The following is a 207357-nucleotide window of genomic DNA, read 5'->3' as shown; positions in this document are numbered from 1 at the left end:
TTTTAGTTTTTTGAGGAACCTCCATACTGTTTTCCAGAATGGCTGCACCCGCTTGCATTCCCATGTATTAGGTTTTTCACACAAGTTACCATCTCATTTGATTTCCACAACCAGTCCTATGAGCTAGGTGGAATTATCATCCCTTTACATAGAAGAGGAAACTGTGGTTCACCAGCTTAAATGACATAACTCACAGCAAGGATATGGTAGAGTCATGTGTTTGTGAGTCCATTCTAAAGTTTGGTTCTGTGGCAGTGGCAAGAAACAGTACCTGGGCAGCCTTTCTCTAGGATGTGTGATGCCCAGGACCATCCTAGAGGGTATGAGTGAAGGCATGTTACAGTGTGGGCTTCACCTCCATACCCCCACTCTCTTGGCCACTCCTGCCATTTGTATCAAAGCAAAACCAGGTTAAATGACAAAGGGCAGCATTTGTGACTCCAAAAGACAGAGAAGGGGTAACTTCCCCCCACTTTGCCTCAGTCATGGATGTGTTAATGGAAGGACTCCTGTGTATCAGAGTTGAGCCTTTTTTTAGCACCTGGCAGGAGCCACCTCTCCTTGCACCTGCTGCTTCTACAAACCATTGCTCATTTGCCAGTCAGCAAGGCAAAAGGCAGAAATGTGGTGTCTGAGTAAGTTGGATCCAGCGTACCTCGGGGACGGCTGTGTTCTCTATATTATGTTGTGAGAGTGGCGGCTCATACTCACTGCTGAGTTGTACGTGGAACTGCAAGAGACAAGAGAAAGGCAACAAAGGCAGAAGTCCCCTCTCCATTTTCATTCTTTTAATTCTTGAACTTGGCTAGCACAATAGTTAAAAAAATTCCCAAGATGAGGCAAGCTAATAAGGACTCAGGTATTTTGGAGTAATTCCTTAAAACCCAGAACTTTGTAAGTAAATACTCCATGGTTTTGAGCAAGGCAGGTAGTTTCCAATCAAGAGAATAGATGAGCCTACTTGATTCAGGGTCACTTTGAATAGGCATTTGTTTTTGTTTTCGTTTTTTTCTTTCTCTTTGCTGGCAAAGCAATCCTTGCTGTCCTGACTCATGGCATATTTATTAAAACCTACAAGGTATGGACCCTTAGGTGCTTATAGTCTAATTGGAGAAATGTCTTTTGTTTTGTCTAATACAGCCTGCACACCTAAGTGACAGGAAATGAGTTTCCCTTCAGACCAGTAAAATTACATGTGATGGGTGATTAACTATCCAGGAAAGTAAACCATGAAATTTCAAGTGTATTGCCTGAAAGTTTGAGGACACCCAGAACATTGGTCAGATGACTGAGAGCAATCTCAGGAAGGAAGGGCTGGAAAATGGTCATAATTTTGGTTAAGTCTGATCAATTGTGTTATAAAGTGTTTTGGGGACCTGAACACGAGGGATTTGGCCATCCTTGGAAGCACCAGCACTGCCTAAAGAAGGGTAGGTCTTGACTAAGGGGACTTGAGCTCCATGATTTCCTTGGTCAGACTGCTCTTACAGCAGGGAAGAAGGGCCCTGCCCTAAAGGAGAGATGTGACTTCAGGTTACTTTTTTTTTTTTTTTTAAGTTAATTTCTTCCCCCATTTATTTTTGAGAGAGAGCAGAAGCAGGGGAGGGGCAGAGAGAGAGAGGGAGAGAGAGAGAGGATCCCCAGCAGTATTTGCACCGTCAGCACAGAGCCCAATGTGGGGCTTGAACTCACAAACTGTGAGATGATAACCTGAGTCAAAACCAGGAGTTGGACGCTCAACCGACTGAGCCCCAGTTACTTTTATTCTAAGTTCCATATTTACCAAGCAATCTTCAGACCATGAGGAAAAGATCAGCCAGTCAAGTCAATTCAACCATTCCAGAGCCTCAGAATGTCTGTTATTCTTCATTTGAATCCATACATTGATTGGCATTTGGTTTATATGTCCCTTGGCCTCTGTGTGAACTTAGTTAATAAGTGTTTGAGAGATGGGTCCCCTTGCAGTTGGCCAGCCTGAAAGTGTAAGGCCCAGATCTGGGTTCTTCTTTTAATTCAGCAATTAAGTACTGCCTAGGGGGACCTGTGGAAAAGGGGTAGGAGACGAGAGAGCAGGGGTGGGAAGCTAGCTTCGCCAAGGAAAGACTACCCTTGTCTTATTGTTGACTTCCCTGTTGCATCAGAAAAATTGCATCCAGGAAAATTATATTCTCAGCACAAGGCAGAAAGTGTTAAACTGTAGTTGAGCGATGCAGGCTTGGAGTGCTCTAGATCACCATGGTAAGATTATTGTGGGAGGTTAAAGGATGGTGCCACGAGAAGGTTGGTAGGACTTGCCAGGTGAATGTGGTTTCAGCAGATGGAGATGTCAGAGGTGAAGAAGTACACTCCCCTCCAGAGCTGATGTAACATATATAGTCATATGATCCCTTAGCTGTTAAGCCAAGGTAAAAACGTTGTGGCAGGAGAGGGAGTGGTAGGACCCAGAGAAAAGTAAGGATAAGCAGCTATTCATTCAACAGTTTGTTTATTCAACATTTATTGAGTACCCTGTGCCAGGCATTGAGCTGGGTCCTATGGATACAGAAATGAACAAAACAAACAAAAGCCCTACCTTCAAAAAGTTTATAGACCAATGAGGAGAGAGAGAAAAACAGTATGAAAGGAAGGAAGGAAAGAAGAAAGGGAAGGAGGGAGGGAGGGAGGAAGGATGGTATAGTATGTCGGATGAGCTGTGGAGAAAATTAAAACAAGTGGTGGGGAGGTAGGAGGATATGATGAGGCATTTTTCTCCAAAGTTTAAATGAATTATGTGCAAGTTAATATAAAGATACAAAGACACACAGTCTTTGATCATATTCTGTGAGTTGGGAGCCAACCAGGTTGTGGCCCAGGAGATAAGGTTTGTCTGTGAATATGACTCACTGCTTGGGAAGAAATAAGTCCAGATCTCTGAGTGGAGCATTTTCTTCTGAAAGCCAGAAAATCCAGGTGAGATGATAGAGGGAAATGGAATTGTTCCCCAGGCCCCTAAATAGAAACACTTTGGTTCTAAGAAAAGTGTTGGCCTAGTGAACTATAATAGAGCTAAGCAGGGAAGAGGAAAGAGCTGGAGAAGCACCTTCTCAGCTACTTCTGCCCAGAGGGTGGGGCGTGGGGAGGAAAGGAAGTCAGGCCTTGAGAGATGTGGCTGGGTGGCTGTGGAATATGATGAGACCATATGTGTTTCCTCAGGAGGTTCCCTGTTCACAGGTGCAGGCATGAGTGACAGTGAAACCCACCCACCTTGTGCTCCACAGCACTATTTTCTGAACCTAGAATTTCAGAACTATAAAGTTCATCCTACTCCTTGGTGCCCAAGATGAAACTGGGACACAAAATGTTGGCATTCTGAAGACAATAATAGAAGGAAGTAGAAGTTTGTGGTTGAGGAAGGAAAGATCAAATGTGGGACAGTATGAGTTCTAGTGTTAACAAATAGTACCCATTGGAACAAGGGTGAGAGATGTACAACAGGTTCTCAAAAGTCTGCACCAACCTGCAAGACTTCGGAGTCTGTGGTCACCTGTATTCTCTTTGAAGCTGGGGAAATGGGGGTCGGGATAAGGCTGGTAGTAAATTTGGTCCAAGGCTCTTTAAGACAAGACCCCGTCTGCTCAGAATCTGTGCATGAGGCCTTCCCCAGGCCAGATTCCTTGAATCAGTTCATGTCTCCATATTCCCATGCTCCTCTTGCCTGGAAACAAAAACAAAAACAAACTACCTCTCAGTAATTGGAATGAGTGATCTTCATACCTGCTTTTGAGCTCTCCTTTTTTTTTTTTTTTTTTTTTTTTTTGCTTTTTGTTTATTTTTGAGAGAGAGAATAAGCAGGGGAGGGGCAGAGAGGGACACAAAATCTGAAGCAGTCTCCAGGCTCTGAGCTGTCAGCACAGAGCCTGATGCAGGGCTCGAATTCATGAGCTGTGAGATCATGACCTGAGCCGAAGTCAGTCACCCAACTGACTGAGCCACTCAGGCACCCCTGAGCTCTCCTTTTAAGCTGACAGATTTCTGAGAGCCTCAAGGACACAATCTTGCAGTTTCACATCTGCCGGTTATCTTATGTTTTTCAGTGACAAAACTGTGTTTTGAGCCAGGATGTCCTGACAGGAAACCTGGTAATATAATGCTCCTTCTTCCTGCTGATGTGTTCTGTGTGGATATGTGGAAGCCACATAGCTTCTTGATGCTTTTTACAGTGTATGGTGCTCATTATCCTCAACCTGGTTGGGGTTTTCCTCTGAGAATAACCCAATACAGAATGAATCTCGTGGTATCACTCCTGGTGATGCTGTACATGTGTAATAAGGAGTGGGTATGCAGTCTCCATGGGGCCTTCTGCTCTGAGTTCCTAGTGAATTTAGCAACGCTGCATGGTAGTGTTCTGGCCCAGCACGCTCAGGGGATGTATGTGGTATGGTTCTAGACACCTGAATCCCTGCCAAGCTCAGCATCGCTGGGAATGTCTTGCTTTTAGACTCACATCTGATTTAAGCAGAACCTTTCATTGAACACATCTGGCATACATACATCTCAAATTTCCTGCACATTAGCGAAAGAATTCCAGCTAATGAAAGCTGGAAACTGAAAGCTATGACACTGTTATGACTAAATTAACACCCTGAAAAGGTTAGTGAGTCTTATATGGATTACATTACCTAGAGTTCAACCTCTGGCTGTGATCTTTGCAATAGAAAAGGTATTTCCCCAATACCCTAAAAAAGGAGAAAACTGTTCATATAAATCATATTTCTGACAACAGCTAACCACGAAAATGCCCATAACTCAGTGATATAGTTGATACCTTGCAAATGGCTTTAAAGAACAAAACTAGTGAGTCCCGACACATCTATGAGCTGATGGTGTCCTAACAGGGTTATTAGAGATCGGTGGCAAGAACTGAGTCTCATGTTTGTTTCTATCCCCAGCACAGGGCCTCAGACACCCATGGATACACATTAGGTGTCGATTAACAGTCACTGAATTACTAAATGGAAATTTACTGGGGCTCTCTGCACTGTTAGACTTCACACACAAATAGACCTGCCCTGTGGGATCCTTAGCAAGAGCAGATATTTTATGAGAGCTGTCACTCGACTTGATTGGTTAGACAAAGTGAAACCAAGCGATTGTGTTTTAAAACCAAATATATTTACTCTGCTAAATTTTACAACTGGAATGTTCTACTCTGGGTGGAGAGTTGTACAAAATGACCTCTAATTTGAGGTTCGTAGGTTTAGGAAAATGCAGATTTTTTTTTTTTTTTTTTTTAAGGCACTGAGATGAACCCAGCAGGGCGAGCTGGCAGGAAGTCAGACTGCGGTCCTTGCCTGCAAGGATGACACAGGCCAAAGGAGAGAAGGAAAACAACAAGGCAGCCAGCACTACTAAAGCATTTTGCAAAGTTCTGCAGAGCTTTCCAGGTTTTTCTGGAAAAAGGAAGAAAAGAGAGTAAAGGGCAAGAGGAGGATTGGTTAACAGCTGGCTTCAGAAATGCTGACTAGTGTATTTGCCTACTGGTTTTATTTTTCTAAGTCAGGGATAAGGAAAGAGTGTGGTTGGTCTGGCACTGCTTGCTAGCACGGCAGTCTCTCCTGGTCTGTGTGCTGATGCTGTTGTCAGCACTACTAGAGGAGTCTCATTGAAAAGGGGATGCACACTGCCCTCCAAGGATGTGTGAGGTGTGTGGAAGAGTAGAAAAGAGTAGAAAAACAAAAGAGCTATGTTTGATTATATTTTGCTTTTAAAAGGTTTATATGTTTACTTTTGAATAGGTAATTTGACTCCATGACTCAAAACTAAAAATATATATATATATATAAAGGTATAGAGTGAAGAGTATCTGTCATGTTCCTATGCCTCATCTGCCCATTTCCCCTACCCCAAATAGATAACCCTGTATTTAGGTTTTTGTTTATCCTTCTAATGTTGTTTTCATGTATATACAAGCTGAAACAAAAATATACTCTTTATTGCATTTTAACTTTAATGGTACCATGTTATACACACCTTCTGCACTTTGTTGGTTTTTTCTGCCCACTTAACACTGTATTTTCGAAACATGTCCTTATCAATATGGAGAGAGCATTGTCGTTTTTATTTTTATGGCTATAGAGTTTTACAGTGTATGGATATGCTGTAATTTGATTGGTTCCCACTGAGGGACATTTAGGTTATTTCAAAATTACAAATTAGGGCATGGACCTTAAAGACAGATGTGCTTTCTGGGGCTCCTGGGTGGCTCAGTTGGGTAAGTGTCCACCTCTTGATATCGGCTCAGGTCATGATCTCATTGTTGGTGGGATCGAGCCCTACATAGGGCTCCATGCTGACAGTGAGGAGCCTGCTTGGGATCCCTCTCTCTCTCTCTCTCTCTCTCTCTCTCAAATAAACATTTAAAAAATTAAAAAAAAAAAAAAAAGACCAATGTGCTCTCAAATCCTAGTCCTGATGTTAATAGATGACTGACTTTGGGCTTCATTGCCTCATCTGTAAAATGGGAATTATTTTATATTTTTATTACCTGTCCCATAACATCGCTGTGAAAGATTGAATAATATAATATACAGTGAACTTAAGAGATAGTAGGTGCTCGGTGAAAACAATGTACCTTGCAACTAGGCATACTAAAACATGTTCTTGAAAAAGAAGACATTTTGATTGCTCCTATTGAAACAGAGAGCAATCATATACATTTAAGTACATCTTTTTAGAATCAGTGCACGTTTGTTTTAAAAAGACCAGGTAATTAAAAAGAAAAATATAAATTACCTATGTATGGTTTTACCACTCAAAACTGCTAACTTTTGATCTCTTTGCATTGCTCCGGTTTCCATAGTCACATTATCCCCTCTTCTGAGTGTCAGATCCTCTGCCTCTCTGTTATAAGTGTGCCTTTGATGGCATTTAGGCTCACTCAGATAATCCAGGATAGTTCCCTCACTTAAAAATCCTTAATTTAGGGGCACCTGGGTGGCGCAGTCGGTTAAGCGTCCGACTTCAGCCAGGTCACGATCTCGCGGTCTGTGGGTTCGAGCCCCGCGTTGGGCTCTGGGCTGATGGCTCAGAGCCTGGAGCCTGTTTCCGATTCTGTGTCTCCCTCTCTCTCTGCCCCTCCCCCGTTTATGCTCTGTCTCTCTCTGTCCCAAAAATAAAAATAAAATAAAATAAACGTAAAAAAAAAAAATCCTTAATTTAATCACTTCTGCAAGGACCTTTTTTCCAAATAAGGTAACATTTACACATCCCAGAAATGGAGACATGGATATCTTTTGGGGGGACCATTTTTCAGTTTACCACAGGGAAAAATTGACATCTTTACCATTGTGACTTATTTATGTATATTTTTAATATTTAATGTTTATTTATTTATTTTGAGAGAGTGTGTGCACAAGCAGGGGAGGGGTAGAGAGAGAGGGAGAGAGAGAATCCCAAGCAGGCTCCTCACTATCAGCACGGAGCCCCACGTGGGGTTTGGTCCCACCAACCATGAGATCATGACCTGAGCTGTAATCAAGAGCCAGACACTTAATCAACTAAGACACCCAGGCTCCCTTGCAATTGTGATTTATAATAAGTATATATTTGGTCTTTATCCCATTTCTTTTTCCTTTCTTTTTTTTGGGGGGGGGTCTTTATCCCATTTCTAAAACCCTTTAACTTTCCTAAGTGATAAGAGTGCGATAGTTGTCTTGGCTAAAGATATTGATGTGGCTGCTGTTGGAGAGGACACTAAATGAGCCAGACTGGTGCTTTCCTGCCCCACTCCAGCCCTCCTCTTTCGGCTCATGTAGTTACCAGCGTTTGGGTGCTGAGCCCTTCCCTCTGAGTCAGGAAAGAACCATTTCTCATCCTTTGTCTGACTAAAGTGCGGGACCTGTGTTGGTTTCTTTTAATGCTGGATTTCCAGTGAGTGGGGGAGGAAGGGGAAACCCATGTGTAGAATCTGGCTTTACGTGGAATGCGGCAGGTTGGCCCCTAAACTTTAACTAAAGGCATTCTTAGCACTGGCTTCATATGTAAGTATCCTTTTCCAAATGTTCAGAAGGCTGTAGGCTTACCCTCTAAGGCAGAGGCCTGGAAGTACCCCTGAAGAGAGGCGATTTGTGATGTAGTAAAAGAGTTTAAAGGAAGGGAGGGAAAAAGGGTGAGACCCCACCTCTAGCCTATAACTAACCACATCCTCTCTCCCATTCAAGCCCCTGAACAGTTCGAGGAACTTTCTAGAAGTACATGCAGGGAGACAGAATGGGGTCACTGTGGTAAGACTGGCTGGCCACCCACAAAGATCCCCCTGGTGTCAACTCACCTCAGAGCTTAGTCTGGCCCTCAGCCTTGCCTGGCTCAAGACCTGATTTATTAACACACAAAGAGTGGATCAGTTCTCCGGGGGCTGACTCATTACCCCAGCTCTCAGACACTGATGTACGTGCAGTGTTAGTATTTTGATCTCCTAACCAATGTGTTTTTTTCTCTCAGTTTCCTCTTACCCTCTAACCCCTCCCTCCCTTTGAGATGGCCTGTACTGTGAGGCATCTTTTGTCTCAAGGCACCACTGTACAGCACAATGCAGGGAACAGAAGACGAAGGACTTAGACGAGTCTGATTAGTCCCCACCCCCCACGCCCACTGGATCAAGTTTTCCCAGACTGGGATATGGATGCTGTCTCAGGGCAGGGCAGTGGCACCCGGCACCTCAGAGGGTCTGCACTTGTCCTTCAAGTGTCCCCATACCTAAGAGCACAACAATAAATAGCAAATAAAAAACACCATGAGAGACTGAGAGAGCAACTGCAGAACATAAACAGCCTTTTCCCTTTTATGAAAAAAGAGGCCCCACACTTTGATTTCACACTGAGCCCCACAAATTACGTAGCTGACCCTGCTGGCAGATAAGGCATTCCCAAAGGAGTTAGCCAGAAGTCTAAGAATATTCTGGGGGTATTATGGCTTAAGTAAGAACGTAAGTTAGCCCTGCCCAAATTTGGAACAATGTTGGGACTATTTCAAGCCTTGAGAAATGTCAACACTAGTTTTGAAGGACTGTTAGCAAAGCAAATGTGAAGTGACTGCACATGTGATAAGGCAGAAAACTCAAACTTGCTAGGTATGCGTTGGCTGTCCAGCTTCATTTGGAATAGGAAAAAGGTGGGCAGAATAGGCTGTCTGGGTAGTATCCCACCCCCCACCCTTTGAAGCAAGAACTCAGCTTGTTTATCCTGATAATCTGGAATCAGATCTATCAAAACTTCAGAAAATCTTGATTTGAAAAGAAATTTGATCTCTTCACACTTTCTTCAATATTAGGTGCTGCAAAATTATGGTCATTGGCAATTTATTACTCAACAATGGTCTCATGTGTTTATTTTTATTCAGTTCCTAGGAGAATTGAACTTATATCAAATGGGTCTTTGTTAAAAAAAAATCACTTTATTTTTTAAAAAAAAATTTTAACATTTATTAATTTTTGAGAGACAGAGAGAGACACAGTGTGGGTGGGGGAGGAACAGAGAGAGAGGGAGACCCAGAATCCGAAGCAGGCTCCAGGCTCTGAGCTGTCAGCACAGAGCCCAACATGGGGCTTGAACTCACTGACTGCGAGATCATAACCTGAGCTGGAGTCGGTCGCCCAACTGACTGAGCCACCCGGGCACCCCCCCCCAAAAAAATCACTTTAGATGTTTGTCTCCTTTTTTGAATTTCCCATTCAGATTCCCCATTTTCTTATTTATTTGCAAGCACTTCCTACATATTAAAAATAATGTTTGTTATATGTGTTGCAAATAGGTTTTCCCAATTTGTCCATTGTCTTTTAACTTTGTCCCCCTGGAATGTCTCCAAGCCATAACATCTAATGGAAGTGAATGAGGTCATACTAACAGTAATACTGAAATCTCATTATTTCAAATTAATAATCATCTTATTTACCACTAATAATTATCAACACTTAGTGAGCATATACTAAATGCTTCACATGCCATTAGTCCTCACAATTAGCCTACAGAGGGGGGCTTTGTCAGTTCCACTTTGTAAGTGAAGAAACAGATAAGAGAGGGTAAGTAATTTGTCCAGTCACACAGCCTAGTATGGAATGGAATGGAATATGGATCTTGATCCCAAACCTGTCTGATACCTATGTCCCAGGTTCCAACCCTGCACTGTCCAATATAGTAGCCATAAATGGCTGTTGAGCACTTGAAATGTGGCTAACCTGATCTGAAAGACCAAGTATGAAGGGCATCTGGGTGGCTCAGTCAGTTAAGCATCCGACTTCCACTCAGGTCATGATCTCATGGTTTGTGAGTTTGAGCCCCACATTGGGCTCTGCTGACAGCACAAAGTCTGGAGCCTGCTTTGGATTCTGTGTCTTCCTCTCTCTCTCTGCCCCTCCCCTGCTCTCTCTCTCTCAAAAATAATAAATAAACATTAAAAAAAAAAAAAAGACCAAGTATGAAAAAAAGAATGGGAGATATCTTATTAAAGTTGATTATATGTTGAAACAATAATATATTGGATACATTGTGCTAAGTTAAGAATTTTAGTGTTTCTTTTTATTTTTAATTAACTAATTTATTTTTTATTTTAGAGCAATTAGGCCAGTGGGGAAGAGGGGCAGAGGGAGAGACAGAAACCCAAGCAGCTCCATGCTCAGTGGGGCTTGATCCCATGACCCTGAGATCATGATGTGAGCCAAAATCAAGAGTCCCACACTCAACCAACTGAGACACCAATGTGCCCCTCTTTTTATTTTTTTAATGTGGCTACCAGAATATTTTATTTTTTTTATTACTATTTTTTTATTTTTGAGAGTGAGCGCGAGGGAGGGGCAGAGAGAGGCGGAAACAGAGGATCTCAAGTGGGCTCCATGCTGATAGCAGTGAGCCTGATACGGGGCTCTAACTCATGAACTGTGAGCTTAAGTTGGACACTCAACTGACTGAGCCACCCAGGTGCCTGCTACTAGAAAATTTTAAATATGAACCACAGGACAGTCCACTTTCCTATACTGTTGTTCTTTAGGAGGGTGAAGGCAGTCTTCATGGTCCCTTGAGTCTTTCCCAGTTATCATAGTATTGGCCTTTCTATTTGTTAAACTAAAACCTCTAGTTTTGTTTTGTTTACATGAACTAAAATAATCCCAGGACCTCACTTTCTTTTTTAAGTTATTCATTTATTTAGAGAGAGCAGGGGAGGGGCAGAAAGCAGGGGAGAGAGAGTCCCAAGCAGGCTCCACACTGTCAGTGCAGAGCCCAGTGTGAGGCTGGAACTAACAGTGAGATCATGACCTGAGCAGAGATTGAGTCCAATGCTTAACTGACCGATTGAACCACCCAGGCGTCCCAGGACCTCTTTCTTGAACGTTCTCAGTTCCCGCCACTCTTTTTCATACAACCAGGCTTTACTAACTTGTTATCCGCATCTGGATAGTCTCCAGTGCGTGGCTTTGTCCCTTTGCAAATACAAAGGTGAATGTCCCCAAATTAATAGAAAGTAGAATGGTGGTTGCCAGGGGTTGGGGGGATCATTGTTTAATGGGTACACAGTTTCAGTTGGATGTTGGGAACATTCTGGAGATCGATAGTGGCCATGGTTGCACAACCATGTGAATGTACTTAGTGCTACTGAACTGTACACTTAAATTTGGTTGCAATGATAAATTTTGTTATGTACAATGTAAAAAAAAAATGGTCACATATTACAACATGGACGGACCCTGTAAACATGCTAAGCAAAATAAACCTGATAACAAAGTATAAATACTGTAGGATTTAAATTCCATGAGATACCTACGAAGAGACGGAAAGTAGATCTGAGAACACCGGTAGCTGAGTCGGGGAGGCGAGGAGCAAATGGCGGCTCAGACGAGAGACGAGGGAGTGGGGGCCGTGGGAGTGCGCCGGCGGCGGCCGGGAGAGGGGGTGCAGACAGAAGGCCCGCCGGTGGTGCGTGCCAGCCCCTGCGCTCCCCGCCCGGGCGCACGCGTCTTTGTGTGGATGGAGGGCATCAGTAGCCCAGCAGGCGGCGAGGCGTGCGGAGCGGCCCGGGCTGGGGAGCGCCGGCCGTGAGGCGGGACGAGACCTGGGCGGCCGGCAGGGGCTGCGGCCGGGCGGTGGGGGAAGGGCAGCGAGGCGAGCAACTCGCTGGGCCGTCCCCGCCCCACCCCCCAAGCCGCCGCTGCCCGGTGCGCTAGGCGCCTGCCCCGCTTTCTCCCCACCCTCCGTTAACAAAGAGCTCGGGGGAAGCTCGCACCGAGGTACGCGCGCCGAGCGGACATCCTCGGACTGGAAGTATAGCCACCGGCGGCGAAGCCGGAGGTGCCCCTGGTCCGGTGCCGCTTGGCCTGCGCCCGGATCAGCCCTGCCTCACGGTCTTTACCTGCGACCCTGGCGCCCTACGTAGCTTTTTTGTTTTTTATTTTGCACTTGCTCGTTTTACTCTGCAAGTGTTAAGGATTTTCCCCCTCTCCTGCTTCCGCCATCCCAATTTTGGCCAGCGTATTTACCCCCATGCTCACGTAAAACTACGGGGGCGCGCGAGCGCACACACACACACACACACACACACACACACAGTGTTTCCTTTTGTTTTCTAAGATGGCATCGCATAGCATACTACACTGGCATCTTGCTTTTCTAGCACACCTTGGAAACCCGAAGTCCTGTCCGGGTTTACTCTACTAATGGCTGAATATTGATGCACGGCGTGAAGGCGCCTCAGCTCATCTAATAATTATGTTGTTCATGTCCTTTTCTTTGTTTACTGTGTTTACCACCATAAACGTGGCTGCCTGGAATATTCATCCCCCGACGCCGGAACAATTCCCATTTACACCAGTAAGGTCTGAGAACTCGTTCTTTTCAGGCCCACGAGCATTCTGCAGAGCATTTTGCAGGTCCGACGAGTGTAAATATCACTACATCAACGCCTGCTTTCGGCCGAGATGGAATCCTGGCAGCGCCCTCTCCATTTTCCTCGCCGCCTCCTCACCATTTTCCACCCGCCACCACAGAAGGCCCTTTCTCCTCCGTTGTTGCGAGAGCTTCCTCTGGGCCCTGGGCCTCTCTCCTCCCACTCCGGGCCTTGTTCCACCTAACCCCTCCCCCTCACATTTGCAGTTTCATCTTCTGAAGGTGCTTTAAGGAGAACTTGCCACTCCCTTCTGTTACTGCCCTATTTCTTTCCTAACATTTACTACACAACTTGAAAGACTTTTTCGAATTAGTTTGCTATACAATATTATGTGCCCATGGTTCATAATCTAAAAGTGTAATATAAAAAAGAGAGACAGCTGACCCTTGCCTACGAACCACCTATTTTACTCCTACCCTCCAGGCCAGGAGTGACATCACTTGTGTATTTTCCCAAAATATATATATTTTGCATATATATATGTATATATATATATGAGATAGATATTTCACAAACAGCAGAAGCATGGGTGCAGATGCTCTGCAATGGCGCACAACTTCTTGGAAGTCTACCTGCTCTCTCTGGCTCCTCACCAACTTCTTACCACTCCTGCCCTTCTGCCCTTCTCACACCACTGAAGCTGCTTTCTCTCAGGAGCTGAAAACCTATGTCTAGTCCCTTCTTCTGTGTTGCCTCCCGTATTTGATCAGGTACCAGCGCTAATGGTGCAACCTTTGCAATATTTCCTTCTCCAGTCTCACCTCTTTGTTCCTCTGACTCCACCTTCTTTGGGCTTCATTTGTCACCTTGCCAAGCCACTGCAGTAGCCTTCTGATCTGATGTTGATCTCTCATCTTCCCACTGGTTATTAATCCCATACTCCACAGCAAATATTAGTCCAAGGAAATGGACCCTTAGTTTCAGGAGGTTTATAAAGTTTATTGTATGCAAGGAACACTGGTCCTGGTGACCAGAGGCCAGGGTAAAATCAGGACACTGCCCTTTCTTGCTTGGTACCTCCTTCAGCAGATTGCTCTAAGTCTCTGTTTCCTTACAGATGATCTCCAAGGCCTTGTGGCTCTAGCCTCTGTGAGGCTACAATTCCATTCTTCCCGCATCTCTTACTCCCTGTGCTGGCCTTTTCTCAACCAGTCACGCTTTCCTTTCCCTTTCACTGTGCCTCTGAAGACCTGACTTTTAGTCATTGTTTTTCTTGAAAAACTTTCAGCAGTGGTCCCCAATGAGAAGAAACGCTTTGTCCTTACAAGCTGTAGCAATTTATTTGTATTCCACTGATGGCACTGACCACTCTAACTTGTAGAGTTGTTCCGTACCTCTCCTTCTGCCACCATCCACCTCTCTCCCATGACTTCTAGCATGTGACTTTGTACATGGTGGAGGATACGGTTTTGGGAGTCCCAGACCTGTGCCCAAGTCCCAGCTCTGACACCAGATAACTTCTCATGCGTTACCTTGGGTGGGCCCTGGTGGCTCAGTCCATTGAGCATCCGACTCTTGTTTTCAGCTTAGGTCATGATCCCAGGGTCGTGGAATCAAGCCCTGAGTCGAGCTCCGTGCTGAAGGTGGAGCCTGCTTGGAATTCTTTCTCTCTCTCTCTCTCTCTGCCTCTCGCCCCGGCTCATGTGTCCGTGCTCTCTCTCAAATAAAAAAAAAGTTTAAGTAATTGTGTCATGTTGAATATGTCATATACCTTCTTTAAGCCTCAATTTACCCACATGTAAAATGGGGATAATAACCTATTTTATAGTTGTGTTTAGATTATATAATATATGAGAATGTGTTTTGTGAACTGTAAAGCTATCTACAAGTGTAGATAATAATAATAAAGATAAATATTATTCAGATGCTGGCAACAGCGATTGCCTTTCCAAAGAAGAATAAAAAAAAGAAGGTGGGGAAAACTGTGGAAAATGAGATTTTCCTCTTAGTTGAAGTCTCAAAATATGGGGACTGCATTCTACTTATTCCTTTTAGATCATTTACCAGGTGGCATTACATATAGTAGTACAAGCTAAAAATAATCTAAATTTTGAACAATGGGGAATGATTAAATTATGGTTATGAGAATAATGTGTGGTCATCAAAATTATATTTTTGAGCAAAATATAATTAGTCATGACATAAAAGATTAAAAATGTGTTAGTGTTCATTTGTTTTTGAGAGAGAGAGAGAGCAAGTGGGGGAGGGGCAGAGAGAGGGAGACACAACACAGAATCTGAAGCAGGCTCCAGGCTCTGAGCTGTCCGCACAGAGCCATACTCAGGGTTCGAATTCACAAACCATAAGATCAAGACCTGAGCCGAAGTTGGACACTTAAACGACTGAGCCATCCAGATGCCCCATAAAAAGTGTTTTGTTTTGCTTTTTTAATTTTTAAAGTAATCTCTATATCCAATGTGGGGCTTGAACTCACAACCTCAAGATCAAGAGTCACATGCTCTACTGAATGAGCCAGCCAAGCACTCCTATAACTTAAAAGATTTTTTTATAAAAGCCAGATACTAAATAGTGTGTGGGCAGAGGATGTGTAAGAGGAGAAGAGGCTTTCTCCACCACTCTTCATAGCTTTTTATTAGGCCTCCAAACAGGGCACCTGGTGCCAGAGAACTTGGGACACATTCCAAGGCCTGACTCTTACACAAATAGCTCACTCCTTGCCTCCCAAGAATAAGGGATTCAGGACAAGGAACCAGGAAGCTAGTGCCTCAGGGGAGGCCACAGCATGTCCCAGTTCCAGGGACAGACTTTGGCCTGCTTGTGTCCCCATGACCTGATATTCCAGGGTTTTCTGCACCATTTTTCCCAACCGGACTGGGGACTTCAGACAAATAGAACCTCTAAGGGCCTGCTTTGACAGTTTCCAGAGTAGGTTCACAGGAAAGTCCTCCTCCAGCCAAAAAGAAGACTCCAAGCACAAACACTGAAGAACTAGGCTCCAAAAAGTGGGGCCATGAGCCATAGAAGTGGGCAGAAATGAGCCATTACAGACAGTTGGGGAAGCTCAAGGGACTCCAGAGAGAAGGTAGCATTTATTCTGACCATGGAAAGAAGGTAAGAAGTTGGCAAGTGGGGAAGCACCTGGATGGCTTAGTTAAGCTTCTGACTCTTGGTTTCAGCTCAGATCATGAGTTTGAGCCCTACATAGGGCTCTGTGTGACAGCGCAGAGCCTGCTTGGTATTCTGTCTCCCTCTCTCTCTGCCCCTCACCTGCTCACTCGCTCTCTTTCAAAAATAAACACTAAAAAAAATATTTTTAAAAAAAGATTTGCAAATGGGGAAATGATCATTAACATACAGCTGTATGGTCACCAAAAACCATAAAATACCTAGGAATAAATGTTACCAAAGAGGTGAAAAATCTACATGCTGAAAACTATAGAAAGCTTATGAAAAAAGTTGAAGAAGACATAAAAAATAGAAAAAGATTCCATGGTCCTGGATAAGAAGAACAAATATCATTAAAATGTCAATACTACCCAAAGCAATACACATATTCAGTGCAACCCCTATCAAAATAACACCAGCATTCTTCACAGAGCTAGAACAAGCAATCCTAAAATGTGTATGGAGCCAGAAAAGACCCTGAGTAGCCAAAGCAATCTTGAAAAAGAAAACCAAAGCAGGAGGCATCACAATCCCAGACTTCAAGATGTATTACACAGCTATAATCATGAAGACAGTATGGTACTGGCACAAAACAGACACTCAGATCAATGGAACAGAATAGAGAACCCAGACATGGACCCACAAACATATAGCCAACTAATCTTTGACAAAACAGGAAAGAATATCCAATGGAATAAAGACAGTCTTTTCAGCAAATGGTGTTGAGAAAATTGGATAGCGACATGCAGAAAAATGAACCTGGACCACTTTCTTACACCATACACAAAAATAAACTCAAAATGGATGAAAGACCTAAATGTAAGACAAGAAGCCATCAAAATCCTCAAGGAAAAAACAGGCAAAAACTTCTTTGACCTTGGCTGCAGCAACTTCTTACTCAACACATCTCCGGAGGCAAGGGAAACAAAAGCAAAAATGAACTACTGGGACCTCATCAAAATAACAAAGTTTCTGCACAGAGAAGGAAACAATCAGCAAAACTAAAAGGCAACCAACGAAATGGGAGAAGATATTTGCAAACGACATATCAGATAAAGAGTTAGTATCCAAAATCTAGAAAGAACTTCTCAAATTCAACACCCAAAAAACAAGTAATCCAGTGAAGGAATGGGGAAAGGACATGAATAGACACTTCTCCAAAGAAGACATCCATATGGCCAACTGATACATGAAAAAATGCTCAACATCACTTATCATCAGGGAAATACAAATCAAAACCACGATGAAATACCACCTCACACCTGTCAGAATGGCTAACATTAACAACTCTGGCAACAACGGATGTTGGCGAGGATGTGGAGAAAGAGGATCTCTTTTGCACTGCTGGTGGCAATGCAAACTGAAGCAGCCATTCTGGAAAACAGTATGTGGAATACTACTTGGCAATGAGAGAGAATGAAATATGGCCTTTTGTAGCAATGTGGATGGAACTGGAGAGTGTTATGCTAAGTGAAATAAGTCATACGGAGAAAGACAGATACCATATGTTTTCACTCTTATGTGGATCCTGACAAACTTAACAGAAGACCATGGGGGAGGGGAAGGAAAAAAAAAAGTTAGAGAGGGAGAGAACCAAACCATGAGACTCTTAAAAACTGAGAATAAACTGAGGGTTGATGGGTGGGAGGGAGGGGTGGGTGGGTGATGGGCATTGAGGAAGGCACCTGTTGGGATGAGCACTGGGTGTTGTATGGAAACTAATTTGACAATAAATTTTACATTAAAAAAAAGAAAACAGTATGGAACTTCCTCAAAAAATTAAAAATAGAACTACCCTACGACCCAGCAATTGCACTACTAGGTATTTATCCAAGGGATACAGGTATGCTGTTTTGAAGGGGCACATGCACCCTAATGTTTATAGCAGCACTATCAACAATAGCCAAAGTATGGAAACAGCCCAAATGTCCATCAATGGATGAATGGATAAAGAAGTGGTATATATATATATATATATACATATATATATATATATATACACACACACACACACATATACACATATATATGTGTATACATGTGTGTATATATATATGTATATATATTTATATGTATATATACACACAATGGAATATTACTCAGCAATCAAAAAGAATGAAATCTTGCCATTTGCAACTATGTGGATGGAACTAGAGGGTATTATGCTAAGTGAAATTACTCAGAGACAGACAAATATCATATAATTTCACTCATATGAGGACTTTAAGATACCAAACAGATGAACATAAGGGAAGGGAAACAAAAATAATATAAAAACAGGGAGGGAGACAAAACATAAGAGACTCTTAAATGTGGAGAACAAACAGAGGGTTACTGGAGGGGTTGTGGGAGGGGGGATGGGCTAAATGGGTAAGGAGCGTTAAGAAATCTACTCCTGGAGGGGCACCTGGGTGGCTCATTTGGTTAAGCATCCGACTTCAGCTCAGGTCATGATCTCACAGCTTGTGGGTTTGAGCCCCGCATTGGGTTCTGTGCTGACAGCTGGGAGCCTGGACTCTGCTTAGATTCTCTGTCTCCTTCTCTCTCTGCCCCTCCCCCGCTCCCCCCTTCCACACACACTCACACTCTCTCTCTCTCTCTCTACTGTCTCTCAAAAATAAATGAAAAAGAAAAAGAAATCTACTCCTGAAATCATTGTTGCACTATATACTAACTTGGATGTAAATTAAAAAAATAAATAAAATGGTAATATATATATATATATATATATATATATATTCCATATATATATATGTGGAAATATGTATATTTCCATATACATATATATGGAAAAAAATAAAGCTCAATGGCTATTATCTTATTCATTTCATATCCCAGGATGGGGGAGGGAAGATGTTTTGTTTAAAATATCTTTTCCTTCTTTATTTCAATTTTTATTGTAGAAAGTGTGGAAAATAAAGATAAGAAAAAGAATACAAGTTTCCCAAAACCCTACCAACCTAGAGCTGTGGTTCTCAACCCTGGTTGCACATTAGAATCTCCTGGGGAGGGGAAAGTGGGTGATGGGCATTGAGGAGGGCACCTGTTGGGATGAGCACTGGGTGTTGTATGGAAACCAATTTGACAATAAATTTTATATGTAAAAAAAAAAAAAAGAATCTCCCGGGGAGTGGGGCCTGGGTGGCTCAGTTGGTTGGTTAAGCTTCTGGACTTTGGCTCAGGTCAAGATCTCGCAGTCCATGAGTTTCAGCTCCGTGTCAGGCTCTGTGCTAACAGCTCAGAACCTGGAGCCTGCTTCAGATTCTGTCTCTCCCTCTCTCTATCTGTCCCTCCCCTGCTCGTGCTCTGTCTCTGACTCTCTCAAAAATAAATAAAACATTAAAAAAAAATCTCCTGGGGAGCTTTTTTCGTTTTAATTTTTTTATTTTTAAGTAACCTCTCCACCCAACATGAGGCTCAAACCCACAACCCCAAGATCAAGAGTTGCATGCTCCACTGACTGAGCCAGCCAAGTGCCTCTCTCCTGGGGAGCTTTAAGTAATACTATGAACTATCTGCTGAGAATCTGATGCATTTGGAATGAGGTGGGATCCCAGTGTATACACACACACACACACACACACACACACACACACACACATACACAGAGCTTACCCCATCCATTAGCAAATCCTACCAGTTTACCTTCAAATATATCTAGTATCTAAACGCTTCTTACCACCTTCTCTGCTGTCATTCTGGTCCCAGCCACTGCCTTCTGCTTGGATTATTGCTGTAGCTTCCTAGCTAGTTCCAGTTTCTATCTTCAGTCCCTACACCTGACTCCCAAGTCTGTTCTCTACATTGCACTTTCCAGAGTGATCCTTTAAAAGTATAAATTAGGTCATGTCTTTTCTCTACTCAAAATCTCTCCATGGCTCCCCATCTCAATCAGAGAAAAAGGCAAATCAATGCCCTACATGACTGATCTAGCTACTTCATTGACCTTGTCTTCTCCCACTCTCCTTTCTGCTCACCACACTCCAACCAAGCTGCCTCTTTGTTATTCTTCAAACATAGCAAGCATGTTGCTGCCTCAGGGCCTTTGCTCTTGGTCCCTCTGCCTAGACTTCTTTGGTAGTTCTCACTTTTCCTTCAGGTCTCTGAGAAATGGCAACCCATCAGAGGGGTCTTTCCTGACCACCCTAAATAAACCTGCAAAGTTCCCTCACGTCCCACATTTGCTGTACCCTCTTATCTGCTTTACTTTTCTCCCAGACACCTTTCACTGCCACACCTATGATATCTCTTTTGTCAATCCCGCCCCCACCCCCAGATTTAAAAACTCACAAAATCTCTCTTGAAAACATCTTTTCTGTCTCAAACCTCTCTCTCAGATATTCAACAGGCCCATTGTCTGCTTTTCCCCACCCCCAAGCCTATGCTCCCCAAACTCCTCCCTCCTACTGTCTTCACCTGCCAGTTCAGGAAAAGGAACTCCCAAGGAGCCACCAGGCCATCCCACAAATGGCTCAAATGGCCTAGGACAGACTTTGCTGGGGAACTCTGCTATTCATGCATTTATGTATTTATTTATTCATTATACTTTTTACACAAAGGAGACCATAACATTCCTATTGTTGGACAGTTAAGATGTTTTCCAAGTTTTTACTACCGTAGGCAACCTTGAACACACCCATGATTGTTTCCTTGAGATAAATTATTTGAAGAGGAATTACTGAGCCAAAGGGTACATGATTTTTAAGACTTCTCATGTGTATTCCCAATTTTTCCTCCAGTTTATCTAATTATAGTCCCATCAGCTGTATGTGATGACTTTTATATTCTTACATCCCTGGCAAAACTGGGTATTTAAAAAACACTGGGAGATGAAAAAATTATATATTGTCTTAACTGACATCATTAGTGAAGTTGGACATCTTTTTATTTATTTCCCTTTTATTTTTTAATTTCCTTTTTTGTGTTTATTATTTATTTTAGAGAGGAAGAGAGAGAGTGCATGAGCAGAGAAGGGCAGAGAGGGAGAGAGAGTGAGTCTTAAGCAGGCTTCACGCTCAGCCCGGAGCCCTATGCGGGGCTGGATCCCATGACCCTGGGATCCTAACCTGAGCTGAAACCAAGAGTCAGAGGCTCAACCGACTGAGCCACCCAGACACCCTTATTTCTCTTTTTAAAAAATGTTTTGTCTTGGGTGGCTGAGTGGCTCAGTCACTTAAGTATCTGACTCTTGATTTCGTCTCAGGTTATGACCCCACAGTTTGTGGATTCCAGCCCTACATCAGGCTGTGCGCTAACAGCACAAAGCCTGCTAGAGATTCTCATTCTCCCTCTCTCTGCCCCTCCCTCACTTGTGCACTCGCACTCTGTCTCTCTCTCAAAAATAAATAAACTTTAAAAAAATGGTTTGCCTCTGCCCTTTTCTATTGGGATATTAGGCTTTTTCTCCTCCTGGTTTAGAATCCTTATTTTTATATTAAGAATATTTATGGGGTACCTGGCTGACTTAGTCAGTAGAGCACACAACTCTTGATCTCAAGGCTGTGAGTTTGAGCCCCACGTTGGGTGTACAGATTACTTAAAAAAATTTTTTTGCTCTTAAAAAAAATTACTATTTGGGGTTTCCTGGCTGGCTCAGTTGGTGCAGTATGCAACTCTTGGTCTTGGGGTTATGAGATGTGGGGTGTAGAGATTATTTAAAATATTTTAAACAAATTTACTATTTGAAATGTGTGTGCAAGTATTTTTTTCAGTTTGTTGTTCACCTTTTAATTCTATTTTACACTTTTTAACATAGAACATTCAGAAATATTTATGGGTTTCTAAATCTTTTTCTCTGCAGCTTTTGGTTTTGGTTTCATGCTTCTAGGTGGCAAGTTTTAAATAGCCCCCGTGATATTCCCTGACAGCTGAGATCTTGTATTAACTGCAGAGGATTATAAACCTAGACATTCCAGCTCTCAGTCTACCTATCAATGGCTTTCAAACGTTTCCCCCCTGTGATTTGTAGTAAAAATACACAGTTTATATTGCAAAATATGACATGCAAAAATATGTATTAAAAATTTTTTAATATTTTAATGTTTATTTTTGAAAGAGAGAGAGAGCGAGCGAGCAGCAGCAGGGGAGGGGCATAGAGAGGGAGACACAGAATCTGAAACAGGCTCCAGGCTCTAAGCTGTCAGCACAGAGCCTGACATGGGGCTGGAACTCATGGACTGCGAGATCATTACCTGAGCCAAAGTCGAACACTTAACCGACCTTGCCACCCAGGCACCCCTAAAGAAAATTATTTTAAAATGTTTCATGAAGGGGCGCTTGGGTGGCTCAGTAGGTTAAGTGTCCAACTTTGGCTCAGGTCATAATTTAGTGGTCTGTGAGTTCGAGCTCCACTTCAGGCTCTGCTGACAGCTCAGAGCCTGGAGCCTGCTTCAGATTTTGTCTCTTTCTCTCTCTGCCTCTCCCCTGTTCACGTTTGCTCTCTCATTCTCTCTCTCTCTCTCTCTCTCTCTCTCAAAAATAAACAAACATTAAAAAATTAAAATGTTTCACAAAATATTACTTACCCTACCTACATGTGATATAGCCTGATATTTCCTGTTTGATTACTTCTATTTTATTTTATTTCATTTAAAAAAGTGTTGGTCTTGACTTAGTTGATTTAACAACACATTAATGGAGTCTTGCCCCAGAGTTTGCAAAACACAGATTGAAACCATGAAGAGGCTGATTTTCTCTCTCCCCAAATCTTGCCCACTTCAATGCCACTTGCGTTCATCTCCTGCTCCAGGAGGGTGATGGAGAGGCCAATCATCAGTCCATAAAGGAACAGTGAAGACCCGTGTATAAGCACTGAGGCTGAACTGAGCTTTGATTGACATCTAACAGGCAAAAGCAAAAACTCTGGGGTTGGATTTCAATCTTGAGGTTTATAATAAGGTTCTTTCTAGTGCCATGGTCCTGAAATCCTCACCCTTAACTAAAGTCCATTTAATGTAGTCCTAGAAAACTCCTCATGTCCTCTGTGTAATCCGGGATTTGGCAACAAATGGTCAACCGGATCTGCTCCAACTCAGCTGTTCTTAAAATTAGAGCCCAAGAGAAGGGTGACACGATTTTCTTAGGCAGAGACTAATCTGGTGCATTCTTTGCATGTGCATTTAGACTGGCATGGAGAAGCCGACCCTTCCATGTAAAGGTGGAGAATAATTCAGTAATATACTCTGACAGAAGGGTGATAATATAAAGGAAATAAAGAAGTGATGAATCCATTAGAAAGTCCACATAAGAGGGGGCGCCTGGGTGGCTCAGTCAGTTGAGCGTCAGACTTCGGCTTAGGTCATGATCTCACGGTTCACGAGTTCGAGCCCCGTGTCAGGCTCTGTGCTGGCAGCTCAGAGCCTGGAGCCTGCTTCAGACCCATGTCTCCCTCTCTCTCTGCACCTCCCTGTCTCTCTCTCTTTCAGAAATAAATAAACATAAAGAAAAAGAAAAAGAATGTCCTCATAAGATACATCAGTTGGGATTTGGGTCAGAAGACCTGAAATTAAGTCCCCACTCTGTCTGGGGTTTCCCAATATTCTGTTCTAGTCTAAGTCAAAACTCCCCTGTGCCTCATTTTTCGTATCCCTAAGTGGTTATAATAATAGCAGCTTTCTCAGTAAGGTGCTGTGTGCTATGGGAGTTGCTGTTGTTGTTTGTTCATACATAGGCCTTCCTGACTTTGAAATGCTGGCTGAACTGCTGGCCATTTAATTTGGTTAGTGATTTGTGCCTATAGCTGAAGTTGAGTTAGAACTAATGGTTCTAATAGCCTTAAATGAGTTTTAGAATTTAGGCCAGGCGCTGTGGCTATTGCTTATTAGGATTAGCTGTGCATGGGCAAGTTTCTATGCAATGAGCCTAAACGCAGTCAATGGAGTCAAATGCATGGCATAAATTTTAATTTTCTTTTTTAGAGCGGCCTCAGGGGTTCCTGGAGAGAGACACAGCCTGCCTCCCAGGCAAGCTCTGAGCTTTCTGGATTGTATGCTTTCATCTCTCCCTGCTTTGAGCCGCCCTCTGTCCTACTAAACACCCAAGAGTGCCTTTGGAAGACAAGCTCCAGAGTGGCTACCTTGGTGCAGTGAAGATAAGTTTTAATACTTTTAGGGGGCTGTTGAGGTTGTAACTGCAGATATGCTGCCAAAGTTTGCAAACCTGGATAACAGTGAAACTATGAATGGAACAATATGCAAAGTTTAGGCTGAATTGGTAATTTAGGATATTTCTATAGAGCCTTTTCTGGATGACAAGGTATTCCTGTTCCCTTCTCCCCTCTCCCAGAAAATTTCCTGCTGGGGACATACCTGAGGGTCTACTTGGCCCTCAGGGATCCCTCCTTCTCTAGGAAGAGCCAACACTTAAAATGAGCCCCACTGGCCCAGTCTGGGATTCAGGACTCCATTTCCCTGGGCAGAGCAAACCGATAGGGCTAAAGACATCTAACCCAAGCAGGCAAACTAGATTCTGTCTCCTGGAAATTTGAAACCTGAACAGAGAGTCTCTGAGCCTGGCAAGATTGGAGCCGCATCACATGAGCCATTGCATTCTAGAGAGAAAGTCCCCCACCTGCCCCATTCCTGCTGGTCTGGTCCTATCTATTAGTTCTGCCTTCCGTTCTCTGAGCCACCACATTCCCCTTCCAGTAAAGTCCCATTTGGATCAGGTAGTCAAAATTGCTTTGGGAAGACTAAAAAAAAAAAAAAAATCAAAACCAAAACCAAACGAAGCCAAACAAGAAAACTATTATAAATATTACAGCATCCAAGGAGCAGAGGCATAGTGAAATGGAAAGAGCATGTTTTTCTTTTTTTAACTCTTTCCACGCCCAGGGTAATTTTGAATCTTGATTCTTTAACTGGCCAGCAGGATAAATTTAGGCATTACCCTTTCTGAGCCTTAATTTTCTTGACTATGAAATGTAGATCACCTACCTCATAAAATATGTTCTTTAATTAGTCGAGTGACATTTATTGTGTCACTCAGAGGCTACTTGTGCTTATTTCCTAGTCCTGGGATGCATGACAGCTGTAGCTACTGGAAATTAGTGATATTAGGGTACCTTAGGTATTGTTATATTTGAACATGTTATTAAATCGGGAATTTCTTTCTCCCTCTTCTTCTTTTTAAAAAAGTGTCTATGTATTTATTTTGGGGGGGGGCAGAGAAAAAGAGGGAGGGAGAGAGAATCCCAAGTGGGCTCTGGGCTGTCAGCGCAGAGCCTGACACAGGGCTTGATCTTACGAACTGTGAAATCATGACCTGAGCAGAAACCCAGAGTCCAACACGTAACTGACTGAGATACCCAGGCACCCCTGGAATGGTCCATTTTTAAAAGTTGAGGCGAGATACATGTAACATAAAATTTACCATCTTAACCCTTTTTAAGTGTACACTTCAGTGGCATTAACTGTATTTGCATTGTTATGCAACTATAAGATGGTTTTCTTTTACTGTGATCTAAAATATTTACTTGCATTATAATTTAATTTGTATGCTTTACTAAAACTTTACCAAAAATGAACAAAAACTTTAAAACTCTTTGTCAGACTGCTTGTCTCTATTTTCCGGATTGAAAACTACGTGACTGTTAGTATGAACTGGGTCAAGTCCTAAGCAATTTTGAGCTCTATATAGGGTAACAGTTCTCAGAAATTAGTGCTACAAGAGAATTTAGGAATCATCCAGTCTAAGGGCCTTACGTTACATGCTTGCCCATTTAGTGGTCATTCAGGCATCAAATCTTTACTGAGCCTGTGTCCCAGGAACTGGGATGGGTGCTGGAGGACAGACACAGCCAGGGTGACCAAACTACCTCCTTCCCAGTGGGGCTCATGACTGTGCACAGGTGAACATGACAAATCGCACCATAGGGCAGTGGGTTCAATGGGCTGGAGGGCAGGAGAGAAGCAGAGATCTACAGGTGATGAGATTAAAATGTAGCCTGGGGCTAGATTTTGAAGGACTTTAAATACCATGGAGAAGAGTTTAGATTTTATTTTTTCCCCCCCACAGGTAACAGAGGCTGTGGAACTGGAGTCTGATCTTAGACTAGGGAGTAATACAGTCAGATGCATGCACGTCAGAGCGAGCTTGGGTGGCAGTGCAGACAGATGGTAGGCTGGAGGGGTGCAAAATGGGACTGGGGGCTGAGTGAGTGCACTTGGTGCACTGAGTGTTGCACTTGGTGGCTTGGTAACATGAAGGTAAAATTACTCAGTGACAGAACCAAGTTCATAGCCCAGTCCCAGGTTCTTTTTAAGCAACTGCATATGTAGGATTTTTCAAAACTTTGCATATCAGAATTTGCCGATACTTCCTTTCAAAGACAACTCCCACCCTGTCATGTTCTTCCCCTCATTCAATTGCCAGTTTCCCCCCAGCCTTGCCAGAGGAAAGTCCCTCCTTTGAGAATATAGTAGGAATGAAACTTGCTAGAAAAATGTGAAGCATTCCTAACTGTGCCACCTCCACACCAGCAGCAGGCTTCGCAATGCTATCTTTGTGTCTTCAGATAAAGAGATCAAAGTTTCTCCAAGATCTGATTCCCCGGGCTGATTTACATGAGGAGGGGGTGGGGTAGGGAGGATGAGGATAGGCAGATCTGCCAAGAGGCTGCAGATGGAAATTTCTGTTTCAAAGGTGAAGTCTCCATTGTGGCTGCCACTAGCAAGGAAACCAGCCCTGTTCTCTGGCTGTGGTATCAGACACAAAATCTAGGGCAGAGTCTGACCTCAATATAGAATCCTGAAATGGCTATGCTGGAAGGGGCCTTAGGCCTGTCTAGGCCAACCCACCTATTTTACAGATGGGGAAACTGAGATCTTGGAAGTGGCAGACCAGGCCTAGAGACAAATGCTCTTGGCTTTTCTTTTTTAATTGAAAACTATTTGATATATAGCACTATGTAAATTTAAGGTGTACAACATGTTAATTTGATTAATTTGATACATTTATATATTGTAATATGATTGCCATTGTAGCAATAATTAGCACCTCTATCACGATACATAATTATCCTTTCTTTTCTTTTTAGTGGTTGGAATCATTAAGTTCTAGTCTCTTACTTTGATGATAATATAATATTGTTGTTTGTATTCCCCATACTGTGCATTAGATCTCTAGGGTTTTATTTACTACTCATTGCAAGTGCTTTTGGCTTTATGTCCAGTGTTCTTTCCACAATCCCTGGCTGCTTTCATCCCACTAGTATGTGTATATGTGGGTATAAGCTTATAAATAAAATTTGAGAGATTAATAAAACTAAACATAATATACCCGAAAGTAGCTACAATTTTAAAATGCAGCAATTCAAGGGGCACCTGGGTGGCTCAGTTGGTTAAGCGTCTGACTTCAGCTCAGGTCATGATCTCATGGTACGTGAGTTCAAGCCCTGTGTCAGGCTCTGTGCTAACAGCTCAGATCCTGGAGCCTGCTTTGGATTCTGTGTGTGTGTGTCTCTCTCTCTACCTCTGCCCTGCTCACACTCTGTCTCTGTCTCTGTCTCTCAAAAAATGAATAAACATTAAAAAAATATATATTTTTTAAATGCAGCAATTCAGAAAAAGTCTGAGTCAAAATGCTCAGCCTTTAAGAAAGCTTATGGCCTGGGGCGCCTGGGTGGCTCAGTCGGTTAAGCGTCCAACTTCGGCTCAGGTCATGATCTCACAGTTCAGGAGTTCGAGCCCTACGTCCGGCTCTGTGCTGACAGGTCACAGCCTGGAGCCTGCTTCTGATTCTGTGTGTGTGTCTCTCTCTCTGCCCCTCCCCCGTTTATGCTCTGTCTCTCTCTCTCTCTCTCTCCTTCAAAAATAAATAAAAATTAAAAAAAAAAAAAAAAAGGCCTGTCCCCTTTCCTTGCTTGTAGTGAACTCTGTTCACTCTGGCAAACCCCTTGTCATGAGTTTGGAACACTGACACAGCTTCAAATGGTTATAGTCAGAACGGCAGAATGGACTGGGAGAGGGCAAATGAGGGAGCCTGCAGTTGGGGAATCCAGTATCCATTAGACCAAGTAATTTTTTTTTTTAATGTTTATTATTTTTGAGAGAGAGAGAGACAGAGCATGAGCAGGGGAGGGGCAGAGAGAGAGGGAAACACAGAATCTGAAGCAGGCTCCAGGCTCAGCACAGAGCTTGACATGGGACTCTAAACCAGGAGATCATGACCTGAGCCAAAGTCAGATGCTTACCTGACTGAGCTACCCAGGCAGCCCAGGACCAGTTAATTTTTTTTTTTTTATGGTTATTTATTTTGAGAGAGAGAAAGAGAGAAAATGCAAGTAGGGGAGAGGCAAAGAGAGAGGGGGAGAGAGAGAATCCCAAGCAGGCTCCACGCTGTCAGCATGGAGCCTGACTCAGTGGCTCATACTCACGAACCATGAGATCATGACCCGAGCAGAGATCAAGAGTTGGATGCTTAACTAACTGAACCACCCAGGTATTCCTAGACCAGTTAACTTTTTACTCCAGTGATTCTCATTTCTGGTTGCATATTAGAATCACCTGGGCAGGGGCACCTGGGTGGCGCAGTCGGTTAAGCGTCCGACTTCAGCCAGGTCATGATCTCGCTGTCCATGAGTTCGAGCCCCGCGTTGGGCTCTGGGCTGATGGCTCAGAGCCTGGAGCCTGTTTCCGATTCTGTGTCTCCCTCTCTCTCTGCCCCTCCCCCGTTCATGCTCTGTCTCTCTCTGTCCCAAAAATGAATAAACGTTGAAAAAAAAAATTTTTTTAAAGAATCACCTGGGCAGCTGTTAAAAATCCCAAAGCCCAGGCCCCAAACCAGACTAATTACATCAGAATGCCTGGGGGATAGGTCCCAGGACTCAGGATTTTTTAAAGCCCCCCACGTGGTTATATTAGGCAGCCAAGGTGGGATAGTGATCGGCATACTCTGACCAGCATGCCAAAACAGTTTGGCAATCTTTGTAAAAGAAATTGAGAAAGGGGTGCCTGGGTAGCTCAGTTGGTAAAGCGTGTGACTCTTGATTTTGGGGTTGTAAGTTTGAGCCCCATATTGGGTGTAGATATTACTTAAAAATAAAATCTTAAAAAAAGAAATTGGGAAAGAATGCAGATAGATTGCTGTGTATTTCATTGGCATTAAAAACCATTTAAAATGTACGTATTCCTGAGGGTGAGTTTTTAACTTGGGTGTTCTCTGCCATGTGACAACTCCTTTACTGTATCAGGGCATGTATCTGTGATGCACCCCAACCAGATACCAAGGTCTTTGCTACCAGGGAGGCATTTTGGCCAATAAGTTAATAATGGAGGTTCTTTCTTACCTAGGGCAAATTACGGAATCAGTGCAAAGTGCCTGACAAGTAGTCAACCTTGTAAAAACTGGAGCTGCTATTATTATTATTATTATTATTATTATTATTATTATATATAGCTTTATACCTTCATGCTTCCATGAGCAAAGTAAGTGTTCAGTAAAAGTTCATTTCTTGGTGGGCATAGGGTGGCACTGCCCAACAGAAACATCATGGAAGCCACAGATAGAATTACAAATTTTCTAGCAGTCATATGAAACAGATGAAATCAATTTTAGTAACACAGATTACTTAATACATCCAAATATTATTTCAACATGTAGTCAGTGTAAAAAAGTATTCATAAATTACTCAGTTATTCTATGCTTTTCCCCCCATGCTAAGTCTTTGAAATCTGGTGGATATTTTACATCATAATTCAGACCAGTCACATTTCACATGCTCAGCAGCCACACACTCCTGGCAAGTGGCTACGTGCTGGACAGCACAGGTTTCATGTCCCCAAATCTGCATGTTGTAAGTTTCCATTAACTGTGCACCTCTGGGCTGGTCCCATCTCCTGACCCCTGCTCACAGGGGCATCCATGCTCTGCCCAGGCCACTTGTTGTAACCTGAGCCCATTCTGAAAAAGGCCACAGTTTTTAGCCTAATATTGTAAACCCTAATCTTTGTGTGAACATCAACATGCCTTAGCAAGTTCCATTGGCCTCATCCTTGCTTCAGCTTGCCTGCTGACACTGGGACATTTGTGGCTATAAAAGGAAAGTTACATTTTGTCTGAATATTTACACAAAAAAAGGTATCTGCCCAGGGAGGGACAGGGCGGGAAGTTCACAGGAGCTGCTGTACCTGTGACTCTTACCACTCAGGCCCCGCCCCGCTGGGGGTGGCAGCCCCGTGGCCCTCACAGTTCAGCAGCATGAGTCATCGTGGTCACTCGTTAAACCTTCGCTCCAGTCTCAGAGCCGCTTTTGTTTTTCAGTTGAATAGGCAGCCCAGAACAGACACACGCACGCGCACACGCACACGCACGCGCGGTGAACCCAGCCGAGGGCGTGGTTCCTAAGCGGAAAAGCGTATTGTTTGCCATAATTACCATCCTATCCGTGAACCTGGCCCTCCACTGCTATTCCAGGGGTCTCTGGGTTTCCCTGTTAGGGAAGCTGTCTGCAGTTGAACTTAAGGCAGGAGGTTGGAGAATAATTCAGATCCTAACTGAAGAGCAGAACAAGGCAGGAATTCATCCTCTTCTGATTGGGGGGATGTCCACAGCCCCCGCAGGAACCCGCTGCCTCAGCTCGGGCAGCAGAGCCTCTCCTGGTCCTCCCACCCAGGGGTGGAGATTCAGCCTCCATACGCACAAATTGACTTTTTTGACCTCAGCAATTCTCAACCATGGTTGCACATTAGAATCACTGGGGCAGCTTTTTAAATTCCTGATAGCCAGGACAAAAATCAGACCGATTAAATCAGGCTCTCTTATTAAGGCCTTTACTCTGACCAGGTATATTTATAATTTCAAGATTCATCTGAAACCCTAAGCTCTGCCCAGCAGCCCTGAAGTCCCCCCCCCCCCCCCCAGTCAGCAGGGCCCTAGGGCAGTGATTCCACACATCCCCTGTTCTCAGGGCTACCACCTCCTAACTCTGCAAGTTTGGTGGAGAAAGGTCAGAGGTTGGAAATTTTCTCTAGAGACACTAATCCTCATCCATCTTACATCCTTCCCTCCCACTTCAGAGAACGCAGAGATGGAGATTAATAGGGCTCCTACACGGGAGCCCATCTCTTCCACACCCTTTGTTCTTTGCTTGGTTAGATTTTCCTCCTCTTTCTCCATCTTTCAGTCTTTCTCACTGTCTTTTTTTTCTGCTTATAAATAGCTTTGTGTCACTACTACTTGTAAAATCCGAATCCTTTCCTCAATTCTGTCTCCCTGTCAGTTTAGTACCTCATCTCTTGGCTTCTCTTCCCTGCTATGCTTCTGGAAGGAGTCCTTATAGTACTCCTTATAGTAGCCTGTCACCTCACCTCAATCACTGCAGGTGACTTCAGCCCTATCATAACAGTGACACACCTGACACTCACTAAGGTCATCAGTAACCTAGATACTAAATCCTTGGCCTGTTTTCCATCCTCCCCCCCCCCCCCCCCCCTTTACTCTTTGGCTGTGTTCATCATTTCTCATCTTTGGTTCCCTGTGACTCTTCTCTTTACTAATTAATGTTTATCTCTTGGATGGTTTCCTCTTCTTCTGCTCAGCCTTGAGCTTTGTGTCCCCCACTTCCATCCTTGGCCTTCTCTCCATGTGAATTTCTCTATCCCAAGGCTTCAACCACCGCCTGTTGTTAAGTGTCAAATCTTTGTCTCTAGCTCAGATTTCTTGTGTGTCCAGCTGTCTACTGGACATCTTCACACTAATACCCCTCTGAACAAGTCCACAACGGAACCCATTATATTCTTCCTAGCAAATTTGCTCTTCCTATAGTCATCACACTTAACAGCGAAGCACTAAAGTATTACCATAAAAGCTCGGAACACCAAAAGGTGCCTGCTGTCATGACTCTTATTTAGAATTGTTCTGAAGGAACGATAGAAATCTGAATAGAAAAATCTATTCAATTCAGTAAGTCTTAAGAGAAAAATAAGAGCAATACGTGTTGGAAATGGGGCAATTATCAATGTTTGCAGATGTAGAAAATTCCAGAGAATCACTTTTTAAAAAAAATGTTTATTTATTTTTGAGAAAGAGAGAGAGCACAAGCAGGAGAGGGGCAAAGAGAGAGGGAGACAGAGAATCTGAGCATGGGAGGGCAGAGAGAGAGGGAGACAAAGCCCAATGTGGGACTCAAACTCACAAACCCTGAGATCATGACCTGAACCAGTCTGACACTCAACCAGCTGAGCCACCCAGGCGCTCCTGGAGAATTGCTTTTAAAACAGAGTTGATAAAAGAATTTGGCAAGTTTGCTTGTTACAAATTAATGGCATACTAAGAAGCGGCATTGCTTTATCGCATTATTCCTTCACTCATTTAAAAACTTTTATTGAGAGCCTACAATGTGAAGGCAACGTTTCTTAAGCTCTAGGGCTACAGTTATGAACAAAAGATGTTGGTCTTTGCTCACGTGCAGCTTATTTCTAGTAATAAGAAGTTAGATGTTATATTTTTTAAAAAAGATGCCATTTAGAATAGCCACGACAAATATAAAATCTCTAGGAATGAACTTCACCAGCACTGTGTCTGACCTCTCAGAATAAAACCATTCTAAGACATAAAGGAATCTTTAAAAATGGAAAGAAATACTATGTATCTAGCTTGGAAAATCTAATGCGAATTTTAATTTTAATTAATTTATTTGGAATGTTCTTGGATGCAATAAGTTTAGTCAGAAGTTTAGATGGGAGAAAATAGTCAAGAAAATGTTGAAAGGGGAGTAAGGCTTATGCTACCAATTATTGCCATTTAGTACACAGATGCAGTAACCAACGAGGGTAGAGCTGGCACAGGAAACGACAGGCACATTGATAAAAGGAAAGTGTAGAATAAAAAAGAATGTGTTATCTAATAAAGGCCTCTCACATCAATGGGGAAAAGGGTGGATTAGTCTAGCAATGACACAGTTTCATCCTGATGCCAAATCTCACAGGTTGGAGGTGGCTGCCTGAAGCTCAAGGAGGGCTGTGAGGCCTAGTCTAGGCTTAGCCAGGGGTTCTGTGTTTGATTAGAAATGTCTTCCAGAGGCCCAGGAGGGGAAGACTACACTCAGACCACATATTTTTCATTCCTGTGTTATTCAATAAATATCATTGGGACAACTAGCTAGCAGTTTGGCAGGGAGGGGAATCACTAGCTTTTCCTATTGTATATACCAAAATAAATTTCAGATGGATTAGATTTAAATGTAAAAAAATGAAAGTATGAAATACCAGAAGAAAGAAGAGGACAATTTTTGAAAGTAATTGTGGTGAGGGAAAGACTTCCCAAGTGTGATGCTAAAGACAGAAACCATAAAGTTAAACATTGATAGATTTAGCTACTTAGTCATTAGAAACTTCTGCAAAGCAGAAGTTAAATGGGAACTGGCACATTAAGGAAAAAAAATTCAGCATATCTGATGAAGGGTTAATACTTTACTACATAATGAGGCCTTCAATCAATAAGAAAAGTATGAACACGCCAATAGAAAAAGGTGAAAAAGATGTTGTTAATAGGTAATTCACCAAAGGAGAAGTGCAAACAGCTGAGAAACATAAAAATTTTATTTTACTCACCAGTAATCTAAGGAATGAAAATGAACACAGTGCTATGCCATTTTTTTTTTTTTTCACCTGCCAGACTGGCAAAGAAAAATCTCTAGTGTGGTGAAGAATGTGGGAAACAATATTGAGAAAATCCCAGCTAATGGGGCCTAGTCGCTTTTTGCACAAAATCCACTTTGTAATGGTTTCTGAGTAGTTTTTTCAGAGAGCAGTCAAGCTATTACAGGTAGCATTTAGTGGAGAGATCTGAGAAAAGTTGTGAAAGAAGATCTTTGTAGCTAAACTATAATTCTGTAAATTTGTGGTTAGCTAGAATATCCTGTCAGACTGTTAAGTTCTAGTTTCCTTTTCTTATTTTAAAATGTCTCTTCCTAAGAAATGGGTCATGAGTGTGTAGGCTATTGTCCCCTAATAAAGCTTTAACTGCTTGGATACCCAAATCCCTTGCTAAATTTGGGTATAAACTGGCCCCACCTCAGGATACGATGAGACAGCCCCCTGCTGGGCACCACAATGTTGGCATGTGGCCAGGGGGCCCACCTGCGTGGGTTGTCTCCTCTCTTGTGTGGAACTGGAGACTCACAAGTCTCTACCCTTCTAAGCAGGTGAGACCCACCTCATCTGACACAAACAGTAAACCCCAGCATTGTCACCTTGTTCTGGGTTAGCAGTTTTCTCCCAAGGACATTTGGTTGGGAAGTGTCCTGGGATTGTGACATCCAAGATCATCTTCATTCTGGCTCAAATGCGATTTCACTCTCATTGTGTAATACCCCAATAATCAATAGAATAAAAATAGGAAGATTTTATTAATACTACAAAAATGCTAATCAGGGGGCGCCCGGATGGCTCAGTTGGTTGAGTGTCCAACTTCGGGTCAGGTCATGATCCCCAGGTTGGTGAGTTCAAGCCCCGTGTCATCGGGCTCTGTGCTGACCACTCGGAGCCTGGAGCCTACTTCAAATTCTGTGTCTCCCTCTCTCTCTCTGTCTCTCTGCCCCTCCCCCACTCATGCTCTGTCTCTGTCTCTCAAAAATAAATAAACAAACCAAAAAAAATGTTAATCGGGTTCCTCCTGATGTCTTCCTAGGCCAAACAAGCACATTCACACACTGCTGGAAGGAAATTAATTTAGAGGACGATTTATTTATCTTTGTGTTGGGCAAAAGTAAAGGATGAAACCAGTAAAAATACTGATGGGGGGGTGGTGCTGCCTGGGTGGCTCAGTCTGCAGAGCATGGGACTCCATCTCAGGATCATGGGTTCATGCCCCATGTTGGGTGTAGGTTTTACTTAAAAAGATAATGATAGGTATTTTTACATAAAAATCATAACTTTTAAAACTCTTGTACATCAAAAATATGTTCAGTGTTTATGACAAAGGGCTAATATCCTGAATATAAAGAGTGCTCTTACAATCATTAAAATAAAAGATGCCCATCCCTGGGGCGCCTGAGTGGCTCAGTCGGTTAAGAGTCCTACTTTGGCTCAGGTCATGATCTCATGGTTTGTGAGTTCAAGCCCCGCATCAGGCTCTGGGCTGACAGCTCAGAGCCTGGAGCCCGCTTCAGATTCTGTGTCTCCCTCTGTCTGCCCCTCCGGCTGCTTGTACTCTGTCTCTTGCACTGTCTCAAAAATAAATAAACATTAAAAAAAAAAAAGATGCCCATCCCAGGAAAAAAAAAGTGCAAAGGATACAGAGGCAATTTATAAAAGAAAAACATAAATTGCAAAAATCATGAAAAAAAGTTTCAACATTATTAGAAGTTACAGAAAACAAATTAAATCCCAAAAAGAGACTGCTTTTTGTTTCACAAGTTACAAATGTTAAAAAAAAAAAAATGATAATGCCCAGTGTTGATGAAGGTGCAGGGAAAAGGAAACATTGGTGAGAGTGTACTTTGGTTAATTCTTTCTATAGAGCAACATTTTTCAGAGCAGTCAGGGACCCCTAGGGCTCCTTGAGACTTGAAGAGGTCTGAGGGGTCAAAATTATTTTCATGTCAATACTAAGATGTTATTTGCCCTTTTCATTCCCTCTCACTAGTGTAGAGTACAGTTCTCCAGAATCTGGATGAAGTGTGATGTCACAGCAGATTGATGCAAAAACAGATATGAGACTCCAGCATATTCTATTGTTGCAAATAATGTAAAAGTTGCAAAAATGTAAAAGGGGTACTTTTCTCACTATGTTTTTGTTTCTTTTGGAAAATCGTTATTTTTAATTAAAATATGTATCGCTTGTGTTAGCATTTAATGGTTCACTATAGTTATTTTTAAATGAGTATGTAAATATACAAATGTTTAAAATTTTTCCATGGCTTAACTTCTAAGACAGGCAATAGGGATTGAAATGAGCCACACAAAGTCTTTGAGAAACCTCAGTAATTTTTAAGAGTGTAAAGTGGTCCCAAGACCAAAAAGTTTGAGAACTGTTGCTCTAGAGCAAAGAGATTATGTGCATCTAAAGCCTTGAAAGTAGAACTACCTTTTTTTTTTTTTTTAATTTATTTAATCTCTACACCCAACATGGGGCTTGAACTCATGACCCTGGGATCAAGAGCCACATGCACTTTCCACTGAGCCAGCCAGGTGCCCCATAGAGTTACCCTTTAATCCAGCCTTCCATTTTTTGAATAATTTGTCCTAAGAAAATAGATGTATCTCAAATATTTTTGTAAGTATATTCACTGCTGTATTATTTAAGACAGCAAAATGTAAAAACAACTTAAATGTCTAAATAGGAGATCGGTTGGGGCAATAATAAGAAGAAAACATTAGCATAAGTCTTCATGAGCTTAGATTAAGCAGTTTCTTAGGACACCAGAAGCACAACAGTCAAAGAAAAAATAGATGAACTAGGCTTCATCAAAATTAAACACTTTTGTGTTTCAAAGGACATCATCAAGAAAGTTAAGAGACAAGGGTGCCTGGCTGGCTTAGTCAGTAGAGCATGTGACTCGTGATCTTGGGGTTATGAGTTTGAGCCCCATGTTGGGTGGAGAGATTACAAAAAAAAATAAATAAACTTAAAAAAATTCTGATTAAAAAAAAAGTTAACAGACAACCCACAGAATGGGGAAAAAATATTTGCAATCATCTATCAGATAAGAATCTAGTATACAGGGGCACCTGGGTGGTTCAGTCAGTTAAGCAGCTGATTTCAGCTCAGGTAGTGATCTCAGGGTTCATGGGTTTGAGCACAGAGCCTGCTTCAGAGCCCGCATCTCCCTCTCCCTCTGCCCCTCCCCTGCTTTCATGCTTTCTCTTTCTCTCAAAAATAAACAAACATTAAAAAAAAAAAAAGAAGAATCCAGTATATAGAATACATGAAGTACTCTTTTCAAAAAAATTTTTTTTAATGTTTTATTTATTTTTGAGACAGAGAGAGAGACAGATCATGAGCGGGGGAGGGGCAGAGAGAGAGACACACACAGAATCCGAAACCATCTCCAGAGCCTGATGCCGGGCTTGAACCCATGTACCACGAGATCATGACCTGAGCTGAAGTCGGACGCTTAATCCACTGAGCCACCCAGGTGCCCCTAGAATACATAAAGTACTCTTACAACTCAACAATAAATAAGACAAATAACCCAATTTTTAAAATGGGCAGAGTATTTTAATAGATGTATCTCCAAAGAAGATATCTAAATGATCAATAAGTGCAAGAAAAAGATGCTCAATGAATGAAATGCAAATCATAAGGGAAATGCAAATCAAAACCAAAATGAGGTCCCACTTCACATGCCCACTAGGATAACTACCAAAAAAAAAAAAAAAAGGTATTAGCAAGAAGGTAGAATAATTGGAAAACTCATACTCAGCTGTGGGAATAGAAAATGGTGTAGCCATTGTAGAAAACAGTCTGGCCATTCCTCAAAAGTTAAACACAGAGTTACCATATGACCCAACTATTCTACTCCTAGGTATATACCCAAGAAAAATGAAATCTGCATCCACACACAAATTTGTACACAAATGTTCATAATAGCATTATTCATAATAGCTAAAAAGTGGAAACAATCCAAATGTGTATCAACTGATGAATGGATAAACAAAATGTGGTATAGTTATACAATGGACTATATTCAGCCAAAAAAAGGAACGAAGTACTGATACATGTTACAACATGGAGGAACCATGAAAACATGCTAAATGAAAGAAGCTAGATGCAAAAGGTCACATATCGTATTGTTCTATTTATATGATATCTCAACAAGTAAATCCATAGAGTCAGGAAGTAGATTATTGGTTGCCAGGGATGGGGTTGGATGGAGGGGATGAGGAATGAGGAGTGACTGGTAATGGATATGGGTTTCTTTTTGAGGAGATAATAATGTCTGGCGTAAGACTGTGGTGATGATTGCACAACTTTGTGAATATACTAAAACCACTAAATTCACACTTTAAAATGGTGGATTTTATGGTATCTGAATGATATCTCAATTAAAAGCAAACCACCATACAAATTAGTGTGTAGAGTATTATCCCATTATAAAAAAAAAAAGTAGCATATATATGTTACTTTAAAAAGTAATATAGAGCCTGGGTGGCTCAGTTGGTGAAACATCTGACTGTTGATTTTCACTCAGATCATGATCTCAGTGTCATGAGATGGAGCCCCGAGTTGGGCTCTGTGCTGACAGTGCAGAACCTTCTTTGGATTCTCTTTCTCTCTCTGTGTCCCTTCCCTGCACTTGCTCTCTCTCTAAAAAAGTAAATAAATAAAAATAAATAAAAGATGAGTATATAAAACAAATAGAGGTTGTTAACAGCATGGATTTTCATATGCATTACATATTCATGTACATTCTATAAAAATATGTTTTGCCATCTTAATTGGAAAATTGGGTAATAGAAGTTATCAAAGACAAAATAATGTGCACACTATCTGTCCATTTAGACTCTCCCAGGGGCAGTTTTTCTGGCCTGGTGGGACAGTCCAGAATAGTGATTAAAAAAGCAGCTTGGGGAATAAAAAAATTAGAAAGCAGCTTGGGAGCCACATTGCCTGTGTTGAAATACTGGCTGTGCTACTGACTAGCTCTGTAACATTGGACATATCACCTAATTGCTGTGTGACTGTCTCCTCACCTGTAAAATGGCATCAAAATATCTACTGTACAGGGCCTGGTGGAATCAGAGTTAATTCATTTAAAGTGTTTAGAGCAGCACTTTGCATATAGTAAGCTTTTCATACATGTTAGCCAGTCCTGGAGATGTTGCTTGGTGTGGCTCAGATTCCAGGATGGGGAATGACTACATTTAACCGCACTAAAGTCAGGAGCCAGTGAGAGAAGGTTCTTTTATGGGCATACTGAACAAACTCTGAAAATGCTTTAAAATTTTTAATTAATTAATTAATTAAGAAGGGAATTTTGTTTTTATCGTTTCTATTTTTAAATTTTTTTTTATTATTTTATTTTTAAATCTTTATTTATTTTGAAAGAGAGAGAGAGTATGTGTGTGAGAGAGTGCAAGTTGTGGAGGGGCAGAGAGTGAGGGGGGAGAGAGAGAGAATCCCAAGCAAGCTCTGTGCAGAGCTGGATATGGGGCTCAATCCCACAACCGGGGGATCATGACCTGAGCCAAAATCAAGAGTCAGACGCTCAACTGACTGAGCCACCCAGGTGCCCCTGATATTTATTTTATCTTTTACTTTAAATATAGCTGATACACAATAGAAAATGCTCTTTTTTTAGTTTTTTTTTTAGTAATATCTACAGCCAACATGGGGCTCAAACTTATGACCCTGAGATCAAGAGTCCCATGCTCTTCTGAGAGTCAGCCAGTGTCCCTAGAAAATGCTTTTTGAAGTAGAGGTGAACTAACAAATGCAGGCACAGCTTTTCATCTATGTAGAGGTAAGATTTAAGAAAGTGTGTCCCCTCACTATGGTTGAACTTCTCAGGGAATAACTAATTTGATGTCTTCCACCACCCAGGAGTGAATGGTGTAGTTAGTATGTTTGCTGTTGCTAAAGTACTGTTGCCTTAGCTCCCCACCAAGGTGTACTTAGCCTGGTGGCAGATGTCTCGAGTGCTAATCCTGCTGGGAGAAGGGAAACAGCTAAGCCACTGTCTCCCTACTTTAGTGAACTTGGGTCCCGGGGGCACTCGGGAGCCAGAGCCCCCTCACAGAGCCCTTATATTTAGGGCAGGAGAGCAGAGGACAAGAGGAGAAGGGAGTTTGGGTTTTGCCTGGGGGACTAGCCTTCTCTTGTCTGTGCCCTTTGCCTTCCCCTCTACTGTCCTTTCCTCTTCCCGGTAACATCTAAAGGTGACAGCACCTTCTGGGAGATTCAAAGCAAATCTTCCTGGTAGTTCCTTCCTTCCTCCTTCCTCTTTAACCAATTTCCCATGAATAGTTACCCAAAATGCCAAGCTGGGGCTTGTTGCAGCCAGTTTTTTTTTTTTTTTTTAACTTCTGTTTTTCTCTTTTAGAGTGTTTATAGAAGGTCTGTGTGTCAGAAGTCAGCCCTGTGGCAAGAGGCAAAGGCAGGGATGGGTGCCCACAAAGGCAGTATTATTTCCCAAGGCAGCCAGAGAATTGTGGATATTATCTTATTCATTCTTCCCAGATGGAAGACTAAGACCCAGAAAGACCCATAAAACTTGTCCAAGATCACCCAGGGAGTTGATGCCGAAGCCAAGACTAGAACTCAGCTCTCCTGAGCCTTACCAGAGTGTAATTTTCCTTTTAGAATGTTGATGCTCAAGAGCAGGAGCCCCAGTTAGGTGTCCCAGAACCCCAGGCAGGTAACAAAGAGGACAGCCAGGGTTAGAATTATAGAGAAACCATTATTTCCCAGGTGCAGGGATGCCCAAACAGAATGACTTTGGGGAATGACAGGTCATTCTCTATGGGAGAATGAAGACAGAGATAAGAGACTGGCAGGCCTTGCACTGGTGAGGCTGGGGGGGAACAGATCCAGAAGGATCTATAAGCTATGCTGAGGAGTTTGGATTTTTTTTTTTTTTTTTTGTAGACCATGGGTGGAGGAGGGACTTGATGGCCTTTAAGTAGGGGAGTGATGTGGTCAGATTGGAATTTTAGGAAGGCCCCTCCAGTGGCCAGGCCAGGCAAGGTGGCCAGAGGACTTGGCAATGGAAGGCTTCTCTGGTGATGACTGCCTATTTATATGTCTGGCTAGGTGCTGCCTCATTGGCAGGAGGTGACAACCCTAGCGATGCTGGACAGTGCGTGGTTCACTACTAAGGGTAGCCATGAGAAGCAGGAGTGAGGTGTGTTCAACTCACAAACCTCAAGCCCTTAGCCAACAATGTTACTCTCCAGGTGACAGAATAAGTAGCTGCTCTGGGGGTGAACCTGAGTGGTGATTCATTGCCCAAACTGCTGGCTGGGGTGGCGTACGTAGTGGTAGTGCACACGTGTGTATGTTGAGTGGGGCAAGAGAGGGGCCTGGGGATTGGGGAAAACCAGTCTTCTAAACACATGGGACAACTCCTATGGCTATGACCCAACAGGTGCTTGTTGACCTGTTCAGTCTTCTCGACTGTGGCAGTGTTTGTGGCCTAACAGCTGGTGGTAGGATAGGGCTGCAGCAAGAAACACAGCAACTGCAGAGGGGGCTTATTGATTTCCAGTCCTCATTCCAGAAGAGGATGGGACATGCTCAGACTGCCCCAAAGAGACAAGAGAAGAGTGCTGAAATGCAAGTCCTGATAGGAAAGGGGAGAAAGTGGATTAAATTCTAATAGACTGGCCTGGCACCTGATATTCATTGCTCCAAGATCCTCTTCTATCCATAGTCCTTTTTTTTTTTTTTTAAGTTTTATTTATTTGAGTAATCTCTACACTCAATGTGGGGCTTGAACTCATGACCCCGAGCTCAAGAGCTGTACACTCCTCTGACCAAGCCAGCCAAGTGCCCCTCCATAGTCCTTTCTTACCTAGCTTTTATTTTCAGCTTCCTATTGGTTCCTTATTATCTGCCTTTAGTGAAGCTCCTTTCAAAAACAACAAACCACTCCCCCCGCCAACCCCAAATCTTTTCCTCAATCCTCCCTGACTCAAGTTATTGTACTATTTCTCTTTCTCTCTTGCATCCTCAGGATTTGAGTGATCTACACTCCTGTCTCCAATTCCTTACTCCCAGGCCCTCCTCTCCTGGTGTAATCTGCCTTCTTCCCATCACTTTTCTGACATTCTGCTTCCCAAGGATATCCATGACATTGGAAGTGTCTTCCTCAGTATCACCTTGAAGTGGTCTCTACAAATGAGTGGAAGGAATTAAAAAAAACCCACAAAAAATGATTAGAAATTAGATTTCAATTTGTTTACCTGAACTGTTATAAAATTTTTGTTTTCTAACTATATAATATTTAGGATTATGCTTGCATTAAGTTTATAAGTAAGCATGACTAATATACATATAGTAATTTAGAAATAAACATGTAATAGTGTATATGCTAAAGACTTTTTACTGAAGGGGTACACTTAAAGACTATTTGGGGCTCACGACTTTTCAGGATAAAGCTCAAACCCTTTATTCTGGCATTCAAGGCTATTTTAGCCTCAAATGATTTTGTGGCTTCCTCTACTCCTTTTCCCTCTCTTTATCACATACCATGCTTTTAATTAGCTACTACACATCTTCCAATTTTACCAAAACATCATTTTAGGTCAAAGTATTTTGTACAAAGTAAATGTTCAATCAAATCTATTAAATCTCTCTGTAACATTATTGAAAATTTCCTTCTTGACTCCTCTCAAGGGCACTACCCTGGTTTTTCTCCTGCTGCTTTGACTACTTCTTCATTGGCTACTTCTTCTATATTTATTCTACAAATACTGCTAATATGTTATGGTGACAGGCACCAGAAATACCATGGTGAACAAGTAGACTAGGTCCCTTACCCCAAAGCTTAATCTTCCTCCTTTACCTGTCTCCATGTAGCTCACTCTTTCAGTTTGTCTATTTCTAGCTACTTGTTGAGTATTCCTCCCTGCAAATACTTCCATCCTCAGGTCTCAATTCATTGCTCCCCTCCTTAGATCTCTCCTGGCCTCCACATTCGGTTTCAATCTCCCTTGCATTGGCTCCTTTCTACAGGCATTCCTAGTGATGCCACTTCCCAACCTGTATTAGAATCTAGAGGTAGTTTTCTAACTGCTGTTCCCGACTTTAGTCCATCCAAGTTGCCATTCATTCTGTGCCTTGCAGCCTAACTCATTATTTTACAAATTATTGCCAGATTTGCCTTTGAATGGATGGGAGGGGAAAGACATTGAGGGAAATTTGAGGCCTAATTTTGATCTGGCATTTAAACCACTTCACCTAACAAATTTTAGGGACTCCTCAAAGACCATTTGGCCTGGGTTTGAGGGATTAATTTAATTATCCACTCCCACCCTACTCTATGAAAACGTGATTTGTGCTCTTTATCTCCAGAGGACAATGAACCTATTTCTGGGTCCTCACTAGGTCGTCCCTTTCCTGTCCTGGTCCCTCAGTCCAATGGTCTTCTCTTGGCTTGTCATTTAGTACACACTGGTTTGTTCTCTAACTTTTAAATATTTGTCCTTTCTGTCCAGAGACACTGTGGACAGAAATGGGCCTTTGGTTTTTTAGTCTTAAGTATATTGAAGTTTACTGTGTTGTAAGCAGTGTTGTGCTTTACATACACGCTCTCATTTTTCCCCACAAGCCCAAGAGATGTGTACTTTTTTTTTTTTTTAATTTTTTTTTTTCAACGTTTATTTATTTTTGGGACAGAGAGAGACAGAGCATGAACGGGGGAGGGGCAGAGAGAGAGGGAGACACAGAATCGGAAACAGGCTCCAGGCTCCAAGCCATCAGCCCAGAGCCTGACGCGGGGCTCGAACTCACGGACCGCGAGATCGTGACCTGGCTGAAGTCGGACGCTTAACCGACTGCGCCACCCAGGCGCCCCGAGATGTGTACTTTTAACACCTCTATTTTATATAGAGGTTAACTCATTTGCCCAAGACCACAACAGGCAGAGCTCAAATTTGAACTCAGGTTTAACTCCAGAATGTGGGTTCCCTTCAGTGACTGCCTGCCTGACTCCACAGTTGTGTATAAAATGTATGGTAGGCCCCAATCTTACCTCCAGGGACTCTCAGAACCAGGTCTGTAGTTTAGAAAAAAAGAACAGATATCCTGTAGAGAATAAGCCTCAACAAATATTGTGGAATACTCCCCTCCCACAGGAATTTCTCTTTGCTGTTAGTGATCTCCCACAGTGCCTGGGGTTTGAACTAATCACTTTGGCACCTAATCGTTCACTGTCTTATATTGCTGTTTCTAGCGTGTCTTTGCCTAATGGTAGAGAATTTTTCTTCTCATGAAGTCTAGCCTAATCCTACTGGCTGGTGTGGACATAAGGCAACTAGGCCTTCACAGCAAGATCTTCCTAATCCACCGGTGAAATCAGTGGCACTCAAATCTAAGAACGATTCGGGGTCTTGTTAAAAATGGTCTTCCTTTTAGATTTGGGGGGTGGGACCCAGGTATCTGCATTTTTAACACCATTTCAGACTATAGTCAACGGATCTGTCTACAATCCTGTCTGTGAGGCCTGCCCCATTTAGGCAGGATTATTTCCTGGTATGGTTTCTCTAACATTGCACACAGCTGAAGAGTTAGAAGCTGGGCCTCTTTTGTTTCTGGATTCACCACTTGGCAGGTGTAATAACATCCTCTGACAGGCTGCTTGCCACAGGTGCATGCTCGACACATGCGCCCCGCTGGTACCATCCCCCATTTTGTCCTGGTGCCCAAGACCCCTCCATCCCTACCACCACCCCTGCCCTCTTCCAAATCCTCAAACCCACCCTTGCCCCTTTCCCTCCCATCCCAGCTCCAGCCCAGCCCTTTTCCCTCCCCCACCTCTTCTCTGGGTTCCCCCCAGGCTCCTCCCACCTCAGAACATTTTTTTGTTCCTGGCTAAGAGTTTTCCCAGTGAGATTGGGGTGGGGGTGGGGCTGGCAAGAGGGGAGGACACACTGCCATTCATCAGAATTTATACCGAATGGCCATACTTTTTCAGAGAAAACCCAGGTTTTCTACCAGAGAAATGGGCAGAGACCTCTCTCTGGAACTTGGCTGGAGGGATGTCACTCTCCGGGAGAGCCCCTCTGTCTCTGCAAATATCCCAAAGCAGGCCCAGCCTGCCATGTTCCTTTGTTGGGACAGAAAGGGAATGGAATCTTACCAATAGGTGAAAAGGGCTGGACAGAACACCAAGGATGGGCCCAACCTTCTCCCTACAAAGGCCTAACGCTAACAGGGAAGGGAAAAAAAAAGCACCAACAAAGAGTTTAAGATAGTAGTTCCCAGCTTTTTCAAATATGAAGCATTTTTTAACCAATCCATTTTTTAATTTTTAAATTCTTGACATTACAGAACTAAACTGAAATTTATTAACATTCCACTCTTACATTTCTTATCGACAAACAGAAATAAAATTCATGAGCCAAAAACCCAAAACAAAACTAAAAACAGGGAAAAGCTTATAAAACTAAATATGGATCCCAGCATTAACAGCTGAACAGAGAATGTGATTTTTAAATTCTTAGCGGATGATAAAGTTGTGTAGAAACTGAACACTTACAAATTATTTAAAACCTGGAATCACTGACCAGAAATTACACAGTTGGATCATGGGAAAACAGCAGAAAGGGGTTATACGTGAACCTACACTGTTCTAGCTGCACCCCATGCCCTTCTCAGAGGAAAGCCTGGCATTGATTAGATATTGGGCCAGACTAATACTGGCAGCAGAACCAGTGATAGTAACCTGCCTACCAGAAGAGCCTTCCACTGGATTGGCAATTTTGATCTGGGCCCCGGACATCTGGCGGATCTCATTAATGTTGGCGCCTTGGCGCCCGATTATGCAGCCAATTAAGTTATTTGGAATGGTGAGTTCATGGGTCGTTTGAGTAGATGCATCCAAACTTGCCCAATAGCCTTTCACCTCTGGAGAGCTGGAGTCAATTCCGGCGAATCCGGTCCCGCCGTGCATCATGGCAAAGTGAGACTGTTGTCTTGCCACCTGGTTCAGCTTGGCCAGATCGAGCGGAGAAATGGTGTGTTGTCCTTGAATCGAGTAGGCATCTAGAGGTGGTCCCTCCAGGTCATGGGTGGCATGGGGGTAGCCCGCAGCGTCGCTGCACCGATCTTGGCCGCCCGCACAGATGACTGGAGAGCTGGCCGGCATGGGCTGGTACGGAATGGTCATGACTCTCCCTTGCGGAGACTGGGAGAGCGTCTCCAGCATGACCAGGCAGATCTGCTTGACACACTCGGTGACAGACTGCGGCACGCCAGCAATGGTGATGGCTCGCTCGGTGGAGTTGGGCAGCATATCCCCCGCCACCTGGACCTGGGCCCCCGTACTCTCGCGGATCTCTTTGATCTTACACCCGCCTTTCCCAATCAGGGAGCCGCACTGGGTGGCCGGCACCACCAGCCTCAGGGTGACCGGGGGCCTGCTGGCCGCCGTGCTGTTGGTCATGGAGCTGTTAATATCTTCTTCCAGCTTGTCGATGATCATAGCGAAGGCCTTAAAGATGGCATTGGTGGGGCCGGTCAGAGTGATGATTCTCTCCGGACAATTCCCCTCCGAGATGTTGATCCGCGCGCCACTCTCCTCGCGGATCCTCTTAACCGACTCCCCTTTCTTCCCAATGATGCTTCCTACTTCCTTTCCGTGCATAAGCAGCCGAATGGTGAGAGTCACATTTAGTCCACTTTCAGTCACACCGGCATCCATGGCGAGCGGCGGGCGGCGTTCGGGGGAGTTGGGCTCGTTACGTGGTCAAGTCTTTGGTGGCTGGCTGGGGGAGGGGAGGTGTAGGCCCAAAACTGCCGGCGCGAGGCGAGCGAGGGCCGCGGGAGCGAGCGGGCGCGGGCGGGAGGCCGCGGCGTCGTCGCAGGGGCGGGCGGCGGCGGCGGAGGGGGCGAGCGGGGCCGGGAGCGGCGGGCGGGCGGGTGGGCGAGGGCGCGGCGGTGGCGACTCCGGCGGCAGCCTCGGCGGTCTGGGCGGGGCGGGAAGCCCGCTTTCAACCCCGCGTACCCTCTGACCCCGGAAGTGCTTGCCGCGCAGGACCCCTTGAAAAAAACTGAGGACCCGTATTTTTTAGGTCACAAGATTGCGCCAACCTTCGCATGGTAGTTTAAAAAAAACTCTTTTAACAGCTTAGCATTGAAGATAAAGCCACGATGGGCAGAATCTGTGAGTCCGGCAAGGTTTTAAAACCAACGTACATTTTATTAACTCCAGAGGCACCGGCAGATGTTTGGGAATGTTAATGTTGTGAGTGGGGGCGACACATTATTTTCCCGCCTTACAAAAAGGGCTTGGATGCGGAGCGACACGGGCAGCCCCGGCGGTAACTGCAGGCGGCAGCTGGGACGCCGCCGGTTTAAAACGTGCGCGTGAGGCGGCTAGAGCGCGTGCGCGAGGGTGTGGGGAGACGGGAGGGGCAGCCGCGGTCTTCCGGGGGGGAGGGGCGGCGAGGCGAGGCTTGTGTGGTGGGCGCGTGCTCGCGCGCGCGCGCGCGTGGGCACGTGGGGCCCCTTCGCCCCAGGCGTCCGGGCGCCCCGTACCAGGCCCCCCACCCCTGTCCTGGTGTCCCCACGGCAGCTGGTGAGGAGAAAGACCGAAACCCACCCCTGCCACCGCTAGAGTCGCGGCTCTGTTGATGACTTCTGGGAAGTGTTGGAAACAGGGCCTTAAAAAAAGAATGGCGTCCATTTACATAATGCTTTGTTTGCATTTTGCAAGTTTCTTTCGGTTGAACCTACAGAAATCCCACAGTGTCGTTTTAGTCGTGGCAGTCTCGACAGGCATTTAGGACAATGGTGTGCTCCTTTTGGGACCGCATTTAGTCAGGGTTGCTGACTTAGTGCTTGGAGAATTCTTGCGATTTCCCCCCACACTCTTCACTTTCCCGCTTCTGCGTTTCGGCCTTTCCCCCGTTTCCCCTTTTGGTTCGATCGCCTCGCCCCGCTCCCCTTGGGGGCGGCCCCTGTCGGGCCCGCCATCTTGGAAGGCCTTTCTTGCCGGTTCGCCACCGCACGTCCCTCTCGCCAAAGAAAGGTCGCTCGGGAGGCTCGTGTACGTTTATTTCTAGCCCTTTCTCTTTCCTTCGGCTAAGCCAGACAGAAAAGGCACACAGACGGACGTCTGCACAACGTGCTTCAGGATCCCTCAGGGAAAGCAGCTAACGTGGCGGTCCCTCCGCCCCTTTCCTTCCCCACGGGGTGGCCGCCATGTTTCCAGAACACAAAATGGCGACACGTGGCCTGGATTCGTTGCCAACGAGAAATTGGGGTCGACCCGAAAGCTCTAAAATGCCCCCACCTCCCCACCCCGTGCGTGTTGGCCAGCGCCTTTCCCTCGCAGCCAGTGCTCTAACCACTCTGGTCCAAACCTAAGCTGCCGAATTTGAATGCATTTCCCCCATTAATTTGAAATGGGAATGTTTATAACTGTAAAATGTAGGTGTGATGCCGAGTCTCTCATAGTCTTAAGTTTAATAATGGGTAATGGGGGGGGGGGGCAGTGCCAGTGGATGATTTGGGCCCCCAGTTACCAAAGCATTTAGGAATCACTGCTTTAAGAAATAAGATGGGAAGTTACTGATTACCTAGACCTCTAGCCCAGGCTGGTGTGCTGGAGAGACTGAGAAATGGTCTTACAAAATTTCTTAGAATTTCCATGAAGCAGTTTGGATACCTGTGACCATTTTCAGAGGCTAGCTGACGGTGAACCTAAGTTTACCACAAGTGGTATTAACTTTCAGTATGGAGGGACAGATGTTATTGTGCATTTACCAGTGCAAGATCCTGTGCTAGCATTTTACTGCGTACTATCTTTAATTTTTACAGTGATCTGAGGTAGGTGTTATCTTTTTCTCTCTCTTTTTCTAACAGATGAATTCACTTAGGCCCAGAGAGATGAAGTGACTAATTCAAGGTCACACAGTGGAGGATGGATTCCAGACCTTCTGATTTCCTTATTGGTGAGCACTTTCTCAAATTTTTCTGTAAGTCACTGTTTTAAAATTTAAGTGCTATTTGAAGTTTAGGTGAGCTTGTCATTTAAAAGGACCTCTCAGGTAACCTTTTGGTGCATAGTCACCCCGTTTGTATCTTTTGGGGATTCCCAGCTTTTCCTGGTGTGAACTATACCTTGGCTCAAATGCTATTTAAAAAATTTTTTTTAATTAAAAAATTGGTGTCTGGGTGAGAATTGGGAGTGGGAAATGATTCAGCCGTACCCAAAGGCTGAAGTATGTGTCAGTCCAGCCTTGTCTGTGGCACATTCAAGTCTCCCTGGCTCTGTGGGAGCAAGCAGTTTCTGATTCACTTGCTTCCTTTAGCTACCCATGGGCACGACTTCCGCCTTCCTCACCCCAGTGTCCCAACCAAGTAAAAATAAATAATTTCACTTTGGCGCCAAGCCTCCATTTCTCCGCAAATATTGACAGAGCATGACAGTGTTAAGAAAATCATGGTCTATGAACTCTTCAGTTCAGTGTAACGAATAACTTGTAGGTCAAGCAAGGAGTATGTGCCTGAACAGGGCTCTACTTGTGTGGATGTTAGGGATGGAGAGAAGGGCTTTTTGCTTCTTTTAACTTACATTAATGTCTTATATCATAGTTTTCAAAGTGCCTTTGCGTTACTTTGTGTAATTCTATAACCAACTTTAATTGGTGGGTACATTATAGCAACAATGGCAGTACTAGCATTAAGTGCTAACTTTGTGACTGGCACTGTTTGAAGCTTTATTCTGTATGTTATTTCAGTGGCTCTCACATTTTTTTTTTAAGTTTATTTATTTTGAGAGAGAAAGAGTGTGCAAGTGTGCAAGTGAGCCCCTGAGTGGGGTAGGGGTATGTGTGTGTGTGGGTGGGGGTGGGGGGCAGAGAGAGAGAGAGAGGGAGGGAGAGAATCCTAAGCAGGCTTTGTACTGTTAGCATGGAGCTGGACTTGATCTCATGAACCCAACCATGAGATCATGACGTGAACCAAAATCAAGGGTTGGTTGCTTAACTCACTGAGCCACCCAAGTCCTCCCCTCCTTTTTTTTAAGATTTTATTTTTAAGTAATCTATATACCCATTGCGGGGCTCGAATTCACAACCCCAAGATCAGAGTCACGTGCTCCACTGACTGAACCAGCCAGGCACCCCAACAGTTTTAAAAGTAAGCCGTCAAGAGATAACATTTTTACAAAATAATTCATATATACATAGGCATATGTAACAGAAACCAAATCTTTGTAAAGCAGTATTTATTTTTACTGTATGCGGTGTACTCTGGTAATTTCTGTTCATTTACATGAAATAAAAAGGTGTATCACAACTGAAGTGACAAACTGTTACAAGGTTGTGACCAAAATGATTAATATACACATTTAATCCTCACAAAACTCCTTAGATGAAAGTGATGCAATTTATATTTTACAGAGATACAGAAAGGTGAAGGATTTTGTCTAACACACAGTTATTAAATAGAAAAATATGGATTTGAATTTGGGCAGTCTGAGCCCAGAGCCTGTATATTTACCACTGAGCTAGATGTGGTCTCTGCAGATGGCCTTGTCTTTAAGGGAGACAGAGTTGTTTAGGGAATTAAAATTATTAGTAAATGTTACAAACAAACTGAAGAGGCAACAAGAGAAATTCTATGTAATGAAGAGTTATATCCGTATTCAAAATACTCTGGTCTGTATGAGGTGCTTGGGTGGCTCAGTCGGTTAAGCATCTGACTTCATCTCAGGTCATGACCTCACAGTTCATGAGTTCAAGCCCTGCATAGGGCTCTGTGCTAACAGCTCAGAGCCTGGAACTTGCTTTGGATTCTGTGTCTCCCTCTTTTTCTGCCCCTCCCCTGCTCACACTCTGTCTCTCTCTCTCTCTCTCAACAATAAGTAAATGTGAAAAAAAGTTAAAACAAAACAAAATATTTTGGTCTCTAAATCTGTCACATATTTATTTCCCCTGAAGAAAAATGTATGTGTTGGGTCTTTCTTCCTGTCTATTTAAAGCCTTTTTGCCTGAAATTTTCCATTAATTCCTTCTTATCTGAGTACCTCCCTGATTCTACTCACCTCTTCCTTCAATAAAGACTTCCCCTTCCCAGCCTCTCTGTTTCCCCGAGTCCTATAGCCCCCACTCCCCCCCTGTAGGCTACGTTTGGCTGTTAATTAAATTGTAATCTGCATTGGTGTTGATAGTACAGGGCATTGGTGTCATGGGTGACCCAGAGATCTGGTAAAGAGGACATTGGACTTGGGAATCTGTGGCTCTGGCCCCTAGCTCCAGCTCTCCCACTGTCTAACTTTGAGAAGTCTACAACCGAGTTCAAAACTGGGCTTTGGTTTTCCCACGTGTAAAACAACAGATTAAATGATGTTTTCTAATTCTATCCAGGGAGTGATGATACTTGATGATCTTGGGTATCTCTGGGAGGGAGGAGGATTATGTAAATATTTTACTTATGGTAAATTTCCCCCTCCCTTCCTCAGACCTGCAGTATCTTGTGTATACGTGATTGAATTCCACACCACCCATTTTACAGATGAAGCCACTGAGATATGGAACAATTGACTAAATAGTCACTGCCCCACCCCTGGAGCCTCACACATGACTCTTCTCCTCCCATTTGAATGACTGCAGGTTAGTTAAGGGGTTTAATGAGTTTGGGAAGGTGAGTCAGGCTTAGACTTTGGAAATTGAACCACAGGATTTATATTCCATTCAGAGGAGGGATTTTTGCTTCCTTTTACCTCACATTGGCATGTTTATGAAATGTTTTAAAGTGATTTCACATTATTTACTAATCATCACAGACACCCTTGCCATGAAAGTATAAATATGCCTGTTTTATGGAAGAGCTATCTATAGATCAGAGGAATGAAGTGACTTGCCCAAGGTTACACAGCTTGTCAGGACCTGAGCTGGGTCTCTTGACTTCTAGTTGTGGATTGTTCCTCTCCTTGGCTTTTGATGCTAGTTGCACTGACTTTGACACATGGAATAGTTTTATCTTTAACTCAGAAAGCTTTCAATCCAGCCTTTATTTTTCTGTCCCAGAGCATCTAGTCCACTTATGTTAGGTTCCTGATTCTTTTGGTTTAAGAAAAGCTCTTTCCTCTTTTTGTCTAATGTTTACATTTATGGGTTTGGGAAGTGGTGGGAATTATTCCTTGATGAGGCTGTGGAGGCAGGGACCACATCCCTCCCCCCCCCCCCCGCGCCCCAATCTACCTTTTCCAGCAAATGTACTACAGCTTTTTAAATTTGCCCTACCAACATGCAGTTTTGCAAAAAATAAACAAACAAAAAACCAACATGGTTTCTTCTTCTCTTACTCTTTCAGATTTAGCTTCTCATATTTCTTTTATTTGAAATTATAGTAAATTGAGAGGATATTTACCCTATCACTTTCTGGGATACTACAAAGTATAACCTACGAAATATTTCTTACCCACTTTGTAGATAGGAACAATAGTTATTATAATAATAATCTCATATACTGGTGACCCTGTGCTGCCGTTATGGGGTTAATACTGAGTTTTCTCAGAAACTTAAGAAATATATTGGTGTGCCTTACAAAAGTGCCCAGGAAATACAGCAACATCCTTGGTCTAAGTTCTCCCGGTTGGGGAAAGTAATGCCTATGGATTCCCAAGGGTTACTCTGACTGAAATAAGTCATGGAGAATGGAGTGCAGAGAAAAATTAAAGGAAAAATGAGAACAGAGTACAAATGCAAAGTATAGAAAATGAGGAAGGAAAAAAGATAAGAAAAGGAAAAAGACAAGGGCAGAGAAAAGAGGAGAAAACAAGATCAGTGGAACGGATATGAAGAGAACAATTCCGAGGTTCATTTGCTCCTTATGTGATGTGGGAAGCATAGGCTTGCACCAAGAAAGAGCACCTGGTATGAGAACTCATGAACTGATCTGAAGCACCATGTCTCTTTTTTAATCTTCTTTTTCTAATATCAAGTAGGGAAAATTTGTTTCTACTATCAGCTGGGGATGTGATTAGACACCAATAGTTTCAATATTAGCCTTAGTCCTATTGGTTTATCAAGGAAAATGTGCTATAAAAATCACATTAAAGTATTCCAGGTCAAATTTTATCCTATTCATTCAGTCAGCAATTTTTTTTTCAATTATTACTATTTTTAAGTTTAATTTTACTCTCAGTGTGGGGCTTGAACTCACTACCCCAAGATCAAGAGTTGCATGCTCTACCAACTGAGCCAGCCAGGCACCCCAGTCAGCAAATACTTATGGATTGCTTGATATGTCCCAGACACTAAGGATATAAAAATGAATGAGATCCTGTTCTCGCCTTCAAGATGTTTATGATCTGGAAAGGGACACTGACAAGTAAACAGATTTGCAGTACAATATGTTAAGGTATTAGGATATAAGTAAGCAGAGGATGCTACAGGCTTAGAAGAAGGCCCTTGATTCAGCCTTGGAGGGGATCCAGAATGACTGCCTAGCGAAGGTGACATTTAGGCTGAGTCCCAAGTTGGCAGATTACAAGGTGGAGGGCAGGAAAGAGTAACTCCAGGCAGGGAAGCAAAAGCCCAAAGGCAGAGAGTCCATTCAGAAGTTGAAGCCACTTCAGGAAGGTATGAAGGATGTTTGCATGATCCAGTTTTTCGTGATTGTTGTACTGCTTTAGAAGTGTACGTTATTGAGACTTGATTATGCTTACTAGAGCACAAAAAGTCTAAATCCTTATTTTGTAGCAGGATTCTCTTTTAAGATGAAGGTATCAGAGGGACATCTGGATGGCTTAGTTAAGCGTCTGACTTCCTGCTCAGGTCATGATCTCACAGTCTGTGGGTTCAAGCCCCGTGTCATGCTCCGTGCTGACAGCTCAGAGCCTGGAGCCTACTTCAGATTCTATGTCTCCCTGTCTCTCTGTCTGTCCCCTGCTTGCTCGCTCTCTCTCTTTCAAATATTAAAAAAATTTTTTTTGTAAAAGATGAAGCTATCACAAATTGTACTTCTGGTCTATAGATTGTAAGAAGAAAATGTAAATAAAGCACAGTCTTTGAATTAGCAAATGGTTATTAAACTTCTGTGCAATAAAGGAAAGAAGGTGCAAGGCATAGCATATCCCCCCGCCCCGCCATTTTTTTTTTCTTTAGGATTTTATTTTTAACTAATCTCTGTACCCAATGTGGAGCTCAGACTTACAACCCCTGAGATCAAGAGTCGCATGCACCATTGACTGAGCCAGCCAAGCGCCCCAGCATATCCCTTTCTTATCCAACTTTTGGATTTGATTGTATTCTGCTTTGTTTTTAAGGAGGTGTATGTGTGGAAGTTTAGGGTCTTTGTTTAGTTGGTTAGGATCTTTGAGTTAGGGGGGAGGGAAAGGATTTCAAGAATAATTGCTACTTTATGGCAGAACAAAAGAAATACATTTAAAAAGCTCTTTTTTTTTTTTTTAATGTTTATTTATTTTTGAGACAGAGAGAGACAGAACAGGAGCAGGGGAGGGGCAGAAGAGAGACAGGGAGACATAGAATCTGAAGGAGGCTCCAGGCTCCGAGCTGTTAGCACAGAGCTGGATACAGGACTTGAACTCACGAACCGCAAGATCATGACCTGATCCAAAGTCAGACGCTTAACCAACTGAGCCACCCAGGTGCCCCTAAAGCTCATTTTTCTGATCTCACCTACTGAGCACAAACAAGACTTAGGGAACATTGTTAGTTAATTCAACCAGACAAAGCATTTAACATTATCCCCTATGTAAAATCTGTTGTGGGCATGGATATAGCTGCATTAAATAAAAACCTTATGTGTATTCATTGGACAATACTGGGATTTTACCTGGAGTAAAAGAAAAAAAGTACTATATGTAGAGTAGGGAAGAACATGCTTGGAAAATAGCACACAGATTCAGTGGTCATTTCTCAGTCATCTTCTTGACCCTGTAGCACCTGAAACTCCCTCCTTGCACATTAGTTTTGTTTGACTTCCAGGATGCCACTCTGTTGGTTTCCCCCCTCCTCACCAGCCCCTCCTTCTCACCCCCCCACCTTTTGGCTGATTCCTCCTTATCTCCTCAGCCTCTAATGAAGGAGTACTCAGATTAGTCCTTGCATCCCTTCTCTGTTTATACTCATTCCCTAGGTGCTCTCTTTCAAGACCTCAAATACCATTTATACCCTGACAGCTCTCAAGTGTATAGTACTAGCTTGGATGTCTTCCCTTGAACTCAAGACTCATATCCAACTGCCTACAAGATATCATCTCCACTTGGTTATTTAATAGCTTCTTGAGCTTAACGTATTCAGCAAATTAATTCTGGAACTTCTCTTCTCAAACATGTACCTCTGCCAATTCTTCCCCATTTTAGTTTCAGTTGTATTGAACATATGGAGGACTCTCCCTTGACTCTCTTCCTTTTCTTGCTCTCTTCATCTAATCTACTAGTAGGTCCTATGAGCTCTACCTTAAAAAACATCCAGGATTTGAACACTTCTCACCACCTCCCCTGCTACTTTTAGAATAGCCTTCTAAATTGTCTTCCCTCAGTCTAATCTGAACAGTGACCAGAGTCGTTTTGTTAAGTTTACATCAAATCATTCCACTCCTCTGCTGAAAACTATTCACTGGGTCCCACCCATGTTAAAAATTAAAGTCCTTACAGTGATCTAAGAGGCCACATAGCATATTCAGTGCTCCCCCAGCTGCTCTGACCTCATCTTTTATCACTTTCTCCTTGTGCTCTGGACACATTGGTCTCCTTGCAGTTGCTCCAGCATGCCAAGCCTTGAACTTCTTAGTGGTGTTCTTTGCCTGGAATACTTCTTCCAGTTACCAGTATGGTCTCCTCCCTTACCTCTTTCAGGTTTCTGCTCTTGTCGCCTAGTTTGTGAAACATTCCTTGACCATCCTATTTAAAGTAAAAGCCATCTCCTGCCCTCTTCATTCCTTCTTCCCTTTTCCTGCTGTATTTTTCTCCACAGAACTTATCACTGTTTGAGGTACTATTCATTCATTCATTCTTCACATATTTATTGAGGGATGCCTACTATGTGCCAAGCACTGTACTGGGGACTCTCTCTACTATAGTATGTTTATTATTTGTCACCTGCCACTGGAATGTAAATTTCCTGATGACTAGGACTTTGTTTTGCTTGTTGCTATATTGCCATCTCCTAGAATACTGTCTAGCACATTGCAGTTGAATGAATACATTTATTCAGATTTTAAACAAAAACGTATTGAATGTATAGGGGATTGTGTACCAGATAATGAGGGAAAGATATGTATAAATAATATATTGTTCCTGCCCTCAAGTTGCTCAGTCTAAAATATGCTTATTTTGACCTGAACAGTACTGTGTTCTCTAACAGGATAAAGTGTTACATCATTTTGGAATTGGGGAGGTGGAGGTAGGGACTAGTGTGCAAGGGTATGGATCTCTTCAGAGGTGAGGTCTTGCTTTATCAGGCTTATCAATAATTTGTACTGGTTCTGGGAGGGCAGGATTGCTGATAGCTCACTGCATTACTGGCTTTTTGGATTATAATTTCTGTTTAGTTTTGTCTTTTTGGGGCAGGAGCTTCTTTAAAATCCTGCTATCAGTCTTGGTTCTTTTTAGATATCTTCTAGGAACCTCTGTCACAGCCACTTTTTTCTTTTTTTTTTTTTTAAATTTTTTTTTTCAATGTTTATTTATTTTTGGGACAGAGAGAGACAGAGCATGAACGGGGGAGGGGCAGGGAGAGAAGGAGACACAGAATCGGAAACAGGCTCCAGGCTCTGAGCCATCAGCCCAGAGCCTGACGTGGGGCTCGAACTCACAGACCGCGAGATCGTGACCTGGCTGAAGTCGGACGCTTAACCGACTGCGCCACCCAGGCGCCCCACAGCCACTTTTTTCAAGATAAGTGAAGGAGTTTACTATCTTTACCTTCCTCCATATCTGAAAGTTCTTTTCCAGAAACTGTGGTCATCGTTGTACTAACTGTTTGGTCTTGAACCTCTCAGAACCTCAGTTTCTGCACTTGTCAAATGGAGATAACGATAAATGACATCAGTCTTTCTTCTTTTTAAAAAAAAAATTTTTTTTTAATCTTTATTTTTGAGAGACAGAGAGACAGCATGCGAGTGGGGGAGGAACAGAGAGGGAGACACAAAATCCGAAGCAGGCTTCAGGCTCTGAGCTGCCAGCACAGAACCCAATGTAGGGCTCGAACTCAAAAACCGCGAGATCATGACCTGAGCTAAAGTCAGACGCCCAACCGACTGAACCACCCAGGCACCCCGACGTCAGTCTGTCTTCTTATGAGGATGAAATGAGTAAATACTGATTTTGAGAGTGGGGCAGTAGAGAAGGGAAAGAGAGAAGAATTTCCTTTTTTTTATAAAGTATTTTTAAAAAGTTTATTTAATTTTTTTAAATCTTTTATTTATTTTTGAGAGAGCAGGGGAGGAACAGAGAGAGGAAGACAGAATCTGAAGCAGGCTCCAGGCCCTGAGTTGTCAGCACAGAGCCTGATGTGGGGCTTGAACCCGTGAATGGTGAGATCATGACCTGAGCTGAAGTTAGACACTTAACTGACTGAGCCACCCAGGTGTCCCTAAAGTTTATTTATTTATTTTGAGACAGAGGGAGAGAGAGTGTGTGCTAGTGGAGGAGGGGCAGAGAGAGAGGGAGAGAGAGAATCCGAAGCAGGCTCTATACTATCATCACAGAGCTCGATACAGGGTTTGAACTCACAAACTGTGAGAATATGACCTGAGCCGAAATCAAGAGTCAGATGCTTAACCAACTGAGCCACCCAGGTGCCACTGAAAAAAAAAATTTTTTTTCTTTATGTTTATTTATTTAGAGAGTGTGAGCTTGGGAGGGGCAGAGAGCCGAGAGAGAGAGGGGGACAGAGGATCCGAAGAGGCATCTGCGTTGACAGCAGTGAGCCCAATGTGGGGCTCGAACTCACAAACTGTGAGATCATGACCTTAGCCAAAGTCAGATGCTTAACCAGCTGAGCTACTCAGGAACCCCCAAAAAACTTTTTAATACGCTTATGTTTCATTTCTACCGAGAGTAGTGAAGATTTTTTTTAATATATATTTTTAAATGTTTGTTTATTTTGAGAGAGAGAGAGTGTGAGCAGGGGAAGAGTAGAGAGGGAGACAAGAAAATCCCAAGCAGGCTCCACGCTGTCAGCACAGGGCTCAACGTGGGGCTTTATCTCACAAATCGTGGGATCGTGACCTGAGCCGAAACCAAGAGTTGGTTGCTTAACTGAATCACCCAGGAGCCCCATAAAGATTTTATTTTTAAAAACAAAGATGTTAGGGTCCTGGGTTTGGGCTTTAGGGTTAAACGTAAAAAAAAAAAAAATGATTATTAAAAAATATACATTAATATACTGTTTTTTACAGAGTAACAGGTTTTTAGAAAATATTTCCTTGTGTTTCTACTCAGGTTATTACTTTTGTATTACAGAAGGGCAGTGAAATACTAGAACCCCACCCCAGGCTGCGTGGTGAGCTGGTGTCTACGTAGGCAAACAACCATTTCCTTTTAGGTGAAGTTGGAGTTCAGGAAGTACTATTTGAAGAGGCTCAAAGGGATTGATGATGATAACAACAGCAATAATAGTAGTGTCTAACTGATGAACCAGGCACTTTATGTAGATTGTCTTATTTTAACAGCATAGCAACCACATGAAGTCTGGTGCCTTGAGAAGTACAGCAGTGTAGGAGTAAAGAGCATAGACTCTGGGGTCAAACTTTCTATACTCACTTCACAGCTTTGCCAGTAACTAGCTGTGTGGTCTTGAGTGAGAAAACTGCCTCTTCTTCCTCTTCTGTAAGATGAAGATAATAATAGTAACTGCTTCATGAGGTTGTAACGATTAAATGATGTAAGCCCTGTAAAGCACAGTACTTGGTATATAGAAAGTGCTCACCAAATTTTATTGTAATAAAAGTAGATGGAGAAACAGAGGCTTAGATAGAGGGAAGTTAATTTGCCTTAGTGACACAGCAAATATAAATGACAGAACAGTAATTTGTGCCTGGGAAGTCAAACTCCATTGCCCTTCCTTCCTTCCTTCCTTCTTCCTTCCTTCTTTCCTTCCTTAAATAGGCTCCACATGGGGCTTGAACTTACAACTTTGAGATCAGGAGTTGCATGCCACTGACTGATCCAGCCAGGCACCCCATTCAGCGCTCTTGTTTCTTAACCATTACATTGTACCGCCATTATGGATTGAGGGTGAGAGCCTGGACAAGAACCACATTTTGTCCAACTTGAGGTGAGCATAGATCTAAAGGTCACACTTGGGTTCAGACCTATGGAAGCTTTATTTGTGCTCTTTTTTTTTTTTTAACATTTTAAATTTATTTTTTGAGAGAGCGAGGGCAGGGGAGGGGAAGAGAGAGAGGGAGACACAGAATCTGAAGCAGCTTCAGGCTCTGCACAGAGCCTGAAGCAGGGCTTGAACTCATGAACTATGAGATCATGACCTGAACTGAAGTCAGACACTTAACCAACTGAGCCACCCAGGGACCCCTTTATCTGTGTTCTTAACACTGTAGCATGTACTGGTTATTCTCTGAAGTGATTGTTCCCTAGATCCAAACAAATGAATGAGTGATGGGTTATTTATGGTCTGCTGAGGGGTTGAGTGTTCCCTGGCTGGGGCCAGGAAATGGAGCTGAATAAACACCTGTATCTTACCCACTGCTCTTGGACCTAAGTAGGAGCTTGTCTAGTGTCTTTTGTTATTATGATTGTTACTCCTTATACAACTGGTAATGATGAGAAGCTGAGCAGTGTATATATCAAGCACTTTATTTTTTATTTTATTCATTTATTTTTAAAATTCTTTCTCTCTCTCTCTCTCTCTCTCTCTCTCTCTCTCTCTTTCTTTTGTGCGAGTCAGGGAAGGGAGCAGACAGAGAGAGAGAATCTCAGAGACTCCACGCTCAGTACACAGCCCAACTCGGGACTCAGTCCCATAACCCTGGGATCATGACTGGAGCCAAAACCAATAGTTGGGTGCTCAACTGACTGAGCCACCCAGGCACCCAGTAAATATTTTATTTTTAAGTAATCTCTGCACCCAACATGGAGCTCGAACTCACAACCCCGAGATCAAAAGTTGCATCCCCTCCCAACTAGGCCAGCCAGGAGCCCCTACATTGAGCACTTTATGTGCCATGCATTTGACATAGATTATCTCATCTAGTCCTTAATGTAACCGTATGAGGTAGTCACTCCTAACCCTGTTTTATAGAAACAGAGAGATTAGGAAACTTGCTTAAACTCACATAGTGTGTGTGGTGGAGCTGGGATTTGAATACACAGTCTGACTCTAGAGTCCACATTCTTGATCTCTACACTCTATTGTTTCTATTCTTTCCTGTGTAAAGTATATAGTATATGGTAGGTGGCTTAGTAGGTCCAGTCCTATTTTTCCCATCTGAAAAATGGGAAGATTTTGACTAGTGGGCTAGAAATAAGGAGGCCTGTGATCTTGTCCTAACCTTGTCACCAACTTGCCACATCCAGGACTTCACTTTTCTTAGCCTCATTGTCCTCATTCATTAAACAAAAGGGTCACTCCAGATGGTCTCTGAGATCCCTTCTAACTCTTAATGTTCTGATTGACCATATGAAGTGAGGAGAATAACACCTGCTCAACTCCTTGATTTTGGAGTGGTGGTATTTGTGAGGTTTTAGGGAGTCTGCTTTGTGTAAGGGAAGATGCCAGATTTTAGGACAGAGAACATTGCTTTCCTGAAGAAGGTAGGTCTGGGCTCTTTTTTGAGGGTGGTTGCCTAGGGAACCTAGCCTCTGGCCAGCAACAGTCAGGAATGCTTTGGTTAAGAGTTGGCTACAGATAACTAAAACAAGCAGCACATTTAGGTTTCACTTTCCACCCTCCCCCCCCCATACCTTTCCTTTTCATGCTCCCAGTTTGATACACTTCTATATATTAGTATTTAACAGGAGTTTGTTATTTAAATCTTTATTGTAATCTTATGAGGTAAGTACTATTCTAAATTTACAGTTAATGAAAGTGAGGCAAATAGAGTTAAATAATTTGTCCATAGTTACTCAAGTGGAAAGTGGTATTCAACCCACTATGTTGTACTGCCTGGTAGGAACTTAAAAAAAAAAAAAAAAGCAAAGGGAGGATTCTTTATTTATTGGTGGTGTTTTGTTTTGTTTTTTCTTTAAAAAGTTTTTTTTAAGTTTATTTATTTTGGTAGAGTGTGAGCAGGGTAGGGGTAGAGTGAGAGGGTAGAGAGAGAATCCCATTGTGGGGCTTGAACTCATGAACTGTGAGATCATGACCTGAGCCGAAATCAAATTGGACACTTAACCAGCTGAGCTACCCAAGTGCCCCTGTTTTTGTTTTCTTTAGAATAGTAGACTCTTGGAGTTGGAAAGAGCCTTTACCATAGTCAATCTCCTTGCCTACTGTCTGCCATCTGGTTACAGGAACGCTTTCCATCATCCCCCTGACAGATGATCACCCAAGTTCTTTTTGAATACTTCCATTGCTGGGGAGCTAGCTCATTACTTCTTGAGGAATCCCATTATATGTGACTTGTTCTCTTGGGTAAGAGATTATTTCTTGTTTTGAAATTAAATCTAATTGAGATGACTTACCAGTTTTAGGCCTGTCTTCTGGAACCGTTTAGGATAATTATGATCCATCTTCCATATGCCAATCTTGTTAATGTTTGAAGACCCTTTTCCTATTTATAAGTCATTTGTAGTTTTCTCATAGCATCTAAACTTGCTTTCAGTTTGGATTGGTCTGCACAAAGCAGTCTCTATTTTTTATTGCTTTGCAAGTGCAGCCTTGCAACAGATCTGTGCTTCACTTCTTATGGTTAGGCACAAAGTATGGGCTCTTTCCACATCTTTGGAGAACGAATAAATGGTGAGCTGAGTCTCTACTATAGTATATGAGTCTGAAGGGTTTGCAGTTTCCTACTCTTGTAATCTAATGTCCATTAGACTGTTGCCCTGTACACACTGTTAGAGCTCACAAAATGGCTGGAAGTTTATCCGGGCATTTGGCAACATTGCATTTACTTCATCAGGCCACTAGGTGATGAACAACTCACAAACCCAGACTTCCAGGGGCAGTTGTATACAGGACAGTTTTAGATTGTAGTTGGAAAGGCCATCAGAAGTCATTTGGTACAACCTTATTAAAAGGTCTTTTGGGGATGGGGGGAGGGGAAACATGTCTTGTGTATACTTTGTCTTTCCCAGCTTTATTCCAATTTTAAATATTAATTTGAATAGGGTACTTCTTTCTCTGAGTGATCTTAGAAAAGGGGCCTGGGTGGTACTTTCAAGGTTCTTTTGTGCTAAATTATGTATATGTATATTTCAAAGGTTTTATTTTTAAGTAATCTCTACCCAACGTGGGGCTCAAACTTATAGCCCTGAGATCAAAAGTCTCATGTTCTACCAACTGAGCCAGCCAGCTGCTCCTGTATTTTACCATAATGTAGGAATGATGTCTTGGCTTGGTTTAGGATTCTCAAATAGTAGTTCTAGCCACTACAAAGTCTACATGCAGCTTTCTTCTGTCTTCAGTTTCAAGTGATACAGATGGGAAGTCCAGTGCCAATAGGATTATTTTTCCTTGTAAGTAATTACCTGTCTTTTCTCTTTGGAAGTTTGTAAATTTTTTTCTTCATGCTTAGATTTCATCATGATATGCTTTGGGTGTGTTTCTTTTTAAAGTAACTCTGCTTGCCCCTTGTTAACCTTTTTTAGATCTAAAAACTTAAGTCTTTTCTTAACTCAAGGAAGTTTCCATCTGTTTCCAACCTTCACAGAAGAAGAAACTGTCCAGAAAGGTGACTTACTCAAGGTCACTCAGCTAGTTAAAAATGAACTTCAAGCAAATAACTTGACTTCTTTGATGACCTATATTTTCATTGTACTGAATATTGCTCTGTTGAGAGGGCCAACATGAAAAACTTGGGAAATTTTTTTTTTTTTTTTTCAACGTTTATTTATTTTTGGGACAGAGAGAGACAGAGCATGAACGGGGGAGGGGCAGAGAGAGAGGGAGACACAGAATCGGAAGCAGGCTCCAGGCTCTGAGCCATCAGCCCAGAGCCTGACGCGGGGCTCAAACTCACGGACCGCGAGATCGTGACCTGGTTGAAGTCGGACGCTTAACCGACTGCGCCACCCAGGCGCCCCGGGAAATTTTTTAGTGAGACACGAATTTTGCTGAGGGTCTGTGGGGACATGAAGAAGGACAAAGAGATGATAAAATTAATTATGATTAAAATGTGGCCCATTTGGGGGCTCCTGGGTGGTTCAGTTGGTTAAGTATCTGACTCTTGATCTCAATTTAGGTCATGATCTCACGTTTTTGTGGGTTTGAGCCATGTTTCTGGCTCTGCAGTGATGGTGTGGAGCCTGCTTGGGATTCTTCCTTTTTCTCCTTCTTTCTTCCCCTCCGCACTCATGCTTGCAAGCTCTCTCTCTCTGAGACTTTCTCAAAATAAATAAATAAAAATGTGACGCATTTGAAGAACTATAAAATTCACAAGGTATCCCAGTTACTGGAGTTAACCCAGAGCTCTAAAACTTAATAAAGCTAGTTTTGCAAGGGAGAAAGACTTGATAAAGCCAGGAAGTTTATTGAACACTTGGATAACTAGATACTTAGTTGTCAGGAGTTGGGTAAGTATGGTCATGCCCTATTGTAAATATTGGAAAACATATGAGTATCTGAAGGCTTGGAGACAGACATCATAAATTGTGTCTTATCAGTGGTCTGGTTTCTGTTTTGAGTTCCAGCCTGGGACCCTTTTCTGCTGGGAACCACCTGTCCCTGGCTCTGTTGATCTTTGGATTTCCCCAGCCCTCAGTCCCTTTCAGTTTTGAAATGAAACCTACCCCACCGGGTGAGGTCAGGTACTGAGAGAACTTTGACAGCTCATACCAGGTTGTTTTTTTTCTAGAGTCTGGTATGTGACTGTGTGAAGTGTAAGGCTCAGCAGGCTGTGATATAGACTAATTGATGGTGAATCACCTGTTGGGTAGGGCCCAGGTAGTGCCATTTCTTTGGGTAACCAGGAAAACATGTAGACCAAATATGTTGTCTTTCATCCTCAGACACTTGAAACTTAAGAGTACAGTCACCAGAGATCTGCCATGATCTCTCTGCCTTGGGTTACTACAGAAGGAAAGACATTGTTTTATTTCAGTGTCTTTTCTCCTCATTTTTAGAACCTCCATTCTTTTCAGGAAGGAGCCAAGTCCTTGGCCTCTTTCTGCTGCTCCAGCTTCTAAATGTTTATACTGTGCCTCCTGGAATTGCTGCTTTGATGTGAAGTGTCTCCTCTAGATACCCCTAGACACACATGCCCTGCCCCAACCCCTTCACAGAATTTAGCTTCCCCTTTTCCCTTTGTTGTGAAACTAGTTTCCATGATGCTATAGCACTTTGCTTGGAATCTTTATAAGTGGTACTGGCTCTTTCTGTAACTCACCCCATACCACTTCCCCCTGATTTTACCTGACTGTCCCCCAGCCACATCCCTCAGCACTGCAAAACTGCTTCCAGACTTTCAAATACTTTTCCCCCTTTGAGACTTCTGCTGGCCAGCAAGGTTACCTGATCCTTGTCCTTGAGTACAGTTAGCATCTGTACTCAACATGGGGCTCAAACTCACAACCCCCAAATCAAGAGTTATATGCTCTACTGACTGAGCCAGTCAGGTGCCCCTCATTCTCCCATGTTTGTTTAAAATTTTAGTGTTTGACCTCTCCTCCTGGGACTCTGGCCCAGGCTAGGGGATTGGTGGTCAGGTTTGGCCTGGGTCTAGTGACTCAGGGTAGACGGTGGAATTAGGGAGCTTGGTGTCAACATCTCAGATGTGGGCAGATGGGAAACTGTAAGATCTGAACACCAGAGCCATCTGGGGTGGAAGGGACAGAGAAAATTTAGCATCTGAAGCAAAGGACATCCTTTGTAGGTTCCCTCTTCTGCTCATTTGAAAAAAAATTAAGGGGCGCCTGGGTGGCTCAGTCAGTTGGATGTCGGACTCTTGATTTCAGCTTGGGTCATGAGCTCGCAGTTTGTTGATCTGAGCCCTGCGTCAGGCTTCATGCTGACAGTGCTTGGGATTCTCTGTCTCCTTGTCTCCCTCTCTTTCTTCCCCTCTCCCACTTCTGCACACCTGTGCTCTCTCAAAATAAATAAAAATAAAAAAATTTTTACAAATTAAGTTTTTTTATAACAGTTTTAGGTTCACAGAAAAATTGAGGGGAAGATAACAGAGATTCCCATGATTATTATTTTTAAGTAAGCTCTATGTGGGGCTCAAACTCACAACCCTGAGATCAAGAGTCACGTGCTCTCTCTCTGCTCCTCTCCCCTGCTGTGCACGCTGTCCCTTTCTCTCTTTAAAACAAAACAAAACAAAACAAGAGTCACCTGCTCTACTGACTGAGCCAGACAGGCACCCTGAGATCCCCATTATTTTTGAAAAATTGATCTTTAATTTTATAGGGAATATAGTAATATAATCTAAAAAAAATGAAAATCGGTAGACATTTTGAATTCTCTTGTTCTCCTCCCATTCTCATTTCACTTATTTTTGTATTTCTCAAAGGTGGTAACCTTGTTAGTGTTTGAAATGTAGCTTCCAGACTTTTTTCTTTGTGTTTACATACATGTGTATGAACCCAGAAAAAGAGTTATTTTTGTGTTTATACAAATGGGGTCACATTTTACGTATTATTTCAGTATTTCTTTGATTCAGTAATGTACCTGGATAATATTTCATGTTGATACATAAAGATAACTTCTCCTTTATTTTGGCTACTGTGTAGTTTTTTGTATAATAGATACACTGTGTATAGCTACTTTCCTATTGAGAGACATTAAGGTATTTCCATTTTGATGCTATAAATGATTCTTGTTGTGTTTTAAATGTTAGCATTCTTTCCTAGGGCTTCTTTTTCCTCATACTCTTCCTAGGTGATCTCAACTTCTCTGACAGCTCCACTTAACCATCTACACATGGATGATGCCCAGATCTTTCTATGGACCACAGTATCCAACTGCTCATGTAGACAACATCGCAAGGATGTTTTGCATACTCGGCAAAATGCAGCCTCCTGCTCTTCCCCACTTGCTCGTCATCCATTGTCCTCATCACATGTAAGTAGCACACTCTTGATAGGCCCAAAGCCTGGTAGTCATTCCCTTCCCCTCGTACAGCCAGCAACCAGCCTGTCACTAGGACTTTTCCTCCCCATTATTTCTTGGATCCAGTTGCTTTCTTTCCTTCTTCATTGCGGGTACTTTGTCCCTTAGTTTTCTGATTTATAAAATAGAGTATTTGTGAGTACTAAATAAATTAACACACATAAAATGCTTAGAACAATAGATTGGCACCCAGTAAGTGCTATGTGAATATTGATTATTGTCATCATCATCGTCACCGTTGTTGTTGGGGTCTTCTCATCTTAGTGTACATAATCCATTCTCATATCTACCTCCAGTCTTGATTTTATCCTTCCCTACCTCTGTTCCATTCTGCACATTGTAGCCAGAGTGATCTTTATAATATATACAAATGATCATGGTCTAACTTTCCTGCTTAAAACAACTTCGGTGATTTTGCCATTGGGCTTTTACATGTACTGTCACCCCCATCTGGAATGCTTTTTCCTTGGTCTTTGCGTGGTTGTTTGTTTTTTTGTTTGTTTGTTGTTTTGATATACCTGTTTCTAAATGTCATCTTCTCAGAGAGACCTTCCCCTGACCACCTAATTATTCCAAAGTAGCCATACGTATTCTTTCTATCACATCACCTTTTTTAATCTTTGCATAACACTTATTAATACGTTATTTTTCTGTCTTATTCACGTATTTGTTTATAATCTCCTTCAATTAATTTTTTTTATTTAATTTTTTTTTTAAACTAGGCTCCACACCCAGTATGGGACTTGAGCTCATGACCCTGAGATCAAGAGTTGCATGTTCTACCAACTGAGCCAGCCAGGCATCCCTAGTCTCCAATTAGAATTAAATTCTCTGAGAAAGACAGATACATGTTTTCACTCATATGTGGAATTTGAGAAATTTAACAGAAGACTATGGGAGAAGGGAAGAAAAAAAAACAATTACAAACAGAGAGGAAGGCATTTCATAAGAGACTCTTCAATACAGAGAACAAACTGAGGGTTGATGGGGGTGTGGGTTTGGTGGAACAGGGAAAATGGGTGATGGGCATTGAGGAGGACACTTGTTGGGATAAGAACTGGGTGTTGTATGTAAGTGATGGATCATGGGAATCTACTCCTGAAGCCAAGAATACACTGTATACACTGTATGTTAGCTAACTTGACAATAAATTTATATTAAAAAAAAAAAAGAATTTTCTGAGAATGAGGGTATTGTTTGTTTTATTCGCTATTCTCTTCCTAATGCCTAGAACAATGCCTGGCACATTGTAGGCACTCAGTGAATACTTGTTAAGTGAATTACAAAACAACTTCGCATGTCTCAGGAGTCCCTTTTTGGTCTCCCCAGCATCATTTGCTTCAGAACACCTTCTACTTTGGCTTCCCTACCCCCCCCCCCCATCTCTTCAGATGTGTTTTCTTGCTGCAAGAATTTTTTATATTATGTTCCCTTTACTTAGAACGCTTTTCCTCAGGGTGCCCAAGTGGCTCAGGTTAAGTGACAGTTTTGATTTCAGCTCAGGTCATGATCTCTTGGTTTGTGAAATCAAGCTCATGTTGGGCTCCACGCTGACAGTGCTCAGAGCTTGCTTCTGATTCTCTCTCTGCCCCTCACCTGCTCACAGTTGCTTCTTCTCAAAGTGAATAAACTTTAAAAAAGAAAAAAGGATCACTTTTCCTCAAGTGCTCTGCCACTGCCTGGGTATCTCCTATTCATCCTTCAAGTTTCAGCTTAGGTGTAACTTCACCTGACTGTCTTTTTTTTTTTTTTTAAATGTTTGTTTATTTTGAAAGAGAGGGATAGAGAATCTCAAGCAGGCTCTACTGTGTGTCAGTGCAGAGCCTGATGCAGGGCTTGATCCCATGAACCATGAAATCATGACCTAAGTTGAAATCAAGATTTGTACACTTAACTGAGCCACCCCGGTGCCCCATGACTGTCCTTAGTCTTCCAGCTCTACGTGCATTACCTTTAATTATACATACTGTAATTATTTGTCTCCCTTACTACATGGTAAGTTTTGTTGGGCAAAGGCCTAGGTCTTGCTTACTGTGTATTCTAAGTGCTACAGCTGTGGGCTGGAAGCGTCTCTTGAGATGAGGTGCTGGGTAGGAGTACCCAGAGTAGTACTTGAGGGCTAAGAAGTGTGCCTTAGAATGTCAGAGTAAGGTCTAGTCATTTGGCCCTAGCTCATTGTCATTCTCCTTATTCCATCTTCGGTGATTCCAGTATTTTCTTGAATGAGCCATTTAACATGCTTGAGATGAATCATCTAATACACTTGTCCTCTCTCAGATATATTCACAAAATCAGGGTAGGTCTGGCAGAGAACTTGCCCATGGAAGGGAGCATGAGTGCTGAGGATAAAAGTTGGGGATCTGGGTAGGCAGATTATTTACTCTTGAGTGGCTGATGGCAGAATAACTGAGAGTGGAATGCAATCCTCAGCAAGGAAAGAAACAAAAGGCCTTAGGGATAAGGTGAGGCAAAGATGAAACAGGAAGCTGAATCATTAAGTCAGAAACTTAGAGAATCAGGATGGTGGGTGGAGTGTAAGAAAGGACAGGGCAAGCAATTCAAGATTAAGGCCATAAATAATCTTGGGGATTACGTAAATCATCTTTTGGCATTCTCACCTCTTTAGTGTGGAACCAGCTTTTGGATTAAAAGAAGAATCAGGTAGTTGACATATAAAGGTTTGAGCTAGATTTCACATTAGTTTGTATTTTATAAGTTAATTACCTGAATGTGAAATCCTCAGAAATCCAACCATGTACCTTTCTCCACACTTCAGTTTCTGCTCCGAAGAGCTGACTTCCCCTCCTTTTATTTTTTTTATTTTTTTAAGTTTATTTTGAGAGAGAGCGAGAGAAGGCAAGCATGAGCGGGGGAGGGGCAGAGAGAGAGGGGGAGAGAGAGAATCCCAAGCAGGCTCCACACTGTCAGTATGGAGCCCGGTGCAGGGCTGAAACTTACGAACTGTGAAAATGTGACCTGAGCTGAAATCGAGTCAGATGCTTAACTGACTGAGCCACCCAGGAGCTCCTCCCTCCTTTTAAATACACTAAGTTTAACTAGCTAATTTTCAAAAAAAGTTTCCTGTACAGAAGCCTGTAGCAATCCTGGTGCTCTCTTTAGGTAGGCTGAGGATATTCCCTTTACATAGAATGATCACTCTTTCAGGCTGTATCTCCTCCTACCAAACCATGCATAGGAACTGGCTTCAGCAGTCTCGGGAATTCAGGACTCTGCCTAGCCTGAATCTGTGGAATTTCTGTCTGAATTGTGGGGAAGGACATGGGAGTGTAGATTCTGTTGGTGAGGCATAGTAGTAGTGGAAGACTGGCTGGGTGTGCATAGATGTGAGGTTTGAAGCTGTGTAGGCAGTGGGCTTCAAAGTTTCTGACCTGGAATGGTCTTTGAATGTATGGCAGCGTTAGTGTGGTCTAATATATGCCAAATAGAGAATCTTGGTGATTGGTGCCAGTCATTAGCCCTTAGAGGCATTCTGTATGTTTTTCTGTGTGGCCTGGAAGTCTTCTACAGACCAGTAGCTGGCATCACGGTGGGTACCTGGGGAGAATCACGGGGATAGGAGCAGTACTTACTAAAGAGGGATATATTCTCTTTTGAAGGTTGGGTGGAGTGATTATGTGCACATCCTGGGCAGTCTAAGGCCCAGTCACCTTGCCTGTGTGAGGCAAGGTATCTGTATTCCCCTCCTAGGGCTCTGCTGGGAAAACCAACCTAAGAGGGCCAGAGATCATGGCCACTCTTAGTGATTCCCACAGGAATGCTCCCCATCTTTGACTCCTCTGTTGTTTAAGCCCCATGCTCTGATGGCCTGCCTTCTGTTTTCTGCTTTGGTACCTTCAAATTTCATAATCCGTTCTGACTTTTCTTTCTAGATTACTCCATGCCCAGCTTGATTCTTGGTTCTACATAGTCCTCTAATTTTGACATTGCCAGTCAGCTTCAAGTGTGGGCCTCCCTCCATGAGCCCTGTTCGTAGAGCTATGATTTTGAAGCTTTAATGCATCAGAATTACCCATGCAGGCAAAGGAGGAGGTTGCTGTATACTTACTTAAAATGCAAATTCCGGGGTGCCTGGGTGGCTTGGTTGGGCATCCGACTTTGGCTCAGGTCATGATCTCATGGCTCATGGGTCCAAGCCCCATGACAGGCTCTGTGCTGACAGCTCAGAGCCTGGAGTCTGCTTCGGATTGTGTGTCTCCCTCTCTCTCTGCCCCTCCCCTTCTTGCACTCTGTCTCTGTCTCTCAAAAATAAATAACCATTAAAAATAAATAAAATGCAAATTTCTGGGGCACCTGGGTGGCTCATTCAGTTAAGCGTCTGACACTTAATCTCAGCTCAGGTCTTGATCTCAGCTCTGGGTGTGAAGCCTACTAAAAAAAATGCAAATTCCTGGGGGCACCTGGCTGGCTGAGTTGGAAGAGCATGTGATTCTTGATCTCGGGGTCATGAGTTTGAGCCCCACAATGGGTGTAGAGATTACTTATAAAAAATAAGGGTGCCTGCATGGTTCAGTGGCATCTGACTTTTGATTTCAGCTCAGGTCATGATATTGCAGTTTGTGGGTTCATGCTCCACATCAGGCTCTGTGCTAACAGTGTGGAGCCTGCTTGGGATTCTGTCTCTTTCTCTCTCTCTGTGTTTCTCCCCTGCTTGTTTTCTGTCTCTCTCTCTCAAAATAAATAAAAATAAACATTTTAAAAATATAAAAAATAAATAGGGGTACCTTTGTGGCTCAGTTGGTTAAGTATCTGACTCTTGGTTTCAGCTCAGGTCACAATCTCAGCCCTGAAAGGGGTTCTGCGCTGACAGTGTGGAACCTGCTTGCGATTCTCTCTGCCCCTTCCGTTCTCCTCTCCCCTCCCCCTTTATACAAAATGTACAGCCACTCAATACAAAGTAACCCCATGTTACTCTCTTAGTACCTCATTTGCTTTCATTAGACCCCTTACTGCTTTTTTAATAGTTTGTCTTTCTCACCTACCAGATTATAAATTTCATTAAGGTAGGGACCTTCTTGCTAGAGGTTGTATTTTCAGTGCTTAGAGGCATTCAGGAAGTATTTGATAACTAAATTACTCCTTACCTTCTTGTCAGTACCCATGTGGGTTCTTTGTGGCTCTGCACAAACTCTCATCCTTTGTATGTGTTGTTGCCTCTGCCAGAAGCACCCTTACTCTCATCAGCTGGTCAGACTTTTTCTTGTCCTTTCCCACTTCTCTCAGCAAGTCTTTGACTTCCCCAGGCAGTGCTCGTTCAATAGAGTTAGCACTTTGGTCCTCTCAAATGGACTTTTTGCCCTGTGTGGTGATTTTATCTGTGTAAGAGAGAGATGGTATTGCCCTTGGTTTACCAAAAGCTCTGAGAGGTGGATTAACTTGGAAGTGGTTAGAACTGAGATTCAAACCCCTATGTATCTGTAGAGCCCTCACTCAATCCACCTTGCTTGCTCTAAAAGAAACCAAAGAGACCTAGAGACATTGAAGTGAAAGAGATTTTGTTTTTAATTAGGTAATGAAAGTGTGTGTTTGTGTGTGTGTGCGTGCATGCATGTGTGTGCATGTGTGCATGCATGTGTGGGAGGGATGTTCCCTGTTGAAAGCCCAGGAAAGAGCAGAAGCTAGATGGGGCATGAAAGGCTGTGGCCCCATGGTGTGTAATGAGGCTTCTGTGTTGCAGGCCTGAGGAGAATCTCAGATTTCTGACCTCTTCCTAATTTCAAGCCTGGGTATTCAACTGTCCGCAGGGCCACTTGGACCTGTATGTATCATTGGCTTCCTAAATTTAGTAGCATATGGTAGGAATGTTTGATTACAGTGATTTGTCATTTTTGGTGATAGTATATGAAAGCATTTAACACAGGGCCTTTTGCACACTGTAGGTTTCCAACAGGTGACAGAGAGTATGTGAGAAATATTTTGAAACTGTTAAGTCTTTCCCCAGGTCCCTTAACTCTACTCCTGTGCCTCCTACCCTCAGGCTAAATAGGAGATAGCAACATGGATTCCACCTTTGGGAACTTGCTGATTCCTTGTTGGTGGCTTTATGCTTAGGCAAGAAGTGTAATTGATTTCCACATATCTGAGAGCATATATATCTGGACCCTGTCCACCAGATTACTCAAAATCTTACCCCAGACTGAAAATGTTACCTTGGGCAACTTTCTTGGTAGGTACCTTAGGCTTGAGAATCTTAGTGGGGAAGACTGCGAATCTCTAGGATGGTCATGCAAGGTGGTGAATGTATGGGGGTTGAACATGAGTTTAACTTAGCCAGGATAGCTTATTGGGTGCAGACATGGAGGAAGGGATAAAATAGGGAGCAAAATGGGCTCAACTCTTTGTAATTTTCTGCTTGTAGGAAGGTGTACGCACTTGTGTGCCAGGGGCAGAGCTCTGGCCTGCTGTGAGAGTCAGGTTTACTCCTGGCTGCCCTGCAAGGCATTTGGGATTTAGTAGGAGATGAAATAGGAAATCTGAATCCCAGATAGCTTTGCTTCAGATCTTATAGATCTGTAGGAAGGAAGTGTGCCTCCCAGGATCTCTCAGTCCTCTGAATCACCACCTACATGCTGAAATAAGGAATTCCATCCAGATGTATGGGGGTGTCCCTTCATCCTTCTTAGGCTCCATCAACTTGCCTTGATCTTAAGCTTTTATCCTTTTCCCCCTGTCACTGACCTGGCTTCTGGAAAGGAGAGGGAAAAGGATGAGGAAGGAAGGGGAGAGTTAAATAACTTGTGGGGGGTAGGTGGATTTGTGGTCCTTAAATCTTTTCTGGAACGAAGTGTAGGTGTGAGGAGGAAGTGAGTGAGTGGGGAGAATAAATAAAGGCTACTGGTACCACTTGTCTGGCACTCAGCCTGGACCCCTGCTTAGTATTATCATGTTCTTTCTGTGTTGTTTTTCTTCTCCTTTTTAAAGCATAAGTGTGTATGCACATGTAATTTCATGTCAGTGGAATCATACCTTAATACTGTTTTTCTTACTTATACTGTTTTGTAATTTTCTTTCATTTTTTCTCCAGCTTTATTGAGATATAATTGACAAATGATTATCACAATATGGTTATCGCCTGACGTAGTTACCTATTTTTGTGTGTGTGTGGTAAGAGTCATTTTATAATTTGTTATAGACACTTTATCATGTAAATAAATATAGAATAAATGGCTAAATTATATTTCTATTTTTTAAATTAAGTTTATTTTTGTGAGAGAGAGAGAGAGAGAGAGGGAGGGCAGGCAGGCCCATGTGTGGGAGGGGCATGGCAGGGGGAACAGAGGATCCGAAGTGGGCTCTGTGCTGACAGTGGAGAGCCTGATATGGGGCACGAATTCATGAATCTTGAGATGATGGCCTGAGCGAAGTTGGACGCTTAACCGACTGAGTCACCCAAGTGCCCCGCTAAATTATATTTTGTTGTATGGATGTACCATAATGCATTTTATTCTTCAGTATTGAATATGTTTATCTCATTTGTTATCAATGGGCCCTTCCCTGACCCCCTTACTTAAAATTGTAGCAAACCCCCTTTCTTTCCTTTCTCCCTTCTCTCCTTTATTTTTGTCTATAGCATTCAGCACCATTTGGTACATACTTTTCTTATTTATTATTGCCCACCACCCTCCATTAGAATGTAAGCTCCATGAAGACAGATTTTTTTTTTTTCTTTTTTTATTCACTGCTCTGTAGCTGTTGCTTGAAAACAGTTCCTGGTACACAATTGGTACTTGATAAATATTTGTTGAATGAATGAATTTGTTGGACTTTTGGTGTACTTGTTGGGCTTTTTTTTTTTAAGTTTATTTTATTTTGAGAGAGAGCACACATGCATGTGCGAGCAAGGAAGGGGCAGAGAGAGAGGAGAGAGAAAATCCCAACAGGTTCCATGCTGTCATGCAGAGATCTTTGGCGGGCTCAATCTCACAAGTGGTGAGGTGATCTGAGCCAATATCAAGAGTCAGACACTGAGCTGACTGAGCCACCCAAGCTCCCCTTTGTTGGGCTTTTTTATTTTATTATTTTATTTTTTTTTCAACGTTTTTTATTTATTTTTGGGACAGAGAGAGACAGAGCATGAACGGGGGAGGGGCAGAGAGAGGGGGAGACACAGAATCGGAAACAGGCTCCAGGCTCCGAGCCATCAGCCCAGAGCCTGACGCGGGGCTTGAACTCACGGACCGCGAGATCGTGACCTGGCTGAAGTCGGACGCTTAACCAACTGAGCCACCCAGGCGCCCCTGGGCTTTTTTAAAATTGTTTTAATGTTTATTTATTTTTGAGAGAGAGAGAGACAGAATGTGAACAGGGGAGGGGCAGAGAGGGGGCAACACAGAATCTGAAGCAGGCTTCAGGCTCTGAGCTATTAGCACAGAGCCCAGCGTGGGGCTCAAACTCACAAACTGCCAGATCACGACCTAAGCCAAAGTCAGACAGTTAACTGACTGAGCCACCTAGGCACCCCTGTTGGGCTTTTTATTTGCAGTTTTTTAGTAATCTCTGCATCCAGCATGGGGCTTCAACTCACGACCTCAAGATCATGCGTCGCTCTCGACTGAGCCAGCCAGGAGCCTTCTTTGCAGCATTTATGTCATTATGTGCATTCTGTGATAAACACCCTGTACATAATCTTTGTACACTTGTCTACTTACCTTCTTAGGATGAATTCTAAGAAATAGAATGGCTGATTTAAAAGATATACACATTTATTAAATTTTTTTTTATTATTTTTTAATGTTTATTTATTTTGGGGACAGAGAGAGACAGAGCATGAATGGGGGAGGGGCAGAGAGAGAGGGAGACACAGAATCGAAGCAGGCTCCAGGCTCTGAGCCATCAGCCCAGAGCCTGATGCGGGGCTCGAACTCACGGACCGCGAGATCGTGACCTGAGCTGAAGTCGGACGCTTAACCGACTGAGCCACCCAGGCACCCCAAATTTTTGAAAAATGTTTATTTATTTTTGAGAGAGAGAGAGACAGAGCATAGGGGCAAAGAGAGAGGGAGACACAGAATCCAAAGAAGGTTTCAGGCTCTGAGCTGTTACCACAGAGCTCGACACAGGGCTTGAACCCACCAACCATGAGATCATGACCTGAGCCGAAGTTGGGCATTTAACTAACTGAGCCACCTAGGTGCCCCAAGGATATACACATTTAAAATGTTGGTTCATGGAACCAAACTGCCCTTAAGAATGTTAACTTCTAGGGGCACCTGGGTGGCTTGGTTGGTTATGTGATTGACCCTTGATTTAGGCTCAGGTCATGATCTCACAGTTTGGTTGGTGAGGTCAAGCCCCACTTCAGGCTCTACGCTGACAGTGCAGAGACTGCTTGGGATTCTCTCTCCCTGTCACTCTCTCCCTCTCCTTCTCACACTTGTGCACGTGTGTTCACTCTTTCTCCCTGTCTCTCTGTCTCTCTCAAAATAAATATTTTTTTAAAAATGTTAACTTCTTCCAACAGAACATGAGATTGTCTATTTCCCCACATTATTAGTAATACTGGGTTGTATGTTTTTCATCTTCCCCATTTGACAGGTGAAAAGTGGTCTTGTCACTCTAATATGGTGGTTGAGAATGTGACTCTGATATGATGTGATGTGATATGGTATATGATTCTGGAGCCAGCCTGCTGGGGCCTGAATTCGGACATAACCACTTACTGTGTGACCTTGGGTAAGTCATTTAACTTCTCTATCCCTCAGTTTCATCTTTGATAAGGTAGGTATAATAATAGCTCATATTTCGTGAAGAATAAATCAGTTAATCTAAAATGTTTCAAATAGTCATGGAGATATGTCACTCAAGTATTTAAAAAAAAATTTTTTTTTAACATCTATTCATTTTTGAGAGATGGAGAGAGAGCATGAGTGGGTAAGGGGCAGAGAGCGAGGGAGACACATAATCTGAAGCAGGCTCCAGGCTCCAAGCTGTCAGCACAGAGCTCAAACCCACGAACTGTGAGATCATGACCTGAGCTGAAGTCAGATGCCTAACTGACTGAGCCACCCAGGCGCCCCTCACTAAGTATGTTTTAATGTTTCTTTGTATATTAAAGATTGAATATCTTTTCAAATGTATTTTTGACGTTTATATTTTTTGAGTCATTGATCCATGTCCTTTGCACATTTTTCCAGTATTATTTTCTTAATAATTCGTAAGAGCTAAAGTGTTGACCATTATATATGGTGCAGAATTGTCCCCGGTTTGTCATTTGTCTTTTGACTGTGTTTATGCAGTTTTTTGTTGTTGTTGGGAAATTCTGCATTTTTAGGTGGTCAAAATAATCTTTTCTTATAGTTTTTCCTACTGCTAGGCCAATATTTAGAAAAGGCATGCTTCCCTACCTGAAAATTATAAAAAATAGTTATTCATTCTCTTTGAATACTTGGGGTGTGTGTGTGTACGCGTGTGCGTGTGTGTGTGTGTGTTTAAACTTAATCTTTTTTTTTTTTTTTTTTAATTTTTTTTTTTTTCCAACGTTTATTTATTTTTTGGGACAGAGAGAGACAGAGCATGAACAGGGGAGGGGCAGAGAGAGAGGGAGACACAGAATCGGAAACAGGCTCCAGGCTCCGAGCCATCAGCCCAGAGCCTGACGCGGGGCTCGAACTCACGGACCGCGAGATCGTGACCTGGCTGAAGTCGGACGCTTAACCGACTGCGCCACCCAGGCGCCCCTAAACTTAATCTTTAAGTCTTTGATCCATCTGGAATTTATTTTGATATGAAGATAGCAGTAGATATCTGGCTCTATTTCTTTTCAGTTGTGTACTGTCCCAAACCTGTTTATTAAAAAAGAAAGAGATGGGGCGCCTGGGTGGCACAGTCGGTTGAGCGTCCGACTTCAGCCAGGTCGCGATCTCGGGTCCGTGAGTTCGAGCCCCGCGTCAGGCTCTGGGCTGATGGCTCAGAGCCTGGAGCCTGTTTCCAATTCTGTGTCTCCCTCTCTCTCTGCCCCTCCCCCGTTCATGCTCTGTCTCTCTCTGTCCCAAAAATAAATAAACGTTGAAAAAAAAAATTTTTAAAAAGAAAGAGCAGCAGCCTTTAATCTTTAATCTTCCTTCCCCTAATTTGAAAGTAAGATATCCTAGAGATAGCAAATCTCCATTTCAGAGAATGAATTTCATGTTTGGACTCAGTAGTCATTCAGTTGCCAAGCTGTGGGATGAATATGCTGTGTAAAGCAGTTTGGGATCAGAACTCACAGCTTGACTCTAAGTGATGAGACTGCTGCATTCACTAGTGTAGGCTTCTCTGCTGGCTCTTCTTTGGAGGCTCCTTCTAAATAGGTCCTACTTTGAGGACTGCTTTGAAGGGGCTATTGTTAATTTGGAATGGCAAATTCTGTGTCTTTCAAAAAACAAATGAAGTAATTGTAGTGGATGTTTCCTCACTCCAGCCCAGAGTATTGGTAGGGTATTTATAGGGGGTATTGAATGGTAATGAACCCATTGTCTTCTACCTGTGTCCTCAGGTAGAGCAGGTCATTTTGGAACTCTTGTTCCATCTAGTTTCTTGCCTCTGACTCAAGATGGAGGGAGAGTGGGTCTTATATAACAGAGTGTTCACATATCCCATGGCAGCTGTCATCTGCTAAAGATGATGAAGAAGGGTAGCTAATTCTTACAGGGCATATGTTATGTGCCAGCAGCTGTTCCAAGCACTTTACATATATAAAGTTTTTATGAGATAGGTGTTCTGTACTGGGTTGAATAGTGTCTTCCCAACAGTTCATGTCCACCCAGAACCTATAAATGTGATCTTATTTGGAAGTAGGATCCTTGTAGATGTAATCAAGTTAAGATGAAGTCATACTGGATTAGGATGGGCCCTAATCTAGTGACTGGTGTTCTTATATGAAGAGGGAGACACAGAGAGAGAAGATGTCTGTATGAAGATGGAAGCAGAGATTGGAGTTGTGCTGCCACGAACCAAGGGATGGCAAGGATTACTGGCAACCACCAGAAGCTGGAAGAGACAAAGATTCTCCTCTGGAGCCTTCAGAGGGAGCATGACCCTGCTGAAACCTTGATTTTGGACTTCTAGCCTCCAGAACAATGAGAGAATAAATATCTTTTGTTTGAAGTCACCCAGTTTGTAGTGTTTGTTACAGCAGCCCTGAGAAACCAAACATGCTCTTTTATCATCTTCTTTTTCGAATAAGGAAACAGGCCCAGAGAGGTTAGATACTTTGAGATCTCTGTAGGCCACTGCTCTGCTGGCTGGGCACTTACTCTGAAGCTCCTCATGTTGCTGTTGTCAGCTCTGCACCACGACCATTACACCTTTTGGTAGTGCTGGGGCTGAGCTGAAGGAATGGCTCCTCCTCTAACACAGCAGGCCACAGCCCTTCCCCATTCTTGCCTTCTTCACACCCTAAAGCAGAAACTCCTCTCAGGAGGCTTCTGACTGTAGCCTGATCATTTCCGCAGGTTGCTTCCCAGCCCCACTCCTCCAGGTGATACCAGGCTTTTATTATTTTTTAATTAAAAAAAATTTTTTTAAATGTTTATTTTGAGAGAGCATGAGCAGGGGAGGGGGCAGAGAGAGGAGACAGAGGATCTGAAGCCGACTCTGTCTGTCAGCATGGAGCCCAACACAGGGCTCGAGCTCATGAACCATGAGATCATGACTTGAGCCGAAGTTGGACACTTAACCAGCTGAACCACCCAGGTGCCCCTGGGTTTCTATTTTTCATTTCCATGCAGTGTTAGAGAAATGTGGGTGACATTTGGGGGGAGTGTCACTCAGTTTCTAACAGTTTTTATGTTTCCCATTTCTGGCCTGCTATACTTCCTAGAACTCCTGTCAGTAGATGACTCAAGTCTTGGTGTGGATTTTTGTTTTCGTTTTTGAGCTTCAGGATATCACACACAGCTCAGATGGCAGATACCACAGTTCATGGCTGTGAGCAGAGAAGGAGCAGCATCATGGCCACATTGGCTCTGAGGGCCCTGGTCACCTGTTTTTGATAAACCGAACATACCACAGTGGCTCTGTCCTTTGCCAAAGTGAGTGGGGGATAAGGATGTCCTCTGACCCAGCCCGGCTACCTAAACAGCTCCTTATTTGCCCATGGTCTCTTTTGCTGGCATCCCAGAAGGGATCTCCTTCCTCAGCATCTCATTGCTGGCTGCAGAATTTTGCCTATTTTCCAATTTGGACCTTTTGCTTTGGGTCCTGCTCTTACTCTTAACAACTCTCACTAGGCTGAGCTCCAGGAACTCAGGAACCATATTTGTTTTGTTTGCTGCTATATCCTAGGAATGAGGAAAAACCTGGTACTTACTAGCCCTCAAGAAATGTATATTGAATGAAGAAATGAAACAATATTAAACACAAAATAAGTATAAGGAAAATCCAGCAAAATTCTGATTTTTACCATGATGACTAATTAGATCAATATAATTTGAAATATCTGTTTTTGTCTCTGCTTTTCCAGTTCTCTAAGCACATGCTATTGGATAATCCTGCCTGGATCAGTCCTTTCCACACCTTGGACTTCACCTTCTTTTCCTCTTTATTCTATCTGCTAAAGTTGCCAGCCAGCCTCTTTCACCCCAGAGGGGGATCCGGCTCCTGAAATCCCAGCCTATGCCAGTGCCTCATGCTTCCTGGGGGCTTGCCAAGAAAGTCAAGTAAGTAGAACATGCACGTTGCTAAAGAGTACCTCAGAGAACTCCCATACTGAATTGTGATTTATAGGCAGCATAGTACATTGTGCCAAGTGATTACACTTAGGCCTTTTTTAGTTGTAATAATCTGCTTCTGTGATCCTGTATGTGGAAAGCCCAGAAGTGTCTCTGTGGTCCTCCTTTCTGGATCACTAAGAAGTCAAGACACAGTCCCACTCTGCCACCTGTATTAATCTGACTGTTGAAACCATTCAGAGAAGCAAGATATGTTTCTGGAAGTAGAGCCCAGGCCTCCTACAGGCTATTCTAAGGCTGTAACTGTGATCAAATCTGTTGCTGCTTCATTTAAAAGAACTTAGAATAGTGTTGGAAACATCATAGGATTAAAGCACCACTGTAGCTTCTTGGCTAAGGAAGTGGTGTATGGTGGCCAGAGAAGATGTGGTAGCAAAGGCTCCCGAGTTCTTTTCTGGACCTGTTGATTTGAGGTGAGACATTTGACAATCGGAGATGATGTCCTTTAGCTCTCATGGTTTCTCATCTTCAACACAGAGTGATGTGGGTGGGCCATGCTTGTAGAGAGAGAGGCTGACAATGTGATCTAGAAAAGCTCATCATTAGGTGTCCTTCCTTTCATTTGAATTTCTAGTTCTATTTTTATTTTATTATTTTTTTTTAGTTTTTAAAGATTTTTGTTATTTTAAGTAATCTCTGTACCCAATGTGGGGCTTGAACTCACAACCCCGAGATCAAGAGTCGCACTCTCCACCAACTGAGCCTGTCAAGCACCTCTGTAACTCTTTTTTTTTTAAATGTAGAAATCCTACACGCACAGAATTAATATAGGAACCCAGCAACATCCACATTTTACTTGAATTCATTTCATCAGAATTGCTTTCCTTTTAATAGTGTGATTAGATCAGTTCTAATGGAAACTGATAAGGCTTAGGAAAAGAAGGTAGGTTTGTGTGGGGCACACACCTTGGCCTTGGACAGCTAGAGAATAACATTAGGGCACCAGGTACATGATGAACTAGATGGGAGAGAACAAACTCTTTATTCCTGGAGAGCCAGGCATGTGTCAGACGCTTTTCATATGTTTTCTTTTTTTTTTCTTCTTTTTCTTTTTCATATGTCTTCTTACTTAATTATCATAATGGAAACCAATGAAGTATCATCTTCATTTTTTCACATGGGCAAGCTGATAGTCAAAGAAGTTATGTAACTTGCCCAATGTCAGACAGCTAATAAAAGGCTGAGCTAGGATTTACTTCTCCTCAGGTCTGTCCAGTTCCAAAGCCCATGCTGTTTTCACAGAGCTTGTCTGTCTCTGACAAGATTTAAGGAAAGAGGGTAGGGAAGGCAGAGAAGATGGGAGAGATGCCATCTTTCTCTGCCTCACAGTTTTACTTGTTGAGACGTGTTTAGCCAGAGCATCTTGTTTATAGAATGCTAGGTTCTATATATAGAGATGCTGCAACAACATATGTGGGAAAGATACCAATTGGCTCTAGGGGAGGATTTTAAAAAAGTCTTTGTTCTTTACCTCTAGGTCTTCATTGCAGTGTAATCCACAAGTGTCAAAACACCACTGGTAACTCTGGTTTACTGCTTAAGAGGCACTTATCCTATTCTCCAGATAACATTTATTGATGTGTCCCAAGGAGTAAGCTATGATGGGGGCAGAGGTGAGGGTGTGGTGTGCCCTTACTGTATGTACTGGAGCTGGTGGCACCTGTTATGTGACTATTATGGTGAATTATTACTGAGTAAACAAGAGGTGTCTCTCTTTTGCCTTTCTAAGGGAGACCAGATGGCAGTGGTTGCTGGCTTAGGTCCAGGGGAGCCTGGCCTCTGGGCTGGCAGAGGAGACAGCTTGAGTGTGTCAGGTGATGGAATAAGAAGAAACAAGCCTGGATTGTCAAGTGGTATAATTTCAGGGGCACCAAGAATGTGTCCTGCCCCTCTAAGACTTACTTCAGCTCTTTGCTAGTGCTTGGAATTCAGCAAGTGAAATTTATTTCCCTTAATTTAAGTCTTTGAGACCCTATTAAAAACGAAGATATGAAGAATTTAGGCATGATGTTGTCTGGAGAATAGCTGACAGGCAGAATGTAACAAGGAGTGTGATGGTCTGTGGTTTGCTGTGATGTCCTCAGACAAGACTGGCATAGATCTTAGGAAGTAGGAGGCAGCTTCCCAGAAGTGATGTAAAATGGTGGCGCAAAAGAGGCTGCTGATGACAACATGGGCAGGGCACTTCCTCAGAGGCTGCTGGTCGCAGACAACTTCTGGTCTTGATTTCCCAATATGTTGTGCTGAGATAGGGCTTTACCAGAAAGCAAAATAAGCCACGTAAAAAGGAATGACAAAGCATTTGGGGTGTCCATGCAAAGGTGCAGTTCCCCCTTGTCCACTAACTTTGGTGGAGCCAGAATAACTAATCCAGAGGCTGCCAGCATAGAGCCTTTGCTTCAGATCTACAGCTTTTTTGGCTTGAATTCCTCCAAAGAGAGCTTTTCTAGTTGACTGTTCATCATCTTTCTTCTAGCACTGCTCTCAAACTGCCTTAGTAATCTAATTCTCACATCTTTTCTCCCCCAGGGAGTCTTCGACAGAAGCAACTTAAATCTTCATACCTTTCCCAGCTCCTCACAGTTGGGTTCATGGATGCCCTTCACCCACTTGCTTCAACTTCTACTCTATCCATGTTCCTACCCTAAGTGTAGAGCATTTTGTTTTGGATCAGACTTTTGGCTTCATTCAGGCCTCTGGGGTCCTTCCAACACATTTCCCAGAAGGCTGTTCTAGGAATGGTCTCCACCCCTCACCTCCTGAAATTTGACAGGGTCTGGACCTCTCTTCTTTGTGAAATTAGTGCAACTCTGTGGAAGTGTCTGGATATATCACACCCCTTCCTGTCTCCCCAACCACCACACCCATACAGAAGATCTAGTGATGTAGCTAGGATCTGCTGATCACCAGGACTTTGTAGCCAGTGCCCCCAGCAGGGAGGGACTCCTGGATAGGTTTACTATACTGTGAACGACACCTATGTCCAATACTCTCTGCCTCTCTTCCATCTCACCTTTATTTTGTCTTTTCCCTAAGAAGACAAAGATCTGTCCAGTTGTCCTGCCTTGACCCCCTAGTCTTATCTTGGACTAGAACTCTGCTGTCAACCCCTCAACAGGGGCTGGGGCTTTTGCTTTCCAGCCTCTCTAAGGTCAGGTCACTTCTCTGATACTAGAGACTTTTCTTTTTTTTTTTTTCTTTTTTTTTTTTGTAATGTTTATTTATTTTTGAGACAGAGAGAGACAGAGCATGAACGGGGGAGTGTCAGAGAGAGAGGGAGACACAGAATCTGAAACAGGCTCCAGGCTCTGAGCAGTCAGCACAGAGCCCGACGCGGGGCTCGAACTCACGGACCGCGAGATCATGACCTGAGCCGAAGTCGGACGCTTAACCGACTGAGCCACCCAGGTGCCCCGAGACTTTTCTTGTATCTAGGCTTTGGTAGTTAGAGTCTTGCCCATGCACAGATCTCCCAGTTGTTGACCACCCTGAACTTTGCCTACTGCTCTTTGGGCTAATTGGATGTCATGCTGGTCTGCTCAGCTGCACTTCTGGAACAAGCTTCTTAGCTTAGTCAGGCCCTGTCCTGAATTTCATTCAAGTTCTCCTACTGCCTCTGCCTCAAAAACAGCTTTTAATATGTATTTATAAAGCTTCAGGGGCGCCTGGGTGGCTCAGTCGGTTAAGCGGCTGACTTCGGCTCAGGTCACGATCTCGCGGTCCGTGAGTTCGAGCCCCGCGTCGGGCTCTGTGCTGACCGCTCAGAGCCTGGAGCCTGTGTCGGATTCTGTGTCTCCCTCTCTCTCTCTGACCCTCCCCCGTTCATGCTCTGTCTCTCTCTGTCTCAAAAATAAACGTTAAAAAAAAAAAAAAGGCTTCAAAAGGGAAATAGAGAATATAACATTTTCCGAACTTATTTAACCAGAGAACCATTTTTTTGAAGGAATATTAAAATCTCACAGGATATGGTGTTTGGTGGAACACAGTTTTGGAAAGTATGAGGCTTTATACTAAAGGAATGGACATCAAATGGGAGGAATTCCTGGTGAAGGTAATGTGAACAGTCAGTGAAAAAACATTATTTGGGAGTAGTAAATCTCTCCTGGTGCTTTTCATTCAACAAATGCCCACTGAGCACCTACTATTTACCAGTCTTTCTGATGGAATCACATAATGTATTTGACTACTTAACTGTGTGTCTGCATAAAGACAGCTCTGATCTGGAGCGGAGCTCTAAGGTGGGGAAGAGTAAGAATTCTACATTCTTTCTCCTTGTTCAGAGAACAAGTTTGGATGTTCGGATCTTCTTCCTTTTTCCTTCAGATACAGGAAGTAGTGAATGGGGTGATACCATCATCAGCTTCTAGATCCAAGGAAGGAGGCTTCTCTAAGGCTTTTTTCCGCAGGTTTGAGGTCTTCAAGGATTTTTCTAGCACTCCTGAACACCCCTTCGCTCCCACTCTGGCAATATTCATCTTAGCGTCAGTCTCAAGACTCACTGCTAGTTCAGGACTTTGACTTCACATATAGGATCAGTGCCAAGTGGGATAGAATGATTATGACATTGTAAATTTTCTGCTTTTCCTGTGAAATCCCTCTATAGCTCATCGGCATGCCAGACTATTTTTTTTTCCCCCAATCCTTATCTCCCCAGTGGAGATAAACCCATGCACTGTGGGCAGGGCAGTCTTTCAGGTGGAGAGCATTTAAATCTGGCAGGTAGGTGACCAAGTGCCAGGAGCTCCAGCCTGCAGAGCTGGTAACCAAAGAGGAAGCTAGCCACTTCCTCTGTATGCTATTGTCAATCAGGACAACCAGGAAAAGACCGCTTGAAACAGAAATCTCCAACTAAGACTCCTGATTAAAAAAATTTCTTTGAGACCCTGATGTATGTGTCTTTACTGTCATGAGTGAGATCTGTGACCAATCTTAACTCGGTTGGATGAGCTAATCATGAAACAAACTATACACAAAGGCTTAGCTTTGATCCTGCCCTTAGGTATGATGTTCTTTGAACATCCAACATAGCATCTTCCACCCACAAGCCCCACTCTGGAGGCCTTGGTCCATGGCCCTTGTCCATTCTGCCACTTCCTCTGAAATACTCTGGTTTTAACTGTGAAGATCAGGGAGTGGGCTCACAGCAAGGTTGAAAGAAGGCTTGAAATGGGCCTTTAGAGGTGTTCTGTAGAGCCAGTTATTTGGTCCATCTGTAGGTATTTATAAGTATTAGCACATGACTGTTTACAGACATGATAACCATAACTTCCTATAACTGCAAAGGCTTATTTTCTCCTACAGGCTTCCTACATGAAGACATTTCCTAAGAATCTATCCTTAGCCCCCTTTCCTCTCCCTTTATATACTATCCCTGGGTGATGTCACCTGTGCTTATGGTTTTAGCTACCACTGATATGTTAAAAACTCTTAAATCTCTCTTCTGAGTTCCTGACTTGTGATGACCAAACACAGTTGCCATCATAACCTGGTTCTTAAGGTATTTTATTATCGTTTTGTTTTTTTGTTTTTGTTTTTTGAGAGAGAGAGCATGCGCAAGGGAAGGGGAGAAGGAGAGAGAGAATCTTAAGCAGGCTCCACACCCAGCATGAGCCTGACAAGGGCTCAATCTCATGACCTTTAGATCATGACCTGAGCTGAAATCAAGAGTTGGATGCATAACCAACTGAGCCACTCAGACTTCCCTTAGGTACTTTAAACTTAGCATGTCCCAAGCCAAATTATATTTTCATTATGCCATCCTCTTTCCCCATTCCCCTATTTCTTCCTATTCCTATTCCTCCTTTGTTCTTGACTTAGAGCATCACCATCCATGGTCATTAGTAAACTTACTTCTACATCACTATCTTCCACTATTTCTCCACCAGGAATTAAGGAAGCTCTGAGTATAATGGAAGATGTTTAGATGTCCATCCTTCCCTCTGTCTTTCCCTCTCATTCTCTCCCTCCCTTTCTCTCCTTCTCTTCTTCTTTCTTTTTTCTTTCTTTCTTTCTTTCTTTCTTTCTTTCTTTCTTTCTTTCTTTCTTTCTTTCTTTCTTGTTGGAGTTCTTGTCTACAAGGCATCTATAGCTGAATTCAACAGAGAAGTTAACAAATAGAAAAAAAAACCCACAAAGGTTACACTGAGGTTCAGATTCTAAGTAAATGGACATTTTGGAAAGGAATCATCTGAGAGCTAAAACCTTAGGAGAAACTTTCATGGAAGAGGGGAGAGTTGACCAAGGACACCCTAAGTGTTGTAGGGACCAAAATACCCCTATGGGAACATGTGGAGTGAGGAAGGGATGGGGTATAATCCTTAGTTTACTACTTGTGCAAGCAGAGTAATTGGCTCCTCCCCCACTGATTTCTTCTGCAAATCAGCACTGACCCTCACTCGGTTCTTTTTAAAAGCTTCTAAGGATTGAGTATCCTTATGTAAACCATTAGTTAGCAGGAGCTATCATTTCCTTTAAAAATTTGGCTGAAAGTGCCATTCTACATCTGGAGTCTAGATGTAGGGTCTGATTCCTTTACCCAGATTCTTCAAATTCCTGGGAGCTCATGTATGATGGTCATTTTAATTTTGAGCTCTTTCTTCCACCAAATTAGTTCAGATTATAGATGGTCTTACCATCTCAAGCATGCTGTACCTGTTTCCATCCATATTGACCCAGATGTAGAACTCAAATATCTCCCAGCTAAAGCCTTTATGTGTGTAGCAGACTTTATGTTGCAGCAAAGCAAGCAACTTGAATTCTAATATTGGCTTTCCCTGTCCCTTAAAGTCCTTTTTTTGTCTACCTCTCCATTAGGGATTCACTACTATTCATATCACCCATGTATATGGTTTTGATCCCTTAAAATCTTCTCTTTTTCTGTTGCCACTAAACATTCCAGATATTTCTTACTCTATTATGCAAAATAAATGAATTCTACTCTTTCTCCCAAACTCACATCTGTATGTCCAAAGCCCACTGAATGGCTCAGCTGAGTAAAAAGTTCATCTACTTCTTTAGCCACACAAAGTATCTGATGTGTTCTTTTACATTATATCTCTCCTTTGAAAGCATTTCTTGTTTTAAATAGCATTTACTACTACTACTACTTCTTTTTCTCCTCCTCCTCCTCCTCCTCCTCCTCCTCCTCCTTTCTTCTTCTTCTAGCTCTATGCCCAATTTGGGGCTTGAACTCAGGACCCTGAGATTAGGAGTCACATGCTCTACTGACTGAGCCACCTAGGCACCCCAGCATTTACTTCTTATCTCAGAAATGGTTTTGTTTTGAAGGAACTGTGTAGGGAAGGTAAGAGGATGTTCCAGGCAAGGGCAATAATGTGTGTATAGGCAGCAGCCTACGTAAAACCTGTTGTGGGCGATGACAAAAGTATTCCAACTGGAGACAAGAATTTTTCTTGGTGAGCAGAGCTCAAAGTAGATTAGGAAGTCCAGATCTAGGTTTTAGTGGGAAAAGATAGTGTTTAGGATAAATGTCTAACCATTTGGGTGGGGAAAAAAAAAACCCTGTCACTTTCTAGCAAAATAAATTCTAGATAGATTAAAGGTGTTTTTTTTTTTTAATTTTTAAAATGTTTATTTTTGAGAGAGAGAAAGACAGAGTGTGAGTGGGGGGAGGGGCAGAGAGAGGGGGAAACAGAATCTGAAGCAGACTCCAGGCTCTGAGCTGTCAGCACAGACCCTGACATGGGACTCGAACTGTGAATCTCCGAGATCATGACCTGAGCTGAAATCGGACGCTTAACCGACTGAGCCACCCAGGCACCCCAGTTAAAGGTTCTTAACAAAAACTAAAGTAACAAGTATAGCAGAAAAGAGTTATTTTATTTTATTTTTAATTTATTTCTAATGTTTCTATTTATTTTTGAGACAGAGACAGGGCGTGAGCTGGGGAGGGGCAGAGAGAGACGGAGACACAGAATCTGAAGCAGGCTCCAGGCTCCAAGCTGTCAGCACAGAGCCCGACGCAGGGCTCAAACTCAACAGACTGTGAGATCATGACCTGAGCTGAAGTCAGATGCTCAACCAACTGAGCCACCCAGGCGCCCCTTGAAAAGAGTTATTTTAGTGTGGCACCCAAGGCAGAAATGATAAAGGAAAAAGTGTGGGGTATTAGCTTAAAAAAAAAATTAAACACCATAAGCAAAATAAAAAGTAGTTGACAAACTGGTTAAAAAGAGTTTTCAACATATCTGTGTGCACAAAGCTCTTATAAATCAATAGGAAAAAAGTAAAAACAAAAAGGAAATGGGCCAAAGTCATAGATGAATAAATGACTTGTAAAACCTTATAGAAAAAGGCTATTTCACTTACAATATAGAAAATACAAATAGAAATGAGACTTCACTTTCCAGCTGTTAGATTGACACATATTAAAAAGAAAAAAAATACTTATTACTGACTACAGTTTGGAACTCATGTAGTCTCTGAAGTTCAGTTTGGCAGTATGTATCGAATTTGAAGTACACACTCTTAAACTAGCAATTTGACTTCTAGGTATTTATCCCCATGGCAAGTGTACAGAGATATGTTTATGAGGATATTTGTCACTACAGAATTTATAAAGCAGTCAAAATGGCCATCAGAAGATTGGCCAAATAAACTGTGGTAAGTCCATACAATGATAAATTAAGTAAATACATACATATACATATATATAATATGTATTTTTTATGTTATATATAATATATATTATATAATATATAAAATATATATTATAATATATTTATAATAAATATATATTAATATATAATATATATAAGTTGTGTGTGTGTGTATATATATATATATATATATATTTTTTTTTTTTTTTTTTTTTCTGAGAGAGAACATGAGCAGGAGAGACGGGCAGAAGGAGAGAGACAGAATCCAGAATCCCAAGCAGGCTCCACGCTCAGCACAACCCAGAGATCATCGCCTGAACCAAAATCACGAGTTGGATGCTCAACCAACTGAGCTACTGAGGCTCCCCAATCTATAATTATTGACATAGAAAGGTGCCTACAGTATATACAGGAAAAAATATGTAGCAAATGAACCTGTTTTGATTGAAATAAATACAGCTGTAGCTATGTGTATATATTTAAAAAATCATACAACACATTATTAACAGAAATTTTCTGATTCAGAAAAAAAAAGGCACTTAAAAAATAGGGGTGCCTGCTTTTTCAGTTGGTAGAGCATGTGACTCTTGATCTCAGGGTTGTAAATTCAAACCCCACATTGAGTGTAGAGATTACTTAAAAAATAAAATCTTAGGGGCGCCTGGGTGGCTCAGTTGGTTGAGTGTCCAACTTCAGCTCAGGTCATGATCTCACACTCTGTGAGTTTGAGCCCCACGTTGGGCTCTGTGCTGACAGCTCAGAGCCTGGAGCCCGCTTCAGATTCTGTGTCTCCCCCCTCTCTGCCCCTCCCCTGTTTGCACTCTTTCTCTCAAAAATAAACATTTTTAAGAAATTTAAAATAATAAAATAAAATTTTAAAAAAGAAAAAGGAAACAGATTCTGACTTGAGGTGGTGGGTTGGTTGAAACCAGACAGTTAGTTATATTATGTCAAAGTGTGTGTCTACCCTTCGAAGTTGGAAAATTACTCGACATGACAGAAAGGGGGTAGCTGGAAAGGCGAACCACTCTTCTAGAAGGGGGAGACAAATTTGTTTCTTGGAGTTGAATTTCAAGGGCCAATAGGAAGTATTCTGTAGGCCAAGAATTCCCATTTAGAGAAAAAGGTACTTCTAAAGCAGAGGTAAAAAGTATGAGTGGGACTCTAGATTTGACCTTTTGAGATGTTTGGGTGAGGGTGGTATTGTGTTGGTTCTCCCTTTCTTGTTGGTAGTCTTAACAGACTCTGGAGAGGAGTGTGTGGTACTGGTGTCAACTGGAACCTGAGAGTAGAGCTTGAGAGGAGGTAGGAGTGAGCAGTAATCACCATAGTAAAACAGCAGCCACAACATTGTTTAGAGATCACTCTGCAATTTACAAAGGCCATTGTATAGTGACTTGGCTAACACAGTCTTGTATGCTATGCATTATTTTTTTTCTTCCTTTATGTGGACACTGAATCTCAGAGAGTAGAATTAGGACTCAAACTCAGGTATTGAGGCCTCAGATTCCGTTTCTCATTCTCCACTTTCCATTTTAGAGATGAATTTTCCAAGGAGGGAAAGACTGGAGCAAAAGTGGCAGCCTAGAGCTAGGGATAGCCACAGTGAAGAGTTGGGAGGAAGAAGACAGCCAGGGAAGATACCATGCTACTCATGGTCATTGTCCTATCCTCTTGGCCCTTGTAGGTCCTGACATTCCTCTAAACCAGAGAATGTCGGGTGTTCTATTGAACTTAAGGGGGAAAAAGAAGTCCTGATCTTTTCAAATAGCTGGAGGTGTTTTGGATGTAAGGTTGGCCAATTTGGTTACAGCCAAGTTGGTGTGGTGACTTAGTAGTTTATTGAATTCTGGCTTCATTCTTTTGAAAGAAATATAGTGGAAGCATATTGACTTAGACCTATGAGGGAAGGTCTTGTCTGCTTTAATTATGTGGAAAAAAATTTTTTTTTGTGAAGGCATTAAGTTTGTTTACTTTTGGAGTCACATGTTAATTCACTTATGTATATATGTACTAACTAGTAGAGATCCTAAGACGACGTGCTTTAATGAGTAGAAAATCAGAATTCTCTTAAGTTACTTCAGTTTTCCAACTGATAATCGTATTTATGCAATTAAATATTTTTGCTAACCCCTTCCTGATAGCACAAACACAAAAAGAAGTTATCTCCTGTCAGAAATTCTGAACCAACAGGGTCCACTTTAGAGAGGTTCTTGGGTAATTGCTAGACTGGTATCTGCTAAGAATCCTGTAAGGTGTCTTTGCAGCCCTGTGCTTGGAGCATAGTGGGCAGTCAGACAACTCTGGCTGAATGAGTGAGTGAGCAAGTCAAGGACTGAAGGAATCTTTATCCCTGAGGCATGTTGAACTGTGTAAAACAATCTTCCGACAGCTTGATACTATAGGTTGGCTTGGGTGGTTTTGGGACTAATCTTATCACATGGATTTTGTATTGGGGAGGGAGGAAACAGAGGTACCATGGGAAGTTTCTGCTCTTGAGCTGTTGACTCCACAGGGGAGGGATGTTTCTAAAATCAGTAGGCTGATCTCTTTCTAAAAAACATGAGGCTGCTGAGAAAGTCTGTGGAGCAAGTGATGAGGCCCATAGAGGTAGGAGATTTCCTATTGGCAACCTGGATCTTACCCAAAGAGGGCAGCTACTTTATAAGTCCTCTGTAGGAGGCTCTCTACTACCCTTCTTTAATGCTTACATTCTAAATCTGGAGTCTCTCTGGCTCATCGCTGACTTTTGCTTACCCAGCCTGGCCCTGCCCTCTGGCTGTATGCCATTGGCGATTTTTAGCCCTGCTGGAAATTACACCCTCTGCAAGGGTAAAGCAAACTGGGAGGTTCTGGCTCTGGCTCCATAGGGACTGGAGCCTGTCACCTGGCCCTGCCCTGTGCTTCCTGGCATGTATTCCTGGCTACCTTTTTTACCCTTAGCACAGTCTTTTAAGCCCATAATTCTGCCTTGGTAAGGATTAAGGACTGGCTTCTACAGAGGGACTGTGTGGGCGGGAATGTCAGTGCTTTGGAAGAAGCTCCTAATACCCATCTCAGTGTCCTGCTTTAGGAGAATTATTGGTCTCATGTAGATAATCTAACAGTTATGTTGGGGGTGGTTGTGGATGTGAAGATTCTTCCGTATCACAAAAGAATTTACAACTGGGTTTCTTTAAGAATTGAACTTGCTTTTCAAAATAAAATTTGATTTTCACACTGTAAGTAATGTGCAGTTATTTACATAAAAAACTTTGTAGATTTTCTAGGCAAACTTCCTTATTTCAGATATGAGCAAACTTTGGGAGGTCCAGCAGGGCAAAGCTGTGTCTTTGTTGAGCTGACATTCAGATTATGTGAAAGTAATTGAAGCAGAAGGGAGTAGACATTGTGTGAAAGGAAGTCTCAGTCCCTCCAGGAGGAGCATTTCTTGGGTATTTTTTAGGTAAGGGAGAGGAAAAATGCATTCCTTCCCCCTGAATGTCCCACTCACAGCCTTTGGATTGGGTAATTCCTACCTCACTGACTTTTACCTTTGTCCTCTCAGACTGGACCCAAAGTGATAATGACCTCAGTATTTGAGACTTTGCAAGGCACATTTAAGTAAGTGAAAAATTGAAGGATGTGAGTGATTGAATGCAACTTTATTAAATTCAATGTGTTAAAAAAAAAAAAAGCCTTATATTAAGTTAGCAAAATGTCAATAGAGATTCTTCAGGGGGGCTGATTTAATTAGGCAATATTAGATTGATTTGATTAGATTGATTTGAATTTATTTGATTAGAATTATCTGATCTATAATAGGTACTTGTAAAATATATTAATTTATCAAATATGTATTAATGGCAGAGAGTTCTATAATAACTGAAGATGAAGTGGTAGTGTATTACAGGTACAGACAGTGCTGTGGGAACTCAGAGGAGAGATTGTTTCTAGTTTTTAGATTTAGAGAATCAGTGTGCTTTTGTGAAAACAGGTTATTTTATTTTATTTTATTTTTTTCCATCCTATCCTATCCTATCCTATCCTATCCTGTTTTTAAGTAGACTCCATGCCCAATGTGGGGATTGAACTCAGTACCCTGAGATCAAGAGTTGCATGCTCTATTGACTGAGTCAGCTAGGCATCCCAGGATTTCTTTGTTTTAATTTTTTTTTTTCAACGTTTTTATTTATTTCTGGGACAGAGAGAGACAGAGCATGAACGGGGGAGGGGCAGAGAGAGAGGGAGACACAGAATCGGAAACAGGCTCCAGGCTCCGAGCCATCAGCCCAGAGCCTGACGCGGGGCTCGAACTCACGGACCGTGAGATCGTGACCTGGCTGAAGTCGGACGCTTAACCGACTGCGCCACCCAGGCGCCCCTGGATTTCTTTGTTTTAAAGAACATTTTAAATAATCTAGCTTATACTCTGGTTGGAGGTAGTATTGATACAAAGGTAAGTCTATTCTCATTTATATTATAAAAATTTATTTTTATTCATATTATTAAAACTTTGAATTAATAGCAACATAATGTATTTTCTGTACTTCTTTGCTAATCTCTAAAGCAGTTTCCCAAAGAGCAGACCTTTGGCAAATAAGAGCAGTCCATTTTCTTTTACTAGACTGTACCTCTGCAGCTAGCAAATGGAGGCAAGGGTATGGACCCAGTCAGGGAGGCCAGTCTTACATGAAGCTTGTTTATGAAATGAGAAAAGTGAAGGGGGAATACAGGGTCTATGGAGGGTTATTTATTTTTTGAGATCCAAGCATGTCCCTGTGCTGTCGGGGAAAGAGCCAGTTGAGAGGGAGAAGTTGAAGGTAGAAAAGAGAAAAAAAAAATTGAGCAAGACCCCTGGGGGAAAGGGTCTACTATATCCTGAACACTGGTGGAGAGATTAAACTTGAACTGAAGAAAGGACAAAGGCTACCACTGAATTTAACTCCATCACCACCATCACTACCATTTATAACTTTCTTACCTTTTGCTAGCACTCCGTTGAGCATTTTCTAGTCTCATTTAATAGGGGCAAAGGATGTGATGGGGCAGAGGGATTTGTTGAGATTTGGGAGAGACAGAAAGTTGGAGTTTCCTTCTGTTTGGCTTTGTTTTCTCTGGACAGAAGAAATTAAAGTCATCTGATAGGAGCAGGTGGTATAGTGGGGACAATGACTTAGTTTTTAAAAGCTGTTGAGTCAATGACAGTGATCTGAAGACATGTAGGTGGATAGCTGAGTAGCACTGAAGGACTAGGTAATGTTGCAGACAATGACTTCTTAGAGGAAGCAGCCTTCGTGACTTAATTGTGGTTTTAGCCGTATTCAGCAGGGTTAAAGCAGAGGACATTTGTATTCAACTGGGAGCTGTGTTTTGTGGGGCAAGTGGAAGACTTGGAATAATGGGGGTCTAGGATATTGGTAATAAAGTGGTTGTTGTCCAGTTGGTTAGAGAACGGACTGAATTTAGGGAAGGACTGATAGGCAACTAAATGATGGGGTTGGGTGTCAAGGGGCTGGAAATCTCAATGAAGTTGAAGAATGAAGCTGTAGAAGTAAAGACAAGGAGAGGTAGAAATGTAGAAAGATATAGGAGATCATTACCAGGCAAAAGGTCTGACTTGGAGTGTAAAGGCAGACTGTGATCAAGGAGCCAAAGGTCTTGATGACCAAGAGGTCAGGAGCTGACAGCAGTGAGGAAGAGTGTGGTTGTTTGGTACAGACTTTGGCAAAGAAAGGATTTTTTTTTGGTAAGGTTGTAGGTGTAATGGCTTTGAAGCCACATTGAGACAGACCATCTGTTTCTCCTCTTGGTACTACTGGGTACTGAAAAATGATTTTATGGCAGAACCTTCACTGCCTGGAACCAAGTTCCTCAAGGAATGCCAGGTCCCAGATAGGGGAAGGAGGCCAGAACCATCTATTAGGCCTGCACTATGTGCCTCAATACCGTGGAATTGTGGGAGGAGAGAGATTCTGGCCAAGTGGGACAATCTCCACAAAGTACTGGGCCTTTAGGCAGAGTTTGCAGACTAAGAACGCTTGCAGGGAAAATCCTATTTGGCCACGAGGGGTTTTTGAACTGTTCAGGATCAGATTGAGTCAGTGCTATCTATGAGAGGCTGAAAGGAAACTAATGGTTTCTTGCTTAAAACTCTAGGTCAGTAGACTCTTGAGCCTTTTTGTTCCTGTGGGGTCTGGAATTTATTTTTCCCTGCACAGTGACAGCAAACAATGCCCTAAAGCCCACACAGTTTGAAAAGAGTCTGGAAACACTCAGATTATTGTTTATAAAGATGTTTTTGGGTTTTTGATGTTTCAGGATTCTTTTGACATTGTTAGTATATGATTCCAAACATTTAAGAAAGGGCCTCCAAATAGCTGGAAACAAACCAAATCTTAGCAATTCTTTTTGCTCCTTCTTGATTCATTTACACCACCACCCTGGCCAGAAGTGAACAGCTCAGAAAATGATTGCCCAATCCACCATTTCAGCACAGGAACCCAAACAAGATTGTGTGGCCCCCAGCAGAAGAGGCTGTGTGGCTCAGAGCTCAGGGTGCACTGTTCCCATGGCAGTACTTTCTAAATTGTTTTTAACTGGTTTTGCCACACAAAAATGAGAAACTTCTGTCTGGCAAAAAAAGTCATTATAAACAAAGTTAGAAGACAACCAACAGAGTGGGAGAAAATTTTTGCAACATATGTAATAGATGATGGATTAATGTCTACAATCTATAAAAGGTTTCTATAAATCAGTAAGGAAAAAAAACAAACCCAATAGAAAATGGGTGAAGAATACAATAGGTGAGACACAGTAGGGCAAACTGTAATTTCATCCAAAAAAGCTTATCTATTTCATCTATTCCAGATGAAACTGGAATTTCATTTAAGAAATGAGCACAGAATCCTCTGGATAGGAATGTTCACTGTGTTGGTAAATATCCATTAATATGGTGCTATGTAATACTGTGTGGCTGTGCAAACTTTGAAGTAACTTTATCAGCAAAAGGAGCAGGTGCAGAGCAATATGAATACAGTGTTCCCATTTATTTTTAAAAAACATTCCTATTTGATTTGGAATGTATTTATGCTATTTTAAATTTTATTAAAAGATTCCTTGGAATTAAAAAATATTTAAGGATGTATTTTTTTTTTAATTTTTTTAAATGTTTATTTATTTATTTTGAGAGAGAGCTCATGAGTGCATGGAGGAGTGGTAGGGGCAGAGAGACAGAGGGAGAGAAAGAATCCCAAGCAGGCTCCTCGCTGTCAGTGCAGAGCAGATCCCAATGTGGGGCTCCATCTCATGAACCATGAGATCATGACCTGAGCCAAAATCACGAGTTGGGAACTTAACTGACCGAGCCACCCAGGCACTCCAAGGCTATATTTTGCTAATTACAACATTAATGAATGAAATGTCCACTTTTGTCTTCCTCTTATGTAAAAGATTGATCTAGTATTATAAATCTTAGCCTCTGAGAAGAATTTAGAGACTCCTCACTACCTTTCCCTTCCCAGAAACTAAAATGAGGCTACTGGGCCATGGTGTCTACAGTTGTACCTCTTGGTGTGAGGAACAAAGGAATTCAAAGCTCAGAATTCTTTTTTTTCCCAGGATTGGCTACATTTTAGTATTCATGGCCTTGTAGAATCTCTCTGCCTGTTGCCTCTGATGCAGTGGAAAGGGCTGGGGCCTCCTCTGCTTGAGAGGCTTTGCTTGCTCATTACCTTGGAAGAAAACAGAAAATTACCTTTTTTGGCCCAGGTAGGCAAGACTTAGAGCCAGCCTGAATTTTGGGAGAAAACCTGCTCTTTGCATTTGTCCTTGCCTCTCCTTTGGGGAAGCCTCTCAGCCAGTTTTAATCTTCGTCTCAGGCTCCTGCCAACCTAGGTGAAAGGAGACCTTGAAGTGGACACCATAGTTTTACCTATTTCCCTGGAATTTGAGGCTCTAGAACTCTAGCTTGGAAGCATCAGGAATGCCATCAGAGGGTGGCACAAGGCCAAAAACAAAAACAAAAACCCCTCTTTGTCTTTCAAAGACAGGCAACATTTTGGGACAGAAACACTGCCTTCCATAATAACATTACCAGTGTCAGTAGACCCCAGTATGGGTGTATGGGAATTGTTTCTGACATGTAACATAGGTTTTTCTGTGAGCTGGAGAGTTTACATAGAGTCGTTTAATAGAAACCTATTTAAAACCAAAACTGACTCCAGCCAGTTCTGTTCTGAAGGTGGGCCAATTCATATTCATAGCGGAAAAAAGTCATTCCATTCTCTTCACCAGTACAGAATGGTGGTGGTGAGAAAGTGAAGTTCAAATTTTCTTTTTGTTCCTCAGTGCTGGTCAGGAGTGGAACCTGGAGTGGATGGTTCCCAGTGGGGCTGACTCCAGGTGTGGGTCATTGGATGTCAGAGGAAGGGGGATAGAGAGCTAAGTCTCTTTGAATAATATAAGGGGAATTTAGTTTCCTGAGGGAGGGGAAGACCCCCCCCCAAATATAGGCAATGTTTGGAGAGGGTAAAGGAGCCAAGAAGCATGATAACAATAAACACCTCTGTGTCTTCATAAATTTAGGAAAGTCTGATGAACACACAGTGTTTTAAGTCTGTGTATGCATATTTTTTTCTTTTCAATAAAGTATGGAAGAAGGGAGCTGAGTCCCACCTCTGGGGGGACAGCTCAGAGCAGAAGAAAGAGATCAGCCTCAGGAAGTGTGATGTGAGTGAGATAAAAAATCCAGCAGGAGCTGGAGTCATAGCCAAAAAGGACTCCAACAGGAGCTGGAATCATAGCCAAAAGCATTAGCTGCTGGGAATTCACAGAAATTGTGGGAGGGTCACTGGATGGGGGGATCCAGGCTGATTTTAAAACATGCCTGGGGATGCTGGTGGCTTAGTTGGTTAAGGATCTGACTCTTGATTTCGGCTCAGGTCACAATCTCACGGTTCATGAGATTAAGACCCACGTCGGGCTCTGTGGTGATGGTGTGGAGCCTGCTTGGGATTCTCTCTCTCCCTTTTTCTGCCCCTCCCACGCTTGTGTGCTCTCTCTCTCAAAATAAGTAAATATTAAAAAAAAATAAAACATGCTCACAAAGTGGTTGCAGCTGACATCTGATTGCTGCTGTAGTACTTGCTGTACAACTCACAGAATGTTTAGTCTTGATCCTCCCCCAAGATCCTTCTTATGGAGATCTATTTGTTAGATAGTTCAGGAACTACGCTGATATTCCTCTTTCTGCTCAATGGAAGCCATTTTCAGTTCAGACTCCAAAATGGGAGGAGAACTTCCCAACAAAGGACTTGTTATTCCCTTTCTTCCTCATAATTTACATAGACCCTGCGATGCTGGTCAAAGGGCTAGAGAGCTGCAGCTTCGCTGGCCACAGCGGCACTGAGTAGGGCACTTCATTTGGGAATTGAAGGGAGGCAGAAAAGTCTTCCACAAAGTATTGGGACTTAGAGACTGCTCTGAGTAAGTATTTAAGCATCTATTAAGACTCCAGTAAGTGCCTTAGAGCAAGAAGCCAAGTTCTCTGAACAGCTGGAGTAGGACCATGGCAAATCCAGCCACTGTCACACTAAATGAGGACTCATGTTCATGTCTTAGGGAGGAAGACCCAGTTGATGGAAGAACTCACAGTATAGTTTTAAAATCCACTCTTATTCCAAACTTTGAGGACAATAGTGCTTAGTGGACTTTGACTGCTCAGCATGATTTCTCCCTTCTTAGGTTAGAACATACTGATTTTCCTTTGGGGGACCATGTCCTTTTCCATTCTCAGACTGGGTTTTGGTGGAGTCGAGTCCATCCCTTGGTTCCAGAGGGAGGACACATGACTATGCCAATCAGAGAACAGCAGCTGGTATGGGCATGATCTCAAATTCAGGCCAGTTACGATTCTGGACTTTTGTTGGAACCATTAAGTGAATTCTGTCTCTTTTTTTTTTTTTCCAACTGGGTTGCCAAGCCTGTAGAATGTGAATAACTCTGAGGTTCCTAAGTGGTCATCTTGCCACCCCAAGGGGAATGCTGAAGCCAACACAGATGAGAGCTGAGTTATGAGATGGAGATGGAGCCTGAAAGGCTTCTTTTGAGTACCAGGATCTAACCGTACTCTATGTTAGTCTCACTCTGGACATTTCATTTATATGGATCCAGGCTCTCCTTTTTTATTTTTGAAAGTGTGATTTGGATTTTTGTCACCTGCAGCCAGTAGAGTCTTAATTCATTATTATGAATTGAATATAGCTGTCATTACAAAGTATGATTTGGCCTTTCTCATCAGACCCTTTTAAAGTGCTAACTTATGGGGCGCCTGGGTGGCTCAGTCGGTTAAGCGTCCGACTTCGGCTCAGGTCACGATCTCGCGGTTCGTGGGTTCAAGCCCCACATCAGGCTCTGTGCTGACAGCTTGGAGCCTGGACCCTGCTTCTGATTCTGTCTCTTCCCTCTCTCTCTGCCCCTCCCCTGCTCATGCTGTCTCTCTCTGTCTCTCACAAATAAATCAGTGTAAAAAAATTTTTTTTAAAAAGTGCTAACTTGTAAGTTCGTTGTAGGAATCAAATGAGACCATGCATATGAAGAAGAACTTAGCATTAGATCACTTAACAAAGTGATCATGAGATTGAGCTCCACATTGGGCTCCACACTGAACATGGAGCCTGCTTGGGAGTCTCTCTCTCCCTCTCTCTCTCTCTCTCTGCCCCTCCCCCACTTGTGCACATGTGCATGCTCTCTCAAAATAATAAACATTTTGAAAAATAAATAACTTAGCATTATCTTTTGTACATAGGAAAAAAAACCCAGTAAATACTGACTACAGGAAGCAAGGAAGGAGGGAGTGGAGGGGGAAGGGAAGGAAGATCAGGTGCTGAATTAAAAGGACCCTGAGGTCCCTAAGGTAATCTTTTAGGAACCCTCAAGCCCTATCAGGCCCCCCTGTTCTAAATGCCCCTAGTACTCTATACTTTAGCCTCATAAGCCTTTATCATGGTTTGTAATGATATGTTTATGTAATATTTTGATTAATGCCTATCTCTCTCACTGAACTGGCAGGTTTTTTTTTTTTTTTTAAGTTTATTTTTAGAGAGAGAGAGAAAGAGCACATGTGCGTCCAGGGGTGGGGGGGGGGGGGTGTGCAGAGAAAGAAGGAGAGAGAGAATCCCAAGCTGGCTTCATGTCAGTGCAGAGCCCGACACAGGGCTCAAACTCATGACTCTGAGATCATGACCTGAGCTGAAATCAAGGGTCAGACTCTTAACCAACTGAGCCACGCAGGTGCCCCTGAATTGGCAGTTCTATGAGGGCAGTGATTTTGCTCACTGTTATGTCCACAGCAACTAGTCCAAGTGTGTGGCATTCAGCAAACATTTTTTGAAGGAATTGTCACTTGTAAGTACCTAAATTGGACTGACCTTGATTATTGGGGTTGGGATTGTGGCAGAATTGCCAAAATCAGGGAAAGCTATCCGTGTCCCCTTTGTATCTTTTGCAATAGCCATACCCCTAACACACATAGACAATTTTATCTTTTTTTTTTTTAAGTTTATTTATTTTGAGAGAGAGTATGAGAGTGTGAGTGGGGGAGGGGCAGAGAGAGAGGGAGGAGAGAAATCCCAAGCAGGCCCCAAGCTGACAGCACAGAGCCTGATGTGGGGCTCAAACCCACGAACTGTGAGATATGATCTTAGCAGAAACCAAGAGTCAGACACTTAACCGACTGAGCCACCCAGGTGCCCCTAGACAGTTTTGTCTTAATGAGATAATTTTGATATGGCTGACAGTGGAGAACCCTATATGGGGTTCGAATTCAGAACCATGAGATCATGACTGGAGCCAAAGTTGGAGGCTTAACTGACCAAGCCACCCAGGTGCCCCACATTTTGATTACTTTTAGCTCAGAAAAATCCTTATGCCAGAGACATATTTTGGGGCGGCAAAATCTTCTTCCCTTCCAACCCTTTACCAAGTCTCTAGTTATTATACTTTTATTGGTTCATTTAATTGAATAATTAAATAGTATAGGGGTTGGCCTAATGTGTGGAAAGCAGAGGAATGGGTCAGGTCTCAGTGGTTAACAAGCAGTCTTCCTTGCTCCTCTGTCTTTAAAAACTGATATATTTAACTGGGATAGTCCACCCTCACTCAGGGGCTGGATGTTGGAGGCTGTAGAAGGCCCAGGAAGTTAATGAGGGATGTCCACTGCTGGAGACTTCACTCTCTAGGAAGAAACAAAAGCAGTTAAATGGAGTCCTGGGGAGGGCAGATAACCTAAAGCTCACTCCATCAGCCCTGGTGTCTGGGCTGGTAGGAGCTCCAGGATCCACCCCCCCTCCGCACCCCCCCCCCCCCAAAAAAAAGCAGCCTCCCTCTAGCTAAGGTTGTGGCTCATCCCTTCCCCCAGCTTGCTTTTCCTGGGGTGGGAAGAGTGTTTCCCAGGGCCCATGTGACTTCCACTGGCAGTGACGATTACAGACAGTTTACCAGTCAGTAAAACTGCCAGAGGCTTTTGTGCTGTAATAATCCTTTTCCTGTTTTAAAACTCTGGGGATTTTCTACTCTTGCCAGTAGTTTTTCAAGTCAGCAATTACGTTGTGGATTATGTAATGGCTAGGTATTAAAAATAGAAAAGACCAGCGTTTGCATCTATTTTAACCAAATCAAAACAGAGCAGAGGGAGGGGAAAGGAGGAGAGGGAGAGACCAGAGGAGGAGGGAAAAAGAGATTACGTGACAAGAAGCAGTGAGATCTCATCATGTGACTAGGCAGTCCAGCCTACAATTTTGCTCTTTTCCTGCCATTCTTGGCCCAAGGGGCTGCACTCCCTTCCTCAACCTCCTCCAGGGAGGAGACTTTGCAGAGAATTATAATATTCCTCAGCTCAGCCTTGAGTGTCTGCCTGCCTCTGACAGGCAAAATGATCCAGGGGGGAAGTGACTGGTTTTGATGTAATTAAAAACTGTATTTGTTATGAAAACATGCTTTTATTATAGATACTCCCGACCCTCTGACTTCCCCACCCTCACTCCTCTTCCCACTGGATTGCCACCTCTAAACCCCTCATCTAGGAATTCCAGGGCTATCATTGATTTGTTTTTATGTGACTTCTCACTAATCTTCCACCCCCACTCCAAGTTAAGAGATCTCTGTGTTTCTCTGGAGACTTATTGAGTAACTTTAAGGGCCCTCTAATGGTGAAATATTAGGTGCCAGGTGGGTCTGGAGAAGGAGGGATATTTTTGGAAGGGGGACTTATTCTAAGGGCCTGACAGATCACACCAAAATATACCAGGCTTCCTACTGTGTCACCTCCAAAGTCCCTACCTCATACTGGATAGAGAGGCAGCTGCAGAGGGAGGTCTGGAGTTACTCACTTCTAGCCCTTGGACCCACATAGAGCCCATGCTGAGAGCACTCTACTTAGTAGGTCTCAGGTGGCAGGGAGTGCTGGGTACTTTGAAGAAGCACCTTGATGTTGGTGAATATTGAACTCAGATAGGTTTGGTGGAATTAGGGAGAGAGACCTGAAAGTCTAGATTGGCAATAGAATCACTTGCAGGCAATGTTAGAAAGTTGTGTCCTGATTGTTACTTCCATCACACTTCTTTCTCAGAATCTTCATCTGATCTGGGGTGGAAGAGTGCCAACAGCTCAGAGTAACACTGGTCCCAGCTTCACCCAGCACTGCCCCAAGTAGTGGAAGTGCAGTGAAAGGAAGAGCACTCTAATTTGGGGATTTTAGGCATCATTTTACTAAATAGGTGGAGGGTTTGGGGACCTTCCTTAGGGCCTTTCAAATCATAATACCAATCTGGACTAGGAAGTGCTCATGTTGTGGCACTTATTTTCCTTATTCCTGTAGGTTTTTAGTTCTCTGTTGTTGGGTTCCTATCTACAGTCTCACCAGAGGCTGACTTTGGTAAGGACCACTGAACATCTGGTATGGTCCAGATTTTAAATTGTTCCAACTCACTGTGTCTGTTAATGCACTTGAACATGCGAGGTCAAGTGTCTTGCCCTTGGGTGTGGTCAGTGTCACTACAGCATCAGTTTTCTGTTATCTGGACCGGCTGGCTACTCAAGACCCAGGTAGTCAGCAGAAGTTGTAGGTCTCAGTGAGTATCTGTCCTCCACATCCTATCCCACCCCTGAGGCTTTGAGCAATGTTTAAGAGTCCATTGAAGTACCTGCCCTAGGGGCTGCTAGGGGCTAGGGTCAATCCAAGACTAAATCATTGCAAAGTTCACCAAGGAACCTTTTCTAGCTAAACTAAATTCTCTGTTGTGGCCTCCTTCCCACTCCTACTCGCCATGACCTCACAACTTGACCACAGCAATGTTGTATATATTGGTCATCCCCATTCTGAAGGAGGTCATCTTTTCTATCATTAAAATATTTAATGGATTTCCACTGCCAATGTGAGGGCATGCATGTGCTTATGCACATGTGCGTGTGCGCGCACACATACACACACACACAGTAGTGGTGGTGCTTCTAGAGTCTGTTGCTTAAGATAGTGCTAGTGGTCACAAGCTGGTATAGACAGAGTAACACATTTTTATTTTATTTATTTAATGTTCATTTATTTAGAGACAGTGTGTGTGTGGAGGAGGGGCAAAGAGAGAGGGAGAGAGAGAATCCCAAGCAGGCTCCATGCTGACAGTGCAGAGCCCAACACGAAGCTTGATCCCACAAATTGTGAGATTATGACCTGAACTCAGAGTTGGACGCTTAACCAACTGATCAACCCAGGTGCCCTGACAGAGTAACACATTTAAATAGATTTAACTTTTATTCATCCAGCTGACAAATTAGAGACACAGTAGTGCTTATATGTTTCAGACATTCATTTGAGCTACAGACAGTATAAGATATAAATGATAGATCTCTTGCATTAACTTCAATACCAGGGCTCAGAGCTAGACAACTACTTCTCTTTACTGCACATACCATCACACTCCTTGGATACCTTCTCTATCCCATTCTGACATCAGACTCAGAAATGAGTTTGGGGAATGGGCGAAGACAGGCTGAGGGTTAGGCTTCAGGCCTCCACATATTTGCTGCAACTCCTGTGGCCAGAAGTACCAGGCGATGGGCATAGGTAGAGGACTGGATGTGGGGAGAGGTGGTACAGAACCTGACAGGACTCCAACCACACCTGAAGCTACTCTGTCTTCCAACAGAAGATGGGGGAGAGGAGGTTGGGAGAGGGAAGAAGAAGAGAAGGAGAAAGGAAGGAGTGAGGAGGGGAAGGAAGGAGGAAGCAGGTAAGGAAGAGGGGATTGTAGGCTGACAGGGCAGGCAAAATCTCATGTTTGAGGTGCTGAGTCTTGTGGAAGCAAGCAGGGGATGTCTTGGCAGTGTGGTATAACCTGGTAATCTGACTTCAGGCCAACCAGGGATGTCAAACAAGAGTAAGTGCCAGCACCTTCTCTGTATTCTCAGCACCCTCTTTCCTTCCATCCAGATAGGCCTAGGTTCCAAAGACCCATCTTTTGTGTCACAAAAGGCAACCTAAGAAGGAACTCACTAGCACTTACTTCCCTGAGGGGTTTGCATTTAAGAGGAGACCCCAGGATATTACTGCTACTACTACTACTATATAAATCTTAGTAAAGCTATTACTTCCTCCTCTAGTCATTTGGTAATTTAAAATTTTTCTTAAAAAAAAATTGTTAGCATAAAATTTTCCTAGTCTTGTTTTCCTATATTGTACTCTATCTTCCCTTTTTCATTCCTAATATTGCATATTTAATGCTTCATGCTTTTTTCATGATAATTTTGTTAGAGGTCTATTTTGTAAGAACCGACTTTTGCATTATGTCTATTGTTTCTTTGTCTTCTATTTCATTAATTTTACTTTTTATTAATCATTCTTTAAAATTTATTTTTAAAAATTTGTTAATGTGTATTTATTTTTGATAGAGACAGAGTGTGAGCAGGGGAGGAGCCAAGAGAGAGGGAGACACAGAATCTGAAGCAGGCTCCAGGCTTTGAGCTGTCAGCACAGGGCCTGACGTGGGGCTCGAATGCACAAACGGTGAGATCATGACCTGAGCTGAAGTCAGATGCTTAACTGACTGAGCCACCTAGGTGCCCCAACTTTTAATCATTTTAAAACTAGTTTTGCAATTGAAAAGTAATAGAGTCACTTTTTCTTACAAATTATTATAAAAAGACCAGTTACCCATAAGAATGAACAGAGGATAAAAAAGAAACCTATGTGGCTTATAAACTAAAGAGAAGACCTTAGTTGCAAGTAAAATAATGCATCTTTAATGATTGATGGACCTCTAGGCTTGAGTGGGGAAGAGAGGCATCATGTTCAGATACTGAACATGAAGGAGATGACACCTGAACTCCCATTGAGCCCTCCGCCCCTAGTCTTTCTTCTCCCACAGGTGGCAGTAGGAAGGGTTTTTGGAGGAACCCAGCCTAGCCTGGCAGGGCTATTTAACAGGACCTGGCCCTTAAAGGAACATTATTTTGAAGGGAAGGAAAGGGTCTTATTGTCTGTTTAGTTCACAGTTTAGTTCCTCAGCTAAGTTTCGTTTTTGGTTTGTTTTTTTTTTTAGTTTTTATAATTCTGTATTTTGTGGAGAAATGGATGGGAGGGGTGGGTGTACTAGAAATAAGATCCAAGAACTGGGAGGCAGGAAAGGGTGGTCTGTATCAGCATTCTCAAATGTTTTGGTCTCGGGACCCTTTTACACTCTTAAAAATTAATGAAGACTTCAGATGCCTTTATTTATGTGTTCTGTAGCTATAGATATTTACCATAATACAAATATGGAAACATACATTAGAAACAGGCTTTAGAAGTACTTATTAATTATATAAAAATAACAGTAATAAATCCTTTATATATTAAAACACACACACACACACACACACATATGTATATATATATATATATATGTATGTTTTTTAATGTTTATTTATTTTTGAGAGAGAGACAAAGCATGAGTGGGGAGGGGTAGATAGAGAGAGGGAGACACAGAATCCAAAGCAGACTCCAGGCTCTGAGCTGTCAGCACAGAGCCCAACACAGGGCTCAAACCCACAAGTCATGAGATCAGGGCTTGAACCCACAAGCCAGAGATCATGACCTGAGCTGAAGTCAGATGCTTAACCAACTGAGCCATCCAGGTGCCCCAACATACCTTTTATAAAAATATATCGTCTAAAATAAAAAAATTCAGTGGCACCTGGCTGGCTCAGTCTGAGGAGCATGCAACTCTTGATCTCGAGGTCATGAGTTTGAGCCCCACTTTGGGTGTAGAGATTACTTAAATAAATAAAACTTAAAAAAAAAAACTTTAAACTCAGTGAGTCATTATTTTACAGTTTTGGAAATTTCTTTAATGACTGGTTTAAAAGAAGACAGTTGGATTCTCATATCTGCTTCTTTACCAGTCTTTTATGATACATTGCTAAAAACCTGCTTCATACAGATTTGTAGTTGGTATTTTTTTTTTTTATTTTTTAATGTTTATTTTTTTTGAGGGAGAGAGAGACAGACCATGAGCAGGGGAGGGGCAGAAAGACACACACACACACACACACACACACACACACACACAGGGAACCCGAGGCAGGCTCCAGGCTCCAACACGAGGCTCAAACTCATGAACCATGAGGTCATGACCTGAGCCAAAGTTGGACGCCTAACCAACTGAGCCACCCAGGCACCCCTGTAGTTGGTATTTTTTATAGACTTTTCAGATAATTGTGCATATCTTCTTTGATATTTCACCAAAATAGGACTAATGGCAGTTTCTGAAAGGTTAATCACCATGTGAGATCTGAAAGTATATCAATGAACTTCTCATCCTCAGCTGTATTCAACTCCATTGATCTGTCTTGTAGTTTGAATGGGTCTTTTGTTCATTCTTTGTGACATCATGCATTAGTCATTTGGAAAATAATGGATCAGTGATTTATGCAGATCTTCCAAATGTAGACACATTTCAATCCATAGTATTACATTCATTAATATTACCACTTATTTCCTCAGCAAAGTCTTTAAGTACCAGGAAGCTGTGAAGCTCATGGTGTGGGGACAAGTTTTCTATAATTCTGATTTTCACTTGTCAGCTCAAATTTTATCATTGGCAAAAAAATACTATCAGTTTTCCTTGACATGATAAACTCACTTCATTCATTTTTGAGAAAATGGCTGCAGATACCCAAGTCTGAGTAATCACAGTTTGTCAGCGCTCTTTCCTTTTTTCTTTTTGTCGCTTTTCTAATAAAATGATGTTTCATGAAAAAAGGTGGTTCACTTCTCAATGCAAACAATCACATACATGTATGTAGTACTTTGGTATGTCCTGATATGTAACAGAAGTGCTTTATGCATAGACCATTAACAAGATGTACTCAGGAGTCATGGTTTTTTTTCTTTTTTTAAGATTTTTTTTAAGTAATCTCTACACCCAACATGGGGCTTGAACTCACAACCCTGAAATCAAGAGTCACAGTCTCCACTGACTGAGCCAGCCAGGTGTCCCAAGGGTCATGTTTTTAAAAAATCAGTAATTATTATTCTATCATGGGCATTCTTATGTGAAGCTAGCCTTTTTGTTAAACCAGAGTCCTGCGGTGAAGAATATAACTTCACTGGTTTGTGTTAGGTCCCCAGCAGTTTTACCCACTTTTGCTTTTGCATTATCAGTTCAAATGTCAACAAACTGAATACTGCAAAAAAAGTATTGGTATTCTTATAAAAATGTTCTTTACCTCTTGGACCACACTGAAAGGGTCTTTGGGACCCCCCCCCCCCCGGACTCCAGGGATCATAATTGAGAGCCACTGATGTATGTGACTATGGGCAATAATAGCTTGTGGCTTTGAACACCTCAGTGTCCCTGGACCTCAGTTTTCTCAACTGTTAAGGGAGACCAGAGCTGGGGCTGGCTCTAAGTTTCTACACACTGTTGGACCCTGTTTACTAGTCCTTAAAGTCACTTCTCCCCTGTGATACTGCTTTCTTTTCTCCCTCCCTCTCTCATGTCTCCTTTTCCCTCCATAGCTCCCCCTGAACCTACCTCTTATAGGTGGGGATCCTCCTTATTGTTTCCCTTCTCTGTTGCTCCCTGGGGTATCTTGTCCCCTCCTTGATCTTTAATCAGCTGTAGGCTGACAGCTCCCAAATCTCTATCTTTAGTCCTGATGTCTATCCTGGGCTCCAGTGCTATGATTCCAGCTGCCCCTGGGACCCCTCCACCTGTGTGCCCTACAGGCATGTCAAAGTCAACATGTCTAAACTGTGATTTCATCATCTTCCTCAACACATTGCCTCTTCTTCCAGAATAGCCACTGTTGGTTAATCTGGCATCTACCCAGTGCTTAAATCAGAAGCCCAGGAGCCCTCCTTTCCTTATCTGATCCCCTCACTTCCCTCATGTAGTCACTCAAGCCTACCAGTGCCGCCTCCTAAATATTTTCTCAATCTCTCTCTGCTCTCCAGTTCTACCACCACCGCCTGAGGTCAGGCCTTCATCACTCCTTAACTAAACTACTGCAAAAACCTTCTCCCTGGTCCCCTTGTCTCCCCTTTCCAACCTGTAATCTGCAGCCCTGGCTGGAAACCACAGGATTATTTTCTCATAGGCTTTTTTTTTTTCTTTTTCCCTATTAAGTAAATACATATGGAATACTTATGCCAAGCACTGTGTGGGGTGCTGGGGATACAATGTAGAACTCAATAGACATAGTTCTTTGTTTCCAGCCCTCACAGTGTATGAGGGGAGAGAAAAATGTACAGGGCATAGGTAATCAAGACACAGTGTGATGGAAAGGGAAAGAGGAGGTGCTTGGGAACCTCTAGAAGCCTGAGCTGAGGGCTGCCTGAGTCCAAGAGGTGGTCAGGGAACACTTAACTGGAGGAAGCAGCCCTCTGAGACCAGGGGGAGTTAGCTAGGAGTGGTGGGAGCGTAGCGGTGAAAAGCTTTCTTGCTAATTTGTTCATCTAATTTCCCTGCATAAAGCCCTCTTCTGAGTTTCACTGTTGCCAGCAGGATAAAGTCCAAATTCCTTACCAAGGAACATAATCTGTGGCCTCATTGACCACTCCCCTGTATTTAGTCTGAGCTGCTTTCAGTTAGTTCCCCCAAACTCTGGCTAGCTCCCTTGTATTCCAGGCCTTTGCACACACAGTTCCTCATGCCCTCCACCCTTTCCACCCACTCTGAATTACCAACGTCAGTTGACTTAGGAGACCTTCCCTGACCTCCGCCCCCCCGCCATGTAGACTTTGTGGCTCCCTCTTCTGTGCTCCCCGCCTGTGCACGCACCTGAACACCTGTGCACTCATTACATCATTATAGCTAGTCCACGTGTATCTCTGACTCTTACCCCTACCTCCCTGCCAGTGTAGAATTCCAGGTCTTGCCTACTTCCCACACCTCACCCTGAGAGCATTCTGGGCGTCCCCAGGGTGTATGTCTCCCATGTGCTGGTGGATAAGGTTAGACAGCTACACCCTCCCACTCCCAGCTATCTTTTCCCCTCCTCCAGCTCTGCAACCTCCCTTTGCCCCTGCCACACCCTATGGAGCTATCAGTTCTGCTGGACATTGCCACACCCATCAGACACTCGACGCCTGCTGGGAGCCACTGACACTCCTCTTGGCATGAGGTCAGCTGGCTCTACTGTAGGAGCAGGGCTGTGAGGCTGCTGGCACCCCCATTGCCTTACAGAGAGAGCCTTGAGGTTTGGTTCCACTGATACGTGCACATCACAACTACCACTTTAGCTCAGAATTATTTCCTCCTTTCCACTGAGCAAAGTTTTGGCTTTGGGTCAGCTTATTGTGCTTGTTGCCTTCTTCCCTTAGAAAGAGTTTTTTCCTAACATTAGTCTCTCAACTCTTCATGCAAATACACCCCCCAAGGTTCTGCCCATCAGTGGGCCAGATAGGTGTGAGCCTGGAGGCAAAAGATATATGCGTATTTATATATTTAAAATAGTAGATTATATAAGCAATACTCAGTAGAACTTCATCTTTAAAGCATAAAAAGCAGTTTAGAAATACATAAAATAAAAAGGTAAAGCTCTCCTTCTAGCCCTTCCCCTGTCTTGAAACTTACTCTACTGGTAGACACTATTAATTCTTTGATGGGAATATTCAGACTTTTTGCTCTGCATTTACACATATGTGTGGCTGGCATAATATTTGAGAAATAAATCTCTTTCCTCCCTTTGGATTTTCCCCTTTCCCACTGTCACATTCTTGGAGCTCATTTCCTCCTGAGCTAGCTCCCCAGATTAGAAAATGGAATCAAGTTTCAGGTATCTCTGGCACTTGTATGCCAAAAGTTTACACACTGAGGAAAACTTTAGGGTTTGCTGAATAGCTCAGTGAAGAAACAGGATTCTCTTGGGGCACCTGGGTGGCTCAGTTGGTTGGGCGTCCGACTTTGGCTCAGGTCCTGATCTCACAGCTTGTGGGTTCAAGCCCCACATCAGGCTCTGTGCTGACAGCTCAGAGCCTGGAGCCTGCTTCAGATTCTGTGTCTCCCTCTCTCTCTGACCCTCCCCACTCATTCTCTGTCTCTCTCTTTCAAGAATAAATAGAAAGAAAGAAAGAAAGAAAGAAAGAAAGAAAGAAAGAAAGAAAGAAAGAAAGAAAGAGGATTCTCTTACACAGACTCAATACCTTGGCAAGAGACAAGATGGAGGAAGGATTTCACCTGGAGTGGAAAGACCCCTAACTCTTTGTAGACTTCCCCTCCCCAGACTGGCTGGGGGGTGGGGGCAGGAGAGACAGGAGAGAAAGATCTTGTGGTGTCCAGAGTCCCACCTTGCCTTCTAGCAGATCACCTGGGCAGGCAGGAGTAAGAGCTCAGAGAGCCCCATATGGTGGGGCCAAGTGCAAGATTCCTGACTGCCCATGGGTGGCACAGAGTAGCGGAGGCTATTATATCTGGCCTCAGCCAGCCTCACAGCCACCTCCTCTGTCCCATGACTGGCACTTCTCAGTGTTCTGGAAAACTCAGACACACCTAGAATTAACTTTCCTGTTGGCACGATGGAAACTTACCATAAACATTGAGTTGAGTTATAGAAACTAAAGTTTGGTTTCCCGCATACTTGAATTTATTAATGAGATTCATTCCTGTGGCTTGTGCTATTCATATTCTACTTTTGAAAAAAAATTGCAGTATCTTAAAAATGTTTCCACATCAGTAGATATCTATCTATCTATCTATCTATCTATCTATCTATCTATCTATCAGAGAGAGATCACCTGCAAATAGCAGAGAGGGGCAGAGGGAGAGAGAGAAAGAATCTTAAGCCTTGACTCCATGACCCTGGGACCATGACCTGAGCAAATATCAAGGGTTGGACACTCAACTGACACACCCAGGCACCCCTATCTTGTTCCTTTTAAAAAACATTATTATTTTCGGGTTGCCTGGTGGCTCAGTCAGTTAAGCATCTGACTTTTGTTTTCGGCTCAGGTTTTGATCTCACATTTGTGAGATTGAGCCCTGGGTTAGGCTCTGCACTGACAGCGTGGAGCCTGCTTGGGATTCTCGCTCTCCCTCTCTACCCCTTCCTCATGTACGCACTTGTTCTCTCCCTTTTTCTTTATCTCAAAATAAATAAACATTAAAAAATTAAACAATATTATTTAAACAAAATACATGCTTGTAGCTGGAAATTTTTTTTAATCTGTTTTTTACATTTATTTATTTTTAAGAGACAGAGTGAGACAGCGTGAGCAGGGGAGGGGCAGAGAAAGAAGGAGACACAGAATCTGAAGCAGCCTCCAGGCTCTGAACAAGTGGTCAGCACAGAGCCTGACATGGGCCTCGAACCCACGAGCCCTGAGATCATGACCTGAGCCGAAGTCAGACGCTCCACCGACTGAGCCATTCAGGTGCCTGCCCCATCATAGTTGGAAATTTTAACAGTACCAAAGGAGAAAGCAAAAGTTCTCCAGTCCTCCATTCCCAATCCCAAGATATAATATTGCTAACAGCTTGATGGTGCTTCTAGAAATTTTCTATGTAGATAAAATGACATACATGTATTTCTGTATAGCTCTTTTTATATACAAATAATCCCAAACTGTATATACTTATCTGTAACATGTTCGATTTTTTATTTAGCAATTTGATCTTATTAAATGAATTCTATTATGTAACTAGATACAGTTCAACTTCATTTCTTTAAAAAAAATTTTTTTTTTTCAACGTTTATTTATTTTTGGGACAGAGAGAGACAGAGCATGAACGGGGGAGGGGCAGAGAGAGAGGGAGACACAGAATCGGAAACAGGCTCCAGGCTCCGAGCCATCAGCCCAGAGCCTGACGCGGGGCTCGAACTCACAGATCGCGAGATCGTGACCTGGCTGAAGTTGGACGCTTAACCGACTGCGCCACCCAGGCGCCCCTAAAAAAATTTTTTTTTACATTTATTTATTTTTGAGAGACAGAGAGAGACAGGGCACAAGTGGGGGAGGGGCAGAGAGAAAAGGAGACACAGAATCCGAAGCAGGCTCCAGGCCCTGAGCTGACAGCATAGAGCCCGATGCGGGGCTTGAACTCACAAACCATGAGATCATGACCTGAGCCGAAGTTGGATGCTTAACCGACTGAGCCACCCAGGCGCCTTCAACTTCATTTCTTTTAATGGTGCTTAGTATTTCATAGAATAGATGTGCCACATGCATTTAACCAGTTGACTGGCATAAATTTCCAAATTTTTAGCTATTACCAGCTAAGGACACAGTGAACACAATAATAACTAGCATTTGTTGACCACATTGTTCTTTGCGTATAGTAGCTCATATAACCCTTGTAACAGTCCAGTGACATAGGTCCTGTTATTGCCCCTGCTTCAGAAATGATGGAATTAAGTCACAAAGAGATCAATAACTTTCCCATAGTCACGTATCTGCTAGGTGGTAGATCTGGGATTTGAACCCTGGGATTTGAACCGGGCAGTGAGGTCCCTGCAGAGATGCTGTGCATCTGTGCTAATGTAACCATAGAATACATTTGTAGCAACTCCTAGGTCAAAATAAATGCACGTTAAGCTTTAATAGTGCTAAATGGTCAGGAGGTTATTTTATCAAAGGAACAGTGTATTTCTTTTCATAACCAAGTGCAGAGCCCACTTGTTTCCTGAGAAGAGAGGGGCTGCAGAGGCTCCTATGCCCAGAGGCCTCACTAGGTTAGGGGAATTTTTTCTGCCATGGCCAAGGCTTTAGCTCTGAATCCTATCTGGCCTTCTCCCCTCTGGACTCAGCAGGGCTCCCTCTAATTAAGGCTATAGACACAGCCTGCCAAAGAAGTCAGCTCCTCGACTCTTTTTCTCTCTGCACCCTCTTAGTCTCTCATGGGTGAGGTACCTCCCAAATAGAATGCTGCCTAGGCCCCAGTTTCCCATTCCATCTGCAAGGAGAGAAAATGGCAGCCACCTAGAGATCCGGAACTGACTGCTCTCTACTTCCCCACCTGCAGCTCCTGCATCAAACCACAAGGGGCTCCATTGTGGGACCTCTAGGCCTGGATCCACACCAGACCTGCTCAGAGTGTGAGACATAGTTTCTCCATGGCAGTGGCTTTTTTTTTTTTTTTAAGTAAATTCTTTGCCTAGTGTGGGGCTTGAACTCATGACCCTGAGATCAGGAGTCACACTTTCCACTGACTGAGCCAGCTGGGTGCCCGCATGACAGTGGCTTTTATAGGACTAGACCACTGGTTCTGAAATGGGGCAATTTCACCTCATTTGGAGAGCTGGGAGATACTACTGGAATATTGGGTAGAGAGAGGCTAGAGATATTGCTAAACATCCTACAGTGCACAGGACAGCTGTTCACAACAAAGACTTATCCAGCCCAAAATGTTAATAGCGTTGAGGCTGAGAAACCATCAGGTACAGAAGGGCAGACAGTGCCGAGCATATGGCTGTCACCGTATGACTCCTCCTGCTTCTGTTAACAGTGGCAAACACTTACGTCTTGTTCACTTGTAGCTTGCCACTGTTCTAAGTGCTTTATATCCATTAACTCATTTAATCCTCACAACAAGTCTGTGAGGCAGGTTCCACTATTATCATCCCATTATGCGGATGAGGAAACTGAAGCATGGAGCTGTAAAATACCTAGCCCAAGGTTTCCATGGTGGCAGTCTAGGCTCGGTCTCCATATGCCTCTTACACATGTTCATGGCAAGCACTCCATCCAGGACCTCTCTTTTTGCTCCTTCTAGAGCCTTGGGAGCACCAGAGATTGTTTAGATCTATACAGGGAGAGAGAAAAAAAAAAAAAGCAGTTGATGGCCTTTTCTCCCAGATCCTGACTCTTCCATGTCTGATGGCTTTTGTATTTTTTTTCTCCAGAGAGTTTGATCAAAGTGAGTACTGATCACAGAAATTGTGGACAACTGTGAAAGTTGACTTATTGAATATGCATGAAAAAATCCTGTGTCTTTCCTACAGCAGTCTCCCAGGGCTTTTTTGGTTTCTTGGCCTACAGGCTGGGCTGCTTGGGTAACAGATTTCCTTAGATATGAGAGCAAACTTGGTCACCTAGGAGGACAAGGAGGAGCTGGTGAATCAAGCTTGGGACACCAGGGACACTGGACTGTTCTGACTAGGCCCATAGTTTTGATGAAGGGGGTGCTTCTCCAATGAAGGCCTCTAGCAGCCAAGATGGGAAGTCGTAAATAGGGTGAAGGTGGCGGAAGAAGTGGGAAGGGATCTGTTGGATCAAAGCCAACTTCACACCAGAGGAAATACTTACTGGCTCATTAATTATAGGATGCCCATAGGATTGGCTTTGCCTCTGGGTGTGGGGGCAGCAGCCTATGCTTTAAACAAACAGTCCCATCACTCCACAATAATTAGCAGCAACAATAAGCAACTTCAACAGGACCAGATTGACAGGTGTCCCACAACATGCAGCCTCAAGCCTGGCCTGGAGCTGAGCTTGAATGTCACACCTGTGGAGCCAACCAGTCCATGCTCTGGCAGTCCACAGGGGCATGGGCACAGAGGTGACGTGTCTTTCTTGGGCCATTTGCCAAGAGCTTGCTGTGTATAGGCACTGTAAGACACCCATGGTGTCTCTTACCCATGGTCTAGAGAATTGAAGAGACAAGATAAAGTTTGAAAAGTTAAACAGGAACACAAGAAATACCATATATGTCACATGTAAGGGATGTAGATGCTCAGAGTCAAGTGGGAATGCTGGATAGGAATTCCCCATACCAGGTGGATGGTAGAGAAGGAGGTCTATATCATGCCACCGGGTTTCTTTTAAAAGGGAAATACGGGCACCTGGGTGGCTCAGTCGGTTGAGCGTCCGACTTCGGCTCAGGTTATGATCTTGCAGTCCGTGAGTTCGAGCCTCGCATTGGGCTCTGTGCTGACAGCTCAGAGCCTGGAGCCTGTTTCAGATTCTGTGTCTCCCTCTCTTTCTAACCCTCCCCCATTCATGCTCTGTCTCTCTCTGTCTCAAAAATAAAAAAAGTTAGAAAAAAAATTAAAAAAAAAATAAATACAATTAAAAAAAAATAAAAGTGGGAAATACAAAGAACAAAGATGGAAATAAGAAATCATAGTAAAATACTAGACAAAGGTTTGTATTATTATTACTGTTTTAGTTACATGCCTGTAGATCTCTTTTGTGTGCATATATATGGATGTATATACCCTTACACATTTCATTACGTAAATGGGTTCATATTATACATACTGTTCTATGACTTGCTTTTTATATTTAACAATACATTGTAAATGGTTTTCCTTGGCAATAAACTTCTTATAGATCTATAGTATTTCATTGTGTACCTACCAACATTTAACTAATCCCTTATTATTGCCCCTTAAGTTCCTAACAGCTGTGGCTTATACATAATACTGACTTTGTGTACATCTTTATTTTTATCCTTAGGATATAGTCTTGAAGTAGAATTGCTAGATCAAAGAATATGCACATTTTCAAAGATTTTGATACATATTACCCAGTTGCCTTCCAGATGTATCAGCTTAGGCTCTTACCCCAGTCCTATGAGAGCATCTTTTTGACTACATCCTCTCCAATATTAGGCATTATTATTTTTTTAAATTGCAAATTTGATAAGCAAAAATAGTATTTCATTGTTGCTTCTTTATTTTGCTTTCTTTTTAAAAAATTATTTTATTACTTGGACTCTTTTTACAGGCCAATTAGTCATTGGTAATTCTCTTTGAAGAATTGATTATGTGCAGTTTTCTACTGGTATATTATTTTCTTTTTTTCATTTCATTTGTGCAGTATTTTATTATTTAGTGTATGTTATTTTTTTGTCTTTTTGATTTATGAGAGAACTTGATACATATTCAGGCTATTAACTCTTCTTCTTTCTTATATAACAAATACTTTATCCTAGATTGTCATTTGCCCTTTAGTTTTGTTCACTATTTAAGAATTCATAAATCTAAAATGTCCATGTAATCAGGGTAGTCTTTATAGGCTTTCCATACCATTGGGCTGGAGGTGGCAGCTGTGACTGGAAGCAGAGAGGCCCATGGGCAATCCTTGAGCTGGTAACAGGGGTGGCAGGATGAGGCCCTCAGTGGGGGTCAGTCTGGAGAAGATCAAGCTGGACAGATTCAAGACAGAATGGAGAGGTGGCCAAGAAGTGGTAACCTTGGGAAGGGGGGGAATGAGGAAGGAGCAGGAGGAGTGTAAGGTGATTCACAGGGTGCTGACCTGGATGGCAGAGTGAGCAGGTGGAGGATAAGCCAGAATTGGGAATGCATGAAAAAGTAGGGGTGGGGGACAGGGGCAGAGATTATTATAATTCTTCTTGGGATTGTTGATGGAAGCTCCTGGTGGAGAGAACTTGGTATTTGGATCTCTAGGCCTGGTGTGTGTTTCTGTCTTTGTGTTAGGCTTAGAAAGGCTTTATCTGCTACAGAGTTATATATTCACATAAATTCTCAATACTTAAATGGTTTCTTTTTTTTTTTAATTTACATTTAATTCTTAGTCTAGATGGAATTTGTCATATTTTGGTGAATTGTGAGAGTTAAGGATTTAACTTCTTTTTCCTGGTCACTAATAATTAAAATACCTATTCTTAGCCTCCTGGTCTGAAATACTGACTGCATCTTACATTTCCATGTATACCTGGGATTCTCTGGTCTGTTCCAATGAATTGTCTGTTCCTACCGTCTGTTTTGATCACATTTTCTTTAAATATATCTTAATAGGTGCTAGTGTGAGGTATACTTCATCACACTTCTTTTCTCAGATTTTTCTTTGTTCTTTTAGGATAGACTTCAAAATCAATGTGCCAAGTCCTTCTCCCTTGGACTGCACAGGGGAGCTAGAAACATGAGTGATCCCAGTGGAGTCCTTATCCAACCATAACAGGAGCTGGATTTGATGGGGCTGGACTTCTTGATGCAGAAATCACATGGTCCTTTAAGGAAGAAGCCCCTCACTGCCATTGACTTCTACTTGGGGGTATTCCCCAGTCTCTGACCCAAAGACAGTCCTGTGGACCTTCAGAGCTCCTGTGTCTCTGCTGCTGTGGCTAGCCACATGCTCCCCACTGTAGCCAAGCCATCCTATACTGGGGTTTTCCTGTCCATCTTGCAAGGGATCCTGCCTCCAGGTAGTGCTGTCTTCAACCCTGGTCTCCTCTAAGGATTTCTTGTGGGTTAGCTCTGGGAATCTTTTCTTAATCTGTTCTTAAATGTGTTGTTCCAGAAAGAATTCTTCATAATCACCAGCACTGTGATGGCTTTTTCCTAGTTTCTTCTGTGCATGCCTGTTTTTACCGATTTCACATTTGCTTGGGTCTTTCTTTTTATTTATTTATTTTTTTTTAATGTTTATTTATTTTGAGAGAGGGAGAGAGAGACTCTCAAGCAGGCTCCGTTTTGAGCATGGAGCCCCATGCAGGGCTCAATCTTACCAACCATGAGATCATGACCTGAGCTGAAATCAAGCATCGGATACTTAACCAACTGAGCCACCCAAGTGCCCCTTTATTTTATTCCTTTATTTTTGTAGTCCTTTCTTAAGTGACTTTTCCAGGATTTTTAAAAATATATTTTAAGAGAGAGGGAGGGAGAAAGAGAATCCCAAGCAAGCTCCGTGCTATCAGCATGGAGCCGAACGTAGGGCTCCATCTTACACCTGAACCGAAATCAAGAGTCAGATGCTTAACTGCAGGCGCCCCTCAGGATCTTTTTTATTGAGGAGTAGTGAATGTACTGTAAATTCACAAATCCTAAGCACACATCTCAGTGAATTTTTATAATGTGTACACTCTATAACCACCACCATGATCAAGATATTTCTTTTTTTTAAAATACAATTTATTGTCAAATTGGCTAACATACAGTGTGTAAAGTGTGCTCTTGTTTTTTGGGGTAGATTCCCGTGGTTCATCCCTTACATACAACACCCAGTGCTCCTCCCAACAGGTGCCCTCCTCAATACCCATCACCCGTTTTCCCCTCTCCCCGCCACCCCCCAAGATTTTTCTTGTTGCATGAAGGAGCTGTTGTGGGAGGTTGGATGGAGAAGGGTATCATGAGTGTGTCCCCAAGCTAAGGAGGGAGCTACACATCAAGTCATGTCTATACAGTGGTGTAGAGAGCAGAATGGTTAGAAGTGGTGGGTCATGTTCTGGTCCTGCCTCTAACTATGACACTTTTGTGCCTCAGTTTCAACAACTGTAAAATGGGAGTAGACGATAGCTCCTACCTCACAAGGTTGTCATGAAGATTACATGAGGCAGTGCATGTGAGTACACAAAAAATGTTAATTGTTGTTTTTGTTGTTATTAGTAACGAGGAGGAGGAGGCAGTGGTTCTTAATGAAGGGTGCACATCAGAATCACCTGGAGCACTTTCACAAAATACACATGCTCAACCTGGCCAGATCGACTGAGTCAGAATCTGTATTTTAACTGCCTCCAAGTTATTCTGTTGCTTATCTGTGGTTAAGAAACACTAGGCTAGAGGTGGCTGTGACTGGAAGCAGGAAGACCAGCGGGTGGTCCCTGTGATAGTGAGGGCTGGAGAGGATCAGAGCTGGGCAGATTCACAGCAGAGTGGAGAAATGGCCAAGATGTGACCTTGGGTGGGGAGCAAAGAAAAAGGGGGAGGAGTCTGGGGTGACTCATAGGGTGCTGACCTGGATGATGGAGTGAGCAGGTGGAGGGTGAGCCAGAAGCCAGAATACAGGAAGCGGGGTAGGGAAGGCAGTGGGCTAGAGATTGTTAAAATTCACATTGGGATTGCTAATGGAGGCTCCTGGTAGAAATAACAAGTTAGTATTTGGGTCTCTAGGCCTGGGCCTGTGATATTTTTCAGAGAGTCCTTGGTATAAAGGAGATAGAACCATGGACGTGGTCACAGAGCACATGCAGAGGGCAGAAGAGGGCCAAGTTCATAGGCATCCACCTCTGGGAAGGCCTGCATGCACTTTTTCTTACTCCTTCCTTAGAAGTAGAGAAGTGCTTGTTTCCCATACAATAACCCCCTTGCCAAGGACTATTGGGGCATAAACTCTTACTTGAAGATGAGTAATAACTGCGGGTCACTTCCTCACAGTTCTCTAAGTTTTCCACATCCCCTGATATAGGAGCTTATCCTTACTCTTCAGTATCCTCAGACAGCACATTTGGCTACGGCAGTGTCTTATCTTCTGACATCCCTTCATCCCGTATTCTGTCTGTCACATATACTCAGCCTATGGTGGATGGCTTCTTAGACTCTGGCTTTCCTCAGGCCGTTAATATCAACCAGTTACTCTTTCAAGCCATCCCAGTACCTCTCTCAGAGATATTTGCATTTAGAAGTATGGGTGTAATAGAAATAATGGAAGTTGTTGGATTCCTGAGGGAAGGAAGTCCTGGAATGAATTAATCATATGCTCATTCTAGAACATCCCTGTCCAGTAGACCTTTCTGCATTGATGGAAATGTTCTGTGTTATAGAATATGGCCACTAGTCATATGTGGCTATTGAGTGTTTGAAATGTGGCTATTGTGACTGAGGAACTGAAGGTTTTTCATTTTAATTGATTAAAAGTTAAATTTACAAAGATAAAAGAAAGCAGGCACTATCACTGGATCAATGAGAGATAGGGGCACTAGGCCTGACACGCCACTTCACTCCCCACTATCACATGTCCCCCAAAGGTAACTTTGAAAATGGATATTTGGAATCAAATCAGCTTTCTTTCTTCCACTCCTCTAGCTTCAGCCCCTCATTTTGCCTCCCTCAGAAGGCAGGTATCTATAGCTATCCCCTGTAGGCCTTCCCCGGTCCTTGTTCACCTCATTCCTTCTTACCACAGTACACTGCCCATGCCTTTCCTTCTGCCATGCTGCCCCCTCCCTATTCCTGCTCATGACACAGCAAGCCCCACTTCCTCCAAGAAGGCTTTCCTGACTCCGGTGCCTTCCAGATGAGGCCATTTTTAGGACCCTGAACAGATTCTTTTTGGCTTTTCGTTAGGGGTGCAAGTAGCAGGGGTGGGTGTCAGGAAGATGTAGGTGCAGGATGGATGTGTGTTAGATCACTGCATTTCAAACTTCCTTGACCACCACTCCCTGTGAGAAATATATTTCATGTCCCAGCTACCACACACACCTACATACAGATCTATAAAACCGAAGCATAAGTTTTCTAAAAATAACACCCTCACTGTGTGTGATGCACTTGGATATTTTCTGTTCTATTTATTTTTTAAAGAAAATTGCTGGTTGTGACCCACTAAACTGATTTCATAACCCAGTGGTGGGTCACAACCCACAGGGTAAAAAATGCAGAGTGAGATCATTGTTCCAAACACAGGCCAAGTGACCCTGTCTAGACATCACCCACTGGGTTCCTTAAAGAGCCAACACATGATGGCACTGGCAGTCACGTGCCCGTGGTGGTGGTCTACCTGGTGGTGGACCAGGGTCCCAGTTGGTCATACCATAAAGTGGCCATGGTCATAGATGCTGTCTCAGTGCTGTGGCAGGAGGCTGAAGTCTGTAAAGCGCTCCAGAAACCTGGAAGAAAGATGCCAGCTCAGTGTCAGGTATCACAGGGCTGTACATCTCATTCCTCTTGGTGAAGCTCCTCAGGGAGGCAAAGCTTCCAGGCCTAGTGGGGCTCATCAGTGCTGCTCACCTAGTAGGGCTATGAAATAACAACTAGAGTAAGAGCAAAACATGGAGCTCTGTATGCAAGGCCACAACCATAGAAACATGTTACTAGCCAGAGGATGGATGGCAAATATATGGCAGGAACATTCCGGGTGGAATTAAGTCTTGAAGCCTCATTTCTCTTTGGACTCACACCCTGATCTGGAAGTTATTGAAAATAGGACCTGCAGAAATAACTGCATCAAAATCCTTGCATCTAAACCAGGTGTATTTTAACCTTCTGAGGGCCTCAAGTCTGTTGACACTTAGTTAGCACACTATTCTGACAAGAGTGGCTATCTGATTTCCTGACTCCTGCAGAAGAAAAGAAACAGCCTGGAAGGGTGGTGGTGGTAGATGTACATGTACATCTACAGACATGTAGATGACAGGAAAGTGAAAGCCATGGGAAAGGACAGAGGAAGAGTGAGGAAACAAAAATCGTGTTATTGTCTAGTTTCACAGTGACTGCTTGTAATGATGACAACTTCAGTGGGAAAAGGATAGTTTTTAAGGCACCGGGGGACTGTGAGCCATATTTTAGCAACATTTCCCTTCCAAGTGATTAAAATACTGTTTTGGCAATTGAAGCTTCACTTTTTAGGAAAAGTATTTTATTGGAACCTAAGTGATTCTGGATAAATTCAATGCTGTCGAGCTGATCCTGATTAGGGCTAGCCATACTCCTCATGGGTTTGATCTCAGGTTCACAGAGCACATCCTCCCCACTCAGCTCTAAGTCTGCTTCACACCCTAAAATCTCTCCGTTACTGTTGGATTCCTTTGTTCATCAGAGTGAAATCGTGCATAAATACTTTCCCATCTGAAAGCTCGCTGATAGTGGCTCCCTGATGCCCTGAAGATAGGTATAGAGAGGACACTCTGAGATGGATACTCCCTGGGGATGGCAGGCCTGGGTGGAGTGGCCTAAATGACCAGAGGACAGGACAAAGCCACTGGGATTTGGTCTGGAATGAGTTTTTACAGAGTAGCAGGGGATGGACTTGGAAGACCAATTCCACCCTGTTCACTGCTTTGCCTGAAGATGGACTACTCGCTGAGGCAGGGCCAGGTATCTGTTTCTTCTGTAGCCTGTCCACTCAAGGCTCCCTGGCCACCCAGTCCCCAGATCTGCTGCTGTGAGTTACCCCGAATGACTGCAAGGGTGCTCCAATCAGTGAGGGGACCTCAGAGAAAAGCCAAGTATTTCTGAGACAAAGATTATTTATTTATTCCACGCCATATGAGAAAGCAAACATTAAGTAGAAGCTAGTGGGGTTAGAGATGTGTTCTACCACCAGGAGGTTTCTGTCTTAACAATAGATGGTTATATAGTGTGTGTGCGTAATACATTACACATTCTCTTGTTGATATTTGCAAATGCTGTTTGATTACAAAATGATGAAACATTTCTCCTAATGGGGGAGAATAATAATAATAGTAAACTAAAATAACAATATCAAAAGTCTTTGAAAAGATTTCAGAGGTTTGCAGAGCCATTCATTGATGTGTCCCCAAGGCCAGAAGTGGAGTAGGGTTTGGGCAAGTGGTGGTTCTAAGAAACTGCATAATAAAATTATTTTTTTTTCAGGAGGAATATAATGTGAGGGGTAGAGAAAAATCACCCAATTCTAACTAGTGGAAATTAGATTCTTATGATGAACTTAAAATGATTTCAACAGGGAGAAGGGTGGGCAGCAGCAGCAAAAGACAGATGAGCTTAGATTTTCCTACTGATTTTTCACATGTATGTGATTCCTTGTGTGTGATACACCCATGTCAGAATGTCCAGAAGGACCGAAGTCCAGAATTAGCAGTGATTGTAAAGGAAGCCCGTCTAGCACAGAGGTGGCTTGTCTGTTTCCTTATTGAAGTCTGTTATGAGCAAGAGGATGAACAGGCAAAGAGGCAAAAACAAGCCCTCTGTCAGGGAGAGACACAGAGTGTTAATGTAAGAGAGAAAGAAAAAGTGCCCTATTTCCATTTGTTTCAAACTTTGTTGTCCTTGAAAATAGTCGTCGAATGGTGGGGGGTGGGGTGTGTGGGGGGGAGTAACAACAGAGATCGTATGGAGTGAAATGAAGTACCCAATAGTAGAGGAGATGTTAGTGGAATATTCTTAACCCCTGCCTGGGGCAAAGTTCACCTGTCTTCAAGAAGTCACAGCCCAGTATAGAAACTGTCATATGTAGAGATGAGTTCACGGCAGTGCAGGGTGTGGTCCCTCAGGAAAGGGGTGGGTCAGGGCGGCAGGCAGAGGCTTCCTTCCTTGGAAACCAGCTCCTGAAACCATGACTTGGCTCTGAAGGCATGAGGTCTGCTGTCTTTGTCAGTCCAGTGCTCTCCCTGGCTATTTGTTGTGGGGGTGGCTGTGCACAAGGTGCACCCAGAGCAAGTGCTAGGACTGGCCAGGCTGGCCTGGCAGGTCTAAGGGTGTGGGGCCCCGCCCCACAGATGGGGCCTACAACACCATTCCTGAGCTTCAGGGCCCAAACACTAAAGCTTCCTGTGTGTGTCTCTTCTGTGCCTAGCATTGTGCTGGGCGTTCTCCAGTGGTGTCATGACACATCATATCCTGGGAGATGGTTGGTATCAGGTCATCCCCATTTTATAACTAAGTAAACAGGCTGGGATGTTAAGTGTCTTATAAAGGGGAGAGCCAGGACTTGGAGCCAAAGTTTTCAAGGCCAAAATTGGGTGCTGTTTCCATACCCCACCCTGGGCAAGACCGGAAGTGACTCAGTTGAGAAACCTGCCTTTGGGAGGAGATGGAGCCATAGGTCCAATAACTGACCACCTCAGCCCAGGGGAAAGGCTAGAATGGTTCTGTGAGGCCTACGCTTCCAGGTCAGTCTTCTCCTCAGATCACTGTCCATTCATGGGACCCACTCCTCCCCCCGCCCCACAGAGCCAACACCTGCCTGTGAAATGCTTAGGGGACCCCTCCTGCAGAGTGGTCCTTGCCCACTCTTCATGAAAACATCTCTCAACCAGTGGTCATTTTAGAAAAGGAAGGTTGTAGTCTAGAAACATGTTTTTAGGCAGCAGTGGTCTTTCCCACCTGTAAAAACTATTTTTGGGGGAACAGTTTTAGGTTTACAGCAAATTATGAGGATGGTACAAAGATTTCCCATATACCCTCTGCCCCTCAAACATGCATAGCTGTCCCTGTCATCAACACCCCCCACCAGATTGATACATTTGTTAGAATTGATGAATCTGTGTTGTGGCCCTTTTATCCAAACAAAATTTCATCTTAATATGCTTAAAATTGAAAACAGATACAAAGAGAAGTATTCTGTGCCAAGAGATTGTGGGGAAACCTGTGCATGCCTCCCATTTCCTGACCCCATCCTACTACCGCACGCAGACTCTCCAGAACCCAGATGTAGTTTATGGCTCCTGCTCTGAGGTGGGGAGAAATAATGATACTCTATTAATGAGCTGTTTTCCCAGTGTGTGCCTCTAGAACCTAAGTTCCAAGTGCCAGGTTAAAAAAAAAAGGTAAAATACACATAACATAAAATTTACCATTTTAACCATTTTTGACTGTACAGTTTAGTGGCATTATGTATATTCATATTGTTTTACAACCATTACCGCCATTCATCTCCAGACCTTTTTCATCATCCCAAACTGAAACTCTGTACCCCTTTAAACAATAATGCCCTATCTTCTCTCCCTCCAGATCCTAGCAACCACCATTCTACTCTGTCTCTATGAATTTGCCTATTTTAGGTACCTCATAAGTGGAATCAAACAGTATAATGTCTTCAAGATTTATCCATATGGTAGTATGTGTCAGAATTTCCTTCCTTTTTAAGGTTGAATAATATTCCATTATATGTATATACCACATTTATTTATCCATTCATCTGTTGATGGACATTTGAGTTGCTTCCATTTTTTGGCTGTTGTTAATAACACTGCTCTGAACATCGGTGTACAAATATGTGTTCTGATGTCTGCTTTTAATTCTTTTGTGCATATACCCAGAAGTGGAATTGCTGGATCATATGATAATCCTATGTTTAACTTTTTGAAGAACCATCATACCATTGTCCATGAAGATGCACCATTTTATATACCTATTAGCAATGCACAAGGGTTCCAATTTCTCTACGGCCTTGCCATCATGGCAGGAGTTTTTAATCCCTTTTAAGTTTATTTATTGGGGCACCTAGGTGGCTCAGTCAGTTGAGCGTCTGACTTCAGCTCGGGTCATGATCTCATGTTTCGTGAATTCGAGCCCCGCGTCAGGCTCGCTGCTATCAGGTCAGAGCCTGCTTCGGATCCTCTGTTCCCCCCTGCCCCCCGCCTGCCCCCTTGTTCATGCTCTCTCTCTCTCAAAAATGAATAAACATTAAAAAACAAACATTAAAAAAAAGTTTGTTTATTTTGAGAGAGAGAGAGAGAGAGCGAGAGCACATGAGCAGGGGAAGGGCAGAGAGAGAAGGAGACAGAATCCGAAGCAGACTCTGCACTATTAGCATGGAGCCCAACGTGGGGCTCAAACTCATGAACTGTGAGATCATGACCTGAGCTGAAATCAAGAGTTGGACACTTAACTGACTGATCTACCCAGGTGCCCCAGGAGTTTTTAATATCTTGTTTATGGCTGTATCTCCAGAGACTAGGACAGTGCCTAGCATGTAGTAGGGACTTAAAAATATTTGTTGAGTTGAATGAGTGGGAGGCCTTGGTCTCTGGGCAGCTGTACCAGGAGCCCTCCTACCTATTAAGCAGTCAACACAGACTTCCTTCTAGTCCCTTCTCAGCTCTAGGAGGATCACCCTTTTGATGAGGTAAGTTACCTAAATATGCCCACTGGTGTCAAAGAGGAAATGGTTCACTGGAGATCAGTGAATCTAACATGCTGGCCAGCATGGGAGTCTTTCAGACTGTGGGTCTCAACTTATTTGTGGCTCCTGAAACCCCATTTTTAGTGGTTAAAACCAGCATTTATGAAAAATGAAATAGAAAAAAAGTATCAGGGTATACCACATGGAAGAAAGAGTAAATATCGTTTTGTGAAACTTTGTTTTTAATGTGATATTTATGTATGTTTGTAATGGATCACAAGGAATTTGAAAAAGACTGTTGGATAGGGTATGCAGCCTCTGCTTAAAGAATTCCTTGTGGTGGGGAGTTTATTGCCTCACAAGTAAACTTATGCTGCTTGGGGGTTTGCTGAAACATTGGAATATTCCTCCTTTATTGAGTGGAGACCATTCAGCTGACAGATCTTTCCTTTGAGGTCCCACTGTGTGCTAGAACCTGTAATAGGCACTTGAGATGAAGAGGAATAGAGGGTGCCTACAGGAGTTAATGGAGAAGATAGGTAGGAGAAGAAGAAAGGGATAGACTGATGTGGGAATGGAGGGATGGGAATGCTGCCCAGGGGAGTCCAGGGAGGAGCCAGAATGAGCCTTGGAGGGTGAATAGGAATTTGCTATTCTCCACTAAAAGAAAAGCTTATGGGAAAGGATGGAGATGAGAAAGGGCAGATTATGTTCAAAAAATGGCAAGTAACCTGGTCTGGCCAGAGTCCAGGGTCCCTAAGGAGGTCAGAGGTGTGTGTGGGGGTGGCAGTTTGAGGGGCATGGAGCAGAAGAGCAAGCAAAGCTCAGATATGAAAAGGTCTTTGTGTCAAGAGCTTAGGTTTTCACCCTACAGCCAGAGGGGTGTCTTTTGAACATTTAGAAGACAAATACTTGTCAGGATGTGTACTAGGCTCTGGGGAATTAGGGTGAATGAAACCTGAGAAGCCATCACCCCAGTGTGGGGAGCTGGTATGAAGTAAGAGTCACACAGAGACAAATGGTTATAGAAAGTGACATGAGCAGTGTGATGGAAAATAACAGAGTCCTATGAGAAAGGTACCCTGGTTTAGACTAGGAGGGAAGGCTTCTGTGAGGGAATAATGGTTAAGTTGCCACCTGCAAGTGAAGAGCCTTCTCCACAGAGGTGGCAGCATGAGCAAAGGCTATGGGCTCCCAGAAGACCCTGGAACAAGAGGCAGCTGAGAAGGGGAGGTGGGTGTGGCTGAGCCAGCTCAGGGAGGGCCCAGGAACAAGGTGGGACAGGCCTAGAGTAAGAATTTGGGATTTTATCGTAAGGGCAGTGAGAAGCCACTGGAGTTTAAGCAGGTATAGCGGTGTGTGTGTGTGTGTGTGTGTGTGTGTGTGTGTGTGTGAGAGAGAGAGAGAGAGAGAGAGAGGGAGAGAGAGAGAGAGAGAGAGAGAGAGAGAGAGAGAGAGAGAGACAGGTTGAGAGAAATTATTTATTTTTACATGAAAGGAAAAGTACATCCAGGGCAAAGATCAGAGTCAGGAGGTCTAGAGGAACAGAAGGAAGGGAGGCAGTGACAGACTGTGGAAAACCTACCCTAGTTTTCTATGGATCCTGGAGCTTGGCTGTTTGGACCTGAGGTTGGAGATAGAAGTAACAGGAGATGCCTAGAGGATATGACACTTGGGGAAACGTTGGCGTCTTTTGCCAGAGGGCTGGGAGTGGGGAAGAGAGTCTTACCAGGAATCCTTTTCCTGGTTTCTTCTTCTTACTCAGACTGGACCACCTCTAGATCTTTGTCCAGACTGTTCGCCCTCCCTGGAACATCATTCCTGCTCCTTTCTCTTTCTTCCTAACCCAGGGTGGCTCATCCCTCAAGGCTTTCCCTACCTTTCTGACTTCCCATCCCTGCCAAGCCCAGCCCTGCACTGTCTGTGACCAGCAGGGGTGGGAAGAATGGTGTTCCTGGCATGTATTGTGACACTGCACCTATGGGAACCCTCTTCAGTTCCAGTTTGGCACAGGACAAAAGTCTTCCCCACTGAGTGACCTCACAATCCCCTCCTACTTTCCTGGCTCCCAGTGAGAGACACACATGGCAGGGGCCCCAATCAGTGTGTTCAAGTCAGCATGAGGCCAGCTGTGAGGCTCCCGGAGGGGCTTCTCATGGCCCTCATGTCCCTCATCATCTGGGTCAAGTGGTCCCCAGGCCCTGAGTGAGGAGGGGCTGGGGACTGATGTCAGAACCACCTCCTGAGTCTGCTTGGTTGAGGTCTGGGAAACTGTCATCCCACTAACAAGTGTGGGATTTTTGCTGTTCAACACAGCTGGGCTGGGGATACCACGGCCCAAGTTAAAGAACCTTTTAGAGTCCCCACATGCACTTGCTGATCTGGGTGGCCTCGACCTACTCCCCAGGGGGCAGCCTTTGGTGAACAGACTCTGTCCTGGGCATGCTTGTGCCTAATCTGATGGGGGAGGTGGTGGTGGGAGTTCTCAGTGCTGCTTTCTTACCTGCTGGGCAGCTGGGCTGTGTAGGAGGACCATTCACCACTGTTAGCTAATCTGCCCCCACTGCCACCTATCCTGGGCCGTGTAAAAAGTTACCCATGTGGGCAGCAACCCGACCATGACTCCCATCTGCTGTGCCTTTTTTTTTTTCAATGTTTATCTTTGAGAGAGACAGAATGAGAGTGGGGGAGGGGCAGAGAAGAGAGGGAGACCACAGAATCTGAAGCAGGGTCCAGGCTGTGAGCTGTCAGCACAGAGCCTGATACAGGGCTTGAATTCATTAACTGTGAGATCATGACCTGAGCTAAAGTCGGACGTTCAACTGACTGAGATACTCAGGTGCCCCTATGCTGTGCCTTTTGATTGGGATTTATATTAGATACCCTGTTTGTTTTCTCCAGTGAAGGTATCTATGTATGGGGACATCTGTGTCCCATTCGATAGGCAGGACTCCCTTGTCCCAGTCTTCACAGGTCTAGTCTAGGATGACTGCTTCCTTCTCTGAGGTGTCTCCCTGAACTCCTCACACTTAATTTACTGCATGCCATGTTGTCTTTAGTTTAGTTCTAGCCGTCCCACACTTTCCCTCCAAGTGATGAAAATTCTTTTTTTTAATTTTTTTTAACGTTTATTTATTTTTGAGACAGAGAGAGACAGAGCATGAACAGGGGAGGGGCAGAGAGAGAGGGAGACACATAATCTGAAACAGGCTCCAGGCTCTGAGCAGTCAGCACAGAGCCCGACGCGGGGCTCGAACGCACGGACCGCCAGATCATGACCTGAGCTGAAGTCAGACGCTCAACCTACCGAGCCACCCAGGCACCCCAAGTGATGAAAATTCTATCCACCATTGTTGCAAGATGCTGAGGCAAATGAGCAGAAATAAATGTACTTACGGATTTATATTTCGTAATGATTTCTTGGATTAATGTTACTATCTGAGCCATGCCCAGGTCTGGATTCTGTCTGTCCCGCTTTGCTGCATCTCCCCTACCATAGCCTTGTGACAAAAGTCTAATTAATTGTCTTCTCGCCGAGTAGACTCTTAGCTCTCAGAGGGCAGCGACTGTTGCATTCATCCTTCTATCTTTGGACCTGGCACATGAGGTCAGGTCTCCATATGTTTTTGTGGAGTGGACCAATGTGTGAATTTTAAACTTCTTGAGGGTAGAGACTGAGTCTTTCTCTTTCTTATCAATCCTACATTTCAGTCTAGCCCAGAGCTGAACCAATAATAAGGCTAATAGGTTGGCTATTGGGTGGGAGTGCTGGAGAGTCACCTGGAAAAGTTTCTCAGGTCCAACTAGATTTTGATCCTCAAGGAGAAAAAAAATACCAAATTCCAATATCTGGAGTGCCTACTAGGGAGGGGTCAGACCCTATCACGTGTGAGCTGTGATGCTGGGCATTCGAAAGGTAGCGTGGTGAGGTGGGAAAAACTTAGGTAGTGAAACAGGGAGAGGATCATTGGTGCTCAAGGGCCAGGAACTGAGGAATTTGGTTAACTAAGCTCTCTGCCCCCAATATCCAAATTTAAAAGAAGGAGGAAAAGAAGAAGGAAGGAAGGAAGGAAGGAAGGAAGGAAGGAAGGAAGGAAGGAAGGAAGGAAGGGAGGGAGAATGAACCTAGGCTTGGAAGCTAGATCAAAGTGGACCTGAATCGCCTTTTCATCTCCTTTAAATCTAGAACTACCAGACATGGTATTAATCTCTCTGAGTCCTAGTTTCTGCATCTGTGGAATGAGAGTTAGGTTAATACATGTGATAGGCCCCATGCCATTCTTGGCACATGGTAGACACTCAGTAAATAATGAGAGTTATTAGTACCATAGCATCATGTATCTTAGGCTGTGTCAGTGAGGGTCCAGCTAACATAAGCCAAAAAAGATCATTTATTTGAAGAATCCTAGCTCATAGCCTTGAGGAAAGGGTCGACTCTGAGGCTTCAGGAAGGCCAGGAAACTTGGGCCTGGATTTTCAGGAAAAGGAAGGCTGCATTTGGGTAGAGGCAGTGCCAGCCTCTTTGTGTGATTGAGACAGTCTCATTGGCAGGTCTGGATCCTGTGCTAACAGTCTCGTGGGGGATTGAGGGAGATGGAGTTCTCTTTCTGAAAAGTGAGGTGCTGGGGTGCCTGGGTGGCTCAGTCGGTTGAGCATCCGACTTCGGCTCAGGTCATGATTTCATGGCTCGTGGGTTCAAGCCCCACATTGGGCTCTGCTGTCAATGTGGAGCCTGCTTCAGATCCTGTCTCCCTCCTTCTGTCCCTCCCCCATTCATGCTCTCTCAAAAATAAACATTAAAAAAAAAGAAAAAAGTGAGGTGCTGTATCCAGAAGAAAGGAGGGGAGACTGCTAGACAGGCAGAACTTTTGAGTATCATACATGAGACTCCCCTTCCATCCTCAGCACCCACCCCTACCCTGGTGGTCTATGTATGTAGGCCTGCTAGGTGAGCCCTCATGTGCCAAACTACTGCTTCCCCCACCGACTTTGTTCAAATTCCTCCATCAATTTTTAATTTCAACCCACTGTCTGCTGGCCCAGCCCAGCCCCACCCTGAGCAGGAGGGTGGCATCTTTACCCAAAGGGCTGCCCTGCTCTGGAGGCTCCAGCCTCCTCCCCAGTCCTTCTCAGGAGTTCCAGACCCAAATCCTCACCTGCTGTTTACAAAGTTCTATACACCCTACAGAAAAGAGCCTCCGGTCGGTTTTGAAATTTTCATTTGTTTTTTCCTACTTTTACTTTTTCAATGTTGATTTTTCTTTTTACTTTATTCTTGTCCCAGACCTGCAAGAAATGTGTTCTTAGGAAGGCTGCTGGGAGATCTTGGGTTTCCAGTAGGATGAGAAGGCTCAACTGAGACAAATAGAGACAAATACTGAGAATTGCCAAGTGTCCTTAAGTACTGAGCCCTCCACAGGGCCCCAGGGAGGGACTGACACCCTAGCTTTGCCAGCATTTTCTGCTTTCCTCCTCTCCCCTTTTCTGCTCCCAGTATTCTTCCACAACAATGCCATCTACTCGGGGTATCTAAAAGGCCTCTAGGTGTGAGGGACACACTTCAGAGGTGTAAGATTTCATGGCAAACAGTCTCAGGCCCAATAAGGGAAAGAAGCAGGCCTATCTTCTCAGGATTGATTACTTATTTGCCTTTGTGCCCTGTCTTCCCCTCTCTCCTGGAAGATTCCTAGCGCCGGTGCCCTCATACCTCACCAAGGCTTGTCCATTCCAAGTATTCCAGTATTGCCTGCTGCAAGACTTCCCCTTCCCGTTTCCCCTGTTAAAGCTTCTCTCTTCTGTATCTCTTGTCTTTTCAGACTGCTGTATGTTAGATCAGTTAATTTCCACAGTTGTGGTAAATTTAAAATCCCAGAAAACTTGTATTTTATAGGGGAGATATAAAAGGACAGAGTGTCGGTTTCAGAGGGTAACTATAAGGATTAGCTCCTCCTTGTGGGGGCCCCCTGGGTAGTATAGCTGTAGTGCTTAAGGGAAGGAGGGAGGGAAGGATGGACAGACAGGTGAATGAACTAGTGAGGAAGGAAGGAACTGATGGGGGGAGATTCACAATTACAATCACTTTCTGAGGATTCTATCCACCACATAAATGGATGGCTGTCTGCTCTGCGTACACAGGCCTGGCCTGGGGGGTGGGCCAGTTGGACTCCACCAGCCTGAGCATTATTTAAAGGTAAGAAAACAGTTTTTTAAAGAAAATTATGAGAAGCAGTGAAATGTAGCATTTGGATAGGGAAATTTCCTTCCTTCCTTCCTTCCTTCCTTCCTTCCTTCCTTCCTTCCTTCCTTCCTTCCTTCCTTCCTTTTTTGAGAGATAATCACAAACCACAAAATTCACCCATTAAAGTATACAATTTAATGTTTTTTAGTATATTCTCAAGGTTGTGCGACCATCATCACTAATTACAGAACATTTTCATGACCCAAAAAAGAAACCTTGGACCCTTTAGTAGTTACAGACTATCCCCTAGCTCCTGGCAACCACTAGTCTACTTTCTGTTTCTGTGGATCTGCTTATTCTGAACATTTCATATAAATGGAATCCTGTAATAAATGGCCTTTTGTGTCTAGTGTCTTTCACTTAACATAATGTTTTCAAGGTTTATCCATGTTGCAGCATGTGTCAATACTTCATTTCTGGTTAGTGCTGAATAATATTATTTTTCATTGTATGGATATACCACTTTTATTTACCCTGATGGATGTGTAGATTGTTTCTACTTTTTGGCTATTATAAATAATATCGCTATGGACATTTATGCACAAGTGTTATTGTGGATGTATGTTCTCAGTTTTCTTGAATATATACTTGTAGTGGAATTGCTGGGTCATATGATAATTCTGTGCTTAAATTTTTGAGGAAGTGCTGTGGGTTAGGGATTTTTGATACCTTTTTTTCCTGGATTATAAACATATGTTCATGGGGCACCTGGGTGGCTCAGTCAGTTGAGCGTCCAACTCTTGATTTCGGCTCAGGTCATGATCCCAGGGTTGTGGAATCAAGCCCTGTGCTGAGCGTGGAGCCTGCTTAAGACTCTCTCTCTCTCTGCCCATCTCCCCCACTTGCACTTTCTCTCTCTCTAAAAATAAAAAGAAACAAAAAACCAAACAAAAACCCCATATATGTTCATTGTAGAACATTTACAAGGGATACAAATGTACTCAGAAGAAAATAAGATTCTCTATATAACCCATTAATAACTACCTTTAATATATTGTGTATTTCTTCATATCTTGCTTATGTACATCATTTAAAAAATTGTATTAAGCTTAAAATAGATACAGTTTTGTGTCTTAATTCTTTCACTTTACTTTCTATTGTAAGCGTTTTTCATGTCAACAAATACTGTAATATTGTTTCTGACCACATTCTGTCATCATTAGATGCATCACAATTTATTTAATTAACCTGCTATTCTTGGACATGTGGATAATTTCCACATTTTTGCGATTATCACAGGTGGTGCAGTATCTTTGTAAATGTCCATCTACATCTCTGATAAGTTTTGTGGGTTTTTTTTTTTAATTTTTTTTTCAACGTTTATTTATTTTTGGGACAGAGAGAGACAGAGCATGAACGGGGGAGGGGCAGAGAGAGAGGGAGACACAGAATCGGAAACAGGCTCCAGGTTCTGAGCCGTCAGCACAGAGCCCGACGCGGGGCTCGAACTCACAGACCGTGAGATCGTGACCTGGCTGAAGTCGGACGCTTAACCGACTGCGCCACCCAGGCGCCCCTGTGGGTTTTTTTTAATAGGTGTTTTTTTTTGTTTTTTTTTTTAATTTTTTTTTTTTCAATGTTTATTTTATTTTTGGGACAGAGAGAGACAGAGCATGAACGGGGGAGGGGCAGAGAGAGAGGGAGACACAGAATCGGAAACAGGCTCCAGGCTCCGAGCCATCTGCCCAGAGCCTGACGCGGGGCTCGAACTCACGGACCGCGAGATCGTGACCTGGCTGAAGTCGGACGCTTAACCGACTGCGCCACCCAGGTGCCCCAATAGGTGTTTTTTTTAATGTGCTAGGTGTTGGGGTTTTTTTAAGGGTTTTGTTTGTTTGTTTGTTTGTTTGTTTGTTTGTTTTTTAGGTAAGCTCTATGCCCCCAACCTAGACCTCAAGATCAAGAGTTGCATGCTTTACTGACTGAGCCAGCCAGGTGCGCCATACATCTGTGATAAGATTTGAGATAAAATCCTAGAAATTGCAATTTCCGGGTAAAAGAATCTATAAACATTTTAGAAATAAACGTTTTGTTTTGAAATAATTTTAGATTTATGGAAAAGTTGCAAAGATAGTACAGAGTTCCTACATACCCTTCACACAGCTTCCTCTAATGTTAATATCTTATCTAACCGGACAGAGTATATTCATCAAAACTAATAAGTTAACATTGGTACATTACTATTAACTAAGCTTCAGTGGGGGAGGGGCAGAGAGAAGGGAGAGAGAGAATCCCAAGCAGGCTCCTTGCTGTCAGTGCAGAGCCTGGCCTCACAAACCATGAGATCATGACATGAGCCGAAACCCAGAATCAGATGCTTAACCGACTGAGCCACCCAGGTGCCCCCTGAGTTTGACTTTTATTAGTTTTCTTACTGATGTCCTTTATCCGTTCCAGGATCCAGTCTGGGATACCATGTTGTATTTGATCATGTGAATACTTTCAAGGCTTTTGTTGTTTGTGTAGGAAGGTTGTGTCAATTTATATTCCCACCAGTAGTATAGGGGAAGGACTTTGCCAAGCTAATAGGTATTACAGCAGCAATAATAGTGTGAATTTAGTGGGCATTTCTTTTTTCTTTTTTGAAGTATATGAATATTTTATTGGATCATATATGCAGGAAGTTAAAAAACTTCATAAATGATAAATGTAATGTAAATGCTATGATGCCACCTATAGAAATAAGCATACAGTTTTGGAAACAATGTTTTGTCACTCTTTTTATTTTATTTTTTTAATTTTTAATGAATTTATTCATTTTTAAAGATTTATTTTCTTGAGTTCAAGAGTCACATGCTCTACCCACTGAGCCAGCCAGGTGCCCCTGTCACTTTTCAAGTACTGTTTTTTTCTGGGACACCTGGGTGGCTCAGTTGGTTAAGCATCTGACTTTAGCTCAGGTCATGATCTCCCCATTTATGGGTTTGAGCCCTGCGTCAGGCTCTGTGCTGCCTGCTTCAGATACTGTGTCTCCCTCTCTCTGCCCCTCCCTCTCTCTCTGCCCCCGCCACTTGTGCGCACACTCTCTCTCTCAAAAAATGAATAAACGTTTTTAAAAAATTTTAAATATTGTTCTTTCTGGATTTTTTCTTTCTTTTTTTAATTAAAATTTTTTTTCAGGGCGCTTAGGTGGCTCATTCAGTTAAGTGTGCAACTTCAGCTCGGGTCATGATCTCACAGTTCGTGAGTTCCAGCCCCGCATCAGGCTATGTGCTGACAACTCAGAGCCTGAAGCCTGCTTTGGATTCTGTGTCTCCCTCTCTCTCTGCCCTCCCTTGCTCGTGATCTGTCTCTCTCTCTCTCAAAAATAAACATTAAAAAAAAATGAAAAAAAATTTTTTTTAATTTTAATTTCAGTATAGTTAACATACAGTGTTATATTAGTTTCAGGTGTACAATACAGTGATTCAACAATTTCATATGTTAGTCAGTGCTCATCAAGATAATTGTACTCTTAATCCCCTTTACCTATTTCACCCATCCCCTCCCACACCTCTCCTCTGGTAACCATTAGCTTGTTCTCTAGAGTTAAGAGTCTGGTTTTTGGTTTGTCTTTTTTTCTTTGGTCATTTGTTTCTTTGTTTGGTGAGAGAGAGAGAGAGAAAGAGAGCACACATGTGGGGGAGGAGCAGAGGGAAGAGCAGAGGGAAACATAGAGAATCTCAAGCAGGCTTCATGCCCAGCACAGATGGACGCAGGTTTGCTCTCATAACTGCAAGATCATGACCTGAGCTGAAATGAAGAGTTGACACTCAAGCAGCTGAGCCACGCAGGTGCCCCTGTTCATTTGTTTCTTAAATTCCACGTATGAGTGAAATCTTGTGGTATTTATTTTTCTCTGACTGATTTATTTCACTTAGAATTATACCCTCTAGATTTATCCACATTATGGAAAATGGCAAGATATCATTCTTTTTTATGGATGAATAATATTACACTTCTTTATCCATTCTTTATCCGTTCATCTTCTTTATCCATTCATCTATCCATGGACACTTGGGCCACTTCCATAATTTGGCTGTTGTAAATAATGCTGCTTATAAACAGCATGTATCCCTTTGAATTAGTGTTTTTCAGGTAAATACCCAGTAGTGTAATTAGTGGATCATAGGGCAGTTCTATTTTTAACTTTTTGAGGAACCTCCATGCTGTTCTCCACAGTGGCTGTACCAGTTTGCATTCTACCAACAGTGCATGAGAGTTCTTTTTCTTTACATCCTCACCAACACTTGTTATTTTTTGTGTTTTTCATTTTAGCCGTTCTGACAAGTGTGAGGTGATATCTCACTGTGGTTTTGATTTGTATTTCCCTGATGCTGAGTGATACCGAGCATCTTTTCATGTGTCTGTTGGCCATCTGGATGTCTTATTTGGCAAAGTGTCTTTTCATGTCTTCTGCCCATTTTTTAAGGTAGCATTTTTTAAATGTTTATTTTTGAGAGAGAGAGAGGGAGTGAGCATGTGTGAGCAGGGTAGGGGCAGAGGGAGAGGGAGACAGAGGATCCAAAGCAGGCTCTGTGCCCTTTGCACAGAGCTTGATGTGAGGCTCGATCTCACAAACCATGAGATCATGACCTGAGCCAAAGTTGGATGCATAACCAAATGAGCCACCCAGGCATCCAGTGAGCATTGTTTTTAATAATTAAAAAAAAATTTTTTTTTAGAGAGTGTGAGCCAGAGAGAGGGGCCAAGGTGGGGGGAGAGAGAGAGAGAGGGAGAGAGAGAGAGAGAATGAATCCCAAGTAGGCTCCATGCTCATCACAGAGACTGACATAGGGATCAATCCCACAACCCTGGGATCATGACCTGAGCCAAAATCAAGAGTTGGATGCTTAACTGACTGAGCCACCCAGGCATCCAAGTTGAGCATTTTTTAATGGCTAGTGGGTTTATAGACTCTTTTCATCTGTCTGGTAATCACTTATACTTTTTGTTTTTGATTTCCCAATCATTGATAGGGGGTTTTGTCAATGTCTAAGCTTTTAGCTTCAATTCAAGCTGACATACAGCCAATGTCAGGTAAGCATCTAGAAAGTCATCACTGCATCCTGCAAAGTCACCAAGGCAGTGTCACCCAGGAAGGGTTGGACTGCCGGATGTTCCCTGCAGGCCTTGTTTCTCCTGAAGAGGCCTGCCCTGAGCTATGGAACCTGGGTGACAGTGAGGTGTGTTCTCTGAGAGAGCAAGCTCTGCTGGTAACCCGAGGCCAGCTGTGTACAAAGAGCAGTACTGGGTAGGCAGTGACATAAAGAGCTCTGTCCAGTAGTCAGGAGAATGGGGATTTTGTCCTGGTTCTTTTACCACCTATGTGAACTTGAGCAAATCTGGTCCATTTTCTGGGCTCTCTCTTTTTCATCTGGTTAATGGTGAGGATCTCAGGGACTGAATGGACTGTTGTGAAGCACTTTGTAAAGCACTGTACGGGTGGGTGATATGGTTATAGGGAATGATGTCATGAAGGGGACTGAGCAGTGCCTTATGTGGATAGTATGAATCTCAATTCACCATCCCAGAAGGACAAGAAATGCTCTTGGGATTGACTCAGTTCTAACCCTGAGCTCCAATTGTATTGATGGGGAGGAAATTCTATTGCTATCATTATAGGCCTCTTCCTGATAAGGGTCACCCCAGAATCTAGGAGGCTCATGGTGCCCAGGAAAGAGGTACTTCTGTAGGCTGTGCTCTGTCTCACGGGCCCAGGTAGCCTGGGAGGCTCAGACTCTGCCCTCAGGCCATGCCTGAGGCTTTGTGCCCTGGACGCTTCCTCCCCACCTCTGAGGCCCACTGCTTCTTGAAGGTGCAGGGCACTGGTCTGGATTCTCTTCCTACTCCTCAGGGTCCCACTTCCCTCTCTACTTTCATTTTCTCCCTCCCAGGGTGGCCTTCAAGACACTCCTCTGAGTCTGCAAGAAACTCAGGCTCAGGAAAATAGATGCAAAGGAGAAAAGGGCCCAGGGTGACTTCTGTCTAGTTCTGAAACTCAAAAGAGGACAGATCTAAGACTTTCTTGCAATGAGAAGGAAAAGAAAAAAATGCAGTCATCTAAACACAAATTAATGTCTGAAAAAATAATCTGGCCACACTGAGAAGAAATTGGAAGATATGTCCTCTTGTCCAAATACTGTCACAAACCTGTGGTGGGTCCTCAGGCATGCCATACATTGTCTCTGAGGCTATTTCCTCAGCTGTGCAGTGAGGGGATGGGTTCCATAAGCTCTAAAGCAGCCCTGGACACTCACCATCCCAGAGTCTTCCTGGGAGGGGGCAAGGTTTTCTTTTATTTTGACATTCTTGACCTTTCCCAGTCCCTATCGTGTGACCTGACCAGGACCCCTTTAGCAGCATTGCTAACGGATTTTCCCTGAGGCCTGTTGTTGGTCTAATCTATGAGGGTTTCTCTTGTGGCTCTGTGTAATCATCACAGTAAATATGAGCTAGCTCTGGGCTTGGCCTGAGTGCTCATTCAGTCCAGATAACTTTCATTTCATGAAAGAGGAAACAGAGGTCAAGTAGCTTTCCCACAGCCACATGGTAGGTGAGGGGCAGAGCTGTCCTTCTGAAGCCGAGCTTTCTAGCCCACTGGCTTATGTCCCCTCAGGGATGCAGAGGGGACAAGAAGGCAAATGTTCTGGGAACACTGTGTGACCATCCTCAGAACTAACCTAGGAAAACCCACCCTGAAACAAACAACTCCCAGGTGCTTGTGTCTCCCTGGATGCTGAAGAGATAGAGAGAATGTTGGGAGGAACACAAGGACTCTCTCCCTAGGGTTCTCTGGAGATGAGAGCAAGCATTCTGAGGAAGTATTCTGAGTTTGGGGTCACTACCTGGACTAAGGCCCAGGACCCTGGCTGCATGCCAACCCTGCAAAGGGCTGTCTTCCTTTCTCCAGTGGCTGGGGACAGGCACTAGTTGTGTTCATGCAAAAGTGGTCTGAGAGTACCCTAGCCTGGGCTGGGGTGGGGTTGATGATGTTTGGGTTTACATCCACTCCCTGGGCAGACACATGACACTGTCATCGCCACTCAACGGCAGGGACCCACATTTAGGGCTCATTACCTAGAGACAGGTCCAAGAGGGCCTGGAGTGGTGCAGCTCAGACTGACACAAGTAAGCCTCTGCCTTAGTGGTTCTGTAAAGTTAATCCCTTCACTGTCCCCACAGAGTTACTCCTACTTCTCTCTTTTTCATGCCATGGGCTAAAAATTGGCTATGGAAAAGGAGAAAATCCCAAGACATTGTGACCTTCCAAAGATGCCTTCTGTGCAACTTCCCTGATGAACTTGTTGGGAAATGGTATCTTAATTCATATTGGGGTTATATTGATGCAAAAATCGTGTTGGACCATTTCTCCTCATTTGTACTTGTTAATCGCTTCCTGGGTGGCACTGGGCCAGGAACTGTGAATATAGTTGAAATCCAAGACAGAAGATTTAAAGGACATCCGTAATTTTATAGATAGAAATAGGACAACCCAGAGATGCTAAGGAGCTCATTTAAGGTCACACAGCTACTTGGGGCAGTTGTGGGTTTGGAACTTGAGGTTCCTGCCTTTCAGCCCTGTGCTCTTTCGACAGCGTCTTACACAACTTACAGTATGGTTGGTTGCAGGAGCAGGAACAATGGCTTTGGAACAATTATAGAACTCTAAGGGGAACAGAGATCCCCTTGCTGGTGATTTCCCACCCACTGGCTTGCTGCCAGTGTCTTTATGTTTTTTACTTATATATGTTTGTCTGGGGGTGTAATTTTCTTTTGAGAGACTGGGAAATCCCATAACTTAAAAAAATGATTTGTTGAAATTGAATTCCCAGATTTTTGCCCAGTTTGTGCTTTTTCAGAGAGAGAGAGAGAGAGAGAGAGAGAGAGAGAGAGTGTGTGTGTGTTTGTGTGTGTGTGTGTGTGTGTTTTATGGGAGGTATTCTAGACTTCCTGTCCTCAGACAGTTTCACATAGGTTGATCTGGGTTAGGGCTCTCCATGTATGCTTTGCACAGGGCACAGTGACAAAGAGGAAAGTGGGAATGAAGTATGGGGAGGAGGTAACTTGTGCCCATGTGGGAAGGAGATGTCATGCCATCTTACTGACTGTGACATTCTGAACCTGGAGGGAGAAGGGGGTCTGCATGACTGCCCCTTTCTTAACCCAGAAGTATACAGGTTTTGATGGCTTCCTGACTCAGTGTCAATATCAGTCATTCATTCACTCAAATAATTCTGGAGAACATTCAATACATAATGGTCTAAAATCACCTCTGGGCAAAGGCCCTGTATCAGGTTCCAGGAAGGATGTGTTCTATATCCAGGGATAGGTCTTGTTTGGTCTCTGCTCTATGGGAGAGAATCAGTCTCCTTCAGGTCCCATGGCCTGCATGAAGGCTCCCAACTCCACCTCATTGGCTCTGGGGTTGAGTCCTGACTGGTTCTGCCTTCTGGGGTTGGGATGAGGGTGAAGACTGCTCATCTACACTGCTACATCACCAAGATCAGATTGGAGAGAGGGAGGTACTGTGGGGCTGAGTCTGGCTTTTAAGGACAGCCGCTACTGTAGCTCCTCTGAGAAGCTAGGGGGTGGAGAAGCAGGGGTGGGAGGATCATGGGTTTCCATCCCTCCCTGACTTACACCTGACTTTTTGTCAGAGAAGATGAAAACCAGGCCCACTACCCAAAAGTGAACACAGATTTGGATCTCATGAGAGATCAGAATAGAGTCTCAAAACAGAAATCTGGGGAACTTGGTGCAGGAATGGGGCAGGCCTGAGGTGGCCAGTCCTGGGTCAGAGCCTCCCTGGGCCGCAGAGTGGGGAGAAACAGGGCTGGGTGGGACAGAACCTCGGTTGGGTCACATTTCTAACTCCTGTTATTTTGGAGCTGTGAGTCGGACAGGTTTTATCTGGCCTGTTTTGACCCTCCATGAGGCAACAGCTGGGGACCAAAGGAGAGATGGAGAGCAGCAAGCATGCTGTTCTTCTTTTGGTCCATTTAGCAACTTCCTCTACTTTCTGAGCAAAAACAGGTATAACCCTTTGTGTCCTGAGGTGTGCAGTCTCCAACATATATGCCTGTGGCCCTAAGAACATCTGGAAATTCTAATCGAAAACAAGTTCGCTGACCATGGGGAAAAGGTTAGGGGTACATTATATATGCAGCCTTGGCCGGGCTCTTACATTCATCTGACTGTTCATTCAGCAAATAATTTTTGGGCATTTGCTTTGTGTGATGCACAGTGAAGGACAAGGCCCAAATTTTATTTATGAAGACATGGGCCACAGGGAGAAAACCATGACTTGGCTTCTGTCTCTAAGTGAGTGAAACTGGTAGTAAAGTCTCTTGGCAAATTCAAATGTATCTGCCGCAAACAGATCCTTTTCCTCAAGTAATTCTGGGTGCTTTCCAAACTTACCAATTTCCTAAAGAATGGGGGAGGAGGCTGGGAAGCTCTTCAGGGAGAGGAACAGCATGGTCAAAGGCCCTCTGTTAAAGGGAGCAAGGCCCCTTTAAAAACCTAAAGGAAGGGGCTACCGGGTGGTTCAGTCAGTTAAGTGTCAGACTCTTGATCTAGGCTCAGGTCAAGATCTCACAGTTTGTGAGATTGAGCTACACTTCAGGGCTGTGCTCTGACAACATGGAGCCTGCTTGGAATTTCTCTCTCTATCTGCCCCTTCCCCGTTCATGCATGTGCACTTTCTCTCTCTCTCTCTCTGTCTCTCTCAAAATAAATAAACATTTAAAAAAAACTGAGGGAAGGTAGTGTGACAAGAAAGGAAAGGCAAGTTTGCAGGTTGGGCTCTTGATGGGTAAGTGGGATCTCTTTGTGTGCCTCACTCATGATCCCACTTCACCATCCCCCCTGTTCACCTAGAACACCCCTTTTCTTCCTCACATCTCAGTCCAGTCATCTTGGCTTCCAAGGAAAACTGCCACCACAGCTGCTCTGAGAACCCAGTGGCCAATTCTATCACCCAGCGTCTTGATTCTTACCCTGTATCTCTCCCTTATATTTCTCAAATCGATCCTTCTGAAAGGCCTGTAATTCTAGACTGGGAAGACTTCCATTGCTCCCCATTGCCTTTATCACTGTCAGAATCACTATTTATCAAGCTTTCTCCATGTGCCAGTTAAAACTCTTCTAGATCTGGTCTTGCCTTCCTTCATGGTCTTCTCTTGACCCTTGAAGGCTAGCCAAACTGAATCACATATAGTGGCCTGCGTTCTCATGCCTCAGGGCCTTTGCACCATCTTCCTGGAGCACTCTCTCACATTCCTCCCCTAGCTAACTCCTGCCTACAAAGCTCAGATCAAGGGCTACAGCTCCCAGGAGCCTTTGTAAAGGTGTCCCCCTTCTGCTCTTCCCCAGAACCCTCCACAGAGCTCTATCAGGGGGCTGATTGCCTTAGTTGTATTTCTCCTATTAGAGTTTTCCAAGAGCCTGGCTCATTTCTGCATCCTTAGTACCTAGCGTAGAATCTGGCGCATAGTTAGTGATAAATAAAAATTAGTAATGAAGGAATGCATTAGTGAACAAATGAATGAATTCTGCTTGGAGTAGGGGTGCTCACTAGGGAGATAATATTTGAGGTGAGTCCAAAAGAATGACTTAAGAATTTGTGAAGCAGGAATTTTAATTTCAGGGACAGGGAATGGTATGTGCCAGGCATGGAGGTTTGGGAGAGTGGTATGCATTAAGGGAACTGCAGCTAGTTCTGCAGCTAGGGCAGAAGTTGAGTATGCAGGATATGCCAGAGGTGGATCTGGAGAGATGGGACAAGGGGCAATGACTGTTGGGCTCTGGGAAGCCTGACTTTGCTGAGTACAGAACAGAGCAGGACATAGTGAGTGCTTTTGATGCCATGAGGAAGATGGACAGGAGCAGGCAGTGCCACGCTGTGGGGGACTGGGAAGAAGGTGATGGGGGTGTGAGCAGAGCAGCAGGCCAAGGGACAAAGATCAGGGGCAGACTCCAGTGGGGCTTAGATGGCCATGACCTGCAGTCAGAGGAGGTTTGAGGGCTGTGGGATGGTGATTCCATGGTTTCTGGCTTGAGTTCCTGTGTGGGTGGTGAAGCCCCTCACCAAAATGGCAGCCTGGAGAGGAGCGGATTTGAGAGCAGGAGAATGAGTTCAGTTTTGCTTATAAGACATGAAAAATGTGACTCTTAAAAACTGAGAACAAACTGAGGGTTGATGGGGGTGGGAGGGAGGGGAGGGTGGGTGATGGGTATTGAGGAGGGCACCTTGTGGGATGAGCACTGGGTGTTGTATGGAAACCAATTTGACAATAAATTTCATATATTGAAAAGAAAGACATGAAAAATGTACATTGGAAGGGACCATCAGGTTTGGAGAGCTTTGTGAGTTCAAGGCAGAGCTGGAGGGATGGGGTCAGATCCAAGTGTGCTCAGATGATCCTAAGAGCTGAAGTTAAATATTCAGGAATTTTGTGAGACAATTGTTAAATTTGGCTATTTTTAAAAAATTAAATTATATAAAATTACAATTAAGTAAATTATATTAAAAACAGAAACTCATCACTTCTAAGGATTTCAGAGTATTTTGTTTATGCTTTTAAGATGATTTACATCTGTTATATCTATGAATATACTATATGATGTTGTGTTACTGTGTTTTTCTTCCTAACTCTGCATTCAGAAGCATCACATTGGTAGTTTGAAATCAGCCACGGTAGGAATATTTGCACCATGGAAATTGATAAACACCAAACATCAGGGCTTGATTTATTGTTTTGTTGACTGTCTAGACTTAAAATTATGGAGAAAATGTTAATATGCACATTGAACTTATATACATATTGTGCCCGTAGCTATTACATTGTGAATGGAACAGAGAAATTGAGCAGATGTTCTTCCAGTATTCAAAAAATATTACCTGATTCAGTAAAGAAGTTGCTTATACCATTGACAAAGGAGTGAAGTTGCAACATGTATCTTCATTGTTTCACTTTCATTGTTTCAACCAGTAAGTTGGCACAAGCAAAAATATCAACCAATATTCATGTTAGAACTATATTCATTTGTCAATTACAATTATAGGTTAGTTATGGACTTAGCAGGTTGGTAAAAATCAATGAAAGTATTCTGTAAGATTCAATTTACTATATGCGATTTACAGTATAGACTACTGTATATTTTACTACTACTTGTAAATTGCTAAACATATTTTATGTCAGTAAAATTTACAATAAACTCATATGTGCCTACATTTTTTCCTCCAGAGGGCCTGTTGTTATATATTTACCAGCATACCACTGGGCAAATTGCCTTAGGCTGAGGAGAGACCAGAGACCAGATTGGACTCTTTGGAAAGATTCCCAGAAGAGGGAGGGACTCATCGATGGAAAGACGCTTCCATCAATGGAGAGAGGAGGGATGGGTAAGTGAGGCTTAGGTACAGGGATTAGGCTGGAGGCGTAGAGAGTTCTGAGAAAGGATGCAGGGGTGAGGAGAATCTGGGGTGGGAGGCAGCTGGGCTTCACTATTTCCTCTGCCAAGTAGGATGCAAGCTGTGTCCTGAGAGTGAGAGGCAGACAAGTGAGGAACGGAGGCGGGGTGAAGGTTTGGCCCAAGTGTTCAGTGAGGGACACAGAGAAGGGACCTGGGAGGATGAGGCTGACTCAGGAAGCCAGGGGATGACCATAGTGGCAGAACTGTAACCATGTGGGTTACAAGGTGGGGGAGTGACCTAGATTTTGGCCATAGGCCAAGCCCTGCAGTGAGGATTGCTATTTTATCTCCCAGGACAATCCTGGAGGAAATCAACGCTGGGAGAGGTTAAGTCCTTTATCCAAGGCCCAGAGCCAGTTAGCGGCTGAGTCAGGATGCAAACTGAGGCAGCTAGGCTCTGTTGACAAGGCAGGAGCTTGCACAGTGGCACATCTCTCCTTGGCAAAGCCCCTTAGACTATGCAAATAGGAATCTCTTCAGGACAGAGATCGGCAGGGTAGGTGTGGCCAGCCACTTGGCAAGGGTTTCAGGGCATCAAAAGTACTGGCGAAGCCTCCTCAGCCTGTGGCCCGTCTGGTGTTTGCCAGCCAGCACATTCTTGCCACCACTCCACAGTGTCTACTGAAAGCTAATGATAATGAATTGGCTTGCATTTTGTAAGTTTCTTCATTACTTTGTTTTCTAATAACTCATTCTTATTGTACTTTTAAAACATAAAGTACATGCAGACTGGGAACTTAGAAAATCAGTCCTTCCCCTTAGAACACTTGAGAAGCACTGTTCTAACCCATCCTTCTAATCACATTGCTCCTCTGCTAGAAACCCTGAGTGATCCCTGCTGGCTGCAGCAGAGGTTTCAGATGGTAGGTGGGGACTGGTTTGTGGAACTTAATTACATGTGTCATTACCAGCGTTAAAAAAAAAGAAAAAGAAGTCAAGTGAAATAGAAGATATCAGATTATACTACATGTAGTATTTACATTTTTGTTTCATTTAGTTATATATTTCATATATTATAATGCATGTTTGTACTAGCGTATGATGGAAAATGTCTGTCTTTCTATGATCATGGTAACTAAAAATGTTTGAGTGCCACTGGTCTGCAGATAAAGCTGACATTGCCAGGCCTGGTGTTCCAAGTGTAAGGGGGAGAGTGATTGCTGAGGAAGAGCAGGCAATGCTTTCTGGGAAACGAGCAAAGGTGAGCTGGGTTTGGAGGACGTCCAGGTTATGGATGAGCAGAGGGAACAATATTAGCAAAGTCAGAAAGACCATGACTTTCATGCCTAGATTGTGTGTCCAACTCCAAGAGGGCCTGGGTCATGCCACTGGGGACTTGCAGATAGCATAAGAGTTGTAGTACCTGTGATAGGAGCTTAGGGGACAGAGCCCATAAGTCTGCCGGGGAAATCAGGGAGACTTCCCAGAGGTGGCAGTGCCTTAGATGAGGAGAGCTGGGGTTTGCCAGAACAACAGGCATGTGGAAAAAGCCTGGTCAAGTGAGGATCTTATAAAGAGGCACAAGAAAGCCCATCATGTTTGGGGAACCATGAGCCACTTGGTATAGCTGGAGCATGAATTAGGGAGGAGGACTTCATGTGCTGTGTTGTAAGTTGAGATTTTATTTTGGGATGAGGAGCCATGGGAGAATTTTGAGCAGAAGGATGACATGAGTGTTCCTACATCTCAGGACTCTGGCAGCCTGAGGAGAGTAGATTAATGGAGAGGAGACCTGCAGGACCATTACTGCAATAGTTGGGCCTGAAGGAAGGCAGTGGGGGTGCAGGGGGAGACTCAGGAGGAGCCAGCAGAACTAGGCCACCCGTCCGTGATTGGATTGGGCACTGAGAGAAGGGAGGAGGCAAGGGTGACCCCCACTGTGGCTGACTCAGGAAACTGGCTGGGTGATGGTACCTTTTGCCCAGAAAAAGAACACAGGGGGCCGAGAGGGTCCGAGGGACAAGATAACATGTTCACTGTTGAAAGGGGCACCTGACTGGCTCAGTCAGTAGGGTGTGGGACTCTTGATCTCAGGGTCATGAGTTCAAGCCCCATGTTGGGTGTAGAGATTACTAAAGAAAAGAAAAGAAAAGAAAAGAAAAGAAAAGAAAAGAAAAGAAAATGGCACCTATAGGTGGGCATGACAATGGACAGCTGGAATAGAGCAGAGAGATTAGGCCAGGGATACAGCCTGGGGAGAGTGCAGAGTGAGGAGAAAGCACTATCAAGGGGGCCTCAGGGAGAAAGGAGCTCATGAGAGACTGACGGGAGTGGTCTTTGAGGCACAAGATCCAGAAACTTGGGTCCCAGGAGCCAATGGGGCAGAAAAGACTTAGGGGGAAAACCAGTCATGCAAATGCTTCAGAAAACCAAATTCCCTGAAGGAGCCATGGGATGTGGCCATTTGGGAGGCCAGTGATGCACCCTCTGCAAGGGTGCAGAGGTGGGTGGTGGGGCAGGAGCCAGAGGCTTTGGGAGAGAGTGGGGTAACACAGTGAGGCAGGGAGGAAGCAGGGCTGCACCTTTGTGCAAATCAGAAAGGGGTCCCCTGCCTCCAGGGAGATTAACCCCCTCATGCCAGCATGTGGGCCTGGCCAGAGGATGCGGGCTGGGCTTCAGCCCTGTGTGCCCCACCATCAACATGCCAATGCCCTGAGTGTAGGCCAGCCTTTCCAGAAATAGGAAAGAAGGAGAGAAGGAGTCATTGACCAAGGAGAGTGCTTGGTCATAGACCAAGACCACGTGAGGGGTTTATTTTTTTAGGATGTGAGACACGGGTGCACGTTGACTTGGATGAGAGAGGGGAACCCGTGACAAGACAGAGAGACCTGCAATAGGCTGGGTGGGCAGGTGGGCAGACAGGCAGGAAGGGGCATGCCTCTGGTGTGCTAGGGGCAAGGCTGGTGTTGTTGCCATGGGGAAAGGGAAGCGACTGAGGAGGAGCAGGGCTGTGTGCTGAGCCCACAGCCTGGGGCCCAGTGTGCAGGCCACTCCTGCTGGCAAGAGTCAGCTGAGAATCTCTGCAGCTGAGCAGGGATCCTGAGACACTCACAGCTGAGACTGCCAGTCCCGGGGGACCAGTGGTTCTGGTGCCCAGGACCGGGTGACATCTAGAATGCAGGCTCAAGGGGCGCCTGGGTGGCGCAGTCGGTTAAGCGTCCGACTTCAGCCAGGTCACGGTCTCGCGGTCCGTGAGTTCGAGCCCCGCGTCAGGCTCTGGGCTGATGGCTCGGAGCCTGGAGCCTGTTTCCGATTCTGTGTCTCCCTCTCTCTCTGCCCCTCCCCCGTTCATGCTCTGTCTCTCTCTGTCCCAAAAATAAATAAACGTTGAAAAAAAAAATTAAAAAAAAAAAAAAAGAGTTTATAGAATGCAGGCTCTGGGCCGAGAACTGGGCAGACCAGGCTGGAGAGGGTCTTGGCACAGAGCTTTAGTTTACTTAATTTACCTTTTACTGTAGAAAATTTTCAAACACGCCCAAAAGTTGTGGGAAACTCAAACGAACCCTCTTATCATTAGACTTCAGTGATTATAATGGTTGTCAGTATTATTGTATGACCCTCCCCTTCTGTAAGTACTTTTTTAAAAACTTAAAAAAAATTGTTTAATAGATTTTTTAGAGAAGTTTTAGGTTCACAGCAAAATTGAGCAGAAGGTACAGAGAGATTTCCCATATATCCCTGGTTGAAAACTTTATTTGGAAATAATTTTAAGCTTACAGAAATTGCAAGGACAAGTTTCTTTATTTTTAAATAATGTTTTTCTTATTAGAGAATATATTCTCAGGATGTATATAGAGGAAAATTAAGATCATTCATGACCCTACCACCCCAAAGTAAGTACTATCACTCTTCTGGTGTATTTCCTTCCAGTCTTTTTTTTTCTGTGATTTTATGTACATATATTTTTAAAAGATAACTGTTTTTTTTTTACATTTATTTATTTTTGAGAGAGAGAGTGTGTGTGAATTGGTGAGGGGCAGAGGGAGAGGGAGACACAGAATCTGAAGCAGGCTCCCTGCTCCGAGCTGTCAGCACAGAGCCCAATGTGGGGCTCGAACTCACAAGCCACGAAATCATGACCTCAGCTGAAGTCAGATGCCTAACTGACTGAGCCACCCAGGTGCCCCTTATGTACATATTTTTAATTGGACTTCTTTTACCCAGAAAATAACCCCATTCCTCAAAACCTTCCTGATTGGTGTGTCCATATGAACTGGCTCAGTCCCAGGACCCTCACCCCTGAAGCCCTCCACAGAGACTGCAGAGAGCAACAACCGATCCAAGTTTGTGGTTTGTGGGTGCCCTCATTCCTTGGTTTCAGTGCTAATTCAGGTTTCCTCTTAACATTCCTCTCATTTTTGTTTTTCTTGGGTAATATTGGTTGATTTCTGTGGGATGAGTTGTCCAGTGCTCCTTGAACCACCATCTTGCCTGCCTCCCACACTCATCTCTGGATTTGGGACATCTGTGTCTGAGCCTCTCTCCCCAGCTCACTTGAGCACTCTCTGAGGGTAGGGCTCCGCTGATTCATCTCAACGTAAGGCACAGCTGGCCTCAAGAAATATGTATGGAACTGAATCAGCCCATTTATTTGGCATTGCCCAGTCCCATCTATGCTGCAGACTCTTGCCTTTTATTAATTTACACCCACCAGCATGGTGTCTAGAATACAATAGGTGCCCAATAAATGTATGTTACTGCCGCTACCAATAACCTGGGGATTTCTATACATGTTAGGGCTCTGCCGTTTTTCCCTCCTTCCCTTTCCTGCCTCCCCCTACTTCTTCCAGATGGTAAAGAAAAGATACCATTTCAACATGCCAGAGGGAAGGTGCCCCCTGTTTGTCCCTCTGTCTTCTGTAAGTTGGGAGCAGATCTAAGTTGGCAGTGGCCTCACAAGAAGCAGTTCCTTGCTCTGAGGCTTTGCATTGTTCACAATACCAATTATCATTAGCAGTAATTAAAACTATTTCAGGATCAGTTCAAAGCTGTCTTTGAGGTATTTTAAGTTGGACCAAAGTCCTCTATGTATCTAGCTCTAAACCAAGTTTCCTGGTGTTATTAGAAGCCCACTTGTATTTGGAGAATACCCAATCTGTATATTTTGATTGCCCGAACATTTCATAAATTTCAGGGGCGATTGTCACAAGTGGGCCAATGCCCCCAGAGCTGTTTAGACTGTCTTACAAGTCCTACTTTCTCGCTCAATTAAGTGAAGGGGACCATGGAGATGGGAGAAGAGGTAGGGGTCTGCAGAGGGTCTTTCCTTAGAGCCAGGCCCTCTGGCCAGGTGGAACCTCTAGGCCTAGAGTGAGGGTGGCAGAAATCAGAACAGGAAGAGATGAGGGCTTGGTTTAGGGTGGGGACATCAGGACTTGGGAAGAAGGTGGGAACCCAACTGGGAGGGCCAGGCTGTGAGGAGGGGAACAGGGAGGCCTTGAGAACATCTTAAGTGATACTCATATTTGATTGAAAGATAAAAACAGGGAAAGAACCGCTTTTGGCACGTTGGACTTCTAGGGAGTTAGCCAGCAATTTGTTCTAACTCTTGGTTGGCCTGGCCCCAACCCTGGGCCTGGACGACTGGCAGTAGCATTGGGGCCTGAGATGGCTGTTCCCTAAACACCTCCACAACTCTTTGGGACCCTCCACGATTGGCACCAGACATCTTGCTGCCTGTTGACAGAGTGGGTTCAACTGGTGGGCTAAGCTGGGTGACTTCCTCTTAGAGGGCTTCTGAACTGGATGGCAAAGGAGGGTGGAGGGCAATTCAAATGGGAAAAAAAGAAGTTCTGGAACAGTGGAGAACTGGGGAAGGGCCCTACAGGCAGAAGTGCCGTTTAGTCAGGGCAGTGGGACCAAGAAGGGGGACCAGTCAAGGAAAAACTATCTTTCCTAAGTACCTTTGGCCATGACTGGTGTGAGTGCTGGGTAGTTTCTGCTCCGAACAGTGGTGTTTGTAGTCTGAGGGTTTGTGGTTTGGAAATAGGAACCTGCTGGTGTCTTGGGTTTCCCCATATGCCCTGCTTTGGTCAGAGCCCACCAGACCCTCTTGGTCTCTGATCTGAATCCCTAATTAGATTTTTGTGCAGAATTCACATCTTTGCCCTTCTTTTCAGCTTGAAGACCTGATGCCATGCCCCCACTGAAGCAGAATGCCAGCAGCAGCTGTGGCCCCTGCTCCTAGGAGCTGTGCCACCCACCCTACACATGCACACACCCACACCAACCCCAGGGCCCAGGCCTCAGCCTAGGCTGGGGGGGTTGTGCAGGAGTGGGGCAGGCAGTCGGGGCCCAGCTCATGGTGGTGAGTACCCAGCGAGAGGAAGAAGGGAGGACATCATGTCCTTGGCCTCACACAGTCAGGGGGAGGCAGAGGGCAGGATGACCCACTTTCAGAGTGGCGTGGCTGTGACTGGGACTGCTTCACATGGTCAGTCTGCATATACATGTCAGTCTTAAACTCTTCAAAAGGGGCTATTAAACATCTGTATCCTGTTTTCATTAGCTTGTAAGCCATGGTGATGGGGACCTGTCTAGTTCTCTGAGCTAACAAGTGTGCCCAGAGGCTAATAAACAGCAGATGCCTCTAATAAATATGATTTTAATACTCAGTGTAAATGTGTGTGCAAATACATCTGTGAAATGAAAGGTGGGAGCTGAATTCTATATGCAAGTTGCACAATTTCTTAGCTGTTTTGAAATAAGAACTGTAGTGTGACTGTGTATGGATGGTATAGGTTTTGGATTACAGAATGTGTGTACAGGGTGCAGGGAGTGTTTTTTTGTGGATAGCCTATATATGTGTGGTGTGAGGTAAGGGGTATGTGTGTGTATGTATATGTTTGTGTCGTGTGTGTGTGTGTGTGAGTGTGTGTGTATGTAAAAGAAGTCTCCGTCAGATCAGTTGGAGAAAAAACCAGCTACATAGTTTACAAGATCTGGTGCAGGATGAAAGCATAGGGCCCCTTGTTCAAAATTACTGGGAATTTCAAGACAGCTGCAGCAGCACGTCAAACTGAGCTTGGCCTTTCTGAGCGCAGAGCCCCATGTGACTTTATAGGTTGAACGCCCACGATCCCTGGCTGGAGAGTGTGCACCTCCTTTCTCCCCTCAGCCTTCCTTTACTACTTTGGTAAGTCCTTGAATCCCTTTGCTCTTTCCCCATCTAGTTCCTGGGGTGATTTGGGGAGTGTATGGTGCTAGCCAGAGGCAGCCCAGAGAGGAGCTATAGCAGGTGGCCTGCGCATCTCCTGATCCTCCTTACATTTCAGTCTGGACCTCATTACGGGTACCATCAGGTGTCTCTCTGCTTCTCGCTAAAAATAGTCTCCTGGGGATGTACACGCCCCCTCCAAGACCCCCCACTGCCCACCAACGGCTTCAGTTCCTGGGAGCCCTGATGGGCCCTCTACTGATCTTGTGCCACATAGCACAACTACCTGTGGGGAAGAGATGGCAAAGGGGATCAGCTTCTGCTGGGGCAGCGCTGGGGCAGCAGAGCTCACAGCCCTGAATTCTCAGTGAGGGGGTGTGGAGGGTGGGGACTCCTTAAGTCCTTCCTGTTTATTGCCCTGATTTACCTCCTCTCCAGTTAAGTATGGTGTGCCTGCTTCAGAGCACACTCAGGAGATGCTAATGGATAATAAAGAGGGTGTTCCCGCCCCAATACCTATACTTGTCAATAATTAGCGATGATTTCCTAGGTTCTGGGAGGAGGCAATGGCACCCGGCCTGCCCCAGCTGGTTTAACTCATCATTGTAGCATTAGCATAGCAATTCCAAGGTCCCTGAGTGGGGTATTCCACTCATACCTGGGGGTTTCCAGGTATGGTTTCTCCCAAGGGTTAAGGGAATTTGAGAAGTTACTTCACCATGTTCCTGATCCTAGCCAGAGACCGGTCCCTAAACTCAAGCCCTTCCAGCTCCCCTAGTAACCATGAGACTCCTGTGGTCTTCTGTCCTGGGGATTCCAGATGGGACTGTGTAAACAGAATGCCTGGAGGGCCTCCCTGAGGAAGGCCAATGGCCTTAAGCCAAAGGACCCAGGAGTGTAAAGGTTGTTTGGGCAAGTGTACAGGGCAAGGTAGGCAAGAAAGGGGATTCCGGCCCAAGAGATTGAGCAGGAGTAGAGATTTCGATAAAGTTGTTAATCACTGGCCGTGGGGTTTGACCTGCCCCAGAGAGAGGGAGTGACAAAGGCCCCCATGCAGGGGTGTGATGACCAGCTGGCTTTCCAGGAAAAAAAAAAAAGTCCTTGTTAAGAATCTTCCAATGTCTGTGGTGTAAATACTCCCACCAAGTCCAATTTCAAGCTGCCACTGGTTTAACAACTGACTTACAGAATTCTTGAATATTGAACAGCCAGCTCTCACTCACTTCCCATTAGCTCACTGTCCCCACCAGAGGCCGTCAACAACACAAGCCCCCAGGACCCATCCGCATGCCTCTCTGAGCCTAGACTCCCACTTCCCTGGCTGTATTGCAAAATGTTATGTACGCACTGGACAGTGCATGAGCCCAGGCTTGAGACAGGCCATTTAGCCCTTCATGCTCCTTGTGCTTCAGTCCTGGGGGAAGGCGGGCTGGTCAGCCTTGCGGCTTACCATGATGCTGCTGAGGTGATGGATGTGAAATGACTTTGCCAAAGTGAACAGCAAACCTAGTCAAGTGAAGTGCCACAGCCCAATGCCCAGGGACTACCTATTTCTAATCTGGAGCAGTGGGGAAGTCTGACTCCATGCCAACCACAATGGTTTGACAAGCCCTAGTTTGGAGCATCTAGCAGTTTGCCATCTGACAAGCCACCCTGCCTCTCCCCTCCCTCAGTCACATGCAGCTGCCTCACACACTCCCACTTCCAGGAGACCAGGTGTGCAGGGTGATGAACACCAGGTAGCCAGGAAGCCACTAGGTCAGTTCCCTGAACCACAGAACAACACAACACCCATCCCAGGGGTTGGGAATCTATCCACAAAAGTCCACTTGTAGAAGGGGCTTCCTGGTATTGTGGCCAGGCCATTTCTCTGGGTGCAGGTTTTTCATTGTGCAATCTTCTCAGAGACCCACCTGTACTTGACTCCTTCCCAGTGACTCCATCTCTCCCTCCTCTGGGCTTCTGGAATGGTACAAGGGCCCCACCTTACTTAGCCAGGCAGCTGTGATGAGAGGTGCTGACCCAGCTGCCTCTCTGCTAGCTCACTGTGTCAGGTGGAAGGGGCTGAGAGAGCAGCAGGGCCATATCTTTCTGTATGGCCAGGGACCCTGGGACTGTCCAGAGGCAGGACTGGGGCCAGGGTCCTCTGGGAGTCAGCCAGACACTGGGTGATGAATGGTACAGGGAGCCGATGAGAAACAGGCTCTGGGCCAGGAAAAACAGCCCAGAGCTACAGGTGTTCTGCTGTTCCTGCTCCTTTCCTGTCTTAATCCCTTCTGTTTGGTGACAGCACTCAGCCAGGCCTGGAGACCAGCAGGGAACACCTGCTGACCTGAGAGTAAATTTCTATGGGGGATGGAGATGGTCACATGTGTCTGGTTTCTGTGAACGTCACACTCCACGTCATTGCAGGAGACAGAGTTACGAATGACCCAGCACACCGCACGGCAACACATGCTTGGCCGGGAGTGGGCACACATGTGAGAGGCAGAGTAGAAGACTCCATGGAGGGGTCATTTGACCCCTTGACCATTTGAGTGGGGTCATGAAAGTGGGTCCCCCCCCCCACTTCCATAGCCCCAGTCTCTCTGCACAGACTGGCCCCAACCCTAGGACTCACAGATCTGCCTTCTGGGAATCCCTGGGGTGGCCCAAGGCAGCCTGTCCTCCTCAGCAAGAGATCACACAGCCAACTTCCTCCATCCAAAGCCTTCCAGAACCTCACCACTGGCTTTGCCAACATGGTGGACATTTCCCCTTCTCAGAACATAAGGGAGTGAGATTCTCTGGCTGCTCTTTCCATGAGTGAGCAGGTGAGGGGGGAGAAGGAGGGCTGTAGCACTTGGGGAAGGGGCTCTCTTAGAAAGTTCCTGGAAGGTGAGAGGGAACAGGAGGGGAAGAGACAATACTAGTGGCATAGAGGATGGGGTCTGCCCAGAGCTGGAGCCCATCTGGATCCCAGTGTACCCTCCCAGAAGTTCAGGGTTGGCACCAACCCACTTTAGGGCCTTAACAAGGTTGCTCCGGCTGAGGTCTGGTCCCCCACAAAGTGCTGACTCTGGATCGGATGTGATGAATGAGGGAAAATGACTGTAGCAATTGAGTTCATGGCAAATGCTTGTGTGTGTGTCCCCTCATTTAAAAAACAATCTCTGTGCATTGTTGATTCTGGGACTGTCCTCTCTCTGCCTCTCTGGAGAATTTTATGGGATTGCAAGCTTGGTTTAGAATGTAGGAAAAACACCTACCCACCCCGTGCTGTGCACAAAGTAGGAGCCTAGTGAATGCATGTGCCTTTTCTTTAGCCATTCAAAGTGGTCACTTGGGGTTGAGGGAAAAGGGGCTTCCCCAGCCTAGAAGCTGATGGGCCTTTGGTCCCTGCCTCCCCTCCTTCTTCCCTTTCCAGCTGAGGACAGATACCTGGATGTCATAACATACTCCGTGTCCTCATCTGTATATTCTGGGACACAGGCTGGGGAGGGTACCTGAGTAGGTCCCCTCTGACTGAGGATGGACTTTCTTGCACCATGGGCTGCCCTGTACCAGTCCCAGGATGGATGCAGAAGGGTGAGGCACTGATCCTGCTCGTTGGGCAGGATGCTGGCAGGAGGGCGGGGATGAGCAAGGGCGGGGCTTCCAGAACAAAGGAGAATGGGGAGCCCTGGGGGCCCAGGCTAGGCATCAAAAAGGCTCTGCAGAGTGAGCAGGCTATCGCAGCTGCCTGCCTCTGTGTCCAGCAGTCAGTCAGCCAGCTTGCGCCGGTCCCTTCTGCCTGCCCCAGACGGGCACCAAACAACACTCTGCTTAGAGAGGCCTTGTTCTCCAGCGTGATTGCGCCGACACTGCTCTGTGGTTTTCTCTACTTGGTGTGGGTTGCTGCTGCAGTTCCAGAGGAGGGCAGAGGGATGGCTGAGAGTGGAGCCAGGAGCCGGGAGGGCCGTCGGGAGCATGCCTTCATCCCGGAGCCCTTTGATGGAGCCAACGTAGCCCCACACCTCTGGCTGCACCGCTTCGAGGCCATCAATGACCTCAACCATTGGGACCATGTCACCAAACTAAGGTTCCTGAAAGAGTCCCTCAGGGGAGATGCCCTGGAGGTCTACAGTGGACTCAGCCCCAAGGACCAGGAAGACTATGGGGCTGTGAAAGAGACCCTCCTGAAGGCCTTCGGGGGGCCCGAGGCCACCCACAGCCAGCTGCCCAAGGAGATCGTCTTTGCCAACAGCATGGGTAAGGGCTACTACCTCAAGGGGAAAATTGGCAAAGTGCCCGTGAGGTTCCTGGTGGACTCGGGGGCCCAGGTCTCTGTGGTCCACCCCAACTTGTGGGAGGAGGTCACAGATGGTGACTTGGACACTCTGCGGCCCTTTGAGAATGTGGTAAAAGTGGCCAATGGGGCTGAAATGAAGATCCTGGGCATTTGGGATACAGTGGTGTCCCTGGGCAAGCTGAAGCTGAAGGCAGAGTTCCTAGTGGCCAATGCAAGTGCTGAAGAAGCCATCATTGGTACCGATGTGCTCCAGGACCACAATGCCGTCCTGGACTTCGAGCATCGCACGTGCACCCTGAAGGGGAAGAAGTTCCGGCTCCTGCCTGTTGGAGGGTCCCTGGAAGATGAGTTCGACCTGGAGCTCATAGAGGAGGAGCCCTCCTCAGGGGAGGGGGGACAGCAGCTCTCCTACTGAGAAGCCCCCTTTTCTTTACCCCTCAAACATTGGTTGGAAGACCCACCACAATGGAGGGGAGGGGCAGATATCCTCACTGGGGTCACTGGGTTTTGCCAGCCCTCTGGGTTTTGCCTCCTCCTCTTTGCAGGGGCCTTAAGCTGCAGCTGGTGGGGGAGGCTTCTATCTGAAAAGGCACAGGTGAGGGAGAACAGGCTGTCCATCTCAGTGGGAGGGAGAGTCCTCGTGGTGGTCAAGCGGTTATTGCTGCCAAAGATTTAAGGCTGGAAGAAGGTTCCAAGAAGGCTAGAAGTGATTGTCTTGGAGAGAGAACTGGGGCACCCCGTCAGATCGATCCCCTGAGTTATGGCTCAGTCACCTTGAGGTGCATGCAGTTTATTTCAGCTGGGCTGGGTCCTGGCTGCAAGATGCTCACAGGCAAGACCCAGTGCTTGCGGATGAGGGTCACAGCTGCTCTGGGATTCTTCTCTGTTGGGTCTTCCCACCTACCTGTATGATGTAGTTTCCTTCTGTCATTGCTTTGAAACCCATCGAGCCTTATGCCAATAATTCATTACTTCAAAAACCAATAAAAATTGACTCATGGAAAAACCACATAATGTGTTGACTGGGGATGAATGGAATGGATGTGAGAGGCTGGGTACAACAGGGAGAAAATGTCAAAGAGAAGGAAGATCTAGTCAGTGAGTGACTAGCCTGGAGATGTAAGAGAATATATACACCGTGACTGTATATATGTTTTGGATTTTCTAAGATAGCCTCAGTTTCAAATATTTTTACTTATTTCTTCCATAATTCCTCTAATTATTTCAAACTCCAATATGTTTGCATCCAAATTGCCTGTTATCCCCAAGAGTGACCCTAAAGTTATTTGTGAGGTGCTGATTGGAGATAGGAAGATTATGGTTATTGTAAACAAGTGGGCAAGTACCTGCCTGGCAAATAGTTCTTACAGCCACCGGGGAAACAGAGGCGGCCTTGGAGGCAGAAAGGTGAGGGGACAAGTGTTGACCTGCACGGGGCAGCCCAAGGGAGTCTGGAGGACAGAGAAGCAGGTAGCAGTGGGGGCTCTGGCATCAGGAGGACAGCTCCTTCCTGGAGGGACTTGGGGCCCGAAACGAGAGAGATGGGATGAAGTGGGGAGGACATTCCTAGATCTGGGAATGGGGTGTTCATCTCTTTTAGGGCTCTACCTCATATCTGCTCCCAGGTTTCTGCCTCTCTCTTTGGAACTCAGTAGGGTTGGAAATTTGGAAACACCCAGGCGAAAAGATCTGCAGGGAGACCAAGGGTGCAAAGCGTCAAGAGCTGTTGAAGATGAAGGCCATCTTCCCTTCATGAGGGTGGGATGAGCCTCTCCTGGAAGTTTCCACCCAGACATCCGTCCCCAGGGGAGAGACAAATAGCTAAGCAGGAGCCAGAGGCAGGGATGAGTCTTTTTTCTCAGAAGCCCCTGGGGACTTGACCCTGGCCCTCCTGAAGCTGCTCTGAGCCAGGGGTGCTTGCTTCCTTCTCAGAGTCCAGCTGTGATTCTCCTGGAAACTGAGGCCCAGGTGCAGCCCTAATCCTCACGATTACTGCAGCCCATCCCTGCGCAGCCAAGCGTATTAAAAGGAATTGGCTCCAGGCTCAGGGCACGTGAGGCGGTGGGCGGTGCTGGATCAGAAGGAAGTCTTTTTCCGGTGAAGTGAGGCCTGGAGGGGGGGTGCCCTGTGAGAGGCCTGGCTGTGGAGGTGGGAGAACTCCAGAAGGAGGTAGGAAGACTGGGGAAGGGGATGGTCTCCTTGTGCCTCCCAGGTCCCTTTCTCAAGTTTGGTTTTCAGCTCCTAACAAATGTGGCTTCTCTCCTAGGCCAAGCCCTCCCCTCAGGGGACAACCCAGGTGGCACCTCCCTGTGACCTATTTTCCTTCAGGTCCTTCAGATCCGAGGCATGTGCGGGGCTGGAGGGAGGGTGAGCCGTGGGAGGGTAGGGAGGTGGACAGGGGATGGGGAGTTGGGTGCCAGGTTGGAACTCCCGGCCAACACCCAGGTTGTCCCTGCTCTGCCCTTCCCCAGGTATAGCAGCTGCTGAGCCCTGTCCTATGTGAACAGGAACAGGGTAACCTGTATCTCAGCTGCAGAGATGCTTGCTCCCCTGTTCTGAGTGAGGGGAGCCGGTCTGAGCCACCAGCTCTCTCCCATGGAGAAAAATGAGCCCCAAGGTGGGTCCAGCCAGAGGGGAAATTGGTGACTTCTGAAGCACAGGCTCCCATGGAGGAAGGAACTAAGCGGTGGCTCTTAACCTGGGACGGGGATTGGGGGCCAGAGACCTGAGACAAATGCTGTGTGTGTGTGGTTACAAATGCAAATACGTGAAGGTGGAGCCTGAGCTGCAAGACGGTGACTTGAGCCTCTGGGAGAAGAGCATCAAGGGGGGAGCCCTGGAGAGCAGCTAGGAAAAGTAGGTTGTGGGCACATCGCAGAGGGCTTTGTGCCTGTGAGGAGTTTGTGCGTAACCTGCACACAAACATTTAAACCGTGGAGGATCAGAAAGACCCTTCCAGCTTCTGAGTGTGTGATGGGAGTACAGCAGCAGCGGCGAGTGTAGCTCTGGAAGCTAGGGTACTATTCAGACTTAGGGTCTGAATTTGAGATGATGGGAAGGAGACAGGGAAGGTTGTAAAGGTTTAATACTGGCTGCACATTAGGATCACCTGGGAGGATCAATTAAAGCTGGTTCTTCAGGGTCCTACCGGGCAGCCAGGCTGCAGAATTTGTGGTCTACATCCCACCTGTCTGTGCCCCCTTGTGACCCAAAGGGTGACACCCGGGCCAGCAGAAAAGCAGCATCAGTGGCCCCCGGACCATGTTAGAAATGCAGGATCTCTACCCATCCCCCCAGACCTGCACCTGAGCCTCCACTGAACAAGCTTGCCAGGTGATTCTCATGCACAGGAATGTTTGAAAAGCTCTGGCCAAGAACAATCTAGTTAAGGGGCAACTCATGGCTCCTGCAAGGTACCCACTTCTCAAATAATGACCACCACATCCTAAATGGCTACTAATTCCCCACACTATGCTACATAATTCCTCATGCCTTATCCAGCAAACATTTATTCTACTTTTAAACTTTGGTTTTGAAATAATTTCAGACTTTCAGAAAAGCTGCAAAAGCAGTACAAAAAATTTCCATCCATTTCACCTAGTTTCCCCAAATAGTAACATTTTACCAATTAATCTTATCTTCTCATTCTCTCCTTGTCTGTATCGATGTGTATAAACTGTTTGAAGATTGCAAATATGATATGCATTTACTTCTAAAGATTTTAGTGTCTATTTCCTAAAAAACAAGGGATTCTCTTACATAACCACAATACAGTGATCAAAATCAGGAAACTAACATTGGTATACCACTGTTTTTACCTGATCTGCAGACCTTATTACATTTTTCCAATTATCCCAATAGTGACCTTTATAGCAAAAGAAAACCACTGTTTCCTGGTCCAGGACTCAGTCCAGCCACACACTGCATTTGTTGCCATGCCTCTTTGGCCTCCTTAACCTGAATGAGTCCTCAGTCTGTCTTTCATGCCCTTGACATTTATGAAGAGGCCAGTCAGTTATTTTGTAGAACATGAATCTACCTTTGGCGGACTGATGCTTTCTTGGGCTTGGATTCGGGTCATGCATTTTTGGTGGGAATGCCCAGACAAGTGATGATGTGTCCTTCCCAGTGCACATCGGGAGCCTCGAGGTGCCTGTTGGTTCATTACTGGTGATGACTTAAATCCATTGGTCAAAGTGCCCAGGTTTATCCACTGTAGACTATTTTGTTGTGTATAATTAATGTTTTCTTGGTTGATCCTGTGAGACTATACAAATAGCTTGTTTCTTGTCTTGTCAGACTTAACCACTAGATCCACGGATGATCTTCGTCTGCCGATGATGTTTCCAATTCTGCTCCCTACATTTATATGCAGTCCTTCAACTCTGAGTTTTCCCTCACTGTCTATTATTCATGTCATCGTAGACTCAGACTCTTATTTTATTCCATGAGTTATGGTCGGTTACTACCATTATTTTGGCCCTCAAATTATTTTAGATTTGGCCTTGGGAACCTCTTCAAATTGGCTTCTGTCTTCTTGGGCCATATCCCCATCATAATCTGGGCCCTTACTTCTTTTCTGTAATGAGATATTCCAGGTTCATTTTCTATCTTCACTGTACCAGCCTTGGAATAGGCCATTTCTCCAAGGAGCCCTTGTTCCTTTTGGTGGAGTCTGATATTCAGAAACCAGGATCTGGATGCTAGGTGTGTTCCTTGTTACCGGGATACCCTCCTATTACATTGCTACTGGGGTGGTCAGATCTAAGGGAAAGAAAAAAAAAAAAAAACCAACAGTATATCTCTGTGTTTCTATCTCTGTATTAAAAATGAGTTCATACTGATACCTCCAATTTCAACCCAGAACCATAGGGCTTATTCTAACCTTCTCCCTTTCCACATTTGCAACTTCTTTCTCCAATGAGAAATCTGACTCCAAGTGACCTACTTTCTTAGTGTTAGAATACCCAGAAAGTAGTTTCAGAATCGTTAGCCCATATGACTGTGAAAAACAAACCTACAAGCAACCACTTATTAATCACCTACTCAGGTGTGGGTGGTCCTTGGCAGCAAATAAGAAAAATAAATTATGAAATCAGACTGCAGTCATCTTAAGGAGACCTAAGGCTCCCAGGTGTGTGAGGCCCTATGTGTCAGCCTGAAGGTATTAGTTTGTCTTGAGGACGCAAGGTGTTTGTTAGGGCAGCTGGAGTTAGAGACTGGAGGCCATACGTCTTGTGGCAGTGCTGAGGGAGTAGCTGGCCTCCATGCCCCAGAGGAGTCACCTGGCCTGCCCACCTGGTCCCCAGCCACTGAAGAGCTACTGAGGCAGCTGTCAGCTGATGCCACCACACGCTCTAGTTCCATCAGTCACTGTCCTATCCAGAGTCCCCTGTTGCCAAGCAATCCAGGTAATGAATGTGGCTTCCCTGGCTGGGCTGTAAGGAGGGCAAACTCTGGTCAGGCCACACTTCCCACCTCTTCCAACTAGCTGCTGTGTTCTTCCGTGTGAGTTCACACATTGGCTCTCAAGTTCTGCCTGCTCACATACTGTGGGCCAGCCTCCCCTCAGCCTGGAGTGGGGCAGTTCTCCAAAGCACATGCTGTCTGTGAGGCTTGTCCTCAGCCAGCCTTGCCTCCCCTCGCCCCGCTTCTCTGGGCTCCTATTAGAGCATCTTCCTACCCTAGGAAGTGTGCGAAGTGAGCCCTGAGCTCCGGGGATTTATAGTCTGAGGAAGGAGGCAGCTCTGTAAAGGAACCCCAGGCCTCAGAGGGGCTCCATGCTGTGTCCCCTCCCCACTCCCATCTGTGCAGGGCTGGGAGCACAAGGTCACATGGTGGGGATCAGGAAGGGCTTCACAGAGGAGATCTATAAGCTGAAGACAAGTGGCTGTTCCCAAGAAGAAGTGGGGTGGAGGGAGGAGGGTGAGGAAAGGGAGCAAGGACCAGTGGCGCTGGGGCTGGGCTGGCTAACCGAGTGATTGGGGATGGGAAGACAGAGAACCAGGCGTGGAGGGTCTTGTATGACTTTTGAGGTGGCTCCAGAAGGCCAGGGATAATTGATGATGGATTCCTTCAGCTTTAAGATGCACTCAGTTAAGAAGTACATTATAAATATAATAATTATTTTTGGAAAAAAACATAAATGTATGTGCCAATGGTATATCCCAATTCAAGAAGCAGTAAAGTGTGTGTGTGTGTGTGTGTGTGTGTGTGTGTGTGTGTGTGTGAAAGAGGGAGAGAGAGAGAGAGAGGTGGTGGTGGATGTAGGTCTAAAGTAGAGAAAATACTTGATTTCATCTCTAGTACAAACCAGCTCCGTGCAGCTCTCTGGGTGGGTGGTGCTGCAAAGCATCCTGGTCCTGCCTGTGTTCAGACACAGCCAGAAAGATGCTGTGATCAATTAGTGATGTCTGTTCTGGGACAGAACACGCTGGGAGCCAGCGTGGAGAGTGAGCACCTGATTCCTCTACTGTGTGCAATCAGGGTGTTCATCCTTAGGTAGTGGGGAGCTGTGGAAGTGTTATAGGGAGGCAGTTAACATGACATCTCCATGATTGATGCATCTGAGCCCCAATTCACAAACGCAGAGATGTGTGGGAAATGACAGTTTAAAATGTTTTTCCAAAATTAAAGCTGACTACATCTGGACTATTGAGAAGTCTCAGTCATTTTGGGGGCCTTCTCAGAACCTTATGCAGCATTGAAGCCTTGTGGGGAGAGAGGAGGCTAGTCATGGACACCTGGTATGCTGTTATCATGGAGATGCCCATGTCCTGTTCACGTGATCCCTTTAGGCCACGTGGCTGTGCTGTTTTCTGTGCTAGGCTCAGGGGTACTAGCAGCCTGGGTCTCAGGTCTTGCATTCCTAGGGACACCAGGCAGCCCCTCCCTGTGATGTCCTGCCACTTCTTTAGGGTGAGGCCACTAAGTGACATATGGGTGCCTGTTCACTCCAAGACTGACCGCCATCCATCCCTTGTGGCACATCTGTCTTCCTCATCTCATATGCACCTGAGCCCATCCCACACCTCCCTGTCCAGGGAGCTCGGACAGATTCTCATCCATGGGTTTAGGCAGATACAAAAGTTGGGGAGGAAAAGTACCATATCTTACAGGTAACACTGGCTTTTAGCCCAGGAACATAAGCAAACCCTAAAAGGCCAGGCTACTTGCCTGAGATGGAAGAGTCAGGAGAAGAACCTGGAGCAAAAGCACACACTGTTGTTTTCATGTCCTGCTCTGATGTGCATTCCGGCATCCTGTGGAAGGGGCACAGGCATAAGACCGGATGGAAGGGGTTGTCTGTTGGGGAGACAGCAATGGCCCAGGTACAGGGTGAAGAGGCTAATAAGCAGGGTCAGTGGGGAAGGGGGACCAATTTCTGAGGTAATAGGGGTGGTTTTGCCCCTCAGGGAACATTTGACAATGTCTGAAGACCTCTTGGGTTGTCACTTCAGAGAGGTGTGGGGGGCAGTGCCACTGGCATCTTGTGGATAGAGGCCAGGGCTGCTGCTAAGCCTCCCACAGTGCACAGAGTGGTCCCCCAGTGTGGAATCCTCTAGGCCTGGATGTCAACAGCAGTGCCAAGGCTGAGAAACTGGCCTGAGGTAACTCACAGTTTGCTGATTTGGCAGTTTCTTTCTAAGTCTTACAAACCACCCCCCCCCCCCCCGGAATGTAGGTTTTATCTCCATTTGACAGATGGGAAAATTGACATTGGGGGAGGTTAGTTGGCTCAACATTGCTCAAATGGTAAATAGCTGAGCTGAGTTAGAGTTTAAGCCCCTCTTACTCCAGAATGTTCAATTCATTCTGCTGGGGCAGTCCACACAAAGACTTGGTAAAAACGAATTTGTTTTCATCTATTATAAATAGAGCAAGGAAAGACAAAGTGGGAGGAAACGAATGTGAAAAGCTGAAATGTTCAATAAATAGGTCTTGGTTAACTAAACAGTATGTAAGGTATTTGTGAAACTTCCGAACATGTTCACTGTGGTTGGAAAACTTTTTTTGTTGTTGTTTTGCCAATTTGTAAAAATTTATAAAAATTACCAAACAAGTAGAAGAGACATCATTGGCTGAGAATAAACTGGGAGAAAGAACTCCCCTAAACGCCCCCCCCCCCCAAATTTCGGATCCTTTTGTTACTTGTTTGGTTAATTTTTTTCATTGTTTAAATTCCTTTTAGTAATTTGTTTTTGGTGTTTTTACAAAAGGAGTGAGTGTTCATTATGGGAAAACCAGAAAATTAGGTCAATCCAGAAATCTACAAAGAAACTCCACTTGCCACCCCCCTCCCAAGGTCAGACGTGACCTATTCTTCCAGACCTTTCTCTATTATGGACATTTACAGGGATGCGTTTTCCTTCATTCTTCTACTCTGTTATTTTTTCTTTCTTCCTTTTTAGCAAAAATAGGATGACATAGTATTTTCTCCATACTTTATGTAACTAATCCCCTATCTTGGACATTCAGATTGTTTTCAACATTTTGCCATTACAAACCTCACAACACAGTGAGGAACTGGAATGTAAAGCAGCCACACAGAACACACAAACCTCACAGCCATAATGGTAAGTGGAAGAAGCCAGACACCAACATGTGCAGTGTGATTCCATTTAGATAATAATCCAAAACAAATAGGCCAAATGAAGCCACGGTGTGTAGAGATACACACTGAGGCAGACTTCTAAAGGCAAGAGAAAGTATATACTTACGACAGAAGCAGGGTGGCTGTGATGATGTGTCGGGAAGGGCATCTGGGGACATCTGGGGGCCAGCAGTGTCTTGATTCTTGAGTGGATGGGGTTTATGTGGGCATTTACTTTACAATAATTCACTAATCAGAACATTTATGTTCTCTGCACCTTTATGTGCATGGCCTTTCACAATACATTTAAAAAAAATGTTTATTGAGAGAGAGTGGGGAGGGGCAGAGAGAGAGGAAGAGACACAGAATCCCAAGCAGGCTCTGTGCTGTTAGCACAGAGCCCTATGTGGGGCTCGAACTCCCAAACCTTGAGAACGTGACCTGAGCTGAAGTCACGAGTCAATGCTTAGCTGACTGAGCCACCCAGGAATGCCTCACAATACATTTTTAAAAATGAACAGTATTAAGACAGGCTGCTAGAATATTAACTAGAAATGTAAGGCAAAATACTTGAGATGGTACAAAATGATGCATGCCACCTCCATTCTACATCAAAATCCCATTTTAAAAAAGTTAATCTTAAGCTTTTTATTTAATTAACTAGTGTATTTATTTAGAGCAGGTGCAAGTGAGCAAGGGGCAGAGAGAGAGAGAGAGATAAGTGGGGCTCACCCAAAGTGGGGCTCATGGTCACCCAGTGATGGGTTCAGACTCATGAACTGTGAGATCATGATCTGAACCAAGTCAGATGCTTAACTGACTGAGCCACCCAGGCACCCCCAAATCCCAATTTTTGAAAAATGATGTGGACTATCTTTTTCCACCGAATTGTCCTTTGGGCTGAATTGTTCCCCGCACTCCTACCAACTTGTTCTCAAACCAGATTGTTTTCTATCAAATTGCTTTTGTTTTTGACCAAGTCGTGTGGATTATTCTAAAGCACAGGTACTTTCCGTGGCACTCTGCCCTCCTTCGTCCGACCCTGCCCGTGATAAAGTCCTTTATTTGTAGTGAACCCCTCACTCACCGTGTTTCACCATCTGCCCTCTGGGCCACATGGCCCCAGAGACTCTCATCCTGCCTCAGCTGTGAGCTTGAAGTCTGTCTCTTGCTCCTATTCACTTCCTTGTCCATCTGTGTGCAAATGTGGACACCTGAACGTGCCGTGTGCCAGGCATGGGTGTAGGTACCGGGGCGCCACCGGTGTGGAGAGCTGTGTCTTTGCTCTTGTAGAATCCCATTTTAATATCAGACAAAACAATTGTCCTGTGGTACGAAAAGATGAGTCTGGATGACAGGGATAGTGGGTAGAAAGTGAGGAGGGATGTGTAGTTTTATACAGAGGGGGTCAGGGGCCTCATGGATAAGGTGACCTCTGTGCAAAGACAGGAGTGAAGGAAGGGGAAAGCCACGGAGGTGTCGGGGGAAGGAATTCTGGGCAGAAGGAGTAGCAAGTGCAAAGGCCAGGGGTGTTTAGGGAACAGCCCATGGGGCAGGGCGGCAGGACCTGAGGTCAAGGAGGGTGGCCAAGGCCAGGTCAGGTGGGTACTTGCCACTGAGGAGGCTCTAATGTTCCACTGAGAGAGTTCCACAGCTGCCTTTTGCACTGAGGAAGGCTGGGATCTGAGGTTTGTTTTAAAAGGATAATGGTGTTTGTTGGAGATCCTGGGGGCAGACAGGGGGAGACCAGCTTCCCAGTGACCTCCCCATGGCTTCACTCTGTTGTGGCCCCTTCACTTTTAGACACTGGCCACTGAGACCCCTTTCCTCTCTGACCCGAGGCAGTAGGTAGCACTCCCCTCTGGGACTGGCATGTCCACAGCCAAGGATGGGGTGGGGACTGCACTTAATCTCTTCAAATGCACTTATCTGAGATGCCCCCTCACGTTAGTGCTCAAGAAGTTTTGGATCCTGCTTCTGTTAGGCAATCTGAGTGCCATCTTGCCACCTTGGGGTCATCCTCCGATGTGGAGAATGTGTCATCCATACCTGAGTCCAAATTATTGTGTTCATGTTGAATGGGACAGGGTTGGGGAACATGTTCCATTCATGCCACTGGATGCCTTCTTGTAGATAGACCTGCATCCACTAATTTAATCTCCGTGGGACCACAAGGAGTTTTTTAATACTGAAATTTACTGAATACTGATTTTCTCTTTGGAAATACACAACAGAGCAGATTCCAGGCTAGTGGGGTGAAAACAATTTTCTCATTTACTTGCAATTCAATGAACTTTCTTGAGTTGGGGAGAAAGGGTGGTGTTCCTTCTGCTTCTGACAGGTGACTCAGACCCAGGCCAACGCTGCCTCCAGCCTCTGTGGAAACCCCCAGAGGAGCCCCAGTTCCTACAGACAAGTAAGGATTGCTTTCAGCCTTGATGCAGCTCCCTACTAGCCTTTGGCAAGTTTATTTCCATTGCTTAAAAAAAAAACAAAAACAAAAACCCATACTAACCTTCCCTCTCCGCACTCTGGACCCCAATAACCTTACCCTTTGCTTAGTCAACCTCCCTTCTCTCTGCTTGCTGAAGAGAGGAACAGAACATTTTTAAAAAATTATTATCATACATAGGTAGCACTCTTATACAACTGTGTCTTCCCTATTCTCTGCAAAGGTGAACTTAAATGACTTCCAAAATTACATATATTAAAATAAAAGAAATTTTAAATAAAAATCAAGGTCAGGGAAAAGACTAGAGGGAATTTAGATATACAAATCTCAAGGTCTCACATAATTACTAAAGGCAAGGTGTGAATTTGGCTCTGAGCTTCCTGGCAGCCTAAGCAATAAGAGAAAGGTGATCCATTTAATGATTCACCTTTTCCCTGAGGAAACACATACCCATTCTTCAGGAAAAGCAATTAGATTCCTGCTCTGAGTTCTGAAAAGTGGTTTCACCCATCATTGAGGGATCTAAGTGTGGGAAAGAGAAAGCAGTGCCTCACCCAAGTCCTCTCTTGGCCATCTGTTTCCACTATTGCCTCTTCTAGGCTCCATGCTGTTCCGTGTCCTGTGCTGGTCTGTGCTTGCCCTGCAGCTGCTTTGACCAAAGCTTTTAATTGCCAAGTTGTGGAGAACTGTCACAGCCCTGGCAGTTGCAGAGTTCACAGTTGAAATGTGGAGTCTTTGTTGACTGGCTAGCACTCTAACTACTATTGTTCTAAATTTGCTTTTGGAAAGACACCTGCAGACCTAGTCTCTAAGGCGCCTCCCACTCTTCTGATTAGGTGCCTGCAAAATGTAAGCATTTTAGCAAGGGTGTCTCTGGTTTAACCAGTCCTGTACTTCCTGGTCTCTCCTTGAGAGTCTCTGAGCCGCCTTGCAGAGCTAGAGGGGTTTTAGGATTTGTTTTGACTTTTTGAACAGCATCTAGGTGAGGTACAACCTGAAAAAAACGCCCCTTTCCCCACCTTTGGCCATATTCTATCCCTGAGTCACTCTCCTCTCTCTCCTGTCAGTTTAGCCACTTCCTGCCTGCTGTTTGTTGTCTAAATAGCACAGTCAGAACAACATATTTGAACACTTCCCTGCCATCTCATGTAATTTTCCCTTCCAGGCTGATTTCTTTTCTGAATGTTAGAATTTTGTCTTCTGAAAGCCTTAGTTATGTCTCTGACAGTGCGGGGTTTCTCTCCTTGCTGGTAAAATTATCCTGATTGCTCCCATGTGCTGAATGCTCCTGAAAGTCAGGCATGGGGCTAGGTTCTTTCCATACCCTGTCTCACATAATCCCCCCAACAGCCACAGGAAATAAATACTATTATTATCCTTACTTTACGGAACGGGAACATAGAGCCCAGGACAATTGCCCCAGGCATTGGCCCTTGGATCCATCTGACCAGAGTCCGTGTGCTTGACCACCCCCCCCCCATCCAGGGTATCTAAAGGACATCGTATTCCCCCAGACGATCTCTCATTCCACTGCTGATCAGAATTCACTCCAGTGCTCCATGATAACAGCATCCTATCCCTTCTGGGCGATGGGAATATCAGTAAGGCAAGGCAAGAATTTCTCAGACATTTTTAACTAAGTGACCTTTCCAGGAGATGGTTTGGGTCTCCCAGACCTTCTGGGGCAGGGCTGGGGACTGCTGCTGGGTGTTATCCAGCCTGGCCAGCAAGTTTGGTTGGGCTACTGTTTCTCCCTTTCCTCTGTCCTCTAGGCCCTCCCACGTGTCTTCTCTCCCAGGCCCATGGTTTCCTTAAAGGTAGACCTATTTCTGACACAGAGCTCCCTACCGTGATTGTCATCGCTCACCTCTGCCCCAGGTCAGGCCGAGAGCATCTGATAAAAGACTCCTCTCTCTTCCCTCAGCGCCTCAGTGAACCTCTCCAGCCCTTGAGTCCGCAGTCCACCAGCCCCGTCCTGGCCTTGGGGCTATACCCTTTGCTCTGTCCCGGCTCTTGCCCCAGTTGTCCCACTAAATCCTGAGCTTGTCTTCACCAGAGATGCTGCCTTTGTGCACATTGAGGGAGGGTCCCGGAAGCTGTGGCCTGGCATAGCCTGCCCCCCTGTCTGCTGAAAGGGGGTCAGTGACTCTCCTCCAGCATGCAGCTTCCTGTTCCTCTGGGCGAGCGTTCACCCCTAGTCAGTGAGCAGCCCCATCTGCTTTGTGTGGTCCCCACAAGGACGTCCCCTGAATTCCACATGGGACAGTGTGGGCAGAGGGCCGACTTGCCACCTAGTCCGTGTCAAGCCCTGAACAGTGCTTTCCTACAGGGTTCCTGCCTCTGGAGCCCCCAGCCATGGGAAGCCCAATGCCCTTAATTAATGGGAAGGCCCAAGTGGGCGATGGGAACAAGAGGCTGCTACTCCAGAGTCTCTTTACAGAGAGGGTTGCCGTGTTCCTCCTCATCTAGGTCATGGTGACATCTAAGAGGTGGACCAAAGTGGCACTTGATTAAGGGGAACTCCAAGGCCTACGTGGAAGTGTGTTAAGTAAATAACAGTTGAATGAAGTGATGTCACAGGGTCTACAACCAAGAAGACTTGGTGTAGAAAGAATGTCTTCGAGTCCTATACAGAATGTCCTCCTCTAGGAGCATGCTGGGTTATTGTCACAAGACCCCCATGAGTTTCAAGGGTCAGGGGTTATTCCTCACAAGAGGCAGAGAGGGATGTTAAGATGGAGGTGAGGATGATGACTTAGCAGTGGCGATCCACACTTGCCCTGTGCGTTCCCAGTTTCTGCCTCATTAACTGGGGCCTAAGGCCCCTTCTCGGAAAACGGCCGCATCCAAAGGCTTAAAAAAGAAAATGCGATGTATGGAAAACTGATTAGAGTTTGACACCGCTCTTGCAACAATTGAGGCAAAGGAAGGTGGGCTCTGGTGTTCGAGCCCCCCAGCTCTGTGGACTCGGGGCCAAATGCCTCCCCTCCCTCTGCCTGCATCCTCTTCTGAGAGACGGGGACAGTGGCCGCAGTCACCAGCAGAGCTGGTGTCGGAGCTCCCCGAGGCTCGGAGGCAGAGCCCTCAGGACCCGTGAGTTGACCATTTTGGTGATGTGGACCCATACGGCAGAAAGAAGGACACCTCACCAGGCTGCTGTGAGCGAGCAAAGTCAGGAAACCCTGGGAATAAGATTTGTCATCTTGTGGGGGCTGCTCTTTATGTGAGAGCTGCCTCCGTGATTATCTGCGGCCCAGAGCTTCCTCTCCCTCAGCCACAGTGAGCAGGGGCCTGGTGCTGTGGGCCAGCGCAGCTTTTGTCCATTTGCTGACAGTTCACTGCCTGGTGGGTTCAGTTTGGAGTCTGTCCACAGAGGTGGATTCTAGAATCTCACATCCTAGACCGGCCCAGTGCACGGCCCATGCTTTTTGGAGAAAGCGGAAGAGAAAGGCTACTTCTCCCAAGTAGAAACACCAGAAAGATCCTTTTTTTATAAGCCCTGCAGAGTGTACGCCATCATGGATAACTTCCAGGGCCCCACAGAAACCTTCTGGAATTTTTAGGTGGTTTGAAGAAGAGGAGGTCCCTAGTAAAGAAGGAGAAAGCCACTTTTTTCTTTCCACTCGACTCTGAACAAGTGCTTTCTTGAGGGAGCAAGAAGAATCAGGCTAGCTGGGTGGGACTTGAGGTCCAGAGCCAGTGACACTAGAAGGTGTTACCAGAGGTCAGGTTTTGTGTTTTGTCCACAGATGTGTCCTCAGCTCTACGACAGAGCCCAGCTCAGAGAGGGTGCTCAACCCCTGTATGTTGAATGAATGAATGAATGTAAATTAATGCCCTAAAGCAGGTGCCTTCTCTCCTCTCAGTAAATCTCATGTGTCCTTCACAGTCTGTCCTCCCTGCATGTGTCCCATCGCTCGCCACGTGCTCTGGCCTCCAGGCCACACCCCAGCCCTGCGGGCCTGCCTTTGCTCTAGGCTCCTATCCTCGCTGACACCTACTTTCTCCAGGGCCCAACTTGAATGGCACCACCTCTGTGACTTCTCATGGCACTGTCCCTGCCCAACTTTATTCCACAACTATGTGGTATTAAATTGTGACTCCCATCTCCGTCTTTCCCAGCAGAGCGTGGGCTGGAGAGACCGGGTGCCATCTTGGTCGCCCACATCAGCAGAGGTGACTGCGTGGTAACCAGTGACCCAAGGGCAAGTGTGGAACAGGAAACAGGTAAGAGGGGCAGCTACACCAGCATCGGTTCCGATCAACACATGAGGTCAGCCCGAGCCACACAATCTGAAGTCTTCTCACAGAGCCTAAGTGCTCAAAACTTTTGGCCAGTGAATTTTCCATGAAATTAAAAAGTCTGATTAACACATTTCTGGAAGTAGAAAGAAACCCCAAAAGGGCACAAAATAACAGGAAGACCCAAATTTCTTTAATAATGAAATAATTTATTTGTGAACGGTGGAACGATACAGAAGTTTACATATACACAGCAAAGATTCTCTAAAACATGTAGTAGTTCTAAAAATGCATGTGCTAACTGTAGTAAAAAGCACCATTCTCTAGATCTTGACACAGGATTTACATTGGCGTCATATTTACATAAAGAAATAAACATCTGGAAACAGAATTCCATACTCTCTCATCTGCTGCTCCCCTCTGTAGGCTGTGTTTACCATTAGGAAGATGGCCCCCAACACTGATGGTTAACAGCAATATTCCCAGAGCACCAATTCTAGGGACGGGGGGTAAAGGCAAGTTTGGTTCTCAGGTAAAAGCTAAACTGAAGAATGCCCCATTAAGTCACCACCCCCCATAGAGTAAGAAATCAAACTTAAAAATGTGGATAAATCTTGGAATTGGGTGCCTTACTAATTCTCATTTTATGATTTTGAGAGAAGACCAAGATACTCAATTTCTTCAGCCATTTAATAGCTGACTCAGGCAGTGCCAGGCAGTGTCGTCTTCTTTCAGAAGAATGTAGTATAAGAAAATCATCCATGTAATAAATATTAATGAAGAAATCATGATAAGTCACATATAGTACACACACCCCTCCCCACCCCCAGATATCTTTGCAAACAAAATATCCCATAGTCACAGAGATCTGAATGAGAAAAGCCACCCCCCCCCCCCAAAAGGGTCTTTGGGTCATCTTCTCCCAGAAAGGATTTTAAAACTCAGTAGCCAGCTACCTAAGCATACTGCATCCAAGAGTTAGACATACACACACAAAAAACAGATTGACCTGCAGGAAATCACCTTGCAGCCATGGACTTCCTGGGGTTCAACACTCAGGGCAGGTAAAGGAGGAAGCTTGAGGAGCAAGTGGAGGAGGAAGAGAAGACAGATTCAGGAATACGTCATAAAGCATAATGAAAGTGGTATTCTTGCCAATATGGCATGGTATAAAAGCCTAAATAATGTGTATATGCTGTCTAAAAATAGTTTTTTTCTTTAAAGGATGGGGCAGAGGCAAGAAGAAAAAAAGCCCATAATACCCATAGTGAGCCCCAAGACTCCACTTGACCATTACTTGAGCATCACCATCCTAGGTTGACAATTTTTCCCCCTGCACCCCAGCATTTGCTCTTGGCCACTTAAGGGATGGATCAGAAAGGCCCATAGGAAACCCAGGTAAGGACTCTGTTTCTTTTTTTCTTTTTCCTTTTTTTTTTTTTTTTTTTTTTAGAGGCGAAAAGAAAATGCTTCCTTTAAAAACTAAAACCACTCAAGTGGCCAACTGCAGGGTCAGGGGCCTATTGCAGTGCTCAATTTTGAATCGTCCTGGGCATTATTGGAGTCTTGGGTTTATTGGGAGGAGAATTTAGGTCCTGCTCAAAAAAGTGATTCAAAGAGCATCACAAACTAACATTAGGTCTGTGACTAGAGAAAGGAGTCAGCAGTCACTATCAGCACCTTGGAGAATTCAAGATCTTTGCTTAGCAGAAGAAACCCAAACAAAATACCCTGGGTGCTTCACCTGCCATTCTAAGCCAACAGGCGTGGAAAGCTGTGTTCTGGGATGTTAACAGCACGCACCGGTATTTTCTCACTGCGTGAAATTGGACTACGTACTCTTACCTTCCCATCTGCATTGCGATGGTGTCAGTAAGAGTATAGATTTCTTTTCAGTTTTTAAAAATCAATTTTACATAAAAATATGCATGTGCCTATATTTACACACATCTATATTTACGTACAATTGTCAAAGTTTTAAAGGCTGGGGTTTATATCTTTGCCCATTCCCCTCCCCCCAACAACCCTAATAGAAAGGTTTTTCATTTTGCTTAAAAAAACCAAAACAACCAAAAAGACTTTATAGCTCTTAACAGTCACGCTGGTGGATCAGTGAATGAGAGGGTAGGTTGGCAAATGAGGGCTGCCGATCACCCGCGTAGGGAAGAGGATTAGCTGCCTTGGGCTGAGTTTGCTGGTCCTGAATTTACAGTTTTGGTTAGAGGCCTATCTGGCACGCCGATTCGGTCTACCTCAAGCTTTGAAAAGTAATGTCTAACCCTGGTGTCAGTTTATCACAAGTGCATTAAAAATAGATCAAATTCCACATTTCTATATGCAATCAAATTGAAAAGGACCAGACAGTGCAAAGGTCAAATAATTACTGTTTTATATTGGGACAGTACATTTCAACCAAAAGACAAAAATGCAGTTTAACTTAAACACAGAAAATAATGGCATCTCTCAGATGCCTTATTTTGAAATCAAACAAATACACAAATTCTGTTCCCCTCCCTCCCCCGATGCAAGCCCACAAGCTTTGCCCAAAGTCTTGAGTTTTCGATGCCTTAAGGCATCTGGCATCTTGGACTTGTGAGGCGCTTGAATGTAGCAATTAAAATGCTTGAGAGGTCTCGTGAATGGCATTCGAAAGGGACCTCAAAGTGCAGATACATCTTTTCAAACATGTTACAGGCTGAGCTGGCTCTTTCAACACTATCACTCTGCTTAAATTCAGGAAGCAGGCTTTAAAAATGCAAAAGGCATACAAGTTGTATTTCAGTGCAAATCTTCAGCTGGTCATTGGAAAAGATTCCAATTAAAAAAAAAATCCTTTGTGTCACCTGCCCCTCCCCCCACCCAAAGCTGAAATGAAAAAAAAAACAAACAGAAAACAAAAAAAGAATGACAGATGAGTTTGGAAGCATTTAGGAATCGACTACTTCCGATTAAAATTTTTTTAATAGAGAATCATTAAAATGAAAAAACAAAAGTAATCTTTGTTTGGCCCGCTCTTCACGTGCAGAATGAGCTTCCTTGTGGAGCACGTTTGAACTCTGAGTTGTGTGGAAGGCGGAGGCGCTGGAGGCATGGTGAGGCTGGGAGGGGGCCAGAGACCGCAGGCGGCGGGGAGCGCTGGGCGGCTGCCCGCCCCCCCCACCCCTCCGCCGGCTGGTGCAGCCTTGGAGCCCTTAGGTTGCAGTGCGTCTGTGGATTTTAGGAATGTTCTCGTCACTTTGTGACACACACTCTGTTTCAGCGTCACAGGGTTTACAAATGGTTCAAATTCAATGAAAAAGACTCGTCAGAGGTGGAAAACCTCGACGTCAAAAATATGAATGCAAAAATATTAAGGGGAACGAACCAATTTTGTAGATACCTACATACAAAGTTTCTAGAACATCTATAAAAGCACAAAGTCATAAGAATTTGTTTTCCATTACATTAGTTTATATAAAATGAATAAATAGTATTTATAGATTTAATGTGTCTTATGTACATATACATGTGCTCTGTTTTAGCTTAAATAAAAATGCTACAAAGTGGGAGACCACTTAAGGGGGAAATCATAACCAAAAAGAAAGATCAGCCTTTTAAACTAGCAACCCAAAAGCCTCCATTAAGAAGATTCTGGGCGTATCCAAAAATAAGGAGAGGAATTCTAATAACACTGTACCCTCCCCTCCTGTTCACCTGCAACAGAGTAGAAATGTGGACTTTTCCTTTCACTGATGATGGACACTAGCTCAGCTAGTGCCAAAGCTCAGTTATTGCTGAAAGTTAGATAGGAAAATAGATTAGAATTGGACCAAGTGTCACTTATTTGGGGGTGAAAAAAAGGCATAATCGCTTTGTGTTAAGTGGGAAATGGAGATCTCATTTATCTCTGAGGTAGGAAAAAAAAATGTTCCAGAGACAAGTAGCATAACAAACTTGGAGGGGAAAACGGGTCTTGGGACAGCAGTGGACGGCGCGGCCCAGAGCACATCGCAGAGATTGTACCGTCTGGTGGGTGGGAACGAGCGCCGCTGGAGCTCTGATAAAGCTGTGCAGCCCCAGAGACCTGCCATCAAGATGTCCATTCTAAAGTGAGAAGTACTGCTCCCATCCACACGCGGGTCACGGGTCGCGGGTCGGGGAAGCAGCGCAGGGTGTGTGTGAGGGGGTGTTTTCTGGAGGTATTCCTGACTCCTCACGGGGGGTGAGGTCCACAGTTAAGTGCTCTTAAACGCCGCTTTCAAAGCTTGCTTTGGAGTTCTGAGATCAGGATCTCGACTTTAAAAGTTTGTTTCCTTCAGGTTCCTAAGCACAAGACACATTCGGACATTTCTGCTAGGTGAGTAACATAGCCAGAAAACTCTAAGAAAGGTTTGCTAGACTACACGGGGATGGTAAGGAAGAGGGGGAAACTGCTGAGATGTGAAAGTTGCTTATTCGGTCTAAGAATTCTTGGGTGCTTCAAATTGATTGGAATGTACAGTCTCTCGGATGAATTTTTAGGGACAGAGAGAGAAGCTAGTGGATGCAATCAGAAACCCACAATCCTAAGCACTTCCGCGAGAACGTTTACAAAGCTGAGTTTGGTAGAGGTGGTACACGGAAGCTTACGTGCAGGGGGGCTGTGGGCGGGTCCAATACACTACCTAAGCCCGTCCGCCGAGAGAACCATCGGGAGGCAGCCGAGGAGACCACGCTCTCTTAGAGGCCCAGACACGTCTTGTGATTGTCCTGGAGCTTTATCCTCTTCATGCTGGAGCTGGAGTAGCCCTCGTCACTGCCGAGGCTCTGCATGCTTCCCCGCTCGTCGGAATCGCTCACGCTGCTGCTGCTCCAGTCCAGGTCCCCCGTGAGATAGTCTGTGCTTTCAACGTCCACGTCGATTTCTTCTGTGGGGAGGACAAGAGACACTGGTGAAGCCATGCTTCTGAAAGCTCAGGCCAGAAATCCGAGCCAGCCCCGCCAGGCCCTTCTCTGGACCTGGTGCCTAAGTGCAAACAGGAAAGAGGGACTTGTTACCGGATGTCACGTTACTCAACGAGTCTAAGTCACCCGTGGGCTCCGAGTTCCTCCCCTGCGCTGCCTGGGCCGGGTCGGGGGACACGCAGGGTGGGGGGCTCACCCCTGTCGGAGTCTGAGCGCTCAGAGGAGACAGTGGAGCCGATGCTGTCCATCCGTATCCTCTCGATGCCCAGCTTCTCCAGCTGCCGCTTCAGGTGTCGCTGTTCTCGCTGAAGCTGGTCTATTTGGTGAATGGCTTTTCTGTCACAATCTTCAAGTTTCTGCAAGCCAAAGGGGTAGCTGTTGGAGCTCATGGGCAGATTTCAAAATTGGCAATGACTCCGCATCTTCCCCTCTCGCACTGAGCTGTGTGTCAGCCTTTCCCCAAAGCCATTTGGGGTCACTTATCTAGCTTCTCACAGGGCAGGAAACTGGCCAGTGACTCCTGCCTTCGTCTAACCTCTTCCGTATTGACTCAGCCGCGGGTACCTGCACTGTCGGGGCCCTGGGGATGGGCACGGCCGGCAGCCCCCCCCCCCTTGGCTGGGGGGATGCCCTGACCGCCTCTCTGAGCTGGGGCGCTGCGTGCAGCGGCAGCCGTGAGGCGCTGCCATTTACAAGTACGGGTATTCAGCTACACATTCCGATTAGAGAAACACTTTGAGTCGTGCCAAATCCCAATTAACTTCTGTTTGTGTCCTGATTCCAAACGGTCCAACGTAAGAGCTTAAACACGTTTCTGTAGACCACTTGTTTTTACAAGTCTGTTTAACTGTAGTTATTTTGCTCTGAATAGAGGTTCTTCCCCGCCCCCCACAATTGTCATGTATACAGGCCTCTAACCACAACCAAAGTGACATTTGTCCAATAGTGACTAAAGGATTACAAAAACATGCTAAACAGTGAGTTTGGCTGTGGCTCTCAGGAGTTTGAATACCCCTCCCCTCCGCTATTCAAGCTCCTACCAAGCAAGGACTCTGTTTCAGACCCTCTGGCAGGTGAGCATAAAGACCTGGTCCCCTCCCTCTAACAACAGAGACCACCACCAAAGTGTCATACAAATCATGGTCAGATGTCAGCTGTGACCAGCGCTGAGAGAGTACACTCTCCAACGATAGGTCCATCTGGGGCAGGAAGCCTGTAAGCAGGGCAGAAGTTTCCCTGAGCTAGTGATACCTATGTTAAGGTCTGAAGGATGACAAGAAGTGAACTGGGTGAAGAAGGGAGGGGAAAGCCTAGCAAGCAGAGGGAACAGCACATACAAAGGCCCTGTGTAGGACAGCACAAGTGCAAAGGGCTGAAAAGGCCTATGGCACAAGACGCTGTACAGGCAGGTAAGGACCAGGTCGGACAGCCTGGGGCGGGCCTGCTGCAGAGTATGTCCTGAGCCACTGAAGAATCTGAAAAAGGGGGACATGTTGATTTGATCTTTCGAAGGATTCTTCTTGGGAAACATGGAGCTTAGCTCAGCAGTGGCCAGAGGGATACAGGGAAGCTTCTCTGGAGTTTACCACAGTAGATGATGGCAGGGTGAAACGGAAGTAAACGAGCCCATGAAATGTTTAGGTCTTAGAGGTGACTTAGACACCGTGGCTACACAGCAAGAGCTAGCAAGGGTGACCCTGGCTTAATCAAATGGACAACTGGATGGGCCATTTAATTTCTGCTACATAGGAGTGAGAAACAGTTGGGGTCTTGGACATGTTGGGTTTGGGATGCCTGGGATTCATCTAAGAGGCAAGGTGGAGGAGTTCAGGGGAAAGGACTGTCCTAGAGATACACGTTTGCTATCCTGCATCAACAGGCAAACCTTTACTGAAGGTTAAGCTGAAAGGAATCCCAAGGATATACCTACCTTTATGTGTAATTTGGCTTTTGTCAATAAACTCAACGTAGTGTGTCGGTTCGATTCAGGTCCAAGTGGCACTAGCCCCTTCAACTTCTCCAGGCACAAGCGAAGATGGGCCCGCCTAGGAAAACAAGGTCACGGTAGCACTAAGATTGAGCGTCCAACTTTGGCTCAGGTCATGATCGCGTGGCTTGTGAGTTCAAGCCCCGCATCAGGCTCTGTGCTAACAGCTCAGAGCCTGGAACCGGCTTCAGATTCTGTGTCCCCCTTTCCTGCTCTGCCTGCCTCCCTCTCCCCCTCTCGCAAAATAAACAAAAAAAAATTTTTTTAAAAGAGTATGAGGTTGCCCAGACCCAGTAATGGCAAATGCCACCAAAAATCTCTGGCCAAACATGTTTGGAAATTGGATAACTCTGGTGAAAGCCACAAAGAAGCAAAAACTCGGGTTTTGTAAAAATGTCTCTATAGTACAAGTGTTAGGGCAGGGACTCCTGTCTACTCTTATGAGGCACATTTACCAGGTTAGTTCCAGTTTTCTGGGTTATGATGTGACCTGACAGAACACGCCAAGGTGAGAATCCTTTCAACCCATATTTCCTCTTTTCCCACTCAGGATCACTAGAACTCTAGCACTGCTATATGGAGTATTTATACATGTGAATGACACATATGGTTATTCATCACAGCTTGCTTTATGCAAAGAACAAAACAACCCAACTCGCCATCAATAGGGAGCTGGTTAAATTATGGTAGGTCTAGACAGTGGGATATGATGTAGCTATGAAAAGCAGCAGAAGGTTTTCTATTTACTATGAGGAAAGAACTCTCAGATATATTGGGAAAAGAACGATATCAAACCATGCATCCAATATGCCATCTGTATATTGGTAAAATGGAAGAAAAATATATTTTTGTTCTCTTATGTGAACATAAAGTCTGGAGTGATCAATAAGAAACTTAGTGGCAGGGAGAGAGAAGTCAGGGAATAGGCAGGGACAAGGGAGTGGATTTTTCCTGAATATATTTTCTGGTTTTTCAACTATGTAAACTGCTATTCAAAAAGTTACTTTTTTTTTTTTTTTTAGATAAGGAAAATGCACATCACTGGCATTGCTACACTAACAGGCACACAGAACGGCTAGAGACAACCACACACAGGTCTTGGAGTGGGCGAAATGGTGCAGCGGGACAGAGGGGAGAAAGCAAGGCCACATGAAGCAGGAACCGCAGTAAGCCACCAGAGAGAACCTTTACTGCAAGCTGGCCAGGAGCACAAGAGTCCCTCCAGTTTTAGAAATTAACACTTCATTGAAACCCTTCTTTGCGCTTTTAGAACCTAGCAGATCCCAAGAATGGGAGAAACGGCCAAAATTCAGAGCTTTTGCTTCAGCCTACTGGGTCCTTAAAGCCTTCACAGACCATTCCAACCCACAGTTGATTCCTCCGCTTTCTGAGCACTTGTTTATACTACTCATCAGGAAGTTCACTGTTCTGCCTGAATTGTTTGGTATTTGGTACTTAACCATTCATTAGAAACTCCTCAGAAAGTTGGACTTCCACTTAATCATTGCTGAGTTACCACAGGGCCTCTCCCTCCCACCTGCTTAATAAATGTTTGCGGAATGGCTCATGTCACCTATTCAACTAGGCTGTAAGCTCCTCGAGGACAGGGTCTGTCTCTACACCTGCACCACCAACAGTGCTTAGGCTCCTGGGGTTTTAAATACATGCCCACTGCCCATACACGACCACTTGGACCAGGGCTCTTGGGAGCCTGCGAGGCTACCCTCCAGTGGAACTGGGAGACAATCTTAAAGCTTAATTTGCCCTCCCCCTCCCCCTCCTTAACATTTTTGAACCTATTAGTGAAAGTTGGGAATGCAGACTAAAAGACGAAAAGTGCTTCAGAAAGCTCTAAGAGCTCAATACACATGAAAATGACCAAGGAAGGCAATTCTCACCCTTCTCATCAAGACTTCAGGATGTTCCCCCCAGGTAGATCTAACGAGTGATGCATCAGACATCCTTTTCTGCCCCCAGCCTCATCTGCTTCCAAGCCTCCTTCCTTGTCTAGCTCTCGAAGGAGCTGTCCTAGATGCTCCAAGGGCCCGCTCAGCCTAAACAAACTGGAGTACAGCCTTCACTCCTGAGCTAGAAGATTTAATGGGACAAAAATGCCTGACTATTTTAGAAGATTTCCACTTGCCCCAAAAACCTGTCCATGTGGAATGGCCACAAGCAAAGACTCACATGAGAGGTTTGCTCCTCCCTCTACTACATGAGGGGAAAAAAGCAGAACCTGTGTGCAAAATGTCCGTGTTCACCTTGAATGATATCTTCCTCAAAAAGAGCCATGAAAACAGGTCATATTAGAAACACCATGAGAAAGTAGAACTAGTCACTTACACAATTACCCAACTTATTTCTCCCAAAGTTTATAGACTAATTGTCAAGTTAGGAAAAAAGTTTAAAAATTAAAATTAGATTTAGACATTTTTCAGCTTGCTTGTTATCTGCAAAGACTTCATGATTCAGAACAGGGTCCTATTAGTCATTTTATGATGTGGGTTTATCTACAAATATGAGTATGTAAATTTTTTAGGAAGTTTGTCTACTGATAAAAATAAAATAATAAAGTCATCTTTCCATGCATCGTCATTTCTAGTTACACAAGGAGTCTGGCCCAGGAAGTGTAATTTTCACTACCCAAATGTGGGTTTTCCAAAGAACGCTTCCAGTTGTGAAACTAGAAATAAGCCATCTGATAATTCAAGCTAAGGGTAATACATGTTCATTCAGTGTTCTCTGGCCTGGTTCTATGAAAATAAGACCAGAGCCTTTTCTGGATTTTTGTCCCGATCCAGAGCCAACTTCTGTCTTTGGCAGTGCCTGCCTTGGCCTCCTCCGGCGCCGCCTCGCTGCTCCAGCCCGATGGCTGCCCTGCCCACCTGCCACCTGCCTGCAGACATCCACAGGCTGGAACCTAGGCCAATGCAGGGAAGGGGTGAGGTCTACGGGGGCGGTCTCAATTCTATCACATAGTCGTGAAAGTCAATTCCTGAACCAGATAAGCAAGCAAATAGCCCCTCTGCGGCTCCTTGACCCTGAGACGCACACGCGCACCCTGGGATCTGGAATCCCTCAGCCAAGTCTGACAGTACCCATGAAGCACGAGATCCAAAGCAAGTAACACAAACACCCGTCTCAGCTCTCCTCCCCAATCCTGACTGTTCCCCTGCCCGGGACTCTGGTCCTCCAGGAGGGGCTTAATGTCCTGCTCTGGACCTGGTCTAACTCCCCTTTGGGGAACCAGTAGAGGTTCTGCCACATGGACTTAACAGGAAGCCACTCGATACTCCTGTCTGATCCCTACTTAGACCTTCTCTCATCCCATCTTCTTCAGCCAGTCCTCCTCCTGTTGCCAAGAGCTGCCTACCAGCCTCCCACCCCAGCACAAGAGGGCTGTGCCAGGTCCTGGCTCCCTCCTGCTCCCAGCTGCCTCTTCTGTTTACGTTGATCCAACTGCTTTGTACCTAGGTCACGAACTTTGACAAACTTCATGTGCTGACTCTTCAGAAATATCGCTTTAATTACTCTGAATGGACTGATATACCTTTGGTCTATGGTAGCATAAAGAGGCCAATCTTTGATCTGAGCTATAATCACTAAAGCTCAGAATCAAGTGTGCCCTATAACTAGGGATAACTAAGTTAGATCAAATTATAGCTTTTCTTCAGTAAGGTTTTGAAAAGGATCTCAATTTCCGTTTTTGTTTTTAGTTATTTTAGTATTCTGAATAGATCAGTCACTACACAACCGAGTGTTAGTGTCATATGTAAGAGTAAGGGTTTAGGATCCCGGCTTTTTCACTCACTCCCTGTGTGACCTTCAGCAGATAACAACTTTCCTCAGCAGCAGATAGAGGATGGCCACACCTGAGAGGGCCAGTGTATTAATGGAGACAAGGTATGGAAGCCCCTGGCCAGGGTCTGACAGGAGTGCTCTCTAGCTGGTAGCAGTTATTCTTTCAATCCTAGCTTCCTCTGTAGACTGATAATTACCAGGAACAAACAGATACTTATAGCACTATAATTCCTTTTAAAATCAATAGTTAACTCAAAGTGTCTCACTAGGTAGATAGAGGCTATCTGGTAAAATCCAATTCTTCCTTAAAGAAAAGCTATCTTTTGTCATTAAAGAAATTTAATGGAAAATGTTAACCTATTTTCTATGGAAATACAGAGCTTGCTTATGCTAAAGGTACTATTTTTTACATTTAAAAAATCAGCAAGGACAGAGAAGGAAACCATCAACAAATCTTAAAGGCAACCTACAGAAAATGGAAGATATTTGCAAATACCATATCTGATAAAGGCTTAGTATCCAAAATATATAAAGAACTGATACAACACGCCAAAAATAAATAATCCAATTAAAAGTGGGCAGAAGACATGGACATTTCTCCAAAGAAGACATACAGATGGCTGACAGACATATGAAAAGATGCTCAACATCACTCATCATCAGGGAAATGCAAATCAAAACCACAAGGAGAGGTCACCTCACACCTGTCAGAATAGCTAAAATAAACAGAAACAAGTGTTGACAAGGGTGTGGAGAAAAAGAAACCCTATTACGCTGTTGGTGGAATGCAATCTGGTGCAGCCACTGTGGAAAACAGTATGGAGCTTCCTCAAAAAGTTAAAAATAGAACTGCCCTATGGTCCAGTAGTCGCACTACTGGATATTTACCCCCAAAATAAACACGAATTCAAAGGGATGGACACATCCCTATGTTTACAGCAGCATTATTTACAATAGCCAAATGATAGAAGCAGCCCAAGTGGCCATCAAGAGATGAATGGATAAAGAAAACGTGGTGTGTGTGTGTGTGTGTGTATATATATATATACATATACACACACACACATACACAGTATTATTCAGCCATAGAAAAGAATGAAATCTTGTCATTTTCGATGACACAGATGGGGCTAGAGAGTATTATCCTAAGTGAAATAAGTCAGAGAAAGACAAATACCATATGATCTCATTCACATGTGGAATTTGAAACAAAACAAACGCGTGAAGAAAAAAAAAAACAAAAAGAAGAAGAAGAGACAAACCAAGAACCAGGCTCTGAACTCTAGAAACAAAGTTGTGGTTACCAGAGGAGAGGTGGATTGGGGGATGGGTGAAACAGGTGAAGGGGATTAAAGAGGGCACTTATGATGAGCACTGAGTAAAGAATTGTTGAATCACTATATTACACACCTGAAACTAATATAACACTGTATGTTAACTATGCTGGAATAAAAATAAAAATAAGCAAGGATCTTATAAAGCTAATTCATGTGAAAGGAAAGACTCTTTCATGGCCACACATCATGTAGAGGCCTGGATAGAAGGGACCCAAAGGTTGGGAGGGAAGTGTCTGAAGCGTACCCACTCCTCTCCCAGCTACAGCAGCACCGCAACAGCCAAAGGAAAATACAGGGGCAAATACTGACCTTGGAAATGCAAGCACATCTCTGAATGTGCTATCTACATTCAAAGAACCTAAAATATCTCCCATACAATAGCAAGAAGAAAGGATAGCATATTTAGGAATAAACTTAAAACAGCTTCAGAAGGAGGTCTAGGAAGGAAACCATGAAACTTTGCTGAGAGATCTAAGAAAATCTAAATGGAAAAAAGCACATTTCCAGATACGAAACCTAAAAGTAAAAATGTCAATGTTACCCAGTTTGTCTACAAATTTAACATAATTCCAAGAAAAAAAAAATCCCAACAGTGTTCTTAATGCTGGGAAATTAAACTTTATCTAGAAGAATAAATGTGTGAGGGATTACCAACTTTTTGAAAAAGAAGAAGAATGAGGAGGGATGTGCTGTACCAGATCTTAAACTGTATTATAAAGCTTCAATAATTAAAAAAAAAAAACACAGTATACACTAAAACAGGAATAGATATACAAATCAAGTGCACAGAGTAAAAAATTCCCAGAAATAAACCTAAGAATAGGTATGAATTGAACCTATAACAGAGAGAACAGTGCAGGTCCTTGGGAAAAGAATGGATTATTCAGAAAATAGGAGAGTGGGGAGATTAACATCAAAATCCATTCCAAATATATTAAAGATTTAAATACAAAATATATTTGGTCGGGGCGCCTGGGTGGCTCAGTCGGTTAAACATCCGACTTCAGCTCAGGTCATGATCTCATAGTCCGTGAGTTCAAGCCCCGCATCGGGTTCTGTGCTGTCAGTTCAGAGCCTGGAGCCTGCTTCAGATTCCGAGTCTCCCTCTCCCTCACTCACGCTCTGCCTCTATCAAAAAATGAATAAACGTTAAAAAAAATTTTTTTTTAATAAATAAATAAAATATATTTGGATACCACAATTTCTGTTGTCAGTTTTCCTTAACTCTGTTCGGCCATGACTTATGGGAAACTAAATATCCAAGTGAAAAGAAGTCATTAACGAAGAGGCACTACCTCCTACTGGAGCTTTGGCACAGACAGAGGGCATCTGGGCTAGGTGGTGTGCCCTTAGCTCTGAATGCAGCTCTTTTTATTTCTGCCTCCAGACTTCAGCTTCCTCAATTCTATCCGGGTCTCTCTCCCTCTCGGGCCAGCAGATTTGTAAACTGGGGAATAAATGAGAAAAGACTAAGACTATAGGTGGACTGTGCTATCTGCAGACAGTGCTCCTAAATTTGCTGTTATCCCAAAAGTCCTTCCTGACTTGAATGTGATCACGATTGGGAATGGTATCAAATCAGGCACATGTCTGTGTTGTGAGGGAGGCACGGTTATCAGAGATTACTTTTTTAACTGAAGGTATAACTGAACACTCTCCTTTCACAGTAAAGCGCAGAAAACAAAGATGACTTAGGTCAGAGCAGAGTGTACGGCTAGGCAGCCAGTGAAAAGGGTAGATAAGTAAATAAGTTCATTGGTGGAAATCTAGAGACACGCACCTGGCTCTCTCATTCATTTACTCCAACAGCGTTTCCAAAGGATTACTATGCACTGCTACTTGGTGCTGGGATATGATGTCGAGTTAGACCAAGTCCTGGCCTTTGAAGCTGCTTAAAATTTAGTTGGGGATCAAACACGTAAACATATTATTGCAGAATTATTGATCTGAGCTACCTTCAGACCATGACAAATAGCAGCTCCCACTGAAAGTTCTAGAACAGGGTCCTCTTGGCCCTCTACCAAACCTATTCTTTGCCCTCACCCATATCTTGTTTGACTTAACTTCTTCGCAAAGGTTGTCAAGCTTTCATAGACTATCATCCCCTGTCTTCCCCTTTCCAAATTGATCACCTTCATTTCTTCACTCATTCTTACACTGCAGTCCTCCTATGTATCTGACTATTCTTTCATTATCAAATAATGGAAAAGACCAAGACTTTATCTCCTGTTAACCCACTGGAGCCTAGAAATAACAATGCATCTGCAGGTGCTGATCCAAGAGTAGAAACTGGTATCTTAGGCAATTCATGCCCCTTCTCTTTGAGAAAAACCCCACTTAAACACAATACACTGGACCTCAATGAGGACTACTTTTCATCAAAATTGGACTGGATTTTTTTTAAGGTTTATTTATTTTGAGAGAGAGAGCGTGCAGGCGTGCAAGCAGGAGAGGGGCAGAGAGCAAGGGAGACAGAATCTTAAGCAGGCTCTGCACCATCAGCATGGAGCCCGACGTGGGGCTCGAACTCATGAACTGTGAGATCATGACCTGCGCTGAAATCAAGAGTTGGATGCGTAACTGTGACTGAGCCACCCAAGCGCCCCTGGGCTTCAGATTCTTAACCGAAGAAGAAGAAAAAATACACCAAACGATAAACAATAGCCTATTTAACGCTGAAATTTCACCATCTTATTTCCTATCTTTGTGTAGGTACAGATCCAGCCAATTAAATAGCTTCATAAATCCTACAGGATAATTGGGGGTTGAATAAAAATTTCAGAGATGGTACATATAAGCTATATAGTGACAAAAACAGGTTTAGTATAGAGTAAGAAGAAACAAATAATCTTAAGGGGTCAAAAATTAGACCCTAAAAGTGATTCTATGTCACAAGAGATACTAACTTTCTCCAGGTTTGGGGTTGAGAAAGAACCTCGCCAGGTTAAACGAAAAGTCCACGTGAAGACCACAGGTCATGCTTTAAGGTAAAAAAGTATTCGCCTTCTTTCCCTAAACTGATCCCTTTATAAATAATTGCCCAAAGCATCATTATTACCAACTTAACTGGAGCCTTAGAAGGTTTTGAAGTTTTCTCATAATTGTGAAAGTAATCCTTGTTAAAAACACAAAGGTAGTTATATGTGCTATAGCTATATGGGAGCATGGCGGTTACATTTTAAAGCTATAAAATCATTTCTCTACTAAAAGTATGAAATACATAAGTATATTCATTAATATTTCCTTTCTGGAGCCCAATTTTAAAAACATCCAAGTACATATTATAGTCAGTACTTGCTATAGCTCTCTTACCCTTTGACTATTAATGACTATGACAAAAAGGTCAGTGAATACTGCCAGTACTCCAGTAGGCACTGAATAATCAGCATACGTCTCTTCGCCCAAGTTCTTCCAAGGGCAGATGCCATCTATTCAAGAGGTATAGTCCAAGAAAGAAAGATTCTAGTGGTACAAATCTGGGGGCTCCTCCACACCATCAACACAGACCAGATTTGTACACTGATAACTACATCCCTTCTTTGTAATAACCGGGCCATGCCCTTAGCCCCATGTGGCAACAAAGCAATGTGGATTTGTTACAACACCCTAGAGTGCAATCTGAATGTGGTCAAGAAAGTTCAGAAGCAGTAAGAATGGTGCAATGCCTACCACAACTTTGGACCCGATGCAAAAGCTACGCCCCTACCCTCTTCTGATATAAGGAGCTTGGCCATTTGCAAAGCCAAAACCCAAAAGAAATAACTATAGGGATCTGCAATCAATTACAATATCCTGCCAGAAGAGACCTGATTGCAATGGTTTCTCATGCCAGACCAGATGCCACTGAAATACTGTTAGACCAAATGAAAATAATAGCTTAGATCAGGCTGCTGAGTCCTCCCCACAGAGCACACACAAAAATCTTTTGTCATGGGCTCAGAAGACTCTAGCAGAGGTAATCTCTCTAGACCAGCTGCCTAATTCCAGCAAGGCCTGCATACGTACCATTCCAGAAAAATGAGTGTCTATTATTAAAGAAGATACCAGAGCCTTCTTTGGGTGGGGGAAGGGGGGAGTCCATTCTAGCACCTGACTCCTGACCCACTGGCTGCAGCTTATATACATTCCCTCAGTTTCCATTTGCTGAAATGCTACTGAAAGGCATTCAGACTAGAGGAATTCCCAGCTAAGAGAAGGAAATACAATTATCATCAACAAAGCCAAATAATAACAACGAAAGATTCAAAGATTTCCTATATTCCAACAAGAATTAATTAGCAATTACATTGGGAATCCAGTAGTGATCTAAAAATGTGTAGGGGCTTCAGGGTGGCTCAGTCTGTTAAGCATTTGACTCTGGATTTTGGCTCAGATGATGATCTCGTGGTTCGTGAGATCGAGCCCCATATTGGGTTCTTTGCTGAGAGTGTGGAGCCTGCTTGGGATTCTCTCCCCTCTCCCTCTCTGCCCCTCCCTCACTCACACACAGGCTCGCTCTCTCAAAATAAATAAATAAAAGTTAAAAAACATAAATGCAGTAATACCTTTTACAAGAAATATGCAAGGGGCGCCCGGGTGGCTCAGTCAGTTAAGTGTCCGACTTGGGCTCAGGTCATGATCTCACAGTTTGTGGGTTCGAGCCCCATGTTGAGCTCTGTGCGGATAAGCTCAGAGCCTGAGCCTGCTTCAGATTCTGTGTCTCCCTCACTCTCTCTGCCCCTCCCCTGCTCATGCTGTCTCTCTTCCTCAAAAATAAATAAACATTAAAAAAATTAAAGAAAAAAAAAAAGAAATATGCAAGATCTATGGGGAAACACCATAAAACATTAGAGACAGAAAACGGATCTAAATGAAGACACACATCACATCCTGGATGGAAAGAGCTAATATGTGGACGTGAACTTTTAAAGTTAATTTATATTGAAATTATTAAATTTTTTATTTATTTTGAAAATCCCCAAAGAATTTGAAGGATGGGGAGATGGATGGACTATAAAATTCATCAGGAAAAAAAAACAAAAACAAAAAACAAACTAGTGAAAATAGCTAAGATCATGGTAAAATCAAAAAAGAAGGAGGGAAGAGTAGGGATTTGCTTTACCAGATCTTGAAGTGCATGGCAAAACCTCAGTGACTAAAACAATGGACACTGGCACAGGAAGAGCAGATGGCCAGTGGAACAGAAGTAGTCGTCTAGAAACAGACTCAGCAGTAAACAAGAATTTAATATACAATAGAGGCAGCAACTTCAAACAGTGAGAGAAAACAGTGAGAAAATATTCTGTTAAGGGAAATGATAAATTAGAAAATTATGTGATATGCAAAGGGGCAATCTCTTTCATATATATCGTTTACATTATATAATCTCTTCATAAGAAGGAAAAAAACGTCAGAGTAGAAAATTGGGCAAATGTTATTTAACAGGTGATACACACACACACACACACGAAAATTATTTGACTATGCTAATAATGTAAGAAATGCAAACTAAAACAAGTTGTCCGTTTTTGTTTTTTATTTACCAAATTCATAAAGGTCTTAGAGTATCACCTTGTGAAAGTATACAGAAAATACAGCCTATAACTTGCCTGGTGGACAATCCAGCTGTCAACACTAAAAATTAGAACAATGTATATTATTGTTAATTTCACAACTATAAATTTACCCTAAGGAAATAATTATGATATTGGACAGAGATTTATCTACAAGGTGGTTTAAGGAAGTGCTTTTCGTATTAGCAAAATACTGGGAAGAACATAAACAGGGGATTGGTTATACGAGTTATGGCACATCCGTCTGAGGTAAATACTGGCCTTTGCTAAAAGTAATGTTAGAAAAGGAGACTTAAGGACACTGGAAAATATTCATAATGTAGCTTGAAAAGAAGATACAAAATATTTACTATATGATCCCATGTTGATGAAAAAAAGTATACACAAAAGTCTAGATGGATATGGAACTTAGCAGGAGTGTCAGCAGCCGTCAACTGTCCCAAGATCTATTACAGGTGATTTTTATATCTTCCAAAACAACTGTTGAGATACACTTCAAAGTTCACTGGTTTCCTCTGGCTGATAGAATTATGGAGGATATAAATTGCTTTTAGAAAGACTTTCTATATTTCTCAAAATTTTCTAGAAGATTAGTTTTACAAAGAAAAACACCACACACTCAAGGGTGTTTCCTTAGGAGGCCAGAGCCACAAAATTCGTTACGGTTAAGAGAAACACAGGCTAAGGGACAGGCACTCATACCTATAGTGATATTACTGAACCCTCCGCCCCAGGGGTTTCGTCTTCACCCGGTTCTGTGTTCCCAGCACCTAGTACACAGCTTCTTCTAACACCTTCTAATCTAGTGAATGGAAAACACCCCCACCTCCACCATTCTAGAAGGCTTTTATCTTCTCACCAATGCAAAGGTTATCAATATCGTGGTGCTGAGTCTAATAGTCTCATAGTAGAGTCCAAAGGAACACCAAATATAATTATTCAGAATCTCTGAAGTGTCACAGAAAAGGTTTCTGTTTAAAAATCTAACCCAAGTATAATCAACTCTGCAATATCAAAGAGAAAAATAATTCCCATCGTTAGAAGTTCTTTTCCTAAGGTTTTGAGAGACAGGTCAATTTTTTTATGTGACGTTTTAAGGTAAAGAATGGCTAAAGTGTATACGCATGAAGCTAGGTAGGAGTCTTTTACAGGAATCAACCACTAAAACCAGGGAGACTACAAGAGCAACTATTCAACTGACTTCAAAACCGGAAGATTCTTAAGCATCTACACTAATAAGGGGAGAAGAGCCTGATAACTTTGTTCTTCACTTGGACTGCAGCAACCAATGCTTGGTTAAAGAAATTTGAGTCTTTACTTCCTTCTTTTCTGTTCATGTGCTCTAGACTAGAGAAGGAATTGTCAAGACTTTAAAAGACCAAATTCCAGAACAGAAAGGACAATATGGAAACCAGATATCTAACCCTTCAACAAGCAAAAGTTGACTGGTCATACAGAAGCAGTCTGAATTAAAAGCAGCTTGCCCAGTGGTGACTTCCACTCCAGTTTTCCAGATTCTTTGCCTCCAGAGCCTCTTGTGCATACCTCCATCTTAGCACATAGTATACTCACTGAAACGGTCTCTGTGTCTTTCTCGTTAGACAAACTACATTTCTCTAGGATGGGGACCATGCTGATTTAATACCCCAGCATGACCTCATTTAGTACCTAGTATGGAGCACAAGTTCTTGAGACACTGTAGGCAAAAAAGAAATATCCCTGAACTGCTAAAATAAAAGGTCCAAATGACCTTTATTTATGACTGACATCGTGTGACATTCTTGCAGAGGTAAAAGGCATAGAGTTGTAGTAAGTGTAAGAGCCCTGATCCGAAGGGTTAAAATCTTAGTAATAATAAAAATAAGTGGCTAATGGAAATATAAAAAAATAAATGCCTAAGAGGTCGGGAATGGGGGAGGAGAACTGGAAGACTTTTCAGCACAAAGAGTCCCAGTGTCCCCAGTTCACCCAAAGGCATAAAGTTGAGAGAAAATCTAAAGAGGAGAAAGAGAAGCCACATTTGACTACTTTTCCACCTTAAAAGATACTTTTGAGTTCCCAATTCAGGATATGTAAATCCCTAAAGCATAAAGGAAGCTCTGACTTACAACAGTCAGTCATAATCACAGAGAAATTAAAAGGGAAGAAGAGGGCTGAGGAGAGGCAAATGTGCGGTGAGGCACATGCAACCCCTCAACCCCTCAACCCCATGCATGTGCACACACAAAATTCCTCAGTGGAAGAATGCTAAATGTTCACTCTGTTCCAAGATTCTCTTTCCTAGTAAGTCTGGTCTGTCCTTTCACTGACGAAACAGGTCATTCAGATCCTGACTTTCAGAGTCAGACCCCCTCTTCATAGAAGGTTTGCATGAAATAACCATATGTATTTACAGAGCCATTATTACACATCATCATCTTGTTCATGCAGAGCATTGAGAAAGCCACTCAGTCTGAACGGGTAGCCTGTATTTCAAATTGATGGGCGCTCAGAGACCAGAATGAGGCTTGCTCAATGGTTCTCAGCCCTGGCAGCATATGAGAATCACCTGGGGAGCTTTTAAAAATACTAGAGCAGAGTCTCAACACAAACCAATTAAATCAGAATTGCTAGGGGTGAGGTCTGGGCATTGGTTTCTCTCTTTCTTTTAAAAGCTCTACAAAGAATTACCATTAATTCCTCCACCCCCAGCATGGTAAAAGCAAGTGGTTACTTTTTTTTTTTGTAAAGTCTTTATTAGAGATAAAAGATTTGCTTTAAAATACTCCATGGAGAGGGGTGGTTTTGATTATATAAGATTTACAAAATGTTGGTAATTGTTCAAGTTGAGTGATGGACACATAGGACTTGATTACATTATTCATTCTCATGTGTCTGAAAATTTCTCTAAGTTATTTTATAAAATCAGCAGAAATAAAATTTTTCTCCCCAAATATATAAATGCATATATAATGTATTTAACATAAAATACTTTTAAGTTATTTTTTAATTAAAAAAATGTTTTAAATATTATTGACAGAGACAGAGCATGCCAGGGGAGGGGCAGAGAAAGAGGGAGACACAGAATCCAAAGCAGGCTCCAGGCTCTGAGCTGTTAGCACAGAGCCTGATGTGGGGCTTGAACCCATGGACTGTGTGATCATGACCTGAGCTGACGTCGGACATTTAAATGACTGAGCCACCCAGGCGTCCCTAAGTTATTTATTTAATTAATTTATTCGAGAGAAAGAGAGAATGAGAATGAATCTGAAGCGGGCTCTGCATGGACAGCAAAGAGCATGCTGTGGGGCTTGAACTCACAAATTGCGAGATCATGATCCGAAACAAAGGCAGACGCTTAACCAACCGAGCCACCCAGGCGCCCCAAAAATATTTTTAGAAAAACATTAAAATAAAAACTTTGCAAACGACTCTAATGTACGACCAGAGTCAAGAACCAGTAGGCTACATTATTGAAGGTGGGGCAAAGCTGATTTAGAAAATAAAGATTTAAACAAATAGCAAAGAGGCAATCCAGGTGAGAGAGATCAACTCAGGCTCAGCCAGATGGATCCCAGTGAGGGTGGCAGGCCTCCTCTAGTGAATCACCATTTTGTGCTATGCATAGATTTGCCTGAATTTTGGAATCTTTATTCACAACTGTAAATACACACACACATATGTATGTGTATTTATATATATCTGGGTGTGTACATGATTAAAGACAGAACTACCAATTATATTCAGTAGCATGTAATTTTTTTAAAAACACTATTTGTGAAACACTGCTCATGACCTAAAATGCTTTGGCCTGTGAAACAGTCACCAGGAAAGGCACTCCTCAGGAGAAGCAGGTTGCAGGAGTGAGGGGGTGGGGTGTGGTCTATTGGAACCTGCAAGCCCTTCATCTACCTAAGTGATTTATGGGCAGTGCTGCTTAGACGGCCTGAGTAAACTCTCGTATCAGGTGCTATTTGTGGGAAAAGACAAGAAAAGCAACCAAGTCTCAACGAACAGAGTATACATCAAAATGGCCCCTATCCCACCCGCAAAATCCCCAACTCACCTATTCTTCTCCATTTCATTGTGAGTTGATCTGAAAGAGGGAACAAGAAGAAAAGAGTAAGATTCTTCCTGTCTTAAAGGACTACTTCAACACCAGAACAATTCTTTAATTTCTTTCTCTCCAAAGTTGGTAGTAGAGAAAACTGACAAAGGGAGAAAAACTCGGTGGGCTCTGCTAAAGAAATTAGTCCCTCTGAGGGGTTAAATGTAAATATCTAAAATAGAGTTCAAGGAGAAGGGACAAACTTAAGAGGTGTGCAATCCCTGGTGGAAATAACAGGAGTCTCTACGTACAAAGAGGAAAGCAGTTGCCCAATGGAATACGAATTCGAGTTATAGAACACCCGAAGCTTTCAGGCTGCAGTTACAACATTGGAGGTGGAGCCCCCTCCTAGTCCTGCAGTTTTTCCTAGGTGGGGTATATACGCCAAAACTTCATGCTAAGTTGTTTGACAAGAGGACACAATTTTAAATGGATAAAAATAGTACCTCTTCCCTCAACCTTTCTACTCCCTGACGTAATTATTTGATCACGTACAACCCAACAAACGCTACTGATGACTAGCTACCAAATGATTTCAGGAAGGGGCTTCTAAAACTCAGCTCAACATAAAGATGGCACAGACTGGTTAAAGCAACAGTTAGGGTGAAATCTGAAGTCCAGTTTTGTCACTGACCAGTACTGTAGAAGAAATAACATTCTTTACTATCTTGTCCTTGGTTAACCCTTCTGTAAAATGGGAGTAAAAATTACTGTCAATTATCTACTGAACATGCATGGATCAATGAGGTAGCAACTGTAAAAGTGATTAGAGAGCTTTGGACGAAAGCTGTGGTGAATGTGAAATACCATTATTAATGTGTTTATAGCTGACCTTGAATATAAGGTCTGGTCTAAGAATTTATGGACAGGTTTACACAGAAATCCCGAGAAGCCAGTCAACATGGCCACTTCAGTGTTATCCTTACACAACTCCTCCCTAACTAATCATAAGCTTGAGGAACCTCCCAGCATTATAAAGGAGCTGAATCTTGACCTTTCTTAATGGAAACTCTCTGGAATCTAACCAGTTCAGGAGATAACACCCTGGCTCAGGACATGAATTCTATGTGGCCACAATCAGAACCTTACTGGGCCTACAGAGAACTTCTCACAGTAATCACGGAGAAACAGGACCTCCACGAATACTCAGCCACTCATTTGTATCAGGTGGGCAACCACCACCAAGTTCATTCACACCAGAGAAGGGGAGCAGGGTGTACATGTGGGTTTGCAGCCTTGGGAAGAGAAATTTTCAATCTAGCACTAAAACTTCTCTTCCACAAGGATCTGGGACACCAATTTTTATTCACGAAGAAAACCAAGAAAATAACGACAACATTTTAAGTTTTAGAATATTTGTTTTCTAGATAAAGGACCTCACAATTAGTTGCCTTAAAAGATTTACACTGATTCACCTGGTTTTCCCTCTGCCTTCTTCAGTTACATTTTTCTGAAGGTTTACTTCCTGCAACGGCCAGCAGGATATCATAGTTAACAAGAGTCAGGCCTGCACCTCAAACCTTTGGCTTTAAAGCACGTGGCATTTTAGTTTTAACAGGGAATAACAAGTTCAAAGTCTGACAGATTTTTTAAAGTATATAACAGCAGCTGGTCAGGATTTCCCTGTTTAACTATAGACAAGGACCATCCCAGGACAGTGGTAGAGAAGGGTGAATATTTGAAAATAGAATCTCTGATTACAGAAAATAGCACACAGGGCACTCTTACCAAAAATTTCTGGATTTTTTGAAGATACAAATAAGAAAAATTCTGAATCCCCCAAGAGAAACTTTTTAACAAATTCCATAGGAAGTACAACTCCTTCCAAACTTTGAACAGTTTTTGAAACTACAGATCTTATTCGATTACTTAAGAGTATTGAACGCATCATGGTTTTTACAAGGGGACTTCTATTTAATGGCTACAGCAATACTGAAGTGCATTTGGGTGACTGGAACGGAGTGTCTTTAATAAAAGTAAGCCTTTCAAAAATCCTCAGTCCAGAGATTGCTTGCCAACTCTGTTAATGGGTAAACATTTTTAATTAAAGCATTATAAGAACACATAGATACCTTGCGTCAAGATTATTTTTCATGTGATTATTGAAGATGTTTGATAACTCTGAAATCACTGGTAAAGGTCAAATGTCACCATTAAAAATATATTCTAACAAAAAGATAACTAAGCCAGACTACAGAGTGTATGAGAATAGGAAAAAGTCCTTGGGTTCAAAGACTCCACATCAGCTCAGCTATATGGCCATGGTTGCGTAAAAGAGCTAGGTGGCAGGTGTGAACTTCCTCTTTCACATGAATGCCAAAGCCTGCTTGACCAATTTAACAAAATATACCTTTAAAAACTCTGGATTTCAATTCTAAATAATTAGTAACTCATTTCAAAAATCAGTAGGAAAGAAAAAAAAAAAAAAGAAAAAGATTCCACCTCCCTATATTCCAGTAGTTCTCTGGATGATTCTGAAACAATCAATATTCAAAATTTCAAAATTTCATTTGGTTTTATTTCATTAAAGTTTTTTTTAATCTTTATTTTTGAGAGAGAGAGAGAGAGAGAGAGAGAGAGAGTAAGTGGGGGAGGAACAGAGAGAGGGAGACACAGAATCCAAAGCAGGCTTCAGGCTCTGAGCTGTCGGCACAGAGCCCGATGCGAGGCTTGAACTCACAAACTGTGAGATCATGACCTGAGCTGAAGTCGGACACTTAACCAACTGAGCCACCCAGGCGCCCCATTTGGTTTTGTTTTTTAAACAAGCAACTAGAGAAACTGGATTAAGATATGCATTTTCAGTTCCCAAGAAGCTGGATATGTGGCTAAATCTTTTTTTTTTTTTTAATTGTCCTAGAAAAAAGTAGCCCCCTGACTCTACAAGCAACGAGCACAACATTTCAACCTGAATTAACAAGAATACACTGTTATCCAGTGGTTATGTAAACCAGAAGTAATCTCTCCATAGCCCTCACCTCAGTTCAAAATCCTGACCATACATGGCCTTGGATAGAAGTCGAATTCAAATCAAGGGGTCAAACTGCATTCTCTGGGGAGATGTCTCACTGCTCAGGAAGGGTCATTCTAAACAGGGCATGAAGGAAGTGATCACATTTAAAACAACCTGCTCTTGCTTCACATCTGCTTGGTGCCATCTCCAGGTTTAATCATGGTTTCTCAGAGATCCCTGCACCACTGAGGGTATTACACTAATTCATGATTAGTCAAGAATATGGGAAACATGTGATAACCATGGAAAGCAAACCAAGCTCATTAAAAGAAAAGAGCTTTTCCAAAACAGAAGTTACAGCTATTTCTTCAATAATAACGCTGGATATTAAAGAGAACGAATCTGTTTCTTGGCTTGCAATTCTTAACTATCATTTTTCTTTCTTAATCACCTTTTGGGACCGGCCTCCTTCTCTTTCAACAACATCATATTCCTCTCCCCACCACTGAACCTCCTCCAACTTTCCTGTGAAACTTAGGGAAAAAGAAAGTGCTAAGGATTAAACCTTGACTATTAGTGTGGACATCCTCCCAAATTACCGGTGGATAAGCATAAAAGCAACAAATGGACTACATTTTTGAAGAAAAACAAACCAAAAGCCTTCAAAGTTCTTCCAAAAGTTTAAAAATAATGTAACAAAATGCAAGACAGCTGAATTGTTTTATACCGCTGCACAATACAAATCAGTATTAACATTCTTCTTAAAAGCCCTTAGGACCCACATGCAGATCTACTGGGCACCACCTTCAGGTAATGTGAAAGATGGGAGGGAAAGGAAAAACCATAGGGGTAGTTAATTACCAGGTGCATCCTTCACCTGCCTTCCTATTCAGGAGCTCAGCACATGTATGCTGCTCGCATCCTGTGTTTTTACCAACAATGGGGTGAATCAAGGACAGAAGCAACAGCAAGAACAAGTTTTAGGTTTAAGTGGTCTGTATTATGCCACAGAGGCTAATCAAATACAGTTACTTGCAGGGAGTTATTCATGACAACGGGAGAGGAATAAGGATTCTAAATCAGTGATGAAGATGTGAATGACTTAATTTACTGGAATGAAAAGTGTAATTAAACAGATCTAGAAGATTTCCTAGCTAACATATTTTAAGGGGAAAGAGAGGAAAAAAGGGGGCAGTATCATTAATAAGAAAAACTATATTCAGGGCTTTAATGTGACTTCACTGGACATTAACCACATACTCCCCAGAGAGATTCACAGATTTTTTTTAAGAACTATAAGGCTAACCTAAAAGGACTGTGGCATATTAATATTTTAATATTATTCGTTCTTCCATCACCAAAAAGGCAGGCTCCAACGTCAACCATTCCTCTTTGCCATTATAAATAGATGTTGACAGATTATCAGACAAATAACTGCATTTAATTTACATGTTGAATATGAAATCCTACCACCTATGATAAATCAGATACTTTAACATGTTTATAAAATCTTCACTATGAAAAGTAAAAGAAATGGATAATATCCAGCATTTTCAATTACAGAAAACTTGCCCTGAATCTGCAACTTCTGAAGGCAAAATACGGTTACCGTTAACTAATCCCACTGGAAGTTTCCAAAAATGTTTGTTCCAAAAGGGAAGAAAAGCAAAATTAATTTTAAAAGTTCATAAAGAAATGTAAAACATTTCCATTACTCTTTTCAGTCCGCTCAACCCAAACAGAAGGGCTGCTTCCTCCAATGGCTTAAGACCATGTGTGCCTTACTGAATCATGATTGCTACTTAATGTATTTACAGAGTTATAATCACAACAGGCAACTTCCATTCTGCAGTTTGTGTCACCTGCAGTATAATCTAAAAGAGAAACAGAAATATTTACCAAATTACCTGCTACTGCTGTTATTCTTCTTGGATTTGTTCCTCCGTTTTAAGGCATCTCTGTCCTTGTTATTGTATGGTAACATGGAGGCATAACCATGTTCAGCTTCTAGAAAACCGAAGGATCCAGTTAATGAATGAGCCTAGAACATTCAATACTCTCTCCCCTCCACAGCATTTCCTTTTTAAATTTTATTTTTCAATACAAGAATATCGTGGAAAGAAATAAACGAAGCAAAGTGGAATTCTTAGAACAATGATTGTTTTTTTAAAATTGTGTGAATACCCTCAGTTCGGAGCAGGTGTAAGGAGCATTCCAGCTGCTCATTGTTGAGGAAGACACGGCAAGTCGCTAAGCTCGTGGTGCCTGGGTTTCCCACTGGCAAAGTCCAGCAGGTTGGTGTGTTTTAAGTGGGACCAGCCTCAGGCGAAGGTGCAGGGCAAACACCCGGAGCCCAGAGGGCGGGGAAGGGGGCGCGTAAGGCAGGCTCTGCTCCTCCGGCTGGGGGACGGGACGCCAGGCCCACTCGGGGGCCGGTCGGGACGAGCCCCGGTGAGGTAAACCAAGGGCCTGGCCGAGGGGACCCCGGGCACCCCATTCGCTTCGGGGTGGGGACGGAGCTCGGGACCCCGGGGGGCAGCGGCCCCTTTTCCACCTCCATTCATCGCCTTTGGGGCAGCAGTGGCCTCCCTTCGGACCGCGCGTGGGGAGAGCTGGAGGGGTTGGGAGCGCTCGCGGTCGCGCTCTCCGCGCTTCCAACCACCCCCAGAGCGGCTGGGAGCCCCTACCCGCGGCGGGGCCCCTCAAAGCCCCCGGCCCCGGCTCGGGACGGACCCCTCCCATCCCCGTGCACCTCTCTCCCGCCGCTCCAGGTAGTCGGCCGCCTCTAGCAGCATCTGGATGTTCATCCGAACCGCCGCCGCCATTCTGCACCGGGGGCCGGAGCCGCGGGACCAACCCCCACTGCCCACGGGCTCGCCGCCGCCGCCGGACACCCGCACCCTGCTGTGGACCCCGCAGAGCAGGGTTGAGAAAGCCTCTTTGGCGACCGCGCTCGCCGGAAGGGGGAGGGGGGCCGGTGAGCTGGGCACCGCCAACACCGTGACAGAACCCGAAGAAGAGCAGCAGCCGCCACCGCCGCGGAGTGTTTATCTCCGACTCACCATCCCCCCGCCCCCAGCCCCTTCTCTTGACAGGCCCGCTTCGGCTGCGTTCCTCATTGGGCACCCTAGAGAATGCCCCGCCCCTGGCCTTGTCCGATTGGGGAAAAACATTACGGCCCCTCCCCCTAGAGTCCGCTCCTCTCTCTGGTTGGCTGCGCTTGACAAGGCCCGGGCTCCACCCCCTCTTTCCAATTGGTGACAGGATTCGCAACTCCGCCTCGTGCTCCTTCCCTGTTTTCCATTGGTTCTATACCGACAACCCCCTTTTGCTTTGTTAGTATTGGCTCAGAGCTACAGAAAGCAAGCCACTTTGCTTGTTTCCCATTGGTGGAGCCGGCTGAGCACCACCCCCCCACCCAGCTACGGTGACGTCACCTTTCTCCAGTCCCGGCGAGCCTTAAGTGGCCCGTGATCCGCGGCGCCGCTACTCCTCCCCAGATCTGGCACTGGCTGGGGAGGGCTGACCTGGGCGCCGGCGCTGATTCACCGGCCGCCGCGGAGCTATGGTCTATCTGGCCCAGCCCGGCCCCGCCTCGGACCTGTTGCCGGGACCTGTCCCCGGGGAAAAGTTCCGAGGGCTTGTCGTGTATCTCTAGAGTTGAAGGCTGGTACCGCGCGTCGCCGGACGCTCTGTCCCAATCGGGTTCCGGGCTGTAGCCCGTCGTGTGGCGGCCACGGTCCCAGAGGTTCCAGGCTTCCCCGGACCTAGGCAGTGGTGGGCCCCGCGGCGAATCCCCCTTAAGGGAGAGCGACGCCTGCAAGCTGGTGGGCCTGGAGATCCCTCGGGCGCCACGTGGCTGCTGGGATTGAGGAGGGAAAAGCTTGGCTTTCGTTGAATGCTCGCCGCGCAGCGTTTTTTCTCTCCCTATAAAGTGGAATCGCGGGCGGCTGTATACAGTCCTGTGCGTCTCTTCAATGGCACCCCCTACCCCTACCCCCAAGTGCAGGCATAATCACTCCCTTACACGAGGGGGCTTTAAAGCTCAAAAACTTACTGTACCTGCGGAGTGGCATAGAATCCCGAGGTTCTTTGACCTAAATCTCGTTCAGGGTCATTTCTTACCTTCTAATTCTGGATGAAAAGATTAACAAAACAAAACAAAACAAAAAAAACTTCCTCTGTTCAAGACTATAAATTATGGTACCAATATAAAAATACAGAACTGGGGCTCCTGGCTGGCTCAGTCAGTAAAGCATGCGCCTCTTGACCTCAGGGTGGTGAGTTCAAGCCCACATTGGGCATGGAGCCTCCCCACCCTCTCCCCCCCCCCCCCCCCCGTGACTAAGAAATTTAAGTATTATTCCCTAAGCCTATCAAGATTTTTGAGATGAAAACTATCTTGAGACCCAAGTTACATTAATATATGGACATCACCATTTTAAAAAGAAATGTATTGGTAAGCTTGAACATATTTCATAAAGCTTTTTTAAAAAGTTTGTTGCTAATACATGAAAATAATAGCTTACTATGTGTCACCTACATTATAGCTAATCCTCCAAATAACCCCATTAGGTTAATTATCTACATTTTGCAAACAAGGAAACTGAGGCCCAGAGAAGCTAAATGGCTTTCCTTGTCATCCATTCTGCCAAAGATGGAGACTGGACCTAGGTCTGTTTCGCCTAGAGGCCATGCTACCAATGCTTCGGTTGGTAGTTGTTCTAAAAACAAGAGTTAAGAAATAGGTTTCCAGAGCGAGTTACAGAACACTGACACTCAAATGCTGGGGCGGGGCGGGGCGAAAAACATGCACATGTAGGCATGATGGGAATTTTTTTAAACGTGTTTTTTTTAATGTTTGACAAATCCATTAAAATTAAATGAACTCGATAGAATTAACAAGTAGAATAAATGTAGTAAATCATGCCTGACACATAGGAAACATTTTCTGGTTTTAATGGTTAATTGAATCTAAAAGGTTATTCTTGATGAAAGCTAATGAACACAGTGAAGATAAAGGTTTTCAAGAAAGCACAAAGAACTAGAAATGAGAATGGAGATATAACATTTTTTACAAGTATTTTTGTTGTTATGTGAAATTCAAGTTTAACTGGCCATTTTATATATTTTTTAAATGTTTACTTAAACGAGCATGAGTGGGGAAGGGACAGAGAGAGAGAGAGAGAGAGACAGAGAGAGGATTCCAAGCAGGCTGCATGCTGACAGCACAGAGCCCTATGTGGGGTTCGATTTCAGGACCAGAAGATCATGGCCTGTGCCAAAATCAAGAGTTAGACGCTTAACCAACTGAGTCACCCAGGCGGCCCTTAATGAGTATTTTTTAACTGCAAATTATTTGTAAAACAAATTTGAAAATCATAATGAAACGAATACAATTTTACTAAAGTACCAAAACTGACAATAGGAAAACACTTGGATTTCATTATCTTAAATTTGGATTGTGTATACTTTTATATTTTCTCTGTGATTTTATCATGAATATTCAGTATATTTCTTTATCCTCTCTCTTATCCTCAACTCCTTTAGCCCAGTCTTATTTCAATACTATGATCCTTCTCCTTGAATCAACTTGATTGAAAACCACACATAAAAAGGAAAAAAGGTTGAAATATGAGTCAGAAATAGTAAATTAATAACTTAAATACCAACACGTTTTTTTTTTTTAAGATTTTATTCTTAAGTAATTTCTACCCCCAACGTGGGGCTTGAATTTATAACCCTGAGATCCAGACATGCATGTTCTACCAACTGAGCCCAACAGGTGCCCATCACCAGGTTTATCTTAAACTGTGAACAAAAATACTAAGTTATATAACAATCACAGAATTAGATGAAAGAATGGACCCTTTCTGTTCCCTGGCTGTGGTGGAATTATCCATTAGCCAGTAACACCTACTAGGAATTAGTGTCATAAATTTCAAAGGGATTTAGTGCCATCTACTGGACATCAAGTAGTAAGTTATAAAACAAAGACTTATTCTAGAAATTATCTTACACAGATGTATACAATGCAGTTAAGATCATCTAAAAGTACAAGTTTTCTTTTTTAATGTTTGTTTATTTTTGAGAGAGACAGAGAGACAGAGCATGAGCAGGGGAGGGGCAGAGAGAATGGGAAACACAGAATCCAAAGCAGGCTCCACTCTCTGAGCTGTCAGCACAGAGCCTGACGTGGGGATCAAACTCACGAACCGAGAGATCATGACCCGAGCCGAAGGTGGATGCTGAACCAACTGAGGCGCTCCAAAAGTACAAATTTTGAAGAAAGAAGTGAAAATCCTAAGACAAAGTATAAGTGGTGGCCCCCAGTACACACAGCCTCAAAGGTATTACAAAAGCATTGACCAAGAGACACAAACCCAAAAATAAAAAATGGGAATTCCAGAATGTTTGAACCTACATTTTGTGACCAGAATTTTAAATAAAAAGTTATGCATAGGGGTACCTGGGTGGCTCAGTTGGTTGAGTGTCTGACTTCGGCTCAGGTCACAATCTGGAGGTTCGTGAGTTCAAGCCCCACATCGGGCTCACTGCTCAGTGCAGAGCCCACAGAGCCAGCTTCAGATCCTCTGTCCCTCTCTCTCTCTCTCTGTCCCTCTTTTGCCTGCACTCTCTCAAAAATAAATAAAAAATATTTTTAAAAAGTTATGCATAAACATGGGCTGTCCAACAATAGTTCACATTTTCAAGCAGCCATCAAGATAAACTAATAGAATTGGGAAGGAAAAAGAAAATGTTGAAAATGGGGAAGCATGAACACAGAAGATATACTTGTTAGATAACCTTTACTGCATCTTCTAGGAGGCTAAGACCCAGCCTCCTTCTTTTGAGGGGCTTATATTCCAGGTAAGCATAGGATAGTATGTAAATGCCAGTGCCAGTGGCAGGTCCATTAAAAATGCTACGGGGATTGTGACGCTGAGCTGGCTCTTCAGTGAGTACCTCAGGGTGGCAGGGAAGACAACTGTTGTATTATAATCCCAAAATGTCTAAAAAGTTCCCAAACTGTGGGAATTCAAAAAACTCTATTTATAACTGAGTTTGACACCTAACCACTATGACATTAAAACGAATTTTGTTTTAGGGGCGCCTGGGTGGCTCAGTGGGTTCAGTGTCCGACTTAGGCTCAGGTCATGATCTCGCTGTCTGTGGGCCCAATGTCGGGCTCTGTGCCGACAGCTCAGAACCTGGAGCCTGCTTCTGATTCAGTCTCCCTCTCTCTCTGTCCCTCCATGGCTTGCGCTCTGTCTTGCTCTCTCTTAAAAATAAAATAGAATAAAATAAAATAAAATAAAATAAAATAAAATAAAATAAAATAAAATAAAATAAAATAAACATTAAATAGCGAATTTTGTTTTATACGTTTCTGAGGAATTGATTTTATTCTTTGACATGTAAAAATCAGGACCAAAATTTGCGACTTTCATAATAGTAATTCCCTTTTTGTGGCTACTTTGGATGCTCCCATGTGATATTATTGGATGATCTAGTATCATGATGTTAAGCTTTAAAAACCTATAAAATTCTGGGGCGCCTCGGGCTCTGTGATGACAGCTCAGGGCCCGGAGCCTGCTTCAGATTGTGTGTCTCCCTCTCTGTCTGCCCCTCCCCTGTTTGTATTCTTTCAAAAATTGAATAAATATAAAAGAAAAAAAAGCTAAAATTCTGCTTTCCAAAAATTGGTTGCTCCACATATATTTGTGATTTTAAAAACAGAGCAATAGCTAAACAGTGCTGGTACATTACACAAAACACTACTGTAGCAGTTTAAAACAGTAGAGATATATATTGGCATGGGAAGACCTCCAAGACGGTGTTGAGTAAATAAGCTGCAAAACATTCCTACAGTATATTATTTATGTAAAAAAAAAAAAAAAGTCCAAACTATGCATTTTCCTTACCTGCAACTTTGTTACATACATAGCTGCATAGACAAAGGTCTGGATTCACCGCAAAGGATTCATAGTGAAGATGTGGCAAAAGGACCAGGACTTATGGGTACTGTTAAAAGGGATTCAGCGTTGTCATCATGTTTTAAACTTTTTCTAGGAAAAATGTGTCCATTTATTACTTGGGTTAACATAAAAATCAAAGGAAGTGGTTAAGAGAAAAAAAGATTACTGAACTATCTTCATGGATTGAGCAAATATTTATCGGGTGCTTTACCTGGTGCCAGGCACTGTGTGGTGCTGGGACTACAGCAGCAAACAAGATAAAAGTCCCAATCCTCAGAGCTGGATGTTTAGTGTAAGAACCAGACTGTAATAAATGAATACAGTGTGTCGGGCAGTGAATGATAAGTACTCTAAGGAAAAGGAAACCTCGCACAGCATGTGAAGAAACTGGAACCTTCACACAGGCTGGTGGGAATGGAAAATCAGTGCAGCTGCTTTGGAAAACGGTTTATGCCTCAAAAAGCCAAACCATACCTGACCCAGAAATTCCATTGTTAGTTCTATACCCCAGAGAACTGAAAACATGTTCATACAAAGACATACTAATGTTCATAGCATCATTATTTATTTTACTATAAAAAATTTTTTTAATGTTTTTCTATTTTTGAGAGACAGAGACAGAATGCAAGTGGGTTAGGGGCAGAGAGAGGGAGACACAGAATCTGAAGCAGACTCCAGGCTCCGAGCCGCAGCCTGACGCGGGGCTCGAACTCACGAGCTGTGAGATCATGACCTGAGCCGAAGCTGGATGCTCAACTGACTGAGCCACCCAGGCACCCCAACAGCATTATTATTTATAAAAACCAGAAAGTGAAATACAAATGCTCATCAACTGATGAATTATAAAAATATGGTATTTTCCCAGAATATTTGACCATAAACAGATATGAAGTAGTGACACAATATGAGCAAAGCTAGAAAATATTAAGTAAAAGAAACCAGATATAAAAGGCCATGCACTGTATGATTCCATTCATACGAAATGTCCAGAAAAGGCACATCTTTAGAGACAAAAAGTACATTAGCGATTTCTGGGGTGGGGGATGAAGGTGTCCAAGTTAACATTTATAGTGTAGCCACTTACAGAGAGAGGATGTGTTCCACTCAGTTCCAGTTTCAAAATTCCTGAGGAAGGAATCAATAGACCTGTTTAAGGCCAGGTGCTGAAGAGTGACTGTTAATTGAGTATTGGGTCTCTTTTTGGGGTGATGAAATATTTTGGAATGAGACAGTGGTGATACAGAACTCTGAATATACTAAAAACCACTGAAATGGGACTGCTGTAAAAGGATGAATTCTATGGTATGTGTATATCTCAACTTTTTTAAATGTAATTTTTAAATGTAAGTAAAACAGAGTAAAAAAAAAAAAGGCAGAGAGGGAAGGGGGTCGCTGTTCTGGATAGGGTGGTCAGGAATGACCTTATTTGGGGCAGAGACCTAAAGAAGCTACAAACACAAATTAGGGTGGAGGTGGGGGAGCAGAAAGGAACATTCCAGGAGGAAGAGCAAGTGGGAAGACTCTTGAGGTAGACTCACACTTGTTCTCAAGGAACAGCAAGGTCAGCAGGATGGCCAAGGGCAATAGCAAGGGCATGAGGCTGTGGGAAGCCAGGGTCCAGACTGTATAGGCTTGTACACTACAGTAAGGACTGGCTTTAAATGACAGAAAACCACTGGAGCCAGGAGCAACGTGACCTGATGCACATTTTAAAAGGTTCGCTTCTGCTGCTAGGTGGAGAATACAAATAAACCAAGGCGGTAAAAGAAGGAAGGCTGTTAGAAGGCTATTGCAGTAGTCCGAGCAAGAGAGATGGCTTACGTTAGTATAGGTAGTAAATGGTTGGATTCAATGCCTACCAAATCACTGTGATGGGATACTTACATTTCTTAAAATTTTATATGTCAATAATACCTCAATAAATTGGGGGGAAAAAAGTGGTTGGATTCAAAATATATACTCTGAGGTTGGAGCCAAAAAGTTTGTTAATGAGCCAAATGTAGGGCATGGGAAAAAGAGAAATCAAAGATGACCCTAAGGATTTTGGTCTGAGCCACGGAGTGAATGGATGGGCCATTTACTGCGTTGGGGAAGCATCAGAGAAGGCTGTGCAGGGAAATGAGAATTCAGTTAACCTTAACTTTGAGGTGCCTAATAATCTAGGTGCACATACAAGCCTGTAATTCAGTAAAATGGCCAGGCTGGAAGTACAAATTTGAGAGCCATGACAGAAGACATCTGAAGGCACACTGAAGACTCACTAAAGGAGAGAATGGAGAGTCCAGGAATTGAGTCCCAGAGAATTTCAATATTTAGATACTTGGAAACAGAAGATATGGCACAATTTATGTCTCAGAGAGGTAGCAACTTGTTATAGGAAGACAAAGATGCTCCTTATTTGTTATTCTTACAGAATCAGATGATCTGATGGATAAAAGTTCCTTTAAACCAGGACTTCCCTTAGGATCATAGGTGTCTTATCTCTGGATGTTCAAAGATGCCCTCCTCTTACATTTCTTGGTGTTAGCTATGGACAGCAAACCTACTCACCTACCATGTATTCTCACATTCTTTCTTTTTTCAATTAAAAAAAAAAAAGGTTTGTTTATTAAAAAAAATTTTTTTTTTTCAACGCTTATTTATTTTTTGGGACAGAGAGAGACAGAGCATGAACGGGGGAGGGGCAGAGAGAGAGAGACACACAGAATCGGAAACAGGCTCCAGGCTCTGAGCCATCAGCCCAGAGCCTGAGGCGGGGCTCGAACTCACGGACCGCAAGATCGTGACCTGGCTGAAGTCGGACGCTTAACCGACTGCGACACCCAGGCGCCCCGGTTTGTTTATTTTTGAGAGAGAGTGTACATGCAAGTAGGGTAGGGGCAGAGAGAGAGGGAAACTGAGGATCTGAAGCAGGCTCTGTGCTGACAGCAGACAACCCAGTGAGGGGCTTGAACTCACAAACTGTAAGATCATGACCTGAGCCAAGTCCTATGCTTAACTGACTGAGCCACCCAGGCAACCCTCACATACTTCACAAAGTATGCTGCTTTGAGGATCTCAAGTCAAATCCCTATGAACACCCCACTAAGATGACAATCCAAAAACTTGTAATTTGGTTTTGGGTATATTATTTTATCTCAGAAGTTTTAGCTTTCTTATTAAAACCACAGTTGGATTTGCCTTCCTTAAGTGTACACAAATGTGGTCAGAAATAGTCTTTATCATGGATAATTTAGAGATAGACAGCTTTTTTGGTAAGTAGGGGTAGGGTAGTAATTATTTAGCTCAGTTGGCAAAAATTCCAAGCAAAATAATCTAACCACCTGGGACAGTGACACTTGTGCAATGGGCACTAAAAGTTGTGCAACTAATGTAACACATTCAAATATTTAAGCACTGAAGGCATTATGTAGCATAAATGCCAATATTTTGGGCTTTATAGTCTGAATATCTGGTCTGAAAGCCTCAGCCTTCTCATCTGGGAAATGGAGATCATGGTACCTGCTCTATCTTATAAGGATTATATAAACCAAGGTGCTTTGTACACTATATTATGTAATGTAGTCATACTATTCTTTTTTTTTTAATTTTAAATGCTTATTTTTTTGAGAGAGAGCACAAATAGGGAGAGGGAGACACAGAATCTGAAGCAGGCTCCAGGCTCTGAGCTGTCACATAGAACCTGATGTGGGGCTTGAACCCACAAACCATTTGATCATGACCTAAGCCAGTCAGATGCTTAACCAACTGAGCCACCCAGGAGCCTCTGTACTACTATTTTCTTTACAGGAAATGAACTTGTCAGGAAAGTTTTTGAAGAACTACAGTAAGCGGTCAAATTTCAGATGCAATAAGGATTTAAAAAACCAGCTAAAAAGTCTTGTAAAATAATTTACATATGATAGTGATTATAGAATTTTAAAAAAAGGTTTATTTAGAATTTTTAAAAATAGTAAAAGGAGGCACCTGGGTGGCTCAGCTGGTTAAGCATCTGACTTAATTTCAGCTTAAGTCATGATCTCACGGTTTTGTGGGTTCAAGCCCCATCAGGCTCTGTGCTGACAGTGCGGAGCCTGCTGGGGATTCTCTCTCCCTCTCTGCCCTCTTCTGCTTGTGCTCTTTCTCTCTCTCAAAATAAATAAACTTAAAAAAAATAGTAAAAGATTAAAAAAAAAT

At 43.9% G+C, this 207357-nt stretch overlaps 3 protein-coding genes and 1 long non-coding RNA gene across 18 annotated transcripts; 2 read left to right on the top strand and 2 right to left on the bottom strand.

Annotated features, from left to right (window-relative positions):
* Positions 1 to 44920: 44920 nt before the first annotated feature.
* On the bottom strand, positions 44921 to 46478 carry PCBP1 (poly(rC) binding protein 1). The gene has a single exon (XM_047068932.1). It carries the CDS (start codon positions 46337 to 46339, stop codon positions 45269 to 45271), a length of 1071 nt encoding a protein of 356 aa, XP_046924888.1. The 5' UTR covers positions 46340 to 46478; the 3' UTR covers positions 44921 to 45268.
* A 595-nt stretch (positions 46479 to 47073) lies between these two features.
* Positions 47074 to 150682, top strand: LOC124503230 (uncharacterized). Of its 13 annotated transcripts, none has more exons than XR_006960129.1 (8): positions 47074 to 47686; positions 48505 to 48593; positions 51107 to 51257; positions 65591 to 65801; positions 75402 to 75539; positions 79309 to 79504; positions 143621 to 143778; positions 149969 to 150682. It is a non-coding gene; the product is annotated as an uncharacterized LOC124503230 (long non-coding RNA). The 13 variants fall into 13 exon arrangements; XR_006960132.1 differs by lacking the exons at positions 143621 to 143778; positions 149969 to 150682 and adding exons at positions 88088 to 88198; positions 104116 to 104151; XR_006960133.1 differs by lacking the exons at positions 143621 to 143778; positions 149969 to 150682 and adding exons at positions 88088 to 88198; positions 88415 to 88449.
* Positions 150683 to 154714: 4032 nt separating this feature from the next.
* Positions 154715 to 156354, top strand: ASPRV1 (aspartic peptidase retroviral like 1). The gene has a single exon (XM_047069684.1). It carries the CDS (start codon positions 154911 to 154913, stop codon positions 155688 to 155690), a length of 780 nt encoding a protein of 259 aa, XP_046925640.1. The 5' UTR covers positions 154715 to 154910; the 3' UTR covers positions 155691 to 156354.
* Positions 156355 to 173504: 17150 nt separating this feature from the next.
* Positions 173505 to 198237, bottom strand: MXD1 (MAX dimerization protein 1). 3 transcript variants are annotated; one of them, XR_006960316.1, is made up of 7 exons: positions 197955 to 198227; positions 197110 to 197209; positions 192208 to 192237; positions 177416 to 177530; positions 175682 to 175841; positions 175206 to 175448; positions 173505 to 174864 (listed from the first exon to the last, which is right to left on the bottom strand). XR_006960316.1 is itself a non-coding variant. In XM_047069496.1 (6 exons), the coding sequence occupies exons 1-6, from the start codon at positions 198025 to 198027 to the stop codon at positions 175261 to 175263; spliced, it is 663 nt and encodes a 220-aa protein (XP_046925452.1). In that variant the 5' UTR covers positions 198028 to 198237; the 3' UTR covers positions 173505 to 175260. The 3 variants fall into 3 exon arrangements, 2 of the variants coding, with proteins under 2 accessions (XP_046925452.1, XP_046925451.1); XM_047069496.1 differs by having other exon boundaries at positions 173505 to 175445; positions 197955 to 198237; XM_047069495.1 differs by having other exon boundaries at positions 173505 to 175448.
* Positions 198238 to 207357: the final 9120 nt, after the last annotated feature.

The sequence above is a fragment of the Lynx rufus genome, unplaced genomic scaffold (assembly GCF_022079265.1).
Source record: "Lynx rufus isolate CCGP_SWC_20201006 ecotype Redwood Valley unplaced genomic scaffold, mLynRuf1.p SCAF_8, whole genome shotgun sequence".
Taxonomy (NCBI): Eukaryota; Metazoa; Chordata; class Mammalia; order Carnivora; family Felidae; genus Lynx; species Lynx rufus.
This window is presented reverse-complemented; position numbering and strand designations above follow the sequence as displayed.

Excerpts from the sequence above, each read along its gene's own strand:
- MXD1 (XM_047069495.1), bottom strand. The coding sequence starts at position 198,027 with ATGGCGGCGGCGGTTCGGATGAACATCCAGATGCTGCTAGAGGCGGCC. Across the intron at positions 197,210-197,954 it reads CCTGGAGCGGCGGGAGAGAG|AAGCTGAACATGGTTATGCC; the intron begins GTGCACGGGGAT and ends TCGGTTTTCTAG. Across the intron at positions 177,531-192,207 it reads AATGAAATGGAGAAGAATAG|GCGGGCCCATCTTCGCTTGT; the intron begins GTGAGTTGGGGA and ends TTGTTTTCCTAG.
- ASPRV1 (XM_047069684.1), top strand. The coding sequence starts at position 154,911 with ATGGCTGAGAGTGGAGCCAGGAGCCGGGAGGGCCGTCGGGAGCATGCC.
- PCBP1 (XM_047068932.1), bottom strand. The coding sequence starts at position 46,339 with ATGGATGCCGGTGTGACTGAAAGTGGACTAAATGTGACTCTCACCATT.